This window comes from Mustelus asterias, chromosome 2 (genome assembly GCF_964213995.1).
Source record: "Mustelus asterias chromosome 2, sMusAst1.hap1.1, whole genome shotgun sequence".
Lineage (NCBI taxonomy): Eukaryota > Metazoa > Chordata > Chondrichthyes > Carcharhiniformes > Triakidae > Mustelus > Mustelus asterias.
The window spans coordinates 71,025,569-71,313,926 of record NC_135802.1 but is presented as its reverse complement, the minus strand read 5'-3'; the positions used below and the strand labels follow the sequence as shown (position 1 = coordinate 71,313,926).

The following is a 288,358-nucleotide window of genomic DNA, read 5'->3' as shown; positions in this document are numbered from 1 at the left end:
TGTAATTTGACTGTCTGGGCACGAAGAACTGCAGAACCATAGAATAGAACAATAGAATTTTTTCCCTAAACAACTCTGTCCCACTAACTGAGATACTCCGTCAAACCTAATTCTTTGAGCAAACATTTGGCAATTTCTCTTGTTGGGTGTAATTCTCTGAGAAGAATTCTAAGGGCGTGATCTTACGAAAAAGCTGTGGAAGCAGGCTGCTGAGCTCTAGGGATGACATTGCACAGGCGCCCCGATAGTGTACCGCCACCTTGCCCCCTGCCGATCGCCCCCCCTGGCAGAGTTCCCTTGCTTCCCACTTGTCCTCCCAGCAGAGTTCCCTCCCTTCCTCTCTGATTGCCCCACACCCCAGGCAGCTTTTCCTCCCACCCTGATCGTCCCCCTGCCCCCCCCGGCAGAGTTCCTGTCCCCTGCCAATTCCATGCCTGGTAGATTTCTCCCGTCCCTCCCACCCTGGCAGAGATCCCCCCTTCTGTCCCACTCTGGCAGAGAACCCCCCTTCTTCTGCAATCACCACCCCGGCAGAGTTACCTCCTTTGCACCCATGCAGAGCTTCCATTCCCTCTGCTCCATCATAGCTCCACCTCACAGGCTCTGCTCCCACTCAGGCCCCACTCCCTTGGCACTGCCCCTCGCACAGTTATGGTGCCTGGTGGGCAGTACCAGAGTGCCTGTTTGGACTGCTCCATGACATTGCTCAACCCTGTCTTCAACCACCTGGGGGCTTCAATGGTCTCTGATCCCTCTGCCGAGGCCATCACAACTGTTCTCCGCTGGTGGAGACAAGTCATTAATGTTTAAATCAGTTTCACGCCCCTTTTCGCTGGCAAAATACAGCTATAAAGATTGGGGGAGGCAAAAAATCAGGCGCGCTTCTGATTTTTCACCTCCTGCCCAAACTTACCACCTCGCCTTGTTGAAAGTCAGACAAGCCGAGGTCATAGTGTCACGGCGTAAGTGTGGTCTCCAGCAGGAAACACAGTGCAATTCAAGCTGGGTGGGACAGCATGACTCAGATTGCAATCCACCCACACTGAAACAGTTTTTAGGAGATTGGGGTGATTTGTGCCATGAAGGACATCAGCGGGACATAAAGATAGTGGCAAGACCGGCTCCTCAGAAAAGGGCACCCTGATCTCAAAATGAAGTTAAGAACCCCCCACAAGAATAGTGTAACCCACTGTAACTCAGACAAGGGGAATGCCACAATCCTTGGCCACAGAGGGCAATCTCTCTCCCACACTAAATGTTTGGGTCGCTAACCCCCCCCCACCGCGCAGGCATCAAAGTGACCCAACCACCCTTTCCCCATCCGCGCTGGCATCAGGTTTCCCCCTCCTCCCAAAGAGTGGCATCCCACTATGGGGTCACCAAGGGCCTCCCCTTCAGGGTTCCCTCCCCCTTCAGGCAGCCCCTTCAGACCCTATCCCTTGCCAGTGCCATCCAAGTACAGCCCCAGCACTCTGACAGTTCCAACCTGGCAGTGGCAATATATAAGTGTCCTTAACTTCCCCTCCCCAAAACACACAATTCTATTGATTAATCTATTGTTATGACCTGGGATCAGACCTACATATTCTTTGGGGGGGGTTGGGGGGTAGGCGGGGGGGGGGGGGGTTGGGAGGGGGGTTGGGGGGGCAGTTGCAGATCATCATGCGGGGGGGGGGGGGCACATTGATTGGAGTAGGAGCCGGCACCCCTCTCCCTCCCCCCAGTGATCAGTGCTGGCACCACCCCTCCCCCCAACATTGGACCCCTTCCCCACTCCAACAGTCAGTGCGGGCATCGCCCGCTTCCACTGAATGTTGGACCCCAATACTGACTTGCCAGGAGCGGTACAGTGGCATAGTGGTTACCATTGCTGCCTCACAGTGCCAGGGACCTAGGGTCAATTCCGGCCTCAGGTCACTCTCTGTGTGAACTTTGCATGTTCTTCCCGTGTCTACGTGAGTTTCCCTCGAGTGCTTCAGTTTCCTCCCACACTCCAAAGATGAACAGGATAGGCTGATTGGCTATGCTAAATTGTCCCTTAGTGTCCAAAGATGTATAGGTTAGGGGAATTAACTGGGTAAATATGTGGGGTTACGGGGATAGGGCCTAGGTAAAATATTTTGTCGAAGAGTTGATGCAGACTCGATGGGCCGAACAGCCTCCTTCTGCACTGTAGAGATTCAATGCCCACATTTCATGAAAAAGTAAAGATTGCTTCCCCGAAACCTGCCTCATCTGCAATTCTGGGGTTCTAGAGGTTGTCCTTCTGGTTGCAACCATGACCTCCTCCATAGCGTCGCTGACTGCAAGAGCTGCCTTCCTTTTATTGGTTGTCAGTGCCCGCCTCCAGTACAAGAGCAGCGTACCTCTGTCCCAGGGGTCATGCTTCCTTAGGGGAATGGTGGTGGCACTGTGGAACATGAACTTGCTGCCCTGTATCAAGATGACAGCATTCATGTTACCACCACTTTCATACTACCATTGCTCTTACTGTTACCTGTCAGCCAGCCGGTCCAGACTGCTGCCATCCAGATTGAAGCCTGGCTGTCAAGGTCCAGAACTCCTCAAGTGTTTCTGCAAGTCCCTCCCAGTAGAAATCAATAGTCCTCCACGAGCCATGCTGCAGCCACTGAGGTAGCATGTTATAGGAGCACTCAGACAGGCTAAGGAACCTTCAACAGCCACTGAAAGAATGCACTAGTGCATTTCTGTTAAAGTATGTTGATGTGTTTTTGGACAGTAATGCTGATTATTGTTGGTGGCTCTTATTGTCAGATTTTGGCCAAGGCATTGCTGAAATGGAGCATCCAGATGGATAATCCAGCAAATATGGCAATGTGCTGTTGGCGTCATAGAGTCATAGAGTCACAGAGGTTTACAGCATGGAAACAGGCCCCTCGGTACAACTTGTCCATGCCGCCCTTTTTTTAAAAAACCCCTAAACTAATCCCAATTGCCTGCATTTGGCCCATATCCTTCTATACCCATCGTACTGGTGAGGCCGCAACTGGAGTACTGTGTGCAATTTTGGTCCCCTTATTTGCGGAAGGATGTATTGGCCTTGGAGGGAGTACAGAGAAGGTTCACCAGGTTGATACCGGAGATGAGGGGGTTAGCTTATGAAGAGAGATTGAGTAGATTGGGCCTGTACTCGTTGGAATTTAGAAGGCTGAGGGGAGATCTTATAGAGACATATAAGACAATGAAGGGGCTCGACAGGGTAGAGGCAGAGAGATTCTTTCCACTTAGAAAGGAAACAAGAACTAGAGAACACAGCCTCAAAATAAGGGGGAGTCAGTTTAGGACAGAGTTGAAGAGGAACTTCTTCTCTCAGAGGGTAGTGAATCTCTGGAATTCTCTGCCCATTGAAGCAGTGGAGGCTACCTCGTTAAATATGTTTAAGTCACAGGTAGATAGATTTCTGATCAATAAGGGAATTAAGGGTTATGGGGAGCGGGCGGGTAAGTGGAACTAAACCACTATCAGATCAGCCATGATCTTATTGAATGGCGGGGCAGGCTCAAGGGGCTAGATGGCCTACTCCTGCTCCTATTTCTTATGTTCTTATGTACCCATGTAACTATCTAAATGCTTTTTAAAAGATAAAATTGTACCCGCCTCTACTACTATCTCTGGCAGCTTGTTCCAGACACTCAGCACCCTCTGTGTGAAAAAATTGCCTCTCTGGACACTTTTGTATCTCTCCCCTCTCACCTTAAATCTATGCCCTCTAGTTTTAGACTCCCCTACCTTTGGGAAAAGATATTGACTATCTACCTTGTCTATGCCCCTCATTATTTTATAGACCTCTATAAGATCACCCCTCAGCCTCCTACGCTCCAGAGAAAAAAGTCCCAGTCTATTCAGCCTCTCCTTATAACGCAATCCATCAAGTCCCGGTAGCATCCTAGTAAATCTTTTCTGCACTCTTTCTAGTTTAATAATATCCTTTCTATAATAGGGTGACCAGAATTGCACACAGTATTCCAAGTGTGGCCTTACCAATGTCTTGTACAACTTTAACAAGACTCCTGTATTCAATGTTCTGACCAATGAAACCAAGCATGCCGAATGCCTTCTTCACCACTCTGTCCACCTGTGACTCCACTTTCAAGGAGCTATGAACATGTACCCCTAGATCTCTTTGTTCTGTAACTCTCCCCAACGCCCTATCATTAACTGAGTAAGTCCTGCCCTGGTTCAATCTACCAAAATGCATTACCTCGCATTTATCTAAATTAAACTCCATCTGCCATGGTGCTCCAGCACATGTCTAGCTGGGAGTGATTTGTACAAGCACCTGGCCTACATTGACCAAGTTTGAAAGATGTGCATCTCATCAGCAATCTGGCAATGCCAACCAACCTCTCCTCGCACTGGTCATGAACAGGATGCTCACGTTATTGCACTTCCCAGCACTATGCAGCCCATGCCAGAATTGTCTGCCAACGCTGTTTTTTGGTACCTTTTTTTTGGAAGCTCAACTTCCCATCCGTAATTTCTAAATAATGAATGCACATTGAACAAACAAAGATGAGGTTTAAAGTCGGGAGCTGTAATCGAGACGTAGGCCGGAACTTTCCGGCTGTTCATGCCAGCGGGATCTTCTGGTCCTGCCGACATTGCACCTTCGCCGTGGGTTTCCCAGCGGTATGGGGGAGTCAGTGGCCAACTCTATTGAGAAAGATGCCACGGGGTGGCCAGAGAATCCTACCCTAGTTACTGTTTGTAGATCATGAATGTGCTATTGCCAGTTGGAAAATGATAGCCATAAAAATCTAACTTCCTTTCTTACATAAGCATTTTCTAATTGTTTTTCATTTCAGTTTTCCATTCTACTGGATGAGGAAGAATTCCGGAATTATCTGCAGCCAATGATAAATCAATTTGCAAAACAAAGTTTTGCTTGGTACCACGTGCCCACTTTTCTGTTTCGCGTTATTGACAAGATGGCTGTATTCAAAGAGGTAAGAAAAGATACAATAAACTATTGCCTTAAAATGAAAACAGAAAATGTTTGAAATACTCATCAGACTAGGCAGCATCTGTGGAGAGAAACATATTTGCAGCATTTTCTGTTTTTATTTCAGATTTCCAGTATTTACAATGTATTGCCCCAACATATTTCACTAAATGAAAACTTAATTTTTACTGCCCAGTTATCATATCTTCTTATAGTTAAAGTAACTGCCTCTCCAAACAACATTCTAACCTAGTTTAATATGTAATGCACAGACAATAGCATTTTTGTGACAAATGACAAATGCTAATGACATTAAGGGACATGGGGATAATGTGGGAAAGTGGTGTTGAGGTGGATGATCTGCTATGATTTAAGTGAATGGCGGAGCAGGCTTGTCATGCTGAATGGCCTACTCCTATGTTCTTGTGTTCCTATGACACAAAAAGATGTCCAAATAAGCAAGTGTAGTCTAATAGCTCCAAGCACACTGTCCGAACATTTGCTAAATATGTACCACCTGCATTTTTGTTGCTATAGCTGCTGTTTTGGGTCCAACATGACCTTCACATCCAAGTAAGAAGTCTCGCAACACCAGGTTAAAACCAGGTTAACATCAGGTTGTGAGATTTATGGGCTGTGCCCACCCCAGTCCAACGCTGGCATCTCCACTTAACATCTTATGCACTGAACACTTCTGCAGCTGGTTATGCAGTCACCATTTGGTGAGCGGGGGATAGTTCAGGCGCTAGGACCATGCAATGGAAGTTGGCATGTAATGCTGACTTTACTCGAGTGGTGACTTTTCAATCTCAGTACTCCAGCTAGCCCCCACTCTTAATTTTGTGCAGATGAACATGCATTCAGCAACAGGAAGGTTCATCCAATTTCATAGCAGTGAATGCTACCCCAATTCACCATTGGCATGGGTGGCAGCAGTCTGGGCTGGCTGGCTGAAAGGCAACAACAAGGGTACTGATGGAAAGTGATTGTTGTCTAACATGTCATTGGCCATCAGGCGATACGCTATGATTGGTTAATGGTAATTATCACTTCCATATTGTAAAGCTACCTGTGTAAAACTATGCATAAATTGGTGTTGGACTCTTCAATGCTCCCTGACAAGCTCTCTGGCAGACCTTACATTGCACAAGCATTTAAGTGTGTGCACCCATCTTTTCCTACACAACACCCCACCAAAGTCATTGTCTAAGTTCTCTGGAGCGGAACTCCGATTTCCTCCCACATTCCAAAAATGTACAGGTTAGGTGGATTGGCCATGCTAAATTGTCCCTTAATGTCCCAAGATGTGTAGGTTAGGGGGATTAGCGGAGTAAATACTTGGGGTTACGGGGAACAGGTCTGGATGGGATTGCCCCTTCGTGTCAAGAGGATTATGTGGGGTTTCAAGGATAAAGTCTGGGTGGGATTGTTGTCAGTGCAGACTCGATGGGCCAAATGGCCTCCTTCTGCACTGTAGGGATTCTATGGATTCTATGAATTTGTGTGTGATTCCACTGTCGGTGAGCAGGCACTTATACTCCACTTGCCTCTTGTCCTGGCTGAAGACCACTCAAGCCCAGTGTCCCACTGCATGTAGTTCCTGCCTCTAAGCTAGCCTCTAAAGTGTGTGCAGTGCAAGTACCTGAGCTGGTGACAACAAGTATAAGAGTGAGTGATGGTTTTTCATCTTCATCACTGTTTTGCCACCCTTTCACCTCTTGCTCTTCCACTACCAAGTGGCAGGTCTTGGGTGTCTAAAGGAGAGGGATACAAGGGCATGGTTGTGGTGAGGGGAGATGTATAAAACAAGAGATGCATGTCTGCACATCTGCCATTTGTATACCGGGATAAACTGTAGGATGAGGAGCAAGGGGGATATGAGAAGCAGGTTTGGGTTTAAGCATATCATCATTTTCTATACTTTCAGTCTTGTTGCTGGCCAAGCTTTAACTCATGGCACCTCCAGTGATTGTGAGCACTGTCTTCTCCATCCTAGTGCGGGCATGCAACTGTGCCTGTCCCCACTGGTTGGATGCTCATTTCTGCAGTTATGCTCCTCCTTGTCCTGTAATAAAGAGGGAAGTGTGTCAGTGAATGTGGTGCAATGTCACAATTGAATAGCTGGCAGTGTTTGCAAGCTGTGAGAGGCAGGTATTAAGATTGGAGCAGCACTAAATGTGTGAGGGTGAAGTGAAGCTATGAGTGTGAGGTATGAGTTGAAATTGTTGGAGGTTGTTATGAGGTAAGTGTTGGAAGATGTGAGGCTGCTATGGCAGCTGAAGACGCATTTACTGGCCATTACACTTTTTGTGAGAAGTAGCACAGTGATCAGCACTTCTGCTTCACAGCTCCAGGGACCTGGGTTCCATTCCCGGCTTGGGTCACTGTCTGTGTGGAGTTTGCACATTCTCCCCATGTCTGCGTGGGTTTTCTCCGGGTGCTCCGGTTTCCTCCCACAGTCCAAAGATGTGCAGGTTAGGTCGATTGGCCATGCTAAAAATTGCCCCTTAGAGTCCTGAAATGCATAGGTTAGAGGGATTAGCAGGTAAATATGTAGGGATATGGGGGTAGGGCCTGGGTGGGATTGTGGTCGGTGCAGACTCGATTGGTCAAATGGCCTCTTTCTGCACTGTAGGGTTTCTATGATTCTATGAGATCATTGAATTTCTTGTGGCACTGCATCTAAGTCCTTGGAGTTAGACTGTTGGCATTGATCATGATGGCTTTCTGCCCCCACTATCTATGCAATGTTTTTTTGGATGTCTTCCTCGCCCATTCTTCATGGATAGAGAACCTCTTCCTGTCCACCTCCTGCACCAAGGCCTCCAGTGATGCATCAGAGAACCTTGCAATACACTTTGCAGGCCATTTCCCCCTGGCCACTTCCAGTACTAGCTTAACTTCCCCTTGAAAAGTTTCAGGCTAACTTTAAGTAGTACTCATGCCAGTCTCTCACGGTGTTGTGACTATTTTCAGGTGTTCAGCAGCTAACTAGCATGTTTAGTGAAGGCTGCATGCTGAAATCATGGAACTAAGCAGCTTAAGGTGTGTATGCTGCCTGCAACAGAAGCAGAAAATGCAGTTTTAGGTGCATATCATGATCCCCTCCCACCCATTTTGAGCCTGGTTGAATTTAGCAGCTTACTTTTTAAACTAAGTTTATTTGTGACAAAGAGTGATTGTGGGTGGAATTCTCCTATTTGGAACTAAGTGGGGTGGGGAGAGTTTCCCGCTGTGGACGCTGATGGGAAACCACCCATCTTCTGATGCGGACCTCATTGATTATGCATCCAGGAGTTGAGTGCCATATTCCATGGCTGGGTGGGTTTGATTGCACATGTCCTGATGCCATATGTGGGTGCTTTACTTCAAAGACGCCCAGCATCACGGAGCCACTGTTGAAGAAACAAGGTGGGCGGCACGGTGGCACAGTGTTTAGCACTGCTGCCTCATAGCGCCAGGTGATGGATCGACTGCTTTGTCCTGGATGGCATTGAGCTTCTTGTGTGTTGTTAGAGCTGCACTCATCCAGACAAGCGGGAAGTATTCCATCATGTTCCTGACTTGTACCTTGTCGGGCTGACTTTGGGAAGTCAGGAGGTGAGTTACTCACTGCTCTTTTAGCTGCAGTATTGAAATGGCTGGTCCAGTTCAATTTCTGGTCAATGGTAAACCCCAGGATGTTGATAGTTAATAAGCATTGTGTTACAGATCCAAACCCCTTGATATTGCTCTGCATATTAACACCCTTGGAGTATCTTTAAAAGTTTTCACTTTGTTACAAGGCAAAGCCATACATAAATGTTTTCTGCAATGAACAAATCAAAATGAGCAACAAAGATATGACTGCTAAATTATGCGATTAGTGGGAGCTCTAGGGATAGAAACATAGAAACATAGAAAAACTACAGCACAAACAGGCCCTTCGGCCCACAAGTTGTGCCGAACACGTCCCTACCTTCTAGACCTACCTATAACCCTCCATCCTATTAAGCTCCATGTACTCATCCAGGAGTCTCTTAAAAGACCCTATTGAGTTTGCCTCCACCACCACTGATGGCAGCCGATTCCACTTGCCCACCACCCTCTGTGTGAAAAACTTACCCCTAACATCTCCCCTGTACCTACCCCCCAGCACCTTAAACCTGTGTCCTCTCGTAGCAGACATTTCCACCCTGGGAAAAAGCCTCTGAGAGTCCACCCGATCTATGCCTCTCAACATCTTATATACCTCTATTAGGTCTCCTCTCATCCTTCGTCTCTCCAAGGAGAAAAGACTGAGCTCCCTCAGCCTATCCTCATAAGGCATGCCACTCAATCCAGGCAACATCCTTGTAAATCTCCTCTGCACCCTTTCAATCTTGTCCACATCCTAGTGAGGCGACCAGAACTGAGCACAGTACTCCAAGTGGGGTCTGACGAGGGTCTTATATAGCTGAAAGGAATTTAATATTTAACAGCCATTAATTGCAGTGTTCGGTCTGTGTGTGCAGTATCTTTGAAAGTGAATTCTTCAGCTGGTAATGGTATTTTTCAGTGTTAAATACTGTTGATGCCCTTTTCATTTTAAAGTTGTTCCTCTCTCTGAAGTTGGTAGAAATGTTGCTGTTGGTCTCTGTTTCTGATTGTGCCTTTATACTAAGCATGGAACCATGTTTCAGAGGGTAGTTACAGTGTGCTTAGCAATGTGTTTTTTTCTACCTGCAGTTCTTTAAACTCTTTCATTATCTCAGGTTGCCCCAATAACATACAGCCAATGAATTACGTTTTTGAATATAGTAATTGTTTTAATATAGAAATAGAGAAAAAGCCACTCAAATGTACATTTCTGCATCTCAGCTAAAAGCTGGCCTCGGATGGTTATGAGAGGGAAAGGTGGGAATACTTTCCATCCGTTAAAATGATGCCTCCTGCCTCCCCTCCCACAATTCCCCATTCTTTCCCATCTTACCAGTTAACAGTATATGAATTATGTTTCATTATATGCAAGTAGAGGACATTAACTGTGGTTTTACTTGAGAGCATATAAAGCAACACTTGTCTACAACCATAATGGTCTGAAAATGCCCAATCTCGACTGATCTTGCCAGCTGAGAAGACCCCAGTCTGGTTAGTCCTTGGATAGGAGACTACCTGAGAATACCAGGTGCAGTTGGCTGAAGCTTCCAAAATGTTTTTTATAAATTTGATAATGTTATTTTTAAGATTTATTTTTTATTTGTTACAGTGCCCCTTTAAGGAGTTGTCAGTTTATTATTTTACTAATTAGTTGATTCATTTGTTTTTAAAGAATATAAAGAGACACTTACTGAAACTGTGTCATGAATAAGTAATGATGTTTCACTCTGTAAGGAAACATCCTATTGAGTAAAGATTGGCTGCGGTATCATTCTGCAGTAACAACTGTCTTTCTGAAATGTAAGGTTCTCCTCCAGGATCTTGCAAAGACAAAGAAAAAGGAAATTAGCAGGAGTTCCAGGCTTCATTCCTTTATGGGAAGCTGGGCAAACAGTGGATGGTGTTGAGGTGAAACCAAATATTTCTGATCCACAAAGATGCATTGGTGATATTCTCTGCCCCGGTTTCTCTTGAAAATTGCTCTGCAACTAGCAGATTCCCAGAGAAAAATTTAATTCCATGAATCCTAATGACCACACGAGGATCACTTTGCACTCAAAGAAACCCTACCACCTTGCGAAAGTTGCCAAGGAGAGGAATGGAGTCAGTAGCTGGGGCTGGATGTGTGTTGGGAACAGAAGACAATGGCTTTGGTCTTTCCAATATTTAGCTGGAGGAAATTTCTGTTCATCCAATACCAGATGTTAGACAAGTAGTGACAAATTAGTGGTAGCAGAAGGATCTTTTTTTTTCCAAGATGGCGCCGGAACGAGGTGACTTCTTGCAAGCTGTGTCCAGCATACCTTCTAATTCTATCTTTTACACTCATACTATGCTTCTAAAACTTCACTCTAACCCTTTTAAACTCTCTATAACTGTAACACCACATTCTGCACTCTCTCATTTCCTTCTCTATCAACGGTATGCTTTGTCTGTATAGCGTGCAAGAACCAATACTTTTCACTGTATCCCAATACATGTGACAATAATAAATCCAATCAAATCAAATCTAGAGAGGCGATGGGGAGTACAAATGGGTATCTCCATCATACATGTGGAACCTGGTATGTTTACGGATGTTGTTGCCATAGAAATGTTTAGATGGGAAGGGCCAAGGATAGGTCTTTAGGGATCTCCTGAGCTAATGACATGAGAATGGGAAGAGAAGCAATGCAGAGAATCTTCTGGCTACGTTTAGACAGATAAGAATGGCACCAGATGAGGGTGGTCTTAACCAGCTAAACAACGGAAGAGAGGTATAGGAGGATAATGGTTTGGTCAATTACGCCAAGGGCTAGAGACCAGGATGAAGATGGATAGCGTGCCATTGTCACTGCAACATAGGATGTCACTTGTGACTTTGAGAAAGGCTGTTTCGGTACTGGGCTGGGGCAGAAAACCATTTGGTGGGATTCAGCTGTGGAAATGATGGGACCAAATTTGAGAGGTGAAAACATGTTCAAAGAATTTGATTGAGATGTTGGAGACGGGGGCAGAATAACACGCTCTGGATGTTATGTATAATACAGCAGGTGAGCGAGCTTAAAAGTCAGAACCTCGGCCGGATTATGTAAAGATCACTCAATATGTAAGGTCATTTACAGCTCAATTGACTGCCATAATATGACGTGAATGCCCTGTCAAAGCTGGCACCATCACCTCTCGCCCCAAAATTCTACCTTTGACCCCAATGTCCTTGCAAATTAATACTCTAGGCTGAACAATACAGTCGCTTTCTGAGGGAAAATTCAGCATCTGGAAGTCAGAGGCATTCTGACTTCCAGACCCGTCATCTGAATGCACCTGATTATTTATAAATTGCCGGCAATTAACAGCAAGGGTTGATTAGAGGCACCATCTGCCTTTAGAGATGTATTCACACAATGTGCCATTCTCATTTTTAAAGGGTCAGCTTGTTAGGACAGATTTTAAAGCTACAGCTGAGCCTGAGTCTAAGCTGGACAGTTAGTAAACTTGTTACTGCTGGGATTGCCTATTTGAGTGAGCAGACTATCCATTTTAAAATCAGGTAAGTTAGAAGCCGTTTCTCGTCCGCTGACTGCTATACTTTGTTCTTGGTCATTTCCAAGGGCTATAAAATATCTGAGAGAGATGGGCATTGTGGCATCACTTCTCCTGAAAAGATGTGGAAGAGTGCACTTATTAATACTTTCAGATCATCAGCATGGACGGGTTGGGCCGAAGGACTGTAAACCTCTATGACTCTAATGGCATGTTGCCTAGCCATTATTAGATAAGTGTGATGCGCGACAATTAAGCACGTGGAACCAAGGCTTCGATATTGAAGGCTTTTATTGTGTAACAATGGAACTACTAACACGAATACACCAGTTCAGACTGAAGGGGTCCTGCCGGAGCAGAGGGTCTTATACCTCGCCACCGGAGGCGGGACCCCACTGGAATGTGCCATGATAACACTTATAACAGGTAAACACCCTAACCCAACAACATTGTACAACCCCCACAGTAACAGCACCCTAGCCCAACAGTAACATAATAACAACCCCCAGTGGTGAACCAACGATGGTTCACCACATTCACCCCTCCTTTAAGAACAAAAGGTGGCGGGGTGCAAGAAAAAAAACAGGTCATATAAACAGAAATCACAAGTCCAGACGGTCTGGAGGACCGCACCGACGCTGTGATCTCCTCAACACCGGTTGCGAAACCGGAGCAGGTGCTTGCGGTGGCGTTCTTTCCAAAACAACGTCTGGCTGTCCCCTCAAGGACTCCCGGGCCGGCTGGCCCTGGTGAGGCGATGGTGCAGGGGATCCTGGAACCTTTGGTGGTGGTGGTGGTGGTGATGATGGTGGCGCCGATCTCCGAGTCTCAGGCAAGCTGTACATGGGAGTAAAAGTGTTATGCACTGGTCCCGGTGCTGACCGCGCCACGTCTGGGGAAGCAATGAGGAGTAGTGGATTCGTGACTGGGGGAATAGGAGCGACAGGAGTTGCTACGTCCCCTGCGGGCGCCAGGTCTCTAATGGAGACAGTGTCCTCTCGCCCGTCAGGATATGCCACATAGGCATACTGAGGGTTGGCGTGGAGGAGTTGGACCGGTTCGACCAAGGGGTCGGACCTGCGAGCCCTCACATGTCGCCGCAGAAGGACGGGTCCTGGGTACGTCAACCAGGCTGGCAATGAGGTTCCCGAGGACGACTTCCGAGGGAATGAGAACATCCTCTCGTGGGGAGTAGCATTGGTTGCCGTACACAGGAGGGAGCGGATAGAATGGAGCGCATTTGGAAGGACCTCCTGCCAACGGGAGACTGGAAGGCCCCTGGATTTCAGTGCCAGTAGGACAGCCTTCCAGACTGTAGCATTCTCCCTTTCCACCTGTCCGTTACCCCTAGGGTTGTAGCTCGTGGTTCTACTAGAGGCAATCCCGAATGAGAGCAGGAATTGCCTCAAGTCGTTGCTCATGAACGACGAGCCCCTGTCGCTATGAATGTAGCAGGGGTACCCGAACAGGGTAAAAAGCTCACTGAATGCCTTGATGACGGTGGCAGTCGACGTGTCCGCACAGGGGACAACAAATGGAAACCGGGAATACTCGTCTATTATGTTGAGGAAATAGACATTCCGGTCCGTTGAGGGAAGGGGGCCCTTAAAATCCACACTCAGCCTCTCAAAAGGGCGAGTGGCCTTGACCAATTGTGCCCGGTCTGGTCGATAAAAGTGTGGTTTGCATTCTGCGCAAATCCGACAGCTTCTCGTCACTGACCTGACATCCTCCACCGAGTAGGGCAGGTTGCGGGCTTTGACGAAGTGGTAGAGTCTGGTGACTCCAGGATGACACAGATCATTGTGGAGAGCCTTCAAGCGGTCCTCCTGCATGATGGCGCATGTTCTGCGCGAGAGGGCATCCGAGGGCTCATTGAGCTTCCCTGGACGATACATAATATCGTAATTATAGGTGGAGAGCTCAATTCTCCACCGCAAGATCTTATCGTTCTTGATCTTGCCCCTCTGCGTGTTGCTGAACATAAACGCCACGGATCGTTGATCCGTGATCAGGGTGAACCGCTTCCCTGCCAGGTAATGGCGCCAGTGTCTGACTGCCTCCACAATGGCCTGAGCCTCCTTCTCCACCGCTGAGTGCCGAATTTCGGGGCCTTGAAGGGTGCGGGAAAAGAACGCGACGGGCCTGCCTGCCTGGTTTAGTGTGGCGGCTAGGGCGAAATCAGATGCATCACTCTCCACCTGGAAAGGGATGGATTCATCCACCGCGTGCATCGTGGCTTTCGAGATGTCGCTTTTCAAAGCCTTGAGGGCCAATTGGGCCTCCGGCGTAAGTGGGAAGGTCGTGGACTTAATGAGCGGACGAGCTTTGTCCGCGTAGTTGGGGACCCACTGTGCATAATACGAAAAGAACCCGAGGCATCTCCTCAGTGCTTTCGTGCTAGCGGGCAAGGGAAGTTCAGTAAGTGGGCGCATACGGTCTGGATCAGGGCCAATGACCCCGTTTTCCACCACGTATCCGAGGATGGCTAACCTGCGCGTACGGAATACGCACTTCTCCCTGTTATAGGTCAGATTCAGGCGAGATGCAGTGCGCAGAAAGTGTTGGAGATTCGTGTCGTGGTCCTGCTGGTCATGGCCGCAGATGGTGACGTTATCCAGGTACGGGAAGGTAGCCCGCAACCCGTTCTGGTCCACCATTCGGTCCATAGCACGCTGGAAGACCGAGACCCCATTGGTGACACCAAATGGAACCCTGAGGAATTGGTATAGACGACCATCTGCCTCAAAAGCCGTATATTGTCGGTCCTCTGGGCGGATGGGGAGTTGATGGTAGGCGGACTTAAGGTCTATGGTAGAAAACACTCGGTACTGCGCAATCTGATTGACCATATCAGAAATGCGCGGGAGAGGATACGCATCCAGCTGCGTATAACGATTAATGGTCTGACTATAGTCGATGACCATCCGAGGTTTGTTCCCGCTTTTGACTACCACGACCTGCGCTCTCCACGGACTAGCACTGGCCTGTATGATCCCTTCCTTGAGGAGCCGCTGAACCTCAGATCTAATAAAGATCCGGTCCTCAGCGCTGTAACGCCTACTTTTAGTAGCGATGGGCTTGCAGCCAGGTACCAGATTTTTAAAAAGGGATGGTGTAGTGATTTTCAGGGTGGATAGATTGCATGCGGGGCGCTTTGGGCAATTTGGAGGCTGCGGCTGATTCCCTACTGCCAGTGAAGGGAGTGGCCCACCGTACTGTAGGATCACACTCTTCATGTGGACCATAAAGTTTAGTCCGAGGAGAATTGGCGCACAAAGGTGAGGTAACACAAGGAGCCTGTATTGCTCGTAAATTGTGCCCTGTACCTCTAGAGTTACCATACATCGTCCTTGGATCGGTACAGACCGGGACCGTGATGCCATGGAAATTGTCTGCTTGGCAGGGAGAACCCGGAGTCCACACCTTTTAGCAGTTTCAGGGTGTATGAAACTTTCGGTGCTCCCACTGTCAAACAGACAATTCACAGTTCGACCACTAACCTTTATATCCATCATGGAATTTTCAAGTCTGTAGTGCCTGGTCTGGTCCAGGGAGATCGACGCCACCGTTGGCCCCTGGGCGTCACTGCATGCTGCCGATGTTGATGCTGAGGACCCCTGCTGGTCGCTCCTAGTCGTCGTGGACCATGATGGCCGCCCCCATGAATCGCACGTGGGCGAGGGCGCCAAACGCAGCGACTCCTGGTGGTCTTCCTCCTCCTCCGTCAGCCACGATGGCGCCGTCCTGGGTTCGCACGTGGTCGGACCTCGTGGGTACTGCGACGCCGAAGGAGATTGTCTCCGTTCTGGAGGGTTACAAGCTGCACTGCCGTTTTTAGGCTTGGACCTGCAGACTTTGCCGTAGTGGCCTTTTTTACCGCACTGGCTGCAGATTGCCGTTCTTGCCGGACACTGTTGCCGTGGATGCTTGGCCCCACCACAAAAATAGCATCGCTGGCCACCTGGAGCTGCCGCCGTCGTCGGATCGATCTGGGAGCGCGGGTTAGCGGGGCGAGGAGGGAGCTGAGCTTGCTCCAGCCACGTTGACTGCACGTGGTCCTCAGGGTACAGCGCCAAGCTCTTCGACGCCGCTTCCAGCATCACAGCCATCTCCATTGCTTGGGTCAAGTCGAGTTTCCCCTTTTCCAGCAATTTAAGCCTGATGTACGAGGACCCTACCCCTGCTACGAACGCGTCTCGGGCGAGGTCGTACATATATTGTTCGGCTGATACGTCTTTACAATCACAACCCCTGGCAAGCTGCAGGAGCTCATTGGCGTAGTCCTCCATGGTTTCGCCCGACTGCCGACGTCGTGTAGCGAGGAGGTAACGAGCGTGTATCTCGTTGGGTGGCTTCGTGTATCGTTTCTTTAGGAGCTCGACGGCACCCGGGTAAGTGGGAGCTGCACGAATGGCGAGATAAATCGTGTCACTTACCCTTGCGTGGAGGACCTGGAGTTTATCACTGTCTGTAGTGATAGCTACCGAGGCTGCCAGGTAGTCCTCGAAACACTTCCACCAATGGTCGAATGTGTTAGCGGCACCGACCGCACGTGGGTCCAGTGTCAGACGATCCGGTTTTAAGATCTGTTCCATACTCTTTTTTTTGTACAGCAGTGAGTTTTCTGTTACACAATAAAATTGATGCGCGACAATTAAGCACGTGGAACCAAGGCTTCGATATTGAAGGCTTTTATTGTGTAACAATGGAACTACTAACACGAATACACCAGTTCAGACTGAAGGGGTCCTGCCGGAGCAGAGGGTCTTATACCTCGCCACCGGAGGCGGGACCCACTGGAATGTGCCATGATAACACTTATAACAGGTAAACACCCTAACCCAACAACATTGTACAACCCCCACAGTAACAACACCCTAGCCCAACAGTAACATAATAACAACCCCCAGTGGTGAACCAACGATGGTTCACCACAAAGTGCATGCCTACTTGGAGGCTGTGCACATGCTTCATATGCTCACCCTGCAAACCACCTGTCCACAACTAGACCATTGCTTCAAATACACAACAGCATGGTACTGGACAATTGTGTCCTTGTAGAATTATGTTGCCTTTGAAGAGCAGCAACAGTCAATTACCTCATTCATTTGCGAGTGAGGTCTGCAGCACACTGGGCCAGTGCCACACATGGCAACGTGATTAAATGCCAAGAAATGGAAGGCTTGCAGTTGTTTAAGAAGAATGCCATCTGCGAAGAATGACAAGGTTTACAGCGAATAACAAAATTTGCAAAACTAAAAACTGCACAAATCTTCAATTTCCCCATTGATTCCACAAGACTATCATCCCTTTCAAAGTCTGGCTGAGATCTTGTTCCAAGGCCAGGCATTCTCCCCTCCAGCACGATTTGGGTGGAGTAAAGGCCTCTAATCAACCCTTGCTGTTAATTGCCGGCAATTTATAAATAATCAGGTGCATTCTGATGACGGGTCTGGAAGTCAGAATGCCACTGACTTCCAGATGCTGAATTTTCCCTCAGAAAGCGACTGTATTGTTTAGCCTGGAGTATTAATTTGCAAGGACATTGGGGTCAAAGGTAGAATTTTTGTGGCGAGAGGTGATGGTGCCAGCTTTGACAGGGAGATAAATACCCGAGTAGAGGGAATGGTTAACAGTATCATCTAACACAGGGGCCAGTTGGATGGCCAGCAGTTCATTGGGAATAGGATTGAAGGAGCCGGAAGTAGGTCCTTTTCTCACATGCTTTTTCTCTGTTATTGTGAAAAATTATTTTTTTGTTTCCCACTCCCGCACCTTTTCCCTAAACCCTTTAAATGATGAATGGTAGCACTTTAGAAGTTGCTACCTTGCTAAATGTGTCACTTGCCAGCAAAGGATGCTGCAGGTTAATAGGTATGGACAAACCTTTTCTGTACAAGTGATCTATTTGGATATGGATGAGGACTACAATATTTGGCATTCTTCCATAATTGTTCATTTATTGATATTGCTGGCAATGCATTTTAACCTATCATATCAAATAACATGTTAGTTCTATTCAAAGGGAGTATGTGTAATGAGGAAGTCAAAAGCTGTTGTTTTAAACTGCTGTTGACATAAATAGTTACAACTGCAGTTACAACAATTTTGTTACAGCTGTACACTAATTACTTCTAAGCAAACATGAATAATTTAAACACATTTACAGTTAATCATTTAGAACATGGCCTTCCTCTGCTGGATGGGAAAGCAATAAATATATAACTTGTTACAAACATACTTCTGCAGTAGCTATGTTGAATGTATTAAAATCAAGAAATTCTCCTGACTGGGGCTTAGAGGATGATAGAGAGCTTTGAGATATAACAATTATGAGCTTTTCTGTTTTACTATGAGCTGATCTCAGCTGGATTCTCATTATTAACATTTCCTCTGTACATTAGATCTCGTCAACCCCTCTGAACTGTTCAACTTGCACCAAAGTACCAAGAAACAGTTTTATTTGGATGATAGGATCACAGGATAATGATATTTAGCACTTGAGCCTGTTCCATTATTCATGGCTGATCTGGGACCTAACATTATATACCCGCCATTACCCATATCCCTTAACACCTTTGGTTAAAAAAACCTATCAATATCAGTTTTAAAGTTAACAATAGATCTAGCATCAGTTGGCAGTTATCAAGGAAAGTTCCAAATTTCTGTAACCTTTTGCATAAAGAAGTGCTTCCTAGGGTGGCATGGTGGCACTGTTGCCTCACAGCACCAGGGACCCGGGTTCAATTCCTGACTTGGGTCACTGTTTGTGTGGAGTTTCTACATTCTCCCATGACTGTGTGGGTTTCCTCCGGGTGCTCCAATTTCCTCCCACAGTTCAAAGATATGTGGGTTGGATTGATTGGCCATGATAAATTGACCCTAGTGCCAGGGGGATTAGCAGGGTAAGTATGTGAGGTTACGGGAATAGGGTGGGATCGTTGTTGGTGCAGACTCGATGGGCCAAATGGCCTCCTTCTGCACTATAGGGATTCTGTGGTTTTAATGCCACTTCTGAAAGATTGACTCTAATTTTTAGATTTTGCCTCCAGTCATAGACTGATCAAACAGTGGAAATACTTTCTGTCCACTCTCTTTGTTCCCCTTATAATGCTGAAATTTCAATCAAATCATCCCTTAATATTCAAATTTCAGGGGTTAGTAGTTAGGTAGTTGGTCATAATTCACAATGTACCATAGGTGTCTCTCTCAATTCGTGGTTTGGGATTCTGCATCAAGCAAGGGGTAAGGGAAGGAAGCAGGCCTCTATGAGCTACCATAGCTGGTGCCAGGATTGAACCTGTGCTGTTGGCATCATCCTTCACTGCACTGAAGTGCAGGTTTTGCTTCCTTTTTCCCTCTCTGCCATTACTCTGCCTCATCATTACGGTGTTTGGACTCAAAGAATGTTGCAGCTTGATGGACAAGTTATCATTTTGGACAATTGTTAGAAAGCTCCTCCCAGTCCTTATTGTCAATCCTGCTACGCTGCAAGGAGAGTTTCAGAGTATCTTTGATGTAGTTTCATTCTCCTCCCCTGGCATGCTGACCAGTTGAAAGATGATAAAACCAGACCAGGTGGCAGAGATGCTATTTGGCCACCCGAACACAGTGCCCAGACCATTGTAATTGAACTTGCAGGAATTTCACCTGAATGTGTGGAGCTGCCTTTAAGAATACTAGCATTTGGTTGATGGCGCACCTATTGAATCCGGAGGATGCAGCAAAGGCAATGCTGATGGAATTTCCCTAGCACTCTTATGTTTCGCTGATAAACTGTTCAGGTCTCACCGCGGGACAGGAGTGTGGTGACAACAACTGTTCTGTACACTAGAACCTTTGTTGACTTGCAAAGGTCTTTGTTGTGAAACTTTTGCTGCCATAGTTTGCAGAAGGCTGAGCTAGTGCAGTTGATTTGGCGTTGGATCACCTTGTCAATTGTTGAAAAGAGGCAGTTGCCAAGTTATGGGAAGTGTTCACAGTATTCTGGAACAAAATGTAGCTTTGCTGTTTGTGAATCATGTGAGTAGTACATCTAATTGACGATGTTGTGCAAGCATATTACGCTAACATTTAAATATAATGTTTAAAACAAGATTTTGTAGCTAAGATAATTGCAAAGCAGAGCAGAGAATTCAGCCATGAGTTTGATGCGTTAAAGAAATACTTATTTATATGATTCTATATTATTCACTATTGGATGAAAGTGATTAATTTTAATTTTCATTTATATTGCTTACTACATTTTTAAAGGTTCTTTATGAGCCAAAATTATTTGTTTTTAATTATCAGTTAAAGGCAAAATACTGTGGATTCTGGAAATCTGAAATAAGATAATGTTGGATAAACTCAGTTGGTCAGACAGCATCTGTAGAGAGCATTTTCTGTTTCTATTATTCTTAATTATCAGTTTTCTGTGGTTTATGTTTGTACAACATAGCTATAACCGGTAAACTAATTCATTTATGAGATATTGCATGTTTTGTACTAAATCTGTGTAATAGTATATAGTATTCCCCTTAACTTATTGTGGCTGGGACACATTCCTTCATGACAGAATTATTCATTGTTCAGCCTATTAATAATGCGCTCATTATTTGTTGAGATATCCTTTCTTAATCTGTTGTGACGTTTACACCCTGTATGCTTGTAAATAATGTCCATATAAAAACTTCAGAAGGGATGTTCAGCTGAAATTTGTTCAATTTAATAAAGAATCTCCAATACTATTCATACAACAAGTAAAGAAACAACAACATTGTACACAATATTATGGAAAAAGAATATTTTCGTACCCAGGTTTACCTTTGATCTCTACGTAAATAGTTGCAGAGTCTCCTTTGGTTTCAATTTAAAATATATTAAATAAATATTAAAATTAATCCCTGGGTCCATATCATAATAAAGAGGTTGTATTGTTAATGGGTAAAAAAAAAACTGCTTACTTTGATTCAACCTGTTATTTTATCTTCTTCATTTAACTCCTTAAGGTCTTTAATGTTTGGTGCATCAGTGGATTGCCTGAATATCTGTTGACCACATTTGATCAAACGTTGCCAGCTGTACTGAGAATGTCAACAAACAAACAGGATTTCGAAACAGCTTCTTCTATACAACAAGTTCTTCACCTGGGCAGCAATTTACTTTGCCTCTGTGCAGAACCTGAAGGCAATGTGTCATCAGAGGAGTGAGTTATTTGGTTTATTACCTTTGTGTAATACATGGGTTGTTTTTTCATCTGGTGTAGGAGAGTTGATCCATTAAGGAGATTGGGGTGGAAAAAGTATTCTGCATCTTCCACCATAGTCTTGACAGAACATCTATGGGAAACATGGAGAAACAGCACAAATGTGACAAAGTAATAGTGGCTGTTTTGTCTCTGGAAATAAATAAATGGCATAAATGTCTATACTATCATGAACTAGTTAGTTTTCCAATATGTAAAAAAACATGACAACAACAGTTAGAATCTATTCCTGTATAACAGGCGTTCCCAAACTTAGGTTCCGTGAAGGATCTCCAGGGGGTCTATGAAACTGGCGGTGACTATGTGACCAGTAAACGCTGATTCGAACATGCAAAATTTTAAAAGAATTAAAGAAATCAAATGAGCCAATCAGAGCAAGAGCTCTTGGAGCACTGCACTTCACAGCATCCAGTGCTCTTCGAGGCCTTGCTCTGATTGACCAAGTTAATTCATTCCATCTCGTTGTTGCTGCATTATGGGTGTATCCCCAGAGCACACATAGCATCCCCCAAATAAGGTATACTCACTTCCCAGTTCTTCACCAGAGTTTTACAGCCTTTTCACACACATCTGCATCCACCACCAACTGTATTATTCTTATTTTGGATAAATCAAATAACCAATTAAACTAGACCAAATAAACTGAGGAACAAATTAAAGTACAGCCCCTTAAACTGCCTGAAAGAAAAAGCCAATCGCCAATGAAGCTTAAAACATTAAAACAAAATGAGACTAAGACGGTCGTTAAAACACCCCAGTCCCTGTGGTGCCCACTGAGCATGGAAGACTTCGACAGTGCTGATAAACACCACATGCTCCCTTCCGAGGGAAATCCAGCCATGAATGTAGCCGTGGTAGAAGGACAGAGAGTTGGGATGGATGACCTCCTCGGTTACCTGCTGCCTGGATCTGTTGATAGTGAATTTGGCCAGGCTCACCAATTGTAATGTTGCAGCAGAGGTGGAATTAGGTTTTTACTTGCCCTTTAATAGGGCAGTTAAGAGCCTCAGTTAAGCCTAAGGGGTGGGCTGGTTAGCAGGTGCCTTAAACACTTGCTATATTATAGGGAGTGAGTAGGGGTTGTGTGAGAGGGCACCTGTGGGTAAGCCGCCTGTCATTTTTTTGTGCCCACCCCCCAAAAGTACAGGGTGCTATAAATGTTACCCCCATGTGTTCTTCTGTCAACATTGGTGAATCCATATGTAAGCCTTAGTGTGTTGTATATGGAGGTGGTCACACAATGGGTATCAAATCTGTCTCTGGTTTGAGTTCCACTCAAAATTGATGGGCAAGGAAGGGACATTTGTAATAGGCCCAAGCAGATTGAGTAGCAACCTGCAAATCCTTCCAATACACAATTAGAACATCCCGTCAGAGCAGAAGAGATTCCTGGTCAGCCATATGATTATTGACATGTGATGGAGGAAAGTTGGTGTCTTTACCATCACTATCCATAGCTCTAGACTACAGCATGCGTGTAAAAGGGGCGTATTGCCATAGCAACTCATACACCATGAGTGATCTGTAACACATCATCACCGCAGTAGTAGGAAAGAGATAGAGAATCTGGTGAAATGGCACAACGACAATAATCTCTCCTTCAGTGTCAGTAAAATGAAGGAGATAGTCATCGATTACAGGAAATGTAGTAGAGGACATATGCTCCTGTCTACATCAATGGGGATGAAGTGGAAATAGTCAAGAGCTTCAAGTGTCTAGGTGTCCAGATCACCACCAACCTGTCCTGGTCCCTCCATGCTGATGCTATAGTTAAGAAAGCCCATCAATGCCTCTACTTTCTTAGGAGGCTAAGGAGATTTGGCATGTCCACTACAACTCTCACCAATTTTTATAGATGCAATATAGAAAGCATTGTTTCTGGTTGTATCACAGCTTGGTATGTCCCCTGCTCTGACCAAGATGCAAGAAACTAAGAAGGGTTCTGAAGGTAGCCCAGTCCATCATGCAAACCAGACTCCCATCCATTGACTCTGGCTATCCTTCCCACTGCCTCGGAAAAGCAGCCAGCATAATCAAAGACCCCATGCACCTCGGACATATTCTCTTCTACCTTCTTCTATCAGGAAAAGGATATAAAAGTCTGAGACCACATACCAACTAATCCAAGAACAGCTTCTTCCCTGCTGCCATCAGACTTTTGAATGGACCTACTTTGTATTAAGTTGATCTTTCTCTACACCCTAGCTATGACTGTAACACTACATTCTGCATTCTCTCCTTTCCTTCTCCCCTATGTACTCTATGAATGGCTTGCTTTGTCTGTATTGTGCGCATGAAACAATACCTTTCACTATATCCCAACATGTGACAATAATAAATCAAATCAATACGTGCAATAGTCAGTGTAAAATATGTTTTCACTGAGTCTTCTTTTCTGAAGTAAAGTGTAACATAACAGTACGACTGCAAGCACATAGATGATTTATGTTCTATGTAAGAAGACTTTGATGCTGTATCTATATTTTCAGGTCAGAAAAATATCTGGAAAAGATTCAGGAAAATCTGGAGTCTTTTTCTCAGTGGCCAATGATTAAACAAATGCTCATGGCACAGAAGTCACAGTTGGATGTTATGATTCAGCAACTGAAACTTATGAAAGGTAGGAGGATTGATGGAATTCTGAAACCCAAAATTGATGGCTTTCATGAATAACTCTGGGATTGAAACAGGTTGATGACAAAAGTAATCAGTTGGCATATTATTATATTGAGTAAAATGCAAAGTAGTGAACACGTATGACACTAACAATTTCATGGACAGGTTCAAATGATATCTAAACTCATCAGTGTTTTACAACCAGAATCAACATCCTGAGATTAGGTTATAACTTTGAATTACTTTATTCTGTTTTCTATCAGTTCTTGTGTGCATTTCACAGTTAAATTTATCTAATACTGTCAAACTGCAAGAAACCTCTTAGAACATTATGTCTGAATTACTTACCTTTTACCATTTTAGGTCCCAAGCAATGACAGTAAATCTCCATAGAACCATAGAAAATTACAGCTCAGAAACAGGCCTTTTGGCCCTTCTTGTCTGTGCTGAACCATTTTTTGCCTAGTCCCACTGACCTGCACTTGGACCATGTCCCTCCACACCCCTCTCATCCATGAACCCGTCCAAGTTTTCCTTAAATGTTAAAAGTGACCCCGCATTTACCACTTTATCCGGCAGCTCATTCCACACTCCCACCACTCTCTGTGTGAAGAAGCCCCCCCTAATATTCCCTTTAAACTTTTCTCCTTTCACCCTTAACCCATGCCCTCTGGTTTTTTTTTTCTCCCCGAGCCTCAGCGGAAAAAGCCTGCTTGCATTCACTCTATCTATACCCATCAAAATCTTATACACCTCTATCAAATCTCCCCTCAATCTTCTACGCACCAGGAAATAAAGTCCCAACCTATTCAATCTCTCTCTGTAACTCAGCTTCTCAAGTCCCGGCAACATCCTTGTGAACCTTCTCTGCACTCTTTCAATCTTATTTACATTCTTCCTGTAACTAGGTGACCAAAACTGTACACAATACTCCAAATTCGGCCTCACCAATGCCTTATATAACCTTACCATAACACTCCAACTTTTATACTCAATACTCCAATTTATAAAGGCCAATGTACCAAAGGCACTCTTTACGACCCTATCCACCTGTGACGTCACTTTTAGGGAATTCTGTATCTGTATTCCCAGATCCCTCTGTTCAACTGCACTCTTCAGAGTCCTACCATTTACCCTGTACGTTCTACTTTGGTTTGTCCTTCCAAAGTGCAATATCTCACACTTGTCTGCGTTAAATTCCATTTGCCATTTTTCAGCCCATTTTTCTAGTTGGTCCAAATCCCTCTGCAAGCTTTGAAAACCTTCCTCACTGTCCACTACACCTCCAATCTTTGTATCATCAGCAAACTTGCTGATCCAATTTACCACATTATCATCCAGATCATTGATATAGATGACAAACAACAATGGACCCAACACCGATCCCTGCGGCACACCACTAGTCACAGGCCTCCACTCAGAGAAGCAATTCTCCACAACCACTCTCTGGCTTCTTCCATTGAGCCAGTGTCTAATCCAATTTACTACCTCCCCATGTATACCTAGCGACTGAACCTTCCTAACTAACCTCCCATGAGGGATCTTGTCAAAGGCCTTGCTGACACGGTAGCACAGTGGTTAGCACTGCTGCTTCACAGCTCCAGGGTCCCGGGTTTGATTCCCGGCTTGGGTCACTGTCTGTGTGGAGTTTGCACATTCTCCTCGTGTCTGCGTGGGTTTCCTCCGGGTGCTCCGGTTTCCTCCCACAGTCCAAAGATGTGCGGGTTAGGTTGATTGGCCAGGTTAAAAATTGCCCCTTAGTGTCCTGAGATGCGTAGGTTAGAGGGATTAGTGGGTAAATATGTGGGGGTAGGGTCTGGGTGGGATTGTGGTTGGTGCAGACTTGATGGGCCAAATGGCCTCCTTCTGCACTGTAGGGTTTCTGTGATGATTTCTAAATCCAGGTAGACAACATCCACCGCCTTCCCTTCATCCACTTTCCTGGTAACCTCCTCGAAAAACTTTAATAGATTGGTCAAACATGACCTACCACGCACAAAGCCATGTTGATTCTCCCTAATAAGTCCCTGTCTATCCAAATATTTGTAGATCCTATCCCTTATCACACCTTCCAATAACTTGCCCACCACCGACGTCAAACTTACTGGCCGATAATTTCCTGGATTTCTTTTGGAACCTTTTTTAAACAACGGAACAACATGAGCCACCCTCCAATCATCCGGCACCTCCTCCAATCATCCGGCACCTCCCCCGTGAATACTGACATTTTAAATATGTCTGCCAGGGCCCCTGCAAGTTCAACACTAGCTTCCCTCAAGGTCTGTGGGAATACCCTGTCCGGTCCTGGGGATTTATCCACTCTGATTTGCCTCAAGACAGCGAGCACCTCCTCCCCTTTAATCTGTAAAGGTTCCATGGCCTCCCTACCAGTTTGCCCTATTTCCGTAGACTCCATGCCCGTTTCCTCAGTAAATACGGATGCAAAAAAAACATTTAGTATCTCCCCCATCTCTTTTGGTTCCATATACAGTCTACCACTCTGGTCTTCAAGAGGACCAATTTTATCCCTCACTATCCTTTTGCTCCTAACATACCTATAGAAGCTCTTTGGATTTTCCTTCACTCAGTCTGCCAAAGCAACCTCATGTCTTCTTTTAGCCCTCCTGATTTCCCTCTTTAGTAGCTTCTTGCACTTTTTATACTCCTCGAGCATCTGATGTGTTCCTTGCTGCCTGTACATTTCATACAACTCTCTCTTCCTCTTAATCAGTGTTACAATCTCCCTTGAGAACCAAGGTTCCTTATTCCTATTTACTTTGCCTTTAATCCTGACAGGAACACACAAACTCTGCACTCTCAAAATTTCTCCTTTGAAGGCCTCCCACTTTCCATTTATATCCTTACCAGAGAACAGCCTGTGCCAATCCACACTTCCCAGATCCCTTCTCATTTCATCAAATTTGGCCTTTTTCCAGTTCAGAACTTCAACCCGAGGACCAGATCTATCCTTATCTACGATCAGGTTGAAACTAATGGCATTATGATCACTGGATCCAAAGTGTTCCCTCACACTCACATCCATCACTTGCCCTAACTCATTTCCCAATAGGAGATCCAACATCGCATCCTCTCTAGTTGGCACCTCTATATACTGATGTAGAAAATTCTCCTGAACACATTTTACAAACTCTACCCCGTCTAAACCTTCAACAGTATGCGAGTCCCAATCTATATGTGGAAAATTAAAATCCCCTACTATCACAACTTTGTGTTTCTTGCAGTTGTCAGCTATCTCTCCGCTGATTTGCTCCTCCAATTCTCGCTGACTATTGGGTGGTCTATAATACAAGCCCATTAATGTGGTCATACCTTTCCTGTTTCTCAGCTCCACCCATAGGGCCTCTGTAGACAAGCTCCCTAATCTATCCTGCCTGAGTACCGCTGTAACATTTTCCCTGACCAACAATGCCACCCCCCCACCTTTTATCCCTCTGCCTCTATCCCGCCTGAAACATTGGAACCCTGGAACATTGAGCTGCCAGTCCTGCCCCTCCTGTAGCCAAGTTTCACTAATGGCTATAATGTCATATTTCCACGTGTCTATCCACGCCTTCAGCTCATCTGCCTTCCCCACAATACTCCTGGCATTGAAATAGACACACCTCAAAAAATTATTTCCACCACACTCTACCCGTCCATTTGTGATTTTGCTTGAACTAACCTGTCTTTTTACCCCTGCTCCACTATCTGCTCTGGCACTCTGGTTCCCACCCCCCTGCAAATCTAGTTTAAACGCCCTCCCGTCTCACAATAATAATCCTGTTGAGATGTTAGGAAAAGATATTGGCCGGAACTTTCCGGCCATTGGTGCCAACGGGATCTTCTGGTCCTGCCGATGGCACACCCACCCCCACTGTGGGTCTCATGGTGGCAAGAGGTGCATTGTATGGAAAATTCCATTGACAATGATGGGACTAGAACATGCTGCCACTGTGCAAATGGAGGGCTGCCTTCCACAGCCACGAAATACATGGCGAGTTTATCATAATGTAAAAATCATTTGGTTCACAAAAAAATTGGATTTAGTTCAGCATTGTTTTATGAAATTTTTTAAAAATTCATTCATGGGACATGGGTGCCACTGGCTGGCCAGCATTTATTACCCATCCCTAATTGCCCTTGGAGGGCAGTTGAGAGTCAACCACATTGCTGGAGTCACATGTAGGCCAGACCAGGAAAGGAAGGCAGATTTCCTTCCCTAAAGGATGTTAGTGAACCAGATGGGTTTTCCTGACAATCAACAATGGTTTCATGGTCATCAGGAGATTCTTAATTCCAGATTTTAAAAAAATTGAATTCAAATTCTACCATCTACCATGGCAGGAACCCAGATCCCCAGAACATTAGCTGAGTTTCATGATTGATAGTCTAGTGATAATACCACTAGACCATTGCCTCTCATTGTCTATGTGCAATATTATGAATAGTGTCATGGTAATACTTTGATTTGTGCTGCTCATGCCTCATGCTACTGTAAGATTGATGGATTTTTGAAAAATAATGTCCTTTCAGCTGATCAAGAATTTATTAAGAAAGTGTCCACCACTTTGGATGTGAATACTGTGAACCAGATGATGTTGGATGTCGATATCTTGATGACAGAACTAAAAAGGGTAAATCAACAAAACCTGCATTAAACCATTTGGCAGAGTGTTGGTTCCAGTGAGAAAACCACCTGTTTCTCTCCACAGAAACAGGTCAGTTTTCTCTCCAGATTTTACCACACTCTGAAAATACAGCTGGGCGAGTTGCCTAGCAAATGCACCGCTGTGCCTCCAGCCAATGCTCAAGCTCTGAAACCCGGTTCTCAAGCTGCTCCAACTGGTCGCACTTCCTGCAAATGTGGTCATCCAGACTGCCAGGAGCGTGTGGGAAGTCCCACTTGCTGCAGGCCGTGCAAAACACAGGACTGAGCTTGAAAGACCTTTCGTTTATGCCGATTAGAAAATTATTGTTTTTTTTAAAATAGAACTCTTTCCTTTCATTAATGCAGCTTTAACTTGGAGAGAAGCAACTTACCCACTACTTACTAATCAGCCCTCTCCCTTGTAGCCTCTACACCTGCAGCAGTGCAAGACCTTTCTCTGAAGATCAAAACATTATAAAGCAAAAAAAGCAAAAAGCATCTCTTTCCCCTTTGCTCTGAATTCCCACAGTACTCCAAATTCCTGAGTACACTCCCTCTGGCTGTGTGTCACTCAGGATGTACTCTTTCCCAACTGCTCGGTGTGCGAATCTTTGCTCAGTGTTCAATTGAGCGCATCTCAAGCGCAGAACAGAAAACAAATTCATTGTTCCTACAATCATTTATCTTGCCTATTGCTTCCATTTCTCTCTAAGCTTTCCAGCTGAACTGTTTTCAATCTTCCAGTCTTTGTGCACCTATTTTCCTCTGGTCTGTCCATAGGCTGTCAGCTACGTTCCTTCTCATCTGCAACCTTTTCTTCTTCTTCAGAATTCTCCACTGTTTAGCCTGAAGTCAATAACTCAGCCTTGCATGCGATTGTTTGTCAACCAGCTGCCTTTCGGTATTTTGTCAAAGTGACTGTTCCCCAGCTGTGAGCCTCGCCAACAAGGGGTTAATTTTAACCTAACTTGCCCTTAGAGAAACTGGCAAGTTCAGCTGCAAGATTGGCATTACATATTTGAAGTTATGGAGAGTGATATTAAGTAGGATATAAAGTCAGAACTCCACCTGATCCTGTGAGCTTCTTGCCTGGGAAATTAGATTAAAATTACCACATGTGTCAGCAAGTGAATAATAGGCAGCCGAGTAAGATCCTGTCCCCAGCTGTTGTTTGTCTTGTTACACTTTCTAGCACTGGATGAATGGGAATGTGAGGATTTTCTCTTCCTTTTGGAACTCAGGACACTGAAGGCCACAGTGACTTGGATTGAGATTAGCTTCCTCCATTCAAATCTCCATTAATTCTTTGTAGTCTTCTTCATAAATGATGCATTTGGAATTAAATGAACATTAAAATAAAGCATTGTGGTACTGTTTATGCAGCGATAATCAACTCGATATGAAACTTACATTTTGTCAGAACTAATAATTTGACGTGACTTCATTTATAAATGTTATATAGAAGATCATTTAACCAAAGCTCCAGCTATCCCCCTCCAATCTCCTCCGCCAATTCACCCTCCCCCTTCCTAACTAAAACATTTGCAGGGCATAAACCTTCAAGATTTTTCAATTGTATTCAGCATTTAATTATAAATATTTGAAAAAAGAAGAAAATAAAGTTGCAAATATAATTCTTTAAAACCATCTTACTCAATCGCATGTGTCAAAGATAGCAAGAGAAAAGATTAAGAAATGTGCAGATGATTGTTTAGCATAGATATTGTTTTGAAAAGTTCTGTCTTGTACCTTTTTCAGATCTTCACCCAGAATGTAACCATGAAGTGCAATGATGTGGCCTTGAAGTTCAAGGATGTTCTCAATTTACCAGAGCAACTATTTTTAAATGACATCCTAACAGCTTTAGCCTGTGATCAATTTCAGTCCGATGATGCCTGGAATGTGGCCAAACATTTTCCATCTCTGAAGAGCTATTTTGAAGCTGTGAGTTGTAGTTTATATGGAGAATATTACAAATAGAGTCTCCATTAGTTGAATGATTCAGCAGCCAGTCAATGATTGTACAACTCTAGTTTGTATAGGAAATACCCAAATATACCAGCTATGTCTGAAATACCCAATCTCTTTAACAAACATTGTTGTAAAGTAACATTTTCCCTTCCTGTATGTTGAACTGTATCACTGTAGCAAGGCTGCTTTAAGTTAGAATTGCTATACCATTGGATACGTATTTCATTCAGGTCAATTGTTGGTAAAGCATATTGCGTAATGAAGCCTGATGCTGCTATTAGTGCATGTGTTAAGTTTGTGAAAACGTATCAAATCCCCACTGTTAATTTTCCTGGTGCAGGTAATATATATGGAAACTTCAAACAAAAAAGGGGAGAGGACAATTCTGCAGAAGAATGCAGACCAATTTGTAGTTTAGCAATGAAAGTAATAAAGATCTTCCTTTTAGTAAATCATATTGAAGACATGTTATAATATTGGTGTGATAAAATGCTCTTTCGTAGATGAATTCCATAGGAAATTTAAAAATATACAATCTCGCACTAGCATGTCAACATGGTTAGATTTTCATCTTAGAGGCAAATAAGTTGAGTCGGGAAATTTCGCAGCCTGGTGCATCCACTTCATATTATACTCTAGGGGTGGGGGTGTGGTGCAGTATAGAATCAGGCCCATTCTCCTGGAAGCAGATCTAAGGCAGCCTCAGAGGTGCTAAGTGGTTTAATTTAAAGGCCTGTGTGGGTTCTCTGGTTGTGTTGTTAAATATAAAGCCTTCAATCCATCACCTCACACCCCACCACTTCCCGTCCATGTTAGCCCATGCCTTCTACCCACTCTAATGACACCTTATACCCTCCATGCCAATTCATCCTTCCCACTTATCCCCATGTCCTGTTATAGCCATTATGCCAACTTTGTGCCAACTCATGCCAATACCTGATCCCCACCCACCACCCTTAGTGCCAACTCATGCAGTATATACCATGGGTAGACCTCAGGAGTCATGTTGAGCTGAAATAAAGATCTCAGTATGTATTACATACTTCACTTTATGAAAAAAACATTCATTTGTGAAAGCCCATTAACTACATTTTAAATCCCCTCATGTACTTATTCCCTGAAAAAATCATATTTATAATCCCACATCAAAGACAGCTAATTATTTAAAAAGCTTTTGGAGATGTTAATCAAACTATTAATATACAGGCCCTTACTGTGATAATAAAAGATTGTGAAAACAGTCAAGCAGTCATAATGCTGTAATAGCACGAAGGGTTATGTCAACAAATATTTATATCTTCTCTGACTGTTGATGTTTACGTATTTATTTATCTTTCAAATGCCAAGCATATTTGAATTTGAACTACACAGTAGGTCAGAGGTCAGAATTTACTCAGTTGCTCTGAAATAATTTGAACTGTAACTTTAGTGCTCAGGCTATATTTCAATGGGCCAATGCACCAATCTGCTATCTGCTAGTATAGAATTTTTGAGTATTGTTCATGTGATGGTTCAGTATGCAACCATGGCATTAATTGATTCTGCTTCTTTACAGCTTAATGTTTTTCAATCTGTGCTTGCGGGGAAGCAGGAGTTTCCGGTCACATTTTCAGATGTATACAAAAGGTGGCAGGAGGTAAACACAGCAATGACCAACTACACGAATTTCTACCGAGAGTGCTTCACGAATTTCTCAAAAATTCCTGAGGTTTGGCAAGGATTTCAATTCAGCACTTTTCAGGAGCACCTCCTGTGGAACCTGTAAGTGAAGCTTAGTTATTTAATTATCCTGGAGTTTCACCATAATTCTTGCAAACTTCTGTTGTTGCTCTAGTGGAGAAGATTCGAAGATCTTTGACCAGATTTTTGAGGGGGATTATTGGAACTCATTCAGAATTTTTCAGTCATTCTTTTTGGTGTTGGTCACTGCTAGGTCGTCCAGATTAATTGGAGGTTATTTAGTTATTTACCCCCTTCCATTCTCTCTCTGCTGATGGTATTGACTCTTTGAGTTGGATAGGTGCACATCACCTCCAATCACCTTGCCTAAATAACTAACTCCTATTCTTGAGCGTGGATTGAAAGTGCAAACAAATAAAGAAATCAATTCTTTCTTCAAAGAATGTCCACACATAGTGACTTACCATAATGATGGCTGAATAGTAATCAGTGTTTCCTTTATCAAAAACAGAGACTCGGTGGACAGTTGTTATGTCCTTGCCACATCCTGGTTGGAATAACCTAACTCAGCAAAACCTGAGATTGTGCTGCTCACTGGATAAACACTCTAAATCGTTTGGGGATAATTTTAGAGAATTGTTGGAAGTGAGGCCCATTTTCCATATCTCCTCAAATTAAAGAGCACATGAAAGCAACCCATCCACCCACAGTGGAATTTAGGATTAGTGTGGGGCACTGTCTTCAGTAGCCACTCTCTATAGGTTCTTGGTGATAAGCCATGTATGACAGCAGAAAATAAAAACTGCCTGTTCAACCTTCTGGGTGCAAGATGTATTGATCCATGAGGGTTTGTATGGAGAAAGCAACAATAATTGAAAAGATGAGTCCAGTTAAAGGGTCATCAGTTCGATCCTTACTCTGTTTTTGACTTGCTGAGTGATTTTGCATTTAGAAGTCACATATATAGTGGCAAGATCCAGCAGATGTTAATTGCTGTGCAAACAAAATCCCCAGAGGAAACTTGCCTATGTATCACAATGTTTAATTTTATATTTTGACAAAAAGAAAGGTCTACTGAATTCAGAATCCACAAATCCCAGTAACATTTTCAGGATTTTAAAAAGTAAATTAAAACATTTATTAAAAAATCTTTTTTTATTTAAAAAAAGAAAACTCCAGGGCTCAAGACTATAGTTATAATGTTAACATTTGCTTCATAGAACATTCCACCAAAGAATCCCACTTGGTTAGACACACAGGTAAACATGCTGTAGGCAACACTCTCATATCAATGTTTTGCTACAGAATTCCAGTAATATTATCACATGGCAAACCTTGTTGCTGTGGGAAAAGCTTTCTCATATTTCTGAGTCGCAGGATTTCTCAAACTTCCTTCCAAACTGCTGTGGAAATTCATGAAACTTCAAAAACCAAAGCCTTCTTTCGGTGAAAAAAGCACTTTTCTGGCTTGGCTGGAGTAGGTGCATCAAACTTTGTACTTTCATAGCTCTTTTCCTACCACAGAGAAATTCTCCAAGACGTCTCATGTAGCCACCACTCAACACATCTCCACAGCTTTCCTTAAATTTTCTCTTTCCCCGTCATCCTCAGAGCCACTTTGAACTGAGCTTCCCCAAAATATGAAAATCTTGTTCTCCCTATTGCTCCCAATTCTGGGTCAAGTAAAATTTAAGAATCATTCCTTGATTATGTCTAACATCTTCTAGGTTGTAAAACCTTTTACTCATTTTTTAAGAGTAACCACTGAAAATCAAAAGCCCTACCTATCTCCTGATGCAAATTTCTAGTCAATGCCTTTTAACTTACAGAAATCTATTTCATTAAAATGTATGCCTTTAGTAATGTATGCATTACTTTGAAGTCTTAAACCTACCAGAAAATCTGTCTTCAGTGGCACTTCGTGGGGGATCTGCACACTGAGGTAATATGGGCTGAAGTTAGAAATAGGAAAGGAGCGGTCACGTTGCTAGGAGTTTACTATAGGCCCCCAAATAGTAATAGAGATGTGGAGGAAGAAATTGCTAAGCAGATTATGGATATGTGTGGGGGTCACAGGGTAGTTGTCATGGGGGACTTTAACTTTCCAAATATTGATTGGAACCTTTGTAGGTCAAATAGTTTGGATGGGGCAGTTTTTGTGCAGTGTGTGCGGGAGGGTTTCCTGACACAATATGTGGATGGGCGACTAGAGGTGAGGCCACATTGGATTTGGTACTGGGAAATGAACCAGGCCAAGTGTTAGATTTGGTTGTGGGAGAGCAATTTGGAGATAGTGACCACAATTCGGTGTCTTTTGTTATTGCAATGGAGAGGGATAGGGCCGTACGGCAGGGCAAGGTTTACAATTGGGGGAGGGGTAATTATGATGCGATTAGGCAAGAATTAGGGGGCATAAGTTGGGAACAGAAACTGTCAGAGAAAGGAACTAATGAAAAGTGGAACTTTTTCAAGGAACAAATACTGGATGTCCTTGATAGGTATGTTCCTGTCAGGCAGGGAGGAAATGGCCGAGTGAGGGAACCATGGTTCACAAAAGAGGTGGAATGTCTTGTGAAAAGGAAGAGGGAAGCTTATGTAGGGATGAGGAAACAAGGTTCAGATGGCTCGATTGAGGGTTACAAGTTAGCAAGGAATGAGCTGAAAAAGGGGCTTAGGAGAGCTAGGAGGGGACATGAGAAGTCCTTGGCGGGTCGGATCAAGGAAAACCCCAAGGCTTTTTACTCTTATGTGAGGAATAAAAGAATGACCAGGGTGAGGTTAGGGCCGGTCAAGGACAGTAGTGGGAACTTGTGTATGGAGTCAGTAGAGATAGGCGAGGTGATGAATGAATACTTTTCTTCAGTGTTCACCAAGGAGAGGGGCCATGTTTTTGAGGAAGAGAAGGTGTTACAGGCTAATAGGCTGGAGGAAATAGATGTTCGGAGGGAGGATGTCTTGGCAGTTTTGAATAAACTGAAGGTCGATAAGTCCCCTGGGCCTGATGAAATGTATCCTAGGATTCTTTGGGAGGCAAGGGATGAGATTGCAGAGCCTTTGGCGTTGATCTTTGGATCCTCGCTGTCCACGGGGATGGTGCCAGAGGACTGGAGAATGGCGAATGTTGTTCCTCTGTTTAAGAAAGGGAATAGAAATGACCCTGGTAATTATAGACCGGTTAGTCTTACTTCGGTGGTTGGTAAATTGATGGAAAAGGTCCTTAGGGATGGGATTTACGACCATTTAGAAAGATGCGGATTAATCCGAGATAGTCAGCACGGATTCGTGAAGGGCAAGTCGTGCCTCACAAATTTGATAGAATTTTTTGAGGAGGTAACTAAGTGTGTTGATGAAGGTAGGGCAGTTGATGTCATATACATGGATTTTAGTAAGGCGTTTGATAAGGTCCCCCATGGTCGGCTTATGATGAAAGTGAGGAGGTGTGGAATAGAGGGAAAGTTGGCCGATTGGATAGGTAACTGGCTGTCTGACCGAAGACAGAGGGTGGTGGTCGATGGAAAATTTTCGGATTGGAGGCAGGTTGCTAGCGGTGTGCCGCAGGGATCAGTGCTTGGTCCTCTGCTCTATGTGATTTTTATTAATGACTTAGAGGAGGGGGCTGAAGAGTGGATCAGTAAATTTGCTGATGACACCAAGATTGGTGGAGTAGTGGATGAGGTGGAGGGCTGTTGTAGGCTGCAAAGAGACATAGATAGGATGCAAAGCTGGGCTGAAAAATGGCAAATGGAGTTTAACCCTGATAAATGTGAGGTGATTCATTTTGGTAGGACAAATTTAAATGTGGATTACAGGGTCAAAGGTAGGGTTCTGAAGACTGTGGAGGAACAGAGAGATCTTGGGGTCCATATCCACAGATCTCTAAAGGTTGCCACTCAAGTGGATAGAGCTGTGAAGAAGGCCTATAGTGTGTTAGCTTTTATTAACAGGGGGTTGGAGTTTAAGAGCCGTGGGGTTATGCTGCAACTGTACAGGACCTTGGTGAGACCACATTTGGAATATTGTGTGCAGTTCTGGTCACCTCACTATAAGAAGGATGTGGAAGCGCTGGAAAGAGTGCAGAGGAGATTTACCAGGATGCTGCCTGGTTTGGAGGGTAGGTCATATGAGGAAAGGTTGAGGGAGCTAGGGCTGTTCTCTCTGGAGCGGAGGAGGCTGAGGGGAGACTTAATAGAGGTTTATAAAATGATGAAGGGGATAGATAGAGTGAACGTTCAAAGACTATTTCCTCGGGTGGATGGAGCTATTACAAGGGGGCATAACTATAGGGTTCGTGGTGGGAGATACAGGATGGATATCAGAGGTAGGTTCTTTACTCAGACAGTGGTTGGGGTGTGGAATGGACTGCCTGCAGTGATAGTGGAGTCAGACACTTTAGAAACATTTAAGCGGTTATTGGATAGGCACATGGAGCACACCAGGATGATAGGGAGTGGGATAGCTTGATCTTGGTTTCAGATAAAGCTCGGCACAACATCGTGGGCCGAAGGGCCTGTTCTGTGCTGTACTGTTCTATGTTCTATGTCAGTTTAATTCAAATAATTTTTCACATACAGACCACAAAAGTCTACTTCACAGAATAAAACAAAGACCCCAAAAATATTAAAAATGAACACATATCTTGTCACAATGGTAAATAATATGGCTGATGTCATAAATAAATCTGTCAATTTTTTCCTGTTAAACCATTGGTGAGTTTACATCCATTTTTGTCTTAGTTTCGTAGTGAATGTAGATCCACTTTATATATCACTCAGCCCATGTCTGTTTTTGTCTATGGTGCAGTAAGGTATAAAATCAACATTGATCTGGAAAACGTTAGTTAATTTGTTCTACAAGTTTTGCTATGTGTTCCAGTAGAGTGGTTAATGTTAAATACCTAGTGTAGAGGTCAGTAAATTGTGTTCTCTCCAATTGTTCATTGGAGAGGATTTTGTGCTGGCCACGTAGTAGACTTGATCTTCGACTTCAGCTGAGTAAACTTCTCAATCTATGGCATTCGCACCTGCAGCAGTTGACTTCAGCAGCCTACTACTCACTGGCGTAGTAGTGGATGTTTCACATCATTAACCTCGCTGTTTTTATCTGGGGCAAAAGTCATGTTTAATTATTGCTTAATTGGTCTGTAACTAAATTACAGCTTACTTTTTTTGTTGTCCTTTACTTAATTTATTCCAGGGCCTTTGATGCATTTGATGCACTCGGAGCTGCATTGGAGAGCAGTGAATCCTGGCCAGGCATAGAAAAGCAAGTTAGAGGAATTTGTTGGCTGATGGAAAACTCAAACCAACCTCTCCAAGGTGAGTAAATAGAAATCAGGCCCAGTAATACAGAATCATATTTAGTTTACAGATATGGGTAATGTTCTGGACTTATTTTGGAGCAGAGAGGGTTGAAAACGATGTATTAGTTATCTCTCTGGATTAAAGTTAACTCTTATGCTTCATGCTGAGGCTTAGGACTTGTTTAACAAGGTTTGAACATTTATATCAATCTCGGTCTAAGTTAAAATAAAGAAGAGGTGCTATATTTAATGCATGAACATTACGAGCAAAACGGATATGAGGTGTTGCACACGGTTAAGCAATGGACATTGATGAGATAATAATACTGCAATAGTATGAAAAATAATAGATGCCATTTATTCACACTGTATATTATTGCTGGATGGTCACTTTGTACTTCTGTCAGTAGTTCATTTGTGCTTCTGCACCTCTAAAATCTCTCACGAGCCATCTCTTAGTGAAGTGTCCTGCACCTTTTGGCTCAAATATATTTTGCCCTGTGATGCGCGATTAAATCACTCGGGAGGCTGGATCGTACCCGGGAAATAAAGGCTTTTATTAGGAACAAGAATGGAGCGTACTGCATAACGATACAATCCCAGACTAAAGGGTCACCAGGCAGTGCAGTGACCTTTATACTCCTACAGGTAGACGGAGCCAACCGGAGTGCACCACAGAACAATACCAACAGGTAGAACACCCCAACCCTAACCCCAACAGTGACAACAGTAACATATGTACAAGTACCCATAGTGCTAACCATCTATGGTTCAGTACCCATAGTGGTAACCATCTATGGTTCACCACACCCTGTAAGTTGCTTGAAGTGTGAGGTGATAACAGAATGATGAGGCAACAGGACACCTGGGATATGGGTCAACAAAAGGACTAAAAATGTATCTCCTTGATGAATAATATTTCAACATTGAGAAAGGAAAAGAAGAAATGTCAGAGAAGAAGGATGAAATAGAATGGGTGATTTAGAGTCAGATCAGTTACAATGGCTTGAATTTTTGCAATGCCAGGGAGTCTCTCTGGTTCAGCCAAAATGGTGTTGGGGCCTGATTCCAGTAATTCTGGCTGGCACCCAGCACCCGCCATTTTCATTAGTGGAGAACAAGGTTTGGTTGTAGTTTGCACATCCATTGTTCACAGCGGCACATACTAAAGTGTAGCTTTCTTCATTCAGATCCAATTTTTGCTCATGGGATGTCCAAAATATGAAATGTCTAAAGCTGCCAGAATTATTTATTTGGTCAAGTACCCTTTTGGAGAGCTAGGGTGTCCTTTTGAAAAGGCCCAGGACACCTTTGGGAGGACTGATGTGTCCTTTTGAGGAAGATCACATATCCTTTGGGATTATTAGAAGAGGACATGAATGCACATAAAAAGTGGATAAACTTTTTGGAACTGTCAGGTTGTCAAGGAAACTGTCAAGGCGCCAATGGACTATTAAGATGTCAATTGTTAAGCAGTCAAGAGACTGTCAAGCTGACAAGAGAACTGTTAAGTCATCAAGACATTTAGACCAACTTGCCTCTATATTTTTGAAAAAACACACTTTAGTATCAAAAACAATCAGTGCTTGCTATTTCCCTCTGCCTATTGACATAAGTCTGAGGTTCACCAGTATAGGACTTATTAGAGTGAATGGCTGTCTGTTCATCATTTGATTGACAGCTCTAAATACTTATGAAGTCTTTGAAGTGGGGCTATGAATACATATGCTTACTTTTATATGCCAATAAGTAGTTGAAGGAAGTTAAATGTAGTGAATGGATTTTTATCAGTGGGAGAGCTATTTTAAATAGCGAATTTATCAATGGACATTTAATTTTATTTTCTTTTATTTCAGCATGGGTGGATATAGGATGAATTGACATGGAGGATGTAAGGGAAAAGGGTGTTGGGTAGGGGGCATAAGTTGGCAAGATTTGGTATTAATTTGGCATAGGGACATATAAAGGGCCATGGAAGATGTTTGGAGGTGCATAGGTTGGCATATGTCATCCTTACTAACATCTGAGGGCTTGTGCAAAAATTGGAACAGCTGTCTCCTGTGAAAAAAATCTTTGAGCTATACAGGGCCATGGCCCCATTGAGTGGAGAGCTCGATGGATGGAGGGGCATAGGTTGACATGGAGGGTATGAGGAGCCATGGAGTGTGGTTAAAGTGCATTGATTGGTATAGAGATTAAGAGGCTTCATGGGGTGGGTAGAGAGGAAAAGGTTGGTATGATATTTATGAGAAGTCATGAATGTAAGTAAAGGGGCATTGGTTGGAATGGAGTGTACGAGGGATCATGGGGGTGGGAGTCGGAGCATAGGTTAGCATGGAAGATATGAGGGGCACTGAAGGTGGGTAGAGTGGCATAGATTGGCGTAGAGAGTATAAGGGATCATGGAGTATGGGTGTGACAATGAGATGTGTTGGCCTGGGTGAGGTGTGGGATGTGTGTGAGGTGAGAGGTGTTGAAGTGCTTTTTGTTTGTTTTATTGTTTCTTTAACAGCTGGGGCAAAGTGCTGGATCATTGAGGTGGGCACTTCCCACAGCCCACTCTGGTGCTGGCAGCCCTCGCAGCTGCCTCCAAACTGTTTCTCGGGCCAGCATGCCCAACTCAAGTTAAGAGCCCAACCCCCATCAGAATGAAATCTGACTATCTGGGGCATTTTCTCCTAAGTCGGGTTCGTAGAGGAATTTCTGCTGTGCTGTGTTCCTGACTCGGGAGTGAAAATTCAGGCCAGCAAAGGAATTAAAGTGTGAGAAAGAAGATTTAGAATAGAATAGAACATTGTTGCCCACACAAAGTGGAAATTTGTCTTTGGCTTCGTCTCCAGCACAATTTATAATCATCGTCCTTAGTTTCAAAACAGTGAATATTTCATGTATTCCAACATTCATCTATTTGTGCATATATAACATACCATACGAACATAACACATTGCACTCTGTCATTACAGCACGTACTGCTGATAAAAGGGTACCCACACTGTTACTTAAGAGACAGAACTAGGCGTGGATCAGATTATTGCCAGCAGCACAGGGTTTGACCCCTGCTCCTGACGCAGTAGATTGACCTGCCACTGCACAAACCCATAGTAAAAAATATTGACAGGGGGAAAATGTGCAAACTCCACACAGACAGTGACCCAAGCTGGGAATCAAACCCAGGTCCTAGCGCTGTGAAGCACCAGTGCTAACCGCTATGCTACCATGGGGTTTGGACAGGTTGGACAGGGTGAATAGGAAGCAACTGTTCCCCTTGGTTGAAAGGTCAATCACAAGGGGGTATAGTTTTAGGGTGGGGGGGTTGGGGGGGCGGGGGGGGGGGCAGGAGATTTGGAGGGGATTTGAGGAAAAGGACACTCCAGAGGGTGGTGAGAATCTGGAATACACTGCCTGGGAAGGTAGTGGAGGCCGAAATCTTACAACCTTTAAGAAGTATTTGAAATAGCATAACACTCAAGGATATAGGACAAGTGTTGGAAAATGGGATCAGCGCGATTTTAGTGATAGTTATTATCGGTGCAGACTCGATGGATCAAAGGGCCTTTTCTGCACTGTATAACTCTATGAATATGACTCTATTAGTATATGTGGTAGAAGGCTGAAATCTGAGCATAAGAAAATACATAGAGACGATTTTAAATTTAAGTTGATTGTCCTTTTTGCTGGACGAGCTCTCATTTCTTAAAACTGGGAGCCTAACTACATCAAAGGACATTGAATTGCACAGTAATGAGGAAGTTAGCTGCCCATGGGATGGTCTCTTTCCATACGTGAGTGGCAGAGCCTTGGTATAAGCTGGGCTGTTAATCCATTACATTGATTTTGGTAACATTCAATGTGATTAGTGCCAATTTTTGTCTAGTGGTGGCACAGTGATGCAGTGGTTAGCACTGTTGCTTCACAGTGCCAGGGACCTGGGTTTGATTCCCGGTTTGGATCATTGTTTGTGCAGAGTCTGCACGTTCTCACCGTGTCTGCGTGGGTTTCCTCCGGGTGCTCCAGTTTCCTCCACAGTATGAAAGATGTGCTGGTTAGGTGCATTGGCCGTGCTAAATTCTCGCTCAGTGTACCTGAACAGGCGCCGGAGTGTGGTGACTAGGGCATTTTCACAGTAACTTCATTGCAGTGTTAATGTAATCCTACTTGTGACGCTAATATATAAACTTAAATTTAGTTCATAGTGGGCCTATATTAAAACATAGAGGAATTTGAATGCATTGCTTATCTATAAGGTTACACAATGGCTCCGTTTGTCAGTCTTTAAATTTCAAATCTTAAGAAACTTTCCTGTGACAAACGGACTGAATATATTGTATCCATGATAGTATACTGAGTGAAAAGAACAAATTCATAATCTCAAATCAATTGCTAATTCCCAATATGTAAACCTTCTGGTAAAATTGGTGCTGCCCTAGCAGAGAGTACAATTCAATACTCTGCTGAAATTGAAACCATTTTGTATTAGACACTTTCTCCTATTCCATAAATTAATGAGTTATTCCCTTGTCTTTACAGGTAGTTTTTCAGGATCCAATTGTACCACAGGGAAGATCAACTGGAGAAATCTGTTTAATGAGACTCTAATATTCAAGCAGAATGCTTGTCGTGATTCTGGTACATTTTGGCAGAGGTAAGTTATTCAGCCAGGGGCTGGATTCTCGCACTTCACCCGCAGCTGGGATTCTCCAGTCCCACCTGTAGTGAATGGAGATTTGGCAGAGTGCCAAATTCTCTGTTCTCGCTGGCAGCAGCAGTGGGGCGTGAATGGCTGGAGAATTCTGGCCTATGTATAACTCCTGAAACTGTAGTTGTAGAGTTGACATCTAATCTGTTTTAGCAATGTGTAATTTTACACTTTCATCATCAAAGGTACATGGGAACAGGATTAGATCATTTAGCACTTTGAGCCTATTCTGTCGGTCAGATAGATTATGGCTGATCTGTAACTTAACTCCATTTATCTACCTTGCTTTGGTATTTCTTAATAAACTTGTCCGACAAAAATCTAACAATCTGTGGCTCAACAGTACTTTTGAGTGAGAGCTTTCCAGATTTCTCCTGTCCTTTGTGTGGATAATTATTTCCTGGCAATGGCCTGACCCTAATTTTAAAGTTTTGTTTCTTGCTCTGTACTCCCCCACTTTAGGAAGTAGTTTTTTCTCAATCAATCCTATATATCCTTTAATCATTTTAAACACTTCAATAATAATTATAATTTGATCTGATATACATCAGGGAATACTAGATTAGCCTGTTCAACCTTTTTCTCATAATTGAATCACTTTAACTCCAGTATCATTGTGGTAGCATTTTTTTAGTCAGTAAATTCTTGTTAGGCGTGGGAATCAAAGGTTATCAGGGGTAGAAGGGGAATGTGGAACTCACAAAAATAGATCAGCCATGATCTTACTGAATGGCTGGAGGGTCCAAATGGCCTATTTCTGCCCCTGCTACATATGTTCTTGTGTAACTCTTGAGGAGAGTCCCCAGCAATTGGGAGGGATGGCATTTGGGAGATTGGTGATCGCACCATGGAAGATCAGGCCATCAGGATTTGGGAGGGGGAGATTGACTCTCATGGTGGGGGCAAGTTTAGCTGTTAGGCATGGAGGATGGGTTGAGAGCTGAAGTGGGGGAGAGTGTGGCTGTGATTGGCAGGGAACAGGATGAAATCTTCTTTGGAAGTCTGAGTTTGCATTTCTACCCCTCACCACAAGTGGTGCTGAGAAAGATACTTTTGGAAGCTGGAAGCTCCCACTCTTCTTTGCTGGATTACCTGATCCAATGCACAGTATCAGTGAATTTTAAATTGAGCTTCCTGGTGCACTGTGAGAGTCCCGTTTAAATGTGCTTATTAAATATTCCTCCATCCCACAGCAGAACGTGAAGCTTCCTTGATATCTACCAAAAGAGCAGGAGCCATATGTGCAGCCTGTTGGGAATGTTTAAGTTTTTAATACCCAACTCCCCCTGATGTCTCCTGTCTGTTGTTGGTAAGGATGGGTGGTTTGGGTAAGGCTACTATCAATGCCATAGTCTCCAAACCCCCAAAGTGTCCAAGCTCACTTTAAATAATGCGAGAGAAGCTGGGGTTGTTCTCAGAGCAGAGAAATTGAAGGGGAGCTGTTCAAAATTAACTAGTAAGTTTCATAAGAAAGTTGCAAAGCATATTTGCAGGAATGTGGAGAAAGAACAGGGGACTGGCTAGTTAGATAGCTCTTTCAACGAGACAAACAGGCATGATGGATCACTTGGCATCTTTCTGAGAGGTGTAATTTTATCATTCTGGAATGAAAAATAGTTGCACAAGTGGGACATTTTCGGCTGCTGCATTCATGGAACTGTATCCCAGCAATCGTTACTGGCTGGTGGAAGGGAAGAAATTTCAACTGTGGGCATCTTCTATATGAAGATGTAGAAGATCACATCTACAATGTAGTGGAGAATTGATGTTCCTCTTTTTTGTTATTGGTAAGAGGGGAGCCCAGTAGCCCATTGAGAAACTGGTATACCCTTTCCCGATGTTGGAGATAAATGTAATTGTCAAACGCTTCAGTGATTAGATTTGCCATTTGGTTTGAAGGTCTGCAGTATGAACTCATTGGCTTCTTGATAATTTCAAATGAAAATGTTCAGTTAACTTTAAGTGCTATGCAGGTTAGGTGGATTGGCCATGCTAAATTGCCCCTCAGTGTTGCAAGACATGTAGATAAGGGAGATTAGTGGGGCAAATGTGTGGGGTTATAGGGAGAGGCTTGGGGGGGGGGGGAGTGGTTGGGGTTAGGCTTGGATAAGATGCTCTGTCAGAGAGTTGGTGCAGACTCGGAGGGTCAAATGGCCTCCTTCTGAACTGTAGGGATTCTATGATGATCATTCTATGATTATTCTTTCTGTTAACATTTGCATAAAAATCTAATTGATTGGGATCTTAGTTGCTGTATTTTTTCTCTTTTAGGTTCCTGAATGCGATGCTGGAGCTTTTGAATCGCAATAACATCATAAAGCTGAGTGCAGACGATGTACAAATCATCAGTCAGAGTTTTGGAAATTTTAGTGAGGCAAACGTCTTCTTTGAGAAATTCCAAGGAATACAGGTCCTTTCAAAAGTTATTCTGGAGAATATTCCCCTGTGGATGAACAAGTACATCAATGCACCAGATGAAACAACTTCAATAATGCGCGCATTACTTGAACTTACTCAAACGAGTAGCGTCAGTTCATTTCTTTACAAACTGAAGGTTTTCATGAATCAGTGGTCAAACTCACCCCAATTTAAGGAAGCAGTGAACATTTTATTCAGCGTGTTACAAAAAGAATTACCAAATCTCATCATCATCAACCCTTTCCAAAATACAATTGACAGATTTAATAGCATGTGGTCCAGTATGCAGCGGTTTCTCATTCACAATTCTACAGAAACTCTAAAAAAAAGTCTACATTTCTTCTGGAATTTCACATCTACAATGTGGACAAGTTCAACCAAAGGCAATGTAAATTATCTTGATGCTTCTAAAATGTTTCTGCATTATTTGAAAAATCTTGGTCTACTGTCTGAGAAACAACTCTCAGTAGTAGAGAATGCCACCAGTAGCATAGGAAATGCTTCAAAATTTGATAATTCTATACTGCAAGGTATGGAGCTGCAGTTGTACAAGCTTTTGGAAACGATTGCTGTAGGAAACAATACAGAACTTCTGAAGTCATCTTATAACATAATTCATGCAGTCTCACGAATATCAAGTATGACTGAGCTCTCATCATTGGTAGCTGCTGTCAATAATATTTCTGAAAGCATTTCCACTTTTGTTGAACAGTTTAGCTCCAGTGACATTAGCGAGGCTCTTGAAACAATTTCAGACATCGTTATTGTTTTTCACAATATGTCAAAGAATGACTTTGCAGAAAATCTATTGGATCTGTATCTGTATGTTCAATCAAAAGTTAAATTACACCCAGAAATTGCAGGATCAGAACTACAACAGTTAAATGAAACAATTGCAAGACTCACAGAAGCTTTCCTCAATAATACAAACAATGTTAGTTGTTTGATGTTACATGCATTGCAGTCTTCATCTGTTCCCATTTCTGATATTTGGTTGAGAAAATATTGTTCCTTGCATAATACTGGAAGAAAGATCCGTTCAGTAGAGACTGCTTCTAATTCACAATCAAGCCAGGATCTATACAGATCCTTAGTAGAACAAATGATCAACAGCTTAACGAATACAGATCAAGAAATTACATTATCCTCTTTGTCTTGTACAACAGATTTATTTCTGTCATGGACTCAGATCATAAAAGAGGTAGCAGTACAGCTAAACTTGAATGTTCAAGTAGTTAACTTCCTTCAGATTAGTTTGAACGAGATGTCACAAGAACTGAATAAAACATCAGTATGTACCAAACAATTGGCGATAAATAATAGCACAGCGGCATTGAAAATCTTCCTGCAGAACATTACTTCAACAAATGGCTTTAATCTTCAGAGTTTGTACCAATCACGCATTGATCATTTCATCATCTTACAACATGTCGTGGGTATATTTCATATTCCAATGGATAACAAAACGCTTCATCAACTTGTCGATGTTGTGGAGAATGTCCTTAGTTTATTTCAGAGTGCCAACTTTGATCATGTGAACAGCATTTCCAAATTCATAGATAGCCTTCGCCCTATGTGGGCATTGTATGATCCTCAACGGGAAAAACTTTATTCAATCCTACATACATTTGCAAACTCAAACTTCATTGATCTGGAAAGTATCAAAGTGGTCTTCAGAGAAATTCTTTTGTTCTCCAACAACAGCTTTAACATAAATAATCTCGATCGCTCCGTCCAAAACTTGCAGGAGGTCTTGAGTTTGATCATAGCAAATGTGAACAGTGGAGGTCAATTTCCGTACAAAACCTTGGTTGTGTTAATTAAACAACTAATCCATTCTGAAAACCCAAATACAGGAGAAAAGGATTGGGGAAATCTACTGCAGTGGTTGTATATACTGACACACACTGATCTTTCTGATCCATCACTCTCATCTCTGTCAGACATAAGTACCATTCCAATCTTTGGAATGAACATATCTAAAATAGATGAAGCTATTAGGAAAACTGAGGAAGTAATTTTAAAAGTACAAGGCCTGACAGAACAGTTCCATGGTGGAAATGTATCTGATACTTATTACTATGAAGTGGCTGCATTGTTGGAAATGATTATTCCTGATTCTTATTCTTGCAAAAACAAAAGCATTCAAATTCTGAGAATGTCCATTGAGTTAGCTTACAGTATCTATAATGATGAAAACATGTCATATGACTTAACGGAACAGTTAATGAAACAAGTGCGAAGCATGACCAATAGCAGTGCAACAGCAGAAGAGCTCTTTAATCATCTCAGCAAACTAGTCAGTGGAAACGCTAACTTGAGCCAGTGGTATTCTGTAGATTCTGTCAAACTTCTATCTCAACAGATTCAAACACTAACAGCTATTTTAACTTCAGATCAGAACCTTCAGCAATTCTCACTGCTTCTTCACAAATTAATTCTTCAGATGAATCAAAGTGCATTCATAAATTTGAGGCCAGAGAAAAGTTCTACAATGTTATTTGGCACTTTGGAAATCATTCACAATTTCAATAAAGGAACTGTATACAATCTGTCTATAACTGAGACTATCAGCATGTTGTTCTCTAAAGCTGCAGACGTTAGTTGTCTGAGTCCAGACAAATGTTCAGAACAAGACATGGACACTCGGAAGTTGAAGCAATTGTTTCTTGAAACAGTGCACTTCACAGAGGAATTGGATAAAATGCATAAAACAAAATGTGATTCGAATCTAACAATGGAACAGGCAAGTGAATCATTTTATCTGCTAATTGAGTACATAAACAACATAACCGTCAACAATATCTCAGTTGTAGAAAAACAACTGGACACATTCATAAATGGTTTGGAGAGATTTCCACTGTCAGAAATTGAATGTGCTGTAGCTGCTATGAACTTAACTCATGCTTTCCTGATGACAATACAACAGATTGTGGGCAATGCCAAAACCAGTGACATTGAACAACTTCTACAATTTGTACCATCAGCCTCTCGTGTTCTTCATGGTGTTTCAGAAATAATAAAAGTCCGCAATGATACAAAGGTGGCTGTGGATGCTTTCATTTTATTGAAGAATGAAAGTTCATATTTAGCAGCAATCCTGAACAGTAACAATTACACTGTAGTTCAAGAGGTCCTCAGAATGATTGACAATCTAATTGGATATTCCACATTGAAGACAAATCCTGCACCAAGTGGTTACTTTCAGCAGTTGCTGTTGTGCTTGGATTCATTTTCTAAGATGCTTGAGCTGATGGAGGTACCTCAGGAGATTACAGAAGAACTTAAAGGTTTTGGTGAAGTAATGCAATTCTTTTTTCCCTTTGTAAATGAAAGCCAAACTCAAGAAATTGACTCTGTGTTCAACATTACACTCTTTGTTTTACAACATTTAAAGTCAATAAATGAGATTCATGGTCAACTGCAACTGTTGAAAATGGATCTTCAAACCTTGCTTAATACCACAGTGCACAGTGGGCCAGGTAATGAACAAGCTGTGTCCAGCCTAAATGAACTGATCGCCTTTGTGGAAAATGTCACATTGACATATAACTCAAGACATGATAACGACACCTTGCACAATCCGCTACGGCTTGGCGTAATCATTCAAACTGCACAACTCATCAGAGAATATGTGGAATTTTTGAATAAGGTATCATTACCATCTGTGTCTGCCATTGATGGTGCTGAAATATTTATTCAATCACTTCGTAACAGCCTCGCAAGAATGAATTACAGTGAACCCAATTTGTTTTCTGTTCCCTGGATTTCCCTTTTCAATGACAAACTTGTACATAGGATGCTCTCTCTTTTACTGGGAGCTTCTTTTCAGCATTTCTCAAAGGACTCTCAAGTCCAGATCAACTTGACAGAAAATATAACCTATACAATTTACAAACTCACAACCAGCTTGACATCAACCAGCGATATGCATGCCATAAGTAGCCACTTGGAGCAACTGAACAGTGATCTTGCAAGATTCTTTAAAAAAGTGGGTGTCACTGGGAATTCAGATGTCGTCTTGAATTTTTTAACAAAAGCAACAAAAATGTTGAAACTTTCACCGGACCTTCAAAGCAAGACTGAGATTCTGCACGCCATCAAGACAGCTTTATTGGAGATTGGAAATGAACATTTTCCACAAGCCCTTTCTGTTATTCCTGATGGAATTGCTCTACTACAGGATCTTTCCTCCATGAATGTGAGTGAGGCATTATATGCAGTTTACATGTTTGGACTGGCTCATTCGACGAAGGGATTAGAGTTCAGTCAAGGAAACCGGACTGAACTTAATGAGAAGATTGTCAGACTGATGCAGGTAGTTTCCAATATTGCTAATTCGTCACAGCTATCACAGTGCTTGCCTGTAGCTATTTGCAAACTGCTGTCAGAAGAAGCAGCCAACAATGATGATGGTCTCTTATTAAAAGCCTGTAACTTCAAGGTGAACCAAAGTCTCAGTACAGCCTTTGAATTGGCAGTTGATATCCAACAACTTCTTGCAGGTGTTGACCAAGGAACTGCAAAAGTAGAATGTTCAGGAAGCACTGTTTTCAGACAGATAATTCAAGAAACAAGTTGTGTTCTTCGACAGTATGAATTATGGAATGCATTTTTGCTCAGGGTATCCCAGATATATGGCATGGAGTGCCCAGTTCTAACAAATATGCAGGAAATTTGGAATAACATCTCATACGTCATAGTTTCCACCAATGAGGACAACCTAAATTGTCCTGTTGCCCAGTTAAGACAAGGATCTGATATGCTGTTAGACTTGATTAGTAATATGACTTTAACAAACACATCTTCTACTGAAGCAATCATTAATTTCCTCTCTGACATAAATGACATGCATATGATGATGAGTGAGAACAATACGGAAACTATACACAGCACTCTTAAATTTCTAATGAGTTATTTAAAGAATGTAACTAAAAATGTACTGCCATCCTCAGATTCTAAAACACATATCTCAGCATTGATTTCTGTTGTCCGCTCATTACTTTCATGCTCAAGTTACAAAAATGAAACTATGTACTCAGTACTAAACGACATACTGGATGTACTTGATGGTAATGCAATCGATGTTTTGGAGACACTGTCAACAGCTATGGAGCAAATATTCAATGGCGCAATAAGGAATCCTGAAATGAAAAATCTACCACTGGCTGTAAAGCAAGTGATCAGTTTGTTAAGAAATATAACAGCAGGTAGTTCCATTGAGCTAAATATGCTGCAATTCAACAAAACATTGAATGACTTGGAGAAAATCCTGGACGTAATGCAGCTTATGTCCAACTTTACAGACGAAAACTATCGCAAAATACTGAACATCATCAGTTATTTGTTAAAAGAACAAAATCTCCCAGAAGCAGCTACTTTAAGACTTGAAATAATGTTACAATTTGCCCCTCTGATGAGCAATATTTCACAATTGCTAATGGAGCAAATGGACTCTGCTGCATCTGTCCTTGGGGTCTATCAAAAATTGTTTCCCTACATCATGGCCACAGCTTCCAATGATCCCTCCAACAAAAGTTCTCATGTATTGCAACTTCTAAATGATTTAATTTTGGAAGTTTACTCAAATCAGGATATTACACCTGAAATTCAGCAAGCACTGATGAACAGGATCATCCGAGTTCTAGAGGAAGTGCTGCCAGAAAGCAGTCGGACAGTTATGAATAACATTCTTGCATTCAATAATGCTTTCTTGGAGTTCCTGAAGATTGACATTTATGGAAGTGTTAACATCACTAAAATCAGAAATGCGATAATGAACTTGATGAAAGTGCTTGAAGAGTCTTTTGGTGAAATTGAAATGTCCAGTCCTGGTAAGGAGATGGCAGCTGATGTTCCTAAAATGGTCGAAATGCTTTTAAAACAGATCGAAGAGTCAAACGGAACAGTCAACTACACAAGGTAAGTGGAGTTATATTTGTTTAATGTCATTTTTCAGTAAAGTACAATTAAGGTTGTGTAGTTTTTGATATGATCTTCAGTGGTAAATTCAGTGGTGAATAGGGGATAGTAAAAATTATAGTTGGGTGTGCTATTTTCCGATAACAAAATAAAATTTAATATAACATATTTAAGCATTGAAAAGGCTGCTGCGGGACTGAATTTGGGGAACTCGTGTTTGCTCTGCATTTGAAGTAATTGTGAATTTTAGAGTGTGGTTTTAGGTGCCTTGGGGAGCTGGGGAAAAGGCATCTAGTGAATGGTCAGAGATCCACTGGAAGAAAACCATAGAACATAGAACATTAGAACATAGAACATAACAGCGCAGTACAGGCCCTTCGGCCCTCGATGTTGCGCCGACCAGTGAAACCAATCTAAAGCCCATCTAACCTACACTATTCCAATATCATCCATATGTTCTTCAGGCTCCACGCACAACTTCCCACTACTGTCCTTGACTGGCCCTAATCTTACCCTAGTCATTCTTTTATTCCTGACATACGTATGAAAGCTTTAGGGTTTTCATAGAACATAGAACATAGAACATTACAGCGCAGTACAGGCCCTTCGGCCCTCGATGTTGCGCCGACCAGTGAAACCAATCTAAAGCCCATCTAACCTACACTATTCCAATATCATCCATATGTTTATCCAATGACCATTTAAATGACCTTAATGTTGAAAAGTCCACTACTGTTGCAGGCAGGGCATTCCACGCCCTTACTACTCTCTGAGTGACGAACCTACATCTGACATCTGTCCTATATCTATCACCCCTCAATTTAAAGCTATGTCCCCTCGTGCTAGCTATCACCATCCGAGGAAAAAGGCTCTCGCTGTCCACCCTATCTAATCCTCTGATCATCTTGTATGCTTCTATTAAGTCACCTCTTAACCTTCTCTCTAACGAAAACAACCTCAAGTCCCTCAGCCTTTCCTCATAAGACCTTCCCACCATACCAGGCAACATCCTGGTAAATCTCCTCTGCACCCTTTCCAATGCTTCCACATCCTTCCTATAATGCGGCGACCAGAACTGTACGCAATACTCCAAGTGCGGCCGCACCAGAGTTTTGTACAGCTGCAACAAGACCTCCTGGCTCCAAAACTCAATCCCTCTACCAATAAAAGCTAACACTCCGTATGCCTTCTTAACAACCTTATCAACCTGGGTGCCAACTTTCAGGAATCTATGCACATGGACACCGAGATCTCTCTGTTCATCCACACTACCAAGTATCTTACCATTAGCTCAGTACTCTGTAATCCGGTTACTCCTTCCAAAGTGAATCACCTCACACTTTTCCGCATTGAACTCCATTTGCCACCTCTCAGCCCAGCACTGCAGCTTATCTATGTCCCTCTGTAACCTGCAACAACCTTCCACACTGTCCACAACTCCACCGACTTTAGTGTCATCCACAAATTTTCGAACCCATCCTTCTACGCCCTCATCCAGGTCATTTATAAAAATGACAAACAGCATGGGCCCCAAAACAGATCCTTGCGGTACACCCCTAGTAACTGAACTCCAGGATGAACATTTCCCATCAACCACCACTCTCTGTTTTCTTACAGCTAGCCAATTCCCGATCGAAACCATTAAATCACCCTCAATCCCATGCCTCCGTATCTTCTGCAATAGCTTATCGTGGGGAACCTTATCAAACGCTTTACTGAAATCCATATACACCACATCAACTGCTTTACCCTCATCCACCTCTTTGGTCACCTTCTCAAAAAACTCAATAAGGTTTGTGAGGCACGACCTACCCTTCACAAAACCGTGTTGACTATCCCTAATCAAATTATTCCTTTCTAGATGATTATAAATCCTATCCTTTCCAAAACTTTGCCCACAACAGAAGTAAGGCTCAGTGGTCTGTAATTACCAGGGTTGTCTCTACTCCCCTTCTTGAACAAGGGGACAACATTTGCTATCCTCCAGTCTTCTGGCACTATTCCTGTAGACAATGACGACATAAAGATCAAAGCCAAAGGCTCTGCAATCTCCTCCCTCGCCTCCCAGAGAATCCTGGGATAAATCCCATCCGGCCCAGGGGACTTACCTATTTTCACACTTTCCAGAATTGCTAACACCTTCTCCTTATTAACCTCAATCCCGTCTAGTCCAATAGCCTGTATTTCAGTATTCTCCTCGACAACATTGTGTTTTTCCTGCGTGAATACTGACGAAAAATATTCATTTAGTGCCTCTCCTATCTCTTCAGGCTCCACACACAACTTCCCACTACTGTCCTTGACTGGCCCTAATCTTATCCTAGTCATTCTTTTATTCCTGACATACCTATAGAAAGCTTCAGGGTTTTCCTTGATCCTACCTGCCAAAGACTTCTCATGTCCCCTCCTGGCTCTTCTTAACTCTCTCTTTAGGTCCTTCCTGGCTAACTTGTAACTCTCAAGCGCCTTAACTGAGCCTTCACGTCTCATCTTTACATAAGTCTCCTTCTTCCTCTTCACAAGAGATTCAACTTCTTTATGAAGACCAAGTGTAATTCATGTCAGTGTGCTATCACACAAGCGTGAATGGATAATCTAATAGGGGGATAATCAGGCATAGAGGCCTGATAATTAGATTCAAATTTATTACAACAGGATTCCTGAAGTTGAACATTAGGATTTTCGTTCTACCTGCCAAAGACTTCTCATGTCCCCTCCTGGCTCTTCTTAACTCTCTCTTTAGGTCCTTCCTGGCTAACTTGTAACTCTCAAGTGCCCTAACTGAGCCTTCACATCTCATCTTTACATAAGTCTCATTCTTCCTCTTCACAAGAGATTCAACTTCTTTAGTAAACCACGGGTCCCTCACTCGACCACTTCCTCCCTGCCTGACAGGTACATACTTATCAAGGACACGCAGTAGCTGTTCCTTGAACAAGCTCCACATTTCAATTGTGTCCATCCCCTACAGTTTCCTTCCCCCACCTATGCATTCTGAATCTCGCCTAATCGCGTCATAATTTCCTTTCCCCCAGCTATAACTCTTGCCCTTCGGGATATACCTATCCCTTTCCATCGCTAAAGTAAACGTAACCGAATTGTGGTTACTATCACCAAGGTGCTCACCTCCCTCCAAATCTAACACCTGGTCTGGTTCATTACCCAGTACCAAATCCAATGTGGCCTCGCCTCTTGTTGGCCTATCTACATACTGTGTCAGGAAACCCTTCTGCACACATTGGACAAAAACTGAACCATTTGTAACTGGGCCAGCCCAAGCACAAAACCTTGGTGTTGAGATGATGGTAAATCATCGCTAGGATTTGTGTCTGTAAGCTATTGATGGGATAAAAGAAATAGTGTGAATTTGAATCATTTTCTTTCTTTATACATTCATGGAGTGTGGGCATCACAGGTTTGGTCAACATTTAATACCCATCCAAAATTGCTGTTCAGAAGGTGAGCTGCTTTCTTGAACTGCTGCAGTCCAGGTGGTGTTGGTAAAACCAAAGTGCTGCAAGTGAGGGAATTCCAGGATTTTCACCCAGCGACAGGGAAGGAATGGTGATATATTTCCAAGTCAGAATGGTGAGTGGTTGGAGGGGAACTTCCAAGTGGTGGTGCTCCCGTGTGTCTGCAGCTTTTGTCCTTACGGTAGTGGTTGTGAGTTTGGAAGGTGCTGCCTAATGAACCTTGGTGAGTTCCTGCAGTGCATCTTGTAAATGGTAAACAATTACTGTCACTGTTCATCAGTGGTGGAAGGATTGGATGTTTGTGGAAAGGCTAACAATCAAGCAGGCTGCTTTGTCCTGGATGGTGTCAAGCTTCTTTAGTATTATTAGAGCTACACTAACACAGGTAAGTGGAGAGTATTCAATTACACTCCTGGCTTGTGCCTTGTAAATGGTGCACAGCATTTGGGAAGTCAGGAGGTGAGTTCCTCACCACAGGATTGCTCGCTTCTGACCAGCTCTTAGCCGCAGTACTTATATGGCTAGTTCAGTTCAGTTTCTGGTCAATGGTAATGCCCCAGGATGTTAATAGTGGGGGATTCAATGACGGTAATGCCATTAAATGTCAAGCACGATAGTTAGATTCTGTCTTTTTGGAGATAGTCTTTGCCCAGCATGTGTGTCGCAAGAATGTTACTTGTAACTTGTCAGCCCAAGACTAGTTATTTTCCATTGCTAGATAGATCATTGTTGAAGCAGCTAGAGATGGTTGGGCCCAGAACACGACCCTGAGTAACATATTTTTAGTGTTTATATTGAGATAATTCCAACCATTTTCTCTTCTGTGATATAGTTAATTTTTCCTCATTTAGCAATTTTTTTATTCTTTGTGTTTAAAGCTCATCAATAAAGTCCTGTGAATTTGTTCAGTAACTTTCCTCCATAGTTACTAAAAAAAAATTAGGATCTCTCAAGCCAGGTTTCACTCTGGGATCTGATTTGTCCAGTGTTACCATCAACTGGGATTGTAACAATATAAATGTATTTTTATAGTTGCATACATCTTATTAATTTTACCCATCAGTTATTGACTGAGAAATACAGTCCTCAATGTTAGATGTCAAATATCTAGCTATAATAGACAAATCTTGCCATTAAGTCTGCAATGCTTTGTTCTATTCGCTGACCATTTAAAAAAAAATCCTCCTTTTTGTTATTTACAGCTATAGTGTGAGCTGCTTAAGCAATCTTCCAATATGACAAAATCTATGTCTGCTGAGGGGCAGACATAGCCTTTTAATTGTGAAAGCAAGTCCATAAACTATTTGAAGCCCCCAAATATTCCAGGTGGCCACTTTACATTCCAAATGGCATTCGCAATGCACGCATACATTTTGATGTGGGTGCGCGGGATATCATTCTGGTTGGAGGTTAGTGCAGGTGCTAGAAGTGGAAGCTGGAATCAAGCAGAGGCGGCAGATCGTCCCAACAATCAGTGTGCACCACTGCTTCATCTCTAGCAACCAGCTTTGTCAACCTGAATTTCCCTTAACCTGCACAACTAAACATATGTACAGCGACAGGAAGGACAATCTGCTAATCAGCACATCATGCAGATTCAATAAGCCAGTTTCCTGGCAGCAGCTGTGATGCCTTTATTCTGCTCCAGTCCATGGTGCCATCGCTATTTGAAACACAAAGGGGTGGCTACTCATTTATTGTTAGAAATGATTTTGAAACTATCAGTGAAAGTTATCCATCACTCCTACTTTCTTTGGACCTTCATCTTTGGAGGTAAACAGCAGTAGCAGTTCATTAGTTACTTTCTTCATTTTTGCTCATGATTTTAAATACATAAATGCAAACACCAATTAATAATAGCCTGTATAATTATCTATAATTAAACATTTATGTTAGTAGGGTAGCTTTTCTTAAACAAGTGAAGTATTCAAGCGAGACCACCCCCTTAGTGTTTCTGTAGGCATTGCAAATGTTATACACTGATGCTGATAATTTGATTTCACCATTTCTCCTCCTGGTGTGTAGTGCGTGGAGTAAAAATTATTGCTGACTCCTTTGTGTTATTCTCTTTTCTTTAAGAATGGCAGAGTTGTGCCAATTTCATTGGGTCAATGTGTCTGCAGGGCAAGGATATATCATAGCTCTGCTTGAATCAAAGGTGCTGAATCACTTTTCAGGTAAAAGACTTTCTGTAATTTTTGGCATATTTTACAAAATCAATAGATCAATACACATGAAATCATATTCCCTTTTGCTTATGTAATGTGCATTAGGCATGCATACAGTTAACATTTTCTGTAAACTCAAATTTTAACAGTGTTCTTTCTGGTTTGTGTTTGTGTAATGTCAAAGTGCTTGAATGCATTGTTGGACTCATAAGAAATTAATTTATACTTTCTTATTGTTTATCAAGTTGTGCGTTAGGCTTGATCAATCTCCCTGTTTATCATTTTCATATGTTTATACATTCATAAGCAATGTTGTTGCTAAGGTACACAACCACACGACAATGCAGCAGCCCAAAAGTCCCCGTATAAAGTTGCACACAAGTCGGTCCTTAAGATTATCTTATAGGCACAGCCACAAAAAAGAATTAAAGGGTTCACACACTTAAATAAATTGCCCACACCCTTGATTTAAGTGCAATCAAAGAATTTATTTTACTAATCCAGTTCAGTTTCTGGTCAATGGTAAACCCCAGAATATTGATAGTGGGGGATTTAGCAATCCAAGCCTCGATATTGTCCAGGTCATGCTGCTTATGGGCATGGACAGCTTCAGTGCTGGAGGAGTTACAAATGGTGCTGAACATTGTGCAATCATCAGCGAACATCCTCACTTTTGACCTTATGATGGAAGGAAGGTCATTGACAAAGCAGCTGAAGATGGTTGGGCCTAGGACACTACTCTGAGGACCTTATTATTAAAGGACATTATTAAACTAGAAAGAGTGCAGAAAAGATTTACTAGGATGCTACCGGGACTTGATGGATTGAGTTATAAGGAGAGGCTAGATAGACTGGGACTTTTTTCTCTGGAGCGTAGGAGGCTGAGGTGATCTTATAGAGGTCTATAAAATAATGAGGGGCATAGATCAGCTAGATAGTCAATATCTTTTCCCAAAGGTAGGGGAGTCTAAAACTAGAGGGCATAGGTTTCAGGTGAGAGGGGAGAGATACAAAAGTGTCCAGAGGGGCAATTGTTTCACACAGAGGGTGGTGAGTGTCTGGAACAAGCTGCCAGAGGTAGTAGTAGAGGCGGGTACAATTTTATCTGTTAAAAAGCATTTAGATAGTTACATGGGTACGATGGGTATAGAGGGATATGGGCCAAATGCGGGCAATTGAGATTAGCTTAGGGGTTTTTTAAAAAAAAGGGCGACATGGACAAGTTGGGCCGAAGGGCCTGTTTCCATGCTGTAAACCTCTATGACCTCTTATAGTGATGGCCTGGAACAGAGATGATTGATCTCCAACAACCATAAGCAATGTCCTTTGTGCTAGGTCTGACTCCAACAGTGGAGGGTTTTCTCCTGATTACCATTGGCTCCAGTTTCACTAGTGCTCCTTGATGCTACACTTGGTCAGATGCTGCCTTGATGTCAAGAGCTGTCTGATGCCTTCTCAGCCTATAATCTGGGTTGGAAAGTGGTTCGAGGGCCACTTGCTTAATTTTACAAGTTTCCCACCTTCACCTATGGTTGGATGGGGTTGGGTGTACAATCTAGCCTCTGATATTGATAGGAAAATCTCTACAGTTACTTCAAAGTTACCTATAAGTTCTGTTTTTCTGTTTTTGGTCCAATGAGTGCTTGTTAGAAGCTCCTGCAGAATGGAAACTTAAATAAAACTTTAATTTCAGCCTGATAACTCCTTTGTTTTACAGAAAGAATGTATTTTCTCAATGATGCCATGTGTGTACAGAAGAACTGTAAACAGAATTTTGCAGGACACTTAATCCATGGTCTGACTGAACTGTGTAATTACACAACTGACATGAAACAGGTTAGTCACTACTCTGAATTGGCTCACCGATTTAGTTCTGCAGTTGGACTAATTTACAGATCTAACAGAATTTCCTACCTAGGAATTTGTTCTAATTTGAATCTTATCCAACCAACATTTGAGCTTTACACATTTATATGATGTAGAGGTTTGCACATTGGAGTTAACTGAGTCAAAGATGAAACAGCTTTCAACAAATTGCCACTTTGGCCAACTTTGTGTACTTTTTATGCCTGCATCGACTTGTTTGCTATCAAAACATTAAAGTAACTTTAGAACAACTAGGAGTAAATTTAGTTCAAAAACAAAAGCTGTCAATTTGTTTTCTTCTTCCAACACTGTCGTGACTTGCATCAACATTTTTGTCACGTTCCATGAACTGAAGATTTTCATGATATTCATTTTCTATTTAACTAATGTGATTTGATTTTGATTTGATTTGATTTATTATTGTCACATGTATTAGCATACAGTGAAAAGTATTGTTTCTTGCACACTATACAGACAAAGCATACTGTTCATAGAGAAGGAAACGAGAAAGTGCAGAATGTAGTGTTACAGTCATAGCTAGGGTGTAGAGAAAGATCAACTTAATATAAAGTAGGTCCATTCAAAAATCTGATGGCAGCAGGAAAGAAGCTGTTCTTGAGTCGGTTGGTACGTGACTTCAGACTTTTGTATATTTTTCCCGACGGAAGAAGGTGGAAGAGAGAATGTCCGGGTGCGTGGGACCCTTAATTATGCTGGCTGCGGGAAGTGTAGACAGAGTCAATAGATGGGAGGCTGGCTTGTGTGATGGATTGGGCTGCATTCATGACCTTTGTAGTTCCTTGTGGTCTTGGGCAGAGCAGGAGCCATACCAAGCTGTGATACAACCAGAAAGAATGCTTTCTATGGTGCATCTATAAAACTTGGTGAGAGTCGTAGCAGACATGCCAAATTTCCTTAGTCTTCTGAGAAAGTAGAAAGTAATGAGAATCAGAGTTGTGTTAGCAACTAAATACAGAAAATAGCCAAATGGAAAACATCAACATATCACACGGATGATCCCAGGAATGGTAGGCCTGACATACGATGAACGTCTGAGGATCGTGGGATTATATTCATTGGAGTTTAGGAGGTTGAGGGGAGATCTAATAGAAACTTACAAGATAATGAATGGCTTAGATAGGATGGACGTAGGGAAGTTGTTTCCATTAGCAGGGGAGACTAGGACGCGGGGGCACAGCCTTAGAATAAAAGGGAGTCACTTTAGAACAGAGATGAGGAGAAATTTCTTCAGCCAGAGAGTGGTAGGTCTGTGGAATTCATTGCCACAGAGGGCTGTGGAGGCCGAGACGTTGAGCGTCTTCAAGACAGAAATTGATAAATTCTTGATTTCTCGAGGAATTAAGGGCTATGGGGAGAGAGCGGGTAAATGGAGTTGAAATCAACCATAATTGAATGGTGGAGTGGACTCGATGGGCCGAATGGCCTTACTTCCGCTCCTATGTCTTATGGTCTTAATTTACTTTTTATCAATTGCATTACCACAGCATGATCACATTCAAATGGCTATGTGTCATTCATGTGGCTGGTGTTGTGAGACTTCTTACTGTATTCATATGGAAGCAGCATCCACATCTGATGTCAATATTGTGACCTACTCAGTTCAAATGGAATTCACTCTCGCACCTAATCCAATGCCCTCAACCCACCAGGTGTAGCCACAACCTCAGCCAACTCAGCCTTAAGCTCTGACATTTCACCCCAAACCTTTTTTTGCCACCTCATCCTTCTCTTGTACTGTATGACCCTCTAGAAACTATGGCCCAAATCTTCCTGTCTCTGGATTGTTGGTGACTGGATGTACAACTGAAGATGCACATTAGGATCCTGCAGAGGTTCTGATGCACTGACTTCCATGAAAATTGCTCAAGAAGTTTAAACTTCTGATGGGCAATTTCCTTGTTGTCTCAGACCCTGTTGGTGGGGTTTCCAAGGTGGCTGGTACTGCCTAAACCTCAGACATTATGAGACTCACAAAACCAGTGTCTCAGTTTAAAGATGTAACTTTTATTAGATTAGCGGCCACTAGGAGACTATCAAAGGGATAGAGCAGCTCGACCTCTCTGATGAAATCTGACCTATACAATTCAAAACAGATCAATTAAAGGTTTTTCTTATCAATTACTCCCGCTTTTCATTAACTTTAAATCAATCATCTTCAATATACATAAATCGACAATAATACCTGTCATACACCTTAGCCAAGCGCATCTTACCTCTGGCATAATGGCATTTTATTAGTCTGTATAATCCTGTCTTGGCTGACCCCACTTCCCGTGTTGCCTAGTGACCTCAGACCCTAGCCCAAAGTTCAAATGAATATTCCCATGAGTTCCCTTAAAGTCACTGCCAAACCAGACTTACACATAACTTCATGTCTGGGCATGCATCCGTCTTATCTGACAGTGAATAAACTTTATTCATGAAATGTGATTAAGTTTTAAGTTTATTTATTAGCATCACAAGTCGGCTTACATTAACACTGCAATGAAGTTACTGTGAAAATCCGCTAGACACCACTCTCCAACACTTGTTCAGGTACGCTGAGGGAGAATTTAGCATGGCCAGTGCACCAAACCCAGCATGTCTTTCGAACTGTGGTTGGAAACCGGAGCACCCAGAGGAAACCCATGCAGACACGGGAAGAACGTGCAAACTCCACACAGACAGTGACTCAAGCCAGGAATCAAACCTGGGTCCCTGGTGCTACGAGGCAGCAGTGCTAACCACTGTGCCACCACGCTTCCCACCAGTGGTCTAAATGTTCATTCCGTCCAAAACCCTACTGATAAATCTTGCATACTCTCAAGGTCTGAACATTCTCTTGGAATATAGCTTTGCCTTAATGTCTTTTACCATGATGCTTCGCAGCAAATTGCTCTTGGCTTTAATGAACAATATATCTTAAAAAAATACATTAATACATTCAAAACATCAGCATATGTGTTTTAAAGTCATAATCACTTGTCTAAGTCTCTTCCTGTATCTCATATGTGTAAACTGCTTTCTTGTTAGCTCATAAGCTTATTTTAAAAGTCATTTAACTCAATGCTGATAGTTCTATCAGTGCCTTTATGTCTAATGGTTCAAAAATCTTACTTCCCTATTAGGGTTCTCCCTCTTACAGACCCCCTGCAAATGTTTCTGACTCTGAGCTAGGGTCAGAGATTTCACACATATCCACAGTACTTACCTTGATAGTTACCCAGGACATGTTAAACAGTTTAAACCTGGTCTAACACTTGGATAATGATATAACCAAACCCCCTAATCATCCACACTGACTACCCAACAACTGACCAAACCACTTCACTCACTCACCTACTCACCTCACTCACTCATGCACGCACGTGCTCGCCCACTCACACACTCACTCATGTGCTCGCCCACTCACACTCTCACCCACTCACACTCTCGTTCATACATTTACTCACTCATTAATTCACCCATCCACTCACTCGCTCATTAATTTACCCATCCACTCACTCACCCACTTGCTCGCTCACTCGTTCACTCACTCACTCGCTCATTCATTCCTCGATCCGCTTGCTCACTCATCAATTCATCCATTCTAATGCTCACTCATTTATTCACCCATCTGCTCACTCATTCAGTAATCCACTCGCTTACTCATTCATTCACCCATTCACTCGCTCAATCACTCACTCAACTGCTTGCTCACTCATTCATTCATGCATCCACTCATTTGTTCATTCATTCATTCACTCACCCAGTTGCTCACTCACTGACCCACCCACTTGCTCACTCATTCATTGCTCTTTATAGAAACCCTACAGTGCAGAAGGAGGCCACCCGGCCCATCGAGTTTGCACCGACCACAATCCCACCCAGGCCCCACCCCCACATATTTTACCCGCTAATCCCTCTAACCTACGCATCCCAGGACTCTAAGGGGCAATTTCTTTAACCGAGCCAATCAACCTAACCCGCACATCTTTGGACTATGGGAGGAAACCGGAGCACCCGGAGGAAACCCACGCAGACACGAGGAGAATGTGCAAACTCCACACAGACAGTGACCCGAGCCGGGAATCGAACCCGGGACCCTGGAGCTGTGAAGCAGCAGTGCTAACCACTGTGCTACCGTGCCGCCCACTTGCCTGAACCTTTTTCCAACTAGTTATCAGAGTTTTCATCAGACATGAAGGGTGGAAATGGGTTTGGGGGCTCGATCTGAAACACAATCTGAGAGTTTTGATTTGGATCAGGCTCCCTGACATATTTATGCTTCTGAGCAAGCTCAACATTGCAGCCTCTGCTCATCCAACAGAGGTGAGTAACTGATTAGACCAATTAAGGGACCAATTGGGTGCAAGTAGCTCTCACCGCCAGAATCCACTTGACGATAGACCCTCATGACACATTCAGAAGTGACCTGTTAACGAGCGAACTTGCAGAAGATTTCAACTGTCTGCACACCTTTAACACATATGGGATCAGAACCCAGAAATGGTCCCGATGTCTGAAATATTTCAAAGAGTACAGATCCTGCTTGAGAAGAGATATCCTTTTTCTTGTCTGTATCAAGCTTGCGCTGACGTGCTTACCTTCAGAGGATGTAGTTTGTCAAAAACATTGAGGTTATGTAGAAAGCAGGAAGGTTTATCGGGAAATGAAAATGTGTTTCTGTTTTTACAGTACTATCTCCCCAGAATGTACCCAACATGTGTTTTTAACACTATTGTTTCAAGGTTCATTTATTACTATAGCAGGGCTTGTGACAATATCAAGGTGATTTTCTGTGAAAACTACTGGCCTAATTTTGTTGAATTATGTTGATAATTTCCATCTAGATTGCAGAAGAAACATTCTCTTTCCCACTCCAGAAAGACTGTGTGGGGTATTTTAATAGCATCACACTCATACGAACTGCTATGGACCAGATCAAACAAACAACTCATTCTGTGATGAAGAACTATCATTGCAATTGTCGGTTGACTACTTCGATGACTGAACAACTCTATGAGAGGTAACTTTTAAGTCTAATTGTCAATTTTTAAATAGTCATTGTTCTGTTTAATCTGCAAAATGCACAATTTAATTTAGATAGACAGGTGGTCACACCCATGCCAAGCTGGCCTGCTGCATCCAGATTCAGTGTAAGGAGACTTTGCAGGTGGTTTAATTGATCTGGCCTTGTTTTGGTAGGTACTGTTGGCATAGCAACTTGGCAGAAATCTGTATGTTTCTGTGGACCTGAGGAGGTAGCTCAATAGCCATCCCCTTCTCTCACACTAGCATTGACCCCACAGACATCACAGCCAGTGTGCTGACTTGCAGGTCCAAGTGTGACCCCTGGAACCCCTGAGGGTGTCCCTGAAGCTGCCTCTCCATGAGGGTCTCCACTCTCTCAATGGAAGAGGCTGTGTGCTCGGTGCTTAAGGTCAACGCTCATGTTCTGCGTGGACTCCTTAATGTGGGAAGTTATGGCGTGCAGACCCTCATGCTTCTCCGCCAGATCTCCCCATGCATTCCGCTGGGCAGAAAGCATCTGCTATTTGATGGACATCTGCAGAAGCTCATCATCTGCCATGGACTTGGCATAGACCTGATCTCCACAGTGCTCCCATTGTCGGAACCCTGGGACCTCTCTGTTTCTGCCAATTCCTCACAAGAGTGCGATATAGTCGCACTACTGTGTACTACCTACGGAGGTGGCACGACGTGTGAGCATCTGCATTGGTGCCTGGTACTGAAAGATAGCGTGATGCAGGTATAGGAACAAAGTCTTCCTGCGTGCGAGATGGGTGGGTCCTTGGGGGCCACCTGTAGCTGGTGTGGCTAGCTCATCTGCTCAAGGAAGGCACAACATCAGTGAGTGCAGTCATCTTCGTCACTATACATGTGAGGTAGCCTGCTGAGACAATGGAGAGGTGCTGCACGGTGCCACCAGCATTGGAGGTTCAATGGGCACTCTGGCAGGGTCAGCTCACTTTCTAATAAGAGGAGCCCGTAACCTCTCCTGTATACGTGGCGCACAACTCTGGGACTACACACTTACCTTCATCCCAGACCCCCGCCTCACCTGGACTGTGGGAGGCAAGCTGGTTGGTGACAATCTAATCCTACAGCATCTCCCTTGTTCCTCGTCAGCACCAGCAGCTTGGAGATCTCTCCGCCAGTTCAGTAGCGCTTCACAGTATTGTGACTAGTCTCTCCTGACAGGGCCAATAGAAATGCTCATTAGGGTTCCAACTTCCTTGAGGATGATTCCATGTGCTCCTTCCCCCAGCATGGACATTTAACAGGCCTTTTCACTGCAGCACACCTCCCTCCACCAATGCACTGCAGCCTGGTGTGGTGATAGTCCAGCCTTGGTGGGGCAGATTTCATTGCTAATTGGTGTACACACTTAGACCCCTGAGCAGACAGGGTAACGAACATCTGACTGCTCCTCTCTGCATTGTTCCATGCCACCTCTGGACTTACCCTTGCTGACCGCGGATCATTGAACCTTTTGCGGCACTGCAGCCAGGTGCGGTGCACAATGTCGTGACCAGGCCTTCTTTGTCAGGTGGAGCAGCCTTCTCTTCCCATCCCTTGGCTTCAGGCCTATGTGCCTGGCACTGATCTCCTGCACCAGGACAGATAGGCACTCATCTATAAACAGGGGGCACTTAACAGACCCGACTTGCCCTACCTCCTGCCTGGTGCGATAGTATACTTCTGATTGGTCAAGACACATGAGTCTACAAAGAGACTCAATGAGGGCTGTGTTGCATGCTGGGCGGGCCTTAATTTGTCACCCAGAAGTGATGTGAGAATGACAGCCCTTGCCATCAAGGCTGCATTTGACTGAGTGTGGCATCAAGGAGCTCCAGAAATACTGGAATCAATGGGTATCAGGGGGAAAACTCTCCGCTGGCTGGAGTCATCCCTGGTGCATAGGAAGATGGTTGTGGTTGTGGGGCATCAGTCATCTCAGCTCCAGGACATCTCTGCAGGAGTCCCTCTGGGTAGTGTCCTAGGTCCAGCCATCTTCAGCTGCTTCATCAATAACCTTCCCTCCGTCATAAGGTCAGAAGTTCACCGATGATTGCACAATGTTCAGCACCATTTGCAACTCCTCAGAAACTGAAGCAGTCCATGTTCAAATGCAACAAGATCTGGACAATATTCAGGCTTGGCCTAACAAGTGGCAAGTAATATTCGCGCCATACAGATGCCAGACAGCGACCATCACCAATAAGAGACACTCTAACCACTGCCCCTTGACATCCGATGGTTACCTTCACTGAATCCCCCGCTGTCAACATCCTTGGGGTTACCATTGACCAGAACCTCAACTAGACTTGCCACATAAATACAGTGGCTACAAGAGGCTCGGAATACTGCGGCGAGTAACTCACCTCCTGACTCCCCAAAGCCTGTCCACCATCTATAAGGCACAAGTCAGGAGTGTGATGCAATACTCCTCACTTTCCTGGATGGGTGCAGCTCCAACAACACTCAAGAAGCTTGACACCATCCAGGACGGGCGGCACGGTAGCACAGTGGTTAGCACTGCTGCTTCACAGCTCCAGGGACCTGGGTTTGATTCCCGGCTTGGGTCACTGTCTGTGTGGAGTTTGCACATTCTCCTTGTGTCAGCGTGGGTTTCCTCCGGGTGCTCCGGTTTCCTCCCACAGTCTAAAGATGTGCGGGTTAGGTTGATTGGCCATGCTAAAATTGCTCTTAGTGTCCTGAGATGCGTAGGTTAGAGGGATTAGTGGGTAAATATGTAGGGATATGGGGGTAGGGCCTGGGTGGGATTGTGGTCGGTGCAGACTCAATGGGCTGAATGGCCTCTTTCTGTACTGTAGGGTTTCTATGATTTCTATGATTTCTATGACAAAGCAGCCTGCTTGATTTGCACCACATCCACAAACATCCACTCCCTCCACCACCGAAGCTCAGCAGCAGCAGTGTGTACAAAGAACAAAGAACAGTACAGCACAGGAAACAGGCCCTTCGGCCCTCCAAGCCTGTGCCGCTCCTTGGTCCAACTGGACCAATCGTTTGTATCCCTCCATTCCCAGGCTGCTCATGTGACTATCCAGGTAAGTCTTAAACGATGTCAGCATGCCTGCCTCCACTACCCTACTTGGCAGCGCATTCCAGGCCCCCACCACCCTCTGTGTAAAAAACGTCCCTCTGATATCTGAGTTATACTTCGCCCCTCTCAGCTTGAGCCCGTGACCCCTCGTGATCGTCACCTCCGACCTGGGAAAAAGCTTCCCACTGTTCACCCTATCTATACCCTTCATAATCTTGTACACCTCTATTAGATCTCCCCTCATTCTCCGTCTTTCCAAGGAGAACAACCCCAGTCTACCCAATCTCTCCTCATAGCTAAGACCCTCCATACCAGGCAACATCCTGGTAAACCTTCTCTGCACTCTCTCCAATGCCTCCACGTCCTTCTGGTAGTGCGGCGACCAGAACTGGACGCAGTACTCCAAATGTGGCCTAACCAGCGTTCTATACAGCTGCATCATCAGACTCCAGCTTTTATACTCTATACCCCGTCCTATAAAGGCAAGCATACCATATGTCTTCTTCACCACCTTCTCCACCTTTTTTTGCCACCTTCAAGGATTTGTGGACTTGCACACCTAGGTCCCTCTGTGTTTCAATACTCCTGATGACTCTGCCATTTATTGTATAACTCCTCCCTACATTATTTCTTCCAAAATGCATCACTTCGCATTTATCCGGATTAAACTCCATCTGCCACCTCTCCGCCCAATTTTCCAGCCTATCTATATCCTGCTGTATTGCCCGACAATGCTCTTTGCTATCTGCAAGTCCAGCCATCTTCGTGTCATCCGCAAACTTGCTGATTACACCAGTTACACCTTCTTCCAAATCATTTATATATATCACAAATAGCAGAGGTCCCAGTACAGAGCCCTGCGGAACACCACTGGTCACAGACCTCCAGCCGGAAAAAGACCCTTCGACCACTACCCTCTGTCTCCTATGGCCAAGCCAGTTCTCCACCCATCTGGCCACTTCTCCTTGTATCCCATGAGCCTTAACCTTCTTAACCAACCTGTCATGTGGGACTTTGTCAAATGCCTTACTGAAATCCATATAGACGACATCCACGGCCCTTCCTTCATCAACCGTTTTTGTCACTTCCTCAAAAAACTCCACCAAATTTGTAAGGCACGACCTCCCTCTTACAAAACCATGCTGTCTGTCACTAATGAGATTGTTTCGTTCTAAATGCACATACATCCTGTCTCTAAGAATCCTCTCCAACAACTTCCCTACCACAGACGTCAAGCTCACCGGCCTATAATTACCTGGGTTATCCCTGCTACCTTTCTTAAACAATGGGACCACATTCGCTATCCTCCAATCCTCAGGGACCTCACCCGTGTCCAAAGAAGCGACAAAGATTTCCGTCAGAGGCCCAGCAATTTCACCTCTCGTCTCCCTGAGCAGTCGAGGATAGATGCCATCAGGCCCTGGGGCTTTGTCAGTTTTAATGTTCCCTAAAAAACCTAACACTTCCTCTCTTGTAATGTACTATCTACAAGATGCACTGCAGCAATTCACCAAAGATCCTTAGACAGCACCTTCCAAACCCACAACCACTTCCATCTAGAAGGACAAAGGCAGCAGATACATGGGAACACAACCACCTGCAAGTTCCCCTCCAAGCCACTCACCATCCTGACTTGGAAATATATCGCCGTTCCTTCACTGTCACTGGGTCTAAATCCTGGAATTCCTACCTGAACGGCATTGTGGGTCAACCCACAGCATGTGGACTGCAGTGATTCAAGAAGGCAGCTCATCATCACCTTCTCAAGGGCAACTAGGAATGGGCAAAAAATGCTGGCCAGCCAGCGACACCCATGTCCCACGAATGAATAAAAAAAACCCCTGCATAATAACGTATTAACAACACAATCTCGGGCACGGTCTGGCATCTGTATGGCGCGAATATTACTTGCCACTTGTCAGGCCAAGCCTGAATATTGTCCAGATCTTGTTGCATGTGAACATGGACTGCTTCAGTTTCTGAGGAGTTGCAAATGGTGCTGAACACATATTACAGAGGCCTGGCTTCACATCCTCTCCCGTCAACTTCGGGTGTGCCACAGACATAAAACACAGGCCCAGAAGTTTGTCAGGACAGTGTCATAGGCCTAATAGATCATTGTGACTTGGCAACATGTAGACACTCGGTCAAATTCCTGGAACTCCCTATCCAATAGTATTGTGAGTATACTTTTACCAATAGTTCAAGGAGGCAGCTCACCATCTCCTTACCTGTGGCTGAATAAACAAAAATAAGCTCCTCCATCTTAAATGTTGCATCTTTTATGCAGTAATATCCAGTCTTTTTTTTCTCATGTCCACCACACTAATATCAACTTCTTGAATATTAGAAAGATCGAATAAAGAGGATCACAGTGCCTGCCCTGAGGTTGTAAATTGAGGTGTTTAATTTTGGAGCAATTCAGTTTTACGCTGAAAGAACATGTTCATGATACATGTTACAGAGGCCTGAAAACAAATGCTAATAAAGAACAAAGAGAACAAAGAACAAAGAACAATGCAGCACAGGAACAGGCCCTTCGGCCCTCCAAGCCCGCGCCGCTCCCTGGTCCAAACTAGACCATTCTTTTGTATCCCTCCATTCCCACTCCGTTCATGTGGCTATCTAGATAAGTCTTAAACGTTCCCAATGTGTCCGCCTCCAACACCTTGCCCGGCAGCGCATTCCAGGCCCCCACCACCCTCTGCGTAAAATACGTCCTTCTGATATCCGTGTTAAACCTTCCCCCCCCTCACCTTGAACCTATGACCCCTCGTGAATGTCACCACCGATCTGGGAAAAAGCTTCCCACCGTTCACCCTATCTATGCCTTTCATAATTTTATACACCTCTATTAGGTCACCCCTCATCCTCCGTCTTTCCAGCGAGAACAACCCCAGTTTACCCAATCTCTCCTCAGAACTAAGCCCTTCCATACCAGGCAACATCCTGGTAAACCTCCTCTGTACTCTCTCTAAAGCCTCCACGTCCTTCTGGTAGTGTGGCGACCAGAACTGGGCGCAGTATTCCAAATGCGGCCGAACCAACGTTCTATACAACTGCAACATCAGACCCCAACTTTTATACTCCATGCCCCGTCCTATAAAGGCAAGCATGCCATATGCCTTATTCACTACCTTCTCCACCTGTGACGTCACCTTCAAGGATCTGTGGACTTGCACACCCAGGTCCCTCTGCGTATCTATACCCTTTATGGTTCTGCCATTTATCGTATAGCTCCCCCAAATAAGTAGGCACTCCTGTCCAAACGCCTATGAATATTCACAATAGTCAACACTGTACAGTAATAGAGGCTCTATGGATACCTAAAAATCTTCAATAACTGAAAGGGAATTCTTGAGCTTAATAAAATGAGCTTAATAAAATGAGCTTAATATAGGTGACATAGTTGAGGTTCTGTTGATTCATTTCTTAAGTTTAGGCCTATTTAAGGCTCTTTGATATTGTCTTGCAGCCTTACATTAATTGACCTCAAAATCACCTCATGGACAGGATATATCACAGAACAATATTTCATGTTTGCTACCATTTAGCATTTTTTAATTTTCTTGTTTTCCAGATGCGAATTTGCTGCAGCAACAGTTTATCCAAATAGTTCCTTTGTAACTGTACTTAAGAGCATTGGCACATTTCAAGGTAAAGTTTCCATAATCTGCCTGGAACTGACACTGCCTGTTTGAGAGACCGGTTTGGCAACTGCACATTAAATAATTTCCAGGCCTTTGCATAAACAATAACAGTGAACAGCGATCGCCGTTAGAATGCAGTTTCTGACTGAAGAATCTTTTTTGCCTCTTGCCTTGCTTACAGACCCTACAAATGCCCTGTAGAGGGTGCTGCATTGACAAAATGTGGGTTAGAGCAAAATCATGGCCAAAAGCCTGTGTAAACCTTTTCAGAAGTTATCAGCTAGGTGAATGATGATTGACCCCTGGTCCCCGGCACTGCACAAGGGGCAAAGTGGCATTGCTCAGACGGCAACCTTGGCACTGCCCACCTTTGCCAATGACAGCAAACATTAGGCCAATATAATTTGAATTTATTGTGTAAAGGTGAGTCTGTGGCAAACGTCTTCATGGATAATGCAGTAACTGTAATGAAAAGCATGGGTACAGCTGATAGGAAAGAGTTTCAAACAGGCTGGAAAGCAAATAGAAATCAACAAAAGCAGTTTTAAGATAATTCTCTGGGTGGTTAATGCTGATGTGGAGATGCCGGCGTTGGACTGGGGTGAACACAGCAAGAGCTTCAACAACACCAGGTTAAAGTCCAACAGGTTTATTTGGTAGCAAATACCATTAGCTTTCGGAGCGCTGCTCCTTCATCAGATGGAGTGGAAATGTGCTCTCAAACAAGGCACAGAGACACAAAATCAAGTTACAGAATACTGATTAGAATGCGAATCCCTACAGCCAACCAGATCTTAAAGATACAGACAATGTAGGTGGAGGGAGCATTAAGCACAGGTTAAAGAGATGTGTATTGTCTCCAGACAGGACAGCCTGCAAGTCCAGGAGGCAAGCTGTGGGGGTTACTGATAATGTCTCATAAATCCAACATCCCGGTTTAGTCTGTCCTCATGTGTGCGGAACTTGGCTATCAGTTTCTGCTCAGCGACTCTGCGCTGTCGTGTGTCGTGAAGGCCGCTTTGGAGAATGCTTACCTGAAGATCAGAGGCTGAATGCCCGTGACGGGCATGTCACGGGCATTCGCTGAGCAGAAACTGATAGCCAAGTTCCGCACACATGAGAACAGACTAAACCGGGATGTTGGATTTATGTCACATTATCAGTAACCCCCACAGCTTGCCTCCTGGACTTGCAGGCTGTCCTGTCTGGAGACAATGCACATCTCTTTAACCTGTGCTTAATGCTCCCTCCACCTACATTGTCTGTATCTTTAAGATCTGGTTGGTTGTAGGGATTCACATTCTAATCAGTATTCTGTAACTTGATTTTGTGTCTCTGTGCCTTGTTTGAGAGCACATTTCCACTCCATCTGACGAAGGAGCAGTGCTCCGAAAGCTAATGGTATTTGCTACCAAATAAACCTGTTGGACTTTAACCTGGTGTTGTTGAAGCTCTTGCTGGTTAATGTTGCTCAGGGATGAAAGAACACAAAATTCGATCTTTTTGTCCTTTCAACTGTCATTTTTCAAAATTCTTTCATGTATCCAGCAGGGCGGCACAGTGGCACAGTGGTTAGCACTGCTGCCTCACAGCAGCCTCACAGCACCAGCAACCCGGGTCCAATTCCAGCCTTGGGTCACTGTCTGTGCGGAGTCTGCATATTCTCCACATGTCTGCGTGGGTTTCCTCCAGGTGCTCTGGTTTCCTCCTACAGTCCAAAGATGTGTGGGTTAGGTGGATTGGCCATGTTAAATTGCCCCTTAGTGTCAGGGGGACTAGCTAGGGTAAATCCAGGGGGTCATGAGGATAGGGACTGGGTGGGATTGTGGTTGGTGCACACTCGATGGGCCGGATGGCCTCTTTCTGCACTATAGGATTCAGTGTGGATGTTGTTGGCACGACCCATCCTTAATTGCCCTTGATCTGCTTGCTGTATATCTGATCCAGGTGAACCCACAGTGCTATAATGTTTCCAAGCAGTGACACCTTACTTCTACTACAGTAACCTTAATCTGTTTGTTTCCTTTTTAGTATTTCATATAGATTTGATTATATTTACATTTCTTTCACTTTACTTACTATTGGAGGTGATTCTCCCAGCCCGGTGTGCTGCGCTAGCAGCGCAGCAGGTGGGAGATTCAAACGGAGGCCGTGTAGCGGGCTTCTTGCTGGGCACCATGGCCTCCGTGCGTCCCGACCGCTGGATTTCCGGCGCCGTCAGCTCTGCAGCGATTTTAAATGGTGATTTGAATATAATTAGCAGGCCCCAGACTGAAGTCTCCGGGCCAGCTAGAATCTCCCCCCACCAGGAGTGTTCCACTCCAGTGGGGTTTATAAGAGCTCACCGACTAGCGGGGAGCTGGTGGCCTGACCCGTTGGAGTGAAGGGGGGCCATCGAGGTCCCCCTGCAGGTCGGGAGTTAGGAGGGGGTTTGCCCCTTTGCCCTCTGGCACTGCCCAAGGAGCAAAGTGGCACTCCCCAGGGGGCACCTTGGCACTGCCCATGGGGCATCGGCCAGTGCCAAGGGGGGGGGTGGGGCCAGAATGGAGGGGACAGAGCGGGGGTGGGGGGAGAGTCGGGACTGCGGGGGTGTGGGGTGGTCGGGGCTGCCAGTGGGAGTGGATCAGGAGATCGGGACTGCTGGGGGTTGGGTGGTGGTGGGGTGGGTGATTGAGGTGGGCTGGGGAGGGATTTAGGTGGAAGATCAAGGAAAGCTGGCGATCTGGAGGCTGGCAGTGCGGGGCTACTGTGCATGCACCGATCTCGGTGCTGACAGATCGGCGCATGTGCAGTGGCCCACTCAGTGCTATGCTGCCGGCCTCTCCAGTGGGAATATGCCAGCTCACTGGTTTTTAATGACATTCACGCTAGTGCACTCTACAGTACAGAGTGTGGGAGATTCATTCTGAAGATCCTACTGGGGAAAACAAAACGGGATTTACTCCAGTTTTTAAGCAAAATCATCATTTAGAATATTTTTGGGAGTATCCCACCCTATATTGGTAGTTTAGCAGACTAGACCAATGGCATAATCATTAGAAACTCTTGGCCAAACCATAGCTAATACTTACTTAAAAATAGAAAAAATCTTGACATTGTTACCAGTATTTGAAGATGGCAGTTGTTGCTGCTTATGCATATTAAATACTTGTTAAAATATGGATGTCCATAAAGTACATAATGGGTGCCTCTGAGGTGGATGATCCTTTCGTATAGTAAAAGTGAATTTTATTCAACTTACCAATATTTTGGCACCAGGACTATTATTCCAACACCATATTTATATTTGCATGATTTGTGTCACTTTTAATCTTTTAAGAGGTTAATTCATTTTGCATTTGATTGTTTTGAACAGGTTTACCAATAGAGAACTGTGTGCAAAACATTACAGCTTTGAAAGCGCAATTGCGGCAGATCAACAACATCTCAACTGAAGCCATTGATTTATTACTGAAGGCAAACATGACTTTCTCGAAGGTAACTTCCATGAGTTGTTCGAATGGATTCAGCCACTGTTTTCTCACTGAAAATATCTGGTTAAGTATGAGATAGCATGGCCACTGTAGCAGCGAGCCCATTTGAGGGACGAGGGTTTGGAAAATCATGTGACTCCGAAGAGCAGGGGAGGAGCACGGGCTTTCCCGGGCAGTATCAATCTTGGAACTCTAGAAGTCAGTAACACAAACCTAGATAGTTACAGTTGTTCAAATAAATAGTTTGTTGTTGTTCAAACCTGGAGGTCACCAATCACTCGGACAATACATTGGCAATGAGGATCATTGAAAGCACCTTTGGATTGCCGTGGGAAAAGAGGAAACAGACGCCATGTTCAAATCATTCAAGTCAAGCCAGTCTGCAACTCGTGAGTCACCAAAATGCCCCTTAGGAGTAATGACAGGCAGAGGGATCTGGGCGTACATGTCCACCGATTATTGAAAGTGGCAACGTGGGTGATAAGGTAGTCAAGAAGGCATATGGCATGCTTGTCTTCATCGGTCGGGGCATTGAGTATAAAAATTGGCAGGTCATGCTGCAGCTGTACAGAATCTTAGATAGGCCTCATTTGGAATATTGTGTACAATTCTCGTCGCCACACTGCCAGAAGGATGTGAATGCTTTGGAGAGGGTACAGAAGAGGTTTACCAGGATGTTGCTTGGTATGGAGGGCATTAGCTATGAGGAGAGGTTGGATAAACTCGGTTTGTTCTCACTGGAACGGCAGAGGTTGAGGGGTGACCTGATAGAGGTTTACAAGATTATGAGTGGCATGGGCAGAGTGGATAGTCAGATGCTCTTTCCTAGGGTAGAAAAGTCAAGTATTAGGGAACTAGGTTTAAAGTACGTGGGGAAAAGTTTAGAGGAGATGTGCGAAGCGAGTTTTTTACACATAGGGTGGTGAATGTCTGGAACGCGCTGCTGGGGAGGTGGTGGGAGCAGGTATGATAGCGGCATTTAAGGAGCAACTAGATGAATACATGAATAGGATGGGAATGGAAGGATATGGACTCCTTAAGTGCATACGGTTTTAGTTTAGGCAGGCATCACGATCGGCGCAGGCTTGGAGGGCCGAAGGGCCTGTTCCTGTGCTGTACTTTTCTTTGTTCTTTATGGCAAATTAGAACCATTTGATCCTAACTCCAAAGATTGGGTTCAATATATTGAACGCCTTTTCCATGCAAATGAAATAGTGGGGGGGGGCAGGGGGAGAAGAAACAGTTCATGCTACTTACAGCTTGTGGAGCCCAAATTATTATTTAATCATGTGTTTAACATCTCCAGAACCTCCCCCCCCCCGCAATACAGAGACTCTCACAGCATTAATAGCTGTTGTAAAAGGGCAATACCATCCAAAGCCCTCGGTAATTCTGCAAAGATATAAATTCAATTCAACTACAAGAACCTCTGGAGAAGTGATAGCAGCCTTTGTGGGCAGATTAAGGGAAATGGGAGAACACTGAGTATGGGCCTGCCCATAATGTCATGTTAAGAGACTACCTAGTGAGTGAGGTGAATAACACGGTGATATAGTAGAAACTGTTGGCAGAGTCCAAGATAACCCTGAAGTAGGCCCTTGAGGTTGCTCTATTTATGGAAAGCACAGAAAAAAGTGCTCTACAGCTTCAAAGCATGCAGGGTGACGAAGTCCACCAGGTCTGAAAGGACTCTGCTAGTGGCAGTGGTGCCAAGATTCAGGGCGCAGGGTTTCATCAGCAGAGGAAACCAAGAGAATACAGAGATTTAAAAGATTCAGTCAGCAGCCCAGGAGTATAGTACTATATATTTGGGGGAAATCACTTCCAGGAAAAGTACTGATTTAAAGAAGCTGTGTGTTTTGCCTGTGGTAGAAAAGGACATGTAAGGCACACGTGCTGGAACAAGCAGGACCTAACCAGTGCAAGCAGGGTCAGTAAACTGGCTCCAGTGCATAACATGGAAGGTAACTCAGAAAATGGACCAAATGTTTTTTGATTGAATAATATAAAGGTGGGCATAGTAGCCCCAATTACAAAAGTGTTAATGGTCAATGGTTGTCCACTCAAGATGGAGGTAGACACAGAAGCCTTTGCCACAGTAGTTGGAGAACAGACTTTCTGATATCTCCAGGAAGGGGTTCCAGGAAGGACCCCTGAGATTAAACAACACTGCAGCCAGGCTGGCCACATATGCGGGCGAGCCTATCAAGATCATGGGGACAACAATGACCCCTGAGAGTTACAGGCAGCAATCTGCCCAGCCAGCCTTAATTGTAGTTTCAGGCCAGGGACCAAGTTTGCTGGGATGCGATTGGCTCCAAGAGATCAAGTTAAATTGGCTGGAGCTTTTTAAGATAGATGAAGATTCACCCCATTACTTTGGGACTTTGCCACAGTGAAATAAAGAACAAAGAACCCCTCACACTCCCTTCACCCTCCAAACATCTCCATGCTCCATCCATGCTACTTCACATACTACATCCACCTCCTCAGACCCCTCATGCCCCCACACTAGGCTCTGCTCTTCCACACACAGCCTATGTCCTCTCATTTCCCCTACACTAAGCTGTGCCCTTCCACCTCTGCCCTCCAACTCCTTATGCCCTCTATGCCAAGTTCTGATATTTACGTGCCCATTGATCCACTGCATACTTTTTAGAGCCAATGAACAATATCATATAAATTAGGATGTGTAAAAAAAAGCTTTAAAAATGTAACCCTTTGATCACTTTTCCCTATACTTGAAAGAAAAATGTCTAAACAAGCTAATAAAAATGTCAATCATCCAGGCTTTTTGACATTTCAAAAACCACAAACACTTGGAATCACTTCCTTATGTCAACAAATATTGTGTAATTGACTGCAAAGAGCCTGAGCTGTCAATCAAACAGTGTTTCCTCTGGGGAGCAAATGGTTTTAATGAGGATTGGCAGAGAGCCCAAAGATCTATTTGAATAACAGAACACTGATTTCACTGGAAGAACTTTAACAATTAGAATCAAAAAGTGCATGGGACTGCTTTTCAGGTTAGGGCTGAGTTTCGACATAATGTACGTTAACTTTTATAGACTTCATTTCAAATTTTAGCATTCTACACAGAGGCTCCCTTAGACTGGCAATGAGGCTTAAGACCAAATGGTTCTATTGTAACTCTGAGGTGGTCCAGTTTCAAACTACAAACTTAGAGTGACCAGGAGCCTTTGAAAAAAATGCAATTAGAATCCAAATTGTTAACTGAAATTGATTTACAATACAAAATTGTCTAAATTGGGCCATACTTAGGTTTATGTGAGCCTATAGATCTGGGGGGAAATAATGTAAGATCCTGGTAGTATCTGGGAGTTGGGAGAATGATTTTGAGCAATTCCATAGCATTTTCTAGTGTTTTTCAATTTCCAATTATTGAAAATTTTAAATAACCCTACAGTTTAATTTCATGAGTCATTAAAGATGATAAAGGCATCCAGAGTTGTTTGCGTTATTTCATTTTCTATCTCTTAGTTATATTCTCATTAATAGCAAATATCAATTAATTATTAATGTTAATATTGAAGATGGATGTTTCTTTTTACAGTTAATTCAAGGTCTTATTACCACAGCAGACAGCTGCAATGAGGCAAGCCTGGCGCAAATGCTGTCACTTTCAGGCAACAGAGACATTTCATCTGTGACTGCTGAACTGTGTTCCCTGAATCCTTGGCAAAGTTATAGTCTTGCTGTAACAATCATCCAGAGCATTGATATCAGGTGCATCGCTTATAAGGTAAAGCAAAGACCATTTCATTTTATTTTCCTTTATGTTGTCTGTACTTCCATTCATTCTTTCTCCCTATTACCATATTGGTGTAAGAATTGTAGGCTACCTTGTAATTTCCTTCATAATAGAAAGCCTGGGGGATGTTTAGATACTTGACCAGCTGAGGGTGAGGGGTACGAATAGAGCATGGGGAAATAGGAAGTCGGGAGTTCCACTGCTGAGTTTTAACTTCACCACGTGCATGTAATGTTACCAACAGGCCCCCCATCTGAAAGCCAACTTGAATGACCGGCTTGGTTTCCGGTCAGATGGGGAGCAATGTGCAGGTGGCCACATGACCAGGTAGGTCCAAATCCTTGACCGGGGGAGAAGAACTGGGACAGGTGGATGGCTGATCCAGGAACTAGATGGTTGTCACAGGTCTGGTGGGAGAATTCTGAGGCATTGGTGGAGGAGGAAAATTGAATATGCTGTTTCAATTATCACCATGCACTTCAAGCATAGAATTTTATAAACTTAAGGAACCTATTCGGTCCATCATATCTGCTTTAGTCTATGACAGACTGATGAATCTGTAATTACTGTCATTGCAGGCATTCATGTCCCTTCTGTAATGGCCCTATGATAATGTCTTTAAAGATATGGGCTTGAATTCAGTAAGTAACCTCTGCTGGGTATATTTGGAATTGTGTACGTCTCCATTTGTTTATTTTCTACAGATCTGTCTCAGGGAATATGCATGACACACATGATATTGTATAGGCCATTCTCCTCTTAACTCCAGCATTGTGGCCTAGCTTTAATTGCTACAGGAATTCAAAGTGAACTTCAGTAACTTGTTTTTATATTGTTACCAGGCACTTCTACCAATGGTGGTCCCTCCTCAGGTAAATCAGATAATGCAGAATATCCTGGAGGTGTTTTCTGGACTCACTTCTTTCACCCATAGATCAGTGCAAGTTTTGGAGCTCATCCCCAAGCTTTTGAATACCGTCCGGAACATGAATCTTCCATCTATTTTTGAATTCAACGAGGTAGGCAGTTTGAGTTTTGTTTTTAATTGAAAGATTATCTCCGATTATCCAAATTTCAATTTATGGCTGGGCAACAAAGAACAAAGAAAATTACAGCACAGGAACAGGCCCTTTAGCCCTCCAAGCCAGTCATTAAAAAAAATTCTTTCATGTATCCACCAGGGTGGCATGGTGGCACAGTGGTTAACACTGCTGCCTCACAGCGCCAAGGACCTGGGTTCAATTCCATCCTTGGGTCACTGTCTGTGCAGAGTCTCCCCGTGTCTGCATGGGATTCCTCCAAGTGCTCCGGTTTTCTCCTACAGTCCAAAGATGTGTGGATTAGGTGGATTGGCCATGCTAAATTGCTGTATCATTGAATAACTTTAAAAATGAGAAACTGCATTTCCTTTCTGGTGAATGATGAGAAGGACAATCACCAGGTGACCTGTGCCATTCCCTTTCTGAGACTTCAGTTTCTATGTCACTAGTCTACATGGTGATATTGCATTTTCACTAAAATTAGTATGCAGGCTTGGGACAATCAATGGAGTCAAATTTGTGAAACATTTATTGTAATTATTGATATGCCAACATATAGAAACATAGAAAAACTACAGCACAAACAGGCTCTTTGGCCCACAAGTTGTGCCGAACACGTCCCTACTTTCTAGACCTACCTATAACCCTCCATCCTATTAAGTCCCATGTACTCATCCAGGAGTCTCTTAAAAGACCCTATTGAGTTCGCCTCCACCACCACTGACGGCAGCCAATTCCACTCGCCCACCACCCTCTGTGTGAAAAACTTACTCCTAACACCTCCCCTGTACCTACCCCCCAGCACCTTAAACCTGTGTCCTCTCGTAGCAGACATTTCCACCCTGGGAAAAAGCCTCTGAGAGTTCACCCAATCTATGCCTCTCAACATCTTATACACCTCTATTAGGTCTCCTCTCATCCTTCGTCTCTCCAAGGAGAAAAGACCGAGCTCCCACAACCTATCCTCAATCCAGGCAACATCCTTGTAAATCTCCTCTGCACCCTTTCAATCTTTTCCACATCCTTCCTGTAATGAGGCGACCAGAACTGAGCACAGTACTCCAAGTGGGGTCTGATGAGGGTCTTATATAGCTGCATCATTATCCCCGGACTCCTAAACTCAATCCCTCAATTGATAAAGGCCAGCACACCATACGCCTTCTTAACCACCTCCTCCATCTGCGGGGCCGATTTTAGAGTCCTATGGACCCGGACCCCAAGGTCCTTCTGATCCTCTACAGTACTAAGAGTCTTTCCCTTTATATTGTACTCCTTCATCCCATTTGACCTACCAAAATGGACCACAACGCATTTATCTGGGTTGAAGTCCATCTGCCACTTGTCCGCCCAGTCTTGCATCCTATCTATGTCCCTCTGTAACTTCTGACATCCCTCCAGACTATCCACAACCCCACCAACCTTCGTGTCGTCGGCAAACTTACCAACCCATCCCTCCACATCCTCATCCAGGTCATTTATGAAAATGACAAACAGCAAGGGTCCCAGAACAGATCCCTGGGGCACACCACTGGTGACCGACCTCCATTTAGAAAAAGACCCATCTATACCCACTCTCTGCCTCCTTTGGGCAAGCCATGCCCTCTCACTTTTTCTAGAAGCCTTACATGGGGGACCTTATCGAACGCCTTGCTAAAATCCATATAAACCACATCTACCGCCTTCCCTTCGTCAATGTGTTTAGTCACATTTTCGAAGAATTCCACCAGGCTCGTAAGGCACGATCTGCCCTTGACAAAGCCATGCTGAGTATTCTTGAGCATACTAAACCTCTCTAAATGCTCATATATCCTGCCACTCAGGATCTTCTCCATCAGTTTACCAACCACTGAGGTTAGACTCACCGGTCGGTAATTACCTGGGCTATCCCTATTCCCCTTCTTGAAAATAGGAACCACATCCGCAATCCTCCAATCCTCCGGCACCTCTCCCGTCTCCATCGACGATGCAAAGATCATCGCCAGAGGCTCTGCAATCTCTTCCCTCGCCTCCCACAGTAACCTGGGGTACATCCCATCCGGACCCGGCGACTTATCTATCTTGATGCCATTCAAAGATTCCAGCACAACCTCTTTCTTAAAGTCCACATACTCAATCCTTTCAGTCCACCACACGCCTGCAATACATCCACCCAGGTCCTTCTCCTCTGTGAAAACCGAGGCAAAATACTCATTGAGCACCTCTGCCATTTCTACTGGTTCCGTACAGACTATCCCGCCTTCACCTTTTATAGGCCCTACTCCATCACGTCTCATCCTTTTACTCTTCACATATTTATAGAACGCCTTCGGGTTCTCCTTAATCCTACCTGCCAGGGCTTTCTCGTGACCCCTTCTGGCTCTCCTAATTTCCTTCTTTTGTCCCTTCCTACAAGCCGTATCCTCTTCTAAATCCCTATCTTCGCCAAGCTCTCTGAGCCTTTTATACGCTTTCCTTTTCTTCTTGACTAGGTCCCGCATAGCTTTCGTGCACCACGGTTCCTTTAACCGACCAACACCTCCCTGTCTGCTCGGAACGTTGTCCTGTCGAACTCTAGACAGACATTCCTTGAAAAACTGCCACCTCTCTTCAGTACATTTCCCCGAGAATACCTCCTTCCAATTTACTCCTCTAATTTGCTGTCTAATGTCTTCATATTTCCCCTTACTCCATATAAACACTTTCCTAGCTTGCCTGATCCTCTCTTTTTCCAATGCAAGCCTAAAGGAGATAGAGTTATGATCGCTATCCCCAAGATGCTCTCCCACTGAGAGATCTGACATCTGTCCAGGTTCATTGGTCAGTATCAGATCAAGTACAGCCTCTCCTCTTGTAGGCTTGTCCACATGCTGTGTCAGGAAACCCTCCTGAACACACCTAACGAACTCTTCCCCATCCAATCCCCTTACCCTAGGGATATTCCAATCTATGTTTGGGAAATTACAGTCTCCCATCATAACAACTCTGCTATTATTGCATCTCTCCAGGATCTGTTTCCCTATCTGCTCCTCCACCTCCCTGTTACTATTGGGTGGCCTATAGAAAACTCCCAGCAAAGTGACCGGCCCCTTCCCACTCTGAACTTTCACCCACAGAGACTCGGTGGACAATCCCTCCACAGCGTACACCTTCTCTACAGCTGTGACACGGTAGCACAGTGGTTAGCACTGCTGCTTCACAGCTCCGGGGTCCCGGGTTCGATTCCCGGCTCGGGTCACTGTCTGTGTGGCGTTTGCACATTCTCCTCGTGTCTGCGTGGGTTTCCTCCGGGTGCTCCGGTTTCCTCCCACAGTCCAAAGATGTGCGGGTTAGGTTGATTGGCCAGGTTAAAAATTGCCCCTTAGAGTCCTGGGATGTGTAGGTTAGAGGGATTAGCGGGTAAATATGTGGGGGTAGGGCCTGGGTGGGATTGTGGTCGGTGCAGACTCGATGGGCCGAATGGCCTCCTTCTGCACTGTAGGGTTTCTATGATTTCTATGATTTCTATGACACTATCCCTGATCAGCAGTGCCACTCCACCCCTCTCTTGCCTCCCTCCCTGTCCTTCCTGAAACATCTGAATCCCGGCACCTGGAGTATCCAGTCCTGTCCCTGAGACATCCAAGTCTCAGTGATGGCCACCACATCACACTTCCAGGCATCGATCCACGCTCTGAGCTCATCCCCTTTATTCACTATACTCCTGGCATTAAAGTAAATACATCTCAATCCTTTGGTCTGAGCTCTCCCCTTCTCTATTCCCTGTCCATCCGCCCTCTTGCACTGCCTATAACCCTTCTCTGTTTGCGAGCTACCTTCCTCACTCTCAGTCACCTCATTTTGATCCCTTCCCCCCAACCTATCTAGTTTAAACTCTCCCCAGTAGCCTTAGCCAACCTTCCTGCCAGGATATTGGTCCCCCTGGGATTCAAGTGCCACCCGTTTTGTGTGTACAGGTCACACCTGCCCTTAAAGAGGTCCCAATGGTCCAGGAACCTGAATCCCTGCCCCTGCACCAGTCCCTCAGCCACACATTCAGCCTCCACGTCACTCCATTCCAATCCTCATCTTCCCATGGCACAGGCAACAATCCTGAGATTACTACCTTTGCTTTCCTCCTTCTCAGCTGTCTCCCTAATTCCCTCTACTCTCTTTTCATGACCCCTTCCCCCTTCCTACCCACATCAGCGGTACCAATATGTACCACTACCTCCGGCTCCTCTCCCTCCCACCTCAGGATTTCTGGGACTCGCCCAACGACATCCTGGATCCCAGCCCCAGGGAGGCAGACCACCATGCGAGACTCCCGCCTGCCTCCGCAAAATCGCCTGTCCGTCCCCTTGACTGTCGAGTCCCCGATTAATACTGCCTTCCTCCTCTTTTCTTTAGCCCTCTGAGTTACAGGGCCGGACTCCACCCCGGAGACACGGCCACTGCTGCTTCCCCCAGATGAGCTGTCCCCCCCAACAGTACTCAGGCAGGAGTACTTGTTGTGTAGGGGCACACCCACCGGGGTGCTCTCAATCACCCGAGCTTTACCCTTCCTGGCCGTCACCCACTTGGCCTCCTCCCGTGGCCCTGGTGTGACCACCTGATGATAGCTCTTGTCTATCACCTCCTCATTCTTCCTTAACAGCCTAAGATCCTCGAGCTGGTCCCCCTGGGATTCAAGTGCCACCCGTTTTGTGTGTACAGGTCACACCTGCCCCTAAAGAGGTCCCAATGGTCCAGGAACCTGAATCCCTAACACGGTCCCTCAGGATCCGCAGCTCGACACACCCCTCACAGATGTGGATGTCCGGGAGGCCAGGTGCCTCCAGGACCTCCCACATACTGCACTGCGAACAACACACTGGCTTCAGACTCATATTTCACCCTTTCTACCAAGGTACACAGAGAAAAGTAAATTAGAAATAAAAAAAACCCCACCCCTGCTCGCCCTTTCCCCCGAAGCCCTGTGAGCGTCTTTTTTAATCATATGGTCCAGGATGAATGAGCAGCTTGCATTATTAGAATAGATCTATTAACATTTAGACTGCCCACATGTTCTAGGAAATCCCAATCTCTTGAATCCACCAGTTGTTTGCTTTTAGCCCATGTACTATGGAAATGTAAGCAGGGGTGGTCCTTAAAGGCAGAATGAGATGGACTTAGAATGCATGTGTTTAAATGCCTGTAACAATGTCAGTAACCTTTGTGAGTCTCGGGTACAAGTAGTCACTTTGGATTAGTGTCAATAGTGGAGGCCTGGCTCAAATAATCAAGGAATGGACACCAATGTTCCTTGTTACATGTATTTAGGAAAGATAGGAAAGGAAAAATGTGGGTGTAGCAGTATTGATCAAATACACTGTTACATGCTGTATCACTACCTTTAACTTCTCCGTAAGCCATGGATGGATCTATTTTGCTGAGTTTTTGTTTATTATTTGAAAAGTTTGAATTTTCTTTTAACTGTTTCTCACTGTCAATTTATCACCAAAAGTTTATTCAACTCTCCACTCATACCTATATAATTGGCTTTGTTTAAGATTTTGGTTCTGGATTGAATACATTGCTCTCTAACTTTATATGGAATTTTTATGATCACTTTTGTTGCCAGAGGACCTTTTACTGTGACATGACTAATTAAGCCTACCTCATAATACTTGGTCTAAAATAACTTTGTCCCTGGTTGGCTCCATACTCTATTGATCCAGGAAACTGTCATTGGACCATACTAAATTCCTCTTCCTGACTACCTTTACCAATTTTATTTGTCTAATCTGAATGAAAATTGAAGTTCCCCATGATAATTATTTGTCTTTATTACAATTATATTCCAATTATATCTTGCTTCATGCTCTGTGCAACAGGCAATGGTATAACTATTGTTAGGAAGTTTATGACCACTCCTGCCAGTGTTTCTAATCTTTATATTCTTAATCTCCACCCAGCCTAGTTCTTCCTGATCTTCTTTATCAAGACCCGTTTTCATTACTATCCTTCTGTCATCCTTTACTATTGGAGCCAGAAGAGGTTCGACTTCTGTCCCTCACTGCATTGCTGTCTGAATTAGAAATCAACATCGTATACAATGTTTTTCTTTTTATTCTGATGGTTTGAAAAATGATTGACATTGTCTTTTATCTTTGTCTAGAATGTTCAAGGAAGGTCTGTGAGAATTTCTGCGAGTTCTTCTTTCCAAACTCTCTCCCAAGCAATTTGTAAAACAAAGTCATCCAGTTTATTCAGCAGTGGCATGATGTACTCAGAGTTACCCCAAATTGATGAACTCACTGAGGAAGATTTAATCAAATACAACGTTCCTACAAATGCCAGTAAGAGACACTTGGTTGAATGGAAAGATGGCTGTGTTTATGTGCTGGCGTCCTAGATTGTAGCCGCAACAAGCTTTTTCTCATCAGATTTAAATGTCATTACTTCATAGAGATAAAAAGAAAAAAAAGCTACAATATATATTGTAAACAGTTGATACTCAGAAAGTTGTGTAGACCGGGAATAGAACACACAATCGGCAGTATTTCACGTGCCCCTGGGAGTGGGTTGGCAGGCAGGCCAGGTGCCAAAAGTTGGCATAATTCCATAGGTCCCTTTCCCACCGCTTACCAGCTTGCCCCCAACTACGCTGCAAATTAAGGAATGCTGGGCAAGGCACCAGGTGGTACATCCACCCTTGGGCAAGTCCTTAAGTGACAAATTCATGGCCACTTAAGGGTATCATGCCTCCCCCAGTCCCACTGCTATATTTCCTACATTGGATGGAGACCAGAGATCAGTTTGAATCATGTCAAGTTCTGCTCATTGGTTTATAGGTGGGAATAACCTTTTACAGGCACCTGGCTGCATCATCGTGTTCTTCAATCTCCGCTTGGTCACTGTGAGGCATCATTGACCACAAGAAAGTCAGACCCTATTCCATTCAAAAAATGAAAAGCTTAATGAAAATAAATTGGATGCTTAAATGTCCAGAATCAATTCATCCTGCCCATTTTTCTGAAGTGATTTTAATAATATTGATCCTCAATTGTTCTAGCTTGGCTATCTGTGCTGGCCTCACAGTCAATTGTCACTTCAAATGAATATTATTCTTTGATATGAGATGTAAAAAGGCTTATTAATGGCCCCCTTTTTTTTGCTCCACCAGCTCCCTACTGCATGGGCTTTTATCAGGATATTTTAAAAGCACCAAATGGGCCTTTGCTGTGGACTTTCCTGAAACCACTGCTACTTGGCGAAATACTGTATGCTCCAAGCACGGCAGAGGTCCGGAAATTGATGGAGAAGGTAAGAGAGTTTAATCTGCTGGAACCAATGGCTTTCCGCAGGTTAAGTTTGCATTTGATATTTGGGGCTAGAATTTTGCATTGTACCATAATCCAAGATAGGAGATGGTGGATCGAAGAGGATGGACTCAACAGAAATGAAGATCAGGAGAGATGTAAAATTGGCTGTATAGTCACTATCACCTGATTGACACCGTCGCACTGAGTGGAAATCTCCTTTAGGAGTTTACATGCGTGCAGTGCCCTTTATTAATTACATGTGCCAACTGTTAACCTGTTGCTCTGTCCCTCTGCTGTTTTGCTTCTGAATATAAGTAATACGCTTAAGCAATTTAAATATATATGTAATATAACAATGTGACTATATTGATGCTGTTGATCATAATGGTGGCACGGTGGCACAGTGGTTAGCACTGCTGCCTCACAGCACCAGGGACCTGGGTTCGATTCCCAGCTTGGGTCATTGTCTGTGTGGAATCTGCATGTTCTCCCCATGTGTGTAGGTTTCCTCCAGGTACTCCGGATTCCTCCCACAGTCGAAAAGATGTGCTGGTTAGGTGCATTGGCCATGCTAAATTCTCCCTCAGTGTACCTGAACAGGTGCCGGAGTGTGGCGACTAGGGGATTTTCACAGTAATTTCATTGCAATGTTAATGTAAGCCTACTTGTGACTAATAAATAAACTTTTACTTTACTTTATAAATTTCACAGCTGGAGGAAAGCATAGCTGAAACACACTTGAACTGATTGATTTTGCACATGTGAAATTGTAGGGAAAGAATGGGTACAGTAACCTCGTAGTTACGTTACTGGACTGATAATCCAAAGGCCTGGAGTAATAATCTGGCGACATGAGTTCAAATCCCACCATGAAGCAGGGGAATTTAAATTCAATTATTCAAATAAATCTGGGGGAAAAACAATGCTCCTATCAGTAACGCGACAATGAAACTGTCAGATTGTTTTTTTAAAGAATATTTTTATTGAAAGTTTTCCAGTTTACCCAAAATGCAACAAATCCCACAAATCTAATACAATACAGAGTAATAATTATTCCACATAAACATACAGAAACAAATGATTTCAAACAAATGGTTCAAATTATCAAACATTGCAATCATTGTAGTCAGTGCCTCTTCTGGTATGGATGAAGAAAGGATACCAAAAGAGTGGAGGGGGTCTCAGGATAACAGGATAAAACCACAAGTACATGGCCCCATGGTGCATGCCCTCCTCCACAGGATAACAGAGACAAAGCTACACAATATGCAGAATTCCTTATGGGTAATATGCAATCAATTGGACCTAACTTATCATCCCAGGACCTTCAAGCATTGACAGGATAACCCTGAAAAAGGGGAACACCAGGATACCACCATTGGTACAAGATGTGGCATGGCAGCCTCATGCACAGGAACCAGTAAGCCAAAGATTCATACACCTTGCCTAGGCTCGCAACACAACAAATCTCCCTCCTCAGTATCAGAGGGACTGATCCTATTTACCACCCAGGAAACCCTACTGACAAAGAGAAGGTGAATCGTCAAGACACCCGTCCATTGGGTGTCTCGAGGAGAAATACAACTCTCCTCCTCCCTACAAGATAATCTTTTTGATTTGATTTGATTTATTATTGTCACGTGGAAAGTATTGTTTCTTGCGCTATATAGACAAAGCACACCAAACATAGAGAAGGAAAGGAGAGAGCGCAGAATGTAGTGATACAATCATAGCTTCGGTGTAGAGAAAGATCAACTTAATGTGAGGTAGGTCCATTCAAAAGTCTGATGGCAGCAGGGAAGAATTTGTTCTTGAGTCAGTTGGTACGTGACCTCAGATTTTTGTATCTTTTTCCCAACGGAAGAAGGTGGAAGAGTGTATGTCTGGGGTGCGTGGGGTCCTTAATTATGCTGGCTGCTTTTCCGATGCATTGGAAAGTGTAGACAATGGATGGGAGGCTGGTTTGAGTGATGGACTGGGCTTCGTTCACGACCCTTTGTAGTTTTTTGCAGTCTTGAACAGAACAGGAGCCATACCAAGCTGTGATGCAATCAGAAAGAATGCTTTCTATAGTGCATCTATTAAAGTTGGTGAGAGTCGTAGTGGACATGCCAAATTTCCTTAGCCTCCTGAGAAAGTAGAGGCGTTGATGGGCTTTCTTAACTATAGCGTCCGCATGGAGGGACCAGGACAGGCTGTTGGAGATCTGGACAGCTAGAAACCTGAAACTCTCTACCATTTCCACTTCATCCCCATTGATGTAGAGAGGGCACAGTAAGAAGTCTCACAACACCAGGTTGAAGTCCAACAGGTTTATTTGGTAGCACGAGCTTTCGGAGCGCTGCTCTCACCTGATGAAGGCCAGTGCTCCGAAAGCTCGTGCTACCAAATAAACCTGTTGGACTTCAACCTGGTGTTGTGAGACTTCTTACTGTGCCCACCCCAGTCCAATGCCAGCATCGCCACACCATGATGTAGAGAGGGGCATGTCCTCCATTATGCTTCCTGAAGTGGAGACTATCTCCTTCGTTTTTTTGACATCGAAGGAAAGATTATTGTTATCGTACCAGTTCACCAGATTTCCTTTTTATTTCCTGTACTCCATCTCGTCATTGTTTGAGATCTGACCCACTACGGTGGTGTCATCAGCAAACTTGAAAATCGAGTTGGAGGGAAATTTCTGGGATTAACTACATTTCAGAGCCTATATTAGCACCCCATCAGTCCCACAGCCAACAGGATACTACATCCCCAGGGGGAACAAAGTCTCAAGAAGAAGAACAGTCCAAAAGCCCCCAGTAGGGGACATCTTGGGGAAGCCAACCTACTCCCCTGCCTAACAAGTTCTCCACCTGAATCGAATAAGCATAGCCACTACTGCCCACTAATTGTTGTTTGAAAAGCCCTAATTCATTAATGTCCTTGTAGGGACAAAAAAACATTGTTGTCCTTACCCAGTGTGACTCCAGAGCCACACCAATGTAGTTGACTCTTAAATGCCCTTTGAAATGATTGAGGGAACCACTTAGTTGTACCTTAGTGGCAGTGAGGGGTAAACAATGAATTCCAACCTTCCCAGCCACACTCACATCACATGATAATTAAAATGATATACATCGGTGTGAAAATTATTTAAAGCAATATAAACAGAAACAGTACAAGAAACTGACTTTTATCTCCTTAAAAACAAACAAGTACCGATACAAGATACTGCAGGCATTCTGATATCTGGCCCTCCTGTTGATGACAAGATTTTAACTGATGAAATGTTGTGGGTGGGATTTTACGCCTCGCTCAGGCGAGACTGGAAATTCCTGCCCGAGGTCAATGGAGATTTCCGTTGTTGGACCCTTGCCCGCTCCGATTCTGTGGCGGGTGAGGTGGTAGAGTTCTGGCCTGTGTGTCTGATTATATGCAAACTCAGGTTTAACTATCCAGTCCAATCTCTAATCCAGCCCATACTCCCAGAACAAAAATTAAAATAGTGAGACCCCATTTTATGAATTGGACTTGCAGAGTAGGACTTCCCCCAACACTGCACCACCCATCCTAGAGTGAAAATCTATGCCTAAGGATGTGAATTTGGTTTTACTCTATTTTTGGGAATTACGGCAACTTACAATTATATAAAGAACCACCTAATTATTTTAAACACGTGGATTATATTGCTCGGCATAGTCTTTATGGGGTCATGGTGAAATAAAAATACACACTCCTACAAAGCATTGGTGTGGATTACATCATTCCTGATTGATTTATGGCCTATCTTTGTTATTTTAGATCACTCATAATTTTCTTCCTGTGTGAAATTGTGAGGGAGTGACAATTGCTACCCAGTGGTTTTCACAGACAGCTGTCCTGACTGTGGCTTGATCAGAATAATACATGCACGTGTGCAGTATAAGAGGGGGTCAGATTAGCTCAGTCGGCTGGACAGCTGGTTAGTGAGGTAGTGCGATGCTAACAGCGTGGGTTCAGTTCCGGTATTGGCTGAGGTTATTCATGAAGGCCTGCCTTCTCAACTTTGTCCTTTGCCTGAAGTGTGGCGATCCTCAGTCAGCCTATGGTCATCTTTGCAGTATAGAGTAAGTGCATGATATGTTCTTCAACATGAAACAGGCATTAGGAGATTTGCTACCACCTGAACAATCTGTTCTATTTCTCTTTTCATTGACATTAATGGAAAGGAGAATTGATATTCTCCTAAGCGAATATCAGACTTTCACAGGCAGCAGAGCTGTTACCCACCTGTTGTATAGTCCAGTCAAAGTGAAAGCTCCAGCCTTTTCTTAAAGTATACAGTTTAACTTATTTATAACCTATGGGAATGTTTCTTTTGTTTATCATTGCGAGTGATACCATAAATATTTTCTTTATGTTTACGTGTTCAGTTTCATTACAAATGGTAAAGAGAGGCGATCTTTCCCAGTTTGTGTGAGAACACAGCTGTGGAGACGATCAAGTTCGATGCTGAATGGGCACAACTTGTGGGCCAGAGGAGAAGACCCCATTCGGATCTCACAGAGATCTTAAATAATGTCCCAAATAAACCTAGGGGCTCCAGTAGGTATTTTGAGGTTGGCCATTTTAGCCTCTCAACACAAGGAAAAATGGGACAGACATGCAACATGCATGCTTCATCCATCTCTCCATGAAAGTTGCAATTGGAGCTCCACAACAAACATAGGATCACATCTGGATCTTCAACTGATTTCATATTACAAGCTGCGATGAGAATGGTGTGGTTGCAAATCTTATCGTTGTTTTCTTTCTTTTATTCAGGCCAACACCACGTTCAGCATAGTTGAAGAGCTGATAGGCTATTCTGAAGTCTGGCTGAAATCCTCAAAACTTCTGAAGAGTAACGAAAATAGGATGCTAAGTCAGCTTCAGGTATTTGAAAAAATCACACCTCCTTTGTGAGTCGCTTGTGTCCATCGGATGAACAATCACTAAAGTCATCCTTGCGTCTTTACCCAACCCCCAGTTTCTTAAACCTGGCCCCCTACTCACCTTTCTGGGCCCTGCCACCTTAATCCCAGCAATAGCTTAGACTTTGTCAGGACTGCCTGGCATACCAGAAGTGGCCAGCACTCCTGCCTGGTGCTGCAAGGACTACAGGGCTGCCAGCCATCTGATTGGTGGGGAGCTTTCTGGGACAGGATAGTAATAGAAGGTTCATCTTCGAACAATTAACTCCGCTCCCAACATTGAATTGAAATTCACCATCGCCTTAGCTAGGTGACTAGGGAACACAGCACCCAGAGAAATCAAGCCCCATATCTGATGATGAAGTCAACTTTTCCTCTGTGTTTGACATTTTTACCCTGTTTGTTTACAATCTGATGGTTTGTCATCTTTTTGCCAAATTCATATAACATCATTCTGATTCTGAAATGGTGATAGCTCTTTTAATTGTCCCCTCTCCCTACACAAAACATAAATTTCTTAACATTTTTGAATACTGATAATGACTTTTCAAAAATATGTATCACTTACCGGTACAATTCTTTTTATAACCCTTCAGTTTTCTATGCAAACCATAGAAATCATAGAAACCCTACAGTACAGAAAGAGGCCATTCGGCCCATCGAGCCTGCACCGACCACAATCCCACCCAGGACCTACCCCCATATCCCTACATAGAACCATAGACCCATTGAAAATTACAGCTCAGAAACAGGCCTTTTGGCCCTTCTTGTCTGTGCCGAACCATTTTTTGCCGAGTCCCACTGATCTGCACTTGGACCATATCCCTCCACACCCCTCTCATCCGTGAACCCGTCCAAGTTTTTCTTAAATGTTAAAAGCATTTACCACTTTATCCGGCAGCTCATTCCACACTCCCACCACTCTCTGCGTGAAGAAGCCCCCCCTAATATTCCCTTTAAACTTTTCTCCTTTCACCCTTAACCCATGTCCTCTGGTTTTTTTTCTCCCCTAGCCTCAGTGGAAAAAGCCTGCTTGCATTCACTCTATCTATCCCCATCAAAATCTTATACACCTCTATCAAATCTCCCCTCATTCTTCTACGCTCCAGGGAATAAAGTCCCAACCTATTCAATCTCTCTCTGTAACTCAGCTTCTCAAGTCCCGGCAACATCCTTGTGAACCTTCTCTGCACTCTTTCAACCTTATTTACATCCTTCCTGTAACTAGGTGACCAGAACAACATAATACTCTAAATTCGGCCTCACCAATGCCTTATATAACTTTATCATAACACTCCACCTTTTATATGCGATACTCCGATTTATTAAGGCCAATGTACCAAAGGCACTCTTTACGACCCTATCCACCTGTGACGTCACTTTTAGGGAATTCTGTACCTGTATTCCCAGATCCCTCTGTTCAACTGCACTCTTCAGAGTCCTACCATTTACCCTGTACGTTCTACTTTGGTTTGTCCTTCCAAAGTGCAATATCTCACACTTGTCTGCGTTAAATTCCACTTGCCATTTTCCAGCCCATTTTTCTAGTTGGCCCAAATCCCTCTGCAAGCTCTGAAAACCTTCCTCACTGTCCACTACACCTCCAATCTTTGTATCATCAGCAAATTTGCTGATCCAATTTACCACATTATCATCCAGATCATTGATATAGATGACAAACAACAATGGACCCAACACCGATCCCTGCGGCACACCACTAGTCACAGGCCTCCACTCAGAGAAGCAATCCTCCACAACCACTCTCTGGCTTCTTCCATTGAGCCAGTGTCTAATCCAATTTACTACCTCCTCATGTATACCCAGCGACTGAACCTTCCTAACTAATCTCCCATGAGGGACCTTGTCAAAGGCCTTGCTGAAATCCAGGTAGACAACATCCACCGCCTTCCCTTCATCCACTTTCCTGGTAACCTCCTCGAAAAACTCTAATAGATTGGTCAAACATGACCTACCACGCACAAAGCCATGTTGACTCTCCCTAATAAGTCCCTGTCTATCCAAATCTTTGTAGAAACCTATCCGTTATCACACCTTCCAATAACTTGCCCACCACCGACGTCAAACTTACTGGCCTATAATTTCCCGGATTTCTTTTGGAACCTTTTTTAAACAACGGAACAACATGAGCCACCCTCCAATCATCCGACACCTCCCCCGTGAATACTGACATTTTAAATATGTCTGCCAGGGCCCCTGCAAGTTCAACACTAGCTTCCCTCAAGGTCTGTGGGAATACCCTGTTCGGTCCTGGGGATTTATCCACTCTGATTTGCCTCAAGACAGCAAGCACCTCCTCCCCTTTAATCTGTAAATGTTCCATGACCTCCCTACCTGTTTGCCCTATTTCCGTAGACTCCATGCCCATTTCCTCAGTAAATACGGATGCAAAAAAACCATTTAGTATCTCCCCCATCTCTTTTGGTTCCATACACAGTCTACCACTCTGGTCTTCAAGAGGACCAATTTTATCCCTCACTATCCTTTTGCTCCTAACATACCCATAGAAGCTCTTTGGATTTTCCTTCACTCTGTCTGCCAAAGCAACCTCATGTCTTCTTTTAGCCCTCCTGATTTCCCTCTTAAGTAGCTTCTTGCACTTTTTATACTCCTCGAGCATCTGATGTGTTCCTTGCTGCCTGTACATTTCATACAACTCTCTCTTCCTCTTAATCAGTGTTACAATCTCCCTTGAGAACCAAGGTTCCTTATTTCTATTTACTTTGCCTTTAATCCTGACAGGAACATACAAACTCTGCACTCTCAAAATTTATCCTTTGAAGGCCTCCCACTTTCCATTTACATCCTTACCAGAGAACAGCCTGTGCCAATCCACACTTCCCAAATCCCTTCTCATTTCATCAAATTTGGCCTTTTTCCAGTTCAGAACTTCAACCAGAGGACCAGATCTATCCTTATCCATGATCAGATTGAAACTAATGGCATTATGATCACTGGATCTAAAGTGTTCCCTCACACTCACGTCCATCACCTGCCCTAACTCAATTCCCAATAGGAGATCCAATATCGCATCCTCTCTAGTTGGCACCTCTATATACTGATGTAGAAAATGTTCCTGAACACATTTTACAAACTCTACCCCATCTCAATCTTCAACAGCATGCGAGTCGCAATCTATATGTGCAACATAGAAAATAGGTGCAGGAGTAGTAGGCCATTCGGCCCTTCGAGCCTGCACCATCATTCAATATGATCATGGCTGATCATGCACTTTCAGTATCCTACTCTCGGTTTCTTTCCATACTCCTTGAACCCTTTAGCCACAAGGGCCACGTCCAGCTCCCTCTTGAACATATCTAATGAACTGGCCCAACAGCTTTCAGTGGTAGAAAATTCCATAGGTTCACAACTCTCTGAGTGAAGAAGTTCTTACTCATCTCAGTCCTGAATGGCTTACCCCTTATTCTTAGATTGTGACCCCCTAGTTCTGGACTTCCCAAACATAGGGAACATTCTTCCCGCATCTAGCCTGTACCATCAGGATTTTATATGTTTCCATGAGATCCCTTCTCATTCTTCTAAATTCCAGTGAGTACAAGTCCAGTCGATCCAGTCTTTCTTCATATGTCAGTCCTGCCATTCCTGGAATCAGTCTGGTGAACCTTTGCTGGACTCCCTCAATAGCAAGAATGTCCTTCCTCAGACTAAGAGACCAAAGCTTCACACAATATTCAAGGTGTGGCCGCACCAAGGCCCTGTATAACTGCAGCAAGGTATCCTAACTCCTATACTCAAATCCTCTTGCTATGAAGGCCAGCATGCCATTAGCTTTCCTCACCGCCTGCTGTACCTGCATGCCAACTTTCAGCGACTGTTCCACCATGACACCCAGGTAATGTTGCACTTCCCCTTTTCCTAAACTGCCACCATTCAGATAATAATCTTCCTTCCTGCTTTTGCCACCAAAGTGGATAACCTCACATTGATCCACATTATATTGTATTTGCCCACTCAGTCAGTCTGTCCAAGTCACCCTGTCCAAGTCACTCTGCAGCCTCTTAGCATCGTCCTCACAGCACACACTGCCACCCAGCTTGGTGTCGTCTGCAAATTTGCAGGAAAGATTATGTTTAACAATTGTGAAATTCAGGCCAAAACAGAAAGTTTTTGATGTCAGATTCTTCTGTGTTTTGATGGTGCTACTGGAATTATTTGTCAATGCTTATTTGCCTTTATGCTTTTCCTCAATAGTATATTTCTAATTTTAATGCACCAATTGGCTAATTTTTGTATATATTTGTGACAAATCTAATAATCAAGATTAACACAAATAGAACTTTTGTTTTGTTTTAGGCGGCTTTACAGAACAATTTTATACGCAGTTTCATTCAGACTCAACTGGATATTGACGTTGATCAACTTTTGGAAAATTTACAAGAATACGGTACACTTTGGTTTTGTAGATGTCTCTGTTGTCCTCTTTTACGTTAGTTTATTTGTGATTGTGCATCAGCACTCTGCTGAATATATTTCTGCTGTATTGGTTCTGAGATTCTTGCAGCCTCTGCAAGTGCCAAGACAAGCCCCAGTACCATGTTTCAAAAGACACTCCCTCTACTGGGCTACCCAATGATATATGTGGAGGAAAGTGAGGTGAGAAGCTGGGAGTGCAGTGTCTTGTCTTATTTGAATGGTTATGGTAGACCTCTATCTACTCCATGGAGTCCCAATTTCACATGATATTTGGAAATAACCAGAAATCCATGTTAGTTTGGAGACCTGATGCAATGGGGCAAATGGGATCAAAGGTTATGGAGAGAAAGCAGGAGTAGGCTATTGAGTTGGACGATCAGCCATGATCATGATGAATGGTGGAGCAGGCTCAAAGGGTCGAATTGCCTCCTCCTGCTCCTATCTTCTATGTTTCTATGGTGTAATTTTCACCTTCACCAATTGGGCGGTAATCTGGTAGCGAGGATTGCCTGCCTTTGTAGATCCTGCTGAATTCTCAACTCAATTAAATCAATGAGAATCATTAAAAGCTTGAAGGCCCCGATGGAAACTGGGGGAGGTGTCAAATAGAGTAGGTAAAGAGAAGGGAATTTGAGACAGAAGAATAATGACGGACAGGATTAGGTGGGCACAAAGAGAAATATAAGAGTCAGCTGTTGTTTCGTCCTGAGTTCTGGTCTTGGTTGGGGCCTCTCTGGGGTGACTAGTTACCCTGAGAATACTATTGTTGGCAATTTTCATATAAACCATTATTATTTATTTACAGAAAGATATGTACATCTGCTTCCCAACAGATCGTGGTGACGTTGCATCATAGTTACTGCAGTTAGTTGTTACATCAATATCAGGTGCTCCTGACATTAATCCTTTACACTACATCTGCATTTCCCCCCAACTTCCCAGTCTTTATCCCAACTATATACATATATCTATACCTCCCCAAAGTCTCAGACTCTCCTTGATCAGATCCTCATGAATTTCAAGGTTGAAGACAAACTGCACTCATTGTTTGATAGGAATGTTTTTCACCTGGGTGGTAGCAGAGCTTCTATTTGTTTCTGGTTCCTTGTCTCCATCCGGAGTGAAGTAATATGTTCAAGGTTTCACTGGTTTCCATATCATTGATGTTCAGGCTCTTCAGTTCCTTCTGATATTTTCCTGGAATCGATTCTCAATTCTGAGCCACAAGAACTAAAATGTTCGCGGTTGGATCTCCAATTTGATTTGAGTTGATTGATCTCAGTTAGTGGTAGCCTTTATGTCTCTGTGTTGGAGACAGGAAAAACAGCCAAAATCCCAGTGCACTATAACAGGCTGGATTTACCATGGAATCCATCAAGTGTTTTGTGGCAGTAGGAGGTGGCCTGCCATTGGCTGGTGGTGGGAGCTTCTGGTCCCACCGTTGTCAATGGGGTTTCCCATTGAATGCGCTCCTTGCTGCTGGGAAACCCATGGCGGGGTGTGCCGTCGGCAGTGCCGGATGACCCAGCCAGATGGCTGGAAAGTTCTAGCCACGTATTCCTACTGTGAAACATCGGATTCGATGGTGTAGCATAAGTTTCTGGCACAGCAATGTTTCATATTCCAGGAGAAAACCAAGAGATACAAGGTTAAAACTACAGAGCTGAAGAAGAAGACTACGGAGCTGAAGAAGAAGACTATGGAGCTGAAAAATAAGACTACGGAGCTGAAGAAAACAGTTGGACCTTTGGAAGAAAACTTGGGAAACATGACATTTATGAAGATATATATGAAGAAGTGTAAATTAAGAAGCTAGAATGGCAAGAACTTCTCATAGAATAGTGTGAAGAGACTATAATAATTGTCAGAAGTGTAATTACAGAATGTGAGTTTGAAGGATAGCACAGTGGAATTAGGCTGAGCGAAAGAAAAATTGATCAATTTTCACGTATGAAAGATGAATTTGTGAAGGAAAAGCAAGATCTGATGTGAATACCGGAATGTCATTTAGAGGATGTAGAACGACAAGGTTTTGGAATACTTAAATGATAAACTTGTAGAAGCAAATAATCAGAAATCTCGAGCAAACAGTGTACAAATTGCCTGGAACAGGAGAAAGAATTGCTAATGTGTCAGAACAGTTGGTTGAAAGTAGAATTACGACCAAAACCAATCAACTTCTTGAACTTCGGTCCAATTTGAACAACGTGAAGGTTGAGATGCACGATATGGAGGAGCAAATCCAGACTTTGAAAACAGTTAAGAGAAATTCAATAAAATGGATTGACAATCTACCGAGTGAATTCAAAGATTCCAAGAAACAGCCAGTGACCAGGGAAGAAAGATTCCGGACAGAGCTAAATTCCCAGAAGAAGCTAACAAATGTAAATGGGTTCCACAGATAACCCTGAAACTAAGGCAACTCAATTTGCCAGAGTAGTTGCTGAGCTGAATGAAAAGATTCACGAGCTTGAAAAACAACTGGAAAAGAGGAAAGTACTCAAACATATGGGTAAAATGATGAAAGTTCCATTTTTGAAAAGTAAACTTCCACATACTTCACAACACACACAATGACAGAAGAAGTGAAAAAAGCAACAAGGAGATTAGCGCAATGTTTGTCCACGCCTCAAGAAATGAGTTGGAGTAGCAACCAGCGATCAGTGCAAATCTGGACTGACCAAGAACTGATCGATGCAAATGAATGAAAGAAAATAATGAAAAGATATCCAGATGCCAGAACAACTTTCAAAGAAATGGAGAGATTCAGCAGGAGTACCTGCGAACAAGATAAAGATATGGAAGGCTCATAATAAGACCTTTGCCCCACCTGAACCTTGAGAGGGGAGACGGGGTAGTGATGATGTAAGAATGACAATGTGAATGTATGACAGTAACAACAATGTAAAACAGAGGGTAAACTATAATCATTTAAAATACATTGGATAAATATTCGGATGGAGACATAGGCCGCGATTCTCCCGAATTGGGGGAGTAAGTGCCCATGTTGATAAGAAAATGGGAGGGTTTTTTGCTGGCACTGGGGGCGTCTGTCAGGTGGGATTCACCCACCTCAAAGATGCAAATTCATGATCTTAAGGCCTGCCAGGGCTGGGAGGGGTAGTCCAACCATGAGATTCCCACCCCGAGCCATCCAACCCCCAGGACCACTGAGGGGCCTTTCCTCTGCAGCCTGGCAGTGACAGAGGAGCAAAAGGCCACAAGGCCTACCTTCTTAACCCCCCCACAGTGCTCAAGGTGCCAGGGCCAGGATGCCAGTGCCCGGATGCTGGGGCCAGTACACCGTTGGCAATGCCAAGGTATGTGCCTGAAGGAGGGCCTGAGTGGAGGTCTGGGGGGGAAGGGCCTGAGTGAAGGGGCCTGAGTGGGAGTCTGAGGATGCTGAGGAGATGGGTTTGGATCATCCTCATGCCTGTGCTGTGTATGGTGAGGTGTGGGGGCGGTGACCTGTTATTTGAGTATTGGGGGATGGTGGGTAGGGAGGATGCCCCTCTTTTCTGAGTGGTTGGATATGCTTACACGGATTCTTGGGGTCCAGCACACCATGTCCACATTGATGATTACCATCACCAAAGCCTGCCCGGTGTGGTTCCCATTGCGAGGCCAGGTACATGCTGGGTGGCTGGTGAATAGGTCATCAAACCTGCTCATCATATTACAATTGATGGGTTTGCATAATTATTGTGTTGCCGCCCACTATGTACAGGAACCCGATTGGGGCTAACACAGTGGATTGGGAGCATCATGACGAGCCAAACCCGCTTTTTTCCCAATGCCCAATTCTCCAGGCCATCACGATTGTCCCCGGCAGCTAGCGGGTCCAGAGAATCCCCCCATAGTGTAAGCGTCTGGCATACATAAGGTTAATGTGGGACTGAGTACAGTGCCGCACACACCCTGATGTTGAAGAGCACATGGTCCACACTCTGGGTCGGTCAAGCATTGGACAGAATTGTGTGTACAAGCAAGTGTGGAGACAGATCCCAGCTTGTACCCTTTACAATATATTTGTAAATAGGTCTGAGCGTGAATAAAGACTTAGAGGTAACCTATGTATAATCACATAGATTTCTTCAGACCTACAGTAACCAACACCCCACAACAGGCAACACCATTATTCCCACGAAACTCATCTCCAAACTCTGTGGCCTGGGCCTCGGCTCCCCACTCTGTGACTGGATCCTGAACTTCCTAACTCACAGACTACAATCAGTAAGGATAGGCAACAACACCACCTCCACGATCATCCTCAACACCGGCGTCCCACAAGGCTGTGTTCTCAGCCCCCGACTATACTCCTTATTCGCCTATGACTGTGTGGCCAAATTCAGTTTTCAAGTTTGCTGATGACACAACCGTAGTGGGACAGATCTCAAACAATGATGAGACAATGACGAAGGAGATTGTCATCAACTTCAGGAAGCGTAGAGGAGAACATTTCCCTGTCTACATCAACGAAGTTGAAAGGATCAAGAGCTTCACGTTTTTAGGTGTCCAGATCACCAACAACCTGTCCTGGTCCCCCCATGCTGACACTATAGTTAAGAAAGCCCACTAACGCCTCTACTTTCTCAGAAGCCTAAGGAAATTTGGCATGTCAGCTATGACTCTCACCAACTTTTACAGATACACCACAGGAAGCATTCTTTCTGGTTGTATCACAGCTTGGTATGGCTCCTGCTCTGCCCAAGACCGCAAGGAACTACAAAAGGTCGTGAATGTAGCCCAATCCATCATGCAAACCAGCCTCCCATCCATTGACTCTGTCTACACTTCCCGCTGCCTTGGCAAAGCAGCCAGCATAATCAAGGACTCCACGCACCCCGGACATTCTCTCTTCTGCCTCCTTCCGTCGGGTAAAATTTACAAAAATCTGAGGTCATGTACCAACCGACTCAAGAACAGCTTCTTCCCTGCTGCCGTCAGACTTTTGAATGGACCTACCTTGCATTAAGTTGATCTTTCTCTACACCCTAGTTATGACTGTAACACTACATTCTGCACTCTCTCGTTTCCTTCTCTATGAATGGTATGCTTTGTCTGTATAGCGCGCAAGAAACAATACTTTTCACTGTATGCTAATACATGTGACAATAATAAATCAAATCAAGTAACACCATATCCTCTGTAACTAAATATCTTGTAGGCAAACACTCAGATTAACACAAAAAGAATAGCCAAATGAAGCCCGTTTGAAGGGTCATCCCATATTAAGAATCAATATTTTCATTTAAGGAAAGAAAAAGGCGGCACATTGGTTAGCACTGCGGCCTCACAGCGCTAGGGGCCCTGGTTTGATTCTGGCCTCGGGTGACTGTGTGGAGTTTGCACGTTCTGCCTGTATCTGCGTAGGTTTCCTCCGGGTGCTCCAGTTTCCTCCCACAGTCCAAAGATGTGTGGGTTAGGTGGATTGGCCATGCTAAGTTGATCCTTAGTGCAGGGAGATTAGCAGTGTAAATATGTGGGGTTACGGGGATAGGGCCTGGGTGGGATTGTTGTCAGTGCAGGCTTGATGGGCTGAATGGCCTCTTTCTGAACTGTGGGGACTCTATGAAAATCAGAAGGCAAGAACAGAAGTAATAATAAAGTTGGTAAATTTTACATTTTTTAGAAATGACAATCAATGCAACAATGAATGATCCAGTAATACAACAGATCGATACCCTCGCAGAGATGATGGTGAATGTCTCATCCTGCACATTAATAGACCGCTTCAAACATCAGGAATCGAAGGAGGAGCTGGAGCAGAGAGTACAAGAGCTAATGGTGAAAAACACGTTCCTAGCAAGTAAGTACTTGCTAAGTATACCTTCCATCCAAGAACGTTTGGGGAATTGTGACTAATTTTGGAAAATAGTTTCTGATCAATTCATTTATCTTATCAAGAGGATGTTAAGAGAGATTATTTGTATGTATAGCATTATGTATAGCATTAACTACTACTAAGATTGCCTTCTATAATTTTAATTGAATTCAATAATAGCGGTAAATGCTAATGGCCATGAACTCGTATTCAGGCTTTGAAATTGTAACATGAATGCTGAACACATTCATGTGAAAATTCATTTTAGCAGAGACATGAGATGGAATTTTATTTGAAGTGATCTGTTCACATTGAGATGTCTGACAGCAAGTCGGGAACCTATTTGTTTCAAGATTGGACTTTGACTTGACCGTTTAACTTAGCCTCAGAATTAGCATCTTGTTTCTAGGTTTCCTGACCAATAACAAAGTAAGGACAGGTCTGTGCGGAGTCTACACATTCTTCCCATGTCTGCGTGGGTTTCCTCCGGGTGCTCCGGTTTCCTCCCACAGTCCAAAAGAGGTACTGGATAAGGCATTGGCGATGCTAAATTTACCCTCAGTGTACTCGAACGGGCGCCGGAGTGTGGCGACTAGGGGATTTTAACAGTAACTTCATTGCAGTGTTAATGTAAGCCTACTTGTGACAATAATTAAAAAAGATGATTTGTAGCTGGCCAGAATGTCTGCATCCATTTTACAGGAAGAAAAATCACTTCTCAGCCTTTTGACGAAGATCAAGCGTTGGGTCAAGCCCAAGATGGGGTGCAGTGCCTTATGTTGTCAGCTTGGATCTTGTCTGTCTCTCTTGTGGGGACCATGAAGTGGATTGAATTGGAATTTGGTTTTTGGAGAGAGCAAGGAATGGATTCAGGTCCACATGGTCCACTCTGAGCATTGGCTTTGTATTGGAGTAAAAATTTTAGAAGAAGAGAATTATGGCATGGGAAAGCTGCCATGCAGCTGCCATGCCCTCTCCATCCCTCTCACTGCCACTGCTCTGACTCTTCCCGAGAGTTGATACTGGAACTGGTAAAGCCAGAATTGAAGTGCTGTGAATGGACGAAAGTCAAGCCATCAAAGGCCAACAGACATGGCTGCAAGTATCAGAAGGACTGAACAGCAGGGCCGGGATTCTCCCAAACAATTCTAAGTTCCCAACGTGCGGGAAAACGGAAGTAAATCTCACCAGTTTTTTTAGCATACTCATCAGAGCTAATCTCCGACACTTTGAGCACTGCAGAATGCCTCAGTGGGATTCACTCTGGAAAGTAAGGGCTTTCAATTCATGCCTGAGAGGTTGGCAGCATAATGCTGAGCAGACTACCGTTAGTGCGGAGTAGTCATAAACACTGTTAGAGAAAACCACTCCCGGCGACCCGGGGGTGTGGGGCACGGGGAGGAGATGCTCGTGGGCCCGGAGAATACCGTCCCGGGCCTGCTAATCATATGGAAACGTCAATTCGAATGACATTTCATGTGGTAATCGGCGCCGTGCTGATGACGCTAAAAAACAAACTTTGGGAGACGCACGGAGGAAGTAACACTCAGTGTGAATCATGCGAAACGACCGCTGCTAATTCTCCCGGCCTACTGCACTACTCAAGTAGCGCAGAGGGCTGGGAGAATCCCCCCCTCCAAGGAGTATGATCCTCACAGTTGGATGCAGTGCCTGAACGTTACTCCTGCCCTTTTTTTGGAAGCAGAGATTTGTGATTTATGACCTGCCTACACCAGTGCAGACAGAGGAATGAAACATCTAAATTTGGTGTTCCCTCCTCAGCTGTATGATTGGAGTGTAGGGCCAAGCAGGTTCCGGGCTTCTGTCTACATTTCCAAGCTGCTATGGCTTCTGCGATCAGCAGAGGGCACTAGCATCATTGCTTGCTGGCCACACAATGCAATCATGTTGCTCTTAGAGGCAGGCTGTACTTTAATGGAATGCTGTACAAAAATATTGCTGCAATGTAAATGATTGCAAAGTGAACAGCAAGGCAGACAGAGAGTTCTATCGTGATAGATAAGGTGCTGGAATCATTGGTATTGCACATAAATAGGAGAAGTGCCAAGATTGTTCTGCAGGCTCAAGATACTCCCTAAGGGAGTCAGAGCAGATAGCTAAGAAGGTTGAATCTCAGACTCTGGACCAAAGGACCTTGCTGTGGTACAAAAAGAAATCGAATTACCTCATGCAAGTGGTCAGTGTAATGAATGCACCTTCACATCACGACGCTCATTCAACACAAAACCAGATTCGCTGTTCTGCTCTGAAGAGGAGTCATACAGACTCGAAATCTTAACTCTGTTTTTCTCCACAGAAGCTGCTAGACCTGCTGAGTTTTTCCCCAGCATTTTCTGTTTTTATATCAGATTCTCAAGCTGGTCAATCAGTCACCCAGGAGCAGTCTCTGAATCTGAAGATTCATGTCTAATAGTCTTGTATTCCAGCCCACCTTCTCACACCTAGCAATGCAGCCAGTTGCACACCTCACTGTGTCTCCATATACCTCCAGCTAACCAGTTATGGTCAGCTGCTGGTGGCGTGACTTTGGGCAACCCCCCTCCCCTCCCATTCCCTGTTCCCCTTACACCAGCTTTGAAAGCATGAATTCAAAAGGGCAGACACCCAAGAATTGCCTCCTACCCAGCGACAGGAGTCCCAGGAGTTGTACCGAGAGCAACAGCGCAGAACCGATGAGGAGACACCATCACTTAATCTGAATCTCGCACCCACCAGCTCACACACTGGTACTCTGTGTATCTTGGAGGCCAACACAGAGGTGAGATCAGCATGTAGTGAGTTATTCAGACACAACGGGTATGCAGTCAGGTCAGGAGTAAAGGGTGACTCGTTTGCCAGCTCACTGGAGGTTGCTGCAGGTGGGTGAATGGGGTGGGTGGTGGTGCTGGGGTCAAAGGGGACTTAGATGAGGGACCTCAACGCGGTGACATACTGATGAGCACTGATGACCATCTATATCAAGATGCTGAGTGCATTGACTGCCCTGCTAGATAACCTCCTCACACTGGCAAAGAATGTGGAGCAGCTCTAGCTTGACAGAGATGTTGGCATGGAGGTAATTTAGGTTGGAAGCTCTATAAAGAACAGTGATGTGTGCATCAGCATTACCAAATGGCCTAGTGGTATGTGTGCATGGGTTCACTGGGGATTTGCAGCAGTTCTCCTTACCTGCATTCTGATGTTAGTCTTGTTTGAGCGTTTTGTCTGAGACAGCTGAATTATTAGGTGGCCCTTATCCATAATCACAATTTCAACCTTCATATATGGTGTTGATTTAAATGACAAAATCAAAACAATTTGCTGTAATGTGAGACTGGCAAAACTGGCCCAATTTTTTATGGTTTGCTCATTTGAGTGTTGAACCTCATCACATTGTTGCTTAATGTGGTGAGGGAGAATGTGTGGGAGCAGGGGGTGGGGGGGGGGGGGGGCGGTGGGGGAGGTGGTAATGGAGGTAGGTCATAAAATCATAGAATCTTCAGTGCAGAAAGAGGCCATTTGGCCCAGCAAGCCTGCACCGACAACAATCCCACCCAGGTCCTATCCCCATAACCCCACATAACCTTCTAGTCTCCCTGACACTAAGGGGCAATTTATCATGGCCAATCAACCTAACCCGCACAGCTTTGGGCTTGCTATCAGGGTACATCTAAAGAGATAATTATGCTTAAAGTAGCTGCATACAGTGCAAACATTATGTCAGCCACTGTGGATGTGGGGAGGGTACTTGGCAGCACTGAAAAGAAACCCAGTGTAGAGTGATGAAGCAGAGTTTGTGCAGTGACAGAGTGCTGCAGTTCCCCACCCATGCTTGACACCTGGCACAATGACCATGCTGCTAGATGAGAAATAAAAGAACTGCATTTAATGAGCTCCTTTCGTGGCCACTTTCCCAAAACGCTGACGGCCAGTAGCGTACAGCCATTGCTGCGATCTGAAGTAGTTATTCATATTAATATCATTCCTCGGGTGTCTCTGTATTTGTTACAGCACATACTTCTTCAACATCATACTTCCCAAAGCCTCTGGTATCCTTGCTTTAAAATGTTTGTCTGTGACTTGGTTGCACAGACTTGCTGCCTCCAAGTCAGGCTTTGTGTCATGAAACTTGCCTCAGAATGTGACGCTTCACAAGGGGGAGTCTCACAAATTAACTTAAACTGCTTTAAAAACAATTTGGAGCAATTTTATAGCATTGTAGTCCCCCTGATGATATGCACCTGTATTCCAAATCTGTGATTCCGATGTTTGCGGCACGCTACTCAATGCACAACTTTGAAGATTTGGCCCTTGTGTGCCTTTTACACCAATGTGAAGGATGTAAACAGGGACTTTATATTAGCTTGCCATTAGAAACTTTGACCTGAATTTAATGCTCTTCACGGGTGGGTTTTGAGTTGAGGCTGGGTGGGGGGATTGGGATCCTGAAATTGTATAGACAGGATTCCCTCCAGGATCCCTTCTGCCCTGACCCGGATGTGATTTTATGATATGGTTTGCGGGTCCTCAGATGTGAATCCTGCCATTACCCTCTATTAAGGCCCTTAAATGGCCTCTAAATGGCCTCTTAATGTCCTTTTCCTGTCCAGCTTCAATTTTAAGCCGGGCAGCTGCAGATATCTCAAGGTGGGAAACAGAAAAATGTAAGAACCTTGATCTCAGGAGAGAAAGGGAAGGGGAATACCTCCATCGTAAGCCCTCTTTGACAGGGGGCACCCTCCCCTCATAGACTGGATATCTTTAGACCTCTCACCACCACCCGCCCTCCAGCCCTTCGGCCTATTACCCAATGACCTACCCCCCCCACCTCCCCTCAGGCATCCCCTAACTTCCACCCCCATCCAGGAGCCCTGCCACTTACCCCACACTGGCTCCTGACACTTAGTCTCAGGTACTGCGCTGCAGTGTGTCTTTTTGCCATTGCAGCACTGTGTCTAGATGGGTCAGAAGCAGTCGAAAGTGGGCCTTCCTTCCAAGTGCGGACGGGAGTCCCACCTGCTGCTGCCAAGCAACGCTCACTTGAGCGTAAAATAGCCAGCGAGCCTGTTGGAGTTGGCAGTGATGTTCTTCCCACTGACTCGCCAGATGATGGCTGTTGAACCCCCACTATCTGAATAATTCAGGCCTTTCTATCTGACCAGTGCATCCAGATTCTATCCAAACGTACATTAAAGTGTAACTTGTGCACTGCATTTTGTGGTTTGTACTTTATTGGGTAACTATGATATATTCTTTTAAAGAAGAATTTAACAATTAAAATTAAATCCTTCAGAATGTGAAGCTGATCTTGTCGTAAAAACAGCATGGTGTAAACTTCTTTTAGTACTTGTTGAGGAAAGGAGTGGTTTCACTGCAGATATTGAGAGAAAAAAAAGATATCAGTGCAGCTTTCTGAATGTTCTTCCTCACAGCAGGGCAGTCACACATCGTAATTAAAAAATAAAGCTTCAGATCTGATGTAACAACCCCTGTGGGGTGAGGGGGTGAGGTAATGGGTGACAGCAGATGCTGTACAGCTAATGACTGCTACTCGGCACTCCGAGTGAAGGCTGGGATGGGATTTTGGGAACAAGATCCGGGTACTGTTTCCATTATTCCACCTTTGGCATGACATTGGCATCATACTCTCCTCCAGAGCTGTGCACGTCAGTGGTGATGCACTATAGACTGAAAAGCTTCCTGGCTTGTATACTGTTAACTATTCTTCGTGTAGTTCACACAGAATTCAGCCTGGCAAAGGCTTGATAATCCAAAGAGAGCTGTTGATTTTGGTTAATTTTGTATGACATAATTATATATAGCTGTACAGTGTTGCTGATGCTATATCTGGAAGGGTCTTCATGAAACAATTCTTTTTTTAAATATTATTAGTATCTCCTGTATGCTACCTCATCAAAATCCTCATTTGAGGTCCACGCAGCAGAATTCACCTGTACTTTGCTCTCCGGGAAGCTGGTAAATGAGCTCCACTTTCCACTGATCTGGTTGCAGCCCAATTATGCCTGACTCACCATTGTTACAATAGCCTCTAATGTTTGCGTGTGCCAGGGGGTGGCTGAATTTTCAAGTGACGAAGCCTCTTTATCGCTGCTGTGGGATTTCTGTTGCTCTTCCTCCAAGCTCTGCTGGTTGGCCAGACAGCAGATCTTTGGTATCTGAAAGGATACACAGTGAGGTCTGGGGTGGCAAGAAAGAAAACAGGAGTTCCCGGGATACATTATCTGCAGCTTCTGATTTATGCCACTTATCAGGATGAAAGTGAGGAGGGATTTATGGACGGGTATGAAGTAGTCACTTCTCATCATCCTGGGCTGCCTCTATTATGCCAGATGCCAATGGCTGTGCCATCTCTGGACCCATGACCTGGAGCATCATTTCTACAAGTGAGCTCAGAATCTGTAGTCGTAGACCCCCACACCCCACATCTGGCTCTCTGGGTCGCCCTCATGTTGTGTGGTACTGTACTTGAAAGATTTGCCTGCCATAGCTGAATAGTTGGAGCTCTGTGAAAACAGTAGGAGGTTGGTATGATGCTGGCAGCATGGCACAGTGTGTGAGGATCAGATGCAGTACGTGAATGTCAGGTTTGAGTCCTGAATGCCAGGCAGTGCCGAAGTGTTTTGGAACAGCTTGACATGTTAAATTGATTGGGTGCTCATATAATTACAGCAACTTCTTTTGTATAAAGACTTCCTCATTATAGACCACTCCATTTAGTTGATTAGCCCAGTCAATGACGTCCTAGGAACAATTTCCCATGAATACAGTGGACACAAATACACTGGAAATTAGGTTAAGTCTATTCAGATTAACCTCATGTCAGTTTTACAATTGTCTCGTAAAAAATGAACCTGATTAAAGTAAAATCAACCACACCACCAGCGCCTCTTTATTCTGCATAGTTAAACACAGGGATTATAATTTGTGAAATCCTAATATTAATTGTATATCAAATTGTGGTTAATTATATGCAAGTGGAAGGCATTAATTAGGTTGTTATTTGATCAGTTATGGAGAGACACTTACTAAAAGTGGGGGTATATGCGTTAGGTATATGCTTATAATGTCTCACTCTGTAACTGTGAGAGACTGAGTAAAGCTTGTGTCCGGTTCTATCCTTCACCAACTGGTTTTCTTGAATATAAAATAAAAATATACACTGTTAGGGAATTAAAAAGAAAACACATCCCCAGTTGTCTCCCCTCTATAGCATTTCATGTTGTTATTTTGCCAAGGTATCCAATATCTGAATTTTAGATAGTGACTAGCCTTGCACATTCAACTGGTTCAACATCTCAAACAAGTCAAAACAAAATGCCTCTGGCAGCTCACCCATTTGGAGATGGGAAATTGGGTGCTGCTGCAAGTTCTTAAGAAGCCACAGCCACTAAAAGGGAGGGTTCTTTTGTAGGAAAAATAAGAAAGCTATGTTGTGAAGCCACAGGAATAAGTCTTGGGTAAGGAGGATTCAGACAAGGGCCCAAGATCAAGCGTCGGTCAAGCCTTATCTTGTCAGCTTAGAACAATGACAGGAATTCAAGGAATGAATAGGTGAACTCCAAAAGTTGTTTCTTGCTATTTGGCGTAAGAGTGGAAAGGGAATTGTGGCCAAATCATGGCTTACAAGGGAAATTAGAGATAATATTAGATTCAAAGAAGAAGCATACAATTTGGCAAGAAAAAGCAATAGACCTGAGGATTGGGAGCAGTTTAAAATTCAGCAAAGATAGACCAAAGGATTGATTAAGAAGGGGAAAATAGAGTATGAAAGTAAGCTAGTAGGGAACATAAAAAGCTGACTGTAAAAGTTTCTATATGTAAATAGAAAAAGATTGACAAAAATGAATGTAGGCCCCTTACCGTCAGAAACAGGGTATTTCATTAAGGGGAAGAAAGAAGTGGCTGAGAAACTAAATTTGTACTTTACTTGTCTTCACAATGGAAGACATGCATAATCTGCCAGAGGTCCTGAGAAACACAAGCTTTAGTGAGAAGCTGAAGGAAATCAATATCAGTAGAGAAATGGTTTTGGGGAAATTAATGGGATTAAAGGCAGATAAATCTACAGGGTCTGATAATATTCATCTCAGAGTACTTAAGGAAGCAGCCCCAGAAATAGTAGATCCATTGGCAGTCATTTTCCAGAATTATTTCCACTCTTGAAAGGTTCCTACAGATTGGAGGGTAGCTAATGTAAGCCCGCTATTCAAAAAAGGAAGTAGAAAGAAAAAGGGAACTATAGACTAACGTCGGCAGTAGGGAAGTTGCTAGAGTCTACTATCAAGGATTTCATAGTACAGCATTTGGAAAGTAGTAGTATAATCAGACAAAGTCAACATGGATTTACGAATCGGGAAATCTTACTTGACAAATCTACTGGAATTCTTTGAGGATGTAACTAGTAGAGTTGACCAGGGAGAACTGGTGGATATGGTTTATTTAGGGCCCTATTTTACCATTGCGTCACGGGCGCGAAAACGTGGTAAAGTCGGGTGTGAGGCCATTAATGCGATCCGCGCCCATATCCGCGCAGGTGGCCACTTTAACGAAACCCGGGAATGGCCGCAATCCGCTTCGCACCCGAAACAGGCACAATGGCGATTTAAATGTATTTGCATGCATTTCAATTAAATTAATGAACTGCCCGCCCAACTTTATCAGCATTTCCCCCTTTACCACCGCGTTCGCCGATCTGGAATCGCGCCGAAATGAACCTGCTGAATAAAAGTCTGAATCGGGCACTCCAGCTGCTGAAGAGGCGAGCTCAGAGCTTCCAACGGCTCTCTGACTCAGATCAGTGGTGGGGGGTGGGAGGGAGGTGGGCCAGATCATCCTCCAGGAGGGGTGTGAGGCCAAATTGTTGTCTGGCTGGGGAGGGGGGGGGGGGGGGGTGGAGGAGGAGGAGGTGGGACAGATGTATCTCTGGTGGGGGTGGGGAGGGAGGCCTGATCGTTGTCTGGTGGTGGTGGGGGGAGGGCCGATCGTTGTCTGGTTGTTGGGGGGGGCAGGGAGGGCCGATCATTGTCTGGTGGGGAGGGAGGAGGCGGGTCAGATGTTCCTCTGGAGAGGGGGTGTGGGGGAGTGAGGGCAGATTGTTCTCGGGGGGGGGGGGGGGGGGGTAAGTGAGGCCAGACCATTCTCTGAGTGGGTGAGTGAGGCCAGACCTTTCTCTGCGGGGGAGGGGGGAGTGAGGCTGGGGGCGGGGGGAGGAGGGAAGCGGGTAAGATGTATCTCTGGTGGGGGGAGGGGGGAGGCCCGATCGCTCACTGGTTGGGGGGGGCAGATGGATCTCTGGTGGGGGGCGGGGGGGGCACTGCCACTCTGTGGGCGATCGGTGGGGGGAAAGGGGGCAGGGGGTCGCGATCCGTCTGGGTAGCGGGGGGGTGGATAATGAGGACAGTAATGTGGGGGCCATCACTCCCGCTTTTCGCTCCCGGGCCACTTTCTCCGCTTTCTGCGGCCCGGGAGCAATCTGACACGGGCGCGCTTTTTCAAATTATTTTCTAACTGCGCAAGCGCAGTTCAGAACTCCGATCGTTTCGGGCACGCTAAGCCCCGCCCACAGCGCGATTCAGACCCGCGATTTTTTTTCAGGCTGAGTGCGTATGGGGAAAGCAATTTTACAAGTCGGATCTGAATTGCGCCCAGATTCAGCACTTAGAATGAAAATGGTAAAATCAGGCCCTTAGACTCTCAGATCAGGCCCTGAATATTCCCAATTAGAAAAGCAGTCTTACACATTTAACAGTGATCACTTACTTACCTAATGTAACAGTTTTAAAAAGTTCAAAGTCTCCACCTCAAATTTTGAAATGCCAAAAATATTTCCTGGCACAACTGCCATTGTCCCCTGTGAAGGATCCCTTTAAATGACTGGCATGACATCCTTTCAGGTCTTGGCCCGCCCCCTCTGTCCATGGACGGTTCACTTTCAGTTGTCGATTGGACCCATCATTACACAATGCTGTTGGATGGCTCCCCGCTGGGCACGATTAGTTTCCTGCTACATGTATTATTGTAAGAGTTTTAACAACACCAGGTTAAAGTCCAACAGGTTTATTTGGTAGCAAATACCATAAGGTTTCGGAGCGCTGCTCCTTCGTCAGATGGAGTGGAAATCTGTTCTCAAACAGCACAGAGACACAAAATCAAGTCTCTGTGCACTGTTTGAGAGCACATTTCCACTCCATCTGACGAAGGAGCAGCGCTCCGAAAGCTTATGGTATTTGCTACCAAATAAACCTGTTGGACTTTAACCTGGTGTTGTTAAAACTCTTACTGTGTTCACCCCAGTCCAACGCCGGCATCTCCACATCATGACATGTATTATTCACAGTCTTTCAAAAGCAGGAGTTGGCGAACCACTGACTTCTGGAACACACTCCCTCCCACCATTGAACGACGTAAAGTCCATCTTCAAAGAAACTCAATCTATCAAATGCTGACCTTTCTACAGGAAAATAAAATCATTAGGTTAATTTTCCATTATTGTAAAGAACTTCCCAGTTGAATATTTTAGCAATTTTATTTTTCATGCAGAATATGTTTTTGTCATTTTACATGGAAAGTTAGTGTAAAATTACAAACATATAATAGTTTAAATTGTGCAACCTATATGTTCAGTTAAATTTATTATGTAGGACAGGACATCTGTTGAAAGTGACTAGTCACAATGATTTCTAAAGTTCCTACTGGTTTGGAACTGGCTTTCAGGTGTCGATTGGTGGAGGAGGAGGGGATACAAGAAAGAAATGAAGAAAAGCAAAACATTCCCGTTTTCTTCATTTGAACCTGATCTCTTTTGTCAGTCACTTGCAAAAATAATTTGTGATTACTTCAACCTGCACCAACATTGCTGAATTTCAACCAAACTATTACTTGCGTTTACATCAGCAGCGAATGGGCAATGTCACAGATTAATCATTGCATTTCTTGGCATCCAATAAAACATTTTGAAAAATTAATATACCACCAATACTGAAAAGAATAATTCAGGATAGTCTAGCAAAGTGTGACCTACATCTTAAACATACTGTTCCCTCATAATATCTCATCCTTTGGCTTGGTGTCAACTTTTTACTTTCCACAATAAAGGTACTACACCATTCTATATCAATACTATCGCTGTTGTGGTTTAATACATTAAGATCAACCTTTAAAATCTGGCTTGTTATAGTCTGCTTCCATTCCTATAATTTGTCATCCTCTATAGCCACACAATTGAAAGCCTATAAATTTGATACACTATGAATGAAAAGTATTTTTCATAGATTACCATTATATAATATTTGTGCCTTTTAGTTGTGAATGAGAGATTAATGGCCGCACTGTTTTGAAGTTTTTATCATAGTATCCTGTAGTGTGTATCATGAACTGAGAGCAATGCACTAATTAATGCCATGTGAATGTGGGAGAATTGGAAGAATCACTGGTGCAATATCTGTATCCAAGTGACTGCCAAATTGCACTGTGGAAATATTGGTACGTGCATGTTCCTACACTGAGCAAAACAGTAGGATAGACCTGGAGGGTGGAAGGGGACAGCGATTGGTGAATCTGATTGAAACTCATGCAACTGGCCAGAGAAACCCTATTCCTCCTCGCCCCACAAATACTAAATGTAAAAAACCCCTGGACCATGTTCTCAGTGGCATCCAACCATTGCTCTCCATCTGCTACAATAAGCTCTTCATGTTTGTACATGAAAATTGCACACTTGGGTCCAGTTATTGTTATGTATTTTTGAGTAAGACTTCGCCTATTTCAGGTTTTCACTGGGTGAGCTCCTTGCTCATTTTCAGGTTTGCCTAAAACTTGCTCCACCAGCACCAAAGGGATGGCTGAAGTGCTGCTTGGTTTTCAACTGCTGGCTGTCCACTTTTCAAGTGGAAACCAGATGGGCAGTAGTTAAAAAATACACCGTGTACTTGAGCACTGAAAGGATTCACTGTTCTGATGTCTCAATTCTGCAAGTACATGTAACTGTGATTAATGGTTATCAACATAAATTTTCTAACTTGATAAAAAAGTATAAAGTGTGGCCATAACTGATATGAAAAATAACTTAGGAACACATGAATAAAGATGAATTGCTTTACTATCTTTCTAGGTGTATTCTTCGACATTGATACTAACAACACTGCGAAAAAGAAGCGATCATTGTCTTCCCCACTTCCACCAAAAGTGAGCTACACTATTAGAACAAACATTCTCCACAGTATGCCAACGGATCAACTGGAAAATCCCAAGTGGAAATCTCAGCCCCAAACCTTGCCGACAGGCAGTTTCCATTACAATCGTATCTTTATTCCACTGCAAGATATGATTGAGCGAGCGTTTGTTGAATTACAAGTTGGTGAATATGTCTCGAACCCTGCAGTACAGGTGCAAGCAATGCCATTTCCCTGCCACATCAGTGATCAGTAAGTCAGCTGCACAGTGCCTTAACACTTAGATTTCATTACTGCTTGACATACAATAAATGAATGCAATAAACAAAGCTGCTGCCTGAAATAACCACAGAAAATGCTGGAAATACACATCACGTCTCGAATGTCTGTCGGGAGGGAAATAGAGGGTAGTATTTTATAGAGAGCTGTGTTCACTGACAACACTCCTCACCAACCCCAACTGCCACCCCCTCAGCCCCCAGCTAAACTGTCAATGGAGAGCCCGCCCGCAGTAAAGCGGCCTGCCCTATTTCACATTTAGAGCAATGTTAATTGACTTAAGATGAGACTTACATCCCTATCTCAGGAGGAAGTCCTGCCTTAGAGAGGTCAGGGCCAATCAGATTGGCCAGTAGCTCCATAGTCCCAGCAGCACCAGGTTCTAGCAGTGATTACTGCTGGGACTACAGGCAGCATGGTGGCACAGTGGTTAGAACAAAGAACAATACAGCACAGGAACAGGCCCTTCGGCCCTCCAAGCCTGTGCCGCTCATGTGCCCAACTAGACCATTCGTTTGCAAACTTCTATTCCCAGTCTGTTCATGTGGCTATCTAGATAAGTCTTAAACGATCCCAGCATGTCCGTCTCAATCACCTTGCTTGGCAGTGCATTCCAGGCCCCCACCACCCTCTGTGTAAAATACGTCCCCCTGACATCTGTGTTGAACCTTGCCCCCCTCACCTTGAACCCATGACCCCTTGTGTTCGTCACCTCCGACCTGGGGAAAAGCTTCCCACTGTTCACCCTATCTATGCCCTTCATAATTTTATACACCTCTATTAGGTCGCCCCTCATCCTCCGTCTTTCCAGGGAGAACAACCCCAGTTTACCCAATCTCTCCTCATAGCTAAGACCCTCCATACCAGGCAACATCCTGGTAAACCTTTTCTGTACTCTCCAAAGCCTCCACTCCCTTCTGGTAGTGTGGCGACCAGAACTGGATGCAGTATTCCAAATGTGGCCTAACCAACGTTCTATACAGCTGCAACATCATATGCCAACTTTTATATTCTATGCCCTGTCCAATAAAGGCAAGCATGCCATATGCCTTCTTGACCACCCTCTCCACCTGTGCTGCCACCTTTAAAGATCTGTGGACTTGTACATCCAGGTCCCTCTGTGTGTCTATACTCCTGATGGTTCTGCCATTTATTGTATAGCTCCCCCTTACATTAGGTCTACTGAAATGCATCACTTCGCATTTATCTGGATTAAATTCCATCTGCCATTTCTCCGCCCAATGTTCCAGCCTATCTATATCCTGCTGTATTCTCTGACAATGTTCATCACTATCCGCAACTCCAGCAATCTTTGTGTCGTCCGCAAACTTACTGATCACACCAGCTACATCTTCCTCCAAGTCATTTATATATATCACAAACAGCCAGAAAAAGACCCCTCCACTTTTACCCTCTGTCTTCTATGGCTAAGCCAGTACTCCACCCATCTAGCTAGCTCACCTTTTATCCCATGAGATTTAACCTTTTGCACCAGCCTGCCATGAGGGACCTTGTCAAACGCTTTACTAAAATCCATATAGACAACATCCACAGCCCTTCCCTTGTCAATCGTTTTTGTCACCTCCTCAAAAAACTCAACCAAATTTGTGAGGCATGACCTCCCTCGTACAAAACCATGCTGTCTTTCACTAATGAGATTATTCAGTTCTAAATGCGCATATATCCTATCTCTAAAAATCTTCTCCAACAATTTCCCTACCACGGACGTCACTGCTGTCTCACAGCGCCAAGGACCCAGGTTCGATTCCTGGCTTGGGTCACTGTCTGTGCGGAGTTTGCACATTCTCCCTGTGTCTGCGTGGGTTTCTTCCCGTTTCCTCCCACAATCCAAAGATGTGCGGGTTAAGTGGATTGGCCATGCTAAATTGCCCCTTAGTGTCAGGGGGACTAGTTAGGGTAAATGCATGGGGTTGTGAGGATAGGGTCTGTGTAGGATTGTGGTCAGTGCAGACTTGATGGACCGAATGGCCTCCTTCTGCACTGTAGGATTCTATGATCTCTAAAAAAGAGAAGCTTATGGATGTGGGTCTTCAGTTGGGCCAGGGCATTACCAGGGCCAAGCTAGCAGGCCCCAGTGAGCTTGTTGAGGATTGTGAGCACTGCGGTTGAGATGTCTGGGCTGGGTGTGGGAAAGCATTAAAGTAGGGGGTATGACCTTGGTGGAGGTGGTGGGGGGTGGGGAGAGGTCCTCTGATGGTCAGGGCGACCCACCCAAAGGAAGCTGCACCTCCCTTGCCAGACATCACCTTGTGCAGCTAAAACTGCCAGGCTACCCACTAGGCATGGATCTCTCCCTTCATAGCTAAAATAACAGTAAGTACCATTAATTGACCACTGAAGGCCTCGACAGGCCCAGAAGCAAAACAAGCCACCTGACATATCCACTGTCGCCGTAAGATTGGAGGCAGGTTGGTGGGTTGGTGGGTGGGTGGCCACGCTTTTATTGGGTCACCCTGCATTCAGTCCAGCCAGTGTGGGAGTGTAAAATCCAGCTCGGAGTTCCAGAATGTGACTTTCCATCAGAAATGTTTCTGTGCAGTTTATCACAATCCTGAAACTCTATTTCCCTTTTCACAGATGTTGCCAGAGCTGCTCTGTATTTCTCTTATGTTTTTGGTTTTATTTCACATTTCCAGTATCAGCACTATTATACTTTTGACTGATTAAGTAACTCAAACATTTTTTGTTGTAAAAGCATTAATGTGAAGGCCTTATCTATATATTTAGAGTGTTTCCTTCTGGCACAATGAAAATGTTGTGGGGTTTTTTAAGCATATGGAAATGAAGGGATTTTGAATACAATGAAGAAAGAAGAGACAGGAATGTTTGACATTAATGCTCAGGAGCTTGCAAGCAATTATTTAAGTTATTAAAAAAAAGCACCTTTTTAATGAGTAAACAAATAATACACAGAGGAAAGATTGCAAAAAAAGAATGCGGAAAATAAACTAATTGCACAGGATTCTATGAAAGATGAACCAATCTGAGATGAATTGTGCCTCTAATTGCTTTTAGCAACATGTGCTTCGTGGGCTGATGGTCTGAAGACTGACTGTTAATGGGGAACTTAAAACCCGTGCGGGGAACCATATGCATCCTCTGTAAAATCATGTGACACATGCCAGAGTTTTTCATTTTTGTGCTTTGGTGCGTATGAATTGTCGTTGAGAAGGTAGTTTCATAAAATCAACCTTTGTATATTCTTGCAAAACTGTGTCATCCAGAGCCTGGTCTGACCTCTGTCTGTGTGACACAGTGGACTCGGTCACTGAGCATCGAAATCCAATCCATTTGTTTTAATGAAAGTCTCCTCTGTCTGCTTGATGTAACAATTCAATATAAAATGAGTAGGGACACTTGAAGCCAGTTCCTAATGGGCATAGACTGGTACTCAGAGAGACCACAGCTTGACCAGTTTCATCGCTGCCGCCCGGGCTGCTGCTCTTCTGAGATTAATGTTGGGACGGAGTAGAGGAAGCTTCATTTTGCATCTAAATAAAACCGCTCAGGAGTGCTTCATTTTCACACTGACTACCTGAAATGCCGAGGTCTGTTTCCATGGCTAACATGTCTTATCAAAAATGAATAGTTCCAAAAGTTGAGCAAGCAGACCATACTAATTTATTTGGCTGGAATAGAGGGAGCTTTACCCTACAATGAACTGTGATATACCTGACCGGGAATGTTTGACTTTCCTACCATATGCAAGAAGTGAAAAGTATTGTACTTTCATTCCCTGTTAATTTACAAAAATGAATACTAACCACAATTTACCACAAGGTTCAAAGTTATAAAGTATGTCTCCTTGTCATTTTCTGGTGGCTGCACCCAATTATTGCATTACATATAAAACATTTCAGTGCTTTTCAGATTTACTGAAGCAAAAGTGCAATTTATTTTTTCTTTTATTCATGTAATGAAATTTAAATTCCAAAATGTTTGCTTTGTCTTGGGACAAATTGTGGCGTCCGGTTTAACTTATTGGATAAATTAATTGTGTTAATGCAACTTTTCCTGACAGGTTTCTCAACAACATTGGCTTCTTTTTTCCATTATTAATGATGCTGGCATGGCTTATTTCCGTGGCTGCCATGGTGCGCAAACTTGTATTTGAGAAAGAACTTCGACTGGAAGAGGTAAGTAAAGACACGAGGAGCTCCTAATTCTAGATGTTGCCTCAAATGTGATGAACTCATCTGTGGTTTCAGTGCAAAATGCTGCTGATAGAAATAAAAGGAATCTAAAACATGGATGGAGACAGGTGGAAATTGGTTACTTTTATACCTGCCAATATTGAAACAAAATGAATGTTGGGAGGAACAAATACTGGGCACAATTTTGACTGCACGATTCTCCCCACACCCCCATCCAAACCATAGGCATGCCCAGGGTACCCTCCTTAAAACAGACATTAGGCCCGTCACAAGTGCTAATTCCTGTTTCAGGATGCCAGATTGAACAGAACTGAGTAGAACATGACCTGGGATTTTGGAAAGACCCAGACTAGCAAACTGTGTCACAACATCTAACTATTGGTGGCCTGCCAGTGTTTTCGAAATTATACTGATCCCCAAATTGGAAAGAACCCCAGTCTTGGGTCCATGCTTTGAACGTGTTGCAGATTTCATGGCATTCTTGGAGATAATTAAATTTCTCCCAATTTACATTTCAGATACTTAATGCAATTTAAAGAGTACATGAAGTGGCCAGATTTACTAAGCAATTTATTTTTAAAAATATTTTAAAGCTGCATTATTTTTTAGTCAGGTGCTAAGTAAAAAAGGGCTGAAAGCCCATAGTGTTTAATAATTATTTGCATCTTTCTTAAATCAGAACTGTCAGAATCATGGTCTGAGATGGGACTTGGGTTTCAGGATAAAAGCCAGCAGGCAGCATGCATTTATGCATAGGCAGCAGAGCTCTGACATGTCACTTGACCATTACTGTACTGTATGGTTTTGATACAGGTGAACACAGTAAGAGTTTTAACAACACCAGGTTAAAGTCCAACAGGTTTATTTGGGAGCAAATACCATTATTCGGAGCGCTGCTCCTTCGTCAGATGGAGTGGGAATTTGATACAGGTAACAGGAGGCCCCACTGAATCATCAATGATCTGAAATAGACTGTTTAACCAAGGATGAACCCATGGCCACCTTCAAATCAAAGCTGGTCATGTCCTATCCTAACCTTGATATTGACCTTTAGCACCTAGTTTATGGGAACTTGCCTCCAATATGGGGGATGTAACTATTATACTGGTTACCTGACTCCATTAATGGTCAGGACTTTACAGGTGATGTTTCTGGTAGCTCTGCTCAGGTCAGTCTTGAGTCTTAACACCACCGAACTGGTACCAACACTGAACAAGCGGGGTAACACTAGCCATATAAACAGACATGTTCTATCAAGTGACATTGATTGTCCATTGACTTGACAACTATGGTGCAGGAACTTTAGTTCTGGACAGTGATTATACCGCGGTACATATTTTGTCAAATACCCCTTTGTACTCGTGGTCTCCCTGAAACAGGAAATGGGAAATTTGTCAGCCCAGTATATGGCCAGAATCTGCGCCAAGTAATGAGGCTTAAGGGCCCTTTCTCACTGCTGCTGGTATTTTAACAGGCACAGGGGATACCCATGTCATGTGGTGAGACTACTAGGTAGAGCCTGGCGGCCTGACGGTGGGTTGGGAAGGCCTTCTGTTCGGACACCCTGCAGAAAGGGCTGTCCCCGGGTGATGACCTCCATTGACCTGACAGTCACTGCCTCTCCCAACTTTGCCGGGCATGCCTGAATAACCTTGGCTAGCCAGCCACACTTTGTTTTCCCCAGCCTGCTTTGTTGGCTCAGTAAATACTGGCCGCAGTTCCAACAATGGCTACTACTCCCAGAGCTGCCAGCCTTCTGATCAACTGACAGTTGTTGGAAGTGGGACATTCTTCCTGAGGGAATGGAAGCCGCAACCTCAGGCAATCAATTTCCTGATCCACACAAAGTAATATCATGGCTTCCAGGGCTGGTGGAGGCAGGCTCATCCTTGAGTTTCCAACAGATGTGCAGCATCACTCCCTCCCCTTTAAATCCCAGGCTATATTTCTCTAATTCCTTCTTGAGTATTGCTAAAAAAGGAGACTTCTTTTGTCAAAAATAATACATTTGGTTTTCTTGCAAAGTGTCTTGATGAGTGCAAGACAAAAAGCTTCAACAAAAAAGTCTATTTTTTTCAGCAGTCTTCATTCTTAACAAATGTTGGGTTGAAATTTGGGCTGTTCTTTTGCCATTGTTGTATGATCTAGTTTAGAGATAACCAAATGTTTAGAGATGTCTAACAGTGCATTTTCTATTCTACAGTACACCAAGATGCTGGGAGTGAAGTCAATCGTTCATTTCCTGGTCTGGTTTCTGGACACCTTCATTGTTCTGATTCTGAGCAGTGCCTTCATCACCATTATCTTGAAAGCCAGCCAAATTCTTCCAAGCAGTAATGGATTCATCGTTTTCCTCTATCTGTTGGATTTTGGAGTTTCTGTTATTTCAATGAGCTACCTGATTACTACCTTTTTCAGCCATGCTAATACAGCAGCTCTCAGTGCCTGCCTGCTCTACATAATTACCTTCTTTCCCTATATGGTCCTTGTGGCTGTACAGAACCAAATCAGCTTCTCCAGCCAGATTCTAATTGTAAGTAGTGTGAGCTTATTCTCCAATGCCATGTTTCTTTGGTCCATTCCTGCAGCTATTGCTTGTGTGACTGAAACAAACTTAATATCATGAGGGAAAATGTCTCTGTGTGCTACTTGTCACAAAATTAGAAATACAAAGAAAGACGTGGGAAAAATACCGAAATCTATGCAGACAGAAGTGTTAAAAATCATTAATGGATGGGACAGAGTAGATGGAAGTAGTTTGTTTCCAGTATTTAAAGGGTCTAGCATGAAGGGGAATAGATGTAAGAGCAAGAGTTTTTTTTTGCGTGATCTTGCTGATGGGGAGGCAGGAGGGGAATCTCGGGTGGCATGGTGGCACAGTGTTTAGCATTGCCGCCTCACAGCGCCAGGGACCCAGGTTCAATTCCGGCCTTGGGTCACTGTCTGTGTGGAGTTTGCTCATTCTCCTCGTGTCTGCGTGGGTTTCCTCCGGGTGCTCTGGTTTCCTCCCACAATGCAAAGATGTGCAGGTAAGTTGATTGGCCTTGCTAAATTGACCCACGTGTCAAGCAGATTAGCAGGGTATATACGTGGGATTACAGGAATAGAGCCTGGGTGAGATTGTGATCAGTGCAGACTCAATGGGCGAAGTGGCCTCCTTCTGCATTGTAGGAATTCTATTAAAGCACCCTTGTTTCCCTTGGATCCCACAAAGATAAATTTACAGTGTGGGACTCCCCTCTTTTGCAGTTTAATTGAGTGGGGTGGCCATGGGAGATATCCCATTCAGATGATATCTAAAAGTGTCATTAGGTCGTAAACATATCACAGGACCATGCATAGATGTACTTATGAGGCTTGTGAATGAGTCATGCAGGCATCTCAACCTTATAAAGGAGCAGATTCAGGAGAAAGATTTTCACATACGCTGTGACGGAGTCCCTCACATTTACATAGACCATGCAGGACTTGCATATTGGTAGCATTGCTGTGTCCATGTGCTCATTTGGCATTGCTAGCTGATTCGCCAATGTTCCATTTAAGGAAGCCATAGATAGTTGCACTGCAACACCTTACCATGGTGATCTAGACCTGCCACCATTGCGTGAATCAATATTCATTGAATTGATGAACTCAGCTACTCATGCAGTTGAATTCAGCTTTAACAACACCATGAATGCTCAAATAGATGGTGTTGCCATGAGATCTCTCTAGGCTCAGGTCTCACAAGCATTTTTGTTGGGTTCCATGAGGGACGTGTCTTTGATAGAATGATGCCTAACCTCCTACCCCTTGCATATTTCTGAGATATGGATGATACTTTGGCTATTAGTATTTCAGCATCAAGTTTGCATGGTGAGTGAATAGCTTAGGCCGTGTTTACATGTTTGCCGATAAGACCAATCATATAGCATGTGAAACTATAAGAATCCCAGCATGTGTATTGACTTGCAGTAGACCCTGGTAGAGAATCTCCTGGCAGATTTCTCAACTAGTACATCAAGAAGGGGAGTTAATCTGACTGCTGTTTCAAAGGTGAATTTGAGTGATATTCTCTTCACATACAGAAGACATTGTTGTTTTCCCTTATGGCATTCCTGCAAAGTGTCCTGGTTAGTGCAAGATGCAAAGTTATGACATGTCTCTTTTTCAGCAATCCTCAAGAAGGGCTTTGTTAAAGTGCTGATGCATGGGAATGAAATAGGAAATGGAATGGTTAGTTTACAGAGACAAAACTGAGAACAGCCAAAAACATTCTGCACAGTGGGTTTTGAGACAGTGTATTGTACTACCATAAGGATTGAATAGTAAACCGTGTTAATGTTAAATGGGCAGTCAGTGGGGTATGGGACAGAGCAGTTAAATGGAAGCAGCATCAACAGATTAGGCCAAGTGTTCTGTTTCTATGTTGCAATTCTGACATAATTCTGTATCAGTATTCTGTCCACATTCAGCACAGTGTGGGTTTTAGTACCTTGGGAAGCATACAGATATTCTCCCTCCAATGTGTAAATGAGTTTTATCATTTTAACACTTTAAACTCTTAATCATTGTTGTTAAAATGTATATTCTCTCTAGTGCCTCCTGTGTCCGACTGCATTTAGCCAGGGAGCGTATGTTATCACTCTTTTTGAGGGAGACGGAACAGGTAAGAAACTCTTAAAACTTGAAATTCTGACAATAAAAGCCATGGAATATATAAAATGATAAACTTTGAGTTTTATGGTTTGGGGATATTGTTATTTGAAAATGTTTGACGCAAAAAAGCAACTGCATCGACCTGTTAAATATTTGACACAAATGAGGACCTTAAGGAATATAAAGGATTAATGTTTATTAAACTGAAATCATTTTGAAGCAATCTAGCAACACAAATATTCATGTTAAAGCTAGTCACTTGATCTTACCAAACAACAGTTTTGCGATTGATACTTGTTGACACTGGATGGTTTCTCATCTCCTCATCCTTTCACCCACTATTAGCAGGTTCTGGATTTTCCCCCGGTCCTCTGCAATTCTCTCAATGCTACCAAGTTACCCCTCATCCACCATTTCCGAAAGCATCCTTCCCTTCGGGGGCCGTAGTCTCCCAAAAGTTCTTCTATTTGCTGCTCTGTGTTAATATCTCTACTAGGTTATGCAAATATTGGCAGGAATTCTCAGACCTCATCTGTGGTTGGGATTATCCAGTCCCACTGCAGTGAATGGAGATTTGGCTGAGTGCCAAATTCTCCATTCTTCGCTGGCAGTGGGAGTGAGGTGTACGAGATCGGAGAATATCGGCTATTTTCTTCTGCATGGGGAATTCTACATGAATGTAAATTATTGCTGACAAAGACGAATTACCAGCACAAATCGATTAATGCAAGAATATAAGATGGGCTGCTTGCTAACACTTTGACACACACACACTTCATTATACTTTAAGATGTTTAGCATCTGTATTTTGAATATTAAAGGGACATGAAGGAAATATTACAAGCCCCAAGAACAGAACTCACAACAAATTTGAATGTCAGCATTTTGACCAGCTTTGCAGTCCTCATAATTTTCCATCTTAATGAGTGGGAAAATGTAGCATCTCCATAAATTTGCCATGCCAATTTCCGTCTTTCATTTTTTAAAAAAGTCTAAAAGAATGTATTGCAGCAATAAAGAAATTTATTTGGGAAAGCTGCATGTATTTATGCATAAGAATTAATTGAATATGAATCTATGTAACCTGGAGAAAAAAATTAAGATATCCCAGCATACTTAAAACATCTCAAAATGAAAAATGTAACTCTATACAAATAACATGAAAGAAATAACTGGTGGTGGTTTATCCAATGTGATCAATGCTATTTTAGCACAAACTAGTGGGTAGTTGTTCGTAACAATGTAATCAGTCAGTGGAGCAGTGTCAGAGAGTATTATTTTTAGCTGGACTCTTGGCTTTCCTCTTAGATTTACAATGTGGTCTCAAAATGTTTTAAAAAGTTTATTAAAAGGCAATGTTAATTTGTCCAAACTATCTTAAGATCCAATAGTTCCATATTTCCCCATTCACTCATATAACATAGGAGAATGTCATAACTTGGGAGTCCTGAATAATTCGAAGCCTGAGCTTTTCCACTGTACTAATGGTTCATAACATTTCATAACTCTTGCACTATTTATTATTGTATGTCTAAGGTGAAATGTGATTGGATCTTGCGTCCAGCAAGTTTCTCTCACAAAGTATTATCACTTACAGTTTAAATAATAATTGAAAATGAACAAACACACACTAACTTTTATTCCAATCAACTGTAACAGTTTGATTTCTAAATGTAGTAATGCTGCATTCCAGTTATTTGATAGTCAGAAAAGTATATGAATTATGATGTGTAAAATAGCATTTCCTTTTTTACTGATCATTTTTCCCAATACAATGAAGAAATTGTGAGGCTCTTGCTGAGTCAGAACTCAAAAGTGGTTGGTCAGTCAGTATAAGTGATTTGAAATGAGTGAATCTGGATTTATGTTGAGTAGTTTCAAATTTTGAACTTGTGTGTATTACTGAACTCAGAATTCTCGTGCTTCTCTATAATTATACCTATTCCAGGAACTGCGGTGTTTGCATCTTGTTTTATTTCACTTGGATTGTTTTGTCTTTTTAGGAATCCAATGGAATAACATGTATGACGCCCCTGGGGATGGGGACAATGTATCTTTTGCTTGGATTTGCTGGATGATGATCATTGATTCAATGATATACCTCATACTTGGCTGGTATCTACAGAATGTCTTCCCTGGTATGAGAATCAATTATTTTGTCCACAAATAATTGTTCCTCACTATAATTATCTATCATTTTAAATTTGTGATGGTTTCCACTGTACAATTAGGGGAACAAATTTATTTTAAATATATGCAACACAATTATAGAAGAAGACAAGAGCTCCAGTGTTATCTGTTAAGATGATCTGGACTCCAGTTACTTAATTTTCATGCCTCTAAGTTGTTTATTTTTAATAACTATCTTTAATAAGGTATATCTGTAAAACTATGTAGTGACTTTTATTAAAGTAGTACGAATAAGTGTCAAATCTGTTTTGTGACACAGTACAAAATGCATTAGAGAATTATAGAAATTATGGACAGATGGAGACCATTGGGGTCTGCCATATATGTGCTATTGTCAGTTTCACGAGTAGATCTGTTTAAAGCATTCCCATTCCTCTATCTTTTCCCCCTACATTTCTTCAAATAGTTATATGGATCCGATTAGAATGGTATTTTAAGAGAAGTTTAATGAAGTCACACAATAAATGCAGAACACAGATTAAGAATTGTGTGCAGAGAACAGTGAATTCTGCAAAACACATCAAAATTGATGGATAGAAAGTCCTAACTATAGGGCTTGCTGACTTCCATTCCCACATTCTTGGGATGTGCTCCCAAGCAGTGAAATTTAAAATTCACAATAAAATGCTTTCATATTCTGCCCCAATAACCACTTGTAAACCATTCTACAATTGGAAGATTACACATTGGGCCCTATTTTACAATTTTGATTCTAAGTGCTGGGCGGACTTGAAACTGGGAGTGTTTCAGATCTGACTTTTAGACCCGTTCTCAGGCGCCCCCATACACACTCTGCCTGAAAGAATATCAGTGATTCCAAATCGCGCTGCAGAAGCCTGTGGGCGGGGCTTAACGCACCCGAAATCCTGCAGCTCCAATCAGCACCTCCAACTGCACATGCGCAGAAAAAAAAGATAGAATGTGGCTCCCTTGCCACATCGCTCCCAGGCTGGATTATGCCTTCCTCTGGCCCCCACAGACATTGCCCCACCCTCACAACATTACTGACCCCCTTATCCCCCCACCCCCTTGCCACGCAGACCGATCTTGGGCCCCTCCCCCTTTCACCCCCCAGCGATCTCAGGCAGAGTGGCAGCGGACCCCCCCCTTCCTCCTCACTGATCTCAGGCAGAGTAGCAGTGGACCCCACCTTCCCCCTCACTGATCTCAGGCAGAGTGGCAGCGAACCCCCCACCTTCCCCCTCACTGATCTTAGGCAGAGTGGCAGCAGACCCCCCTTTCCCCTCACTGATCTCAGACAGAATGGCAGCGAACCCCCCACCTTCCCCCTCACTGATCTTAGGCAGAGTGGCAGTGGACCCCACCTTCCCCCTAACTGATCTCAGCCAGAGTGGCAGCAGACCCTCCCTTCCCCCTCACTGACCTCAGGCAGAGTGGCAGCAGACCCCACCTTCCCCCTCACTGATCTCAGGCAGAGTGGCAGTGGACCCCCCCTTCCCCGTCACTGATCTCCGGCAGAGTGGCAGCAGACCCCTTCTTCCCCCTCACTGAACTCAGGCAGAGTGGCAGTGAACCCGCCCCCCCCCAACATTGATCTCAAGCAGAGAGCCGTCGGAGACTCGGCACTTACCTCCTCACTAACTGGAGTGCCCGAATCGGGCTTTTGTGGAGCATGTCTGTTTCACGCCGATTCTGAATGGGCGAACATGGTGGTAAAGGGGGAAGTGCTGGTAAGGTTGGGTGTACAGCCCATTAAGTCAATTTAAATGCATGCAAATATATTTTAATGGCCGTTGCACCCGTTTCGTGTGCGGGCCCGATCGGGGGCAAATTTCGGATCTTGGTAAAGAGGAACCGGCGTGGAGGTGGGCGCGGATCACACTACTCGCCTCACACTCAACTTTACCAAGTTTTCGTGCCCGTAAATTGGCACAACTTGATGGTAAAATCAGGCCCATTGTGTATAAAAATATGTTTTTTAACTTCATCACATTTATGAAAATAATTCTGAATCTATCCTTCCTTGGTAAACTTAGACAACTTCTCAAAAGTTTACATAATTTGGACTCGTCTGTTAGAGCCTCTCTATCGGTCCTTCTCTGTTCTAATAAAAAACATATTTCAAGCATCTCTTCAAAACCATATGGCCTTTGGATCCTGGTAGTATTTTAATTAAATAGATACTCAACTTTTCCATGGAACTAATATACTTCCTATATTGCCATGCCCACAACTGTATGGAGTACTCAAACTATGACCCAACTGATGTCTTCTATGAATTTAATCATTTTATATTGTTGTAGATTCCTATTCCTATTCCTATTATGTTAAACATTCATTGTTTTCTCTTAAACAGTACTCACTATTTTCTCTAAAATATACTGTTTCAGATTTGTCTGCTTTGAACTTCATCTACTACCTTTTTGTATTCATTTGCATTCCTCCTCCTCATTTGACATGATTCCAAATTTAATAAGTTGTTTCTATAATTTGAAAATCAAAGAAATCCCAGCATATTTCCATGACCACACAACTACCCATAAACTCTCTAGTTCAGGAAGAGCTTTTTGCTTTGATTTCCACCACCATCGCTCATTGCAGCTATATTCTCATTCCTATTGTGTATCAGTCTTTGCAGCACATTTCTCTGACAAAATCCTTTTGAAAATTCATGTATATACTTTTACATTTTTTATGCATTCTGAGATATCATCATAAAATTCAGTTCAATTACTTTAAATGAGACATTAAAACAAACATTCACATCAATTGCATATCACAAAATTACATAATCTTTAACAGTGCAGAAGGAGGCCATTTGGCTCATCGATTCTGCACTGGCTCTCTGAAAAAGCATTCTATTTGGTCCCATTTCCCCTGCCTTGTCCCCATAACATTGCACATTCTTCCTTTTCAGATAGCAATCCAATTCCATTTTGAATAACTCGATCAAATAGGTGTTTCAGTAAGTGTAGGGTAGGTGGTAAAAGAGGTGGAGGAGTGGCATTGTTAATCAAGGAGAGTTTAATGGCTGCAGAAAGGCATTTCGAAGGGGATCTGCCTACAGAGGTAATATGGGCTGAGGTTAGGAATAAGAAATGAGCGGTCACGTTGTTAGGAGTTTACTATAGGCCCCCAAATAGTAATAGAGATGTGGAGGAAGAAATTGCTAAGCAGATTATGGATAGGTGTGGAGGTCACAGGGTAGTTGTCATGGGGGACTTTAACTTTCTGAGTATTGATTGGAACCTTTATAGGTCGAATAGTTTGGATGGGGCAGTTTTTGTGCAGTGTGTGCAGGAGGGTTTCCTGACACAATATGTGGATAGGCCGACAAGAGGTGGGGCCACATTGGACTTGGTACTGGGTAATGAACTGGGCCAAGTGTTAGATTTGTTTGTGGGAGAGCACTTTGGAGATAGTGACCACAATTCGGTGTCTTTCATTATTGCAATGGAGAGGGATAGGGCCATATGGCAGGGCAAGGTTTATAATTAGGGGAGGGGTAATTATGATGCAGTTAGGCAAGAAATAGGGAGCATAGGATGGGAACAGAAATTGTCAGGGAAAGGCACTAATGATAAGTGAAACTTTTTCAAGGAACAAATACTGCGTGCCCTTGATAGGTATGTCCCTGTCAGGCAGGGAGGAAATGGCCGAGTGAGGGAACCATGGTTCACAAAAGAGGTTGACTGTCTTGTCAAGAGGAAGAAGGAAGCGTATGTAAGGTTGAGAAAACAAGGTTCAGTTGGCTCGATGGAGGGTTACAAGTTAGCAAGAAATGAGCTGAAAAAGGGGCTTAGAGGAGCTAGGAGGGGGCATGAGAAGTCCTTGGCGGGTCGGATCAAGGAAAACCCCAAAGCTTTTTACTCTTATGTGAGGAATAAAAGAATGACAAGGGTGAGGTTGGGGCCGGTCAAGGACGGCAGTGGGAATTTGTGCATGGAGTCAGAAGAGATAGGAGAGGTGATGAATGAATACTTTTCTTCGGTGTTCATCAAGGAGAGGGGCCATGTTTTTGAGGAAGAGAGGGTGTCACAGGCTGATAGGCTGGAGGAAGTAGATGTTCAGAGGGAAGATGTACTAGCAATTTTGAATAAACTGAAGGTTGATAAGTCCCCTAGGCCTGATGAAATATACCCTAGGATTCTTTGGGAGGCAAGGGATGAGATAGCAGAGCCTTTGGCATTGACCTTTGGGTCCTCACTGTCACGGGGGTGGTGCCAGAGGACTGGAGAGTGGCGAATGTTGTTCCTCTGTTTAAGAAAGGGAATAGAAATGACCCTGGTAATTATAGGCCGGTTAGTCTTACTTCGGTGGTCAGTAAGTTGATGGAAAAGGTCCTTAGGGATATTATTTACGACCATTTAGAAAGATGCAGCTTAATCTGGGATAGTCAGCACGGATTCGTGGAGGGCAAGTCTTGCCTCACAAATTTGATAGAATTTTTTGAGGAGGTAACTAAGTGTGTTGATGAAAGTAGTGTATGATGAAAGATGTCATATACCTGGATTTTATTAAGGCGTTTGATAAAGTCCCCCATGGTCGGCTCATGAAGAAAGTAAGGATGTGTGGGATCGAGGGAAGTTTGGTCGATTGGATAGGTAACTGGCTATCTAACAGAAGACAGAGGGTGGTGGTGGATGGAAAATTTTCAGACTGGAAACCGGTTACCAGCGGAGTGCCACAGGGATCAGTGCTTGGTCCTCTGCTATTTGTAATTTTTATGAATGACTTGGAGGAGGGGGCTGAAGGGTGGATCAGTAAATTTGCTGATGACACCAAAATTGGAGGAGTAGTGGATGAGGTGGAGGGCTGTTGTAGGCTGCAAAGAGATATAGATAGGATGCAGAGCTGGGCTGAAAAATGGCAAACGGAATTTAACCCTGATAAATGCGAGGTGATTCATTTTGGTAGGACAAATTTGAATGTGGATTACAGGGTCAAAGGTAGGGTTCTGAAGAATGTGGGGGAACAGAGAGATCTTGGGTTCATATCCACAGATCTCTGAAGGTTGCCAATCAAGTGGATAGAGCCGTGAAGAAGGCTTATAGTGTGTTGGCGTTCGTTAACAGGGGGTTTGAGTTTAAGAGCCGTGGGGTTATGCTGCAACTGTATAGGACCTTGGTGAGACCACATTTGGAATATTGCGTGCAGTTCTGGTCGCCTTACTATAAGAAGGATGTGGAGACACTGGAAAGAGTGCAAAGGAGATTTACCAGGATGCTGCCTGGTTTGGAGGGTAGGTCTTATGAGGAAAGGTTGAGGGAACTTGGGCTTTTCTCTTTGGAGCGGAGGAGGTTGAGAGGAGACTTGATAGAGGTTTATAAGATGATGAGGGGGATAGATAGAGTGAACGTTCAAAGACTATTTCCTCGAGTGAAAAGGAGCGGTAACTAGGAGGCATAACTATAGGGTTCATGGTGGGAGATATAGGAAGGATGTCCGAGGTAGGTTTTTTACTCAGAGAGTGGTTGGGGTGTGGAATGGACTGCCTGCAGGGATAGTGGAGTCAGAAACTTTAGGAATATTTAAGAAGCTATTGGAAAGGCACATGGAGCACTTCGGGATGATAGGGAGGAAATAGCTTGATCTGGGTTTCAGACAAAGCTCGGCACAACATCGTGGGCCCAAGGGCCTGTTCTGTGCTCTACTGTTCTATGTTCTATCAAACTTGCCTCACCCACCTTCTCAGGAAGTTTGCTTCATACTCCAACCAACTTCTGGGTGAAAATAATTTTCCTCACCTCACTTTTACTCCTTTTTTTCAATTGATTTGAAACTGTACCCTCTAGTTTTGGATGCTGTCTTGAGTGGGAACAGTTTCTCACTGTTTCTGCTTCACATCTATGGTTGCAGAAACACCTATCTGCTCCCTAAACTATGGAAACCCTTCCTGCTATAGCCCTTCCACTCTTCCTCCTCCCCTCCTGTGCAGTTGAGCCACCTATGTTGTCATGATCTTGGTTCTTGCTACTACAGTTCTCTGAGGAACCGTCTCATCTATCTGTATCCAAAATGGTATAATGTTAAAGAGTGAGATAACCTCAGCAGACTCCTGCACTACCTGCCTGTTTATTTTTTAGATACTCTGGCAGTCACCTATTCCCTCTCTGCCCGTGTACTTCTTCATTATGGCATGACCACCTGTCTAAACATGCTATCCACGTAATCCTCAGACTGACGGATGCACCACAAGCCATCGCTCAGGTTCCCCATCCAGGAGCTCAAGTTTCTGCAGCTGGTGACACTTCCAGCAGATGTAGTCCTCGAGGGCCCTTTGCGCCTGCAGGAGCTCCCACATCCCTCAGATGCATATAAGAAATAAGAACATAAGAAATAGGAGCAGGAGTAGGCCATCTAGCCCCTCAAGCCTGCTCCGCCATTTAATAAGATCATGGCTGATCTGATAGTGGGTTCAGTTCCACTTACCCGCCAGCTCCCCAAAACCCTTAATTTCTTTAATGGTTAAAAATCTATCTATCTGTGACTTAAACACATTTAACGAGGCAGCCTCTACTGCTTCATTGGGCAGAGGATTCCAAAGATTCACTACCCTCTTCCACCTGGTCAAGCTGCATCAGTATACTTGAAACTTTATATAAAGTGTTTGCTACAGTACGCTATAATATAACTCGCCTGTCACTCACCAATCGTCACCTCAGTTCCGAGTCCCGGAAAGGCCTATATGCTTACCAACCAATCATTTTTTGAATAAAAATAATAATTACTTGCATTTGTGTCCTTTTTTCTCTCCCCTCACTATGAAAAGTGTTTCAGACACTTTTTAAAGAGTATGATGCAATTTAAGGGATTGTCAGCGAATGCATTTATGGACTTGTGTCTGCTTGGGTTTCCTCCGGGTGCTCCGATTTTCTCCCACAGTCCAAAGATGTGCGGGTTAGGTTGATTGGACATGCTAAATTAACTCTTAGTGTCCCGGGGTATGAAAGGTTCGAGGGATTAGCAGGGTAACTGTGGTGAACCACCGTTGGTTCCCACCAAAACTAATCAGGAATAGGGCCTGGGTGGGATTGTTGTCAGTGCAGACTCGATGGGCCGAATGGTCTCCTTCTGCACTGTAGGGTTTCTATGAATTATTGGTGTCATTTTTTAAACGTTAACATTCATATTTTAGGTAAATATGGAACTCGGAGGCCATGGTATTTCCCATTCACAAATGTGTATTGGAAAAATCTGTGTGATTGTCACAAACGGTCTGACAGAAAGGTAGGAGAAGGATACTGGGTCCAAAATCTGAATCACTACAGCCAGCAAATGACTACGAAAGGTAAGGATTCAGTATTGTCAGTATCTAATTTTTAATGCTATGATAATCTATTTAAAGATACAGGAGCCTTGATCTTTCTCTGCACCTACTAAATTTGCAACCTACTTCAGCACTGCAATGCTCCAAGATTATGTTCTCTTGCATTATTTTGCCCCACCATCAATCAGTTTGCATTTAGCCACTTTGCTTCTGAGCTCAGAAATTCACTCTTTAAATCTCTCTGTAACTTTACTTCTCTCTCTCCTGGTTTGAAACCCTCCTGAAAATCAAAACCAAAAGCTTCTAGACACCTTTCTGACATCTCCATCTTTGGCTTGTGTAATTTGTTTTGTCTGATTCCACTCTTGTGGCATTTTTCCTACGTTAAAACCACTTTATAAATGCAAATTATTATTGTTGCTACAAGTGTTCCCGTTTCTGGCCATTACATAGCCATGAAACTGCCAGAACTCCTTTGCAACTGGTCTCTACCCCGACTGAGATTGATGCGCATTTGTACTTGTGGTTTCAGCTGAAACAGTTATCCATCGCACCTAATAGAGGTGCAGATGAAACACTAAAGACCTGAAAATGATGTTCTTTTGGTCTTTGCATCCATTTGTGCCAGTTGCAAGTCACATTTTAATACAATACAATCCACCTAAATTGAGAATTCTCAGGTACGATACAACATGTGAAATTCACAGGTACTTCAAGAGATCATGAGCTAATTTTCCTTCAACAGCACCTTTCAAACCCATGACCTCTGTCACCTAGAAGGATAAGGGCAGTAGAGCCATGGGAGCACCATCACTTTCAAGTTCCCCTCCAAGTTGCAGACCATTGTGATTTGGAAATATATTGCCATTCCTGCACTGTTACTGTGTCAAAATCTTAGAAGTCCCTCTCTAACAGCACTGTGGATATATCTACACCACATGGACTGCGGTGGTTGAAGAAAGCAGCTCACCACTACCTTCTCGAGGGCAATTAGGGATCGAAAGTAAAAATGCTGGTTTAGGTAGTGACACCCATAACCAATGAAAGAATTTTTAAAAATAATGTATAAAGTGGTAAATTACTCTTGACCATTTATTTTGAAAGTTTATTATTGCAGTACATCCCTTGTGTCCTGCAGCTTTCAAGGAGAGATATAGAGTTACACATTTATTTTAAACACCATCACCAACGCTCCTTAACATTGTGGGCGTCCCATTCAGAATCCCATTGTACCTGTGGGTATCTAGAGGAAAAGGAGGACCAGAAGGATTTTTTTGTATGCCCTGTAAATATGGCATAAGCACATGAAGAGGGCTCCTATTAGGCGTCACCTTGCCAACCAAATATATTTAATGCAAAGGAATTATCTCAACCTCACAGAGCAGCAGTGTTTTCATGAGTTCTGATCAACCAAGGAAATATTAACAATGTTGGACAAAATGCTGCAGGCGTGACAAGGTTAGTAGTTTTGAAGGAGGCAGCTGGTCAATAAAGATATCAGCAACATCAGTCTGTTAGCTGTACAGTTTCTACATTATCTGCCACTGGGAGCAAGCACATCATTTTCCCCGTGATGTCAGGAAGTACCAGGACAAAGCCCTAGGTTACTAACAAATATCACAAATCCTGATATCCTTGGCAGCATTCAACACTGTTATGTATGCTTGAGCACAGAGAATTGTCCTTGGATTAATTGTGTGGTCTTCGAAGTCATGAGAATCCTTTACATGGACTTTTGTTCCCCATGATGGGCAGGAATAGTCACATTGTGACGATCTCAGTAAAGATCAGAAACTTTTTTTTTAGTAGATGAAATTTGAAATCCTGGTTGTCTCTTGTGAGAATGAAGCCATGAGATTCCACATTTTAAATGGAAAATGATTACCATGCAAGAGTCAACAGCGCAAGTGCTAAATACATTCTATCCTATGCTCTAACATCCAGAATTAACATGAGTTAAACATAAATTAACAGGCAAAATATGGTTGAATGTGAAGTTGCAAATTAAGTGTCAGATACAGCCAAGACAGAGCTTATGATTTGGCTCAACAGTCCATTCAGAAGTTTAGTAATCACAGTCAGAAAGTCCTACAAACTCTCTTCCTCACAAAGAATTTCAACTCCTCTCCTGGTAGCATGTAGCCTGATCCCCAGCTGAGAGCAGCATACAACCAACCCGAATTTCACAGGCATGAGCTTCACCACAAGTAGCCCATGTCTATAGTATATTGCTCAATTCAGTCTGGATGGTGTAAATCCATCACTGTTATCTTCAAGTAACTTAGTTTCTGGTTGCTATGTAGCAGCTAAACACAGCAGCAGGGCATAGATCTAGTGAGGTACATGCCTCCACCAGATCCATTTTTAAATGCACCTATAGGTATGCTGAATTAGCTCATTTAAGACCTTGACACCTCTGAGGAAGTCATTGTTTAATCCAGCCAAATGTTTCCTAAATTATTTTGGTCTTCACAGTCTGCACATAATTGCAATTCAGAGTGGCATCCACATGGCGCTTCAGAATGAGATCTCTTAAGAAGTCTTTTAGAAGCCAGGAGGACCAGAGGAGATATCAGAACCAGCACCAGTTGAAGGACATCACAACACTAATATACTTTGTTGTAAAATCATCATGGACTTTTCCTTTCCCAGATCCATCTTCTCTATCTGCTAATTAATCAAAATGTATAACTTTTCTGCTGTTAGCCTACTACTCGAGGCAAATGCACTTCTTCATTGACTTGTTTTTGTCTGTAACAAAAATGACATTCTGTTCTGAAACTCCTGTGCCTAACTATTTTAGTTTCGAAAATGTTAACAATTCTTGGGCCTCTTGTTGGAGGTGGGAGGCAAGAGATGGGATTAATCTTGAATCTTGTTCCCACCTCTGTCTTGAGGCTGCTGGGAGAAGGGATTTTCTGTGGGTTCAGGCCTTAAATAGTCTAATAAAAAGTTTCACAACACCAGGTTAAGGTCCAATAGGTTTAGTTGGAATCATGAGCTTTCAGAGCGCTGCTCCCTCATCAAGTGAGTGCAGAGCTCTCCACTCACCTAATGAAGGAGCAGCGCTCCAAAAGCTCCTGATTCCAAATAAACCTGTCGGACTTTACTGGTGTTGTGAGACTTCTTACTATGCCCATCCCAGTCCAACACTGGCATCTCCACATCTTAAACAGTCTAGAGACGGGCCTGTTGTTGGAATGGCAATGCCAAGGTGGAAATGGAGGTGGGCCATAACCAGAGTGGGCAGTTTAATAGGCTCACCTCTTTTCCCAAAAACTTCAGCCTAGTGATTCTGATGCAATAAGTGGCTCTCTAAATAGCTGAACTTTCTGACCACTTTAAACAGCAGTCCCCCTCACTCCCTCACCCACAATCCTCTTTACATTCAGAATTTTAAAACCCACAAAATTGGAAGCCATTGAATCCATAAAACTCATCAAGTAAACAAATAGACTTCAGAAACCATGGGGCGAATTTTACCGTCCTGCCCGCCACAGGAATCGGAGCAGGCAAGGGTAGACTATGGAAAGGTCTGATGACCTCGGGTGGGATTTTCCAGTTTCGGGGTTAACGAGGCTGGAAAATCCCGCCCAAGATCTCAACAGATGTCCAGACTCAATACATAAAAACAGTGAAACTACATCATTTATACATTATCTTATTGTGAACTTTGCTCTCTTATACCTTCTGATACGGAAAGAGCAAGATGTCTTTTTGTTGCCAATTAAGTGTTTTCTAACTGTTTTGGTGTACATGGTGGCATTAAATCTGCAGCCCATTTTGCGCCTCTTCTGATTTTTACCTCCACTGAAGTTATCCAAGGTCAATATCGATAGAGGTGAATTTGATGTGCTGGGCAGTGAGTAATGGTCGTTTGCCTTTCTAGGAATAGAACAATAAATTGTACTGCATTATTCAGACAATACTGAATTCATCATTCCCAAACTTTAATAGGTAGATTTGTGAGGTAAGGGATCATGAACAGTAGGTGGTTGACAGTTGCTGCTTTTCTATTCATTACTCATATTAAATACGGGGCGGATGGGGTGGCAGGTGCAGGTGTCAGAAGTCATGGATTGATGGACCCTTGCAGTGGGATGTTAAGACTCTGGAAATTCTCCGTGAAGGAGACTGTTTAATGCAATTATTTAGATAGTCAATTATTCAAAAGCAAATATATTTTGAGGTGAGTACTTATCATTTGTTCCATTTTTCCTGAAAGCTAATTACGCTGTTGACAAAGTGAATACTTTCCTGTCATTGTTCCAACTCCTGAAATTCCCCCAGACCACCACTGGAATTGTGGCTGTAAATTGGGAGATTTTCAGCCTTCTTTAATTTCCTTGTGGATAACTTTCACTCTTATAATAAATTCAGTTTTCCACCAGGGGGAGCACCTTGCAAAGGTGAGGTGTTCCAATGTCTGAAGCTGGTGCGGAGCTCACGTCAATTCAACTTTATTCATTGGGACTGTGACGAGATGGTCACAGTAGCAAGCCTTGTCTGTAATAGTGGCCTATGTGGAGAAGGATGTTCTGGTATCAGAGATTGCTAAACAAAGGAGACATAAAATTTAGAATTATACCAGGTTTAAGAAAATGTTGAACAGCATTTCACCAGGGAGGAATGTTTTACATTTTACACTTACATTGAACTGATTAGCTACATTTGGGTTTTTTTAATGACAGGAGCAGATAGCAATAGCAGGGACAAAGGTGTAGAACCTGGGGAGAAACACTTGAAAATTTAACATTCAAATATATGTTTTCTGAATATCTCAGGCTCATGGAAAACATTCTCTGTTGACATGTTTTAATGAGCAGAAACAATAGGGACTGTATTTTATTGTGAACTCAACGTAGGGTCATTTCTGTGTCCCAACCTTGCGCATTTCAGGAGCGTAACCGCTGGCTTAATCTTATGGAAGGCAGCCAATTAGTGACCTGCCTCAGGTTTTACTGTTCAATTATGGATGGAGGAGAGCCAAAGTGAAGGGTGACCGGCAGCCCCATTGTGAAGGTTACGAGTTGCTGGGCTGTAGGGAGCAGGAGAGCAAAGAACATGAAGGAGGCATGATACTGATGATAGCACCGACAGCCAGTCACTCTCACCCAGCACTATCCAGTGGATCCAGCTGCAGGGGAAAAGCTTAGATTTGCAATATGTAACTTGAGGCTTGCCAATCAGGTCCATCAAAGTGAACACTGCACATGCATCTCATGGTTCTCTGACCTTGTGCTATGCTCCCGCCTCCTATGAGTGGATGAGCTGCAGACATAGTTTGGGTCCCATGCAGCCCAAGACAAATTCAAATTGCTCCTAATAATGGCCTGATTATGACTTTGGCTGCTTGTCACTGCCGAGCAAATAACTCCTCCTCTCTCCCACGACTTATCGGTGCGCTGGTGAATCATCTCATTACCCCATTGTGGTAAACCACTGTCGTGCCTTTGGCACGGTTGAGCTGTATATATTGTTGCCACTACTGTTCGTATATGAGACACTCCCTGACACCTTTAATTCGGCTGCACCTTTAACTGGAGGCTCCGCCCTCAGGGTATAAAGGCTGCAGCCCTCCCCCTCCGGCCTCAGTCGGGAGATCCTCATGCCCAGTATTGTTCTGTTTATTGTCTGTTCCACATCGTTCCTTTTTAGCGAATAAAAGCCTTCTGTTCCTGGCAACATCAGCCTTGTCTATTTATCAGACGCGCCTCACCCATTTCAGGCAGGAAGCAGGCTAGTGGGATGTGAGCCCTGATAGTTAAATAGCCCGATGCCCCCTGCTCACCCAGAACCTGTTCACAGTTAATAACCACTCATTTGCAAGTACTATGAATGCGAATTATACAGGAAATGGCAGAAGGAGCATTGTCATACAGAAGGATCTGGGTGTACAGGCCCACAGATCCCTTAAAGTAGCTACACACATGGATAAGGTGGTCAAGAAGGCATATGGCATGCTTGCCTTCATAGACCAGGGCATCAAGTATAAAAGTTGGCAAGTTATGTTACAGCTGTATAAAACTTTAGTTAGATCGCATTTGGAATATTGCGTGCAGTTCTGGTTGCCATACTACCAGAGGGACATGGATGCTTTGGAGAGGGTGCAAAGAAGGTTTCCCAGGATGTTACCTGGTCTGGAGGGCTTTAGATATGAGGAGAGGTTGGATAATCTCAGATTGTTTTTTTAGGAAAGACGGAGGCTGAGGGGCAACCTGATTGAGGTCTATAAAATTATGAGAGGCATAGATAGGGTGGATTGTCAGAGGCTTTTTCCCAGGGTGGAAAGGTCACCTACAAGAAGGAATGGGTTTAAGGTGAGAGGGGATAAGTTTAGGGGAGATGTGCGGGAAAAGTTTTTAACACAGAGGGTAGTGAGTGCCTGGAGTGCACTGCCAATGGAGCTGGTGGAAGCAGGCACATTAGCAACGTTCAAGGTATATCTTGATAGACACATGAATGGGAGGCGAGGAGAGGGATAGAAACTGCGTATTTACACAGGCTTGGTGGGCTGAAGGGCCTGTTTCTGTGCTGTGATGTTCTTTGTACATGTTGGCTCTCTCTGCTGTAGTTTTAAACGTAGCAGCTAGATTATTAGGATGACATAAAATGTCTGATTGTAAATCTAGGATTTGTTTTTGAGGACAAATATTAGAATGTCAAATGGAAGCACTATGGCCCCAATTTTTCAGTCACTGGCAAAAGCGACTGCCCTACCACTGGCCTCGAAGAGAACTGCCACTAAATTCTAGTGACCTCTGTGGCGTGGATTTCTCCTTTCCCGATGTCAGTTTGAATCTGGTGCAAAGCCAAGGGGATGTCCAGGCATCCAGCAATAATGATGCCTTCAAGCATTGTAAGCAGCCAGTCATGTTGAAATATTCTCAGACAGCAAACCAGGTCGTAAAATGCTGCAAACACTAATTTTTTTCACTTTTAATTAAAAGTTTACAAGGTGTGAAATAAGTTATTGGGACATACGCAGAGGTTTAAGGTGAAATATCGTAAACAAACAAATCGTATGGGAGCAATTTGACATTCCGCAAATGTAAAATTAATCCCTCAGTGCCATGACGCTGTTCAGCAGAAATGATGAACTTTGTATCCTGTTAAAAACATAGGCTGCTGAGAAAAGTGTAACGTTTGAAAGGATTTTTACAACGAGAATAACACCATAAAGGGCAAGTTCTCATCGGTTTAATGACTTCTACCTGATTGCAACCTGGGGATGTTTCAGTAGCTCAACTTCTGAGGATGCATAAAGCAAAGGTCCAGGGAGGGGAGTAGGGGAGTGCAGATGGTACCAAACACTGGGGGTGGGGATGTGGGGGGGTGGTGGTTGGGGAGGTATGGTCCAGGCTCTGTGTTGTAAAGAGCTTCTCCTATCCCACTGAGCATCCAGAGCTTCAGGTCGGAAAGATCAGCTTAAAAATATCAGGCTGTGCAATACGATTTTGTGTCAGTGTCAGGTCAATTTCACTGAGTTGTTGCACTGTTTCTGACCTTTGGGCAGCTTCATGACTCCAGTTTAATTTGAAACATCCACCAGAAAACACAAGGCTGACTGAGGGTCAGCAGCAGTACATCAGGGACGGCACAGTGGTTAGCACTGCTGCCTCACAGCACCAGGGACTTGGGTTCGATTCCTGCCTTGGGTGTCTATCTGTGTAGAGTTTGCGCGTTCTCTCAGTGTCTGGATGGGTCTCCTCCGGGTGCTCTGGTTTCCTCCCACAGTCCAAAGGTGTGCAGGGTAGGTGGATTGATCATGCTAAATTGCCCCTTAGCGTCCAAAGATGTGTAGGTTAGGTGGATGGTAAAAGCATGGGTTTATGGGGATTGCGGGGCAGACCTGGACAAGATGCTCTTTCGGGGAGTCGGTGCAGACTTGATGGGCCAAATGGCCTCCTTCTGCATTGTAGGGATTCTATGATTTGAGACTGTTCTTGCTTGAGAAATGGTAAATCTATTCCCTATATTTTAGAACCAGATGGATGCTGTGTGCATTTGGGTGGGGAGCTGGTGTGCGGAGCAGTGGATCGGAGGGAGGTTTGAGAGGGAAGATTGAGCTTAGAGTGGGTGAGGGTGGTTTGGAGGGGAGGTTGAAGAAGGTATTGGGCGTTAGTGGGGTAGTTAAAGGGGGCTGTGGGTTAGGGAAGGTTGGAGGGAGTTGAGGCTGTTGGAAGAAGGTTAGAGGGAGGGGTTGGAGGGGGAGAGGCAGAGGGGAGGTTGGGGAAAGTTGGAGAAGGGGATTGGAGGGGGTGGTCAAGGGTTAGGGCCTTGAGGGGAATTGAGGGTTTGGGGAAGTTTAGGGGGTTTGGAGACATTGAGGGGAAGGTTGGGGCGTTTTGGAAGGAGGTTGGGTCTTGGCGAAGGTTAGCAGGGAGGTTGGAGGGAAGGTTCAGAGGCAGGTTAGCAGGGAGTTTGGTGGGGTGTGGTTGGGGGGGTCTGATGGGGATGTTGGAGGGTGAAGTTAGTGAGGCAGGTTAGGGGCCTTAGAGTGATGTTGCAGTGTTGGAGCAGACATTTGATGGGGTTGGGGGACGGTTAGCTGCAGAGTTGAAGTGTTTTGTAAATATAATGATTTCTTTGTAACCACTTTCCAAACATCAGTTGGTTTCTCTGTGATTAATGATTGTGAAAGAATCAATATTGGGCCTCCAATTTCACCATTGCTACAATCACTATGCCTACTGCATGCAGATGCAATGAAAGAAAGACAAAACCTACATTTATACAGAACCTTTTGTGATGTTCCAAATTGCTTTACAACCAAAATGTACTTTTGAGTTGTAATCACTGGTATAATGTAGGCAATGTTATCAGATGACAGAGCAGGTCAAGGGGTCGAATGGCCTAGCTCTACTCCTAATACATATGTTTGTATGTCATTTTTGGCTGAATGAGATGCACTGAGTTAGATTACCTCTATCATCCATAATTATCTCTCAAGCACAGGCTGGAGTTCTGTTTATTTTGTTACTAATTTCTGTGAACAGGCTTTGTGGTGTGAGATTTCCAAGACAGGTGTGCATAATGAATTTATAGTGAATCGGTAACCTGCCTTACACACACATGATTCTCAAAAGTCTTTTCCATGACTTTAAGCTTGTCCTTTTGTCTACTTACCTATTATCCCAGTCTATCCTGGTGCTGTTTGAGTTTTTTGAGGCATTGAAATATTGTAATAAAGTTGTGCTGCATAGTAGAAATTGACAATATATTGTTGTGAGAAGCAGCAACCAGCAGAGTCTTCAGACCTGCTGATCAAGAAAACACAGATACAATTGTGAATTATTCAGTCTTTAAACTCTGGCCTCTTAAAATTTGTTGTACAGAGATACCAATGCTTCTCACTGACAATAAAAAACATGTGTTGTTCAATTGTTACACTTTGTTGCTGAGGAGTAATTTCATCTTTCTGCTCTGAGATTACTGAAAAAATAGAATCAATTACAACCCTTGTATGAAACAATTATCTTGAATATATAATTGCACACAGGGAGAAGAAAGTCTTCTGCTTCTACAGAATGGAAAAGATCTTGCACAATTTATCTGGGTTGCAAGTATTGAATCTTTTCCTCAAATATGAATTTCCTGTCACCATGTCCATATGGTGCAAGGTGCAGAACATATTAATGTGGCTGAGGCAGTCACTGATATCAATGTTACTGTCTACACTATACAGTTATAAATCTTCTCTTGTGAAATTAACCATATTGAATAATGTCATTAAAATAAGATTTGTACTCGCTCTAGTTTGTTTAATAGTTGAGGTGGGATCACCGAAAGAGTGCACAAAAACTAACATAGTATTGTTGCTGCTCTTAATGTTAATAACTCATGCTGCATGGGTTTCAGGTGATATTTGTAACCAGATGCCTATAATGGGTGTCATCGTTTGGTATACACTTTAAATTATTGTTGTATGAAAAATATACAGCAATACTTTTCATTGTATACTAATACATGTGACAATAATAAATCAAATCAAATCAAAACCTTTCTGTGATGGCTTGGTGAATTAATTAGTGAATACTGAAAGGGGAAAAACTGTCCTACAGGTTTGAAGGGGTGGTGAGTGAGGAATGGATGGGGATGAATAAGGGGGCCATAAACAGGAGAAACATCAGGTCCATGATTTATTTCCCTAGTCCTGCATAGAATCACTAACAATGTCCTACTTTCTGTGATGAACTGCATATGTGTGGACACCAGACATTGCTGTCAGTTTCATAGTGGTAAGGATAGTGAACATTGACAGCTACCACAAAATCCAGACCAGAGTGCCAGTTACTCATTACACATTTTAATACAGGTTTTTTTGTTTCATTTGAATAATGTCCCATTTTTCTTTGAAGCAATGTGTTTATGAACACTCAAGAAAATTCACTCATGAACCATATCTTGATTCTGAATTCTGTTATAGCTTTTAACTCCCAAATTAATTCACGGATCTCATCACATAGTTCAATAATACAATGGATCCTAGAAGCTTCACTTTCGTGACAGCAAATCAAAAATGTATTAAAAATAAGTATAGGACAAAATATTCTTCAAACTGTGAAGTCAGCAAGAATAAGATTGCTACCAACAGTTCTGATTGCATATTTACCATGGCAGCAGCTGGTTAGGGAAGGATTCTGGTGTGAACCTATGATATATATTGTGTCTGCTCATTCCTTTTTATAGGAGAACCCTTCAATTCTATGAATTTATCTGGGAAAGAAGTGGAACCTCCTCATTCGAAGATTGGAGTTGCTTTAAGATCACTCACCAAAGAATTTAAGCAGAGAAAAAAAGTAGCCATTAAAGACTTGAACTTTGATTTCTACAAAGGAGAAATCACAGCATTGCTAGGACCCAACGGAGCAGGCAAGACAACAACTATGTGAGTGATACATTGACATTTATTGATAGAAATTAGAATAAATGGAGAGGAAAAGATTAGTTTGTCCTGTTTGGCAGTTAATTTTCATCATGTCACATCTACTAAATTATATTATTCAGTAAATGCTCATTTTCGGCACTGTTCTACAGCTTGGTTGATTGTTTAAGATCTTTATTCACTTAATAGTGCTTTGCTCCTCTTTGAACCACTGTGTTTCCATACACGCAGGTAAATTGGCTGGTGAACTACCATTTGCAAATGTTGATATACAAGATGAAAAAGTGACAAATTACCAGTAATGGATAAAACTTGGTCATTTTATAGTGATATCAACACACTGACCTATTTAGTTTTCCAGCAAGGGAAGGTGCAGTTTTGGTTCTCAGTTGAATTAACTGTGTTGTGCCAAGTTAGCTTGGAAATCTCAAGCTTTATGCCAAAGTGTATGCATTGCTTGGGCCATTTGGAAGGCCATCACACAATTATATGTCCAAGCTTTAACAGAAATATTTGTCACCGCTAATATATTCTTACCAAATGTTGACCTGAGGGACAACATCAGTATGTTTGTTTGCTGTGAAATTAACCCAAGTTCCAAAAACCCAGAAGACTCCAGCACTGCCTACCAGAAATTGGCAGGGACCTAGTTGCACTGAGGTTCTGCTTTTCCCAGGATTTTCTGATGGGTTGAATCTCTGGTAGCCACTTAAAAAGCTGATGAAATCAGGTGCAAGGATGGAGTGCTGTTTATGTCGGGAATTCCTGCTTTCCTCATTTACTCAGGTCCAGGCAAATTGCAGGAAGATGGATAGCCCAAGTGAGATGAGGAAAGCAACTTGGATCTTGGAGGAACAGCGTAGGCAGGATAGATGGATGCCAGAGATGGACAATACTAATTAGTTGTCCCCCAACTTTACAAGCACCAGCATTAGAGGATAAAATCCCATTAACGGAACATGTGAATTTGTGATGATGTAGAATTACACAAATTGATAAGCTATTGATAAGTAGTTTATTGTTGCTCTATGGTCTATTAGCTCTACACATATGAAATGTACCCCAAACTAATGTATTGTGTTTTGCCTACTGCATAGGTCAATGTTAACTGGTCTGTACCAGCCCACCTCTGGGGCCGTTTATGTTAATGGCAAGAATATGAATCAAGAGATGTCAGTCATTAGGGAAGAGCTGGGAGTGTGCCTGCAACATGATGTACTGTTTGAATCCTTAACAGTGCGTGAACACCTCTTGTTATATGGGATAATCAAAGCACCACAGTGGACATACAAACAGCTGCTCCAAGAGGTGAAAATGTAAGTCCGAATATGTTGCCATGCTTGATTAAATAACTGGGGATATTGAGAAAGGGTTTTACACAGCTGTTTTATTTCTCCAATGTATTTTGTACAAAATGCAACAGGCATATGAGAACACCGCTACCTGCAAATTCCCCTTCAGATCACACGCCATCCTGACTTAAAATATATATCACCATTCCTTCGCTGTCACTGAATCAAAATCCTGGAACTTTCTCTCGAACAGCACCCTTGGTATCCTTTCACAGCATGGACTGGAGTGGTTAAGAAAATGTGGCTCATCATCACCCTCTCAAGGGCACTTAACAATAGAACAATGGACAAGAATTGTTGGCCTTGCCAGTGACACCTGCATTCCACAAATGATTAAAAGAAAATCAACCGAACAAGTGCAGAAAATGTCGGCATTTTAGGCAAAATTATATCCAATGCAAACAGAGTTTCCACAATTTTTACTCAGCTTAAAAAGTTTTAGTAATTAACCTCACCCACAAAACTGTCTCTCCCCACCCCCGCCAGATCGAATGAATCAACATTGTAGGTGTCCACTAATTATAGCCATTTGTGAGTCGTTGCGGAGACTCTTAAAACTAAACAGTTTTTAGACACAAAGGCACTAATAGGCACATTTCAAAAGCTTTTAAATACCTTTTTTAAATAGACTAAAAAACTGACTGCTATGCACAAAAGCAATGAATAACTAATAACATTTTTCAATTATTTGAAATCTGGTTGCTTGCAGGTCTTGGGTGGGGGGGCGGCAATAAACCAAAGTCGATTTTGGTTGGGCGGGAGAAGGAATTACTCCATTAGGAGCCCTCTTCTGAGTGGGGGTGCCCTCCCCTTTGGGTCTGATGAGTTCTGAATCTCTCACTCTCTGCCCCCCCCTCAACATATCCCCTGGGACACTGACCACCTCCTCATGACTCCTCCAGGCCTTCACTACCCTTCTCCCAACTTGACTTTTGCCACTTACCTTCCCTCTGGTTCCTGGCACTTGGTTCCAGGCAGCTAGCTGCTTTGCCTTTTCTGGCCATTGCAGCACTGTTCCCGAGCTGCCGGCCAATCTCCCAGTGAAGGCCAGAAGTCTGGCCTTCTGTCAATATATGCTCATTAGAGCGTGAAATGGGCCTGCTGGAGTCAGCAGGGATGTGCTCCCTCGTGTTCACTGACCGACATTGACTTTTGGTGACTCAATAGTTAGAACACTCCAAAGTTGTATGCCCTACCACTACTGCCAGCAAGAATGGAGAACCTGGCGCTCAGGCAAGTCTCTATTTAGAGTAGTGGGACTGGAGAATTCCAGCTGCAGGCGAGGTCGGAGAATTCCAGCTAATACCTCAAATGTAAAAGTCTCGTCATCACACTCAAATGCCTTCTTCATTTCACTCCCCTCTACTTCTATAACCTCTTCCAGCTCTACAGCCCCAGAGTTGCATTTCACCAACTCTGACCTAACGTACATCCTCATTCCCTTTGACAGACACGGCTTCAGCTCTCTAGACTCCACACTACAGAATTCCTTTGCAAAATTTCCATTTCTCATCTGCACTCCTCTTTCTTCTCTGCTTAACAACCATGTCTTTTAAAAGGTTTTTTTAGCCACCACTTCCAATGTCTCCCTTGGTGGTTCTTTTATTTTGTGTCATTACACTTCTCTGAATTGTCCTGGGACATTTTCTTCAGTAAAGATGCTATATAATTCCAAGATGTTGTTGACAGCAATGTTTATCAGGAATTCAGGCACAGAGGTCAGCGCATACAGCACGATTTTCACTTCATTTTTGTTTAAATGGATAGTAAAGCAGTAAACCATGTGACATGAAGCTCTGCAGCAAGACTTCTCATCCATAATTTATGTTAACTGTTTTGCAGTGATAAAACTCACATTTGTTCTGACCTATGTATATGTGGATGTCATTATTTGACACTTCAAGTAGATAAAGCCAGAGACTTGCATGCAATTGCAATATTTTATTACTCACAAGTTAGCTAAAAAAAAAAGCAGCATTCTGCCAGTTAAGTGGACCTTGAATTAAAATGCTGCCTCACAATCTTGAGCAGACCTGACATTTCAGGTTGAGTAGAGTCTGAAACACTCAACTGACATCAGTCAAAAGGCTCAATATATGTAGCAAATATCAGATTGGGGATTGAATTGCCGTTCCAGCCAGCTTGATGAAGTTGCTAGTTTGTATTCTTATAGTGCAGACAAGCCTGTGAATGTTTTTAACTGAAACTCTGAATCAGGGCTCTTGAAGCAGCAACACGATTATCTAAATGATACATCTTCTTGAAAAGAGCATGTCTTTAAATAAGAGAATAAAGTACTTCCTTTCTTGTTAACAACATTACATTTGGAACCAACAGTCTGGAGCCTATTTCTTTAAGAGTCACACAAATCATAAATTGTGGGGTCATCCTCGGAATGTTAAGGGTCATCTGAACCAGGCAGTTTAACACAACGCTTCTTTTGCATGTGATTCACTATGTTTTAATAATTTACATGCTGACTTAAGCCGTATATATCCTCTGCTCCTTCCAGGGCCCTTGAGAATGTTGGGATTGGTCAACATCAGGATAAACGTATTGGAACTTTGTCTGGCGGAACAAAGAGAAAACTCTCGTTAGCAATTTCATTTATTGGCGGCTCCTCGACTGTTATTTTGGATGAACCTACCAGTGGTGTTGATCCTTGTTCCCGACGTAACATCTGGGATATTATACTGAAAAACAGATCAAGTAAGGAAGAACAATAATAAGGTTAACTACAGCAATGAACTATCCGTGGAGTCTCCCTAGCCATTTAATATGGTGCTGCATCTTAATCGGCGTTGTTGCCATTAAATTCTGGAAGGCAATCGGAAAGGGAGAGATTTGTTACTCGATCTAATGGGAATTCTTGTTTGATTTAGCAATTTTGTCCACTCCATGGGATCACCAGAAGGCTCCATCACTGTCTTTTTTTAAAAATTGTGCTAAATTCTTGGGGCAGGTTACAGAATTCACCAGGTTAAGCAACTATAATCTACAAACTACATTCTTCCAACTCAGAGGTCTACACAGTGAAAGATATTCTCTGTTCTGAAAGATGGATTTGGTCCTGCGGTCAAAATTTAAGGAGTTCAGTAGGAAATTAGCAAGCAGGACCTCAAATTAGTAATTTCCAGATTACTGTCAGTGTCACACGCAAGTTGGCATAAAAGTAAAAGGATAAAGCAGATGAATGCTTGGCTGGAAAAATAGTGCTGGAGAGAGGTCTTTAGATTCGAGCCATTGAGACTGCTCTTGAGGGATGATGGGAGCTGTACCAGCCTGATGTGGATAGCCTAGATTGAGAGAAACAGTTTCTATCCATGAAAGCTTGAGCAGAAGCATTTTCTCAAGCAGTCAAGGTCTGGAATGCTGTGCTTGAGAGTGTTATGGAGGGGTAGGTTCAATCAAAGCATTCAAAAGGAAAACAGACTTATCTGAAAAGGGGAAATGTGCAGGATTCCAGGGAGAAGGCAGGGGAGAATGGCATTCGGTGAATAGCTCATTTGGAGAGCTGGTGCAGGCACAATGGGTTGAATAACCTCTTTCTGCGCTTTAACAATTCTGTGATTCTGGGTGTTCCCTCTCCTTGAGCTGGCAGATGCTGCCTGGTGCAGATGACAGGTCTCGAGAAATAGAGATAGTGACATGAAAAATCAATGAACAGTTCCAGACATTTAGAACATAGAACACAGAAAGAATACAGCACAAACAGGTCCTTCGGCCCACAAGTTGCGCCGGTCATGTCCCCACCTACCTAGGCTTATATATAGGCTTACCTATAACCCTCAATCCTATTAAGTCCCATGTACTCATCCAGAAGTCTCTTAAAAGACCCTATCGAGTTTGCCTCCACCACCACTGACGGCAGCCGATTCCACTCACCCACCACCCTCTGAGTGAAAAACTTACCGCTGACATCTCCTCTGTACCTACTCCTCACCTTAAACCTCTGTCCTCTCGTAGCAAGGTTGTGTCCTCTGTCCAAGGTTGACATTTCAGAATAGTGGGGTGGAAATTATGGGCCAGGATTCTCCCAAAAAAATAACTAAGTGCCCAAGAGGTGGGAAAATGGGAGAATTTCCTGCCTGTTTTTTGGGCATGCTTAGTTTCACAAATCTCTGGCACTGTGCAACACCCCCTCCCCCACCCTATCCGACTCCCCCGATCCTGATTGCTGACCTACCCAATATCCGGCACGGGGCTGATTACATGGAAAAAAGGGGCCTGGGAGACTCCCGATCGGCCAGACTCCAGTCACGAGACCCGCTTCCGATGTCTCCCGGTCCGCTGTGCTACACAAACAGCACTGCGGGCTGGGAGAATCCTGGTCATGGATTCCATTGATAGGAATGACCTGCAATACTGTTCAGTGGTCTGGAAATAACCATTGATGCATTTATTTTTGAAGATGCTCTTACTCCCACTCTGCCTGTCATTACTCAAATTGCTACATTGTTCTGTCATCTCATAATTTTTCTTCAGACTTTTAAGACTTTCCATTACCTGAACCCTCCCTTTTTAATTTAAAGCTCTATCCACAATCCTAGTTGTATAATTCATCTGACTGCAGCTTGCTTTAAAATAGTGCCACTGCCCCATGAATCAAAACTCCCTGCTTCTTACACTAATCTTTGAGTCACATATTTAATTCTCTAATCTGTTTGACTCTATGCCAACTAGCATGTTGCTCTGGTAACAATCCAGAGATTATTACCTTTGCAATTCTATGTTTTAACTTGAACCCAATGCTCAAACTCTCAACAGGACATCATTTCTAGTTCTACCAATATCATTGCTTACAATAGAACCCTCTCCTTTATAGTCCAAGTTCTTCTCCTGCTGCTAGGAAACATCCTTAACCTTGGCACTTGACAGGCAACACAATGTTCGGAACTTGTGGTTGCATAGAGTAGTATCAATTCACCCGATTATACTGTCCCCTATCACTATCATACTCCTTTTCAATCTCCCCACATGAATGGCTTCCTGCACCATAGTGCCATGGTCAGCTTATCCATCCACCCTGGTAGCATGTTCAATTTAACTATTGGTACAAGTCAAAGGGCTGAGACTCCTCCATCACTACATGCTGGACAGTCATACCTGCCTAATTCTCAGTTTCACCCTCCTGACCCGAATCATTGACTAAATGTGGCATTCTATTTAACCTAGGGGTGTGACTGCTTCCCAGAACAACATGTCCATGTAAATCTCCTCCAACTGATCCAATGTCTACAACTCCCATTCCAGCTCAGCAACTCAAAACCAAAGTTGCTCAAACTGCAGAAACCTTTTGCAGACTTGGGCCGGAATTTTACCAGCACGCCTGCCCGAAGCTCGTAAGACCGATTCCGGGGCCATCGGGGAATGCTGTATTGCGAGCCTCGCCCACCCCGATTCCCGGCTGGGCGTTCCATTAAAATCCGGGCTTTGGTATCCAGGACTACAACGCACTCCACAAAATCCCACATAAACCAATCACAGCACACAGCCTATCCTGGCGTCGCTTTAATCTTATTTATTTAATTACTTAGCTAAATTAATAATAAGTTAAGGTAATAGCAAGTTACCATCTCCTAACTTGGAGACAAAGAAAAAACACAAATTAGCTGCTGGAGATAATATGAAAATAATTAAAAATAGCACCTCTGTCCCTTTAAGACAGCAGAAGAAGGTCGCCTGACTTGGGGGACCAATTGGGACTGAGGCTGGTTAAGAACCCCCAGGTGATAGTGTCCTCTCTTAGGCAGAAGACATCTAGAAGACATGTAGGGACTGGAGCAGCTGGCCTCTGTAGAGTTGTTCCTTGTTAATAAATATCTTTTGTGTTCCCGATGAAATCTGCAAGTGTGATCACAGCATCATAAGAAATTAGAGTGAAGATGCTGGAAATCTGAAATAAAATCAGAGTGCTGGAAAAGCTCAGCAGATTTGGCTGTATCTGTGAAGAAAGAAACAAGAGCTAACATTTTAAACCCAGCATAATGCTTCTTTGGAACTGAGTAATTAATAGTAAACTAAGTAATAATTCAGGCAACCACTTGCAGTTGCTTGTCAGTTACCCGTTGCTGATGATGAGCAGTTTTTGTAATTAGATATCTTAACTCGCTTACAGTTTCTTTTTCAGTTTTAAAAGTCTAAGCCAGATTCTAACTATGAAGCTACATTACAGCTTAAAAAATATTCACCATGGGGAGCTAACTTGCACCAAATTTCTTACTTAGCACAATGTTCCCAGATCAATTTCTGCTTCCCACTGATACTGTATGTGCCATACTATAACATTGATACATGAGTTGCTCATCTATCTGTCATTGTCATTAAAATGTATTTTTTTTGCTAGATCGTACTATCATTTTCAGTACCCACCATTTGGATGAAGCAGACATTCTGAGTGATCGAATTGCCATCCTTGAAAATGGCCACTTGAAATGCAGTGGTTCTCCTGCCTACTTAAAGGAACAGTACGGACAGGGTTATAGCCTCAGTATCTCAAAAAAGGTATGTATCTCTCAAGAGATTGAATAAAACTGCATACTCTAATACTACCATTAATGTTCATTGAAACTCAGACATATTTGCAGAAGTTCTGATTTTTAGACAAAATAGTATTTTAACTCTGATGTGGAGATGCCAGCTATCATATAGCTAAGTTCCACACACATGAGGACAGCCTCAACCGGGATCTTGGATTCAGGTCACACTACGTGTAACCCCCCCACCATTTGGCCTGGGCTTGCAAAATCCTACTAACAGTCCTGCCTTGAGACCATTCACACCTCTGTCACCTGTGATTATCCCTCTCTCCACTCGCATTGTCTGTACCTGTAAAGACTTGATTACTTGTAAAGACTCGCATTCCAACCATTATCTTGCAATTGTGTCTCTGTCTATATATGCTGTGTTTGAGATCCTGCCTCTCCACTCACATATGAAGGAGCAGCGCTCTGAAAGCTCATGATTCCAAATATACCTGTTGTACTTTAACCTGGTGTTGTGAGACTTCTTATGATTTTAACTCCGGTTGAGAATTTGGTGGCATCATGTGATGGGTCAAAAATAAGGCTGGGGTCTGAATCCATGAGCTCCCACATGCTGCAGACTTGACATCACCTGTCTTGCCATAATTATGACCTTTAATTACTTAATTATTTTGTTTCATTATTTATATATAAATCAACTAATCTTGTCACAAATTGTAGGACAAATTTAAAGCTTCAGAAAATAGACCTTGACCACTTACTGAATATTCACCAGATACTCACCAATAGTTCACCTCCTCTCCTGTAGAACAACAGAAACAAATTCCTACAGAGTAGTCTCACTGAGTGGCCAACTCCAGCTCCTACATCTTATGATCTAATGCTAGTTTAAAATTTATGTTGCCTAATTGGCCTGGAGCTGGGATCAGATCCCATGAGAGATGCCCTGTGCCCCCAGAAGGCAGGAGCTACTGTCAGCAACAAAGGCAGACAGCAGCCATGTTGGAGGTTGCCGTAACCTTACTAATTTTAGGAGGCAGGACCTTGGAAGGTCAGAAGGCTGACGGCAAAAAGAAATGGACAAGAAGGTTTGATGCAGCACTCTTGATGGTACTAGTTAGTCCCTCAGGTTTCAGCTGAATGCAACAGCAGAGAAGGTTATTAGGTCCCCACGACGAACCTGACATCTGTGCACTCACATGTACAAGACTGTTTGGACTCACTGGAAAAATATTTTAAAATTCCGAATTCAAATGGATAGGTCCCTTAATGAGTTTAAGAGGCCCATTAATTGACGGCAACGGTGTTCCCCATTCTGTCCTTCTCATCAGCCCTTTGAAAATTCAAAACTGCCCTGGAGGCATTGGGCATCCAGTATAAGACTTGGATTGTGGTTTCCAAAGCTTGCCAGCTTTGATCCTGACTCCGCAGCCCTTTGAAAATTCCCACTTTAGTTTAATTGATAGCTACCTAAGTTAAATTAGGTTCAAAACATATGGCCTTTAGGACTCCACCAATAGCTTTTTGACTTTTATGTAAATTATACAAATCATTTATAAGTTTTCATTAGTTTTTATCAACCATTTAATGGTACAGGTTGTATGTCTGACTAATACCTTCCATGTATGGAAGACTTTTACCAATGAACATTGAAATTAATATGGACAAGTTGGCTTACAAATTGACAATGCAATGTTTGGTCAAAAAAACTCTTGCTCTTATTTCAATAGCCCTCCATTGTAGGATCTGATGAGTCATGTGACGTTGGCCTTGTAACCTCCCTGGTGAAGCAGCATATTCCTCAGGCTTTTCTGAAGCAAGATGCCTTTGGAGAGTTGACATATAACATTCCAACAATGATGGATAAAACTGCTTATGAAAGGTTGCTTCAAGATCTGGACAAGGATATGGAAAAGCTGCACCTAAGCAGCTACAGTATCTCTGATACAACACTGGAGGAGGTAGGGTTTCAATAGCGGCGACATTGAGGTTAAAGCCCTATTATTTCTTGGAGCTTCAGGTGAAGTTATACTTGCATATACCGGTAGATCTTAAACAGAGAAAAAATCAAAATTAACTTAGACTATTGCATGCACCAACTATGTTAACCAGATGAGGAGGGGCATATAAACAGAAACAGAGGCCACTTAGAAACCTGAAATTGAATTGGATAAGATACGTTTAATGGACAGAACAACAGTAGATGAAACTTACTGCAGACAAATGTAAAGGGCTACACATAGGAAGAAAAATGTATGAACAAAGAACAAAGAAAATTACAGCACAGGAACAGGTCCTTCGGCCCTCCAAGCCTGCACCAACCATGCTGCCCAACTGAACTAAAATCCCCTACCCTTCCCGGGACCATATCCCTTTATTCCCATCCTATTCACGTACTTGTCAAGACGCCCCTTAAAAATCACTACCGCATCTACTTCCACTACCTCTCCCGGCAACGAGTTCCAGGCACCCACTACTCTTTGTGTAAAAAATCTGCCTCGTACATCTCCTTTAAACCTTGCCCCTCGCACCTTAAACTTATGCCCCCAAGTAATTGACTCTTCCACCCTGGGAAAAAGCTTCTGACTTTCCACTCTGTCCATGCCTCTCATAATCTTGTAGACTTCTATCAGGTCACCCCTCAATCTCCGTCGCTCCAATGAGAACAAACCAAGTTTCTCCAACCTCTCCTCATAGCTACTGCCCTCCATACCAGGCAACATCCTGGTAAATCTTTTCTGTACCCTCTCCAAAGCCTCCACATCCTTCTGGTAGTGTGGCGACCAGAATTGAACACTATATTCCAAGTGCGGCCTAACTAAGGTTCGATAAAGCTTTAACATGACTTGCCAATTTTTAAACTCAATACCCCGGCCGATGAAGGCAAGCATGCCATATGCCTTCTTGACTACCTTCTCCACCTGCATTGCCACTTTCAGTGACCTGTGTACCTGTACACCCAGATCCCTTTGCCTATCAATAATCTTAAGGGTTCTGCCATTTACTGTATGTTTCCTATCTGTATTTGACCTTCTGTATGTTCAATGTTTGGTTTTCTGCGCAACAAATGAAGTACGTGATTTTGTATCCTCTGCGCAACAAATGAAGAACGAAGCGAGGTAACGAATATTCTCCTTTGTGGTGCCGGTGTCAGTGCAGTGTTGTATTGCCCATCAAGTGGCAGTATGAAAATGTCAGCTGAATAAATCCAGTTGAAACACTTTGACTTTGTTCGAGTTATATTTGATAAATACAGGTCTAAAGCTTTGTAGATGCCATGTAAAGTTTATTTAAGTAATTAAAAATTAATCTGATTACATTTTAGATCTACGTTTGTGTAATCTTTTCTGCTTTCTCTTTCATCAGGTGTTTCTGAAGTTGCTTCAGAATGAACAAAGCCCAGCAGCTTCTGAAAGCCAGGATACAGAGTCTCTGAGGTCTGAGAGCATTGAATCAACCCACAGTGACAGTGAGTAATGAAATCCGACTCATTTTCCAGAAAATTATTAATGTTCATCGTATGTATATCATTTCAAAGCATTTATACAAAGGTTTGGTATCATTTTAAAAATAGCTGCTGTGAGGAGATAATGGGGTCATGTGACTGCTTCCATTGAAAGGGAGGCAGAGTGAGCCTGTCCAGTGGAAGGCTTGAAGTATTTTCACGGTTGGGCCTCATTAATATTCCATCAGTGAAGGGCCCCTTCCTGGTCTCACAAAGGCAATTTCAAACTCTTTTTCTGAAGTGTTCTGAGTTGCCTCCAGTGTGTGCCATACAGACTTCATCCAATCATACTTCAAAAAAACATTGAGGCCTAGCCGCTATCGCAGGACTGCAACTTGAGTTGGCTATTAAAGCTTCTGCCTGTTTCCTTGGCTGCCTACTTCATTCAACTGGCTCAAGACTCAAAGCCTCAATCCTGTTGATATATTTATTACACTCCTGCCATATTTCCACTCAACAGAGGGGTAAAATCGACTCTCCTGACAGATGATCTGGTCATATTTGAGTCACTCCAAAGGGCCCTCTAGCAACTGAATATTGAGCAGCATTAATGTATAAGTATGTGGCATGTGAAAGACGCATTAAACAAATTAATCCCACAGTAGTTTTAAAAAGAGGTTTGCTGCAGATTTACTGATTCAGTACGTGATTTTGTATTACCATTGACAATTGAGAAAACCAGTCCAGTCGTATTTTTTTCCCATTATAGTTCCTAAGACATAGAGTCAGAAATAGTAGAGGTGAGAGGTCATTTATAGAAGTAGTTTCTAGGCCCCCTAACAGTAACTACACTCTAGGACAAAATAGACAGGAAGAAATAATGGGGCCTTGTAAGAAAGGTACAGCAATCATCATGTGTGATTCTAGTCTAGTTCACAGAGTGTTTTCAGGTCAACTTCCCAACCACTTTCTCACTGGTACACCATACTGAACCATACCAGCTTACTTTCACCTTTGTCCATACCCTCGAATCCCTGCCTCAGTCAGTCTGACAGATCATCATTCAGATCATCTCTTGTTCAGGTATCTCAAAATGATTGCTCCTGCTATTTTTGGTAAACTAGTCTCTTCCCCATACCCTACCCAATGACTGCAACCCTCCTATCCACCCAGTGAAACAGTCAGCTGAGAGGATTTGTATTGAATACAATGTTTTTCTCTTCCACAAGGTGCAATCCTTGCTGGAGCCCAGCGAGTAACCGGATGGCGACTGATTCTGAAACAGATGGCTGCTCTGCTCATTAAACGCTTCCACCATACAAGGAGGGATTGGAAAGGGGCCATTGCCAACCTGCTGCTCCCTGTTCTCTTTGTCATTCTCGCGATGGCTCTTTTCAGTGTGAAACCTTTAAATGTTGATTATCCCTCACTCAAACTGTCTCCAGAGATGTATAAAGATTCCGATGTCTCATTCTTCAGGTAAGATATCATTATTATTTACTTCACAGCCCCACACACAAGGAAGTTCTCCTTGTTATGAAGATGGATTGGAGAGGTTGGGACTGTTCTCCTTGGTGAGAAGAATGATAGGGGAGATTTGATAGAGATGTTCAAAATCATGAGGGGGCTGGACAGAGTAGAAAGGGAAAATCTGCTCCCGCTCCTAAAGGATCAGGGACTCTCTGACTCTAAGAATGAGAATGCACAGATTTAAAGTGATTTGCAAAAGAAACAAATGTGATATGAGAAAAAAACTTTTTCATAGTAAATAGTTGGGGTCTGGAATTCACTGCCTGGAAGTGTGGTGAATGCAGGTTGAATCAAGGCATTCAAGAGGGTATTAAAAGATTATTTGAACAGAAACAAAGGGCGCAATTCTCCCCCAAAAATTCAAAGTGTCGAATTTCCGTGAAAACTGGAGTAATTCACACTGGCTTTTTCAGTGGGAGTTCAGGGAAGAATCTCCCACACACTGTGCACTGCAGAGGCTGCCAGTGTGAATATCATTAAATTTCAGAGGGCAGGGCTTATTCCCGCTGGAAATCAGTGTGCTGAGCAGGCCATTGCGCGTGTGCCAGTCTGTCAGTGCTGAGATTGTCGCATGCGCAGTGGTCCCACACCGACGGCATCCTGATTGCTGGCCAGATTGATCACTGGCCAGCCCCTCCATGAGATGTCAGGGGTAAGTTTTTCACTCAGAGGGTGGTGGGTGAGTGGAATCGGCTGACGTCGGTGGTGGTGGAGGCAAACTCGTTGGGGTCTTTTAAGAGACTTCTGGATGAGTACATGGGATTTAATGGGATTGAGGGCTATAGATAGGCCTAGAGGTGGGGATGTGATCGGCGCAACTTGTGGGCCGAAGGGCCTGTTTGTGCTGTGGCTTTCTATGTTCTATGTTCTATCCCTGCAACGCCGGCTCCCTGACCACCCCCACCCCCCATTGATTATTCCACCACCCCCCCACCCCCCGCTGACCCCGCCCAGATCACTGGCCTCCTTCCTTCTCCGACTGATCCCTATGCAGAGAGGCAGCAGGACTCTCCATCCCCACCCGTAGGCCCTGCCCTCCATATGCCCTGCCTCTTTGGCACTGCCTCATGCCTGGTGGGCAGTGCCAAGGTGCCTCCTGGGAATTGGCACTTTGCTCCTTAGGCAGTGCCGGGGGCATAGGCTGGCACTGTCAGGATGCCAATGCCCAGGGGGCACCCGCCCGCCACCCGACCCTCTGGGGGGCCCCGATTGCTCCCCCTTCACTCCAGCGGAGTCAGGCCACTAGCTCCCCGAAAGTGGGGAGCTACTCTAATCCCAGCTGGAGCGAAATACTCTGGCGGGCGGCGGGGGAGGTTGGTTGGGGAGGGCGGGGGGGTGAGGGGATAGATGCTAGCGGGCCCGGAGAGTTCAGTCCTTCAGTCCCAGGCCCGCTAATCATATTTAAATTATATTACAATGACCATGTAAATGGTCTTTCTGCCTCCCCACCGATTTCCGGCGTGGAGCAGACACCACCAGAAATCTGGCGCTGGGACATACAAGTGGGGCGCGAACGCTTGTGTGAACCCCGTGAATTGGCCGATGCAAGAATCTCCCGGCCCGCTGCCTGTTCTGAAGAATAGCTGAATATGCAGACGGGATGACTCATTGTGCTTTAACAGCAGATCCACCTTTATGTTATCTTTCCTCTTCTGTGTCTATGAATGAGGAGAGGCCAGTTTCTGAACTATTGCGATCAGAAAATAATTCCCCTGATTAATATGTAGATATGTAGATTAATATGTTTTAAATAAGGCATTTTTGTTGCAATTTGTTGTATCTGGGTGCATTAAAGAGTTTCTAGATTGACAATAACATTGAAACCCTGGGATTCATGTGCCTAGATCTTTGAAGGTGGCAAGACATTGACTAATTAGCAAAGCATATAGGACTTTGAGCTTCATATATAAAGGTCTAGCAGCAAAGTTATGCTCATGCTTTATAAACTCTGCTTAGGCCACAACTAGAGTATTGTGCCAAGTAGTTTTTGTCCCTTTTATACTGGAATTCCTACCTTTTCATTTATACCTGGCACTTAGGCCTCTTTTCTCAGCCTTAACCAAAAGTCACAAGTATCTAGAATTGATATTTAAGTTGAATAAAGATTGCCCTCACAGGCAGTGGGAATGAACCTTTGTTAACAGACAGTGCTGGTGAATGAAGACCTCTGACTCTGAATAGCAGTGGGCTAGTGAGTGGCTGGCCTCCATCATTTGGGTTGTGGAAAGACATAAACTCCTCCCACTAACACCCTAGCAGCAGTCAGGAAGGCAGATTCATGCTGGGACTTATTGGACTTAATCAGTCTCTAAATCCTTCTACTGCTCCACACTACTATCAAAGGAAAGAGTGTGCTGATATGAAAACACAAGAGTAAAGCTGCATTGGTAGCAAGGAATAATCATTGAAATGATCTGGAATATAATTTCACTGCCAGGCTCCTGTGGCCTGGTCAGAGTTTTGTCAGCAATGCTGCACAAAACCCTTAATCATGCTACAAGTGGAATTTCAGTCCTGAACCGATCAATATCAAGCTCGATTTGTGGCCACATTATTGTTTCTACATGAAAACTGTAATTTAAATGCATCGAATGCTAGCTTTTTAAGCTACTTTTTATGTAATAGCTATTTAATGACTTGAATGTATTTGATGGCTGTTAACTTGAACATAATTGTTCCTCTAAATGAATCCCATCATTCAAATCGCATCTCTAAATTAATTATTGTTAATCTAGATAGATATTGAATTCATAAATGTACTTAAGCTGATTCAAAGCTGATTGGGCGGCACTGTGTCACAGTGGTTAGCACTGCTGCCTCACAGCGTCAGGGACCCGGGTTCAATCCCTAGCTTGGGTCACTGTGCAGAGTCTGCATGTTCTCCTTGTGTCTGTGTGGTGCTCCGGTTTCCTCCCACAGTCTGAAAGATGTGCTGGTTAGGTGCATTGGCCATGCTAAATTCTCTCTCAATGTACCCGAACAGGTGCCGGCGTGTGGCAACTAGGGGATTTTCACAGTAACTTCATTGCAGTGTTAATGTAAACCTACTTTAGACTAATAAATAAACTTTTTTAAAAATCTGGCTGTCCAAAACTGAATATCTTGATAATGTGCTGTGCAACAATTTTTAATTGAAAAAAACCTTACCTGGACAATTTGGATTGGCACTGCATTGGCGTGGTGTGGAGCCTGACAAGTTATTGGCTGTGATGCTTCCCACATACTCTCTGAGGAACCTTTGACCCCACCATATCCGACTTGATCCAAAACACCCATGGCTCGAACCAGCCGGTCTGAAATTCAGCAAGATCTAAAAGATGGCATGACCTTGGTCCTGAGATTGCCTGTCTTAAGACAACGTACCTGTACCATATTGTTTTCCATGCTTCTTCATGTAGAGCTTGATAAATCACTTACATTGTCCTGACAGTTATTAATCTCTGAAGTATTGTGTGGGTTATTAACTAGAATACTTTTCTGTTATTCCTCATTGATGATTAAGGGACAGCAGTTTCTGGAGACAGTTTGCTAATTGAGGCAATTTTTCTTTAAATAATTGATATCATATTGCTTCATTAATGCAGTCTTTGGGAAATGGTGTCTTCATTTCTGAAAGTTTTACAAATAGCACAAACACAGGGAATCAGCAGATAGACAGAGAAAGGCATGCAACAGTTAGATAGGGAATAATATGTCTACAAAGACATATGCTCACACACACACACACCTAATTGAGGTGGTAACGGAAGGACACATTTAACCAAATAAGAAGGCATAGATGAGCACTAGGCAGGAATATACCATCATCCTTAATGTTCTCAATGAGATTGAATGACATAGGTTCTGCTGGTGTTGATTCTATGATGCTGAAGAACCATCTTGTCCATTGCACTCAGGACATGTGGGTGTCCCCTACCTTCCCATTTCTGCTCTGCTCCCTTTTATTTTGTCCCATTTTGACATTCTGCCTCTTTCTTGAATGACAATATGGTGTAGCACTTTGTTTTTGTGATGTTTCTGCCATAGTTGAATAGCTGAAGGTATACGGAGGGAAAGAGGTTGATGTGAGGCTGGCATCATTATAGGTGTATGGGCTGAGGTGGAGTATCTGGATATTAGGCATGAGTCCTGAGTGGCCAGGGATTGACGCTGGGCAAGTGATGGTGTGTGGTGTGTTGACCAGTGTATAATGTTAGTGGTGTGGTGGATAGTTTAAAAGTTTATTTATTAGTGTCACAAGTAGGCTTACATTCACACTGCAATGAAGTTACGGTGAAAATCCCCTAGTCGCCACACTCCGGCGTCTGTTCGGGTACACTGAGGGAGAATTTAGCATGACCATTGCACCTAACCAGCACGTCTTTTGGGTAGGAGATGTCAAGCTCATTTGTTAATCTTGCCCACCTAATAAAGGTGATTTCACATCTTGTGGCACTGTACCCAGGGCCTTGATACCAGACACTGACATACCTAGCACTCCCTCACCATTCTGAGGTGGTCCTTGATGACTTCCTACATGCCCCCCCCGCCCCTCCCCATAGAGCTGCAGCATCTCTCTTCCTGCCCATCTCCACCATTAATGCTTCCAGTATCCCATTCTTTACCCTAAAACCTTCTCTCTGCCCTCGTGCTCAGGTCATGACTCACAAATCCAACAACCAAGGCAGCTGTTTCTAGCTTAATGTGCCTCAGTCAAATTTCTCAATCTGTTTGGAGAGACACATTGTTGCTTGCCCTGTTTACACAAGTACCAGATTCCCTGTGGAAAAGACTAAATTTTTGGACTCCAATGATTTTTAGTTGTCATGCAAGCTCACTCATGTGAACAGTTCCGAATAGTGAGCACCATTCTTTTGCCACTGACTGAAAAATCCGGGTCATTAATTATAGAAATAATTCAATTCAATTTATTTGGGTAGATGTGTTTGGGGTTGCAGTTGATACTTAAAATGTTAAATTTTATTCTTATTGGGCATTAGTGATAATGACTGTGACTGTAACAGTAATTTATGATTTTAGTTTCCCAATTTAGCAATGAAATACATCCTCTTGTTTTTGGAGTTTAAATATGTTTTTTTTCCTCCCTGGAATTATTTGAATAGACTGCAGTTTGTAAATCTATATTCATCGTCGTCCTGTGGCTAACTCTGATTTTCTTACTCTCTACAGTTCTGGTGAGAAGGATTTTCTAAACCTGACCTCTGCCTTGCTGAAGTCTTTGAATATAAATGAACCCTGTATCGGCCAAGCCTCCAATCAGTAAGTAAATAGTGCACTGTTCATTCTTCTCATTTATACCATCTCACTAAGGGTTATTAATGTTGAGGAATGGGACAGCTTTCACTTGTTGAAACATAGAGGGGATAACTTAAACCACCAAAAATGGATGAATTTGTATAAGGTAGGATGTTAAAATTTAAAAGAAATCTCAAACTTGAACTTCATCCTCCTTGGACCCTCCCATTTCTGGATTTCATAGAGATTGGGGAAGCAGGTCACTCATTTCGATATTTAAGAGGCTGCCTTAGATTTAACCCTCTTGCACCTTCAGGCTGGCTGGCTGGGTTTCCTGGGACTCGAGATACCCGTCAGCCATAGGGAGGTTTAGTTTGCTGCATTGAACAGGTGATGCTTACCCAATACTGGTTGTTTATCAGGAGTTCTTACCCCAGGACCACGAGCTAACCTTTTTCCTTCCTCTTGATCAGACCCAAAGTGGTAATTAACCCAACAGCCAATGGATAACTCCTCCCTCCCTAGCAATCAGTAATCCACCAAGCTCTACCATCTTGCTGCTCCTAGACTGTAACTACCTCTAGAGCATTTTCTGCTCTAGGGGACCAAACCTGTTAATCCATAAGGAAGACAAACTGATCTATCAAACATAAGTCATTCTGCCATGTTACAGCTCGACAATGCAACCCCCAACGCTTGCCACCCACCTACAGATCCTTTGGGGAAGAAGAATTCTGAGAAATTCCTCTGACCCTGAGTCAAGTCAAATCAGTGATTTCCAGGTGATAACAGTGAACATGAGATATATTGTCCAACATTTATGTTTTGTCCATTCGCTTGCATCTTTGAATCTTTGTAGTGAATCAGCACAAGCTGGCTATTTATTCTAAAAGGATGTCCAGGAGAAGTAGTAAAACATTGCAGAAAGAAAAAGAAAGTTTGAGGGATTTGAGATAAATTGATAGCATTGAATGGTGAACACAGAAGTGATTAGTGAGGCAGTTTTGCTACTGCAAACCTTCTGGAAGATATCTATTTGGAAAAGTCAGTGAATGACCCTTTTTAGATTTCCCACATTCTTTTCCATAAATCTCACAGTGCCATTTATTTACCCTGCTGGAACCAGCTGTGACCTATTAGAAACTTGGCTTTTATGTCAAGAAAATTGATAACTGGTGATACCGTTTCTTACTCTCGTGTCTTGAAATTAAATGATTTAAATATTAGCCTGAGGTGTATGGAATTCTTTTGTCTGCTATATTAAATGAGAGTATTAACCCATTAGTGGACTTAACAGAATTTAACCAGCCAAGTGAGATAAGACAATTCACTGGATAGAATTATATGAAGTTGTAACACACAAGGAGGCCATTTGATCTGTCATGCCTGTACTAGCTCTTTGAAGGAATACCAGTGATATTCCTACTTCTTCACTTTTTATCTGTGGCCCTGTAAGTTCTTCATCTTCAAATACCTGTTCAATTCTCTTTTTAAATTATTTATAGGATCAGGTTCCACCATTTCAGGTACAGCATCCCACATACCAACAACTCTCTGAGTGAAAAGATTTCTTCTCATCTCCCCCCTGGACCTTTGACAATGATTGTGACCAGTAATTATTAACCCACTCACCACAGCATTATTTTTACTCCATTCTGTGCAAGAAATCTCTCATCATCTTGAGTATTGTAAATAAACCTGTTGTAGATTTGAAAGCAGTACTATCTCTGCATTGCTCTGAGATAAATCAGACATTAAAACAATCTTGTAACTGAAGTCTCTTGTCGCAAGTATAACATGGTAAACATCAATCATAATAGTCTCCAAGGCCTTAACATCTTTCGTAAAGTGTGATGTCCAGAATTGTTTACAATATGTCAGCTACAACATAACCAGTTCTTTATAAATCATTAGCATGTTCACTTTGCTTTTATATTCCATTTCACTGTTTATAAATCCACGTACCCAAATGCTTTTTAACCATCCCATCAACTTGCTCTGCCACCTTTAGAGATTGGTGTATGTGGACTCCAGGGTCTCTTTGATCATCCACACTTGTAAAAACCATGCTGTTTATGGTATAAAATCTTTCCAAATTAGTCCTCCAAAAATGTATCACTTCACACGTTTCCACATTAAAATCTGTCTGCCGTGTTTCTGATCATGTCACCATCTTATGTCGTCCTGGAATTTGTAATAATCCTTTGTAAGATTTTGCAGGGGATTCAGGTAGCAGTTACTTGTGTTAAATCTTTTTTGGTATCACAAAGCAAAGATCAACACAGCATAGAATTTAGACAGTAATTTACAGTTCCAAACATATCTTACATCACCGATTAGTTACTGCACAGAATAATGTTTGTCATTTTCCCAGTTTTTCTTACTTCTCTTCCCTTTTGTCTTATTAGCTCATTAGCTGGGAGGTGTTAGGCTCTAACTAGCATTTTCATCCACCCACTCAAGCCCAGGTGCTCTTTTCATTGTTTTTTATAATTCAGTGCTTTTAATTAAAATCCCTTCACATACCCTTGTTTTTTGGCTGTATAATCCAATGAATGCAATCATTTTCTCTTGCATGGTATCTTTTGGCCTGTTAAGTCCCTCTGCATGTACAGTTTTCCTTTATTCCACTTAACATATTGCAGAGGCATTGGCTGATGTTTTCTGGCCATTCCCATCAGCCAGATCTTCCAGTCCCGCAGACGGCAAACCCCGTCTCTGGGCGGTGCATACAATGGGAACTCCCGCTGACAGCAGCTGGACCAGACGATCCCACCGCCAGAGAGTGGCCCTCTGCCTCCGTGAAATCCACCATGTGGGGCTTGGAAAATCTCACCCATCCTGGTTTTCTACTGTGTAACACTTTGACCGTGGCCTGCCCGGTCCAATGGTCACAATAGCTGTGGCTGTAGCATGAACGTTTTAGTTATCATAAGCACTTGTCTAAAAAAACATCATTTGTCCAAACAGTGTTTATTTTTCAATAGTTCTTTATCCAGATATGCAGTTTACATTTTATAATTCCGAAAGACGTGCTGGTTAGGTGGATTGGCCATACTAAATTCTCCCTCAGTTTACCCGAACAGACACCAGAGTGTGGCAACTGGGGGATTTTCACAGTAACTTCATTGCAGTGTTAACGTAAGACTACTTATGACTAATAAATACACTTTAACTTTAATTGCTCAAGCTACTTGCTAAAACTACACAGATTATTGCGTCTTAGAATTTGCTCAGATTACTGCATTGTCGAAGATAATTCTATGAATAGGACATACACTAATAAATGACTAAATGATTATTTGTAAGTAAATCAGTCCATGATAATCTTGCATCACTATCAATACTACTTTACCAAATTTCTTATCATTTGCAAACTTTACAAAGCTTATCAGGAAGGCAGTGACATAGTGGTATTGCTATGGACTGGTAATCCAGAGACCCAGGGTAGTGCTCTGGGGACCCAGGTTTGAATGCCACCATGGCAGATGGTGAAATTTGGAATTTAAAAGTTTTATCATGACCATGAAACTATGTCAATTGTTGTAAAAACTCATCTGGTTCACTAATATCCTTTAGGGAAGGAAATCTGCCATCCTTACCTGGTCTGGCCTCCATGTGACTCCAGATCCACAATGTGGTTGACTTTAAATGCCCCTGAAATGGTCGAGAAAGCCACTCAATTCAGTTAAGGATAGGGAATAAATGTTGGCCCAGCCAGCGACACCCACATAAAAAAACTGAGACTCGATTATTTTAAAAAGTTGCAAAGTGTCATTGACCCAAAAACATCCATCCACCGATTTTGTAACCATTACATCACTTTCTAATTAATTTCATGGGCATTTTTCTTCTTATTACACCTCATTTGTAGCACCTCGTCCAAAACCTTTCAATGCACCTGCTATATTACCTTGATTACCTTCTTTCCAATTTAAATTCAAGATTCAAGAAAAAAACCTGCAATATAAATGACAAAAACAAAAGAAATTGAGAACCGCTAATTTCTTGTATACATTAGAAAAATATTAATGATGTGAATTTTTGATTTGATTTATTATTGTCACATGTATTAGCATACAGTGAAAAGTATTGTTTCTTGTGTGCTATATAGACAGAGCATACTGTTCATAGAGAAGGAAACGAGAGAGTGCAGAATGTAGTGTTATAGTCATAGTTGGGTGTAGAGAAAGATCAACTTAATGCAAGGTAGGTCCATTCAAAAGTCTGACAGCAGCAGGGAAGAAGCTGTTCTTGAGTCGGTTGGTACGTGACCTTTTGTATCTTTTTCCCGATGGAAGAAGGTGGAAGAGAGAATGTCCGGAATGCGTGGCGTCCTTAATTATGCTGGCGGGAAGTGTAGACAGTGTCAATGGGTGGTTTGCGTGATGGATTGGGCTACATTGATGGCCTTTTGTAGTTTCTTGTGGTTTTGGGCAGAACAGGAGCCATGCCAAGCTGTGATACAAACAGAAAGAATGCTTTCTATGGTGCATCTGTAAAAGTTGGTGAGAGTCATAGCTGAAATGCCAAATTTCCTTAGTCTTCTGAGAAAGTAGAGGCATTGGTGGACTTTCTTAACTATATTGTCGGCATGGGGGACCAGGACAGGTTGTTGGTGATCTGGACACCTAAAAACCTGAAGCTCTCGACCCTTTCTACTTCTTCCCCATTGATGTAGACAAGGGCATGTTCTCCTTTACTCTTCCTGAAGTCAATGACAATCTCCTTCGTTTTGTTGATATTGAGGGAGAGATTATTGTTGCTGCACCAGTTCACCAGATTCTCTACCTCATTCCTGTACTCTATCTCGTCATTGTTTGAGATCCGACCCACTACGGTGGTGTCGTCAGCAAACTTGAAAATCGTGTTGGAGGGGAATTTGGCCACACAGTCATAGGTGTATAAGGAGTATAGTAGGGGGCTGAGAACACAGCCTTGTGGAGCACCGGTGTTGAGGATGATCATGGAGGAGGTGTTGTTTCCTATCCTTACTGATTGTGGCCTGTGAGTTAGGAAGTTCAGGATCCAGTTGCAGAGGGAGGTGCTGAGGCCCAGGCCATTGAGTTTGGAGATGAGTTTTGTAGGAATAATGGTGTTGAAGACTGAGCTGTAATCAGTAAATAGGAGTCTGACATAGGTGTCTTTGTTATCTAGGTGTTCCAGGGTTGAGTGCAGGGCCAGGGAGATGGCATCTGCTATGGACCTGTTGTGGTGGTAGGCAAACTGTAATGGACCCAGGCAGTCCAGGGAGTTTGTTCCTTTAGAGTAGAAAGGGAATTGTTTCTTTAGAGTAGAAATCTTCTGGAAATGTTGGCCATAATGTTTCTTTCAGGAATCTTGATGGTGATTAAATATAAGGCTTAATTTGTCAGGCTACTAAAAGCAATCCATTCTTTATTTTTTGATGGCAACAGTCCAAATTCACACACAACAGTTCACTCAATGAGGGGGTGTCACTGCTTGGAAAGAGCCCAAAGATTATCCAAAGTTGTGTCCGAGTTGCCCCTATTTTGAACGATTATAGCAGGGCCATAAATACTTAAATCATACATCCAGGGTTGTGCTCTGAACACAAGAATGTCAACAAATCTTGTCCCCCTGCCTGTGGAGTTCTTGGTTTAATACCTCATCCGAAAGACAGCACCTCTAATACTCGCATACTGCATTGAAGTGTCAGTTTAGATTACATGCTCAGATTTCAAGAATGAAGTTCAAACCCACAATCTTCTGAGTTTGACATGAGAGCGTTTATCATTGAGTTAAGGCTGAAACAAGAAATATAGATGGTAAATTTTGTTAGGTATCTGTTTGTGTTATAATAATCTTGGACATAATATGCAATAAATCGATATGCAGACAAGTCACAAAGTTCACTTATATTTTATATATGTATTAGTTCTGTTGAAAAAGTATCCAAACGATAAACTGATGCATTGTTTTTTCTTTCAAACAGTAATGCATGTTGGTGGGTTGGAACCACAGAACCACAGAACTTTGTAGGCCAGTGTAATTGTGATGCTGGCCATCAGGTAGGAAAATTTAATTAATTCTCGATACTCACTGATGTGCAACAGAGAACATTAATTTAATATAACAAGCTTAATTCATACCTGTTAGTCAGATCTGTCTTGTTCAGATCTCCCAGTGTTCCCATGAGCGATAACACTTATTGCATTGTTAAACTGTGGAAGCCATGATGTGGAGATGCCAGCATTGGACTGGGGTAGGCACAGTAAGAAGTCTCACAACACTAGGTTAAAGTCCAACAGGTTTATTTGGTAGCACAAGCTTTCGGTGTGCTGCTCATTCCTCAGGTGAGTCTCACCTGATGAAGGGGCAGCGCTCCGAAAGCTCGTGCTACCAAACTGTGGAAGTATTTGGTAATCTTTCTGATTTGAAATGATATCAGTTCTGAAAGGAGAGTCCATAATGAAAACTAGTGGAAGAAAAACCAAACAAAATCAAAACATTGAATAATGGATGAAAAAGAAATTAAAGAAATTAGTGAACGGTTTACACACTGACAATCTGGATTCATTAATATTTTAGAAAGTGCCTTTAATATACTTAAACATCCTAAAGTGCTTCACAAGAGCATTAAAAAGCAAGATTTGACACCCAGTCAGATGGCTCAGGTTTGGGTGTTCGCCATCTTTAATCCTTTGAAAATAACAGCAACTGATGAAATCCATGATCAGAAGAATTTGGAAATCCAGAAGTCTCTAGTCAATAATTCTATGCTTTTGCAGAGAGTGTGCTATTGAGATGATGGGACTTGCCACTGATTATAATTGTGCTAAAATGTAATTAATATCTGTCGCTGGAGAGTCAATTTAAATTTTAACTTTCTGATGCTGCCTTCAATATAATTTTTAAAAGTAAGTATGATGCTATATTCCAGTTTTCTTAGTGATGTCATTACCATGCTTATATCCAAGTTAGCGGCAGCCATAGGAAAGGGCACGAGTGTAAAACAGCATGTCCTAAGCTGGAACATGTACCTGCAGAAAGCACTGTTACAGACAACATTGTAATCCTGTAGGAGAACATCTTCAAAGGACAAGTCAGAGAGTTAGAAAGTTAATTTTAGTCAGCTATATTTTATGGTCCTCTAAATTTGCAATGCTTGTTTTCCCACTGGAATTTTTTCAGTAAATTCTTAATTAACCATGTCCCTAAATACCTAGCTTAAGTTTTTTCTAGTTGCTTTGAATGATAAAAGCCATGATTGGTGCAACTGTCTTTACACTGATTAACAGTGCCATCTGATGAATAAACTAGATTGATCAGGGGCAACATAAAGCAAAAGATCAGGTCTAGATAAGTATAAAAGAGCATTCATAAATTGTTTCATTAAGTTATTCATGAACAGTCTGAAACACCTACAGCTCCATTCAGAGCCAATAATGTTTAAATGAGGGTAATTGATCCCTGCGAGGATTGATCACTAGCGTTTGGATCAGAAGTTTTTACTGGGTTGTCAGCAGGACTCTCCATAGGCATCAGCTCCATTGAAACCTTTTAAGAATGAAATGTGTGGAATTCTCAGAATACTCTTTGAATTAATCAAGATATGGCCACTTTGTGTGAGGTGTGGGGAAGGGGCATGGGTGTAAGATTATCCCTGACACTACAAAATGGCAGAACCAAAAACATGGGGTGGAATCTAGGTACAACTTGATTCCAACCCTGTTACCTACCTCTGATCGAGAATTTTACAGGTTTTCCTCTCTTATTTAAGAATATAAACCTGGGCGCTAGAATAGATAATTTGGCCTTTTGAACTCCTCCATTAAACAATTATGGCTGATCTTTTATCCACAATCCTTTCCACTCTATCCTCATAATCCTTAATTCCCTTAGTACCCACAAATCTGTTGATTTCTGTCTAAAATAGAGACTGAGCATCCACAGCTGTGAGTAGAGAATTCCAAAGATTCACAATCACAATTCGAGTGAAGAAATCTCTCCTCATCTCAATCCCAAATAGCCATCCTCCTCTCCTGAGATTGTGATCCCATATTCCAGATTTTCCAGCCAGAGAAGCATTTTCTCAATATCTACATTGTCAATCCCCCAAAACATTTCCACATTTCAGTGAGATCATCTCGCATTCTTCTCAACACCAGGGATACAGGCCTAGCATATATATTCTGTCCTCATAGGACATTCCTCTTATCCCAGGAACCAGTCTGCTGAAACTGTGTTGCATCCTATCTGGGGATCAAAACTGCACACATTACTTCAAGGCCTGAAATTTTCAGATGGCTCAGGCCCCGCCACATGGAGAGAAACTCATCTCCTCTAACTTTGGCAGGTCTGTAACGAGTATTGGTTGACAGCAGGTGGAACTTCCATCTTCACTTCTCCAACCAGAAGGGGCTCTTGATGATGGTGCAAATTTATTTTCTTCCTCAGTTTTCACACTACTACATTCTTTAAAATTTTGAAACCCAAGTTTGTTTTCAACTAATAATTACTTACTGATTTATTTTGTTGAATATTTCCCCACCCTTTGCAGTATCTTGTACTGAGGCCTTTACCCACCTCAGTTAAAGAGATATAACTATCTGATTATGTTTGCCTTCTAGCAATGTCCTGCACAAAATACCACAACATCCCACTACAGAAATAATGAGGGACACATCCTGTACAACCTCACAGGTTACAATCTGGAAGACTATTTAATATCAACAGAAAACATTTTTGAACAAAAAAGGTAAGGCACATTTTGCCCATTCAATCTTAAGAGCAATAACTAAAAAGGAAGTTATAGTTCTCAGTTTCAAATATAAGGGCATTTTTAAAATGTGTTTTGTTGACATAGTTGCTGGATGACCTCATCATGAATGCCTGGCTGAGCTCCAAGAAGAGCTAATACACTTAGATCTCAGAAAGTGATGTTTATACAGATGGAGAGGGGACAGAAAACTTTGTTTGGAGGACATTTCTATTATCTTGTAATAAGCTGCAATTCCTTTCAAGAACTTTTGTTGTCTATTTATTTATACAGAAATGTGAAGTGGAGAAAAACTTCGGAAATTGTAACTTGAAATGGCTGTGGTTAATTGACACATTTTGGAGATAAGCTGATCCTTTTCTTAAAGGATCTTTTCAAAATCTTTGCTTATTGTGTCAATTTCAGAACTATTTCAAAGATTTACTCGTCTTGTTACTTGTTCATTTCTTCTATAGCATTATACAGGAAATCAGTGATGCATGTGATAAAGGAACATCTAAGATTATGGGTGACTTTAATCTGTATATAGATTGCGTGAGTCAAATTAGAGACGGTACAATAGAGGAGGAATTTCTGGAGTGTATAGGGGTTGGTTTTCTGGACCAATACGTTGAGGAACCAACAAGGCAACAGGCCATCTTGGACTGGGCTTTGTGCAATGAGAAATGAGTTGGCGGTCTAATTTTGAGAGTGCCTTTGGGGATGAGTGAGCATAATATGATTTCTTTTTATCAAGGTGGATTGTGAGATAGTTCAGAGACCAGGGTGCTGAATCTCAATAAAGGTAATAGGATGACATGAGATATGAGTGGGCTATTATGGACTAGGAAACATTACTGAAAGGAAGGGCAGTGGACAGGAAATGGCAAGTATCCAAGGAACGAATAGGTGAACTCTAAAAGTTGTTTATTCCTATTTGGCACAAGAATGGAAAGGGAACAGTGGCCAAACATGGCTCACAAATATATTAGAGGGAGTATTAGATTCAAAAGAAACATACAAATTGGCAAGAAAAAGCAATAGATTTGAGGATTGGGAGCAGTTTAGAATTAACAAAGGCAGACCAAGAGATTGATTAAGAAGGGGAAAATAGAGCATGACATTTTTTGATTTGATTTATTATTGTCACATGTGTTAGCATACAGTGAAAAGTATTGTTTCTTGCACTATACAGACAAAGCATTCCATTCATAGAGTACATAGGGGAGAAGAAAAAGAGAGGGTGCAGAATATGATGTTACGGTCATAGCTAGGGTGTAGAGAAAGATCAACTTAATATAGGGTACGCCCATTCAAAAGTCTGATGGCAGCAGGGAAGAAGCTGTGCTTGAATCAGTTGGTACGTGATCTCAGAATTTTGTATTGTTTTCCTGGTGGAAGAAGGTGGAATAGAGAATGTCCAGGGTGTGGGGGTCTTCGATTATGCTGTCCATTTTTCTGAGAAAATGGGAAGTGTAGATGTGAGACTGGTTTGCATGATGGACTGGGCTCCGTTCACAACCCTTTGTAGTTTTTTGCGGTCTTGGGCAGAGCAGGAGCCATACTAAGCTGTGATACAACCAGAGAGAATGCTTTCTATGGTGCATCTGTAAACATTGGTGAGAGCGGACATGCCGAATTTCCTTAGCTTCCTGAGAAATTGGAGACATTGGTGGGCTTTCTTAATTATAATGTTGGCATGTAGTGACCAGGACAGGTTGTTGGTGATCTGGACACCCAAAAGCCTGAAGCTCTCAACCTTTTCCCCATTGATGTAGCCAGGGGCATGAACTCTACTACGTTTCCTGAAGTCGATGACTATCTCCTTTCATTTTACTGACATTGAGGGAGAGAGTATTGTCATTGCATCATTTCACCAGATTCTCTGTCTTTTGTGTACTCTGTCTCATCATTGTTTGAGATCCAACCCACTATAGTGGTGGCATCATCAAACTTGAAAACGGAGTTGGATCAGAATTTGGCCACACAGTCTTAAGTGTATAAGGAGTATAGTAAGGGGCTGAGGACACAGCTTTTGCGGGACACCGGTGTTGAGACTAATCATGGCGTTGCCTATCCTTACTGATTGCGGTCTATGGGTTAGGAAGTCTAAGATTTCAAGAGATTTCTCCTTACCTCAGTACTAAACCTATCCCTTATTCCTCAAACTATGACCCCTCGTTCTGGACTTCCCCACCATCAGGAATATTCTTTCTGAATCTCCCCTCTCTAATCCTATTAGAATTTTACAAGTTATTATGAGATCCCCTCACTGTTCTAAATTCCAATGAATATAATCCTAACCGATTTATGACAGACCTGCCATCCCAGGAACCAAAAAGCACGAGGTCCTGACACCAACTATAAAGGCAGAAAAATAGTTAATTTTCTATTATAGCCTGCCCATTCCTAACATAAAATGATGTAAATGTGTGCTAAACATTGCTACTAATTTAAATGTGTGCTAAACATTGCTACTAATTTAAATGTGTGCTAAACATTGCTACTAATTTTAATGTGTATTAAACATTGCTACCAATTTTAATGTGTGCTAAACATTGCTACTAATTTAAATGTGGAACTTTTGCTTTCTGCTCAATATGGAAGAATCATCTCAACTTGTTATATTAACAGATTAGGAGGATGGTCAATTGGAAGTGTGCTGCCTGACGATCTCAAGGAAAACAATTTCACTCAATTAGGAATTGACTCTTTAATGAAGGTAGGAATCGTCCAAGCAGCAATATGCTTTTATTACAATGTTATTAGGAGTATGTCTGTGTGTTGTTGGGGGCAAAGTACGATGGAGTTAGAAGCATTTTTCAGAGGAAAAAAGTGCAGGGGGAGGTCAAATACTGAATTCACAAACCAAAAAGGTTATCCTCCATTTCTCTCCACTCTTTCTGGGAACGGAATTCATCAATTGCTGCTTGCCTACCCTTCACTTGAAGAGTTTTGGATTCCACGTAATTTCTCACCATCTTTGAAAGGAAAGACAGGACTGAGATGACAACCAGGTGATTTGTCCTTTTATTGGGGGATAAGTATTGGCTAGGACATCAGGGAAAATGTTTCTGCTCTTTGTTGACTAGTTCCATGGGATCATTTGCATCCACAACACAAGTTTTTACTTTACTGTTTTATCTGAAAAGTGGCACCTCTAATGGTGCAGCATTCCCTCAGTACTGAACTAGTGCATCAGCCCAGAGTTTGTGCTTAAGGACCAGGAATGGAACTCACACACAAACTTCTGACTCAGAAATGACTGTGTTACCACTAAGCGCAGCTGACACAAGGACAGAGTGGTATGAGGACTGCAGTGAGACAGATAGATCAGTTGAATTTTGTGTCACAAAGATAGGGGATCAAGTCACCCTTCCCACATCTAAACTCTCAAACCATCTGTTCATTGGTTCTGAATGAACACAATACAAATAAAAATTGCAATTACTGTATTTTTTCTTATTAATTTTGGTCCTGTACCTTTCAAATGTTTTTTCTACTCTTTCTTGGAATGTGAATATCACTAGCAAGACCATCCCGAGTTAGTGGATGGCACAGTGGTTAGCACTGTTGCCTCACAGCACCAGAGACCCGGGTTCAATTCTGGCCTCAGGTGACTGTGTGTGTGGAGTTTGCACATTCTCCCTCTATCTGCGTGGGTTTCCTCCAGGTGGGCCAGTTTCCTCACGCTCCAAAGATGTGTAGGTAAGGTTGATTGGTCATGCTAAATTGCCCCTTACTATCAGGGGGATTAGCAGGGTAAATACGTGGGGTTACAGGGATGAGGGCCTTGGTGGAATTGTTGTTGTGTAGGTTCGATGGGCCAAAACACCTCCTTCTGTACCATAGGGATTCTATGATTATATGCAATATTTGCTGTTTAGAATGTATGTAGTCCTGTCTTGTAGCTTCACCAGCTTGGCACCTCATTTTAGGTATGCTTGGTGTTGCTGATGACATGTTCCCCTCCACTCTTCATTGAATCAGGCTTTGTGTTCTGACTTGTGTTACAAATATCGAGTATATAGTTCATGTAATGTTTAGTCTTGAGGAGATTAACATTTAACTGTAGAAACATGGATAAATGGAACTAGAGCAGCTTGGAGTCTATTACACTTAAAAGGCCGGGAGATAACAAAATCCAGTCTCAGATCACCAATGACCTGTCCTGGTCCCCCCATGCTGACACTATAGTTAAGAAAGCCCACCAATGCCTCTACTTCCTCAGGAGGCTAAGGAAATTTGGCATGTCCACTATGACTCTCACTAATTTTTACAAATGCACTATAGAAAGCATTCTTCCCAGTTGTGTCACAGCTTGGTATGGCTCCTGCTTTGCCCAAGACCACAAGAAACTACAAAGGGTCGTGAATGAAACTCATTCCACCACGCAAACCAGCCACCAATCCATTGACTCTGTCTACATTTACAGCTGCCTCGGAAAAGCAGTCAGCATAATTAAGGACTCCATATACACCCTGGACATTCTCTCTTCCACCTTCTTCCATCTGGAAAAAGATATAAAAGTCTGAGATCATGTATCAACCGACTCGAGAACAGCTTCTTCCCTGCTGCCATCAAACTTTAGAATGGACCTACCTCATTAAATTGATCTTTCTCTACACCCTAGCTATGACTGTATCACTACATTCTGCGCTCTCTCCTTTCCTTCTCTATGTATGGTATGCTTTGTCTGTATAGCATGCAAGAAACAATACTTTTCATTGTATACTAATACATGTGAGAATAATAAATCAAATCAAAATGACATGGAGACATTCTGTCCTGATCCATTTCTGGTGGTGATACAGATTTTTCAGAATCCACCCCCCTTGTGCTTGTTATGAGGTTCAATACTAATATTGACACAAATTCAGTTGAACAATTTGGGAGTGAATTTCCATAAGAGTTGTCCCATTGACCCACCATTTACATCATTTAAATGGGCCTCTGCCAAAGCTGCGATGCCCATGGAAATTCACCCCTTTTGATTCGTGCTTCCTCAATTCAACATAAAATATCAAGAACATGAAATAGAATTTGCAAAATCTGAACCTTTTACATCTCAGCAATTGCCTCTGGTCACTGCCTGTATCACTGTACAGAGAAACAAAGCCGAAAATTGCTAGCTCAAATTAAGTGAACTATCTTAGGTATTTTGAAAACTGGCTTCTCTTTCAATCCTTTGGGCTTCCTGCCTCGCTGCTTATGTTCCTGTCATGAGATTTAATGTATTTGGGCTGATGTTGAATCTTTCTAACAATATGCGTTCAATCCTCATCTCAGTTACTATTTCAGGCATCACTGATCATAACCTTTTAGTCCCATGTCAAATGCAAGTTTTCTGAACATTGGTTCCTGAGGGAGAACTCACCTTTTACCTGTCTATGCCTTTTATCTATTTTCTTCTATTTTGTGAGATTGAGATAGAAAAATATTCCAGGGCTCCTTATTGAGTGACATTGTGAAATAATTAAAAGAGATTTGTGAAGGCTTGTTGGGACAGATGTGTTTTAGTGCGGCTTTTAAAGGCAGAGAAACTGAATAGATCAGCCTAGAGTCAAAGGACCTGAAGACATTGAAGGGGAGGTGGTGGGGGCGAGGTGAGGGTGGTGGTGTGACGATGTCGAGATTTGTAGGTGATGCTCAGTCAGTGGAATAGTGTTTCTCTTTTGTGTTTTGTCTGCCAACCATGCCATCTGAAATGCTAAGGTTAACTGCTAACTGCTGCTAAATATGAACTTCAAAGAATTGCATGGCTATTGTCCATGATTCTCACTATATTGAGAAAGAAAAGTTGCCTCTCCATGAAAGGAGCTAGGGCAACCTGGCCACATCAGGAATATTCTTTGATGCAAGACACTATCACAAACACACTACCTGCTATCATCTCAATACAACACTGCTCGCCTTGAAATAGAAAAGCCATCCCACAACTGAAAAACAACAAGGCCCCTGGCACAGGTGGAATCCTCGCTGAGGTATTAAAATGAGATGGAGAGGCACTCTCGACAAGAATCCACAACCTCATCACCCTTGTCTGGAAGGAACGAAGCATGATGGGAGACCTCAGAGATGCCTTAATTGTGACCAAAGAAATGAGACAAGTCAGACTGTGGAAATTACAGAGGGATTTTCCTACTCTCCCCCATGGGAAAGGTCATCATGAGAATCCTTCTCCCACTAGCTGAAGAGTTCTTCCTTGAGTCTCAGCATAGCTTCCACCCATCAAGAGGCACAATGGACATGATCTTCGGCACACGTCAAATCCAGGAGAAGTGCAGGGAGCAGCATCAACCTCTGTACATGGCCTTCTTCAATTTTGCAAAGGCCTTTGACCCTGCCAACCATGAGAGTTTGTGGAACATCCTTTTCAAATGCAGCTGCCTGCAGAAATTCGTCACCATTCGCCTGCCGCCTGCTCCATGATGGCATGCAAGCCGTGATCTTCACCAACAGAATCATCACAAATTCAATACAAGTGCCAACCGGGGTCAAAGAGGACTGCGTCATCGCACCAATGCTCTTTTCCATCTTCCTCACATTGACACTACACTCGTCACCCTGAAGCCATGTCTCCTCCTGTGGAAATGCTCTTCATGAATGTAGGCATAATTTCTTACTGCAACATAAATGAAAACATCGATAAAAGTCTGTCACTTTGTGCTTCTGAAGGAATTTAGATCAACATGGAATAACAGCACTCAAAATGGAAGACCCTTAACAGAGGGGGTTGACCATGAAAATTGTTGTTGGTAGTTAAGCAGTTCCTTACAGGTATATCAATGCACATAAAATTGAGAAGTGCGAAATGTCTGAGTTAGCAGCACAGACGCACAGTGATAGTGAGTGTGCTAAAGGGACTAGAGACACAGAGATGCTGGTAAATCTGCTGTGCTTCCATCAGTGGTAAGGAACTGGAGGAAACCATAACACATGAATTACTCTCTTCACAGGACTGCTGCATTCATAAAACTGAACATATTGTTAGATTCTTCACTTTGACATAAACACACCAATCATACAAGGATTTATGAAACAATAATGTGAACTCTTCCATGTAGACTGGCACAGTTGGACCTATGTATGCCCATTCCAAACATACAAGCTTCATTGTGCTGCTGCACCAATGAGTAATTACTATTCAGTGGACAAACCTCCCTAGTCATTGCAGAGTTAGCTGGTCCCCCAGTGTAAGCATAGGGCTTGCAATGGCGCTTTTTGTGGTCTGTGGTTTTCACCCCATAGTCTTGATGATACCATGAATGGTGTTCACAATATAAAATATCTGGGATGATCAAAGTGAGTGGTTGTAGTGGCACTTGAGTGAAATGGATTCTAAGGATGGAATCAAATGAGCCATTGTATTCAATGAGTTTGGCAGTGGTTGGTTGGATCATCGCTTGCCACTTCCGTGGGTGCATGAATTCCAACATACAGAGAGGAAGGATTTTTGCAAGTGCAGCAGTATCCAATTTTGCATTTGTGGGCATATAATCTGGATGGTGGCAAAGGCTTCTGTAGCTATCACCATGGCAGTACATTCTTTAATGTTCACCATGCATCCATCATAGTGGGTTCACTATACATATCGATGTTCTGGAAATTTTATAGTCATCTTAGCTATTTGCAGCATTTGTAAGCTGGAAACCAGATTTTAGTTTGCAGCTCAGCTAAGTTTAATTTAGTTCTGAGTTGCACTACCTTCAGAGGCCACTGCCTTACTTGATCATAAGTTACTGCTTGACTGCAGTAATAGTGCCAATGAGCTCTTTCTGATTTCTCCTGGGTTTCTCCTGCCCACAAAACAGTAATTTTTAGCAAGAATAGGAATTGAAAACTTCAAAAATACAATAAAACAGGAATAGAAGCTTTTTCACTGACTGTTAGGATCTATTACTGGATGGAACTTTTTACTCGCCGAGTCTGTGGTATTTTAACTTCTCCTGACCTCCTGTAGGGATAGTAAGCAGCAATAATGGAGTCAGTCCTGTCTGTGAATTATGCTAAGTGTTAGACTTTCCAAAGTCAGCTATTTAATTTCTGTTCCTGCTTAGATTTTGCAGCAGATAGACTTATACTGATTAAGCTCTCCCAAATCAAAACAATCTCTTGCCAGGACCAGATAATGCTGCCTGGAGTCAGGTACAACCCCAGAATGAAGATCTGGTGTGCAGGATTCCGATGGAGAATTATTTACAAAAAGTGAGCCTTGATAAGTTGTTTCACTTTCACACCAGTACTTCTACTATGTGTGAAGAGTTGAGGTTTATACATTTCTCAAACCTTGAAAAACCATGCTTCCATCATGTTCAATTCTTCTTGATGTTTCCACACTAATCGTATAACAAAAATTGGCAAAATAATAGTGTGGTTTTTTTTTTACATTAAGTTAAGGTCATAGATTATATCAAACTAGGAGCTAAGTATAGTACATCTGATCTCTATTCCTGCTGCTTGTAGATCGAGTGCAAGACATAGGACTAAAAAGTCGCCTCCTGTGACAATGATTGACAGCAAGTTGAGATATCTCACAACACATATTGCACCTACCTTTAGAGTTTCAGATCACTTAATTAGGCACAGCATATCTGTGAGGTGACGGATATTCAAGGCCGCGAAAACCATTTTGTAGTGCATGGCCAGGTGATTGGAAATCCATTTTTTATGATTTTTAACCATTTGTTTCTGTATTTTAAATTGTAGAATCAGATCTATGAAAAGTACTATTTTAATACTTACCTCCTATCTACTCATAGGTGTGGTACAATCAAATGCACTATCACTCAGAACCAGCCAACCTGAATCAGCTCAATAACCTCATCCTCTGGGCCAACCTACCACCAGGCACTGACTGGACACAATACGGTATGATCAATAAAAGCATGCCTGAAGGAATAATGTTGGTAAAATGTGTACACCACAATTGTGTCTAATTGTATAATTGTATCTATGAACTATTGCTACAGTACAATAGCTTACCTGCCGCAGTACATTATATTTATTGCAACAGCCTGCATTTATATAGTGTCTTTAACATAAAAAATAATGTGCTAAGGCACTTCATAGTCATGTTAAATAAGGCTGAATGCCAAGTTAAGGGAGATATTTGAATGGGTGGTTCAAAGCTTGGTCAAAGAGGTGAATTTCTGAAGGGCCTTAAAGGATAGGAAAAGGTGATGGAATTGTTTAGTAAGGGAATTATGTTTAGTAAGGGAATTCTATAGCATGGGACCTAGGCAGCTGAAGGTGCAGCCACCACTGGTGGGTCAAAGGGAGGAGAGGATGCACAAGAACAATGTTCCTGTCAGCTTCCCAAATCACAGAACAATATCTGATGTAACATCTTGTTTTGTTTATTGCTAAGTATTTTATCACTTGATTATTGTTGTCCAGGAAGTTATCTAAAGAATTTAATCTGTGATGAATGTTTCTCAAGAAGTGGACATTTATAAACCACACAGATTTTTCTTAATGCCTAGGTCTTGAGGTGAATTTTTTTCATGAACCTGAAAATGTTAGGCGATCTTGACCAGACAATGTAGGGAGACATGATGGGGAGGCTTAAATAGCACATTTATTTCTTCAGCCCTCGATAGAGTTAATCTGTAATATTCATCGTTGGCCCACCCAGCTGCCTGGTGGAAAAGTGTGGTTTGCTGGGCCTTTCCATCGCTCCAAATGTCTACCTCACCTGAAAAGTAGTTGTACGCAAAAAATGTTTACATTTCTTTGATAAATTCAAACTGTATTAATGGTGAGGTCAATAATGTGCTCACCTCCTACTGCTTAATGTCCATTACCATCCGTATTATATGATACAGGACCCTGCATCCATTTGGTCACTCTGAACTTCTAGTATCTTTCTTTAATAAGAAGTTTATGGCCAATCTGTTTCATTTACAATGTACAGTGGAGTACACTGTACTCCAAGACACAATTGTTTGACTTGGAGTCTCAAGCTCACAATGCAGAGCATAGATATGGGTGGGAGTCGACGGTATATCTTACTGACTCAATCAGAATGCCAGTAAAACCCCAAAATGGTCTCAACATCTCTGTTAGAATGTGGAAAAATGTCGAGGCTTCGACACCTGATCACTGCAATCCCTGCTAGAATTATGCATATGTCAATGAAAGTAATGATAGCAACAGGCTTGATTTAATTGTGCAACAGTGAAAATTGGCATTCACCCTGGAATGACTTATCATCAAGGAATTTAGTCTTTAGGAGAAGAAGGGTGAGGAGAAAATCAAGGAAGAAATAATTCTCCTTTGCTTTGGAAAATGCTGAAGATAAATTTGCCCATTTCATTTAGTAAATTCTTTCATGGGATGTGGGTGTTGCCCATCCCTAATTGTCCTTGAACTGCCATTTCAGAGGGCAGTTAAGGGCCGGTCACATTGGAGTCACATGTAGGCCAGACCAGGTAAGTTCGGCAGATTTCCTTGCCTAAAGGTCATTAGTGAACTAAATGGGTTTTAATGACAATTGACAATAGTTTCGTGGTCAACATTTGACTTTTTAATTCCAGATTTTTACCGAATTCAAATTCCACCATCTGCCCTGGTAGGATTTGAACCTGGATCCCCAGGACATTACACTAGTCCAGTGACTGCCAGTACGTCATTGTCTCCCCTGCATTTTATGATTAAGAGGCAAAGATTGATCTGATTCCACCTCTCCACTGTCCCTGCTTTGAAACATTCTCAGGAACATTTCTGAGCAGCCAAATGCATATCTCCCTTGATGGAAATGATTGGCTGAGGATTCAACCTTTAACCCATTGCTTGAGTACTGACTGGTTTTGACCCTGTTGTTTCAATTTGTCAATGCATCTTCCAATCAGAATGTTTTAATTGCTCAAGTACATCTCATTTATCTGTGAATTTTATATACATATGTTATTTATTAGGAATTACACTGCATAGCCATCCTTATCGAGGATCTCTTCCAGATTCTGACGAAATGTAAGTTGCTTTAAATACTCTACAATGTAATCTGTAGATAAACAATATACAAAACAAAATTTGCTCAGTGCATTCTCAATTATGCATTAGCCATATAGTATTAATATGTGTTGAGGTGAACTGCTGACTTTGAATGGCACTCACCTGATGAAGTAGCAGCGCTCCGAAAGCTCGTGCTACCAAATAAACCTATTGGACTTTAACCTGGTGTTGTGAGACTTCTTACTATGGAAAAAGCTGTCATTGCCGTCGGTGTCCTCAACACCGCTTTTCCCGCCTTTGCTGAGAATGGAGAAAATCCCGTCCTTTGACTTTTGTTCAGGCCTTGGGTCCGCAGAGTTAGGAGAATTCCCAGCTCTGCAACCCGACTTCTAAAAATGTCTGATTGAATGTCAGATTTTCGTTCCAGGTGTGGCTATATTAGGAACTGGGCCAGGTGACCCCAGAACAAGTGTGGATGTGGGCTGGGCAGAAGGCTTGTCTTTGGGCACCAGCATTGTACTGAAGTTAAAAAAATCCATAAAACAGCCCTCCAGCACCTATCATCTTTCACACCCCTTCACCCACCCTGCACATGCCCTGTTCTCCACCCATGCCAACCTGTGCCCCCTACCACTCCCATGGCCCCCTCACTACCTCTATGGCCTTCTGCACATCCCTTATGGCTCCTCGTACCTCCTTGTCAACCTATGTCCCACTGCTCACCCCCACAACCTCATACTCTCAATGTGAAATTATAGGAACATAGGAGCAGCAGTAGGCCATTCTGCCCTTTGAGCCTGTTCCATCATGCAATATGATCCTGGCTGTTCATCTATTTCCATGCCTTTTTCCCACACTATTCCCAAATTCCTTTATGTCATTGGTATTAGAAATGTGTCAATCTCTGCTTTAAACATGCTGAATGACTGAGCTTCCTCAGCTCGCTGGGGTAGAAAATTCCAAAGATTCACAACCCTCTGAGTAAAATATTCTTCTAATCTCAGCCCTAAATGGTTTGCTCCTTATTTTGAAATTGTCTCCTCTGGTTCTAGACTACCCAAACAAGGGAGACATCTCACCTGCATCTATCCTACCTGTCCCTCTAAGTATTTTGTAGGTTTCAATGAGATCACACCTCATTCTTTGAAACTCTCAGAATACAGGCCCCGTTTCCTCAATCTCTCTTCATAATACAGTCCTGTCATCCCAGGAATAAGTCTGGTGAATATTCACTGCACTCTCTTTCTAGCAATAATATCCTTCCTAATATAAGAGGACTAAAATTGCAACCAGTACTCTAGTATGGTCCAACCAAGGTCACTGCCCTTCCATGTCCCCCACGTACCCACCCCCCATTCTTCATATATAAACCCCAGCTTAATATCAACTCATGCCCTCCACTCAACACTCTTTGCTATTATGAGTACCATGTCAACCTGCGTGGCATCCACAGTGGACAGACCTCAGGACCCATGCTTAGATTTAATAAAATGAAGTGCCAAATCTCTATTGCAGACCCTATTTCTTAAAATAATTTACTATACTTGCATTCCTTCAACATTTTCGATTATAATAAAGTACATTTCATTCAATTGCATAATCCCTTACGAAAATAAGCATTGGCATGCACAATACCATTTCAAAGAGTTCATAATTACTTGGAGCTGTCAATCAAACTATGAAATGTTAGGCACCCTACTGTGATAATGGACAGTTATGAAATCAGCCATAAAGCACTCATCCATTAATGGTAGCACTTAAGGCTTATGTCAACAGAGTGGAAAACTATTTCAAAGTGATGATGGGCAGTGATTTTAAATGCTTTGACTGCTCCCTTTGATAGTTCATCTTGACACTTTTGATGGGCTGTTTTGACTGTTCCAATGAGCTTCACAGTTCCAATTAGTTTATGCACATTTATACTTCCTTCTAGAAATTTCAATGTGCATCTTCCTTCTCCAAAAGGATAGCTTACCTCCCCCAAAGCTGTCCTGCGATCATTTCTAAAAGAGTACCCTGACTTAAAGAACTCCTCAAATTTCAGATCTGCTTCCACCGGGTCTAATTCATTCATGTCGGGTTTCAGGCTCCTCTCACATCTAAATCACACGGGTGGAGCCAGCTGCTGATCACTGAGGGTGGCTGCCTCTGTGGAGCATACATGCACAAATCCTGACCCAGGCACGTTCCAGCTCCTGTGAAAATGGGAGGTGCCTTGTTCAAGGGTGGGACTTCTGGATTCAGACTTCCTCCACTATCCTCACCATGATGGAGTGTCTCTCCATCATGGTGAACATCTAGGCTGAGTCTTGACTATTTTGGCCCTGATATTTTAGATTACTCCAGTGGGTCTCAGAATCAGCCATTTTATTTATTGATAATTTATTAATTTGAAGTAAATTTACATACATGAAGCTAGTTTAAATAGTATTGTGTATAACAGTATGAATAATTTTCATCGTATTTTATTCTTGAGAATGGAGAATCTTCGCCAGTGTGGAGTGGCATTCTGCATTCTTCTGGGATTCTCTGTCCTAACAGCAAGTATTGGCGGATATGTTGTACAAGACAGAGTTACTGGGCAAAAAAGATTACAACACATCTCCGGTCTAGGCTGCAGAGTATATTGGATCACAAACTTCCTCTATGATATGGTAGGGATATATGAAGCTTTTCTTTTGATTTGATTTATTATTGTCACATGTATTGGGATACAGAGAAAAGTAATGTTTCTTGCGCGCTATGCAGACAAAACAATACCGTTCATGGAGTATATAGGGGGAGAAGGAAAGGAAAGAGTCCAGAATATAATGTTACAGTCACAGCTAGGGTATGGAGAAAAATCTGCTTAATATATGTTAGGTCCATTCAAAAGTCTGATGGCAGCAGGGAAGAAGCTGTTCTTGTGTTGGTTGATATGTGATTCTGAGACCCATTTTGTATCTTTTTCCAAAGTGGAAGAGAGTATGTCCTGGGGTGTGTGGGGTGCTCTATATTAAACAGTATGAATGTTCAAATATTCTTATTTATTCAGCAATTCGTAACAATTCCCTTCAAAATGCTTACCAACTCACAACAATAATGTTTTGCGTTTACTTAGCAAGAAATTCACCCGTTGTAGGATGAGATGAAAGCAGTTTTCTGAGCTGAGATGCTCTTTCTGAAGCATGAGTGTCTAAAATACAGGATGCTGAGCCACAAACAAAATCCATGAGTATGGTTGTCTGAAGCCGATGACTTGGCTGTTGAAAATCTCTCCATACATTTCTACAATCTCACGGGGCTAACAAACTGTATGCCTTGCCCTCTGAGAAGTGCATACACCTCTGTACAGTTGGATAACCTGGTTGGTTAATAGCCATTTTGCCTACTATTCTGGCACTAGCTCTCCATCAGATACTGGGAATACCAGGACAATATTGTCAAGTGTGAGCAGCCAGTGAAGAGTTGCTGTGTGCCACGTGGGAGTGTGGGCAGTGCAGTAGAGGTAGAGGTGGTGGTGGTGGTGGTGACACAGTATGAAGGGAAAAGGTGGCAAGGAGTAAGAAGAACATAGGAAATCTACAGGACAGGGAAGAATGGCACCAAAAGATACAATGGGTGAGGTTTGCTAATTTCTTTTAAACAATAACAGCTTGCATTTATATAGTGTCTTTAATGCATGAGGCAGCCCAAGAGGCTTGACAAATAACCTAGCTAGGAGCGGTGTAATTAAGAGGGCTGGTTGAAACCTTGTTCAAAAAATGGATCCTGAAGAGATGTTTAAATTGGAGAGATTTTGGAAGGGGTTAGGATTCGGGTGGTAGAAGGCAACATTATCAGTGGTGGAGCAGAGGAAGGGGACATATGCAGAAAGTTAAATCAGAGAAACAGGGAGTAATATTACACTGGAGAATGGAAGTGGCCCAGGGAGGAGAATGCGGATCAGGAAGGTAGGTGCTGGGAAATTGGGAGAAAGTCAGTGAGGAGAGGGATTGTGGATAATTTGAGAATGAGGTTTGGTATTGGACTGTTACAGCAGAATTTGGAGCAAATTGAAGTTTATTGAGGGTTGAAAATGAGAAGCAACCATGGACCATTAGAGTTGTCAAATCTTGAGGTAACAATGCCTGTTAGAGTGCATCAGAGCCAGAGAGCTAAAGAGGTGAGATCGATGATCTTCATTATGTATATGTTAAAGCATAGTTCATGACTGGATGGGATAGCAAGATTCTAAATGGTTTATTTCAGCTTGAAAGAGGGGATGCAATAAATAGAACCATCTAATAACTATATCCCAGGCCTGTGAAAATGCTGGACTGTTCTTTCTTTCTCATCAATTAATCTTTGTTTTTATCTCTAGGTCCATTATCTGATCCCGGTGGTTTTGTGCATCTGTGTCTTTGCTGCTTTCCAGTTTTCAGCATTCACTTATAATCAGAACCTTGGAGCTACAACCCTGCTGCTGATCTTATTTGGGTAAGAACTGAGAAATGTGGTATCTCATCAAACTGAAAATTAAACAGGACCTCATAATGTGGCATTGAGTCATATACGCCAACAAGATTCCAGATTTATTCCCTGGTCTTCACTGAGTTATTTGATCTCAGCTGAGAAAGTGGTAAACACATTACAAATGGCCTCCGTGTTTAAAGGCTGGAAGAGATCTCCTAGTCCCTCCCCAGCCCACCCAGAACTGGCAGGGGTGCAGAGGTTCTTTGGTTCAATGGAAATGCAAAGCCCTGAATTTGGGAAGAGGAGAGAAGAACATAGAAATTGTTTTCTGCAGTATTTCTGGTGCTGGAAGTCCAGATATCCTAATACATGGAGCTAATGCATATGATATGCGTTACATGTCATCCTGCCCTGGATCGAGGATGAAGCTACATCGTAAAGTCTGCCTGGCCAATTGGCCACCAGCCAACCGTAAAAGCAGATGGACCATATAAAATTGCATTCAATCATCTCCTTAATGAGTTGAACTGATTGTTGGCAAGCGCACTCCTGACTCTTGTGTGGCCCATCATCTAAAATATCGCTGGGATATGCACCTGTCCATAAAATTCTGTCCCTGGTTTCTATGCAAAAGTGATTGACTTCTCTGCTGAACACAGTGGTAACCAGTAGCATAAGGAAGATTCCAGCAACATGAGACCTGCTCAGCTACAAGATACAATCATTCAGTAGATGAGGTGAATGCACCAGATTTACATGCTGCTCACCCTGTTCAGAACCAGCACCGGCAGGTTGTTAATTATGCTCCCTGTATCCAAAAATGTATGTATATCTATTTCTAGCCCAACTTGTGTGTCCTAATCTTCTGCATAAGTAACAATATTAGTTAAAGGGGTAATTGGTACCCTTGAAAAGTGCCCATATGAACCTGTGCACTCCATTGAAGCACCCCTCAATATGAACAAACCCTCGCTTAGTGGTATTTGTGCAGCCTCTGAAACAGCTGTTAATGGGTTCAAGACTCATTCTGGAGACTAGAGCACATTATCTCGGCTCATCTTCAGTGCAATACTGAGTGAGTGAATGCTGCATGAGCAAAGTCTTTTGGATGAGATGCTAAACTTTTTCTCAAGAGATAGGAATTCCCAGAGCATTTCTCAAAGAAGAGCAGAGGAATCCTCCCGGTGACCTGGCAAGTATTTAACCCTCAACCAACATCACTAGAACAGTTTATCTATTCCTGTAGCTCATTGCTGTTTGTGGAATCTCATTGTGAGCAAATTGTCTACTGCATTTCCCTGTGTTATCACTGTTCCTATACTTAAAACATATCTGATGGGTTGTGAGGTGTTTTGCACGTCCTATGGTTACAGAAGCCACAATACAAACCTGTTCTTTCTCTAAACTTGTGGAGATTGCACAAAGTCAGCTGCTTTCTCAGACACTGCTATTGTTCAGGTAGAATAATTTTAAAATATTGTTTTTATTCACAACCAACAGAAAATCTTGCCCATTATAAATTTTTGTCAGATGAATAATATTTGTAAAGAAATCATGACCACCAAGAAAGTAATCAATTGATAGCTTTTGCGATAAAAAGCAAACTTTTATATGACCAGTGAATTCTTTAACATAATATTTGCTCATTTATCTATGCATTCCGGCAGTACCTCATTGCTATTTTGCAATTCTTTGTACATGTCTCGGCTGTAACTCTTACAATAAATTCCTCTGGTCAAGATAAGAAAAAAAAATAAAAGACTTCATAAACTCTGCTTCAGGAACTGAGCCTTGATAGACATGAATGCAGATTGAAAATAGGGCTAACACAATAGGACCTATTTTGTGAGCCAGGCTCACATCCAGATAGACTTTATAACGGGAGCAGAGCCTCGTAGTATCTGGCCTAGTTATTCTTTCGGTAATCGCTCTATTACTACATCAGCCAATCACAATGATTCTTCTGCATTTCCACTTTGACAGGAGAGAGGCGACAAATCAGGAATGGCTCACTGGTCAACCGGGCAGAATTGGAGCATACCTAAATGCCAATGGTTTGGACAGCCAGTTGTCTCTTTTGATGTTTTAATGTGCCTTCCTTTGTAAATTCCTTCTGGTGGGGATACCTCATGGCCTCCACACCCCAATCCAATCCCAGCCCCAACATTTCCAGCCGGAATTTCCAATCTCTTCAGAGGGATCAACAGTGGAAGCATGGGCTGGCATAATTCAGCACATGTATCGAGATGTGCTACCCTGTGGGTTTTCAGAGTCCATGTGATTTTGATACTCTGAACCTCAAAGGTACATTGGACAGAAAGAGACAAGACATTAAAAGGATTTCAGGAGGGTCAAAGTATAAATGATCTGTGAATAGTAATTTCATTAATATGCAATTACAAAGAGTTGGATTTATATTGCTTGCTCATCTGTCTTGTTTTTCCACCTTCCAGTTTTGCCACAATACCCTGGATGTATATTCTGTCAAGGTTCTTCTCCAGTTCAGATGCAGCTTTTATCACATATGTCTCAATTAACTTGGTGCTGGGTCTCTGCACTATCCTCGCAGCCTATCTTCCCCGTTTCCTGGCACTATTATCCAGCCAAGAGGTAAGCAACCCTGAAATAATCCTGACATTTTATGTTATTGGTAAACTTATGTTAGACTGAATTGAATCAGACAATTCTTTTAAAGAACCAAAGTAAGGAATTCTTTACATCTCAACCTAATCCCTAACGATACTAGCTCACATTGTGAGGCCTCGAATTTAGCACTTGATTGCGAGGATCTGCCTGGAAAAGCATCAGAGTTGTTTTTAAGGAGAATACAAAAAGAAAATCATGGAATATTTAGAAGTTCAGACTTGAGTCTGGACTGGGGCAAACCTGGAAAGGTGCAATAGTGCAGCACTAGCTAAAATTGAACATAAGCAAACATTATCAGCCTAATAAATTGATGAAATATCTTCCATTAAGCTCATCAAAACAGGGAAATGTGACAGTAAGAACATAACATACAAAATGGGTTAAGACGAAAAATGTTTTTACATTTTTCTGATTCCACCCTTCTGGAACATCGATCTTAATTTTCTTGTTGGAGATTCTGGCGGCGATTCTCTCAAAAAACTCCTAAGTATCAAATTCATGGGTAAACTGGAGTAACTCACGCTGGTTTTTTCAGTGGGAGTTCAGAGAAGAATCTCCCACATTCTGTGCAACGCAGAGAGCACCAAATCATTAGATTTCAGGGGGTGGTGCCTATCCTCACTGGAGAGGCCTGTGCCAACGCAGTGGCCCCGAACTGACAGCCGGCCAGTTCGATTGCTGGCCACCCCGGGCCAGCCTTGAGCACACACCGCCCCCCCCTCCCCATCTAGCCCACCCTGATTGCTGGCTGCCTCTGCCCCCATTGATCCCTATGCAGAGTGGCAGCGGGACCCCCCCACCCCCACTGATTGCCCTGCCCACTATAGGCCCCGTACCCATTGCACTGCCCTGCCCTATGTCTGATGGGCAGTGCCAAGGTTCCCCTGGGCATGGGCACTTTGGGGGCAAGGACTGGCACTGCCAGGGTGCCAATGCCCAGGGGGCATCACTCCCTACTGCCCGATTCTCTAGGGGACCCCGATTGCACCCCCCTTCACTCCAGCGGGATCATCCTGATAGTCCCCAAAGGTGGGGATCTACTGTAAACCCCATGAGAGTGAAACACGAGAGAATTCAGTCCTGGGCCCACTAATCACATTAAAATGAAATTATAAATAGATGCTAATAACTTACCTGTGTTCCCGCTGGTTTCCAGCGCGGATCTGATGGTGCCAGAAATGCGGCGTTGCGAGATGTGCATGCGTCAGGAACACATGCGTGAATCCTGCGTATGCCCGGACGTGAGATTCTCCCACCACGCTGCGAGAAAACTAGCATGGCGGGGTGGGAGAATTGCCCCCCTCTAACTGTTTAATCAGCTCAGCATAGAGCAGAGTATTAAATTCCAAGGGCATAAAGATTTAATGAAAGTCAGCAATTAATATAAAAATAATTGAGATATGGATGCTGATCGGAGGGTGACTACAATTAAAGTAAGTTTGGGAATAGGCTAACTAATGTACATGTTGTCAAAACAAACATCTTAATTTGAGAACTGATGTCTGTTTCCTTTCCCTCTCCTTCAGCAATTATTGAAAATTTACAGTGTACTTCGCTGGGTCTTCATCATTTTCCCACAGTTCTGCCTGTCCTTTGGGTTAATAGAACTATCCTACAATCAGCTGAAATTTGACCTCACCCAGGGTTTTGGTGTTGACTCCTATGTGAGTCCATTTGAGATGGAATTCCTTGGCTGGGTCTTTGTGGCAATAACCCTTGAGGGATGCCTCTTTATTGCAATCCGTCTCCTGTTCCAAGGAAAGTTGCTGCACAAGCTCGGGTAAGATGGTTCTTTTGGTCCTTTCATATTTTTTAGCAAGACGCTTACAAAAAATAGAAACCTGCAAGTAGAAAACCTAAGGGATAAGAATTTGTAGAATTAAGTTTGACATTTGTTTTATTAGACTTGCTCTCTTACAAGAACATAAGAACGAGGAGCAGGAATGGGCCATTTGGCCCCTTGAGCCTGCTTCGCCATTCAATAAGATCATGGCTGATCTTTTTACGGACTCAATTCCACTTACCCGCCCAATTACCATAACCCTTAATTCCTTTACTGTTATCCGACCAACCATCTATTGAACCTATTCTGTTGTGACTTTTATCCTGTTTATTTAATCTTGAATAACAAATTGGCTGGAACTCTACCACCTCGCCTGCCATGGAATTGGAGTGGGCGAGGTTCTGGCAACAGAAATTTCCGTTGACCTCGGGCGGGAATTTCCGGTCTCGCCTAGGCAAGGCCGTAAAATCCCGTCCATTATGTCTAAGTTCTCTAAAAAAAAACTCATCAAGCTTTTTAACTTAGTCTTAAATTTCCACTGCTAACGTTCAGTCATTGCAAATAAACCTTTCCCAGCTGCAGCAACATAGGAAACACACAGATAGAAATATATATTTATAGGCCTGCTTGCAGGTTCACTATCAACACTGGGTGGAATCTGACCATATTTTTTCAAAGTGTATTGCTTTGACTGGAAACTGACGTGTAGCTCTCCAGCTATGCTGCCAAGCTTTTAGTCCAGGTCTTGAGCCTATTTATATTAAAAAAAAGAGTGGGCTGGGTTTATGCCAGTCTGATGGGGTGGGGCCTGATAGAGCCGGTAAGGCTGGCTCCACAGAGATCAGGGTGCCCTCTTTAAAGGGCACCTCGATTGACACTGAAGTTCAACCCCCCATCCCCCACCGCACAGGTATCGGATGACTCACGTTGGTGAGGTTTGGATATTCAGTGAAGGGGAATTGTGTGGCAGGGTGGCTGGGTAATTACATTGAAATGTATTAAATTAAAAAAACATTAAAATGAGGCTCTCGTGAAGCTCGTTATGTTGCTGTGAGGGCTGTGGACAATTGGAAAACACGATCTCGCCTGTGAGAATCGTGTTTCCTGATTTTCACTGTATTTTCTGTCCCCATCGCCATTCTCTCTGACAGTGAATACAGACTGAAGGTTGCCCCCACTGTGTCCAATCAAGTGGCTGCAATCAACAAACAAAATTAGTTAAGGGCAACCAATTGGTGCTAGTATGCTAATTGGCGTCTTCCCTCTTCAGGGGCTTGAATATCAGGTTAGGACTGGGAGGTGATCTGATTGAGTTATCGAAGATCCTGAGGGGACCTGACAGGGTGGATGCTGAAAAGATGTTTCCTCTTGTGGGCGAGACTAGAACTAGTTTATAAATCAGTGGTCTCCCATTTACGACAGAGATGAGAAGAAGTTTTTTTTCTGCGAGTCCTGAATCTTTGCAACTCTACTTCCCGGAGAGCAATGCAGGCAGTGTCATTATGTTTAAGACAAGAGGTAGATAGATTCTTAAGTAATAAGCTAGTCAAAAGTTATCGAGGGTTAAGTGGAAGGTGGAGTTGAGGGCACAATTAAATTAGCCATGATCTTATTGAATGGCAGAGGAGGCAATTCATATGTTCGTATGTACTTTTGTATATATGGATCAAAAGGCAGCCTGTGCCCCTTAAAGGGAGTCAATGTTAATGAAAAATGAATAAAGTGGTCATTTCTATGAATACTGCATGTAGTCCACAATAAAGGTGCTTCTGATGATGGTACCAACAGCTTTGCTGGCATCTCAGACTGTTGCCATCATCTCTTGCGTTTCTTCAGTCTTTCTATCCATGAAGGAAAGCACGCACTGGATAATTGATGTGGGTTTCCAGAACATGACTACATTCCTTTATTCTCACACAAGGCAGTGTGAGTGTCGAGACACAGCTCCATGATGGTCACATTGGCTCCATATGAGTAGTTAATACTGTCTTTTCTGAGCACACCTGCTCCCCTGTCAACCTCTGACCCAATGCCTTTGTTAGTTTCAAACAGTCAGCTGGCTCAGATTGCTTTGGCCAATGCTGAGACTCAGCAATCTGCTCAGAGCCAGAGTTATTCAATGTCACCAACCAAAGCAATCTCAAATATTCTGAGTGAATGATGTGCATCCTTCCATTTCCCAGGCTGCTACAATTGGGGAATCATCTTGTCGGAGCTGTAGAATAGGAAAAAGAGCACAGACAGCAGTAACAAGGAGTTTGCACTCAGATAATTTCTAATAACCATCAAGAGAAGGAAAATTAGTTGTTGAATCCACAGATCACGATGTGAAGTAGAGAGACTTTGTTTGGTGGATATGTTGACCCTCATATCCTTAGTATTGTAGGAGGAAGACCCATGAGGTAATATTGTCAGAGGACATTCAGAAGAAAGTGAAAATGGTGGGATTGAAGGTGTGGTGTTGGTTGATAACTTGGTTCGAGAATTTCTGCTCCATATTGTCTTACATTTTTGTAGGTGGCAGCACTGCTCATCCATGGACTTATCCATTGTTTCCCCCTCTTTGCTTTCCCCTTCTGCACGGCTTCCCCTCACAACAACTTCACCCTCCTAAGTAGCATAGTTGTGTAGTGTGCAAGAAATCCTTACAAATCTGGGGATAACTCAGGGCGATGCAGAACTCAGCTGTTTTGAGCAAGGCATTTGAATCTTTGCTTTAGGATGCCTACAGTTTGCTCATTGTATGTGCACATGTTCAACATGGTTAAAAATGCCACCCCCTTTTTGAAATTTGCATCAGTGTACAGTTTTAAATTACACTGGTGAACTATTTCTTAAATGACTACAAATCTTTAATCATAGAATTATTGAATGGTAACAGCACAACACAAGGCCATTAAGTCCATCGTGTCTGTGTGAGCTCTCTACAAAAGCAATTCAACTCATGTCACTCTCCTGCCTTTCTTAACCCTGAAAATCTTTCCTCTCCAGATAACAATCTAATTTCCTTCTGAAAGCCACTTGAATCTACCTCCATGACACTCTCATGCAGTGTATGTCAGTTTCTAATTGCTCACTACACAATAAAAGCCAGTTTTTCCTTTGCTACTCACTTTAAATGGCCCTCTGGCTTTATATCCTTCTATCAATGGGAACTGTTTCTCCTCATCTACTCTGCCCATATCTCTCATGATTTTGAATACCTCCATCAAATTGCATCTCAATCTTTTCCTCTCCAAGAAGAATAGTGCTATTTTCTCCACTCTACCTAGATAATTGAAGTTCCTGATCCTTGGAACTGATCTCATGAATCTTTTCTGCACCCTATCTCATACTTTCATATCCTTTCTAAAGTGTGGTGTCCAGAACTGGATACAATACTTCAATTGAGAATTAGTGTTTTGCACAGGTTTATCATAACCTCCTTGCTTTTGTTCTCTAGACCTTATTAATAATGTCCAAGATCCCATATGCTATTTTAAAAACAAGCTCTCAACTTGTCCTGCCATCTTCAATTATTTGTGCAATATACTGCTGGTCCCCTACTCCTGTACCTCCTTTAGAATTGTACCCTTTATTTTACATTGACTCTCTCCTCTCCTCTTATCAAAATAAATCATTTCACACTTCTCTGCAATAAATTTCATCTGCCACTTGTCCACCCCTTCCACCAACCCGTCACGTCTCTTTGAAGTTTAACATTTTCTTCTTTACAATTCACAACACCTCCAAGTTTAATCATTCTCAAATTTTTGCCAATAGGCATAAGTCTAAGTCATTTATGATATATCAAGAAAAACAGGGGATCGACAGCAACACCTAGGGAAACCAATACAAACCTTTCTCCAATCTGAAAACCAGCCATTCACCACTACTCTTGGTTTCTGTCACTCGGCCAATTGTATCCATGCTGCTTCTGTTTCTCCTATTCCATTAACCCTATTTTTGCTCACAAGTCTGTTTTGTGGACATTATCAAATGCATATCACATCAACTCTCGCTGTCTGTTACCTCACCGCAAAACTCAAGCAAGTTAATTAACCGCGATTTGCTTTTAACGCATCCATGCTGGATTTCCTTCATTAACCTGCACTTTCCTAAAGGACTGTTAATTTTGCCTCAAATATCTTTTCTGAAAGTTTTCCAACCACCAAGTTTAAACTGACTGGCCTGTAGTTGCTGGGACTTGTCTTCAAACCCCTTTTTGAACAATTAATGTTGTTTTAAGTAAAGAAAGATTGAGTAGATGTAGATTGGTTTTACCATGTAAAATATGAAGGATGTTTTGACATGTTCTTTAAATTTGCAGCTACAAGGATTCACTGCCTGACACAGCCAGCAACGACGAGGATGAAGATGTGAGAGCGGAACGTGAACGGGTTCTGAATGGAGGAGCATATAATGACATTTTACAGATTCAAAACCTAAAGAAATGTTACCAGATGCTAAACAAGAAAGTTAATGCTGTAAAAGGAGTCACTGTAGGGGTACCTACAGGAGAGGTACCAATAAATATTATTTTTTATTGGAATTGTTTAGTTCCAGTAACATTGTTGAGAAGCTACAAGATAATTCAGTTTAAAAAAAATGCTGGAAATACTCAGCAGGTGTACCTATGGAAGAGAAGCAGAGGCAATGGGCAGATATTTACTGCTGTATTCAGGACTCGCATCAGGTCCAATGGGGGTCCCGAGCCTGCACTTGCCAGGAACCAGACCAGTTGCCCTATTCACCCAAGGCAGCCTCCTATATGGCTGCTTCTGTGCTTGCTATCCTGTTAGGGATAGTGGGTGACTCCCAATGCTACCAGAACAGCCACAGCTGCCTTGGTAGTCCCACTAGGGGAGATGGACATTACTGAGGCAGGTCTGAATATGTGAGGACATCTCAATATGGAGGCCCGTTTAGAGGGATAAAAATAGTGAAAGATTCTGGAAAAGGGATGCTATCAAGACTAACAGAATGGAAGGAAAAACCCACCAGGACGATTGCTGCGGCCATGTGGGCAACCTTTCCTCCAGCAGCCTCGGATTCTGATAACCTTCCCCAGCTATCAACAACCCCCTCCATTAGGCTGGCGGTCATCTTGTGTGTCAGGAGATAATACTTTGCTACTGACACAATGCCAGTGAGTCCAAAACATCACCGCTAATTGGGGTCTGAATTATTTAAACTGGCTTCCTGGCCACCAATCCACCTCCCAAACTACCCCCTAGGAACCTTCCTGAGAGTATGTGGGAGAGCCACCCCAGCAAGCTTCCCCCTTTCTCCCAAATTTGCTATTCTCAAATTGTCTTTTCACCTAGCCTCCTGGCTTCTTGTTTGATTTTTAATCACATTTGGAGAAATTGATCTATTAGCAGTCCATACATGTAGAGAAGATTTTCTAATGTATAGTGGAAAATGGTGTCGGGGACTTTCATATCATACATGCTATATCTCTGCTGTGTGTCCTTTTGTATGGCCCAAAATTTCAAGATGGTAACAGGAATTGTTTCCTGAAATCTTCCACTGATAAATGTGATCTAAGTACTTCAAGTTGTGTAAAGACGAAAACATTCGAGCTGGCAACCAGGAACCCATTGAGTCTTGACCCATGGAGGAGACAGGGCAATAAGTTGCAACCTGAATATAGTTCCATAAAGAATGAACATACATAGTTCAGTAGAATTATGCACATGGACCATCATTATTTGCTCCTGAACTCAATGTAACAATATTTCTCCATTTTAATTTCTAGTAATTCTTTTTTTTTCCAAAGTGTTTTGGACTTCTCGGTGTGAACGGGGCTGGGAAAACTACAACCTTCAAGATGCTGACAGGAGACATAGGACCATCTTCAGGTTGCGCAATTATCAGGACCGCTGCAGGGTAATTAAATAGCCTGTCATTCTCTGGGTCTGGCATCTTCATGCCTTACAATTAGATTGTTCACTAAATCTTTTCTGTTTCATATGATCTGTGTAACTAAAGCTTTCATTAGTGATTAATTTTGTCAGTATAAAATTGTAACCAAGAACTACATTTTTGTTTTACCAACACGTAGGATACTTTATCCATTTTATTCCTTTATAATTAGTTTCCTGTTACTATTTCTAAAGCTTTCCATTGTTGATCCATTTACCTTCCTTACTGAGAATACAGTGTATTAGCACATTGTCATCCTCAATCTCTATTGTTCAGCCAAGTACTGTGCCAAAAAATGTTCTCACCAAAATACTTGAACTCCTTTCCTCCTTCAGCCTCTGCACTGACTGTTTTCTTATTGTTCCATGATTTTAACCTCTATCTTAACTCATTGTACTCCATTTTTACTGAGTTCACTGGCCTCTTATTCTCTCCTCCACCACCAATTCCCACCCCTCCCCACATCCCCCCACTGCCACCCCACCATCCCTGCCTCCCCACAATGGAAACTACGAACTCGTATTTATAGCTACCCCTTGGCCTTGTCATTTACCATGGCCTTGCAACACAGGCCTATCAATTACAGATACGGCCATTTCTAATCACTTCCTTCCATCATTCTACAGCCACAACTACTTCCATGTCCAAATCCTACTGCATCTTCACCTTTGATTCCATTGTCCCCAACAAAAGCATTATTCTCTCTCCCTGGCTATTTCCCCAGTACAATCCTCATTTCTGCTCCTTTGAGTCCATGGTGGAAAACTGGCATGCCCTATTGCATTCTTCATTGAACCAAGGATGATCCCCTGGTTTGATGGTAATGATAAGTGGGGCATATGTCAGGTCATGAGGTTACAGATTGTTGTTGTGTACAATTCTGCTGTTAATGATGGCCATGCCCAGTTTTGAATTGCTTGACCTCTTCAAAATCTATCCCATTGAGTATGGTGGCAGTGCCACACAATAAGATGGAGAGTGGAGACAGGGCTTTGTCTCCATAAGGACTGTGCGATGATTACTCTTGCCAATGCATCTACAACAAATAGATTGGTGAGGATGAAGTCAAGTAGGTTTTTCCCTCTTGTTGGTTCCCTCAGCACCTGCTGCACACTCAGCCTGGCAGCTATGTCCTTCAAGACTTGGCCAGCTCCATCAGTGGTGATGATGCCAAGTCGTTCTTGGTGATGAATATTGAAGTCTCACACCTAGAATATATTCTATGTCTTTGCTACCCTCAGAGTTTCTTCCAATTGGTGTTCAACATGTAGTGACTCAGATTCATCAGCTCAGTAGGGGAGTGGTAGGTGACTATCACCAAGAGATTTCCTTGCCCATGCTGGACCTGATGCCATGAGACTTCCGGATCAATATTGAGAACTTGCAAAGCAACTTCCTCCTGTCTATATATTACTGTGGTTCCCCATCGCCACCAACCCCCCCCCCCCCCCGCCCCCCGCCCCCGCCCCCACCTCTGGTAGGTATGTCCAGCCAGTGGGACAGGATATACCCAGACAAGGTGTTTTGGACAGTATATAAAATATGATTTGATGTGTATGACTATGTCAGGCTTTTTTTGTGATGAGTCTATTAGACAGCTCTCCCAAATTTGACACAAGCCCCCAGACGTTAGAAAGGATAACTTTGCAGAGTCGACATGTTGGTAGCGCTGGGTCCTTGTTTCCATTGCCTTGGTCAATGTTGGGTGGTCCATCTAACTTCATTCCTTTCTGACTTTGTAGTGGTTTTTTACAACTGGGTGACTTGCTAGACTGTTTCAGAGGGCATTTAAGATTACCCTCATGGCTGTGGTTTGGAGTCACATGTAGGTCAGACCAAGTAAGGATGGCAGATTTCCTCCCCTTAAGGGAAGATGGGTTTTTACGACAATTAACGATGGTTTCACGGCCACTATTACTGAGATGAGCTTTTTAATTCCAGATTTATTAGATGAATGCCACCAGCTGCTATGGCGGATTTGAACCTGTGACCCTAGGCCATTAGACTAAGCCATTATCAATCCAGTGACATTGGCACTATGCTACAGCCTCCTCTCACTTGGAAATTCTAATGGTAGAAGTGTTCTCTGAGTTTGGGGTTAAGCTACATACTGGCACAGAATACACAGAGCTTTATTTTGCACCTGGCTAGCTGACACGTCTGATCTGGTAGAGCTTCATGGTTTAGTGATCTATTCCTTTTCATAGCACTGACACCTAGCACAAAGATGTGCATTTACTTCCCAAAACAATGTATAATGCCAGAGGCTGTTCTAATTTAGCTGTCAATCTTTCTCCAAATCCAAATAAGATAGGGAGCTGTATGGCAGGATAGCTGTTTGTGGCTGTTTTTTTTTCCTTTTTCTAAGATTTACTTTGTTTCTTGATTAGGGTCGAGGACAGCATATCTATTTGGGATAAGTGCATATGCAATTTAACATGCAACTTATGACTGTTACCATTGTTACTACAAGATTAGTTTCTTCCTCTTTTCATTGCAAAATGCAGATAGACTTATTGACTTTTACCTTGGCGATGGTGTGTGTGTGTGTTGCTTATAAAACATGTTTGGGTTTCGGGCACTCATCCTATTAATCAATTGTGAGTGTACGATGCATTTTACCGTGTGCAGTGTATTCAGTGTGGGTATGTTCACTGCTTTATAACCAGGTCTGATCGAGACATCATAAATACGGACATTGATGGAACTCTAATTGGATACTGTCCCCAGTATGATGCCTTAGATGGTCTCTTGACTGGCTGGGAGCACATGTACTACTATTCGAGAATCCGTGGAGTGCCTGAGGATATGATCAAGAAAGTGAGTAACAGTAAATTATTCTATATTTGTAGAATTGGTGGCCATATAGCCTGTTTATATGCTGCTTATTCAGCGGGGCTATCCACTTAAATAAAATTTCGCTGCTCTTCCCTGCTCTTAAGTATGCTCATGCACTTCATAAAGAAACCATGAGGATACTAGAAATGAACATGAATGTCCTCCATACCACTTTGGTGTCCAAATTATACCAACTGCAACGAGTTTGCAGAACTGTGCTTGCTGTCATGAATTGCTGCAAGTATTGACTGAAGTAGCATTGAACTTGTTACAATTATGTCCATATTCACTGACAGTATTTACATATATTCATGCAAGACACAGTGATCAATCTGCAAAACATATCCAGATAGAGATGCAAACAGTGCAGATTTGTTGAAGGCTGATGAGACGGTTTCTGGGAAGAGGGGTGCATGCTGAAACATTTATTTTGTGACACCAGCCTTTCACCTTTAGCCCTGGATCATGCTCTTTCCTGGCCAGTCCTCCTGTCAATGGATCTCCTGGTCAGTCTTGTCATTGCATTCCTTGCATCCATTTTGTTAAGTTCAAGAATACCACAGTCTATATTGATGTTGTTTTCAGTGCCATTTAGCTTCTCATCCATTGGCATTTTTGGTTATGTCTACATGAACTACATTATTAAATTAAAGCAGTGAAGTTGATTTGCACAATGATAGTGGAAATATGGAAACCTACTGCTTTAATTGCTATTTATTCTTTGTGTGAAGAAGTATGAGAGGATTACTGTCAAATAGGCTGCTGTATGATGTGGGGATCAAACTGTTTAAGTGTCTCTATTTCATGGTCCTGACATGCATGAATAATTTAAGTGTGTGGGTTTTATGCAGCAATATGAAATTTAACCTGTATTTGACAGTGGAGGCAAAATTAATATGCCAAAGCGATGCAAGTAAGTTAATTTTACCTGTAAAGAAATCAGAAATGTTCCAGGTTGATCGGTTAGACATACAAGACTCGGTTTTACCTCCCAGCTATGAGGGACCTCATTAGCATGCTGCTTGTCCACCAAAAGAGCCTGGAAGTCAGCAGGAAGTAGTTGCCCAGGCATTAAAATTATAGAGAGAGAGAGACTACCATCAGAGGCCCTAATACAAGGTAACTGCTCAAGGAGGAGCAGCTTTGTTAGGGGTGCAGGGGTAAGTAATCCTAGGCTGGAGAAACCCAGTTCCACTTGGTCTACTAGGAGACTTTATAAAATGGAAAAAAAAACTTTATTGTTGGACCTTTTCTGACTCTGGTTGCTGTTCCCAACAGGTTTTACCTAGAGGTTAGGCATTACTAGAGCGGGAGCCCATGTTGCCTGCAATTTAACATTACAGGTGGTCTGATCGGGGTGGGTAAGGAGGGGGGGGTGTGTCCCATTCTACTTTAACTGTCCCCTGCCTGATTTCTCAAAGGCTAGGGGAAGTCATTGAAAGAGGCCTGGCTAAAAGCATTTTACTTTGCATGATCCACACGTATGCTGACTGGGCACATGGAGAAGTTTGCAGCGCCTTTTATATAATGGTGGTTTCTTTTGGAATTATATTGTGGTTACACAATTGCTGACCAGTTCTAATAAGATCTGGTCAGATCCATTACTTCAATGTCATTATGTTATCGCACAGGTAGCTGTTATCTCTTCTTCCACATTATTTAGTGCTTTTCTGTCTTTATCAAATATTTGTATGAGTCCCCATAAGCATTTGAATAAATTGCATGACCATAAAATGTAAAGGTGTCATTCCCACCTATCCACTTGATTTATTAGTTGTGTCGTAAAATTGCATCCACATTATCATGGTGTGAATTAAATTATGGTCCAAATCTGTAACAGGAAATGTTTCTTACTCCAGCCCAGCCAAACTAACACGCATCTTTAATAGAAGATAATGGGTGGGATTTTCCAGCGCTTTCCACTGGCGGGATCTTCTGCTGCTGTCGAAGCTGACGTCCCCAGAGGGACGGGCAAGCCACGCAAAATGGCGTGACCAGTGGCGAGCCTCCGGAAAACATGCCATGTGGAGTTGGAAAATCCCACTCAATGTTTTTAACAATTGTCTTCTTCCTGTAAAGCATTCAGGTTCTTCTTGTAATTTATTAAACCTTCAATGTGCACGAGGAATAAAATTGAACTACTCCAAATCTTAGTATATTTAGACTTTAAAAGGGCAATTATATTTTGATATGGTATGGGTAGGAATACATGACTCTTCACATGTTCTCCCCGTGTCTGCATGGGTTTCCTCCGGGTGCTCGGGTTTCCTGCCACAGTCCAAAGATATGCGGGTTAGGTGGATTGGCCAAGCTAAATTGCCCCTTATTGTCCTGGGATGCATAGGTTAGAGGGATTAGCAGGGTGAATATGTGGGGTTACAGGAATAGGGCCTGAGTGGGATTGTTGTCAGTGCGGACTCAAAGGGCCGAATAACCTCCTCCTGCACTGTAGGGATTCTATGATTCGAAATTGGCAGAAGCTTGAGCTAATCCCGATCATTTATCTGACCCATTATCGAAACTAATGTTGGCAATAAAAGCAGGCCCTTCCGTCTGTTGGCTCCGGCATGGATTACTGATACAAGGCAGAACATTTTTGTTTCATGTACAAAATGCAACCTGGTTCAACAATTTGAGTTTGCGTCTTTTAATCCCTTAACACATCTGATGTTTGGCAAATTAGTCCCAATAATACTTGTCCAAACTATGACAATCATAAATGTTTCACTAACAATGTTTTGTTCTTTATTGTTATTGCAGCATATTCATAGCCTTGCTCATCGCCTGAACCTTACATCTCATGTCGATAAATTAGTGAAAACATACAGTGGTGGCACAAAGAGAAAGCTGTCTACAATTCTGGCATTGATTGGCAGACCTCAAGTACTTTTACTGGTGAGATATGTGACTTCGAATTATCTATCGCCGTATAAGCGATCAATTGATCATTTTTTCCAAATATTTTCTTATGTTTTATCTGAGATACATGTAATGTAAAAGGTATTAGTCTATATTAATTATTCAAGCCTATAACTGCTTCAGTATGTATTATGTTCTTCAGCAGCTTGTCTTAATATATATGATGATACCCTTGAGGAAAGCTGAGGGCCATACAAAATTATGGGTGAATAATGTGGTGTTTCAGTTGCCAAGGAAACACATTATGGAACACAGAGGTTTGATGCACTGAACGATGTGAACATGATTTGATTTGATTTGATTTATTATTGTCACATGTATTAACATACAGTGAAAAGTATTGTTTCTTGCGCGCTATACAGACAAAAAATACCATTCATAGAGAAGGAAATGAGAGAGTGCAGAATGTAGTGTTACAGTCATAGCTAGGGTGTAGAGAAAGATCAACTTGATGCAAGGTAAGTCCATTCAAAAGTCTGACAGCAGCAGGGAAGAAGCTGTTCTTGAGTCGGTTGGTATGTGACCTCAGACTTTTGTATCTTTTTCCCGAAGGAAGTAGGTGGAAGAGAGAATGTCCGGGGTGCGTGAGGTCCTTAATTATGCTGGCTGTTTTGCCGAGGCAGCGGGAAGTGTAGACAGAATCAATGGATGGGAGGCTGCTTTGCGTGATGGATTGGGCTACATTTACGACCTTTTGTAGTTTCTTGCGGTCTTGGGCAGAGCAGGAGCCATACCAAGCTATGATACAACGAGAAAGAATGCTTTCTATGGTGCATCTGTAAAAGTTGGTGAGAAGCAGTTAGGGCTTCGCTTCTTGAAGTGTGATCTAGGATGATCCATGTAGACTATTCCAAAATGCATAACACCAGAGCTGCAGCAATATGAGAGAATAAACCAGGATCCTGATCCCTCCTTGTGTGGTAACAAACAACTGTATGAGCTCTCTCATGTGTGGCATGAGTTATCATAAGTATCAGCAACAACAGGTAGTTTTATAAGCAAGATTTATGTTCCTGTTATAATGTACAGCTGTGGGATCAGATTTCAAAACTGTGGGGCTGAAAGTAAAGAATAAACTACCTGAACATGGAGCTCAAAGTGAGACTGAAGTTTCTACAGCTTGGATTTAGGGCGAGTGAGTGAGTGGTGGGTGGATTGGGTAGCACAGGTAGTCAGGCCAGGAAGTGGGTGTTTGGATTGGGTGGAAAGTTGTGTAGATGGACCATGGGGGTTGATGGAGTGTGGGAGATTATTTGAGGGAGGTGGTGGGTTGAGTCATGATGTTAATCACCTGAGTTGCACCAGAGATTAATCATTCCAGCAATTCTAGAGTCAGTGTCTGGATTGTGATTGAATCCTGGTTTTAAAACCTATATTTTTTAGACATACCCTAACTGCAAAGGGAAACTGAGAAAATAAGCTGACACTCCCAGTTTATGAGGAAGCTAAAGTTTTCTGGCCCTGCCGTGGTGGGTTCCCCGCAGTGGATGTGGTGCGCCATCCAAATCTCCGCTGACTTTAGTGGGACCAGAAGGTGCTGCCGGAGAGAAGGGCCCAAGGTTTTGAAGGCTTTTGTGACTGCATTGATGATGCATATGCTGTGGACTTTGTAAGATAGGTCTTAGTTTTATCTGATATCTAATGTGTCATTTATAGTTCGTAATCAATGGCAATTTGCCTGTTAATTTATGTTCAACTTAATGTTGATTTTGGTTTGAGAGTACAGTATTGAGTATTTAGTATTGTCTTTGTTTGGCTCTTAAATTGTAAAAAAAATCTTGTGGCTTTATTCTATTAGTATATATCTGGGTGTTTGAATTTGTTTTTAAAAAGTTTCTGGTCTCTGCTGCGATCATAATGGGAAAGAAGCACGCATCTGGCCCAAGTCTCTGGCATTGAAATTAGTGTAAAAGACATTGGCAGAAGGCCATCGTTCACCAGACCTCCTCAGGGTCTTGAGGCATACCAACATACATTCAGTGCATCGTCACTCCTGATACTGGAAGATCTATTTCTTAGAGGTTGCAATATGGACCTGATTATAATACAGCTTTTACAATGAAGGAGCCATGATTCTCCCATCCTGCTGCTGTGCTTTTTTAACGCGGCGGGTTGGGAGAAAAGCGGTGGCCGATTTGCACGATTCGCGCTGGGCACCTGGGCTTCCGCGCGTCTCCCAGTGCCAGATATCCGGCACAATCAGCTCCGTGCTGGAAATCGGCACGGAGCTGCATATTGTATGCATAAGGTAATTTAAATATACTTTAAATAGCATTAGCGGGCCCGGGACTGAAATCTTCCCCCCCACCTCCCCCCGGCCAGGAGTGTTTCACTTCAGCGGGGTTTACTATAGCTCCCCACTTGCGGGGAGCTGGTGGCTCGTCCCCCCTGGAGTGAAGGGGAGCAACCAAGGCCCTGTAGAGGGTCGGCTCCTTTGGGGGTTTGGGTGCCCCCTGGGCATTGCCACCTTGGCAATGCCAACCTGGTCCCCCGGCACTGCCCAAGAGGCAAAGTACTAAAACCAGGGGGCATTTTGACACTGCCCACTTGGCATCGGGCAGTTACAAGGAACGGGGCCTGGTGGGGGCAGGGCCTGATGGCGGTGTGGCCTCTGGGGGCAATCGGTGGGGATGGGGTCAGGGTCAGCCTGCTGGTGGGATAGGGGCTGCAGGGGGGTGGGATGGAGGATCAGGAGATCGGGGGAGCTGGCACTTTTGGGGGGTCCAGCGATCGAGCCGTGGAAGGGCAGCAAAAGGGGATCATGGGGCTGGCCAGCAATCGGGAGATCGGCAGTGCAGGGCCACTGCACATGAGCCGATCTCGGCACTGTCAGACTGGCGCATGTGCAGTGATCACTCAGCGATATGCTGCCGGCCTCTCCAGTGGCAATAGGCCCTGCCCACAACATTTTAACATGAATCACACTGGTGCACTCTGCAGTGCGCAGTACAAAGGGAGATTCTTTTTTAAACTCCCACTGAAAAAATCAACGTGATTTACTCCAGTTTTTACGTGACACTTAGAATTTGTTTGGGAGAATCACCCCCATAATAATAATAGATCAATTTTATGTCCCTATGAAAAATTGGTAAAAGTATTCTTGAAATTAACAGATAATTGAGTAACTGGATCTTAAATGTATTAACTATTACGATATGGTCAGTGCAAACAAATATTTTGAGGGCAATGTTCTGAGGATGCTTGATGTTTTGTTGGCTCTTGATGTTTAGGATGAGCCAAGTTCAGGAATGGATCCTGAATCCAAACGCTATCTCTGGAAGGCAATCATGAATGAAGTGGAGGCTGGGTGTGCTGCAGTCCTGACATCACACAGGTACATCAACAAAACTTTTGGCATATGTGACAATTACTACAACTGTGAGCACGGCAGCAAGATTGTATTTATTTGTGTAGGTGGGCTTTTCAGAGCGAGAATGTTGGGCCATTCGCAGTATTGGAGAAAAAGTGCTTTTTACTTCTGGCTTAGGTGACTGAATATGAAAGTTCTCTGTGTGAACATCTTCAAACCAACCTTCACTGCTTCACAGATTTCTTCCCTCAACTTTCTCAGTTTTCTGAGAAGCAGTTCATATATCCATGAGAATAATTGCTTTAAATCTCTTCCTGACGAATACCATTGTCTTGAATATTTGGTTTAACTAAGACAGTATTGAATAAAATTTATTTGTTATTACTTGATCAGGGCATTTTTGGTGAAGCCTGGCACCCAATTTTGGGTGATGAGAAATTTTCTCTCATTGCTTGATTTGATTTGATTTATTAGTGTCACATGTATTAGTATACAGTGGAAAGTATTGTTTCTTGCGCGCTATACGGCCAAAGCATAACGTTCATAGAGAAGAAAAGCGGGGAGTGCAGAATGTAGTGTTACAGTCACAGCTAGGGAGTAGAGAAAGATCAACTTAATGCAAGGTAAGTCCATTCAAAAGTCTGACAGCAGCAGGGAAGAAGCTGTTCTTGAGTCGGTTGGTATGTGACCTCAGACTTTTGCATCTTTTTCCCAACAGAAGAAGGTGAAAGAGAGAATGTCTGCGGTTTCTGGGGTCCTTAATTATGCTGGCTGTTTTTCTGAGGCAGCGGGAAGTGTAGACGGAGTCTATGGATGGGACAGTTTGCATCTGTAAAAGTTGGTGAGAGTCATAGCAGACATTCCAAATTTCCTTAGTTTTCCGAGAAAGTAGAGATGTTGGTGGGCTTTCGTAACTATAGTGTTGGCATGTGGGGAGCAGGACAGGTTGTTGGTGATCTGGAGACCTAAAAACTTAAAGCTCTCAATTATTTCTACTTCGTCCCTGTTGATGTAGACAGGGGCATGTTCTCCACTACGCTTCCTGAAGTCGATGACAGTCTCCTTCATTTCGTTGACATTGAGGGAGAGATTATTGTTGTCGCCCCAGTTCACCAGATTCTCTGTCTCTTTCCTGTACTCCGTCTCGTCATTGTTTGAGGTCTGACCCAGTACGGTGGTGTCATCAGCAAACCTGAAAATTGAGTTGGAGGGGAATTTGCTCACAAATGCTGAGAGCAGGTACCAATCAGCTTATCTTGCAGACCACCTCATCAGTATAAAAGTGTTTATTCAGACTATCTCACTAATAAGCAGTAGTTAGGATGTCCCATCATTACCTACCACTGAAAATAGGAACATAATAACTCCCTTCACAGTAACCGTTGATATCTACGATATTTTTCTGCACCCATATATATTGCAATTGTGCATCAGGTTTACGGAGACAATGGGCATGTGGCTTTCCAATGCAGTTTTTTTCAGTTGCTAATTCTACAATGATTTACAGCATATAAAATACGACATACAAAAATTACTTGCTTGTTCTCTGGACCTCAATTTCAGGCTAATTGAATAATTTGGAGGGATTCCAGAGGCATTTTCAATGCCTTCGGACGGGAAGGCCAGAAATGACCGTGATGTCTGCTGTAGCACAACACCAACAGAAGTAATAAAAAATAGGGAAAACACGTAAATCACTTGCCTTGCTAGAGCAATTAATCATTATAATAAAGGAGCAGTCTAACTTTTAAATAACCTGCCTCCATAGCCCACAAACCTTGGAAGCCATCAATCCATAGAGTTCTCTCTGTCCAGGGACATGAATGATCAGAAATATATCAAATGTCACATTCCATCATGTGTTGAATTACAATATGTCTGCCCATGTTGGATGCTCCACATCGCTTCCAGCAAGAAATTCCATAAGTGTCTTTGAATAATAAGAAGCTGATGGAATAGCTTCCCACTCGACTCTCTTCTTTCACACGATGAGATTGCAACTGAAGAGGAAACTGAAGAGTAATCATCACAGATGTAATATAATTTAGCATTATTTAACATTATATTGCATGGTGCAGGGAATGGGAAAAATATCACTATCCTAGAGCATGCTCTTCTGAAGTTGAAGTTTGAGAGTCCTTCTCTGTATTAACCATTTGCATCTAGCCTGATCTGCAGCATTTAGAGGTGGCACAGTGGTTAGCACTGCTGCCTCACAGTGCCAGGGACCTGGGTTCAATTCCCGGCTTGGGTCACTGTCTGTGTGGAGTCTGAACATTCTCCCTGTGTCTGTGTGGGTTTGCTCCGGGTGCTCCGGTTTCCTCCCACAGTCCAAAGATGTGCGGGTTAGGTTGATTGCCCATGCTAAATCGTCCCTTAGAATCAGGGAGACAAGAAGGCTAAATACATGGAGTTACAGGGAAAGGGCCTGGATGGAATTGTTGTCGGTGCAGGCTCAATGAGCCAAATGGCCTCCTTCTGCACTGTACGGATTCTATTCTATGATTTAATTCTGAGACTCAATGAAATAAGTGCCAAAAATTATCCGTTCCCTAGCATTGATGTCTACCATGAGTATAAAAATGACCAGGATACTTTATGCTGGCAAATATTGAATTGCAATGTGTAGAGACTCACTGCGTAAGTGTTTTGCTCAACACTGCCCAGGGTAGAATTTAATGCCCCCCTGATGATGAGTTCCGGGGGGCGGGGGGGGGGGGGGGGGGGGGGGGGGGGGTGGAGGAGTTGCTGTGGGGAGGCAGTATAATTGATCAGTTGGCTACAGGGTGGAGATCCACCACCTTCCCACCTCCCCTAATAAGGTCTGAAGCAGGAAAGCTTGCAAGAGGCCAGAGATCAATTGAGGCCTTTAAGTGGCCACTTAACCTCAACCTGCCTCATCCTGGTATTCAACCAGCAGCAGGTACAATTTCGGTATGCAGGAAGGCTGCCCAACAAACTCTGTTGGGTTTGCCTGCAGCCTTCTAGGGAAGCCTGTTGTTCACCCACCCTCATCCCTCCATTGTAGAAGAGTTTTAAAGATGTTACTGCCATGTAGCACAACACCAGATGATCACTCATTGTTACAGCAAATTTGTGGTGTAACAGACATTGTGCTATGCAGCACAAACTTTGTCAAGTCCTTTTTAGTTGTATCTTACTTTCCTTATTCATTTATAATAAATAGTGACTAATTCCATAATCGCTGCAATAATTTAATCACATTACTAACCACTGATTTTTTTTTGTTAATTTTCCTTTCAAGATTAGTTTTGTGGTGATAAGTGCAGCTTTTATTAGTCTGGCTGCAAAAATGCATCGAGCTTCACATTTAATACTATGCAATTTAATTTAAACTATGTTAACTGTATATTGTTATCATGTACTAAGACTCATGGCTAATGAACTGTAAAAATGTTTGGAATTTTCTCAACTCTGGTGGAGGCTAACTGAGAGCAGGGTAAGTGAGGAAATTCTGGACAAACCATGTCAGACGGGTTGGTGGACGTGTTCCTGCCTCCATGTGTTTTTCCTGGAGGTGGGTTCCCAACAGTAACTGCTACCCACCTAGCAACTGATGAGTCAATTTTTCCATGCCATTCCATTTTACCTGGAGCCAACCAGGACTCCCACTGTGTGCATAGTGCGTCAGCTCCCAGGATGAGAGGACCCACAGCTTGGGAACTTCACATGAGGTCTGCGAAGTATACAATAAAAACAGGAAAGCTGCATTCAAGAGTAAGCAGAGGCTTGCCATCGCAGCAGTCTCTCATTCAGCCTGCTACCACTGAGAGTGCTGGGGCTTAAGAAAAGCCTTCCAACTCCCTCTTGTATTCTAGTAACTCTAATTGCATTCCCACTGTAGTGAAGTCTGCTGGCTGCCCTTGCATCCTGGCAGATTAGCGCTCCCATCTCCAAATTTCATCCACTGCCACAGTGAACAGTGAGGCAGTCTGTTAATTGGAGACTGTAAGATTTCACCAGAGAACAACTAACATGAGTGGTGCCAGGATCCAGAATTGGTCCTGATGCCCAAGAATTTTATAAATCTGAGATTTCAGCCAATATATTTGCAGTTGAGTCATACCTTACTGATTGAGCAATGAACCATCACTGATTTGAACTCCCCTTCTGGGCTAATTACGGTGATCCATTGTTCTGTTAGGTATTTAATGGATATGAAACTTACTGATGTAACAAATGCTAAATCCCACTGTCTTTTAATTACTTGTTATCACTTTTGTTGTGTCACCATTTGCAGATTTTCAAAAATGCTTAGCTCAAATAAAGGTGAATGTTCATATGATATTGTTTACACATTAGGTGCAAATTGTCACCAGCAGTCTTCATCAGTTTTGTGCCTTGTATTGACTTTTGTTCATGCTAACCCTCTTTTCTTTCTATCCTGCTTCAGTATGGAAGAATGTGAAGCCTTGTGTACAAGACTTGCCATTATGGTAAATGGGAAATTAAAATGTATTGGCTCTCCCAAGCAGATAAAAAGCAGGTATGTTTTACAGCCAGTAGAAATCTGCCAATGCTGAACTTCTTTCAAGTGTATCACACTATTTTATTCATTTGTATCCCTGGACCTGACTATTCAAGTGCACTCTTCGCTCATCTCTCAACATCCATAAACTTGAGGCCATACAAAACTCTGCTGCCCGTACCTTAACACACTCTAAACTCTCTTCACCCCTGTACTTGGGTTTCCTGTCCCTGTACTCTCCTCCAGCCCTACAACTTTCCAAGGCATCTATGTTCATCAAGTTCTGGCCTGTTGAGCAGCCCACTCAGCTGAGATGATATCTGTCATTGATGCAAAAAACAAAGCATACATGATATGCAGCATAAACCCAACAGCTAGAACACTGCACAACATGAAAACAGGCTAAACAGCCATGCAAGAGACACGGAAGTACTATGCAAACACTGGATTAACTTGTGTCAAGAAATCCAAACTGCTTGTGACAATCAAAATCTACAAGCTACACACAAGGGATCAAGAAGGCACTTCATCTCACCATCACTAGAGTTTGCTGAAGTTGGTAGATAGTGAAGTACTCACCAACAGCAATAAACTGATGTCTTGTTGGGCTGAACATGACTATGGCCTAGACTCCTGTGAGTTGGACTTCTCCCAGCCTGCGCTTGATGCTATCCAGCAGCTTCCTGTCATGGATGAGTTAGATAAAGAACTCTCATCACTTGAGCTTCAGAAGGCCACTGACCGCTTAGCAAATAGCAGCAAAGATGGAATCCCAGCCAAACTGCTCAAATACAGAAAGCCCCATCCATTGCCACACCTTCATGACCTCATCCTTTTCTGATGCAAGGTAGGCTCCATTCCACAGGAGATGTACGATAGCAAAATCATCACACTATACAAAAACAATGACGACAGAGGAGACTGCAGCAACTACAGGAGCATCCCACTCCTTAGCATCACTAGGAAGGCCTTTGTTTGAGCCATACTTAAAAGACTCCTTTGATTTGCAGATTGAGGGTGCCCAGAAGAATAGTGCTGTTTCTGTGCTGGCAGATTTATTTTGGACATGATCTCCATATGCCAGCTGGAAGAGAAGTGTAGGCAACAGCATATACCTCTTTACCTTACTTTTATAGATCTGACGAAGGCATTCAACACCGTCAACAGAGCACGACTCTCCAAGGTTTCGGACAAAATTGGCTACTGCCAAATCTCCTCCATCCCATTCACTCCTTCCATGACAACATGCATTGCACCGTACAGTTTGATGGCTCCACCCCTGATAGTTTCAGAGTGAATAAAGGAGTGAGACAGAACTGTGTCCTAGCTCCCACTCTGTTTAGTATCTTTCCCATGGCCTTTGAATTACCTTCCGTGTAGATATGGAAACAATTTTCTTGCACAGTAGGTCAGATGGCAAACTCTGCAATCTATCAATATTGAAAGCGAAGACAAAAACACATCACGTCCTGATCAGAAAGTGCCTCTATGCTGGCGCTGCTGTGCCAGTTGGCTGCAAAATTGCATGGGTTCCCTCCCAGGTCTGTAACATGTTCTCCTTGATAAGCATCAAGAAAACCATGGCCACAGGGCAAGGTGTTGCAGCTCCATCCCTGATCACACAAAATAACACCCCACTGGTTAGCAAATTCTGCTACTTTGGATCCACACTAACAAACAATCTGTCCTTTGATGCAGCATTCGATACACATAAAGGGAACTTGGTAATTTCGCAAAATGTACATGAAATAACATCAGGCTGACCCTTGCGCCAAGCTGATGGTTTGTAAAGCCTATGTTCTCAGCAACTTGCTGTATGGCAGTGAAATATGGATGGCTTCCAGCTTCCAGAAAAGAGAGCTCAATAATTTCAATCTTTGCTCTCTGAGACACATTATGGGTATAGCCTGTTGGGATAAAATCACAAATACCTGCCATAAACCAGAACTCCCAAGTTTGTTGGTGCAAATCAGAGGTGGCTTCAGTGCATTGGACGTGTCAGCAGGATTGAAGATTATTGCTTACCCATGGACCTGCTGCATGGTGAGTTAGCTGGAGCCAGACAACCAGTAGGTCGTTGCCAGTGTGACATGAAGGCCCTAAACATTGATTCTCACTGCGGGGAACCACCAAAGAACAAAGAACAGTACAGCACAGGAAACAGGCCCCTCGGCCCTCCAAGCCTGTGCCGCTCCTTGGTCCAACTAGACCAATCGTTTGTATCCCTCCATTCCCAGGCTGCTCATGTGACTATCCAGGTAAGTCTTAAACGATGTCAGCGTGCCTGCCTCCACCACCCTACTTGGCAGCGCATTCCAGGCCCCCACCACCCTCTGTGTAAAAAACGTCCCCCTGATGTCTGAGTTATACTTCGCCCCTCTCAGTTTGAGCCCATGACCCCTCGTGATCGTCACCTCCGACCTGGGAAAAAGCTTCCCACTGTTCACCCTATCTATACCCTTCATAATCTTGTATACCTCTATTAGATCTCCCCTCATTCTCCGTCTTTCCAAGGAGAACAACCCCAGTCTACCCAATCTCTCCTCATAGCTAAGACCCTCCATACCAGGCAACATCCTGGTAAACCTTCTCTGCACTCTCTCCAATGCCTCCACGTCCTTCTGGTAGTGCGGCGACCAGAACTGGACGCAGTACTCCAAATGTGGCCTAACCAGCGTTCTATACAGCTGCATCATCAAACTCCAGCTTTTATACTCTATACCCCATCCTATAAAGGCAAGCATACCATATGCCTTCTTCACCACCTTCTCCACCTATGTTGCCACCTTCAAGGATTTGTGGACTTGCACACCTAGGTCCCTCTGTGTTTCTATACTCCTGATGACTCTGCCATTTATTGTATAACTCCTCCCTACATTATTTCTTCCAAAATGCATCACTTCGCATTTATCCGGATTAAATTCCATCTGCCACCTCTCCGCCCAATTTTCCAGCCTATCTATATCCTGCTGTATTGCCCGACAATGCTCTTCGCTATCCGCAATTCCAGCCATCTTCGTGTCATCCGCAAACTTGCTGATTACACCAGTTACACCTTCTTCCAAATCATTTATATATATCACAAATAGCAGAGGTCCCAGTACAGAGCCCTGCGGAACACCACTGGTCACAGACCTCCAGCCGGAAAAAGATCCTTCGACCACTACCCTCTGTCTCCTATGGCCAAGCCAGTTCTCCACCCATCTAGCCACCAGCTGACAAAAGAAGGAAATGGAGACACCTCCTGTGGGCTGGCATGCACCACCATGACAACCAGTAGCTTACACTGAAAAGAATAAGCCAGCATTACTTGGCAGCTTCTTGTGTGGCACTTGTCGCAAAACCTGCCCCTCGAGGATTGACCTTCACAGCCCCATCTGCAAAGGCATCACAAATGAAGGCACCCCATTGGTTGCTGCATGTCCATCATCTGTCATAGATGGAAGGATGTTAATAAAGACACCCCGGACTCAAATTTCTCCAACCTTGGTGGCCACACCTTTCCAGACCATAAGCTCTGGAATTCCTTCCCTACACCTATCTGCCTCTCTATCTTGGTTTTCATCTTTAAGGCTCGCCTTAAAAACTGCTTCTCTGACTAAGAGTTTGGTCATCTGACCAAATAGCTCCTCTCCTGACATTGTATTTTGTTTTATAATGCTCCTGTGAAGCACCTTGAGATGTTTTATTACCTTAAAGTGCTACATAAATAAAGTTGTTGTTCTTTAACACATGCTCACCATTTTAACTTCTTTCTTGTCTGTTTCCCTTTTTGCATTTATGGTCGGTGTAAACTGGGACCAATTTTCTTGGCAATTGGTAAAACTACAATGGCCACATTCAGACAAAAGAAAGTTACACTTAGCCCTCGTCAAAGCTGCAGGCTGCCTTTCTTGCACTTCTTTCTTCAGATGCCGATGGCATGTCTGTAGAGGGTAAGCAATGCTGCAGGTACAACTTTGACCCACACCTCACTCTGAGGAATGACATTTCTGCCCACCATGGCTTGTTATCACTGAAGGACATTCCGAGATGGCATTTTACATTGTATATGGCAGATAGGAATTCACCAAGAAATGGTGTTGAAAATTGCTGAGGGAATGTGTTTTTGTTCCAGTGTAAAGTGGCTATATTTTAAAGGTTTTTTAATTGGATTTTATACTTTTTTGGTACTGTAATAGTTGTTTCCAAATTGAAATTTTGAATTTATATATTTTACCATTGGTTTATCATGAACTCTCATTTTCTTTATCGATTAGGTTTGGTGAGGTTTATTCAGTTAAAATAGGCCTCAACCGAAAATCAGCTGGTTCAGTACAGCTCACAGACCTGCTGGAGACACACTTCCCAGGCACAATCTTAAAGGTATTTTATGTAAAATAAAACCATCAGCCACTTACCGTCGGAAAATCCATTTGGAAAGTTGTGTAAGAAAAGCACGGATTTAAATTAATAGGATGCAAAATTCCCTTCCCATGTGGGAACTGCACGGAACTGAACTCCAGTGAGGCACACAGTACCACCTCTACATGTGCTGCAAGTTATTGAATGTGCACAGTCAAGACATCATTAATGTCAATGGGCTGATGCAATGCTAGGATACAAAAATTAGTTCACAAATGTGTAGCCAACATCTTCCTTATTCCTTAAGCAGCAAACATTATGAATGAAATAGGCCACGTTCTGGGACCTTTTAAAGGGTCACTTGATGGATGGAATTTAATGCCCTCCCTTGTCCGGCACAAGGCTGGATGGCAATGGCTGCCGTAAGAAAGGTAAAGTTGCCATAGTCCTAGATGACCATAGGTTGCCTGAGGATTACCACACCTCAGGCGAGGGGCAAGGTTGAGAAGGCAGGCCTTTGTGAATAACCTCAGCTGGTATGGAATGAACGCCCGCCGTTGGCAACGCTCTGCATCACTGTCCAGCTGACTGAGCTAAACTGATGGCTACTGTACAATTAAATGGAAAGACACAAGTTGGAGAGCCCATCACCTTCCCAACTTTTCCCAGTTAAGTCAGGGGTGGGAAATGTCAAGGTCATTTTCCCACCTCTGGCACAATTGAGGCCATTAGTTGGCCAATTAAGGGCCACACAAGAGCATCATTACGCAACCTCTGGTATTCTATTAGCTGTGGGGGTGACCACACCACATGGGCAGGTCATCAGGGGCTAGAGGGATCCTCCCGATTGTATACCCTGTGCTCCTTGAACCATGGAGGACACCACCAGCAGTCAGGGCTACACACACTGCAAAAGCCCTGCCCCTCAGTCCCACCAACCACATCAGTCCCCGTTACCCCCACAAACCCCGTCTCATTCACTGGGTCCTGCCTGATTGGCCCGGGTGGCCCTCACCTTATTCACAGGCCACCATCATGGATGTCTGGTTAAGGGCCTGCTGCAGTAACAGCAGTGACCATCACTCCAGCTGCGATAGAGGGATTGAAGAACTGCAGCCTTTCACAGTAACAGGCACTGATGTAGTCGTGACCATTTATTAGCCAACACCTCCCCCATTCGAGTCTCTGGCTCCAATGGCAAGCTGGCCTGCTGAGAGGAGCCGGCCGGTGACCTCCAGGTTCAATAAGTTCCCTGAAGACCAGATGGTGTCAGGAGAGTGCACTTATCTATGCTCTCAAAGTGCTTAGTTAATAACTCCAGTGTTCTCCCCAATCCTTAGCCCCAAGGTGATCTATGTAGTCAAACTTGCCATTCTGCCCAAAAGCAGAATCCTGTGGAGACTGGAATGTGTCGTAAAGTTGGCCCGATGAGATTTTTTTTCCCATTTTGGGACCACCCTGCCTTCGCACCTGCAATAGATTCCACTAATTTCCTGATATTTTATACTAAATGACTACTTTGTGGTTACCTTGTTTCTCCCTGTCACAATTCTTAAATAATGAAGTGACGATTGAAATTTTAATGTCAAATAACACACAACTCCCAAACTTATTGACAATTTTTTCACCTATTAGCAACAGAGCATTAAACAAATCAAATCTTGGAGATATTTCTATTTTAAGATCTCTTATACAAAGGGAAAAGAAGGGATAAAGTTTTTAAATTGAACCTGTGGGAGGGCCAGTTTAAATTTGCAAGGTTTAAATTTGCAATCTGAAACTCAATACAATTTTGTAATGTAAGATTGTAATCTGTGTAATTCACCTTCATTGCATTCCTTTATCTCAGGAACAACATCAATATTGTCTGGAGTATCAGGTGCCACAGAAAAAAGGAGATTTAGCAAAGATGTTCCAATTCCTTGAGAACAATAAAGAGGAACTCAATATCAAACACTATTCCATTAGCCAAGCTACTCTAGACCAGGTATGGTGCAAACATGTAGGGTGGGATTCTCCCAAAAAAATTCTAAGTGTTGAATTCACATAAAAGCTAGAGTCAATCCTACTGTTTCTTCAGCGGGATTTTCAGAATGCATCTCCCACAGTCTGTGCATTGCAGAGTGCACGAGCGTGATTCACGTGGAAAATCAGTGGGCGGGGCCCATTCCCACTGGAGAGGCCGACAGCATAGCGCTGAGCAGGCCACTGCGCATGCACCGATCTGTCAGTGCCGAGATCGACACATGCTCAGTAGCCCTGCACTGCTGGCGTCCCAATCGCTGGCCAGCACAACAACCCACCATCACTGGCCATGTGACCACCCCCCGATCGTTGGCCTCCCGGATGTGTCCGGGCCTGCCTCGATCCCCCCACCCCCCCCACCCTCTCTCCTTTCCCCCACCCCCCCCTCCCCCCACACAGCCCGCCTCGATCTCCACCCCTCCAACAGTCCCGATTTTCTGCCCCCCCCCCCCCCACCACCGGTGGCCTTGACCCGCCTGCAGTGCGATAAAGCATTGCAGCAGGCTGAGACAATCGTCCCCGTAATATGCAGGCAAAAAGAGCCATCTGCTACCAGTTCGAATATTGTTTCCTCAGAATTGCTAGTATTTGTGCATTATTAATGCACACCACTAAAATCCCAGGTGTACAGTGTTCCACAAAGCCCCTGAGCAAGGTGAAACCTTTTTCCTTTTTTCTCTTACATTTACATTATTTTAGTCTTTGCTCATTCTTTTCGTTCTACTTATGGATTGGCCAGTTTGCTTTGATCCCAAGGTATGTTCCTGCGCTTACCTTGAGACCTGACACTGAAAGGCGTGACGTATCAGACATTATTTTTTTTACAAGGGTTGGCTGAGGACTAGAGAAATTAATGATGCATCTGACTCAGAATCCCACACTTGCTTTCTGCTGTTAATTGAATCTGCTATTGCAGCTTGCAAGGTAGGGGTTGCAACAGTTGCTTGTTGGGCCAGTCTTTAAGTAGTATTTTACAAAACTAATCTACAAATCATTCAAAATACCAACTCACTACAGAACTGGCATCACTGGGGCTGTCACCTTGGTACTGTAAAAAAAAAATCCATCCAACGGATCACCCTGCTCTGCACTTAGCTCGTACACTTCAAGATTAGCCTCTTCGTTTTAATTTTGGATACTTTTACATAATTAATTTTAACGTAGGATCAGGATAGACAAACAAAGTGTTGAACTACTGAAGCCTATTAGATCCAAGTTGGTTTAACATCTGTATTGTTTTTTATTTTGACTTCATGACATGGTCTGACCTCTCCGAAAGATTAGTGTGAATTTTATTGAGACTGGTTAGATCAACGGACATTGTTATGACTGTTTGTATAAAATGCTGTCACCCATTTGATGGCCAAAATATAAGTTGTGCCAACAACTCTATTAAATCCAAAAGGTTAAATTTTCTGGTTGTATTGTCTTGCGTGCTGGCAGTCCTTTAAAATTGAATGACTGCAGAAGGCTCAAGGATATTGCTGTTGACTGGGCCAACATGGGTTCAACTCATGGGACAGAACATTGACAATAATACTAATGTCATTGATATCTGGCTGAATGTCATGGGACACTGTGGTCCCTGACCACTGGGCTAAAATGTCAGTGGTGAGTCTGCCCACCATAGTGACAACTGTCTCTCAGGGTGGGCATTCTTACGATGGGCAGGGGACCCACAGAGAAGACCTCCCCCTTGCTCAACACCAATGCACACAGTTAAAGCTGCTGGGCTTTGCCAAGGATATCGGTCTTCCCCTGCTCCAGGTAAAATAATGACAAGGGCAGGATGAGGTTTTTAAGTACCCATTAATTGGAAATAAATTAACTTAAAACTGTGGCAGGGTTTTCTTCTTGCTGGTAAGAAGTGTGGGATGGTTTCTCAAATCATTTCTATCATTTGTTCTCTTCTTTACTCTGTTACACTTTACTCTCCCTCATAAAACTTCGGGTGGGAAAGGTGTAGCCTTAGTTCCATTTCCTAGGGAGTTGAATTACAAGGGGAGGGTGTTAAGGAGGGACCAGCCTGCCCACCAATAGCTCACACAGAGTAATCTTCCAGACTGGAGACTTAGCGTAGGTCTCTCCCGGTTAAATTCCATCGACATGAGAATGAGACCCATATTTGTGCATTAGCTGCTCATTTAAGAGCCTCAACTGGTTTACCGTGGGTAGGCTGCCCAACCTGGCACCTCCACTGGTAAAATTGGATTGGTGTAGAGGCAGGTGGGTCCGCCTGCTTTGCTTTTACATGCATCCCAGCTTCAAACCTACCAGCAGGGAAGTGTATGATCCAGGTTAGAGTTCTTGAAGTTCCATGCAGCTGGAGAAACCAGCGAAATTACACAGTAGCATTTCATATAGATTTAGTGGAGATATTATGAAAATGATATGAAGTTCATCACCCATTATGTTTGTTCCATATATGCTGTTGATTATATGGTAACAATAGTTGAATATCTCTCTGATTTATAATAACATTTCTTTTTGCTCAATAGGTGTTCATTAATTTTGCTCGACAGCTGGACCAAACAGCTCTAGAAACTGACAGAACAAACCCATCTGTGTAACTCACTGGAGAACTGCACATGGAAGTACAAAAAATATTGGACTAATGATAACATACAAGCGTGACTGTTTTTTGAAATCATGTGTGGTTTAGATCTCAGGTTTTGATGAGTTACGTACCTCAGATATGTATTTTAAATGGTAACACATTAGAAGTTTTTTTCAACAAAACGCAAGATGTGTAAATGGATTCTGAAGGTGTTCCAGTTTTTGTGTATTTCTTCAAAGCAGCTTAACTTTTCAAATTAAAATACTGGATTTCTTAAAATTGATAGTGAATTTACATTCATTGTAAAAGCTCCATTAGTCCATCTTAAATGTTTTCTTCTGATTGAACACCATGATTGATGTGTAAAGTTTAGGGCAATCACAGTAAAGAAAAGGTTGATACTTGTAACAAAGTATTGTCTGAGAAATAGGTATTAAAAGCACAAGATTGTTGATTTGATTTTTGTAAAACTGTGGATTTGAAAATGAACTGATTTGTATTTTTCTTTAAATCCACCATAATTCCACTTAATAGACTGCAATAAGAATCATTTTTAGAAAGATTTAATTCTAATGCGACCAGCCTAAAGAAAATGAAGCAAATTTTATTCACTGTACTTTTCTTTTGATAAAACTTCCACTTCCTGTAACTTGTTTCTCGGTTTGTGTAATATGCACTGGAAGCTGACGTGATCAGGATTTCAAAGAGGCAAATATGATGCAAACCATTTTATTTAATAATTTAGTATATGTAAAATGATCTATTTTCATTAGCTTCCCTACACTAAACTGGTCATTTTGGATGGTGTAAAGGTGAAATCAAAATACAATTTGTTGCTGGCAAGTTTGTGTTCTATAGGATGAAGCTGAACATTTACAGTTCTGAAGATATTGCAAATTGAAATATTTGCAAGTTGCACTAAATAAGGCCCTTGATATAACATTCATATTAGAGTTCAATATTCTGATATATTGCTTAACTTGCACTAATGTGAGACGAGCCCCAGTTGCTTTGTCATGGTGAGTTTGAGTACTTTAATAAGTGGCATTGCATTGGGTGATCTGAAGTGTTCTTGAGGAAACTGCATGTGACATAGTTGATCTAATTTTTTTTAAATGAACATTTTTAAACCATATATTGTGCAAGTATTTTCTGCCAGCTCCAAACTACTCCTGCCAAACAATTCATTTGGAAATTATACAGCATAGGCAGATTGCCCAGAAACTAATTTGAAATCAACCTCTTTGAAACTTAAATAAATATTTAACTGTTAGTGCCTATCAACTCCAAATAAAATGTAACTTTCTTTCAGAGAAATAAATAAGAGGTAGGTAAATTATCACTATAATTGAGATCCGGCCTGTTTAACAAGGTTGGGGAGGTATTGATGTGACCAGAAGGAGTTATGTTCACAAGCTACCTTCTCATCAATTGGAGGGTAGGTACAGATGATTGAAGCACTCCTGCACACTTAGGATTCTTAATATTAACATATTAACTATAAACAATTATATTTTAGAGTAAGTTTAAATATTTCATCAGATTGTGATACACATGTTTATCTTAATCTAAGTGCCAGACCTATTTAATTAATTTTCTTCCACTTTGATTATTTGTTATTGTACTAATCTCAGAATTATTTAACAATCAATTTAATCAAATAAACAGCTTCTGTATTTTTGCAACTTCTTCTTTGGTTCTTGATTTGTAATTATGTGTACAAAATTAGTAATATTTAACATAGTTACTAGACAAAATATTGATGTGAAGCACATTGCAATACATTGCTATAATATTAGGACCTGGTTGCTGTCCAAAGTTGATGTGGTAGGGATTCTCTTTCTTGTGTATCAAAGTGATAGATGTTACTACTAGGGAATTAAATACTTTTCCACTTTAATCATCCATTGTCAACGGTGAGCACTTCCTTGCCAGATGCAGAGTGAAGCTCCTTGGACACTGTCTCAATCATATGGCTTATCCTCAGCTCAGATGAACGTCACTTACAGTTTGAAAGAATCAATTTCTTACACCGGATGCCCTTAAAGTTTCAGAGAATCACTGAGAAATTTCAACCAACTTGTAGAGAATTTTATGCCATTTATTGTGCATCTGTGTGAGACTGCCAAACTCTTACAAGTGGCAAAAAGAGCAACCAAATTCATATACGGGCTCCAGAAGTGAAAAGATAACAAAGTAATCCTTCCTCAAATTAAGGATCTTTGAAAGCAATGGATTTGCTGATGAAGTTTTATTGTGAGAGCAAACCATAGAATTCCTACAGTGCTATTCGGCCCATTGTGTCTGCACTGACTCTCTGATAAAATATCTTACCCAGATCCTCACTCTCACCCTATCCCCATAACCCCATATGTTTACCATGGTTAATCCATCTAACCGACACATCTTTGGAGTGCGGGAGGAAATAGGAGCACCAGAGGTAACTCACACAGACACGGGGAGAACGTGCAAACTCCACTCAGTCACCTGAGGCTGGAATTGAACCTGGGTACCTAACGCTGAGGCAGCAGTGCTAGCTACTGTGCCCACCCCCTTCGAGTCTGGATGATGGCTCCTTTCTCTCTCCACAGACGCTATCAGACCTGCTGAGATTTTCCAGCATTTTCTGTTTTAGAATCAAATATCAATATCCAGGTCAGTTCTTCCTCCTGTGCACTCCTCTGTGAGCCATAATCAATGGTGTGCTCCAGGATCCATTGCTTTCAAAGTTGCATGATAAGGGATGCTGTAATCTTCCATCTATGGAAGGATGGCAGTGACCAGTAGGACTGTTTTTGAGGCATTTGATAGTTGTCCACTCTTCATGAGGAAGATTTCATTCTTCAGGTTGTACTGCAGTGTCCTCTAAAGAATCTGTCTGGTTACAATTCTTCCAAACATTAAGCCATTAGTCATCAAGGCTAAGGGGATCTTCTGGTCTCGCCAGAGTATGGTGTTTTGCATGGCCCACCCATCCGGCCACTGGGGAACCCACTGTGAGTGTCAAATTGGCGGGACTATAAGCTCCTGCCAGTAGAAAGGACTGGAAAATCCCACCCAATAACCTTATACATTCTAGCCATTTATGGGAAACAAATGTTAGGTTAAGAGATGTAAAATTCCTGGTTTCCCCTCTGTCACTTTTCTTAAATAGTGCGATGTTCCAATTTAAAGGAATGTCTCCCAACTCAAGAGACCTTTGGGCGATTAAATATACTCTCTTCCACCTTCTTCTGTCGGGAAAAAGATACAAAAGTCTGAGGACACATACCAACTGACTCAAGAACAGCCTCTTCCCTGCTGCCATCAGACTTTTGAATGGACCTACTTCACAATAAGTTGATCTTTCTCTACACCCGAGCTATTACTGTAACACTACATTCTGCACTCTCTCCTTTCTCTGAACAGTATGCTTTGTCTGTATAGCGTGCAAGAAACAATACTTTCCCTGTATGCTAATACATGCGACAATAAATCAATTCAAAAGATTATTATTAGGATAACTGCAAATTTCCTCATCTGCTTCTTTTAAAGCCTTGTGATGGAAACCATCAGCTTCTGACGTTTTGTCATTCTTTCATGCCTTTATTTTCTTCATCATTATTTTTTTGTTAGTTTGCCTGCATTCCTGCCCAGATTCAATATTAGTTCCTCAAAATCTCCACCATGCTGACCTATTCATCAACTGAAGAGTTTTGGCAATGTTCCTGTTAGGGACCACTTAAGGGCCTTATGTCACCGCTGCTGGAATTCTGTTTTATTTTTGTTGGAGATTTGAAGATTTTGACTTTGTGGAATGGACGTGCCACTAGGGGACTTTATAAAACATCTGGGGAAGCAGCAATATGGACTTGCACATTGTACGTGTTCTGAAGGGGAAAGAGGAGGGGGAAGCACAAAGGAAGCCCAATGTAATTATAGACCCTGGTAATTATAGACCGGTTAGTCTTACTTCGGTGGTTGGTAAATTGATGGAAAAGGTCCTTAGGGATGGGATTTACGACCATTTAGAAAGATGCGGATTAATCCGGGATAGTCAGCACGGATTCGTGAAGGGCAAGTCATGCCTCACAAATTTGATTGAATTTTTTGAGGAGGTAACTAAGTGTGTTGATGAAGGTAGGGCAGTTGATGTCATATACATGGATTTTAGTAAGGCGTTTGATAAGGTCCCCCATGGTCAGCTTATGATGAAAGTAAGGAGGTGTGGGATAGAGGGGAAGTTGGCCGATTGGATAGGTAACTGGCTGTCTGATCGAAGACAGAGGGTGATGGTGGATGGAAAATTTTCGGATTGGAGGCAGGTTGCTAGCGGAGTGCCACAGGGATCAGTGCTTGGTCCTCTGCTGTTTGTGATTTTTATTAATGACTTAGAGGAGGGGGCTGAAGGGTGGATCAGTAAATTTGCTGATGACACCAAGATTGGTGGAGTAGTGGATGAGGTGGAGGGCTGTTGTAGGCTGCAAAGAGACATAGATAGGATGCAAAGCAGGGCTGAAAAATGGCAAATGGAGTTTAACCCTGATAAATGTGAGGTGATTCATTTTGGTAGGACTAATTTAAATGTGGATTACAGGGTCAAAGGTAGGGTTCTGAAGACTGTGGAGGAACAGAGAGATCTTGGGGTCCATATCCACAGATCTCTAAAGATTGCCACTCAAGTGGATAGAGCTGTGAAGAAGGCCTATAGTGTGTTAGCTTTTGTTAACAGGGGGTTGGAGTTTAAGAGCCGTGGGGTTATGCTGCAACTGTACAGGACCTTGGTGAGACCACATTTGGAATATTGTGTGCAGTTCTGGTCACCTCACTATAAGAAGGACGTGGAAGCGCTGGAAAGAGTGCAGAGGAGATTTACCAGGATGCTGCCTGGTTTGGAGGGTAGGTCTTATGAGGAAAGGTTGAGGGAGCTAGGGCTGTTCTCTCTGGAGCGGAGGAGGCTGAGGGGAGACTTAATAGAGGTTTATAAAATGATGAAGGGGATAGATAGAGTGAACGTTCAAAGACTATTTCCTCGGGTGGATGGAGCTATTACAAGGGGGCATAACTATAGGGTTCATGGTGGGAGATATAGGAAGGATATCCGAGGTAGGTTCTTTATGCAGAGAGTGGTTGGGGTGTGGAATGGACTGCCTGCAGTGATAGTGGAGTCAGACACTTTAGGAACATTTAAGCGGTTATTGGATAGGCACATGGAGCACACTAGGATGATAGGGAGTGGAATAGCTTGATCTTGGTTTCAGATAAAGCTCGGCACAACATCATGGGCCGAAGGGCCTGTTCTGTGCTGTACTGTTCTATGTTCTATGTATATGGCAACATTAAAGTTGGTACTGCTCCAACTGCTGTTGCTGCGATTCCAGCTGCTTAGGCTGCTGTTTGTCTGGGAACATTTAAATCAGCTGCCTGCAGCATTTTTAACATGTCAGTATTGGGACAGTCATCGTTCGTCCCCCCTCCCCCCCCCCCCCCCCCCCCCCCCCTCCCGCCCCCCCCCCCGCCCAAATTCAATTTCACTTACTGTGGCAAATTGTGGCTCTCAGAATTTCAGGGCAGTGAGTTTTGCATGAGAGATTCATATTCAGCAGCTGGATAGCATTGTTCTGCACACAGTGGAATCCTGTCACACTTTACTCCACTGATCAGTAAAAGAACTAACCATCAAGTAATTTTGTACCACGCAGCCTTGAAATTGGTGCACTGAGACCTCAATCCTGGAAATAAAACATGAGTTTCAGAAATGAGTAGAAAATTAGATTACTGACATTGGAACATTCAATTATTTGAGAGGTAGTTGGAATGAGTTGTGTATTGAATAACGGATCGCGTATCTGAAGCAAAACCTCTCGGGTAATTCAGAAGATAATTAGATGGCGGGGCACCAAAGCTATCTATCGAAGGTGGAGTTCAAATGGCCTCTGTCATCTCTACTCACATTTTTTATTTTTGTGAAAGGTGCCATCAGGGGAAAATAAAAGCCCATGAAATGGCATAACGCTTTAACTGGATATATTTTTCTCTTAGCCAGAGGTTCTACCCACTTCTCGGTCTCTGTAATTTCTTATGCACTCTTAGAATGTTGACTGTAATGAAGATATGGATGAGAATAATAATTAAAGAGAAATGTGAAGTTCAAGCTCACCCATTAAGCTTGATAATATCGTACCCCATGTTTCACTATCACAGCCCCTGCATGTTTCACACTACATGCACCAACTCAGATTCTTTCACCTAGGGCAGTTAGATATTGCAAGAAAGAATGAGGTACTAGAAGATTCCGAGCACCCTAAGAAACTGGACGCTGTGTGGAGTGGGTCAGGATGCATCACCTTCCCAACTGAAGACACGGAGAAACTTACCAATTGTTTCAGAGTTTTGGGGCCTAATTTTACAGGCATTGAAACGAAAGATGTCTGAGGAATGTTGTAAAGGCTCTCAGGACCTTTGAGCTTTGATAAGCTGCCACTCGAACATTCAACCCGCTGATCAGTGGGTGGGTGCTCAGATCTATGTTGGAGTGAGATGGTGATGCCTAGAGTGCACCTACATGAAACTGCCTTCTCTCACGACAGTGGCACATGCCTAATAGCTAGTGATATCATGAAGTCCAGGCATGAATTCTGGAGATGCAGACAGCAGAATCTCCCTGATTTCTTTCTCACCACATAAGAACATAAGAACTAGGAGCAGGAGTAAACCACCAGGCCCCTTGAGCCTGCTCCACCATTCATTAAGATCATGGCTCATCTTTTTGTGGACTCAGCTCCACTTACCCGCCCTCTCACCATAACCCTTAATTCCTTTACTGTTCAAAAATGTATCTATCTTTGCCTTAAAAACATTCAATGAGGTAGCCTCAACTGCTTCAGTGGGCAGGAAATTCTACAGATTCACAACCCTTTGGGTGAAGCGGTTCCTCTTCAACTCAGTCTTAAATTTGCTCCCCCTTATTTTGAGGCTATGCCCCCTAGTTCTAGTTTCACCCGCAATCTCTTTGGAAGCAATCTCCCTGCTTCTATCTTATCTATTCTCTTCATAATCTTATATGTTTCGATAAGATCCCCCCTCATTCTTCTAAGGTTCAATGAGTATAGTCCCAGTCTACTCAATCTCTCCTCATAAACCAACTCTCTCAACTCCGGAATCAACCCAGTGAATCTCCTCTGCATCCCCTCCAGTGCCAGTATATCCTTTCTCAAGTATGGAGACCAAAACTGTTCACTAGATGGGTGGAGAACTGGCTTAGCCATAGAAGACAGAGGGTAGCGGTGGAGGGGTCTTTTTCCGGTTGGAGGTGTGTGACTAGTGGTGTTCCGCAGGGCTCTGTACTGGGACCTCTGCTGTTTGTGATATATATAAATGATTTGAAGGAAGATGTAGCTGGTGTGATCAGTAAGTTTGTGGACGACACAAAGAATTGCTGGAGTTGCGGATAGTGATGAACATTGTCGGAGAATACAGCAGGATATAGATAGGCCGGAACATTGGGCGGAGAAATGGCAGATGGAATTTAATCCAGATAAATGCGAAGTGATGCAATTCGGTAGATCTAATGTAAGGGGGAGCTGTACAATAAATGGCAGAACCATCAGGAGTATAGACACACAGAGGGACCTGGGTGTACAAGTCCACAGGTCCGTAAAGGTGGCAGCACAGGTGGAGAGGGTGGTGAAGAAGGCATATGGCATACTTGCCTTTATTGGACGGGGCATAGAAGATAAAAGTTGGCATATGATGTTGCAGCTGTATAGAACGATGGTTAGGCCACATTTGGAATACTGCGTCCAGTTCTGATCGCCACACTACCAGAAGGACGTGGAGGCTTTGGAGAGAGTACAAAGAAGGTTTACCAGGATGTTGCCTGGTATGGAGGGTCTTAGCTATGAGGAGAGATTATGTAAACTGGGTTTGTTCTCTCTGGAAAGATGGAGGATTAGGGGCAATCTAATAGAGGTGTATAAAATTATGAAGGGCATAGATAGAGTGAACAGTGGGAAGCTTTTTCCCAGGTCGGAGGTGACGAACACAAGGGGTCACGGGTTCAAGGTGAGGGGGGCAAGGTTCAACACAGATGTCACAGGGACGTATTTTACACAGAGGGTGGTGGGGGCCTGGAATGCATTGCCAAGCAAGGTGATTGAGGCGGACACGCTGGGATCGTTTAAGACTTATCTAGATAACCTCATGAACCGACTGGGAATAGAGGGATACAAAAGAATGGTCTAGTTGGGCACATGAGCGGTGCAGGCTTGGAGGGCCGAAGGGCCTGTTCCTGTGCTGTATTGTTCTTTGTTCTTTGTTCACAGTACTCCAGAGTTGCTCCCCCGGGGACAAGAGCTACTCACTGAAGAGGTGGGCGGTACGGTGGCACAGTGGTTACACTGCTGCCTCACAGCGCCAGGGACCCGGGATTTCCGGCTCGGGTCACTGTGTGTGTGGAGTTTGCACATTCTCCCTGTGTCTGCATGGGTTTCCTCCGGGTGCTCCAGTTTCCAACCACGCTCCAAAGATGTGCGGGTTAGGTTGATTGGCCATGCTAAATTGCCCCTTAGTGTCGGGGGGATTAGCAGGGTAAATGAGGGTTCCGGGAATAGGGCCTGTGTGGGATGGTATGGACTTGATGGGCTGAATGGCCTCCTTCTGTACTGTAGGGATTCTATGATTCAATGACGTGGCCTCACCAGCACCTTATACAGCTGCAACATAACCTCCCTGTTTTTAAACTCCACTCCTCTAGCAATGAAGGACAAAATTCCATTTGCCTTCTTAATTACCTGCTGCACCTGTAAACCAACTTTTTGCAATTCATGCACAAGGACACCCAGGTCCCTCTGCACTGCAGCATGCTGCAATTTTTTACCATTTAAATAACAGTCCAATTTGCTGTTATTCCTGCCAAAATGTATGACCTCACATTTACCAACATTGTACTTCATTTGCCAGACCCTTGCCCACTCACTTAGACTATGTATATCCCTCTGCAGATTTTCAGTGTCCTCTGCACACTTTGCTCTACCATTCATCTTAGTGTCATCTGCGAACTTTGACACACTACACTTGGTCCCCAACTCCAAATCATCTATGTAATATGGCCGTGATATCACTGTTAGCTTTACGTACTCCACCAACCTTCACTCCTTCATCATCATCATCAAGTTGGCAGACAAGCCTGTATTCAAAGGGAGGTGCCAGGAGTAGTACCAGGCATGCCTTTGAATGAGGTACCAACCTAGGTTAAACACGAGCAGAGAACTAATGGCACAATCTTCACAATCGTTGATACTTCAACACATTGAATTCAATCAACTATACCAATGCATGAATTCAAGCTGGTGGAGTGAGTGTTTAACATTACTGTGACAAGAAAGAATTCCATTCTGTGAATATGAAAGTGGCATTCGATTTAGAATTATTATTATAGATGTGTGTCAATTTCACTACAAATATCCATGCTTCATTTATTCTTGTCAATATGGAATGAACAGGAGATTTATGAAAGAAACATTGATAAATTCATGGCTGATAATGTTTATCTGTATATGCTTGTTTTTTTAAATTTGAATACTGTTCTGCCTTTCATTGTGCCCACTAGCTGAAGCTGTGGTTATTGGTTTCAGTTCCAGATTTCAAAACTTGATACCAGATTCAGAAAAACCTGAGAAGTTTATATAATAGATAGAGCCCATTTGTTCAATATTTCTGTGCTGTCTCTGCTGGAACAATTCAAAGAGAATCCCACCTGTGTCTTCCTCTGTTTCAAATATTTACCTAACTTTCCCTTAAAGGATACAGTGAGTGGTCTCTGCCTCGGCCACTCCCTGTGCTAAAATATTTCTCACTCCAGTTGGAATTGGTTGCAAAGGAGAGATTGACAAAGATGTGTGAATGTGCTAAAAGAACGGAAATTCCATCAGAGAGAAAAGTACTGCTTCCTCAAGGAAGGTATTCCTGGAAGAGAAATTTTTTTTTAATACTTTTCCAATTCAATCAAATCAAATCCAATTCAGAGTCTCAACAAGTTGAGACATTTCCGATCCAGGCTGGCAAGACAGGGCAAGCGACCATTTACCCTGTCCTGGGCCTGATCTACATGAGCCAAGCTGATTGGAGGAGGGGGAGGCCACCCCGCCGCAAGGCCCGATCCCACCTGCATCCCAGCCAAAAGGCCCGAGACGCCGCCCCCAAAAATTGCTTCATATGAAACACATGAAGCCCAAACGTGACCCAATGACCCCAACCAAGCGCAGCATCCTCTCCATAGTACACTTGATCTTAGCCAAAAGGAAGAGAAATGGCAGTTATCTTCATTGAAGAAGTATATACTGCTCTTTTCTCCGACGGGATTTCTGTTTGTCTCTTTTACCTTGTTCACACATCTTTGTCAATATGCCTTTAGCTTTGACCTGTCCCTGACCTTCTATTCTGCCGCATCCCCACACCTCTCCAAATATAGCATTCATTACATTTCTATCTCTCTCCAGTTCTGTAGAAGAGTCATATGGACTCAATGTTAACTCTGTTTCTCTCTCCACAGATGCCATCAGAGCTGCTGAGTTTATCCAGCATTTTCTGTTCTTATTTCAGATTTTGCTTTTGCAGGGATTGCTTGTGATCGACGGAACAGTTTTGTACTCTTCCTCAGTGCTATCCCTCTGGCAACTGAGCAACTGAGAAGGCTGCGTGGGGAAAAAAAACAGTAACAACTGGGAAACAATAACTGGTCTGAACACCTTAAAATGCAATGCTCGTTTGGACCAGTACTCTTATTTCCCAGTTTTTACATTTTTTTCCCATGTACATGTCAGCTGTGAACCATGCAGAGGCTCCAAAGATCAGAATAGCTCTTGACCTCAGACCTCAGATGAATTTCCACTTCAGCAGGACAGAATAGTCGGCAGAACGAGTATCGGAGCAGCTGCAGATAATGACAACTTTCATTTAGTGGCAGAATCCAGTGCATTTAGTGCAGCTGCAGGACTTTTAGCTTGCAGCTGTACATCACTTTCCTTCTGTGTCGATGGGAAGACACCCTAGCAGGGGGCCGGCTAAATTCAGTGAATCCAGCTCCCTGATATTCCAAAAAGCAGTGAGCCGAATGTTTAGCATTGTTCTTAGTACATCTCAGTAAATTCAGTTTATTTGCGTGTGTGCAGACAGTATAGAAATGCTGGGCCATGGTGGGCGCTCAGGAGATTGTGCAAGATTCCATGACACTCGTTTGAAGAGAAGGAGGATGAATTCTGGAGATGCAGACAGGAGAGTCTCCCTGATTGCTACCTCACCAATTTATCTGTTGCACTCACACCTGGCATAGAACACATTCCCCCTTCAGCTAACACTATTGAAGCAGGGGATGCCAGCATGGTGCCCTTTTCCTGATGGAGCATCACGTGGGCCACATAGAAGGCAGCCACCTCATGCTCCAGAAAAGCACAGCGAGACCTCATAGAACCACCTCCAATAACACTGTGGAGGCCTAGAACCAGTTTTCTGGTGCGTGGTGCACCACCTGCTGCTTCCTATGTGGCCTACATACCATGTCATCAGGAAAAGGGCATCCAGGCTGGCATTCGTTCCTTGCATCAGAAGACTCAATCCTGGCTTCACACAGCATAACTGGCTGACTTGGCACAAGATTTGGATCATGCAGGTCTGGGCAATGTATTCATACATCACTCTGCAAACAACAGGTGCAGAGAGCATGATGGTCCCTAGACCATAAGGTATAGGAGCAGTCTGCTCCGCCATTCAATGAGATCATGACTGACCTGTTACGATAATCCTCAGCTCCACTTTTGCATCTTACCCCATAATCCTTAATTTCCTTACTGATTAAAAATGTCTATCTCAGCTTTGAACAAACTTAAGAGCCCAGCCTCTACAGCCCTCTGAGATAAAGAATTCCACAGATTCACCAGCCTCTGAGAGAAAACATTCCTCCTCATCTAGGTCTTAAATGGATGACCCCCTTAGTCTGCAATTATGCCCTCTGGTTCTAGACTCTCCCATAAGAAGAAACAACTTCCCAGAATTAGGGGATAGGGTAGGGGGTGGGCCTGGGAAGGATGTTCTGTCATAGTCAGTGCAGGCCCGATGGGCCGAATGGCCTCCTTCTGCACTGTAGGGATTGTTTGATTCTATGTATTTAGCCTGTCAAGTCTCCTGAGAATCATAAATGTCTCAATAAGGTTGTCTTTCATTCTTCCAAACTCCAGTGAGTACAAGTCCAACCTACTCAACTTCTCTGAAGAAAATCACTCCATACCTGGGATCAACCTAGTGATCCTGGTTGGATCCACAACATCTTGTTCTAGGAAACTGTCCCGATTACACTCTATGAATTCTTCCTTATGGCTACCTCTGCCAATTTGATTCCGCAATCCACATGAAGATTCAAGTCACCCTTGATTAAAATCCTGCCGTCTTTACATGCCCACATTATCTCCTGATTTATTCTCCATCCTACAGTGTAGCTACTATTAGGGGGCCTGTAGTCTACTCCCACCAGTGTCTTCTTCCCCTTGTTATTTCTTCCCTCCACCCATATGGATTCTACATGTTCTGAAATAAGATCATTTCTTGCTATCGTACTTATTCCGTCTCATATTAACAAAGCTACCCCACCGCCACCCTTTCCTTGCTGCCTGTCCTTACAAAAGGTCACATACCCTTGAATATTTAGCTCCCAGCTTTCATCTCCTTGTAACCATGGCCAGTTTTTTACCACCTCGCTTGGGCGAGGCTCGTAAAATACCACCTGAGGCCAACGGAAAATTCCATTCTGCGAACCTCGCCCCAACTTTGGGGCGTGCGTGACAGCAAAATTCCAGCCCACGCCTCAGTAATGGCTATAAATCATACCCATTAACCTCAATTCTTTTTCTTTTATGCTGTATACTATGTGCATCTAACTAAGAAGCCATAAATTTTGCTTTTTTAAAATCATTTTCCCCCTTTGACCCTATTTTCTGTTTTTTTTAATGTTTGTCAACTCAGTCCCATCAGAGTGTGGTGCAGGGTAGTTCTTTGTAGAGTATTATGCTAGGCCTGTATTGTAGTTAACATAATGTTCAATAAAGGTAAGGTTTGCCAATACGCTTGCCTACTGTAGTATTTGTAAATCCAAACCAGGAACAGCCCCATCTAAGACCCACAATGATGATAACAGATGGTGACAGTAGAAAATATGAAGGAGAAAGTAGCACACGATGAGCCCAGCAACTGAAAGAAGCAGCAAGAGGAACATTTGCAAGGACAGTACGGGAAAATCACCAACAGAATTCAAAGAAAGGTCTCTGTGAAGAGAAGCCAAGGAGAAAATCTTATCTTTGCTAAAATGCTTCAACCATGTGAAAAGGCCGGATCAAGCCAAGAATGGCAGAACTGGATTCACAGATTGATCAGGTACAAAATATCTTTGGGACTAGCAGAGAAGACGAGCAAGGAAAATGTCAGTGCCTTACTCTAGTACCTTACTATTTTTTCTATGCTATTGGCAGTAGCACAGACAATATAATGGTCAGATACGGCATAAATGACAACATAGTGGCATACAAAATGGTTATCAAAGCCTTTGATACTTATTTTAGTCTTTGAAGGAACATAATTATAGAAAGGGCAAAGTTCAATAGATGCACCCAAAATCTGGGAGAGCATGTAGATTCCTTAGTTCACATTTTAGATAGATTAGCTGAGAAGCCCTGAAAGATAAATTAATGTTGGATTGCATTGTTGTAGGAATCTTAGAGGAGACTTTATCAAGTTTTCTGCAATCGAGGGAAGATTTGACCCTATTATGATATTAAAGGCTGTGCAGTTAACAAGGCAGACAGAAGGAAGAAAGCAAAATCAGATATTTATTCGAGCTGACAAAGAAATCTCATGGAGCTGATACAGTGCAGTCTGTGGGACACAGAAATAGCAGCAGAGTAAAGAGGGCACAATTGCCACCATTATTCAATCTTCTTGTTGTGGCGGGCAAAAATCTGCATTGTTGTGAAGAATGCCCTGTCAAAAATGCAGAATGCCATTCCTGTAAGAGGAGGGGACATTTTAAATTGGTATACTGCAACAAAAAGCTCCTAACTCAGGACTTAAAGGAGGGGCAATTACAATCATCTCGTATTCAAGAAGCTGAAGATGAAAAATAAATTGAAGTGCCTTTCTTGAGAGAAATTACAGGATCAAACGGGAACTTTTAGAGTGTAGAGAAAATGGTCAATGGACATAAAACAAACTTCAAATTAGATACTGGAGCAGGAGTTTCAATACCTTCAGACACAGAACAGTGACGAAAGCAAGACTTCCTCCAAGTATTGAACTTACTCCTTGTGTGGAAGTTAGGTTACAACAATTGTGAAAATTAAAGTTCCATAATTGTAAATAAAAAACTCTTGTCAAGTAATGGAAAATGATTATTAGCCAAACACGGCCTTCAGTAAGGCCAACACTGACGTACGCAGGATAAACGAGTGTATCTAAAACCTTGTTCCATAAACACTGCATTCCAGGTCAGGACAGCAGGATGAAAACAAAGAACAATACCAACTAGCAAGATATGGGGACATATTATGCTAATGAAGGATTGGTTTTCTATTGGATAAGAAAGGGCAAAAGGGCGATGCTGTGATTGGTGGATATGTATGTCAATGAAAGATGTGAAAAATCTCTTGTTCCTGATTTGCTGTAATTGACTATAACTGCTGAGCTGTGTCTCTGTAACCTCAGAACCGCTCCGGTCATTCGGTGTTGGCCGTTTGAGGGTTCTTCTTGCGCACAAGTAATTAAAGACCTTGCATTGGATGCATGGTGTCCAGCGCTGTTTGTGTTAAGAGTTGACTGAGTGCCTTTAGATTGCTGATACCCAAGAGAACGTTAACAGTTTTTGGAGGTTCCATCGAGATTGCAAGCCCCTGGAGTGTCTACACGGGAAGGAAGTGTGGTGCCTCGCTGACCAAGGGCTCGGAGGCCGCGGCTGCCTGATTTTTGGGCATTGAGCCAACTTGGCCAGGGGACTGTACACGTTTCCTGTGTGGACATTACCAGGGTAAGCATGAGGTGGGGGTTCTAGTCCCCTGAGGGGACAGCTAAGTGTTGAGGGTTGGACCCCCTGTATAGGCATTTTTTCAGTGTTTGAGTCCCTGAAAAACCGCGGTCCCAATTTGATTGATTACCTAATTCCAAATTGATTCAGATCTTTTTGCTGTTATACCCCTTTCTGCCACATGATGGCACTGAGCCAGATGATCTCGTGCTGTTTAAACCGTAAGTGTTTTAACCCTTTGTTAGCCTTTTTCATTAGTCTTGAATGTCTGTTTGTGTGTTGGTTTTTTGTCTGTGTGTAACTGTGTCTCACGCCGGCCGGCAGGATAGAACAGATCCCCTCTTTGATCATGGGTGATTCATTAGAGAAGGCATATGAGCCTCCTTCCAAGGGACCGCATTGAGACTTTGGGATGTGTGTTAAGAGTAAAGGAGAAGAAAGGTACAGTAAGAGAAACGTGGTGCATATTTCCAGTGGTGAATGGAGATGCAGAAGAGGTTGGATGAGTCCAGGAAAAGGTGTTGAGAGAATGTTAGAAGATTGGAGGAACCAAGGAATTGTAAGGGAGATGTTAAAGGCAAGATCTTGATTGCGCAGCATCCTCACAAACAAAAAAACATCACTTCCTGTTGAACAGGATGATGAGGAGGAAGATTGGTCGCCCCCGTATCCTCCTTCATCGGATTCACAGCTGAGTCCTGCTGAGGCCACACAAACCCCCCCCCCCCCCCCCCCCACCTCCATATGGGTCGACCCCTCCCTACCAATATTCCTGACAGTACTATCAGCAGGGACCCCCCCCCCTCCCGCAGCTGTGGGTCCCTCAGGATTCGTAGCAGCTGCATCTCAAAGAACCCCCATCTCATCCCGAACCAGATTCCAGGCACCCCCCTGCACCGGTGCGACAATTGCCCCTCCGTGCCTTTCCTGGACCTCGGGGAACACCCTTAGTTCCCTTCGTTTTTCGTTCTCTAGGCTGTATTTTAATAGTCTGACTCTAAATGTGCATAGGATACCTAGCATGGTACAGGAACCTGATAAGGATGTATTATGTAGAGAAGTTTAGCTCAGTGTTCATGAATTGTTGGGGTATATCTCAAAACACTGGAATGTCAGCGCTTGTAAATATTCTTGTACCGGGGTTGCATCCTGATCTGAAGAAAATGTTTGCAATGACTTGTGTTGGGTGGGAGGGAAGACAGGACCTACCCAAGCTTGTTAGAGCCCCCCCAGCACTGTGAATGCCAGCTCCATTACCAGAAGCTAAAATTGAGAAGTAAAGTTACAGATAATGTATTAAACGTTATCCAGTTGGGGTAGAGGTGGAGGACGTGGGCTGGGGATAAGGCAACCAGCTGGCCGAGGCAGTGACACAAGTGCCTGTTTCACCTGTGGACTCCAGGGACACTGGTCCCGAGAACATATCCAGAGACCTTCGGCCTCCCCCCACCGCCTGCACCCCCAACAACTCCCTGTACCATGCATCGGCATTTAATTTAGCCATAAATGTCAATATGTGACTGCTGCTTAAACTATTGTCAAATTTACTTGTATAATTTGCAATGTTATTCCTGTGATAGCATTTGTTGCTTTTTGCTTGTTTTGATTTTCTTGACCTTGTTTTGCTGTGTGGTTATCAATACCCAGTATTGTTTTGGAATGTAAATTCCATTTGCTAGCTGCCAGCGAAGTCTGTCTTTATTTTCGCAACAGTAGCTCTGTAGGGTTTATGGAATTGTAATTTAATACAGCTGGTAATTTACTTTGCTGATTACTTTAATTCTTGCATTTGATGTATGCAATTTTACCTTTTTCATGTGAACAAATGTTTATAACTGCGGTTACAGAAAAGACCATGCTTTAATGATTACAGTAAGAAAAGATCTGCAGTCATTTGGGGGATGGGACTGCTCAGTCAATTGGCTATTCAGATCCCCATGGGAATCATAACTGTATCCTAATCTTAAACAACAAACATAAACACAAAAATAAATAATCAGAGTAATAAATTAGTTTTAAAAGCATAAAATCAATTAAATGGAAGACACCAAAATTAAGTGAATGAAATAAATATCTTGTGTTAATTGGAACTAACTTCAGTTGCCATAATGCTTATTAGTTTGTGTCGAAAGTTCAGATTGCTACCGCTACAAAGATTCTATCAAATACAGATATAGGTATACGCATGGATTCCTAGCTCTGCTGAAATCAGCTGTCCCTCCAGGACCTCGCCCTCCCCTCGGCCTCTGACAATGTCCTCTGGGACTCTTTTTTTCTCAGCGAAATGGGGATTACTTGACAGAGAGAGAGAGCGGGAGAGGGGAGAGGGAGAGAGAGCAGCCAAAGGCTGGCACTGGATTGAACAACTCAAGATATAGTCTGGATCGAACTAACTAAACATCGATCTGTGTCTACAATAACTAAATACTTATATTGTTGAAAGTTGCGCACCGGGACAACTTGCTTCGGTGGCCTTGAGCAAGCTTCTTTACCTTACATTGTACTTCCAAAGAATGCAGCTAAATTCCTCGGCTGGACCCAGAATTCCAGGCTGTTGTGGTCAAGTGAGCTTAAGTTAGATTAAAGCATAGCGCAATTGGTTACATTCGGCAGAAATGCCTTGAAATTAAGCCTTTTAACTGGGCAAATCATACAGAGGATCCCACAATCCCTCCTTGATTCAGAGGCCGCTGTAGCCTCTGCACCTGTATTAGTGTTACTAAACTATGATAAGCCCTTTAACCTTTTATGTCCATGAGTAAAATGGGTTCTCCCAGGCCATACCCACCCATCTTAGAAATCTTAGAAACCCTACAGCACAGAGAAAGGCCATTCGGCCCATCGAGTCTGCACCGACCACAATCCCACCCAGACCCTACCCCCATATCCCTACATATTTACCCACTAATCCCTCTAACCTACGCATCCCAGGACACTAAGGGCAATTTTAGCATGGCCAATCAACCTAACCCCCACATCTTTGGACTGTGGGAGGAAACCGGAGCACCCGGAGGAAACCCACGCAGACACGAAGAGAATATGCAAACTCCACACAGACAGTGACCCGAGCCGGGAATCGAACCCAGGTCCCTGGAGCTGTGAAGCAGCAGTGCTAACCACTGTGCTACCGTGCCGCCCCACCATTGTGCTACCGTGCCACCAATCTCACAATCTCTTGCCATGGCTTGCCCGCATGTTACATGAGTTTACCCATGTAGGCAAAGGGAGGATAATCAGGATAGTGCAGCAGTCGTGGTTCGCACCAGGATTTTCCACTTTGGCAGGAAAAGTTGCTGCTCAATTCCTACTCTGACATAGCAATAACCCTGGAAAGATGTCACCAGTAGCTGCAGCAGCAGGCCCACAACCCTGGGACCCTTTTGTGCAGCTACAAATGGACTTTATACAAATGCCCAAATGTATGGGGTATAGCTATTACTTGTTATTGTATGTTTATTTTCATGATGGGTAGAAGCATGCCCAACGAGAAAGAATGACACTGTTACTATAGCTAAGTTGCTGTTATGTGAATATGTTCTTCGATTTGGGATTCCCGAGACACCATCTAGTGACAATGTCCTGAAGCCCTACCCCTGGCCCTCATGGTCATGCGCTCCCATCCCAATTGTACCACCTCTTTGACACCTTATGAGATTGTAATGGGACGTCCCATGCGCTTACCTATCTCCCCACCCCTCAGTATTAAACAAATGAATATCCACTCCATGGGCGAAGGAATGATGCACTATTGCGTAGCTCTAACTAACTCTCTTAAAGGTTTGCATTCCCAGGTCATCGAAGCTCAGAAGCAAGTCACCACTGAGGGCTGCCATCCCTGCCAACCAGGAGACTTGGTCTTCGTTAAGACCTTCCGAAGAAAGCATTGCCAGGAACCTTGGTGGGAGGGATCTTACCGTGTCCTGCTGACAACTCACACAGCCATGAAGGTGGAAGGGAAGCCTTTGTGAATACACGCAACTCACAGCAGGCGGGCACCCTCTGAAGAAGAAACTTAAACAAGGACTTGATACTGTTTGAAATGTGAATTTTTTATTGTCATTGATTGTACTACCCTTTGCAGAGGCAGAGATCAGCAATTCCGCAATTTGAAGAATGCAGGCTGTCGCTTCACAGGGCAACCAGACCCAATGTTGGATCTGTACTCACCTCCCTGCCAACCGCCACCTCATCAGAAATACATTTTTGTGCTCCCCCTTCAAACCTTGAGTGGTCTGCAGAAGCCACGGTAATCCTCACCCAACGGGCACCTACCTGGAGGCATCGGCCTACCCCTGTGGCCAGTAAGACACCGGCATGGCTGTGTGTTAGGAGGAATTATACCCCGGGGACATTGAGTTCCTGTACTTACCTTGCTGATTATGACTACCGGGAAGCCCAGTTTCACTTCCACAATTTGTCTGGTCCCATGACATCCTTTTGGGATTGCATGACTAACATTCCCTCATGCATCGTTCAGGCCCCCACATCCGAGGCCAAACTCCACTATACTAAGGGTGAGTGTGATTGCCAGTGGTCATACAACCTCACCCTCAATGGTCTCGTTATCGTCTGGTCTTCTGACGGCATCTATCCCAAGGGAGCAGGGCCTTGTAACCATGGGGATCAGTCCAGGTGTGCAGACCAAGTAGCCCTAAGAGCTCTCTGGCTCAGTCAGACTTGTCATGTCCGTTGGAATGCCCAGGAGAAGTCTCCCCATGCCCAGTATTGCCTCACCTTTTACCAAAACTCTACATTTTGGAACCTGACCCTTGTTTGCAATGGCTCGTTCTGGCTTTGTGGGGATGGAGCCAACAAGACCCTCTGTCGATTGGGTCGGCACCTGCACCATAGGTCACATGATCCCCGAGGCCTTTGGGTCAAGCATCTATTCATCCACTCCCTTCACAACCATCTAAAGCTTTGTGAAGAAGTCAGTTCCAAACCCGCTAGTCACCAGTTTGTCCGAGCCCTCCTCCCAGGTCTTGGGGTCTCAGAATTAGAAAAGGCCATTAGTAATATTTCCGTTACCATGGAAATAATTGAAAACAGCACCGTGGACGCCATTCAGGGCCTGCTGTTGGAGATTCAGTCCCTTTCGAAAGTGGTACTTCAGAGCCATATGGCCCTTGATCTCTTGCAAGCGGCACAAAGGGGAATGTGTGCAACTGTCAATGAGACATGCTGCTTCTACGTCAATGAGGATCATATGATTGAGACCGATGTGCATACTCTTCAGGAGCTGGTGCGCCTCCTGCACTTAATTGCTCAGGAGAAACCATTTGACTGGTGGGGTTGGCTCCCTAACATTGTTGGTGGTTTGGAGGCTTTCTCAAGACTCTTCTCAAAGACCTTATTGTGGGCCTGCCCTTGCTCATTGTCCTGTATATAGTTATCCAACTTGTCTCTTGCTACATCCATTCTATTTGCCACCCTCGTGATTCTATCCACAGTCCAGTTCCCCGTCTCCTCCTGGCCTACAAAACAGCTGAGGAAGAATTTAGAAAACTAATGTGCATAGAGCTCGTGGAGGGCCCAAAAGGTTGTCCTTAAAGGACAAAAACGGGGGAAGTGTGGAAGTTAGGTTACAACAATAGTGAAAATTAAACTTCCATAATTGTAAATAAAGAACTCTGTCAAGTAATGGAAAATGATTATTAGCCAAACACGGCCTTTAGTCAGACCTTCAGTAAGGCCAACACTGACGTACGCAGGATAAGCGAGTGTATCTAAAATCTTGTTCCATAAACACTGCATTCCAGGTCAGGACAGCAGGATGAAAACAAAGAACAAGTTACCATGGCGATTACCAACTAGCAAGATATGGGGACATATTATGCTAATGAAGGATTGGTTTCCTATTGGATAAGAAGGGCAAAAGGGTGATGCTGTGATTGGTGGATATGTATGTCAATGAAAGATGTGAAAAATCTTTTGTTCCTGATTTGCTGTAATTGACTATAACTGCTGAGCTGTTTCTCTGTAACCTCAGAACGGCTCCGGTCATTCGGTGTTGACCGTCTGAGGGTTCTCCTTGTGCACGAGTAATTAAAGGCCTTGCATTGGATGCATGGTGTCCAGCGCTGTTTGTGTTAAAAGTCAACTGAATGCCTTTAGATTGCTGATACCCAAGAGAATGTTAACATTTGCTCCAGAAGACATTCAACTGAATATCAACAGATAGTGAGGAACATTGTCAGAGGCTACAGAAGGATATAGATAGGCTGGAAATTTGGGCAAGGAAATGGCAGATGGAGTTCAATCCTGATAAATGCGAAGTGATGCATTTTGGTGGGAATAATGTAGGGAGGAGCTACACGATAAATGGAAGAACCATAAAGGGTGTAGAGACGCAGAGGGACCTGGGTGTGCAAGTCCACAGATCTTTGAAGGTGACGTCACAGGTGGAGAAGGTGGTGAAGAAGGCATATGGCATGCTTGCCTTTATAGGACGGGGCATAGAGTATAAGAGTTGGGGTCTGATGTTGCAGATGTATAGAACGTTGGTTCGGCCGCATTTGGAATACTGCGTCCAGTTCTGGTCGCCACACTACCAGAAGGACGTGGAGGCTTTGGAGAGAGTACAGAGGAGGTTTACCAGGATGTTGTCTGGTATGGAGGGGCTTGGTTATGAGGAGAGATTGGGGAAACTGGGGTTGTTCTCCTTGGAAAGACGGAGGATGAGGGGAGACTTAATAGAGGTGTATAAAATTATGAAAGGCATAGATAGGGTGAACGGTGGGAAGCTTTTCCCCGGGTCGGTGGTGACGTTCACGAGGGGTCATAGGTTCAAGGTGAAGGGGGGGAGGTTTAACACAGATATCAGAAGGACATATTTTACACAGAGGGTCGTGGGGGCCTGGAATGTGTTGCCGGGCAAGGTGGTGGAGGCGGACACACTGGGAACGTTTAAGACTTATCTAGACAGCTATATGAACGGAGTGGGAATGGAGGGATACAAAAGAGTGGTCTAGTTTGGACCAGGGAGCGGCGCGGGCTAATTGTTCTTTGTTTCTCGTTTCAAGGCTTCATTCTATGATCATCTTGCTGGTGCCAGTACAGAGCGAGACTGCGGATAGTTGGGAACCTGTCTCGGGGGCAGGGAATTCAGATGGTGTTCGTAAAGCAGAAGTGGAAATGAATAGGGTTGGGAAGCATTTTCTGATCAGGGCCAGTGTGATCTCCTGGACTCGTTTCGATCGCCTCAGGGGGTCGGAGAGGAATTTCCCAGATTTGTTTTCCCCATATTGTCCCTGGGGTTTTCACTCTGGGTTTTCGCCTCTCCCTGGAGATCACATGGTCTGGAATGGGGGGGTGGGGGTGAGTTAATAGGTTGTGATGAACAAAGCATCGTAGCTGTGAGGGACAGCTCGGTGGATAGGATATTAGGATGTAGATAGGCTGGAAAATTGGGCGGGGATCCTGGATTCAGGATTCAATCCTGGACCGGGGAGCGGCGCGGGCTTGGAGGGCCGAAGGGCCTGTTCCTGTGCTGTATTGTTCTTTGTTCTTTGTTGTTTGTTGACTGCTGAACTTGAGAAATCACAGAAACCTTATATGTGATACACAACCTTGAGTGTTCACTACTAAGTCATAAAGCTTGCATAGACCTACAACCCATCTATAATGTTGATGAATTGGAAAGCCAAGAAAAATCAACAGAATTCAGGATAGAATTCTCAAATCACTACATTCTGCACCCTCTCTTTTCCTTCTCTATGTACGGTATGTTTTGTCCGTATAGTACGCAAGAAACAATACTTTTCACTGTATATCAGTAAATCAAATTAAATCAAAACTATTCAGAGATCTGGCAAAACTGAAAACAGTCTCTTGTATCACACTGAGACCAGGTACAAAACCAATATGCCTGTTCACCCCAAGGAAGGTTCCACATCCACTTTTACTAAAGGTAAAACAAGAAATTGAATCAATGATGCATCAGGGAGTCATCTCACCTGTTACCAAACCGACAAGTTGGTGTTCAGCTATTGTTCCAGTAGTTAAACAAATTGATGGAAAGCGAGTTCCACCCATTGACATCAGTGGATGACAGTCTGACAAAGTTATCAAGTGCAATTTTCCAAAATTGGATGTAAACACTAGAATACAAAATGCTGATTACACGGTTTGAGAGATATTGCTTAAATTAACTACTCTTATATCAACACCAGAGATTTTTGAAAGAATGATGACAGGCGTTTTAAAGTGATTAGAAGGTATCATCTACCACACGGGGTAATGTCCTAATCCATGGGACCACCACGCTGGAGCATAATGGAGCAAAACTGAGAGCAATGTGGTTCAGTGTTGGGGCCACAGCTGTTCTCTTTATATATTAACGATCTAGATGACGGGACTGGGAGCATTCTGGCCAAGTTTGCCGATGATACAAAGATAGGTGGAGGGGCAGGTAGTATTGAGGAGGTGGGGAGGCTGCAGAAAGATTTAGACAGTTTAGGAGAGTGGTCCAAGAAGTGGCTGATGAAATTCAACGTGGGCAAGTGCGAGGTCGTACACTTTGGAAAAAAGAATAGAGGCATGGACTATTTTCTAAACGGTGACAAAATTCATAATGCTAAAGTGCAAAGGGACTTGGGAGTCCTAGTCCAGGATTCTCTAAAGGTAAACTTGCAGGTTGAGTCCGTAATTAAGAAAGCAAATGTAATGTTGTCATTTATCTCAAGAGGCTTGGAATACAAAAGCAGGGATGTACTTCTGAGGCTTTATAAAGCACTGGTTAGGCCCCATTTGGAGTACTGTGAGCAATTTTGGGCCCCACACCTCAGGAAGGACATACTGGCACTGGAGCGGGTCCAGCGGAGATTCACACGGATGATCCCAGGAATGGTAGGCCTGACATACGATGAACGTCTGAGGATCGTGGGATTATATTCATTGGAGTTTAGGAGGTTGAGGGGAGATCTGATAGAAACTTACAAGATAATGAACGGCTTAGATAGGATGGACGTAGGGAAGTTGTTTCCATTAACAGGGGAGACTAGGACGCGGGGGCACAGCCTTAGAATAAAAGGGAGTCACTTTAGAACAGAGATGAGGAGAAATTTCTTCAGCCAGAGAGTGGTGGGTCTGTGGAATTCATTGCCACAGAGGGCTGTGGAGGCCGAGACGTTGAGCGTCTTCAAGACAGAAATTGATAAATTCTTGGAAGAAGCATGACTAACTCTCAACAGGTCACAGATGCCCTGTATGCCCGGCCAGGGCAGTTCATTAATTTTGATGTGGGCCGTGCACAGCAGGAGGCTCGGGCTCTTGGCTTCGCTTCCATTGCCAGGATCCCGAATGCGCAGGGAGCAGTGGATGGGACACACATCGCCTTGCGGGCCCCCCATGCAGGACCCAGCAATTTTTGAACCGGAAGGGGTTCCACTCCCTGAATGTTCAAATTGTCTGCGACCATTGGCTCAAGATCATGCAGGTCGATGCACGCCACCCAGGGAGTGTCCATGACAACTTTGTGATCCGGCAGTCGGACATCCCTGAGTTCTTTGAAGACCAGCCCAGGCTCCCGGGATGGCTACTGGGTGACAAGGGTTACCCGCTAAGCTCATGGCTGATGACGCCTGTGTGGAGGCCCCAGACTGAGGCGGAGACCCACTAAAACGAGGCCCATGCAGCCACCCGGTCCATTGTTGAGTGGTGCATTGGCCTGCTGAAGATGCGGTTCTGCTGCTTGGACCACTCTGCGGGGGGCCCTCCGGTATGACACTGTGTGTGCTTCACGCGTCATCATCGTTTGCTGCGCTCTTCACAACATCCCCCAGCAGCGGGGAGACCAGCTGGAGCAGGAGGAGGAGGAGCGGTGAGGGGGTGAGGTGGGTGTCCCGCCATATGGAGAGCCGGAGGGAAGATGCCGGGTGGCGATGGCAGGTGTCCGGCAGGGAGGAGCAGCGAGGGACACCTTGATTGCAGCCTGCTTCACCTAGCTGGTGCTGTGCAGTGAGGGGGTGCAACCAACACACATCCACCACACCCCAGGGGCAAGTGCAGCCGCTATTCCCCCTCCAAACCAACCTGGGCCCTCAAACCACCACATCACCCTTCCCCTGCTTCTGTCATCCCACCACCCAATCCCCCAGAAACATCCGACCCTATTAATGTGCCTGGGCTGGGAATGGTTGCGAGTCTTGTTTGAAGGCTGGAGGATGATGACGACTCGCTGTTCTGCACTGGGATCCTGCCCCTGGTGCAACTCAAGTCTGACTCCTACCTGTACTCCGAATGCACGCTGCCACCCTGGTCCATGTAGCAGTAAGGGTGGGGACACGTGTTTTTTGGCCAGGAGGGGGTATGGTTGGGGGAGGGGGGGGGGGGGGTTTGGGGGGGGGAGGGGGCACTTGCACCAAGGGTCTGGTAGATGCTGGCGAAGATAGGACAGGCACTCTGAAACATGGACTGAGTCTGCAAGGCTCAACAGACAGCACCTCTATGTTTGGGAGTCGGGTGCACTGAGCTGTGGGGGTGGGGGGCGGGTGCAGGGAAGAGAACCAGAGACAGATTAGTCATAGCAGATGTGCAGTTAACAGTTTATTGTGCTCTTAACATAAATGATAACTAAACCCTGACTAATGCTGACCTTCACCCGTGCCCTCTAGTGAACTACAACTTTCTAACTTTGTGCTGTCTACTGCTTCTTCTCGGTGCTACCCCTGGATGCACATCGTAGGTGGAGGTGTCCAGCTGTGATGCACGTCCCGTTGTCTGTGATGCCCTTGGCGGATGTCCCCTGGGTGGCAGGGACCTGGAAGGCCCTGGCTGACTTGTGGATGGCACTGTTTCACTGCCACCCTGTTCATCTCGCTGGCTCTGAGATGCCCCGGTGTGAGGAAAGGGGGAAATTGGAAGGTCTCGGGACTTCCGGGATCTCCTGGGTGGAAGACCCCAGCATAGCCTCAAGCCCTTCCTCCTCCCTTGGGATGCCCAGAGGCCCCGGGGACACTCCATGGGACGTCATCATAGCTGGATTGAACTCCAGAAGCTCCGGCGTCACCTGGCTCTGCCAGTTCTGGAGGCCTACATGCGTCTGCCCATTATGTGTGATCCCTCAGCTCTGGCCCTCTGAGACTCGGCCAAGCTCCGGAGCCCCTCCACTACAGCATTCTGTGAGCGAGCCAGGCTCTGGAGCCCCTCAGCAGTAGCTCTCTGAAGCTGGGCTAAGTTGTCGAGGCTCACAGCCACGGCCTGCTGTGTCTCCAGAATGCCAGCGAGAGTCCCAGCCATGGCCAGCAGTGTCTCCCACATGCTCCCGACACCCATGGCCATCGAACGCTGTCGCTCCTGGATGCCGGAAACACACTTCCCCATGGCCCATTGTGTCTCCAGGATGGCCTGGACCCTGTCACCCATGAGGACAGATCCCTGAGCCAGACTTTCCACTGCAGTCACCACCCTTGTAGTGTTGGCCTGGCTCTCACGCTGTGTCGGCTCCACCTCCTGCAACAGCACTCTGTTTGACCCCCCTAAACAGCCTTGCAGTCGCAGCATGGTTGCTGATAACCCTTCCACAACTCCCCGGGTTTCCTGATGCATCTCCACCAGTCTTGGGAGGAACAAAACCAGAGGCCCAGCAGCAGGCTTGGGGACAGCTGAATCCTGGCCTCTGTCAGATGTCCGTGTGCCCGAGCCCTCGGATGTGCCCGCCTCCACCCGATGTGCATCAGCGGCTGTGATGTGCTCACCAGTTCGTGACTCAGAAGCTTCAACACTAAAGGTACCCACCGTGGTGATAGTCTCTGTGTTGGTGGGTTGTGTGGTACATGATGGTGACGCTTTAGTGGTGCTGCCCTCGGAGGATTCCTCAGTGCCTCCCTCCGAGGTGTCATCCAGGGGGTCGTGGGCAGTTTGCTCCAGAGCAGCGGGAGCGGCAGCAACACCTGAATGGCCGGGTTCCTCTGGATCCAGAGCTGGAAAAAAGAACACTCATTAGGGGGAGGGAGGCAAAACATTCCATGCAGCATCGCACTTACTTTGAGGAGCACCTAGGTTGAGGGTGCGCTTCTGCTAACATGCATGCTGGGCGCCGACCTGGCTGTCGGTGACCATCCGGGATGGCCCATCACCCCCTGCCAGCTCCATGGCACGCTCCTCGATGCTGGTCAGCTGCCGCAGGTCAGCCACACCACCATCAGTCTGTGTCGTCTCCCGTGCATTGTGGATTTTCTTTCCCTGTGGGAACATAAGGTGGATAGCAAGCATTAACATACTGCAGTGCATGGTGCGCAATGCGTGCCTGTGTTTCGGGCATTGTGCTGACAGTTTTGGGGAAAGCGGTCACCACTGAAGGGTGCTCATTGGGGGGTGAGGGGAAGGGGTTAGATTCTGTTCCTGGGGGAAGGGTCACTTGTTGCATGGTCTTCAGGTGTCTAAGCAGGGTTGGAGATACGTGCCAAGCATGTGCACGGTTCCAAGAGGGATGCTCACTCACCCTTGCTGCTCGCAGAAGGTCATACATTGTTTTGTGGCACTGCCTGCCAGAGTGCGGTGTCAGGCTCCTGGCATTCACCGCTTCTGCCACCTCCTCCCACAATGTCGTGGCAGATGCACCCCATCGGTTGGGGCCCTGGCCGGGGAACAGACGATCACGCCTCACCTCACCTCGCCTCTCCTCCACGGCATCTAGCAGGTGCTCCTGGTCGGCCTCCAAAAATCTGGGAGCCGGTTTCCGAGCAGCCATCTTTGCGGTGTGACTGGCTGCGTGTCCATTCCTGCAGCTTTTATACAGCTCTGGCTTATTAGGGGAGTGCAGGTGCAGTGAGTGCGGCCAGTCAAGGACCGGTGGCAACAAATACTTGTGAGAGATTTTGAAGGCTGCTTTCAGTTGAGTGTCATTCATACCTCAGGGTGCCGATTGGCTGCCATTCGATAGGCTGCTGAGTCCGGAGCCGGGGGGGGGGGGGGGGGGGGCAATACTCAGGGCTCCTAATCGATTAGCTGCTGTGTCCATCGGGGGGTGCAATACTCAGGGCTCCCATTCAAGAGAGGGAATGATCACAAACTGGGGGTGTGCATGTCAGCAAAACGCTAGTTCTCTGCAGGGCTGCAGTGAGGACAGTATGTTCAAGGGATGGAGGGATTGCGTACCCACATTATGTGGATCCATGGGGATCCATGAGATGTGTGTGGGGGGAGATGAGGAGGGCCAGCGATGAGGCCAGTGATGTCTGTGGGGGTTGGATGGCAGTGATCTGGATGCTGGGAGGACTTTTCCGCGATCTCCCAGCGACGTGCGCATGCGCGGGTTCCCGCTCATCCTCAGGCTCTTTGGCCCCGCCTCCTGAGCATTTAATGATATTCACAGCTGGGCCCTCTGCATTGCACAGAGTGGGGAGATTTGGGTGAGAAGCTGAACAGAGAAAACAGTCGGGATTTAGAACAGTTTTCCAGACTTTTGGGAGAATCGCCCCCTGATTTACCATTAAAAACATACTGCCATGCTTCAATAATATTTTCTGATATTATACAATAAAAATGAATAGGGAAACAGTAAACTTTTGCACTTTTTGCTGAACCCTTACTGGAATAAAATTAACATACTGAATTCTTGTTAAATGAGTGCATAATATACAAAGGGTCTGTACCTTGATTAAATATCTCCAAAATGCAGAAGGCATAGATTTGCATACTGCCTGCAGCTGTGAATATTTTACAATTGAGAAGAGCCTTGGCTAATCAGAGGGCAGATATTTCATGTTGTGGTAATGCACTTATAAAAGTTCATACAATTAGCAACCTCCCTTCACAAAGATTAATATGGCTTTATTTTTCAGACCGAGCTTAGCAGGTGCTCTGCTCCCTCCATATTTATATCAACAGCCATTCAATGAAAATGTGATAAAAATTGAATTCAAAAGAGAGCACCAGTCAATGTATAAGAGCAAAGGCCCATAGTTACCTGTTCAGTTTCTCACATGGACTATGAAGCAGGGGCTCATTTCTGTAATGTAGGTGACAGTAAGCAGAAACATGAAGTAACATTTATAATATTTACATTGAACCTCAAAGATAAATATTCATACTAGCTCTGGGACTCAGGGCTGAATAGAATTGCACAGGCAGTGAGGTTGGAGAGAATCAAAAGGAGATGGGCATCTAATCTGCTTTCATGATGGATTTCCTTGAAACAATATTTTCCTTCATTGCATTCGTTGAAGCACAAAACTATCAGAGCAAATATCAACGTTTCTCCTGTACCTTGCAGAGAATGTAATTTTTTTACATTACTGCATGAATGTTTTATAAATTGCTTATGATTAGTTCAAAATAAATTCTCCTCTTTCTCCCAGACTTTGTTAATGTCTTTGTAGTTCCCAGAGGTTGTGTTCAACTTTACATTTAAATAAGGATTTAGGTTCATGGTTCTGATTGATGGAGCAGCTGATGAGAGTGTAGGAACATAAGCCGATGAGTAAAGTCAAAAGGACAAGATCTCTTGGTGCATTGAGGTCACATCTTCTGAATCTCAGTTCTATTCAGAATGTCCCTAATGCAGTGTTTATTTCCACCTACTACCAGAAAGATATTCCAAGCATGGATAGTAACATTGGTTCTGTGGTATTCTAGCCCAATTACGCTTGCAAAACTACTTCTATAATCTACATATAAATTCATAAGCTATAGGAGCAGAATTAGGCCATTCAGCCCATTGAGTTTGCTCTGCCATTCAATCATGGCTGATATGCTCCTCATCCCCATTTTCCTGCCTTCTCCCCATAACCCTTCAACCCATTACCAATTAAAAATCTGTCTAACTCCTCCTTAAATTTACTCAGTGTCCCAGCATCCACCGCACTTTGGGGTAGCGAATTCCACAGATTCACAACCCTTTGGGAGTAGCTTCTCCTCAACTCTGTTTTAAATTTGCCACCCCTCATCCTAAGACTATGGCCTCTCATCCTAGAATGCCCCATGAGAGGAATCATCTGTTCCACGTCTACATTATCTCCATGTCTACTCTACTTTATGTAATATTAAAGTATTACAATGCTTCAATGAGGTTACATATGTTCAATTCTGGTTACTGTGTTACAAGAAAAATGTTTACAAATTCCTCTGCACTAATTTAATTGATGGGTAAATTTTTGCTGGACTTTTCTGGCTTGTGTATTACAATTGTGACAAATGACCCAGGGAGACCCCAAAAAATGCCAACACCATTTTATCACCAGATTTAAAGCTGATGATCAATCAAATCCTAACGAAAATTCATCCCTTATGTCTCCAGCCCTATTGATGATTTTGGTTTCAGTTCAAACTGTATTTCTATCGTGCAGAGAGAGTCTTTATGACAGGAAGAGTAAACATGAGCTTGGGGGAAAGAAGGAGATGTTGCTCAGCAACCAGGAACCACTTTTAGCGACAAGACCTTTTGAGTTTTAGTGTAATTGGATCCAGGCAGTTAGAGATAGGAAGCTGGAGAGGGAACAACTCTCAGCTCTGATAGAAGCAGGAAAGCTATACAATGAAGTGATGGGCACAAAGCAAGCTCCAGAGAAGCTAAAGGACAGTTAGTTCCAGGAAATTTGAACATAAAGGAACAAAGTGAAACTGCCATCGGAACAGGGTACTATTGATTGAAGTTAAAGTCAGAACAGGGAAGAGAAGAGCTGATGAGGTTAGCAATAGCAAAGCTGCATATCTGAAGCAAATGTACATTTGGTGTCCTTATTTCCAGCCTTTGGAAATGATAGTATTCTGTTGACATTTGAGTTTTTGTGTGGAAGTTTGGATGCATGTTACAATTCAAGACAAAGGAATACGGAAAGGAAAGTTGGAAAATGTGGCAGTGGATCCTTGCTAACACAGCTGAGAGAAAGCGTTCGTTGAAAGGATAGATGGAAAACTCGGAGATGGATTCTTGATGAAAGTAGCTGATGGAAGCTGATGATTGGTTGAAAGAATATTTTAAACAATGTCATTTTGAGATTGGAGTTCGGAAACATCTGTCTGACAATTATCTGCGGGGAATTTGAGAAGAAATCCACAGACACTCGATTGAGTGGCATCTGCTATTTGGTTTCAGAGTGGGATGTTGTCTGACCACAGTTAACCTGTTGACATAAAGAGACTGTGTATTTACTGAAACCGTTTTCGCTTGAGTTATCTTTTATAGCCTGTGTTATCCATGAAATGTCAGTACATTTGTAAAGATAAGGGGTAGTGAAGGAGTATTGCATTATAGTCAAACTTTTCATCTTTAATAAATGTTATTTTCTTGTTGTTGAAAGATAATTGGCATTCCTGTGATGTTCCTGCATGTTTTCTAAAGGAAAGTAAAAGTTACAATATTTTGAGTCAGGATTCTATTCTGGGATCTTCCTGTCCAGTTATAACATCAACTGGGATTGGAACACAAACATGCACCTCCCAACTTAATTATCACAATTTCAGTGTATGTCTATTTATAAGCCTTTGTGCTACATATTGTAACCATGCACCTCTAAACTCAGCACCCAAAAGGTTTTGTCTGCACCTATTTATACCTCTTTTGAAACAGCTTAAAGGTTGTGAGATGTGATGAACTAGGTGCTCAATTTGAAAAGGGCACCATGAAACTATTGTAACAAAGGAAACATAACCAATCAAATAAAAGTGACATTCCCAGGGTTACTAATGTACCCCAAATCCTCCACACCCTATCCTATCCTTTCCCAGCCCCACCTCCATGAGCCCCAGTGCACACTGGTTGAAGAATGCCTCGAGTCTGTGTCTATTTATAGGGGCACAGGTAAATTCCCAGTTAATTGCCACACCAGTCTAAAGAACAGTTAATACATAATTAACACCAGATGCCCTGGGTTCAACTTCTCTGCAACTCCCAACTTTTCCCTGCCGAAGTTTCACTTGTTTATCACTCAATATTGTGCCAGTCTAAAGCCTGTGACCTACAACTGCACATCTGTTCAGGTGCCATGGTAATGAGGCCTGGTCCTCACTCTGGATTAGACCTCCTGGTCCACACACTGCCTAACAGTTCCATGCCAAGAGTTAAAATCCATCCCATTAATTCAAGTGACAAATGTAAAGAAGGATCCTGTTACTTCATAGAGGTGGTAATTGAATAATATAGAAGTCTTGCTGTAATTACATCAGGCTTTGTTGAGAGCACACAAGGAATACATGTACAGTTTTGGTCTGTTTTAGCAAAGGAAGGATATGCTTGTCTTAGGGGGGTGAAATGAAGTTTCACTAGATTCCTTGCATGACAAGGTTGTTCAGTGAGGTAGGATCGAGCAGAATGGACATTTACGCTGTGGAATTTAGGAGAATGAGACGTGATACATATTAAATTCTTGAGTGCTTGTCAGCATAGATATTAAAGAGTAAAATAATTCATTTCCCTGGCTGGAACATCTAGAAAGGGACAACAATATGTCAAGATTAGGAATGGGCTATTTGGGACTGAGGCGTGAAAAGATTTCTTTGCTCAGAGTGTTATGAATCTTTAGAATACACTTCCCGAGAGAGCTGTGAATGTTTAGTTGTTGAGTACATTCAAGACTGAGATTGATAGATTCTTGGGCACTAAGGAAATCAAGAAATATGAGGATTGGGTTGGAAAGAGGAGTTAAAGTAGATGTTCAGCGATAGAATCATAGTGAAAGGTGGAGCAGGCTCATGAGACTGTGGCCGGAATTTTACTGACACGCATGCCCCGCTTCCGGGGGAGGGCGAGGGTCAGAGAACAGCATTCTCCGTTGGCCTCGGGCGGGATTGTACAAAATTTGGGCGGATGTACTGGTAAAATTCCGCCCTGTGTATCCTACTCCTATTCCTGTTTCTTGCATTGTGATCTGAATGGCAAGAGATGCTGATCAAATGCCTTTGTGCTCCAAGGGTAGGTTTTATGATCTTCTACTGAAAAACTTCAGCTTATATCAGGTAGGCAAAATCATCAAGCCGTACATAGATTTGATTTTGATTTGTAAATCTACCTTTCATTGCTGGTGAGCTTTTCCTTTGCATCCAGACTAAACTGCACCACATCAACAATTCTATCCTGATCTATATTTTTGCATGATTCATTTCCTTGTTGCACTTATCTCTGATTAAACTCTGTGCACCAGAATTTTTTTGTGTGTACTATGTTAGTGCATGAATGGGAAATAAAAGTTATTAGATTCATAGCAATGCAAAATGGTCCATTTTTGTGAAAATCTAGTTCACGGTTTAAATGTTTTAGGATTAAAGTTTTAACTGTAGATAAATAGGATATCTGATTAAGAAGCTGATGAACAATTCTGAAGTAAATGCAATTCCAATAAGTATGGAGTTAATTACAGTTCAAAGCTAACTTGTTTTTCTCTTGCATGGTCAAATTTAACAGGAACAAAACAAACTTGAACAATAAATGATGCACTTATGGACTCCTGTAGAGCCAGGTTATCTATTGTTATCTCTGCCAAAGAAGCTAAATGTTTCTGTGAAGGAGAGTCATAAAGCTCCCTGAGAGATAAAGAATATTAATTTGGGTTGCAGAATCAATGGGTTTTGTTGGAAGCAAGATAATTCATTTACATTTATCTCTAAATCATTCCAAAACATGCCATATTGCCATTGAGATAATGGGTGGGATTTTCCGGCCGTGCTCGCCCCAAAGTCTGAAAAATCTCGCCCGAGGTCAATGGACCTTTTCATGGTCCGTGTCCCACCTGCTATGATTTCCATGGTGGGCGGGATGGGAAAATTCCACCCAATGAATCAGAATGGAATCTTGATTAGATGCTTGTTTTGCTTAATTCATCTGAGTGCCTTTGCTGACAGATGCTGACAGTTCAGTTTGGGGAACAGAGAGGCAATTATAGTTTGCTGTGGGGTAGACTTTGTATCACCTGATTGTGAGATCCACAAGATATGTTAGTCAGTTGGACTTGCACTTCAAGCAGAGAAAATATTAACTTCATCATTCACTGCATGGAAGATGGATTCAGTTCAAATTCCATTTGGACTTCATGAGGTCTAGCTTGCAGCTAGTGGAAGAAATCTACAGTGGTCCTCAAAGAATATTGTGGAAGAAAACAGTCAGTTTGAATAGTTAGCTTGGAAAGAGATATACAGAAACTATGGGAGCAGACTGAGAAAGAGCAGTGCATGTCCAAAGCCAGGATAAGGAGCTGAAGAGCCCACAGTCATGAGCTCTCATGGGGGATCACTTAGTCAAAAGCTAATGGAAGGATTCCCACTTGATTGGCACCTTGAGGAATTGCTGGAATACAAGGAAACTTAAAATAAATTCTGGAAGACTATGACATACCTGTTGGGGTAAACACAGTGAGAAGTCGCACAACACCAGGTTAAAGTCTTAACCTGGTGTTGTGAAACTTCTTACTGTGTTTACCCCAGTCCAACGCTGGCATCTCCACATCATGACTACCTGTTGGGGTCCCAGGATAGGAAATAAACCTTCAAGATTTTGCAAGATAATGGAATTCTTCAAGGAAAGCAAAAAGTAGAAATTATTTTAAGAAAAATGTTTATAACCTAAAGTGTTAAGTTAGTGGTGCTTGTTTTGTTTAATTTTCTCTTTATACAAGTTAAAAAATGTGAAATAATGTGGCACAGTTCTGTCAGTTGGGTGTTTGGATTTCTTCTTTAATTGTTAATGGTCCCTAATAGGATTGTAACAAAACTGGAGGTTTTCGGTGGGATTTTGAATTCACAGACTGATACAGGTGTGCTGGGATTCTGGCTAAGGTTTAAGCTAATAAGATTGCAAGGTGAACTTTTGTTGTACTTAGTGAGAAGCAGAATGACTTTGGCAAGTTTTCTGGAGTGGGAAGACTTTCCCTTGGAGTTCTGTAACAGTATCATCTCAGTACCCAATCAGGACATTGTGCCCAAAATGCATTTGAAATTGCACTTATTATGTTAAGCTTCAGGTTTTCATTAACATTAATTTGCAAAATCAAATATAAAATCTTCCATGAACAAGTGCAGTCTGTAACACAGTTGAATGTGTTGCTTTACTTTTATCTTTCCATTAAAACCCATTTCTTGATCTATTTATAAGTGGTAATTTTGTGTAGCTTTATTCGTACAGCTCAAAATGGGTTTATCAACAGGGATGTTTTTTGATAAGGGGTTCCAGTCCCCTACCTGTGAGTAACTTATTTAAAATCGCTGAAAGCAAATTAAAGATATTATACTGATCCACGTAATAGCTTCATTGGAGTACTCTAGTCAGTCTTTTAGCCAAATAATTAATTTGTGACATGTAGAAACATTTAAAAGATGCCAATGAATCTAACAAAATAAGTGCAATTTTGAAAAACAGCCTCCTGAAGAACCAGCTTGATTGATGTAATCTCACAATGTTGATCTGTGTGTATGTTGGTGTGGAGGGAGATGCTGGGTGGAGGATTTGTAGGCACAATTTGATTTGATGAAAATTAATCTTAAAAACCATTTTTAAAGTTTGCATAATACATAACTCAAAATGCTTTGGGCATAATCCATGTATGAAATATATGGATTTTTTGCTCTATTATTTTTTGACTGATTTCACCTGGATTCAACTGACTATTAGGATCAAGGAGAAAATCAACCCCTTAATATCTTTGCTATATCTTTATCCCTACAATTATAATATCTTCTTCCGCTCTTTCCTAACTTCTTTCTCCATATGCTTACACAAGCTCTGACTCTTTTTTATAATAACATTTATCAAATTCTCTTTCAATCTTTCTAAACTCCTGTTTCTCTTCCCCTCTATATTTTCTATATTCTTCGTGCTTTGCTTTAATATTATTAGCTCTAATTTTATCACATCCCTCTTTTAAAATTCAATTTTGCTTTCGTTTTCCAAGTCTGCAGCAATGGGGAACAGTTTCTCAATATAGCTGGTGGTGAGCAGTTATCTCAATGCAGTGCGGGTCCCATTTAGTCAATAGTGTTCTCCTCTTGGTTCTTGTTTTCTAATGCAAAATGGTAGGTAACTTGTTAAAAACGACTGACAACTATAATTTCTATCTGTGTAATATCTCATATAACTTCTTTAAGGAATCTGAACAATATACCACAGTCCTTTTTGCTAACATGTTAAAAACTATACGTTGCTTAAAAATCCTAGAGTCCTTTTATGCTGGTGACAAAGCTATTGTTAATGAATTCCCTACGTGGCAGCTCTGCGACAAAAGTGTTTGTGTTTCAGGGAGAACTAAACCCTGTTCAACAATAGCTTAATTAATAGATATGATTTAGTGCTAAAAAATGAATGCAAAAGCATCTATTGATTTATTCCAGCCTGCTTTTTCTCTAAATAATTGAGTTAATTGTTGACTTCTTATGCGGATGGTCATGCTTAATGCCTACAATTAATTCAGATCACAGAATCTGATTTAGTAGCAATGATGGTCAAAGCAGATTTAATGACCAATAGAATTGTTTTGAATGCCAATAATACAAAAAAATTACCACAGATGAAGCAATGTTATGCACAATGTGTCAGAAGAGAAGATTTGCATGGTCTCAGTTTTTAATTGGGGCTGCTGGAGCCCATTCCCGAATGGTTTTATTTTGTTGATATAGTACTAATAGGTTTTCAAGTCCTTTGTGATTTTTTACTCTCGGAATAAACTTAACTTTTTTCTATTTTCCTGACAATTGGATTCTCAATCTGCATAACTTGCTTCTTGGTACTTCACTTGAGATTAAATCACCCTGAGCTGCAGGTATACTGCAGCTTCTGATAAACACTCATTTTTCTATTGACTGTATCACTCTTGCTCGGTTTGAGTGTGGGGCAAAGGGGGGCTTTTGGGGGATGGAGGGCAGATCTCTGACAATATAGGTGCACATGGGTGGTTGAAGAAGGGAAGAAATCTATCGAAAGCCTAACATGAATCCACCAAATTCTACTTTTGAGCACCATGAGAGGACCTCCTGTGAAACCGATGGGTTTTCAGTTTAATTATGCAAAAGTGTATTTGAATGAAGATTTAATTCTGCATTTTGTCTTTAACTGCCAGCACACAGGTTTCCAAGGTTGTCTGAAACTTTCCAGGATCATCAAGGCAAGAATGGGGCAGGGATCGATGGGGATGTGAAACTAAAAGGCTGGAAACATTTTAAATATTGTACCAGGAAAGCTACTTCTTTGCCAAAGTAAAACATCTTCACTCACAGGATTTATTTTGAGACTGCTATGAGCTTAGTGAGTACTGTGCTTCTTCCACTGTGTCTTTATTAGAACTGAATGTAACATCAAATAAGTGTCTCATGGTAGAGATCACCTTACTATCTCAAGTTTGGTAGAACCTTTAGTATATGATTGTATTTCAATCCAAACATTCCCCTTTTCATAATGAACAACCGGCAAATTTGCATGCATTATCATGTGTAACTGTGAGCTTCCCAAGTTACCCACTATAAAACAGCTATTCTCAAGCGTTACCAAACTATTTGTTATTCTAGTCAATCTCTACACATGCATTTCATACATAGTCATTAAATCATGCAGGTCTCTTAATAGTAGTATGCATGCACATTATCCTTGGCTATTCATTTGGGTGATGTTCCCTCTTGAGGGAATGTCATCCCATGGTATGTGTTGTTCCTGTAGTAACTTGTTGTTGTTCATTTCAATTGTTGGAGACTGATGGACCTCTAGAACTAATGGGCATTCTATCTCTGTGCAGCTGATGAGATCCCTTGTTCCTGATCAGTCGCCTGCAGTGATGAAACAGTTTCTTTAGTTGTTCATAAATGCCTGCGGCTGCACCGCATATTTGGTCATTCACATCCATGCATATGATCAAAGTGACAACTGCAACACATGTCTCCATTTGACTTGTGGGTTGATTCCTGTTAAAAGCAATAAAGGTTTGTATCCTACCGACTGTCCAATGCTCAACTAGTAATGGTTTGGCAGTTCTTTGTACAGGATGCCATCAATTCATCTCTCTATGCCCAATGTGCTCTGTTGACCATGGGTGTGTCCTTGATACTGTCAGGGTATCCTTTCATCACTACTTTTTGCAACAGTTAGAGAATGGCATCTTGTTGGGCAGTTCAACTTGATTTGAGCAAGGTGCTTGAGAACCAACTTGTTGTATGGTCTTTAATGCTTTGTTTGAATCTTTGGCTGATACCTCTCCGGTGACTACTTATATAGTTAGTCTTGCTTCTTTCTAAGAAAACACATGTGAAAAATGATTCAGCTTCTTGCAATGAGAACACTGCATTTCCCATGCTGGAAAAGCCTTCTTTTCCATTGTGCGATATCCTCTGTGGTATTTTCATCCATTCCTTTCTTCATGATCTTTCTGTTCTTTGACCTCGAACGTCTCTCAGCGTATCGCAATGTCTGGTCTGTTTTGCCATGAATATGCTAATGATTTACAGCCTCAGCACTTCTGCACATGTTGATTGCTTTTTTGAAATTAAGACATAGGCCCTGATTTTACCGGCACAGCCACACTGAAATCGAGGTGGACGAGGCCCGCAGAATGGCATTTCCCGTTGACCTCGGACACGACCTTACGAGCCTCAGGCAGCCGTGCCGGTAAAATCAGAGCCATAATCTCACTGCAGGATTTCTCATGGCTAAGACAATTTGAGACCATGTTATAGAGGCCTGAATTCACAGGATTCTGTGAGCTGCATGATTGTAGTCACAAAATGGTCAATGGACCCTTTTTCACCTTGAGCCCTAATGTTGAACACATGCTGTTCATAAATTGCATTCACTTGGGGTTCAAAGTGTGCTTTCAAGGCATTCAAAATGTCTGCAGTCTGTGTTTTCTGTTCTTTGGAGAGATTCAGGTTGGAATACAGTCTCTCCCTAACAAAGTGTTGCTACCTGTATTTGCTCCAGCTTGTCAATTAAATCTATCACAAGTTTTGTCGTTGCAAGTGGACAAACTGCCAGATTTATTGCATATCACCTTTCATTTTGACAGGAGCAGGGAGAAGAAAATTCACAGCCAGTCTGATTCACCCAGTGATTCAACTGCAACCTGTTTCTTTTGATGCTTGTTTTTCCTTTTCAGTTGATTTTTGTTTGTAGTTATGAACATTTTAGTAGCTGTATTTCTGTACAGCTCTTCAAAACGCAAACTCAGCTCTACTTCTGACACCATGTTACAAGCTCAATGAGTAAGTACAGTGCATCTTCTACTCTATTTTCATGAGAACTAAATGGAACAAGGCTGCTTCGAGCCAATATCTCATGGCAGAGCTCACCTGACTATGTCAAGCTGGGTAGGATACAAACAGAGACTGTAGGCAGAACTTTCCTCATGAACTTCGGAACCTGCTGTCATGGTTAAATTGGGGTCAAAGGCCCATACAGAGTGGGTAACAGTCAGCTGGCTAGGAATTTCCTTGAATTGGACAATGGATTGCCAGGGAGTAGGGTCACTGTCCAGTTAAGTACAGCAGGTAACCTCTCAAAGTTGGAAGGAGAATAGAAGGTCCTCTAGAAATGAAGAAATAGCAGGCTGCCTTTTCAGGTAAATGAGAGAAAGGCCATCCTAACATGGGAGCAGCCCTCTCTCCAACCTCTTAGTTTTAAATTTAAAACTGTACTCAACAACCAGGCCACCATTGTGGAGGGGAAGTCAGGTGAAGCCCAGCATCCAAGGAAGATTCCCAAGCCTGTCTGGGGCACTGGTTCCCTGGCTTGTTGGCAGCAGGCTGCCGCTAAGTTGCTATTGTCCCTTATGCCTCCAGGGGCTTGGATGTTGAGTGCAAAATAAGAGCCAGCTCTGCCAAGCGGCCATAATAGCTCTTTAACCAGATCATCTGGTAACTTGCCATGTGCAGAAAATGGCCCAGGAGCGGAATGGAGCAAAGAAACCAAAGAAACCAAGCAGCCAGTGGTGTGAATTTATGTGCCTCCAAGCCTGCTTCAATCAGGGCCTTAAAATTCAGACCTATGTTTTCACTGCTTTGGAAGTGACTTCCAGGAATTTGATGGTCACTTCTGCTACTTTGGAGATGAATGCCTTTGATCGGAACTTTCTAGATGTCGGCCCTCACAGCGGCTTGGGAACAGCTTTATGTAGCTCTACTTTGGACCTCTGACGATCAGCAGCAGAGACAGGAGCAACACCAGCCAGGCAGAAGATGCAGCTTTTTCCTTAGCCACCTGGTGCTCCAAAGGGCAGGAGGCATGAACACATCACTCCAATTCACAGAAGTGGATACTCTAATACCTTCATACTGTCCATCATTGATTGAATCATACCTAGCCCAAAATGAGATGATTGTGGTCATTTCAATGCCAGGACATCATGGCAGGAATTCCTCAAGGTAGTGTCATGGGCCCAACCATCTTCAACTGCTTCATCAATTACCTTCTCTCCATCATAAGGTCAAAAGTGGTGTTTGTTCAATGATGCTTGCACAATGTTCGGTATAACTCATAACTCCTCAGATACTGAAGCTATCCATGTCCAAATGCAGCAAGGCCTGGACAACAGTCAGCCTGGACTGATAAGTGGTAAGTAACATTTGCACCATGTAAGTGCTAGGCAATGACCATCTGTAAAGAGAGGGAAACTAACCAGCTCTCCTCCATCATTGAATCCCTCACAATCAACATCCTGTTAGTTACAATGAGCAGAAATTTAATGGACCAGCCATGTAAATATTGTGCCTATAAGAGCAGGTCAGAGGCTGAGAACTCTGTGGTCAACAATTCACTTCCTGACTCCCCAAAGCCAGTCCACAATCCACAAAGCTCAAGTCAGGATTGTGATGGAATACTCTCCACTGCCAGGGTGAGTGCAGTTCCAACAACACTCAAGAAGCCTGACACCATCCAGGACAAAACAGCCTACCAATTGGCATCCTATCCACCACCTTCAATATGCATTCCCTTACCTACACCCCATGGGCTGCAATGGCTCAAGAAGGCATTTCAAGGGCAATTAGGCTTGAATAATAAATACCATCTTAGCCATTGACACCCATGTCCTGTGAAAGAATTTTAAAAATGAGATTCATTCAAAGTATGCTAAATAGATTGATGATTAACTTGTATAACCTTCAAAATGCATGTATCACAGTTGGCAAGAGTGAAAGGATTTTCTTTTTTCAGAGATAAATAGGTTCTTGATTAATAAGGGGATCAGGGGTTATGGGGAAAAGGCAGGAGAATGGGGATGAGAAAAATATCAGCCATGATTGAATGGTGGAGCAAACTTGATGGGCCGAGTGGCCTAATTTTGTTCCTATGTCTTATGGTCTACCAATAACGCACAGTGGCAACCATCTACACGATGCACTGCAGGAACTCACCAAGTATCCTTCAACAGTACCTTCCAACCCACAGCCTGTACCACCTAGATGGAATAATGTATGGAAACAACACCACCATCAAGATCCCTCCAAACACACCCCATCCTGATCTGGAAATATATCATCATTCCTTCACTGTCACTGGGGCAAAACCCAGGAACAACCCCCCCATAACAGCACTGTGGATGTACCTACACTCCATGGACTGCAATGGTTCAATAAGGCAGTTCAAGGGCAATTAGACTTGAACAATAAATACCAGCTTAGTCATTGACACCCATGTCCTGTGAAAGAATTTTAAAAATGAGACTCATTCATAGTATATGGCTAAACAGATTGATTATTAACCTGTATAACCTTCCAAAATGCAAGTATCACAGTTGGCAAGAGTGAAAGAATTTCCTTTTTTAATTCTATGAATAAATTTTGTTTAGCCATCAAGTCCTAGAGTGGGACTCAAACCCAGAGCTTCTGGTTCAGAAGCAGAAACATTACCCACTTCACTACAAGACCAACAACCCACAGGGTAACTTCCTTAAATAAATTAAACTATGTCGCTTTGTAGCCTCCTTATACAAGGGACTTGGGGAAAAAATACTTTCCAAGACGAAAAGCTTCAACAAAATGTATTTTCTCAGCAATGCTCAAGTTGCGCACTGCCAAGCAGATAATTGTTAGGTACAGGCTATTGTGTTTCCTAATGATGAAAGCCAAAGAATTACATTTTCACAGAACAATTAGATTTTAGATCAAGAATTTGACAAAGCACACTGGCTGGTACGCTCAACCACAATGCAGTTTAATTACTTGGAATTGAAATGAACATAACAGCATTAGAAACGTCTGCCTAAATCTGATACATTGTGAAATAGGTGTTATTCTCAATACTGGGAACATATCAGCTACTTCACCACTAGAACATTGGCTCTGCCAGTAGAATATATTACAAACATATGAATTAGGGCCAGGAGTAGATGACTCGACCCATCGATCCTGCTCTGCCATTCAGATAGATGATGGCTAATCTGTTTGTTACCTCAATGTCACATGCCTGCCTATCCTAATAACCTTTCACCCCTTTTTCATTAAGACTCTATTCAGCTTTGCCTTAAAAATATTCAAAGACTCTACTTCCACTACCTTTTGAGGAAGAAAGTTCCAAGGACCCTCTGAAGGAAAGAAATTTTCCTCATCTCAATCTTAAATTCGTGACTCCTTATTTTTAAACAGTGACCCTTAGTTCTAGATTCTCCCACAAGCAGACACATCCTCTTCACATCCACCCTGACAAGACCACTTAGGGTCTTAAAGGCTTCAATCAAGTTACCTCTTACTCTTCTAAACTCCAACGGATACAAGCCTAACCTCTCCAACCTTTCCTCATTAGACAACCCACCCATTCCTGGTATTAGTCTACTAAACGTTCTCCAAACTACTTCTAATGCATTCACAGCTTTCCTTAAATAAGGAGACCAATACTCTACAGTGTAGAGTCTATACATACTCCAGATCTGATCTTATCAATGCCCTGTACAACTGAAGCATAACCTCTCTCCTTTGCTAGTCAATTCCTCTCACAATAAACCCCTATATTCTAATATCTTTCCTAATTATTTGTTGTATCTGTATACCAGCCTTTTGTGTTTCATGCACAAGGACAGCCAGATCCCATTGAATCTCAGAGCTCTGCAATTTCTCACCTTTTAGATAAACTTCTTTTTTATGCTTCCTGCAAAAGGAACAATTTCACATTTTCCCACGTTATACTCCATTTGCCAGATCTTTGCACTTGACCTATCCCTTTGTCCCTTTATAACCTCTTTATACAAGGGACTTGGGGGAAAAAATACTTGCCAATAAGAAAAGCCAAGGCAGCTTGTTACAAGCTGCAATAATTCAATGCTGTGAGACTGACATGAGAAGTTGATTCAAAGGAACTAAGCGTACGACTAACAGAGGCTTCATACTATCCAGTACTTTAAAGAGGGTCTTCAGATAATGGGAAAATCAATGCCACACAGTTGCAAAAAGTAGATATATATCGAGCTGTAAAGGTCCTGGAAAAAGTCAGCTGGTGGAATAAAGATACAAAAACAGAAAGGAGCCACAATCAATAGTAAAAGAAAAAACACAGGAGGCAAGTGGGGAATTGAAGAGGTCAATACCAAATGTCACCAAAAAGATAGATACCAAATACTGAAGCTTTATGAGAAAAACTAGAAACAAAGTTTGATCACAATATCACAGCGCTGTGCTGTCATTAGGAAGATGCATATGTTGTGCACATTCCTCAAAGTTTCATCACATGACTCCTCACCGCAAATCACCCTCATACTCCCATCATTACTCTATGCTCCAGATGCACTGCCTCCCTAACACCAATGGAAAGTGAACAAGACTCAATGACACATGATTAGAATAATTGTGACTCTCAGTTAAACAGCCTTTCTCCCATCCTTAGTACTATTTTAATGGTGCTATGAATTTTCTCATGGGTTACTAGCAGCAGTGTCTTGGAGCTTGATGTTCAATTCTATGCACTTTAGTTTCTCTCTGTTACCACCCATCACAGCATCCTCTTGGCCACAACACCACCACAAAGAAACCATTCTAAACCAACTTTATCAAACAATCTATGAAATATCCAATGCAGAAGTCAAATAATCAGCTGTGCACCCCTCTGTGCCCATCCTGCAGATGCCTTTATCTAACTTAGTTTCCTGTGCAGTGGTTGTAACAGGTTACAGGTGGCTGGTGGCAGGTTACTGACCTGTAGCAGAAGAGCCTGAAGATGGCCTTGTGGGATGCCTCATGCAGCTGTGGATTGCACCATCTCAATGGGGGGGAGGGGGGAGACAGCAGTGTGGGCTGGCTGGCTGTTAGGCAATAGCAAGGGAACTGGATGAGTATTAGTGGTGGGAGGATAAATGTGGTTATCCTGAGAAAGGAGAGCAGGTTCATGCTTCACAAAGCATCAGTGCTACCACCTGGGGTAGAATAGTTTTCCGACAGGTGGAACATAGTATTTAGCACTGCAAACTGTAGGTTGTCTGAACCAACTGTCCACCTATTTACAAAGTAGACTGAACTTTCACAGGGATCCCAGCTTCTTTTCTGCAAAACAAGATTTACTTTCCCAAAACTCTTCAGCGGCTTATTCCCAGGAAACACGTGGGACAAACATTTTCCAAAATCCGTCTCCCAGAAGTACTAGTCCTAGACCTAGTTTTTCCCCCATCTCAACTACAAAATTCACTTCTTTCAAGGGATCTTGAGTACAAATACGCAGTATGAAAAGTGCATACTTTTATTTTTTGTATTTATATATATATTCTGTGTAGCTAAGTGTAAAGCTGTGTCTGAGTGTGCCCAGGGTTAATCGAAGGAGAGACTGTTGGAGTCAGATTGTCTGTAGAGTCTAATAATAAGATCCTATGGCAGATTTTAAAGTACAATCAAACAGAAAAATTTAAAATTTGCCCACCATCCACCTTTGCTGATATCTGGGAAAATTCTGCCCTTTATATTTTATCTTGTGTGTTTAAGTTTTATCTTTTGTTCTCTTTTAATAAACAATTTAATTCTCCAAATTTGAACAGTTATTGGAGTCCTCTGCTTTTGGGTTCAGTAGCTTTCCCTTCTCATTTCTATGATATAAAGAAAAAGATTGTGGTCAGACAAAAAAGATTTCAGTCTGGAATCTGGCTTGTTCAGCATCAGCAGCTGCAGTCGTGACTACACCCATCACTTTAAGTTGCACCATAGGCTTGCAAACCTGCTAAAAAAAGCAAACCTAACATAATCCTGTGTTATCCTCCATGTTCCTTGACAATGAAAACAGTTGGCAGGTCAGTCAGTGAAGAAATACATCTGTGTACATGTCTGTATCCCACCTCATTTTAGTTCTCTATAATAGAACTCATGTGGTACTTTGCTCTCTAGGGAACTGGTACCTGTTCTATCCTTTCCCCTGCCCTGGCTGCAGGCCATTAGTGTCTGGTCACTCACCACATGCACATTCAGCCTTAATGCTAAGGTACGTGCAGTGCTAATATTGGAGTTGATGGCTGTGAGTGGGAAATCGAGTGACACCTCTTGCAATAAGGCCTGCATGGTTACTTCAGAAAACCCTGCTGCATGCTCTCTGCCGTGTGGCACCATTGGTACTGCTCTGCCTGCTCAGAGTCTCTTCCACAAACATTTCCAAGACCTCCCGCAGACAGAATGTACCTCCCCTTTAAACAATAAAATTCTGAAAGCACTGAGCAGGTTAGACTTTTCAAGTATGTAACCTTTCATCACAACACCCCTTTAAGTAATGTAGGTCAGTTTTAAGTGGTGTTAGCTTCATATGAACTTGGGTCTGGTGCTAACGCACACTCAGCAGTGTATTTATCTAGGCTGCATCTACTATCATTTATATTAGCAAGAAGCAAGAAGTTTGCATGCTACCTACATCACAAAACAGGTGAACTGTGCATCGTCATCCCCATGTCTGTTGTCAGACCATATCCAATCCTTTTCTCATTGTCTCCTTATCTCATTAAAACTTGCAGAATAATGAAAGACCTGAATAGAATAGACATGGAGAAGATGTTTCCATTAATAGGAGAGACTAGAATCCAAGGGCACAGACTCAGAGTAAAGGGACGACCCTTTAGAACCAAGATGAGGTAAAATGTCTTCAGCCAGAGGGTGATGAATCTATGGACTTCATTGCCACAGAAGGCTGTAGAGGTCAAGTCACTGTGTGTATTTAAGACAGACAGATAGGTTCTTGGTCGGTAAGGAGATCAAAGGTTACAGGGAAAAGGTGGGAGAATGGGGTTGAGAAACATATTAGCCATGATTGAATGGTGGAGCAGACTCCATAGGCCAAATGGCCTAATTCTGCTCCTATATCTTATGGGTTTTTTTCTCCTTGAGTTCTGCAGTCAATGCTGAGATCCCACCTTGGATGGTGATAGAGAAGTCTGGGGTGTTGACTGATAGAAATGAGTCTGAGAATGGGCACGTATCAGGCTGTTGCATCTGTGGACCAGCTCTCTCATACTTTGGACACCAGTTCGCTAATGTTGGTAAGAATTCTTCAAGACTGATTAGGCTGAGAATGCTGAGTCTTGTCCTAATTTAATACCCGAATTGATGTTTGTATTTCTACAACGATTGTTTATAACTGATTTGCTTGCTCGGCTACTTCAGAAAGCACTATGAGTCAACCACATATAATGGAACTACAGTCACATGTAGGTTAGTCCAAATCAGGGTCTCAGGTTGTTTCTCCTGAAGGATGATAGTGAACCAAATGAACTTTCTTTCATACCCTTAAGTTTATTGGATTGATGGTGCCACTTAAACTGTCGACTCATGGGCTGGTGGTCCAGTACCATAAACACAGTGCTATCATACTTTCTAGGATTCATAGTTATCTTCTCCTGCTGTCCCTTGCTGCCCATATAAGGAAGTACCAGAAATTACTGGTGAATTCTGATATAAATATCCAATTCCACATGAGAAATTCCTGCTGAGTACGGCGATATTGACAGACCTGCTAAGATTTTGGTTGACCTTCTAACTACGCTTCAGACATTTTGATGACAGGATGATCAGTAAATATTTTACAAATATAGCCTGCCCAATGATGAAAATGAAATAATTATGTGTTTAACAGTAACAATGCTAAACTTTAATTTTCTATCTGATTCCCCTGCTAAAATTGTTCAATATTTAGCTAAAGCAAGCATTCAGCAAAATATTCTTTGCGATTTAGGAATCTCAACTAAACCAATGCAGATGAAAATGTATATATCTCAAAAAAATTGGTACACAATACCCTTCATTTATGAGGCCTCAATTAATACAATAGCCCAACTAATATGATATAAAGGCCAGGCACTAATGATATTTGTCACATAGCTAATGTCCTCTATTAAACCTAAGGCAACAGCATTAGCCTAAAGTGCCTGCCTTCTGAATGACATCAGAAAACTCACAAACATATGGCAGCTTTATTCTGATTCATATTTAACCAGGATGCAATTACAATAGCAATTGGATTCATAATCAATATGCTCCAAAGTCTATATGCAATAACATCAATAAATGTTAATATACTGGAAAAATAACAGGTGACAGGTCTGATGCACATTTGAAAAGATACCAACTGATGGACCATGTGGTTAATTTTCATTTCTGTGACTTCTTTCTTTAATTGCTGCAGCAGCTGTGTCATACATCTGAACCTCTGCTGACAAGAATAATTGCACTTCCATCTAACAGAATTTTAATTAGTTCCACATTAGAAGATTAGAATTCCGTTGAACAATCTGTATCAATAACTCTCCTGCAGTGTAGAACTGGCCGACAAGCAGGTCTACTCGCCTGAGGATCGCAGTGGTTCAACTGCGAGACAAATCTGTCTGCAAAAATGTCTCAGCTGAAATTGTCTGCTGCTGTCTTTTATTCCATTGTTCCAATACTGATTGAACTCTCTGATACGGTATTTCCTTTTGATAATCTTCTCACACCGATGTTATATTCTCAGAAATGAGCTGATTAAGGATTTTAAACTGTGAGACTGTGGTGTTGACTGAGACAGGAAGAAAAGGGATCCCACCTTTCATCTATGTGTCTTGCTTTTGTTCGATAAGAATCTTGACATCACACTGTTTATATGCCTCCATATAGTTGGATTCTGCAGCCTGCGGTGTAACACATACATAATGGTCTTTGTAGCTCATCTCCAGGTACCTGGAATAAGAAAAAAATAAGTCATGGCAAGCCAGAACACAACTGGGACATAGGCATACAAATATATTCTGAAAGGACTATTTTTACAATCTAAAGGTTTTATTTAGTTATTGATTAGCAATTCTATTTTCATCAAATGTAATTGAAAGTTTAAATGATGACTATTTCCTTAAATTGCTCACATTTATTGAAGATTCTATTCATGCAAATTTGCACTGTATTGAATTATTTATTTGCCCTTTTTAATCAGGCTCCAGATTTCAAGAAGATAATGAATGAAAGAAAATTGGCTTCATTTCTGAGCACACTGTGGACTCTTCATTCAAAATCCTTTAGTTCTTTTTGGGGGAGTTTGTACAACTTTAAGACAAGAGCAGACTTGGCAGCAAAGTTTTGTTGTGAATCAATTATACTGAGAGTCAGGACAAATTTATTAAATTCTCCATTAAAACAAGTCAATAAATTTGGGTAGTGATTTACAGTTTAACATGGTTTTTATGAGCCATGCCAAGATCTGGATAACAGGTTTCTCTCACAGATCAGCCGGGATTTTCCCAAATCAAAACTAAATACTGAACGGGCAGGAAAGTGAGAGTATTTCCCTTCCATTTTTTGGCCGTACTTACCTGAATGAATCTCCGACACTCTGAGCAATACAGAGTGCCTCGGCGTGATTCACTCTGAAAAGTGGTGAGTGGGCCCTATTCCTGCCTGAGAGGCCGGCAGCTTAGTGCTGAATAGCCACTCACATGCGCCGATCTGTCAGTGCGGAGTTCGGCGCATGCACACCGGCCCTCCCATCGCTGGCCTCCCGATCACTGGCCTTCCCCAGAACCCGCCTGATCACTGGCCTTCCCAGCACTCCCATCCCCCGATCGCTGGCCAACCGAAGCCCGTCCAGGCCAACCCCAATCTCCACCCAGGCCAGCCCTGATCAACCCCCCGCCTTCCAGGCCAGCCCTGAACTATCCCCCCCACCGATAACCAGGCCTGAACCCCCCACTCCCGATGACCAGACCCGAATCCCCCACCCCTGATGACCAGGTCCAATCATTTCCTCCCTCCCTCCCTCTCCCTCCAATCCCACTTACAGAGTGGCAGCGGGTCCAGCGCCCCAACCAATTGCTTCCAATAGGCCCTGTCCCCAGATTGCCCCGCTCCCTCTTCCTCCGCCCCCCCGGCACTACCCGGTGCCCAGTGTGCAACGCCAAGGTGCCCAGTGGACAATGCCAGTTTGCCCCAAGGGCAGTGCCAGGCAGGGGGGGGCGGTGGCGCTAGCGGGCCTGGAGAATACCATCCCAGCCTGCTAATCATATAAGACCATAAGACCATATGACATAGGAGCAGAATTAGGCCACTCGGCCCATCGAGTCTGCTCCACCATTCAGTCATGGCTGATATTCAATTTCAATGACACTTCCATATGATAATCAGCTCCACACCAATTTCTGGTGTGGAGCTAATTGCGCTAAAAAAGAAGCAGTTGAGAGATTCGTGGCCAGCTGTACGCCAGTCGTGAACCTCACAAAAGGCCTCCCCTGCTGATGTCTTCCGGGAGAATTCCAGCTGTTTTAATCTTCAAACCTCCTACTCTTTCTCTCACTTATATTGTGATTTGTTTCTGGATGGTCTTTCTCTCTGCCACACATAAACATAGTGAGGGCATCTTTTATCCTAGCTATTATCCAATTAACGCCTCCCTTACTCCAATCACCTTCCAGCCCCATGTGCGAGGACACTTTCCTTCACCAATTAGGAATATATTATGTGCCTGTTGCTAACCTTATTTATGTAAGTAATGTCATTTGTATGCAATACTGTATCTAAATGTTTTTATGTCTCCTGGTTTCTTATCTCATAGAGAGAGAGATAGAGATTTACATTCTAGCAGTTTCTCACACAGTTCAAAGTCCCAGCTTTTTGCTGTAGTAAGCAGCAAAACTTGACATAAATTCCCAAAATTCCTCTACTGTGGCCTCTTCTCTGTACTGTGCCCTATTTCTAAGCTTTCCCATGTTACTATTCTACAAAGATGAGTAACTAATAAAGTTCTGTTAATAAACTACCAGGTTAGCTGTTAATTTCTTACAATAAAGTTTGATTTTAAACAATTAATTTTCTAGTTAGTAACCTAATAATCTTACAGTTCACACCAGGTAACCCATTCATGTTTTAGCACTAAATACTAGTTTTATTTGTTGTTTATATTGTTTCTTTCAAGTCACTAGATAATTCAATAGTTAGTACAAATTGTCAGGAGTAGATTGCAGTGTCATAACGGAGTTAATTCCAACTTTGTGGAGTAGAGTACAGTATGCAAGAGTCGCAATTAACCCCTGAGTGCATGTCTGAACAAAAATTTACATATTGTCACGCTCAGGTTGAAAGGGAACAGCTGACAACGCTTGTCCTCTTTTCAAACTGCCTGTGATCAGTGAACTCAAAGAATAGGAATTGTCCTTGTGTTTGTTCTATTACTGAGCTTGTGGTCAGGTAATAGTGTAGCAGCAGACTTTCAGGAATTCATTGTAAACAAGATGATCATTTTTTAAAGTTACTAAATAACCCAAAAATGAATACCATGTCATTCTCTCACGCGTTCACTCACACTAATACACTCGGGAAAAGTTACGGGAACAGTTAAACTGTTGCAACTTGGAAGAGAAATGGAAATGTTCAATAATCAATTGTCTGACGTAAACTGAAAGGCTGCAAGTCTCATCAGAGGCTTTCTTCAGTCAGATAGCAGTTAAGGAATTTCAACAGCCAGTTTTAGTTGGAATTCTTCTGAAGGGGGGAGGTTGGATTTTGGTCGTTTCGCTAATCGATGAATTCAGTCCTTGTGTGGGCTGATGTTCAGGGAGAAAGTTGTCTGCTCTTCAGTTTCACAATAAGAAGTTTAACAACACCAGGTTAAAGTCCAACAGGTTTATTTGGGAGCAAAAGCCACACAAGCTTTCGGAGCTCCAAGCCCCTTCTTCAGGTGAGTGGGAATTCTGTTCACAAACAGGGCATATAAAGACACAACAGCTAATCAAGTCTTTAAGATACAAACAATGTGAGTGGAGAGAGCATTAAGACAGCCAGTGGCTGTCCTGTCTGGAGACAATACACATCTTTTTAACCTGTCTTAATGCTCTCTCCACTCACATTGTTTGTATCTTAAAGACTTGATTAGCTGTAAGTATTCGCATTCCAACCATTATTCTGTAAATTGAGTTTGTGTCTTTATATGCCCTGTTTGTGAACAGAATTCCCACTCACCTGAAGAAGGGACTTAAGGCTCCGAAAGCTTGTGGCTTTTGCTACCAAATAAACCTGTTGGACTTTAACCTGGTGTTGTTAAACTTCTTACTGTGCTTACCCCAGTCCAACGCCGGCATCTCCACATCATGACTTCAGTTTCACTGCAGACTTTACGCCTCCTTCTTGCTGTGTCTGATTGGCTTCGGTGACTACAGGGAACATCAGTTTAACAGTTTGTTTGGCATAGTCGGCAAGTTGTGCGATACTTTCTTACCGTGTCCAGATCACTTTGGTGACAACGGTCAGAACTGCAATTTAACAGTTTTATTTGAATAACTAACTGAATTCAAACTGACACGGATTCTGCTTCAATTGTTCTAGAATACGCTGCTCTTTGTGAGACAGTGAATCAGTTCCCTGATCGGGTTCTCGAATCCTAACAGCAGTGTCACTGATGTTCAGCAGCCATTTTTGTGGACGCAGTGACCTTTTAAACCCAATATTTTAACAGTTTCTCTGATCAATGTCCACCTTGAATAATGTCTGTACTTTAAGTTACGAGTACGCCTTGCCTTAGATGACAATATGTGAATGTGTGCACTCAGCTCCCTTTGGCCATGACCGATCCATTATATGAATTCCAGCTTGCCTGCAGAAAAATTATTTTCTTCTGTTGTTACAACAGATGTGTGGTTCAGCAAAGCCAGAGTTCCAAGTAGAAAAGGGATAAGGAGTAATATGAAGGGAGTTTATGACAGATTCCTGATTGGTAATACAGATGAGAAATAGGCTGAATATAGAAAGTTCAGAGGGGAAATGAAAACGGAAATTGGAGAGGCAAAGAGGGAGTATGAAAAGAGAAGTTATTTCTTCTTATATAATAAAAACATGCAGTAAAAGCATAATATGGGGAGAGGTGAAGCTGTTTCGGGACCAAAAAGACGACATACACAAGAAGGCAGAGGGCATTGGTAAAATCACCATAGTTCCAGATGGTCATAGAATGCTCTCCGCTTTGAGGGTGAGAGCTGACTGGTGGTGATTTAACCTGAGGATCACCAAGCCTCAGGCAAAGAGCAAGGTTGAGAAGGCTTCATGAATAACCCCCTCAGCCTGTACGGGAATTGAACCCATACTGTTGGCATCATTCTGCATCACTAACCAGCTTTCCAGCCAACTGAGCTAAACTGATGCCATTGGGCATCAATGAGGGACTGAATGAATACTTTGTATTCGGCTTTATCAAGGAAGAAGATGCTGTCAAAATCATAATGAAACAGGAAGTAGCTGAGATACTGGATGGGCAAACAATTGATAAAGAGGGGGTATTTCAGATAAAGCTCGGCACAACATCGTGGGCCGAAGGGCCTGTTCTGTGCTGTACTGTTCTATGTTCTATTAGAAAAACTAGCTGTATTTAAAGGTGATTAGTCAGCAGTATCATAAGAACATGAGAACTACAAGCAGGGGTAGGCCATCTGGCCCTTCGAGCCTACTCCGCCATTCAATAAAATCATGGCGGATATTCTTGTGGACTCAGCTCCACTTACCCGCCCGCTCACCATAATCCTTGATTCCTTTACTGTTCAAAAATCTATCTATCTTTGACTTAAAAACATTCAACAAGGTTGCCTCAACTGCTGCACTGGGCAGAGAATTCCACAGATTCACAACCCTTTGGGTGAAGAAGTTCCTCGTCAACTCAGTCCTAAATCTGCTCCCCCTTATTTTGAGGCCATGCCCCCGAGTTCTAGTTTCACCTGCCAGTGGAAATAACGTCCCTGCTTCTATCTTATCTATTCCCTTCATAATCTTATATGTTTCTATAAGATCTCCCCTCATTCTCCTGAATTCCAATGAGTATAGCCCCAGTCTACTAAGTCTCTCCTCATAAGTCAACCGCCTCAACTCCAGAATCAACCCAGTGAATCTCCTCTGCACCCCCTCCAGTGCCAGTATATCCTTTCTCAAATAAGGAGACCAAAACTGTACATAGTACTCCATATGTGGCCTCACTAGCACCTTATACAGCTGCAACATAACCTCTCTGTTTTTTAAACTCCATCTCTCTAGCAATGAAGGACAAAATTCCATTTGCCTTCTTAATTACCTGTTGCACTTGCAAACCAACTTTTTATGATTCACGCACAAGGACACCCAGGTCCCTCTGCACAGAAGCATGCTACAATTTTTTAACTGTTTAAATAATAGTCCATTTTGCTGTTATTCCTACCAAAATGGATGACGTCACATTTACCAACATTGTACTCCATTTGCCAGACCCTTGCCCACTCAGTTAATCTATCTATAGCCCTCTGCAGATTTTCAGTATTATCTGCACACTTTGCTCTACCACTCATCTTAGTGTCATCTGCGAACTTTGACACACTACACTTTGTCCCCAACTCCAAATCATCTAAGTAAATTGTAAACAACTGTGGTCCCAACACTGATCCCTGAGGCACACCACTAGTCACTGATCGCTAACCAGAAAAACACCCATTTTTCCCCACTCTTTGCTTTCTCTAAGTTAACCAATCCTCTATCCATGCTAAACATTACCCGTAACACCGTGCACCTTTATCTTCTGCAGCGGATGGGATGCAAGGGAAGCAAGGATGGATATTGGAGAAGCACTGATATAATCTTCCAATTCTCCCTAGAAAGCTTTTAGAAGTGACAATTTTTTGATTTGATTTATTATTGTCACATATATTGGGATACAGTGAAAAGTGCTGTTTCTTGTGCACTATACAGACAAAACATACCGTTCATAAAGTACATAGTGGAGAAGGAAAGGAGAGGGTGCAGAATATAATGTTACAGTTACAGATAGGGTGTCGAGAAAGATCAGTTAAATATATGATAGGACCATTCAAAAGTCTGATGGCAGCAGGGAAGAAGCTGTTCTTGAGTCTACTGTTACGTATTCTTGGACTTTTGTATCCATTTCCCGATAGAAGAAAGTGGAAGAGATTATGTTCGGGGTGCGTGGGATACTTGATTATGCTGGCTGCTTTTCTGAAGCAGCGGGAAGTGTAGACAGAGTCATTTGGAACAAAGTTAACAGTCCTTTGGACAAGTAGGGATTAATTAAGGAAAGCCAGCATGAATTTATTCAAGGAAAATTGTGTTTCACTAAGTTGATCGTGTTTATTGATGATGCAGAAGGGGGTTGATGTTGACAATGTAGTTGATGCGGTGTACATGGATTTTGAAAGGTGCTTGATAAAATTTTGCATAATGGGCCTGTGAGTAATTCATGGTATAAAAGGGATGGAATCAGCATGGATACAAAGTTGGCTGAATGACAAGAAACAGAGTAGTTGTGAATAGTTATTTTTCAGACTGGAGGAAAGTATACAGCAGTGTGTGAGAGGGGTAAGCATGAGGACCACTGCTTTTCTTGATATATACTAATGACCTATAGTTGTGTGTACAGGATATAATTTCAAAATTTTCAGATAACACATAACTTGGAAGCATTGTGAACTGTTGGGAGGATACTGATAGACATCAAGAGGATATGGACAGGTTGGTGGAATTAACAGACATGTGGCAGATGGAATTTAATGCACAAGTATGAAATGACACAATTTGGTAGGAAGAATGAGATGATATATTCTAAAGGGTAAATTTCTAAAGTGGAGGAAAGAACAGAGAGTCATGGAGGTACATGTACATGTTACAATGACTTTTGAAAAGTGGTCTGAGTTTCCAAGAAACCAATGCAAAGAAATCACACAACAAGATTTCAAGTTTTAAGACTTTTACTGTAAGAAACAAACTGAAATCAACATTGACTATCAGTATTTAATGAATAATTAATCCATTAAACTTTAGAAAGTTTCCCACTGAATTCTTGCAATTAAAAACTCATGTCATGATTATATACCATAGCACATTTTCAGCAGATATATAACCCTCTATTTAAAGTTCCAAATGCCTCCCAATGATTCAACGGGCTCTCTTCCTCCTGCCCAGCCAGGGTGAATCTTCCAGTGTCCTTCTAACTAAAGTTACGTTCACTCAATCTGAGCATAATTAAATGAACTTCTAACAGTGAGGCACCAACTAGTGACTCTTTAGTCTTTAACTCTTCACAACCAGCTTAATGCCTTCGAACAAGATTTTTTTGTTCACTTGTTGATTAACTGAAAAGTGGTTCTTTTCTTCTGTCTGACACCTGCTTTTGGTCTGACTGCCTCTGAGAGTCTCTAAGTCTGCAAGCAGCAAGAACAATTGTTTCCTCCTCGGTGTTCATGTTTTAAACCTTGCAGCTGACTTTTAATAGGGCTTACCATAAGACTATAAGGTGTAGGAGCAGAAGTAGGCCATTCGGCCCATCAATTCTGCTCTACCATTCAATGAGATCAGTGCTGATCTGATATGATAATCCTCAATTCCACTTTCTCGCCTTATCCCCATAACCCTTGAACATATTTAATGACCAAGCCTCCACAGCCCTCTATGGTAAAGAATTCTACAGATTCACTACCCTCTGAGAGAAGAAATTCGTCCTCACCTCTGTTTTAAATGGGTGACCCCTTACTCTGAGATTATGCCCTCTGTTCCTAAAGTCTCCCACAAGAGGAAACAACCTCTCAGCATCCACCCTGTCAAGCCCCCTGAGAACCCTATATGTCCCACTAAGACGGCCTCTCATTCTTTAAACTCCAAGAGTACAGGTCCAACCTATTCAACCCCTCCTCATAAGTAAATCCCTCCATATCCAGGGACAACGTAGTGAACCTTCTCTAAACTATCTCCAATGCCAATATATCTTTCCTTAAATAAGGGGACCAAAACTGTTCACAGCATTTCAGCTGTGGTCTAACTAGTGCCTTGTATTTTAGCAAGGAATATTTTTATATTGCATTCCCCTTAAAATAAAGGCCAACATTTCATTTGACTTCCCAATTAATTGCTGAACTTACAAGGTCCCCTGTTCCCATGGTAACCAAATCACATGGACCAAGTTACAAGCAGGAAAAGTTCAATAAAACTTCACACCAACCCTGGGCATCTGTTTAACCTTAAATTAAAAGAGTGTTAAAGATATAATTGTCTTCTAAATTGTAGTTGTCATAACACTACAAGCATTGAAAGCAGATTCAGAAAGTGGTTAAAAGACATGGAATCTTGGACTTTATACGAAAGCAAGGAAGATATGGTGAATTTTTCAAAAAACACTGATTCACTCTCGACCTGAGTATTGTGTCCATTTCTGGACATTGCACTTTAGGAAGGATGTGAAGACTTTATAGAGGCTGCAGGAATGATTTTTATTTTATTTGATTTGATGTATTATTGTCACATGTATTTGCATACAGTGAAAAGTATTGTTTCTTGCACGCTATACAGACAGAGCATACCGTTCATAGAGAAGGAAACGAGAGAGTGCAGAATGTAGTGTTACAGTCATAGCTAGGGTGTAGAGAAAGACCAACTTAATGCAAGGTAGATCCATTCAAAAGTCTGATGGCAGCAGGGAAGAAGCTGTTCTTGAGTCGGTTGGTTCGTGACCTCAGACTTTTGTATCTTTTTCCCGACAGAAGAAGATGGAAGAGCGAATGTCTGGTGTACGTGGGGTCCTTAATTATGCTGGCTGCTTTTCCAAGGCAGCGGGAAGTATAGACCGAGTCAATGGATCGGAGGCTGGTTTGCGTGATGGATTGGGCTACATTCACTTCCCTTTGTAATTTCTTGCAGTCTTGGGCAGAACAGCAGCCATGCCAAGCTGTGATACAACCAGAATGAATGCTTTCTATGGTACATCTGTAAAAGCTGACATGCCTAATTTCCTTAGTCTTCTGAGAAAGAAGAGGCGTTGGTGGAATGGTTTACAAGAATGATTCCAACGATAAGAGTTGTCAGTTCTGAGGGTAAGTAGGAGACTCTGAATTGATTATCCTTAGAGAAGAGAAGATTGAGTGGAGGTTTGATAGATGCATTCAAAATCATGAGGGATCTAAACACTGTAGATAAGAAGAAGCTGTTCCTGCTGCAGAAAGGGAGAACCAGAGTAGACCAAATTAAGGTGATTGGCACAAAAGTCACTGCAACATGAGGAAAAACATTTTTAAGCAGTGGGTGCTTGGACTCTTAGATAGTGTGATGGGGGCAGATTCAACTGTGCTTTTCAAAAAGTAATTTGATAAACACCTGAACAAAAAAAAGGAAAAGGTGGGGAAGTGGGACTCGCAGAGTTACTCTTGCAGAGAGTTGACATGGACATGATGGACTGAATAGCTCCTTCTCTGCTGTAACCCTTCTATGGCCGGAATTTTACTACTGTTCGTGCTAGTGGGATTTTCCCATCCCGTTGCAGTGAATAGAGGTTTGGCTGACTGCCAAATTCTCTGACTTTGCTGCAGCGGGAGTGTGGCGTGAACAGCAGATAAGATTGCGCCTTATGGATCTATCATCTCATTCTGATCTCTCGCGCATACCCAATTTTAATCATCGCACTATCAGTTGCCATTTGGCTGGAATTCTCTTCAGAAGCCTCTTTATTTCCATTTTAAAACACTTCTTAAAACCTAACCCACCTCTTTGTACAAGCTTTTCGTCATCTACTTTCAGATCTATTTGTGTGACTTGGAGTCAATTATATTTTTAAACTCCCTGGAATCATTCCTTACTATGTTAAAAGTTCAATATCGACACAAGTGTTAAGTTCCAGCATTGTTTAATTCTACCTGTCAGGCAGTAGAAGTTGATCTCTGCAATGGACATATAGAAAGTGAATTTCAGTTCATTATCCTCCTCCTCAATTTGCATCATTTTTCCATGCTGTTGACAGGTCTTCCATAAAAGTTCTGGTAAATTAGTGGGAGAATCCCAATGGTAATTAAACTCCATATTTACATAAAAGTTATGGCCTCCTGATGATGGCTTGATTTCACACAATTTGCAATGCTTCATTCCTGTTTGTAATGATGAACTACAAGCATTCGTAAAAAGACGTTCCCATTTAAAGAACCATGCAAGTACTTGTGTTCTGTTTTTGTTGTTGCACTGACTAATATTCAGAAACCTTTATACACTGTGTGTAATAGGGATTTGTTGGAAGGATGGAGTGGCCATTTTTGCAAACTCATTAATACTTTTCAATTTTGATATCCCTTTCTAGTGAGACTGTCATGATGTGCCTCAAGTAACTCCCATGACAAATTGTGAAACTAAATCCACTAATGAGTAATCTAATAGCAGATGAAAATTGTAGACCAGAACCCAGAGCAGTAATGGCAGCTTGTCATAAAAACTCTTATTAGCCATTCCTTCAAACAATTGTTTCAAGAAGACCTATCGCTACCTTCCCAGAGCAGCCAGTGGTGACTAGTAACTTGGTCAAGCCAGAATTAACCACAACCTGAGAATAAATTAAAATGATAATGTAAACTTTCCTGAACTTGTCAGAGTAGCGTATCACTAGGGAAGCAATGACTTGATGGTGTTGCGTACTGCAACATCTTTAGCTAATACAGAATACCTTGCCTGACATAGGGGAATGAGTGCTATCAGACAATTGCACTCCCTAGCTGTCTAAGTGTTAGAGATTAGCTATGTGCATATGTAAAATCAGTTTGAAATGGGCAAAGGAATAGGCTGATGCTGAAAGTTTTGTTATAAAAGAAATATGTGAAGCATTTATTTCCATAGGGGAGTATGATTATTATTTAGGTAATGTTAGTTAGCTTGAACAAAGGGCCATGGTTGGACAAATGCATGAATAGATAATCATAGTACAAAGCTGTGCTAGGATGTTCTTTTAACATTGCTTAATTAATGATGCTTATTGAAATATGTGAGTTCATTAACGTGTGGAAGTAGAATGGTTCTACAGTCTGATTAGAAATTCGAACAGTTGAAACGAATGGCCACAACTTGTTAACAGGTCTTATAAACATCTTTAAACAATTGATAGTAGATGTAATAGCCACAACAACTCAGCAGGTAAAGTAATTTAGTTTGAGACAAATTATATTCAGAGCCGAACAATGATGGTGGGAGCAGCGCTCCGAAAGCTTGTGGCTTTTGCTACCAAATAAACCTGTTGGACTTTAACCTGGTGTTGTGAGACTTCTTACTGAGTAGTCTAGAACAAAGGGGTTGAATCATAAAATTGTAATCATACAATTCAGGGGTGAAAGGAGGAAGGCCTTATCTGTACAAAGGGTAATGCAGATCTGAAATTTGTCTGGAAAAGGCAGATATCAAGAAACATTGGTCAGAAGTCAGTAAATGAAATTGTGGAATTAATCAGCTTTGATCTTGTAGAATGGTGAACAGACTCTGGCTGAATGGCCTATTTATTATTGTTACTATGGGCGGAATTTAATCAAGGTTGGAGGGGGGCAGGGGGGGCATTGGCTATCAACTGGAGAACTGTGAGAGTCTCATGCTGCCTCCATTGGAGAAGTAGAGTAAGAAGTCTCACAACACCAGGTTAAAGTCCAACAGGTTTATTTGGTAGCAAATACCATAAGCTTTCGGAGCAGAGCTCCTTCGTCAGATGGAGTGGATATCTGTTCTCAAACAGTACACAGACACAGAAATCAAATTACAGAATACTGATTAGAATGCAAATCTCTACAGCCAGCCAGGTCTTAAATGTACAGACAATGTGGGTGGAGGGAGCATTCAACACAAGTTAAAGAGATGTGTATTGTCTCCAGACAGAACAGCTTGTGGAATTCTGCAAGTCCAGGAGGCAAGCTGTGGGGGTTACTGATAATGTGACATAAATCCAACAAGCTGTGGGGGTTACTGATAATGTGACATAAATCCAACATCCCGGTTTAGGCCGTCCTCATGTGTGCGGAACTTGGCTATCAGTTTCTGCTCAGCGACTCTGCGCTGTCGTGTGTCATAAAGGCCGCCTTGGAGAACGCTTACCTGAAGATCCAAGGCTGAATGCCCGTGACCTGGACTTGCAGAATTCCACAAGCTGTTCTGTCTGGAGACAATACACATCTCTTTAACCTGTGTTGAATGCTCCCTCCACCCACATTGTCTGTACATTTAAGACCTGGCTGGCTGTAGAGATTTGCATTCTAATCAGTATTCTGTAATTTGATTTCTGTGTCTGTGTACTGTTTGAGAACAGATATCCACTCCATCTGACGAAGGAGCTCTGCTCCGAAAGCTTATGGTATTTGCTACCAAATAAACCTGTTGGACTTTAACCTGGTGTTGTGAGACTTCTTACTGTGCTTACCCCAGTCCAACGCCGGCATCTCCACATCATGACTTCCATTGGAGAAGACCAGCCACATTAAATGCTTATCAGCCACTGAAGTCGCCATTATCAGGCCTTCCCAGCAATTAAGGATCCCAAGGACAAACATCCCACCTCCTTGAACCCCCCTGCCAACCCCATGAGCTGCAGGCCAATCAGAGGCCAGCAGCTCTCCATTTATAGACAGTGCCATCTGACACGCCTCCGACTGATTAAAGGCCCCTCACCTCCAAACCCGCTGCTGGGAAGGATGTATGAATTCTGCCCTATGTTCCTACATTTACAGTTACAAAGCAGACGACGTATCAGTGAGAACTTACTCCTTACAGGTTTACATTAATTTGAGTCATTCTCAAGGCCTATAACATGGTTCTTGTACATTCTACACATAAGCATAATCAGGTCGTGTTTGATGTATGGGTAATGAAAAGTAACTTAGGTTTGCTTTTCAACCATTACTTACCTAATCCATACTCATCCAACTCCAAATCTAGAATGGAGAAACAGCCCTGCAAATTTTCACAGTTCAATTTGAAATAGCTGTAAAAATGGACTTATTAAGTTTTATTTAACTATTAACTTTTCATTGGTATTAATCTTCTGTTGTGAAGATACAAATAAATCACTTTTCTTGTAGCAGGGCATATAATGGTTTTGTCGCTAATCAGACTTGTTTGCGCAAGCCTAACTTTTAAGCATTTTTGTATCATGGCCGATGGAAGTGTGGTTGCTAATGGGAAACTGGGCAGCTGGGACTTCACTCAACAGGGAAACCAATTCTGTATCCCCTTAACCAATCAGATTGAATGGGTGAGAAATAAACAGGAAGTGTAAATTAGAGTGGGCAAATTCATTATCAAATCAGGTACAGAAAGAGAGGCAGATGTAATTAATACTGAGAATAAAAACAGAAAAAAGTAAATTAAAAAGTAATAAATTTGACATTTTATAAAACTCCAACTACAAATAATACCCAAAGAAATGTGACTTCACACTTTTCCTTGCTGGGCCAGTGAGAATAATTGGCTGTGATTAAAAATTATGTCACCACAAAGCACTTACACTTATAATTTTAAGTCCTAAATGTCTGCGCCGCAGGTACAACAACTTCCTGACATTCAATGAATGCCAATGGTAAGTCATGTCAATGGTTATTAGCATGAAAGTAATGAAGAGTGGTGAAACAACAAACAATCTTTGGATAGATTCATCCCCTGGGTTGGGATTTACACATAAATAATGTGATTGTCATTTGCCTCAAGCATTATTTTGCAATGAATACTGGTCCTTTTTGTTTCCTATTATGTAGAAAAAAACAGCAATCCCAAATTGACTTATCCATGTCTTTCATTTACTTCAGTCCCAGTGTGGACAATACATTGTACAATATTGAGAAAGATATTTGTTAAGAGGAAGTGTACTTCTGCATTCTGTGCTTCACTGATCCATTAGGAGCACTGCTGCAAGATTGCTTCGTTCATTTGGAACAACTTATTAATATTAACATTCCACTTTAAGTATGCCCAACCCCAATGAATCTGCTGTCAATAGCAGTGGGTGATCATCAGAATAAAGAGGTTGTAAGGCCAATTTTCCTGACCACTTTGCTCTGAAATGGACAGGAACAACACACTGAAGTGTTCCAGATCTGTTCCATTTCAGAAGAGCTGCCATTTCCATTCCTGGGTAATTACCATATCCACAGGTAATCCCCAATGAAAACCTGTCCCCCTAGCCAGCCTGGAAGTGGAAAGCAGGACAAGAAACAAGTGTGCAGCTCCAAGACAGGGTGCACTCCATGTTACTAGGATGTCAAACAAGGTTAAATGCAATTTATTTCTTTAAGCTTTGTTTAGCTCCTGCCTCTCAGGATCCCAGCATGAGCCCCAAATCTTGGCTTTTTAAGGAACCTGAAAATTCCAAACAGACTGTCACCCAAGGCTGGAATTGACCCAGGTCCCTGGCACTGTGAGACAGCAGTGCTAACCACCATGCCACCATGTATTACTTCAACAGAAGGTAAAAGCAAGCAGAGTGCCAATCTGAATCTGCCAGTTTCCCACAATGCAGGTTTGGTTAAATGACCTTTTCTTTCATCTGCACAATGTATTCAGCACTGCAACTCTGCAAATTGTGAAAACACAGCATAAGAACATAAGAACATAAGAAATAGGAGCAGGAGTAGGCCATCTAGCCCCTCGAGCCTGCCCCGCCATTCAATAAGATCATGGCTGATCCAGCAATGGATGTGTTTCCCCTCATTATATGATGATTTGCATATGCTTATCCCTGTGGGTTGATATGTATTCTTTTGTTATCAGGGTTACCTTTCTTGAAAAGGAGGAAAAGATCAATATATATTGCAATATATTTCTGAGTTCACTGTCTGCATTGTAACTTACAGATCCATTATAAATAAGTGGAATGGAGCCAGAATAACTGGAACTTTATGAGGTAATTTTAACTTCCAAAAGCAGGTCAGAAGTAAAAAGGTTAAACATTTCTAACATAATCCCATCGGCCTTTAACCGACCCAATTTTGATTTCAAGGGTGGGTGGAAGAAAATTATTATTCATCTTAGGAGATGTATTAGCCATTCAGAAAACTGACAGGGATTCTATTTTTAACTATTGTTAGCTGGGATTCCCTGCCATCAATAAACTAACCCTATAAATCCCTCTCTCAGTTTCCCAAGCTCCCAATACACCATCACCAAACCCCCATCTCTCTCCCCGCTGTAATCTCCTCTTGGAATCTATCAGCTTCTCCTATAATCACTGATAACAACACTCTACTCATCCACTCCCCATGATCTCTGCCTACCTACCACAGTGAAAGCTACCTGCCTCAGTCTTCTGTTTGACAAAAACAAAACCTCATTATGTATGTTTTGCTGAGAGCCCCAAAAACTATACTTGTTGGAACACCTGTGCCCCAGAAAAAATATAATTTGATTGACTGCTCAGGCTCCCTGATCTCTGCTGTCAATATCACAATGCTTGTTTACACAACATTAAGTGGTTTCAAACAATTGTGGATTTTGTTATTAGAACATAGAACAGTACAGCACATCAGCCCACGATGTTGTGCCGAGCTTTATCTGAAACCAAGATCAAGCTATCCCACTCCCTATCATCCTGGTGTGCTCCATGTGCCTATCCAATAACCGCTTAAATGTTCCTGAAGTGTCTGACTCCAATATCACTGCAGGCAGTCCATTCCACACCCCAACCACTCTCTGCGTAAAGAACCTATCTCTGATATCCTTCCTATATCTCCCACCATGAACCCTATAGTTATGCCCCCTTGTAATAGCTCCATCCACCCGAGGAAATAATCTTTGAACGTTCACTCTATCTATCCCCTTCATCATTTTATAAACCTCTATTAAGTCTCCCCTCAGCCTCCTCCGCTCCAGAGAGAACAGCCCTAGCTCCCTCAACCTTTCCTCATAAGACCTACCCTCCAAACCAGGCAGCATCCTGGTAAATCTCCTCTGCACTCTTTCCAGTGCTTCCACATCCTTCTTATAGTGAGGTGACCAGAACTGCACACAATATTCCAAATGTGGTCTCACCAAGGTCCTGTACAGTTGCAGCATAACCCCATGGCTCTTAAACTCCAACCCCCTGTTAATAAAAGCTAACACACTATAGGCCTTCTTCACAGCTCTATCCACTTGAGTGGCAACCTTTAGAGATCTGTGGATATGGACCCCAAGATCTCTCTGTTCCTCCACAGTCTTCAGAACCCTACCTTTGACCCTGTAATCCACATTTAAATTAGTCCTACCAAAATGAATGACCTCACATTTATCAGGGTTAAACTCCATTTGCCATTATTCAGCCCAGCTTTGCATCCTTTAAAAGTTCTGAATGATTGTCGCTTGCATTAGTTTGTAGTGAAATGACTTTTTACAGTATGGAAGAAAGTTATGAATTAATTACCCTTTTGTTACAAATCCTACTCTCACTAAAGGGTTCATTGGCTCTAGAAAGTATATACTGGGATAATGGCATGGAAGTGCCATAGCTTAGCATGGGGGGTGCATAAGTGGCAATTGGGGGTGGGGGTGTGGTGAGTAGAAGGGAAGACAGAGCTTGACATGGGGGCATGATGTGCTATGGGGGATAGGTCAAAGGACAGAACTTTTGAACTTATCTTTTAAAAGGTCCTCCCATGCCGACTAGGGTTCATAGCTTCTCTAAGAGGCAATGAACCATGACTCTTTAAAAACCTGGCCCGATTTACATGAAAATTGTGGAGGAGTAGGATATGCTTTTCTCCAGAATGGAGCTGGCCGGGTTGGGAGGCAGTCCTGAAAATCAGATAGCCTGGAAATGGGGTCAGGAATCTCAGTATTGGGATCCACCCACCATTTTTAAAGGGCTTCGAGTCATTCTGACCCGTTGAAAATCCAAGCTATAATCTAGGCTGATATTCTGTTTCAGTACTGAGGGAATGCTGTACTGCCAGAGATGTCTGTCAGAAAAGTTAAACCAAGTCCCCTTGGATTTTCCTCATTGAAAGATCCCACAGCACTATTCAAATAAGTGCAGGAAAGTTCCCTGATTATCTAGCCAATACTTATCCCTTAATCAACTTCAATATCTGAGCATTTTCTCATTGCTATTTGGGGGAACTTGCTAGGTGCAAATTGGACAGCTATGTTACCCTACATTATAAATGACCACATTTCAATTGTTTTTTATTGGCTGTAAGGATAGTTGGGACATCTTGCAATCTTGAAAGGCAGAACCTAAGAGCAAATTATTTCTTTCATTGTTAATTTTGAGTTGGAGGAGGCTGCATCGGGAAATTTACTGCATACAGGTCATTGCAAGGAAGGAGGGTGAGAAAGATCAGCTCTCATTCTAGTTCTGCCAAGGGGGACAGAGACACTGAATTTAAGGATGCAGCATTTTAAAGAAATACAATATCTGCACACCACCAATTACTTAACACACTAGACTGACTACCAGCTAGCTTCCAAAACATGCCAGATAGTACAACAGAGTTCACTACCAGCTGCTTGGGGTTCTCACTCATAGTAATGATCGTGAAGGCTGTCATCATTGAGTCCCTTCCCCCTTCACAGGAGTCTGTGACACCAATAATAGCATCGCTCTGAGGTGTTCACAGCAGGACCATGGTGGCTCTGGGAACCACCATCTCTCTTGCTCGGAGATTGAATGAAATAGGGTCTTTAATCAGATCACAGAGCTCCCAGAAAATAGCTGGTGCAGATCAGTAATTATTCTGAACCGCAGCACAGTCAGGCTATGAGAATGTAGCTTAAGGCCATCACTCACCATGACAAAGTTCAGTGACACCCTGAAGCTGATGCCTGTCCTGCTGTTACAAAGTCAGTTGAGCCGGATTAAAGTGGCAGATGCCAAGTTGTTAAAGTCTGTAGTTGAGAATTTAAGGCTCAAGTTCCTCAATATCACTGACCATGAGCACCTCAGGAACCCATGAATGGCCACAGTTGCTGCCCTCCTCCATTATTCTAGGAACGGAGGGAGCATCTCATAGATGTTCGATGTAGGTAAAGGAACATGTCAATCAGGAACTAGTTGCTACTTTCATTGCTACAAGTAATTTAAACCAGCATACTATTCGGAGTCTTTTGTATCTTCAGAGAGTGTTTCTGTGCGAGCTGATAATCCTGCCATGTTAGTCAACATGAAAATAAATCTCGATATTTATAGGGAAATGTGTTGTGCGTGACCATTTTCTTTGAGAAGGTTGTGTACCCACAATATGATTAACAAATTGAATTGTAACTTCCAAGCTCCAGGACAGTGTATTTTGGGGATAAGCCAAAGATGCACAGGGACCCCCCCCCCCCCCCCCCATTCTCCCCTCGCACCCTCTCCAGCCACCTCCCAGAGATTCCCAGGCAAGGATTGCATAGCAATTCCTGCAAAATTCAAATTTCCTTTGGGCAAGAACCCTGCACTGAGAACCATCTGAAAATGTGATTTAAATTGCAAACTTCAGATGATTCCAGGTGTCAAATAGGAAAAGTTACCCAGAAAAAGTTAGAAGAATTAAAATAATTTCTAGATTTTGTACTGAATTCCTACGATTCCCCCATAGGACTACACCCATTGTCCCAGACCGCCCATGGGTGTCCTCCCTCACTAACACCCCTGACCCCTCATGCAATAATCCCTCACCCCGCCAATACCAACCTCAAACCCCTGCACCCCCCTCCTTCACCCCGACTATCCTTCCCAACCCTACCCGATCAAACCCAACCCCATGTCCCATTCCTCCAGGCAAGGCAAGGAGCTGTAGCTTACTTGTCTTCGACTGAACTGCTCTCAACTTTGCTGCACAGGCTTCAACTGGCTTGACTCAGAAGTTGGGCTGTCCAACGCCGGCATCTCCACATCTTGACTCAGAGATAGGAATGGCTGGGTTTCAAGGCAAGTAACTACAAGCAGAGCAGCAATCCAACTCAATTGTCACTCTACCGGAGGTAACAGGAATGCACATCACCTTTCATGTGCTGTGCTTCTGAGAAAGACTGTAGCCATGGTGAGATCGTTGGTCAGTGCATTGAGGTCAATTGAAAAGTGGCTGGTTAGGCCTCATGGCAAATTTAATAACATGATGAATTTATCAGTAAGTGGTAAACGTGTCTTGAGTTAACATTTCCATGAAGTTATGAAGACTCTTTTTGAAAACAAAACATACTGGAACAGTAACATATTCCCATTTGTATCTTAAATGAGTTTCATGCTGCAAAATCCAACACACAATATTGCTATGCCATATTTTGGTTATGAAATGTTTAATTTTTAAGACAGTTTGATTGTTATAATTTCATATGAAAACAATGAGTTTCCTGCAAGTAGTCTAGAAACTGTTCAGCTGTTTGGAAAATACTATGATAAAAGGTTGGACATTGGATATTTTTCATGTAATTAAATATTTCAAAGAAATTAAATACAATCCAATAAGACAAAGGCATTGCTATTGCATTTTAAATTAAATAATCGGAAATAAATCTCTCCTGAGATTCCAAAGAAGAATGTAGTACCTCAGGCTGTCAGATGTGTATTAAATCTCCTGTATTTATTGGATTGGATTTTCTGGCAGTGTTATTGCTTCAGTAAGTCATATGTTATTGAACTCGAAGGAAAGAAACAACACAAAAATATAAACTAACAAAATTCAAGATGCATTTGCGTCACAAAGAATGAAGATCATATAGGAAAAATAACTTGGAATGAAAGTATGGAGCTGGATCTGAGCTCTGTAAAATAAAAACAAAAAATAAATAAAAATGGTCATAAAGCAACAAGGGCTTTCATGAAATTAGAAAATTGGAAGACTTCTGTAGGTAATACTGTAGCGACATGCTGAATGAGTTCCAGGAACATTTGACCCAACACACCAAGCTGGTAATGCCGCATGATGCCTTGTATCTGTTTATTTGCAATGGCATTCCAAAAGCCTTTTTCTGGCATCAGAAATAAATTTGTGAAAGGAGTTGGAAACTGGATTCTCCTCCAGCTGCGAAGGTTTAGGTCAGTGGTTCCCAAACTGTTTTCACTGGGCCGCACTTTCGGAATAAAAATTTGCTCGTGCCACACCGAATTTTTTATTGATAAGAAATACATTCAAAAACAAAAAAAAACAACTCCTAGCAGTGCTTGATCCATAACATAGAACACAACTACTTTATAATATGATCATGGGACATCCAGAAAGTATAAAACAATGCTTGTTTAAACCATGTTTAAATGTTTCTTTGATTGTCCTTGAATCTTCCCGCCACACTTGCCATCCTCTCTCGCCGCACCAGTGTGACGCGCCGCACCCTTTGGGAACCACTGGTTTAGGTTATTCCGAGGGGTTTTGAGAGATCAAATGTGCTTACTGAAGGTAGAGTTTCCTGATAATGAGCATTTTGCGCAGTTGTTGCAGGTGACTATCTGCCCACTGGGGTATTTTATAGTAGCTGCACTGCTGGTATTTTGAGAGACAGAATCTACAGGCATTTAGAGACGCAAGGATTGATTAGGGACAGTCAGCATGGTTTTGTGAGTGGAAAATCATGTCTTACAAATTTGATTGAGTTTTTTGAAGGGGTAACCAAGAAGGTAGATGAGGGCAGTGCAGTTGATGTTGTCTACATGGACTTTAGCAAGGCCTTTGACAAGGTACTGCATGGTAGGTTGTTGCATAAGGTTAAATCTCACGGGATCCAGGGTGAGGTAGCTAAATGGATAAAAAACTGGCTTGATGACAGAAGCCAGAGGGTGGTTGTCGAGGGTTGTTTTTCAAACTGGAGACCTGTGACCAGCGGTGTGCCTCAGGGATCGGTGCTGGATCCACTGTTATTTGTCATTTATATTAATAATTTGGATGAGAATATGGGAGGCATGGTTAATAAGTTTGCAGATGACACCAAGATTGGTGGCATAGTGGACAGTGAAGAAGGTTATCTAGGATTGCAACGGGATCTTAATCAATTGGGCCAGTGGGCTGACGAATGGCAGATGGAGTCTAATTTAGGTAATTGTGAGATGATGCATTTTGGTAGATTGAACCAGGGCAGGACTTACTCAGTTAATGGTAGGGCGTTGGGGAGAGTTACAGAACAAAGAGATCTAGGGGTACAGGTTCATAGCTCCTTGAAAGTGGAGTCACAGGTGGACAGAGTGGTGAAGAAGGCATTCAGCATGCTTGGTTTCATTGGTCAGAACATTGAATACAGGAGTTGGGGTGTCTTGTTGAAGTTGGATAAGACATCGGTAAGGCCATACTTGGAATACTGTGTACAGTTCTGGTCACCCTATTATAGAAAGGATATTATTAAACTAGAAAGAGTGCAGAAGAGATTTACTAGGATACTACCGGGACTTGATGGTTTGAGTTATAAGGAGAGGCTTGATAGACTGGGACTTTTTTCTCTGGAGCGTAGGAGGCTGAGGGGTGACCTTATAGAGGTCTATAAAATAACGAGGGGCATAGATCAGCTAGAAAGTCAATATCTTTTCCCAAAGGTAGGGGAGTCTAAAACTAGAGGGCATAGGTTTAAGGTGAGAGGGGAGAGATACAAAAGTGTCAAGAGGGGCAATTTTTTCACACAGAAGGTGGTGAATGTCTGGAACAAGCTGCCAGAGGTAGTAGTAGAGGCGAGTACAATTTTGTCTTTTAAAAAGCGTTTAGACAGTTACATGGGTAAGATGGGTATAGAGGGACATGGGCCAAACGCAGGCAATTAGGACTAGCTTAGGGGTTTAAAATAAAAAGGGCAGCATGGACAAGTTGGGCCGAAGGGCCTGTTTCAATGCTGTAAACCTCTATGACTCTATGGCCGAGATCCATTCTGCACGGTGGGGGTTAGAAAGAGAGACAGATTAATTGATACATGTCATTGATTGCATGTACCCCAGCAACACCCTCCACCTCCCCAATCCCTCACTGGGTCCAGAACTCCCACTTGTGGATTCTGCCAACACAACACAATCTGTGGTGCCATGCATCATGAGATTATGTTGCCTGCCATTGGCATCGTGAACACGGTTGGCAGGGAGACCATGCAGGTTGGTGTGCGGGCGTAGCCATTGCACCCCCTTGAGACATTGCTGTGAGTGCAACTACAGCATTCCCTTCCCTTGTTGCAGGTCAGGGACACGGGACTGGGGAAGACTCCTAATGATCACGAGCTGGGTTCCCATTCACCACAGAGTACATGCAGTCTGAGTGTCTGTGTTAATCAGAGCACCCTCCTTGGCGCACCAGCTGCCTGAACTGATGAGCCCTCAAGCAGCACATGGTGCACTTCCCCCCCTCCCTAAAACTCCAGCAGTCAGTGCAGTCCCTGACCACACCCCACAGGCAGAACAATGGAACAGCCCAGTGGCTGCACATAGCAGCCTGACCAGCAGTCATTAAAGGGTCCCACCCCACAGAAACTACATGGAACATCACTTCCATCTCTCCCTTCCCATAGCAAGCAGAAGGTTTCCAGGCCCCGCCTCCAACCTCCACTGCACTCTGGGGGCTGCAGCTCCATAAAACCTGCCTCCTTACTCCTGCCACACCAACTCACAACTTTTTCCAGCAGTTGTAATTCCCACCAGCATGACGTCACGCCAGAGTGGGGAAGACTCTAGCAAGGGCGGAGATTCTAGTTACGGACCTGCTAATTATATAAGGTATGTAAACGCATGTTAATGTCCGTTATGTTGATTTTCAGTGTGGATCCGTCAATGCCAAAAAAACGTCAACTGGCAGATGCAGGGAATTGGCCGCCGCTCGAGTCTCCCAGCCTGTTGCGCTAAAAAATCAGCGCAGAGGAATGGGAGAATCGCCCCTCATATCTGTGAAGTTGTGATGCACAAGGTTAAGTGCATTTCTGTGGTCCCTTTGACCGACCTTACTTGTCACCAAACAACGGATGTGTCCGCCTGTTCATTGTGTTCAGAGATACTGACTGAAAGAACCTGAGACTCTCTTTGCAGACTTTAAAGGTCAAACAGTTTTATAACTACAGTTTCTGTTTCAATCATCTCCTTCATCTCTTGTGATCCATCTCTGGTGGTTTTTCCTACTTATGTTGGAAGGTCGCTTTTGCCCTTGTACTCTTTCCTCAATTGATGAGAAACCCCCTGGCATCCACATTAGATTTGATGCTTGTG

General features: G+C 43.0%; 1 protein-coding gene across 1 annotated transcript; it reads left to right on the top strand.

Moving 5' to 3' along the window:
• Positions 1–76,989: 76,989 nt before the first annotated feature.
• LOC144480835 (ATP-binding cassette sub-family A member 13-like) lies at positions 76,990–218,846 on the top strand. The gene is made up of 42 exons (XM_078200460.1): positions 76,990–77,070; positions 77,922–78,098; positions 84,235–84,415; positions 85,243–85,382; positions 90,164–90,274; positions 94,645–94,735; positions 94,853–94,944; positions 96,392–96,563; positions 97,166–97,306; positions 100,397–100,573; positions 112,719–113,031; positions 117,101–117,215; positions 119,437–119,766; positions 121,812–121,881; positions 123,875–124,009; positions 131,161–131,313; positions 141,985–142,183; positions 143,278–143,496; positions 146,045–146,241; positions 149,879–150,036; positions 151,748–151,978; positions 153,384–153,486; positions 154,692–154,941; positions 160,162–160,251; positions 166,184–166,259; positions 168,822–168,949; positions 171,584–171,671; positions 177,712–177,820; positions 179,869–179,923; positions 182,382–182,559; positions 184,248–184,363; positions 186,793–186,949; positions 188,512–188,765; positions 193,078–193,270; positions 194,530–194,639; positions 197,345–197,495; positions 200,274–200,408; positions 203,663–203,766; positions 208,157–208,249; positions 212,491–212,596; positions 214,425–214,562; positions 217,099–218,846. The coding sequence occupies exons 2-42, from the start codon at positions 77,934–77,936 to the stop codon at positions 217,168–217,170; spliced, it is 6,096 nt and encodes a 2,031-aa protein (XP_078056586.1). The 5' UTR covers positions 76,990–77,070; positions 77,922–77,933; the 3' UTR covers positions 217,171–218,846.
• The last annotated feature ends 69,512 nt before the right edge of the window (positions 218,847–288,358 follow it).

Bases quoted from the DNA above. Each gene is read 5' to 3' on its own strand.
- LOC144480835 (XM_078200460.1), top strand. From the start codon at position 77,934: ATGGTGGTCCCTCCTCAGGTAAATCAGATAATGCAGAATATCCTGGAG. The intron at 153,487-154,691 runs GTGAGTAATGAA...CTCTTCCACAAG, and splicing joins TGAATCAACCCACAGTGACA to GTGCAATCCTTGCTGGAGCC. The intron at 171,672-177,711 runs GTAGGAATCGTC...ATCTACTCATAG, and splicing joins GAATTGACTCTTTAATGAAG to GTGTGGTACAATCAAATGCA.